This window comes from Staurois parvus, unplaced genomic scaffold, assembly GCF_062004578.1.
Source record: "Staurois parvus isolate SC_StPar_1 unplaced genomic scaffold, SC_StPar_1.0 ptg000535l, whole genome shotgun sequence".
NCBI lineage: Eukaryota > Metazoa > Chordata > Amphibia > Anura > Ranidae > Staurois > Staurois parvus.
The window spans coordinates 558,134-846,491 of NW_028318331.1; the positions used below are offsets into that span (position 1 = coordinate 558,134).

At 41.8% G+C, this 288,358-nt stretch overlaps 2 protein-coding genes across 2 annotated transcripts; both read left to right on the forward strand.

The window, feature by feature from the left end:
• The first annotated feature begins 65,296 nt into the window (after positions 1-65,296).
• Positions 65,297-187,366, forward strand: MAPK1 (mitogen-activated protein kinase 1). The gene is made up of 9 exons (XM_089690602.1): positions 65,297-65,675; positions 139,238-139,420; positions 160,279-160,468; positions 161,579-161,695; positions 163,563-163,677; positions 163,766-163,897; positions 169,582-169,691; positions 177,222-177,349; positions 185,537-187,366. Exons 1-8 carry the CDS (start codon positions 65,545-65,547, stop codon positions 177,330-177,332), a joined length of 1,089 nt encoding a protein of 362 aa, XP_089546728.1. The 5' UTR covers positions 65,297-65,544; the 3' UTR covers positions 177,333-177,349; positions 185,537-187,366.
• Positions 141,559-143,604, forward strand: LOC149451503 (uncharacterized). The gene is made up of 2 exons (XM_089690601.1): positions 141,559-142,132; positions 142,313-143,604. Exons 1-2 carry the CDS (start codon positions 142,085-142,087, stop codon positions 143,600-143,602), a joined length of 1,338 nt encoding a protein of 445 aa, XP_089546727.1. The 5' UTR covers positions 141,559-142,084; the 3' UTR covers positions 143,603-143,604.
• Positions 187,367-288,358: the final 100,992 nt, after the last annotated feature.

Genomic DNA, 288,358 nt, shown 5'->3' on the forward strand with positions numbered 1-288,358 from the left:
CACCTGCACCAGCACTAGACTGAGAGACTCAGGGACTGTGGGATATGTAGTTTCTTTATAATAAATGTCAGTTACTCTCTACAGACAGCGGTCATGCACTAACCTACAGTATACAGTGCCATGCCAAATGCCTAATTTTTCATGTTTCTACACCAAATGAAACTGCTGAATGTGATGATTTATTCTACAATGGGTTGTGCATACAGAGCAACAAATGACACCATGAAACTACATGCTCAATGCACATCTTATGCAGGTGAAAAACACATGGTGCAAGTAGGAAGATTTAAGATGCCTTTAGGGAACCTGGTACTAAGAGAGAGGCAGCCATCTAGCTGACCTAATGAGAACACTAGTTTCCTGGCTGCATTTGGCCTCAATACTGTTTTTGACCTGGAAGCATAGAGATTAGATACTTAAAGTTACGTTAAAGCTTCTGAGTTAAGCAATCTATGCTGCAGATCATTGCTAATTGAAGCCATTAAAGTTCTTATATGGCTGTTTTGTTTTTTTTTCTAATAACAAACCTGTCATACTTGCCTGCTCTGTGCAATGGGTTTGCACAGAGCAGCTTCCTCTTCTCGGGTCCCCTGCCACAGCCCTGGCTCCACCCCCCTCCCAGTGCTCCCATAGCAAGCTGCTCTGGGGGCTTCCATAGACTCCTATAGCTAAGCCTAGATTTAGATTTGAATGTAGACCCACACCCCTCTTCCTTTCTTCTCCTCTCTATGGAGAGAACCAAAGTTACTCTAAAGATAAGATCCCTCTGGTGTTCCTCTTTAAGTTTCCTACTAAATCATCTCTTGCCCTCTTAAAAACTCAAATTAAGTTCAAATCCAGTTTGGTGATAAACAAATCTTCTTCCTAATTAACTATTATTATGAACCTAAATGAACATTTCTCAAGAAGTGACCAAGGTTCTTATACCGGTATGCATGCATATCCATTAAAGAGTCTTCTAGACCAGCTCTGCCAGCTGAAAAATTTAAATCCTAGATAAATGTGTATATATTTATAATATGCATAGAGTCCATAAATGCAGGTTTTAACATGTGTGAGAAATGAGAAAAATACTCCAGAGGGGAGGTGGGTAAAGGAAACACTTATTGAGAGAATTACAAGAGCTGCCATTGCAATGCTGCTTCTGAAAATGCTATCACTTGATATAACACTCCCTAAATCACCTGTATGAATCATGCAGCCAGTGAAGTCAGGGTCCTCCTTGTCTGTTGCAAGTCAATTTTTCATATTATTGAAATACTTAGATAAGAATAGACAGCCAGCCAGCTAGCATTTTTATAAAGAAAAAAGCAAATGTAGGCCTGTATACTGCTGTCGTTCAGGAAAGGGAACTACAAACAATAGCTTAAAATAAAATTAACCCCAGATCATTATAAACTGGTATGAGATGCTGAAATAGCTGAATATGTGAAAAGGAGACTATAGCTCCATCTACTGGTTGAATAGAAGACTACATAATAATATTTTGTCATTTTTCATATTTACCTGTCTTTGAAATGAGGTAAAAAATATATTTACCAATGTTGAACTTTTACAACTAACCCTAATAAAGAAAATATATACAAATATTTTCTATACCCTTAAGAAAACCAAAAATGTATTATAGGTGAAGTTTTACCTACCTATATTTTGCTGCCCCTGGTTCTTCTATATCCTGCTCATCAACATGCTAATGAAATAAAAAAAAAAAAAACAGGAGGTTATGCAGTTCCAGCACTTCCAACACTAAATGTATATACTGGTAAGGAGTGTTTGGGCGTGCATTTAAGCACCCCAAAATATCTCCTAGCACTCCTAAATGGCAGCTGCCATAGAGTCTGCTATAATTGATTAAGTGTGTTTAATTACAACCCCAGCTGGTGGTAGGTTGCCCGTGGAAGATCTATTTTGGCTGGGGGGATCTGTTGTTGATGAAGGGATCTACTTTTGATGCCTTTCTTGTCATCATGAACAAATTTCATACAGAATACTTAAAGGAGAAGTATAGGTTTCAGTAATAAAAAAAAAAAAAAAATTACTCACCTAGGTGATGCACCATTAGTCTGATGCTGTATCTGTCCCCCGCTGGCTCCAAGACCGATTACTGAGCAATCAAACACCACTGATTGCTCAGCTTTCAGTCCTTAAGCTGCAGAGAGCTGGTGACTGTCAGTCACAGGCTCTCTGCTCTGCCCCTCCAATGCTCACGAGTTCCGGGCTGTGGAGGGGGCAGGAATGGCTAAATCAGGCTCTCAGCGGCATACTGAGATGGTGAGCTAGCTGCTGGTCCAAGCATGCTGGTGAATACCTACCATATGGTTGGGATCTTTTCAGAGCCTAGACTGGCTCTTTATCATCAGCTGACCGTGAGCCACATCGGTTTTATTTTTAGCCTTTTAAAATGATTGCCCATGGGAATATATTTTTGCAGTGTGTTCACATACAGGCAATTTGTAGCATTTACATTTCTATTCAGTGTTCTTTAATGACAGCATGCCCTCCCAGTCTAAATCCTGGAGAGAAGCCCACAGCTGTGGAAAATTTGTTCTCTTAAAGTTAAGTTACATAGTTAGTCTGGCTGAAAAAAAGACAAAAGTCCATCCAGTTCAACCATAAAAAAAAAAAAAGTTATAATCCTATACCCACAGTTGATCCAGAGGAAGGCAAAAAAAAACCCAGCAAAGCACGATCCAATTTGCTCCTGCAGGGGAAAAAATTCCTTCCTGATCCCCCGAGAAGCAATCGGTTATTCCCTGGATCAACTTTACCTATAAATGTTAGTATCCAGTTATATTCTGTGTATCTAAGAAAGAATCCAGGCCTTTTTTAAAGCAGGTGGGGATAACCCTTCATATTTGGTAGATGTGCCCTAAGGTTAGACATTTCTAGGGACGTGTCCACTCTGATCTATCTCGTTATGCTGGTCAATATTGTTAGGGACACTCGTATTGCACTGTTGAGCATGGCAGTAGATAACATCCCGAGACATACACAGACCCTAATTTATTTTATGTTTTTAGCAGCCAACGCAAGCGGAAATGCAAGTTGGCCTGGATTATCCTAATGAAAGATTGCAAGCTTTTTAACAGATGACCAGGCACTTTTTGATAAACTATGGAAGCCCTGGCTTTCTTATTTACAAGTACTGGATGTTTAATGGCAGTTGGACGTGTGGTCGGTGGGGGGGGGGGGGGGGCCTTTTGGATGGACAAGATTTTCCTCTTTCATCTTTTCTTCTGCTTCTTTCCCTTATCCTCTCCTTCTCTTTTTCATTTCCCCTTTTTTTCCTTTTGCATTTACCAATAATGCTGCATATTGTGTAGCTCTATTGATACACCTGTTAAATGAATGATTACCCTCACTTTAGGCACATCTGTTATTGGTAATTTTTGTTGAACAGCTGCCCTGTGGGGGGCCTGCTTTCATGATTAGCTGTTCTCATCAGACAACTTTTTTTTTCTAGTCTGTCTTATGTTTGTTTTCTCTTTGCATGATAACCATTGCTTTACCAACATGTTTGGAGTCATGGGAAACTGTTTTATATCTACCTTCTATTATTTGATAATGGGCGTACATTCTATAATGCATAATCATAGCATATCTGGGCTGCTTTACTTCTCCCAGCTATATTTTCATAATGTGATGGGTGTATACAATGATATTACACTTGGTTTTGTATCTTTCATCCTTTTTTGATTTTTTTTTTTTGGTAAAAATCAATAAAAATTATTGAAACAGAAAAGTGAAATAAGAGTATAAAAAGAATAAATCAGAATGAATAGAGCTATCTTCTGTAATTCGAATTTCAAATTTCCATTTTTAAAATAACGAATATACGAAATAAATCCAAATATACAAATTGAATTCCAAAAATGGCTCATTTTAACATAACGAATATGCTGAAATGAAATGATTGACTTAACGAATTATTCTGAAATGAAAAAAAAGTATTTTTCCATCCTGCACATCTCTACAGCAGATCCCCTTCTTTTAGGTGCAAACCATCTTTAACATTAAGATTGTATCCCAATAAAAAGTCAGCCTAGTGCTCTGGAAACCCAAATCCTTCCCTCTTATACCAGGTCTTTAGCCATGCATTCAGGTCCCTAATCTCCCACCGTCTTTCCTCTGATGCACATGGCAAAGGCAATACTGTAGAGAATATAACCTTGTAGATCTTTCCTTTCAGCTTGCAGCCTAGTTCTTTAAATTGATTCTTAAGGAGCCTCCATCTTCCATGAATTCTATTATTGGTCCCAATATGGACAAACACAGCTGGGTCATACCAACCCTTCCCAATAATTTTTCATCCCAGTCCACCACATGCCAAAATCTGGCACCAGGTAAACAGCAAACCATGCAGTTGAGGTGATCCTGGCGACAAATTACTCAAATTACTCAGTCCTTCAGAGTATAGAATCCCCTATTACTACCAATTGTCTAGGCCTACCTGCACTACCTTCACCACCCCTACTAGATGGGATGCTCTCCAGGCTGTTAGGGATAGCAATGATATCTAGGGCTGCCACCTCCATATCTTCATTTGAATTGGCAAATTTGGGTGCTCAAGGCCATTTATGTATCTCCAGGGGATGGGGGGACTCCAACCGTAATTTTTCTGTTTTCCAGAGATTGACTTTAACGCAGGCTATAATATTAGCCCATGTTATACAGGATCTCTAACCAATTTGATAATGTTATATTTAAATGCCTGATGCCCAATTATGTTGTAAAATGTATTTAATGTAATTATTAACTGTAACTTCCAAAGTATTATGTTTTAAATCACTTGCAGTTTCCTCTGCCCATGCAGGGCAGCAGGGAACATCTGTGACCACTGTGCGCAGAAGCCCTATTAAAGTGGTTGTAAAGGCTAAAGGTTGTTTACCTTACTGCATTCTTTGAATTAAGGTAAAAAAACGTTTATTGTCAGCTTTCCTCCATCCCCCATATACTTATCTGAGCCCGATTCAGCATTGTGCTCTCTCTTCCTCCTCCCTGGACTCAATGAGAGCAGCTGGAGCCATTGGCTCCTGCTGCTGTCAATCAAATCCAGGATCAAGGGAGTGGGGGAGGGAGGGCTGAGCCACACTGTGTGTGTCAATGACCACACAGAGCATATCTCGGGATCAAGCCTGCATGTGTGCCAACATAGAAAGGGTCTTTCTATGGTGGCACATGCAGAGGAGGAGGAGCCCAGAGTGCCAGCAGGGGACCCCAGAAGAGGGGAGGATCAGGGCTGCTCTGCGCAAAACTATTGTACAAAACTATTGTACAGAGCAGGTGAGTACGACATATAAAAGAGAAGGGCGCAGCGCTAAAACACAATATGATTAAACCATATATATATGAAGTGGTGACAAAGTGCCAGAAACTGTGCATAAAAATATTGATAGTCCTTAAGCATCAAACGGTGACTGTAAAAACGTGCGTCTTCCGGTGATCAGAGTAACTGAATCATGCACTCACCAGATGCATAATTCAAATATGCATATAGATGGTATCCCGATATCCATACGCAGGTGAGTACGACATGTTTTACCTGTTAAAAAAAAAGTATGAAATGTTTGTTATCAAAAAACAAAACAAAAAAACTTTAATTAGAACAGAGCAGTCACAAATACCCCCTCTTTTTCAACAACAGGTGTGGTGGGCATAGCATGTTTTCTTGAATCCCTCCCCCAGATGAGTGCCTCCGTTGTTACTCTACAGCCTAGCTGGAGGCAAATCATAGTATCAAAATGTAAGCTAGTAAAATCATTAGAATGTTCTCACTACATTGCATTATCTAGATGGCTACTTCACACCCCCATGTTTCTTATCTACCCATAAGTGAGTCTGGGTGTGGCCTAATACTGGTTAGTTTTCTCTAACTTATATACTCCATTGCCAGAGAGAAATCGGGTAACCTCTACAAGGTGTATCCCCCACCAGTCCTGTTAAGCAGGAGTGTCCTGCCCAGAATCTCCAAATCACCTCCAATCAGCTGGCTGTGCAATGCTGACAAGAAGTTGTAAGCTCCACCATTTGGAGCTGCTCTGTTGCCCTTAACCGTGTTTCACACTGAATCCGACTTCGAAATCGTGTGACTTCACTTGATGGTCAGTGCAATTTCAGGAAATTTCAAGTGCGATTTGCCTGACATCTGTGCGACTTCATACACAGATGTCCATGCAAGTTGCACCTGAAATTGCAAAAAATAGTGCAGGAAACTTTTTGCAAGGTCGGAGTCACACCCATTAGAACTGTTCCATTGCCAACAATAGGGTGTGACTTGTCATGCGATTTGGAACTGTCAATTCTCATGACAAGTCGTATTGGTGTGCACCAGGGCTTGCACTCTCTATGAAAACAGTGGCTTTTCATTGTATGCCTGAGCTCTGGCTGGGCCTGGGTCACACAGCTCACATTGAACATAAAATTGCTTCCAAAGGCATGCAAAGGTAGCCTTGGAGGTGCTAATACAGCTGAGTGCTCTGAGCTATTCAGCAGTGGAATGTAAAGTATTTTCACTTTCCAAAAGTTTCATTGTACTAGTCACAGACTCCTGCAGCACAATGTCCAAGTGTTACCACACAGCCTTTATTGACATGGTGCCAAAATAATGGGTTAGGCAAACAAATGTGCTTGGATTCTGCAGAAACAGACTATGGTGGTTAAAATATTTCTCAACACTTGCTGTAAAATATAGTAATAAACAGGAAGCTGTGAGCTCACACTTATGCCACAGATCCTTCTTTGAGATCAGATACATCACATACAAAGCTCCCTTACATATCTAAAAATGCTGCAAAAAAACCCAATTATATATATATACACAGTGAAGGAAATCAGTATTTGATCCCCTGCTGATTTTGAATGTTTGCCCACTCACAAAGAAATGATCAGTCTAAAAATCGAATGGTAGGTGTATTGTAACACTGAGAGACAGAATAGCAACAACAAATTCTAAAGAAATGCATGTCTAACAAATTATGCACCAATTTGCATGTTCATGAGGGAAATAAGTATTTGGTCCCCTATCATTCAGCAGGATTTCTGGCTACCAGGTGTCTTCCATACAGGTAACAAGCTGAGATTAGAAGCAGTCTCTTAAAGGGAGTGCTGCTAATCTCATTTTGTTACCTGTATAAAAGACACCTGTCCACAGGAGCAATCAAGCAATCTGATTCCAAACTCTAAACCATGGCAAAGACCAAAGAGCTGTCCAAGGATGTCAGGGACAAGATTGTAGACCTACACAAGGCTGGACTGGGCTACAAAACTATTGCCAAGCAGCTTGGTGAGAAAGTGACAACAGTTGGTGCAATCATTCGCAAATGGAAGAAAGACAAAACAACTGTCAGTCTCCCTAGTGCTGGTGCACCATGCAAGATCTCACCTCGTGGAGTGTCAGTGATCATGAGAACAGTGAGGAATCATCCCAGAACTACACATGAGGATCTTGGCAATGATCTCCAGGCAGCTGGGAACACAGTCACCAAGAAAACAATTGGTAACACACTACGCCAACAAGGATTGAAATCCTGCAGTGCCCACAAGGTCCCTCTGCTCAAGAAAGCAGTTTCCCTCATGAACATGCAAATCAGTGCATAATTTGTTAGACTTGCATTTCTTTTGAATTTGTTGTTGCTATTCTGTGTCTCACTGTTACAATACACCTACCATTCAATTTTTAGACTGATCATTTCTTTGTGAGTGGGCAAACATTCAAAATCAGCAGGGGATCAAATACTTATTTCCTTCACTGTGTGTGTGTGTGTATATATATATATATATATATATATATATATATATATGTATATATATGCCTACTTTGTAACCCTCATCAACACCCTCTCCACCTGTCCTCGCCGGCTCTTCTTCACTTTTAACTCCCTACTCTCTCCACCCCCACCCAGTACCTCACTCACTGCCCACGAGATTGCCAATCACTTCCAAAATAAGATCGACGCAATCCGTAAGGACATCGCCAATGCTCAACCTACCTTCCCACCTAGCCTCCCTCCCACCATAACCCCACCAACTCTCCCCTCCTCTGACCTCGCAACCGCCCTACCTTCCACCAAACCTAACGTCCCGCACAATATAACCTCCCCAACACTCCGCTCCTTCAGCCTTGCTACCACTGAGGAGGTCACTAAGGTCTTCTCAGAAGCCCGCCTCACCACTTGCCCCCTTGACCCTGTTCCTACACAACTCCTCTGGTCACCCTCCTCCTCCATCCTACGCTCCCTCACCCACATCTTCAATCTCTCTCGCTCCCTCACCCACATCTTCAATCTCTCTCTCTCTACTGGCGCATTCCCCTCCCCCTAAAGCACGCGCACATCACCCCCATACTCAAAAAACCCTCCTTGGACCCCACCGACCTGAACAACCTCAGACCCATCTCCCTGCTGCCATTTACTTCCAAGCTCTTTGAGCGCTTAGTCTACAATCGCCTATGCGCCCACCTCACTGACAACAACCTCCTCGATCCACTACAGTCTGGCTTCCGTCCCCTACACGCCACCGAAACCGCCCTACTCAAAATCACTAATGACCTGCTAACCGCCAAAGCTAATGGCCACTACTCAGTCCTCTTACTCCTTGACCATTCCGCGGCCTTCGACACAGTCGACCACCCCCTCCTCCTTAACAAACTACACTCCCTCGGCATCAGAGACTCCGCTCTCTCCTGGCTCTCCTCCTATCTATCCCAATGCTCTTCCAGCGTTACCTATAACGCTACCATCTCCCCCTCTCTCCCCCTCTCTGTTGTGGTCCCCCAAAGCTCGGTCCTCGGGCCCCTTCTCTTCTCCATCTACACCTCCTCCCTCGGCAAACTGATCCATTCCCACGGCTTCAACTATCACCTCTACGCCGATGACACGCAAATTTACCTCTCCACCCCACGCCTCACCCCTTCAGTCTCCGCCCATATCACCCACCTACTGAACGACATATCAGACTGGATGTCGCTCCATTTCCTCAAATTGAACCTTTCCAAAACTGAGCTCCTAATTTTCCCCTCAGCCCGTGCCCCCCTCCCCCCCACCCTTTCCATCATGACCAACAACGCCACCATCATTCCCACCCCACAAGCCAAAGTCCTAGGTGTCACTCTAGACTCAAACCTGTCCTTCCAACCCCATGTCCAATCGTTGGCAAACTCATACAGGCTCCACCTCCGCAACATCTCCAAAATACGTTCGTTCCTAACCCCAGACACTACTAAACTACTCGTTCACTCCCTTATTATCTCACGTCTGGACTACTGCAACTCCCTTCTCACCGGCCTACCTCATCACAGACTATCCCCGCTTCAGTCTATCCTGAACTCAGCGGCCAGACTCATCCACCTTACCAACCGCTCCGCATCTACCACCCCTCTCTGTCATTCCCTCCACTGGCTCCCGATTGCCCAACGCATTAAATTCAAACTACTAACACAGACATACAAAGCCATTCATAACGCTGCCCCAAACTACCTCATCGACCTGATGCCCAAATACCACCCTACCCGTAATCTTCGCTCCTCACAAGACCTCCTACTTTCTAGCTCCCTGAACTCCACCTCCCACGCCCGACTGCAGGACTTCTCCAGGACTTCCCCCATCCTCTGTTACTCACTACCCCAATCCATCAGACTGTCACCTACCCTCTTCACCTTTAGGCGCACCCTGAAAACCCATCTCTTTAGGGAAGCCTACCCCGCCCTCACCTAACAGCCGATCTCCTACCACTCCATCCCCCACAGCCACTTCCTCCTGTACCACTATCCCCTCCCTCCTAGATTGTAAGCTCGAAAGAGCAGGGCCCTTGACCCCCCTCGTGTATTGTATTGTTACTGTATTGTCTCATGTACTGTCCCCCACTATAATGTACAGCGCTGAGCAAACCTTTTAGCGTTATATAAATACTGAATAATAATAATATATATATATATATATATATATATATATATATATATATATATACACAGTGGGGATCGAAAGTTTGGGCACCCAGATAAAAATTTGTATTAATGTGCATAAAGAAGCCAAGGAAAGATGGAAAAATCTCCAAAAGGCATCAAATTACAGATTAGACATTCTTATAATATGTCAACAAAAGTTAGATTTTATTTCCATCATTTACACTTTCAAAATAACAGAAAACAAAAAAATGGCATCTGCAAAAGTTTGGGCACCCTGCAGAATTTATAGCATGCACTGCCCCCTTTGCAAAGCTGAGACCTGCCAGTGTCATGGATTGTTCTCAATCATCGTCTGGGAAGACCAGGTTATGTCAATCTCAAAGGTTTTAAATGCCCAGACTCATCTGACCTTGCCCCAACAATCAGCACCATGGGTTCTTCTAAGCAGTTGTCTAGAAAACTGAAAATAGTTGACGCTCACAAAGCTGGAGAAGGCTATAAGAAGATAGCAAAGCGTTTTCAGATGTCAATATCCTCTGTTCGGAATGTAATTAAGAAATGGCAGTCATCAGGAACAGTGGAAGTTAAAGCAAGATCTGGAAGACAAAAGAAAAATATCAGACAGAACAGCTCGCAGGATTGTGAGAAAAACAATTCAAAACCCACGTTTGACTGCACGATCCCTCCAGAAAGATCTGGCAGACACTGGAGTTGTGGTACACTATTCCACTATAAAGAGATACTTGTACAAATATGGTCTTCATGGAAGAGTCATCAGAAGAAAACCTCTTCTACGTCCTCACCACAAAAATCATCGTTTGAACTTTGCAAATGAACATATAGACAAGCCTGATGCATTTTGGAAACAAGTTCTGTGGACCGATGAGGTTAAAATTGAACTTTTTGGCCGGAATGAGCAAAGGTACGTTTGGAGAAGAAGGGGCACAGAATTTAATGAAAAGAACCTCTGTCCAACTGTTAAGCATGGGGTTGGATCAATCATGCTTTGGGGTTGTGTTGCAGCCAGTGGCACAGGGAACATCTCACGAGTAGAAGGAAAAATGGATTCAATAAAATTTCAGCAAATTTTGGATGGTAACTTGATGCCATCTGTGAAAAAGCTGAAGTTAAAGAGAGGATGGCTTCTACAAATGGATAATGATCCTAAACAGACCTCGAAATCCAAGGGGGATTACATCAAGAGGCGTAAACTGAAGGTTTTGCCATGGCCTTCACAATCTCCTGACCTCAACATAATTGAAAATCTATGGATAGACCTTAAAAGAGCAGTGCGCGACAGACAGCCCAGAAATCTCAAAGAACTGGGAGACTTTTGTAAGGAAGAATGGGCAAAGATACCTCAAACAAGAATTGAAAGACTCTTGGCTGGCTACAAAAAGCGTTTACAAGCTATGATACTTGCCAAAGGGGGCAGTGCAAGATATTAACTCTGCAGGGTGCCCAAACTTTTGCAGATGCCATTTTTTTGTTTTCTGTTATTTTGAAAGTGTAAATGATGGAAATAAAATCTAACTTTTGTTGACATATTATAAGAATGTCTAATCTGTAATTTGACACCTTTTGGAGATTTGTCCATCTTTCCTTGGCTTCTTTATGCACATTAATACAAATTTTTAGCTGGGGTGCCCAAACTTTCGATCCCCACTGTATATATATATACACACACACACATTGTTGGATTGGGGGTAAAACTTGTCTACAGTGTAAATAAAAAATCTTCCTTCAGTAAATGTCAGGTCCCAAGTCTTCTTTTTATAGGTCGAAGGTCTATAGTATGGGATTGTCAGGACAGCTATGGGAGCAGATGTGTGCATGCATCAATACATGGAAGGAACTTTGACAGCAGGTCATGTGTCAAGGTCGTTTGCATGAGAATGCACATAGGCAAGTTACGCGAATAGTGTGTGTAGGAACACAGACACGCGTGTCTTATTCCAGACTTGCTCCCAGGCAGCAGAAGATTGCTGAAATGGGAAGTTGCTAGATGATTTGCTTTAGAAACACTGGGGTCATCAAGAAGCCTTCAGTAAGTCAGGGATTCTTGTGTGTTGCTATAACTATGAGGAGTTCTTTTCTTTTTTCTTTTCTTGTCTCTTTTCTTTTTTCCCATAGCAAGCGGCTTTCTATTGGGGGCAATGGTCAAGAGGGAGGAGCCAAGAGCACTAATGGGGGATCCGAGAAGAAAAGGATCAGGCCTGTTCTGTGCAAAACCACTGCACAGAGCAGGTAAAAAAACTCACTGTAAGTGCTGTTCACGTTGTGCTACATGTTACTGCACGTACATTACAGTCCAGTGTTTTGTACATTACCATGTGTGCCATTAAGGCAATCCTTACATTAAAACTGGCACAATAGTGATGGAAAACCAGATCTGTGCATTTTTTTTAAGCAACACACCACAATGCTTACCATATGCGTTGTGGTGTGCAGAAGTGCAGATCTGTCGGCACCTACTGTACTTGGGCAATGGGGTGCCAATATCACTGCAACACACTGCTTCGAGTTCCACGTCTTACCACGTGTTGTGGTAATGTGCATTGTAGCACCTATTGCTGCAATGCAATAGCATGAAGCCAGCTTAAGTGAATCAGGCCTTGTGGGTTTTGACAGAAAATATAATACAGAAGAAAGGATGCAAACAACATTTTGCAGCAAGAAACACACAGTACATTTACTGTGGGGCAGGCACAGTCACGGGTAGGCACAGTCACAAATATATATGTGACTGACATTCTCCAGGTCTGCGGGTACGCGCGCCCTTTGCTGTCATTGGCTACAGCACAAGTTTGTCAGCAGGTTCCAGCCAATGATTCTGGATGAGACCCTGCTGAATGGCTGTAGCCAATCGCAGCATGGTCCTGTGTTTTGTTTTGTAAACACAGACACAGGATCTTCTTGGTTCTTCTCTTCTTGAACCCTTTTCAGTTCAGAAAGAGAGGAAAGCAGGATCACAGTGAGCTGAAGCAGCACATTTACACCATCACACCTTAGGCACATTTAACCCTTTGATCACCCTCAGTCAACCCTTTGATCACCTGTCACCCAGCCAGTGCCATTAGTACTTTCAGTATACAGTATTAATCACAGATCACTGTATTAGCATCACTTGTGACATGAGATAGTGTTAGGGTTAGCTAGCATCCTTCCAAGCCAGGGTCTGTTAGCGCTAGGATGCCCACACACTATCACAGTCACACTATATACTCAATGGCTGCTTTATTAGGTATACCTTGCTTGTACCGGGTTGGACCCTCTTTTACCTTCAGAACTGCCTTTATTCTTTGTGGCATAGATTCAGCAAGGTGTTGGAAACATTCTTCAGAGATTTTGGTCCCTATTGACATAACATCACGCAGCTGCTGCAGATTTGTCGGCTGCGCATCCATGATGCGAATATTCCGTTCCACCACCTCCCAAAGGGGCTCAATTGGATTGAGATGTGGTGATTGTGGAGGCCATTGGAGTACAGTGAGCTCATTGACATGTTCAAGAAACCAGTTTGAGAGTATTTGAGTTTTGTGACATGGTGCATTATCCTGCTGGAAGTAGTCATCTGAAGATGGGTACCCTGTAGTCACAAAGGGATGGACATGGTCAGCAGTAATACTCAGGTAGGTCATGGCGTTTAAATGATGCTCAATTGGTACTAAGAGGCCCAAAGTGTGCTATGAAAATTTACCCCCCACCATTACACTACCACCACCAGCCTGAACCGTTAATACAAGACAAGATGGATCCATGCTTTTATGTTGTTTATGCCAAATTCTGACCCTACCATCTGACTGTCACAGCTGAAATCGAGACTTATCAGACCATGCAACATTTTTCCAATCTTTTATTGTTCAGTTTTGACAAGTCTGTGCAAATTTTAGCCTCCGTTTCCTGTTCTTAGCTTACAGGAGTGGCACCCAGTGTGGTCTTCTGCTGCTGCGGCCCATCTGCTTCAAGGTTTGACATGTTGTGCATTCAGAGATGGTATTCTACATACCTTGGTTGTAGCAAGTGGTTATTTGAGTTACTGTTGCCTTTCTGTCATCATAAATCAGTCTGCCCATTCTCCTCTGACATCAACAAGGCATTTTCGTCCACACAACTGCCGATCACTGGATATGTTCTCTTTTTCAGACCATTCTCTGTAAACCCTAGAGATAGTTGTATGTGAAAATCCCAGTAGATCAGCAGTTTTTGAAATATTCAGACCAGCCCATCTGGCAACTACAACCATGCAACGTTCAAAGTCCCTTAAATCCCCTTTTCTCCCCATTCTGATGTTCAGTTTGAACTTCAGAAGGTCGTCTTCACCACATCTAGATGCCTAAATGCATTGAGTTGCTGCCATATGATTGGCTAATTAGCAATGTATGTTACCAAGCAATTGAACAGGTGTACCTATTAAAGAGGCGGGTGAGTGTAATTTGCTGATCTTGCTGAATACGAACCTGTAGAAAACAGCAGTACCACGAAAAAGTAGCTCATACAATGAAGAATAGGCCCCTGCTAAGATCAGGTGTACCCCAGTTTTCTGAGCTGCTAAAAACACATGACTATGCTCATATGCAGCAGAGTGCCAGTACTAGCGCTGCACTACTTTTTGGTGGACCAGCAAGCACCAGTGTTAATTTCGTTAACGAAAATATTTGCATAATAATTTGTCAGCGGCATGTTTTCAGTAACAAAAACTAAACAAAAATCAATTAAAATTTTTGGCAATTGACGAAAACTGTAATGAAAATTAATTCCAGCTTTTGTCAAGGAACAAAAACAGAACGAAAAAGTGAGAGACGGATGTTTATTGCAACAAAACTTGGTTTTACTTATAAAGATGTTCTAAAACAGCTAAATCTGTGTCTGTGCAGTCTGTTCAAACCTTAATAACATAAATAATAACATGGTATTAGATTTTTACTCCAGGAGTATATAATGAGTTTGAAAATTCTAGCGAAACACTTAAATAATGCTTTGCAATCTAACTAAACCCATTAGATTTTAATTGATTAAAATGTACTAGAGATTTTAGTCAACTAACTCATGCAGACTCCACCTCCACAACATTGCCAAAATCCGCACGTTCCTAACCCCAGAAACCACTAAACAGCTCATCCACTCCCTCATCATAACACGACTCGATTACTGCAACTCCCTCCTCACTGGCCTGCCTCGCCGCTGGCTATCCCCACTTCAGTCTATCCTGAATACGACAGCCAGACTCATCCACCTTACCAACCGCTCTGTTTCCGCCACCCCCCTCTGCCAATCCCTCCACTGGCTACTGATTGCGCAACGGATCAAATTCAAAATCCTAACACTGATGTACAAAGCTGTCCACCATACTGCCCAAATTACATCACTGACCTAATATCCAAGTACCGCCCAGCACGCACACTCCGCTCCTCACAAGACCTCCTTCTCTCTAGTTCCCTGGTCTCCTCCTCCCATGCCCGCCTCCAGGACTTCTCCAGGGTGTCACCCATCCTCTGAAACTCCCTGCCCCAACCCATCAGACTATCACCTATTCTCCTCTCCTTTAGGCATACCCTGAAAACCCATCTCTTCAGGGAAGCCTACCCCACCCCCTGCTAATTTGCCGACCTCCTCCACTCTTCCTACCACTCCATCCCCCACAGCTATCTCCTCCTGTACCACCATCCCCTCCCTCCTAGATTGTAAGCTCGAAAGAGCAGCGCCCCCGAACCCCTCGTGTATCACATTGTATTGTTACTGTATTGTCGCATGTTCTGTCCCCCTTTGTAATGTACAGCGCTGAGTGAACTGTTGGCACTTTATACATACTGTATAATAATAATAATAATAATAATAATAATAACTAAAATACAACTAAAACTAAAACAATTCAGATAACTAAAATGGCATTTTAGTCAAATGAGTATGACTAAAACTGAATCAAAATTTGCCGTCACAATTAACACTGGCAAGCACAAGCGGCATGGTATATTGTGGCCTTTTAGACACCAGTATCTCATGGCAGCAGTATCTCAGGGTGAGGTGGCAAACACTAGAAGTGCAGTACAAGCTGATGGCTAGCACTAGTAGTGGAATACAAACGTAGCCACCAAGAAATCAAACACAAGCCCATAGAGCCTTATAGTATTCTTCCAGAGGTACTTGCAAACCCTAATTGACTGCGGCCAGATTCAACAGCACCTAATATAACCCCATTCACAGTCCAGTTTTGGGTTCAGGTGGAAACAGCAAACTTAACACCCCTTGATTTTGTTTTAGCTGTTTTTCGCCAAAGACTTCTACAATTAGATTGTGGACTTAAGCAATCCTTATGCCCAACAATACATGCTGTCACCCGAAATTTAAACCTTGCCAGGCAATTCGAGTGGAAACCTATCTTGGTTTTGAGATGTAAAACTTTTTTTTTAAACCTAACCCTTAACATGGGCATTACAAAAAAGAATGAATTGAGGTCATAATTGTTCACAGATCAGATTCATCATACGCCTGTGTTCTCTGCTGCAATAGCCAGGAAAAGATATGAGGTAATAATGCATTTTAAGCATTTCAACAACAATACCCTTTGTCGACTTAGGGGTAACCCTGACTATGATCAGCTCCAAAAAATTTGGCCCCTCATAAACTACCTCACCGAGAAATTGGCAGATGTGTATACACCCCAACAAAACATCTGCTTAGACTAGTCCCTCATACATTTTACTGGCAGGTTTGCAATAAAGCAATATCTCCCCAGCAAGTGTACCAGATACGGGGTCAAAATGTATAAACTCTGTGAGGGGGCAACAGGCTATACATACAAATTTAGAGTTTAAGGGAAAAGACAATCAAGTGGAGCCCCCAAAATGCCCAGACTACATGGGAAGCAGTGGCAAGACAGTGTGGGATTTGTTGTCACCCTTGTTCCATTAGGGGTACCATTTGTACATGGACAACTTTTATGGGAGTGTGCCATTTCTTTAGACATTTGTTCAATCTAGGAATTGGCTGCTGTGGCACCATGCCACCTAATTGCTGGGGCTTCCCCCAACGACTCGTTAACACCCCACTTTGGGGAAAAAGTCTGCTTGCGCAATGAAGAACTTCCTGCAATGAAGTGGAAAGACAAACGGGATATATCCATTCTGTCTTCAATTCACGTAGACATGATGGTCCAATTTAACATGGCATCTGTTGTCGATGAAAAGTCTCTCTGGGTCCACGACTATAATCTTTATATGAGAGATGTAGACTTCAATGACCAAGTGATGAAGCCATACTTCGTCTCCCACAAAGCTAGACACTGGTTGCGACTGGAAGAACTGGATCCTTCCTAAAACTTCAGGAAGCGATCATCATGGGCCTTTTGTATCCAGAAGGAGCTGTGGCCCAAAGCCCAGATCCCAATGTAGTTAGCTGGTGCCATGAGAGGTATTTTCCAGATGTTCTCCCTGGTACCCTGACATAAGTCACCCCAAAAAAACATGTTATGTCTGTAGTAAACACAGAATGAGACATGACAACTGTCCCTCCTGTCTTAGCCAACCTGGTCTCTGCTTCAAGGACTGCCGCTACCACACACTAGTAGAGTACTAGTCTAGGGTACAGCACAGCGCAGTCTAGGGTATACATACCTGCACAAGGAGTGTCTCTAAAGATGTTAGGTAGTCAGGAAACAGTTTATCTCATTTTGAGAGACCCTAAAATCAAAGGCTGAAAAGGTTATGGTTCTGAAAAGTTAAGTTACAAAAAAGTTTAAAAAAGTAAAAAAAAAGTTATTGTATTGTTTTATTGAGTTAATGTTATATCACTACTGTGTGTTATTGTTAACTGTTGTTTGCTTTGCAGAAACCCCAGTCAGCTGCAGCACTGATCTGTGTATTCTGACAGATAGGGGGGTCATGTGTCAGTGTCTGCAGCGCTGAAGGAGGAGATTTCTCATCTGCAGTTTAAAAAAAGAACGTGTATGCTCAAGCATGAGGACCGTGGGGTGTTCAGCGAGCTGGTAGCTTTTTTCACTTTTTATCAGAGATTTCTTCATCCACATTGATCACTGAGAACGGAGGAACCTGTTAGTTTCTTTTTCTTTTGTATACCCAAGCATTAGGAGCGTGGGGTGGTCAGTGGGTGGTAGCTCCTATGCTTCAGCATATACTTTTTTCACTTTTTTCTGGCCAATATTTCTTCATCCACAAAAAAAGAACATTACATGTATACCCAAAAAGGGGTCATTTGGTGGGGGGAGTTTATACTATCCTGGCATTTCAATTTGTGTTGCCAAGTAATTGAACAGGTGTACCTAATAAAGTGGCCGGTGAGTGTATGTTGTATGAATGTAATGTATGTTGAATTGAATGTATTCTGGAATCTCAGTCTTCAGAGATAAAACAACTCAAAATAATCAGGGCCTGAAACCTTGAAGCTAGTATCTTTTGGTGCAAGAAGGGTTAATCTTGGGTGCAAAGGATCCTGGCGTTGATCATTTCTGCCATGGAAGTGCCTGGGAGAGCTACACTTAGTTCTGTGCTGCTGTGTTTCTTAGGTCTGTCCAAAAACATTATTGGCATGCAAGTGCTCTAGCAGATCTGTGGATGACATGAGACACAGCTTTGCTGGAACTTCCACAGAGCAGTGATGTGTAGGTGCCACTGATCTAGGGCACCAAGCAAGAAGTCCAGGGCAATGTACCTAGTATCATCCCTGACGTACTGTGAGAGGAAGAGTCAAAGTAGGTTGGGGTTACAGCGGGGGTTAGAGTAAGAGGGTTACAGGGCGGGTTAGTGTGATGGTTGGGCTTACAGGGAAGGTTGATGTTAAAATGGAAAGTTAGTGTAAGGGTTAGAAATACAGGCAGGGTTAGTGTGAGGGTGCTAGTTACATGGGGGCTAAGTGTTAAAGGGAAAGTTAGTGTGAGGGTTTGGAATATAGGCAGGGTTGGTATGAGGGTGGTAGTTACAGGGAGGGTCAATGTTAAAGGGAAAGTTAGTGTGAGGGTTTGGAATTTAAGCAGGGTTAGTATGAGGGTGGTAGTTACAGGGAGGGTCAATGTTAAAGGGAAAGTTAGTGTGAGGGTTTACGTGAAGCTTGGTGTAAGTCTAGTGTTAAAAGGAGTGTTGGTTGCAAGTTGGGGTTAAATGGATGGTGTGTGAGTTACAGGCAGGGATTTTTTCTGAATACAGTGGGTCTGTGTGCAAAATCATGAGTTGAGCGCCTTCCTCTTCCTGGGTCCAGAAGCCTATTCACTGTATAACACTACACCAGAGGCATAGCTTGAAGCTTGTGGGCCCTGATGCAAAAGATGACCTGGGGCACCCTTCCACTGTGAGCCAAGATGCTCCTACCGCGCGCCAAGATATGATAGCTATATGGTGGCTGTCACTCTCTTTTGCTGCCGTCTGCATGTGTACACACAAGGTGGGGGCTGGCAGGCCACACTCTGAGCTGTTGGTTGAAAGTGGTAGGTTTGTATGTAAAAGAAGAAACTCAGCAGGCCCTCTGACTTCCAGATCCACATACAATCCCACCGCTTTCACCCAGCAGCTCACAGTGTGGCCTGCCTGCCCCCTCCTTGTGTGCACATGCAGGGCTAAGCAGGGATGGGCAGGGGGGGGGGTACTGTACTGGGCTGGGTGGGGGGCTGATCAGAGAGTGTGCCACTGCAGATATCACACCTTTTATTTTTTTTATCTACTTATTTTTTTAAAACACATTTCTGTTATATGTTATTAAACAGCACTCAGTTACCTCTCACATGGCCAGCCTGCAGTGATGTAGAGGTGCAGGATATTAGGGAAAAGTAACCCCCCCTCCTGGTAAATGACACATGCCCTCCTGCCTCCTCTTGGTATTGACAGATGACCCCTCCTTCAAGAGCCCACCACTTCAGCTAATCATAGATGACCCCCTCCTCCTGTAAAGACAGATGACTTCCCCTACTGGTAATGTCCCTCCACCAGGTAATGACAGATTACCCCCTTCCCCACCAGGTAATGACAGATGCCCTCCTCCTAGTAACAACACATGGCCCCCGAGGGAACTACTGATCCCCCTCCCCCCACCATCCTGGTAATATCACATTATCCCCCCCCCCCATAATGACAATGACAGATTCCCCATTCGGGGGGGGGGGGGGGGTTACGGGATTTTGTGAGTATTTTTGTGTGAGTGTCAGCAGGAGTTGTGGGGAGGGGTGGGGTGGTGTGTGTCTGTCCTCTGCATAGATCCAACCAGTATCTTTTTACCTCCCCACTGACAGCAGTACCAGCTCCTGGACGGTGCTCTCCTCCTCCTCCCTCTCTCCGAGTGACAGCTCAGTGTCCATCCCCGCCTGATTGTCAGCACTGACACTTTCCCATCCAGCAGGGCTGCTACTGTCCAACTCAGGACTTGAAAATGGAGCCAAAAGCTCAGAGCTTCCTCTTTGCTGTGGATTTTGCTTTGCTCATCATAGTGACAGGGAGACAGCACGGGCCCCCCTGGGGCATGAATGGGGTCACAATTGTGACCCCTGATGCTACGCCCATGCACTGCACACATATGCCACAAAATACTGCTAACAGTGGTGAAGGAAGAAAATATTCCTCCATCAATATGAGGAGAAAATGTCCCTGCATCAGTGGTGTCACTAAAAGGAAGAAATTCTCCTTCATCAGTGGTGTCACAAGAAGGAAACAATTTGCATGTGTTAGTAAGAGAACAAAATGCCAGTGCTGTTACTGAAAGGAAAAAAAATGTCCCTGCACCAGTGGTGTTACTGGGATAAAAAAAAAAAAAAAAACAACTTGTCCCTGAGTTGGTGGTACCTGTGCAATGAACAATTGCCCCTGAATTGGTGTCATTGGGAGCTAAAAAAGTGATACAGAGGAGGGTAGTTGGTGGTTAAGACATGCAGTACAAAGGTTGGCAGTTGTTGGTGGGAGCCAGCAGTGGGGGGGGGGGGAGCAGTTGATGGTGGGGGCATGCAGTACAGAAGTTGGCAGTTGACAGTGAGGACAGGCAATTGATTGTTGGGAACATGCAGTACAGTGAGGGGCAGTTGATTTGGAGACAGGAAGTACAGAGGGAGTGGCAGTTGATGGTGAGAGCAGGTAGTACAGAGGGGCAGTTGATGGAACAGGGAGTACAATGGGGCAGTTGACATGTAAACTGGAGATCAGCGGTGATGGTGGAGACAGGCAGTACAGAAGAGGGCAGTTGATGGTAAGGATAGACAGTACAAAGGGGATGGTGGGTGCTGACAATACACAGGAAGGCAGTTGGTGGTGGGGACAGGCAGCACTTAGTGGGGCAGCTCAGGATTTAGGAAAGCATGTGTGCAGTGCGCTGGTTCATGTGGATCCTATCCCCATTGGGACCCGTGTTTCCAGCACACATGTAGGATATGCCAATGGTTACAGTGTTAGGGTTGGGGTTACAGGGAGTGTTAGTGTGGTGGTGGTGGGATTACAGAGGATAAATGTGAGGATTGGTGTTACATGGAGTGTTAATGTGGTGGCAGGATTACATAGCCACTTAGTGTGAGGGTTGGGATTACAGGGAGGGTTAAGTTGGCCATACATTGTTACAATTTAAGCTAAATCAGAAGAACTGGACAAAAATCTAACGATGGCTGCCCTGCTGATATAACAAAAGTCGACTACTCAGTTGACTTCTGTCGAAGGAACCGGGTCAAAAATCATCAGCCAAGCAAAGCTGCAGCCAATAACGTGCAGACACTGTTGGGATATTTTGACAGCCAGTGCTCACGGCTGCAAGAATACAATAGCTCGGCAAGGCTGATTTTCTCATTGTTTGTACTAGGGTTTAACATGGGATGGTTAGTGTGGTTTGGTTTTTACATGGGATGGTTAGTGTGGTTAGGTTTTTACATGGGATGGTTAGTGTGGTTAGGTTTTTACATGGGATCGTTAGTGTGAAACACAGATCTTCTGGTGCTGAAAGTTAATGTTTCAGAGATAAAAAAGTGAAAGCCTCACTGCTCTGATTTCTATTCTGCTACAAGCAGGAGGATTACATAAGTGGCTCCCATAGAAATCACAGCAGCACTCCTGTGTGGGCTAAAACTGTGACATTTGCTTTGTATAAATTACTCTAAAAGCTGCTACTACACTTGTCTTCTATATTATGCTGCTTCAGGTTTAATCATACTTACTGCTTCCACAGAGATTACTGTAGCACTGATGTCATAACACTGAAGTGGTCACCTACAGTAATTAAGTGTGACATCAACCATGCAAGATAAGACATGGTTGTAACGGAGGTCAGAAATATTGTTTTTTTCTTTTTCTTTTGTTTTATGAAAATTACAATCTCTAATCCAGATTTAGTGTGTTACAAAGTCAATTTATCTACATAATTTAGTTTGCGAGTTCCTGTGTCCCCACAGGGGCTAGGACATGAAGCTGCACTCGGTAAGAAGACATAAATGATTGTATCCTGCTGCAGGATAGAAGCAGACTCTCTGCACCGCAAGGTCTCTGGTTGAATGAAAAGTGCGAGATAACAAAGGAGAGGGTTAGACTTTTCTGAGTTTAATCGTGGACTGACACAGAGGAGATGATGGCTGCGTGTCTTCCTAGAAGGAGGTTAGAAGACACAGAACTGCTGAGAAAGATAGTTCCATATGGGCTGCGGTTTGCTGTCTGAACGGCTTGGACTTGTATTTCCATATTGGCTTTGCGGTTTCCTGGACACTGGGACTCTGCTGTCCTCTCTGCTCTTCCTGCAATTGCTGTCTGTGTGGTCCGGATACTGCAACCAGGACACACACCTGGACCCTCCAAGAATGGATTTCTCTTAGTGGTATCAACCAATGTCACGAACGCGAGATCGCTGCCACCAATATGCGACTATCCCACGATCGCTGTCACCAATATGTGACGGGCGCGGCGTCAGACCCCAGCCCTTCTCACCAAACTTGTGACCGAAGGACTAGCCGATCTAAAACCGCGATGTCACGTGCGTAACAATGCCACACCCAGCTGCACCCTGCACAACGATTTTCCAGCTAATTGGACCACAATCCATGTACCGGCAGCCTGAGCGATTGTTACTGGGTCAGGTTAATTACGCAATTAACCCTTCACACTGCCACCACCTCCTTTTTGTACAGAGAAAGAGGAAGCTCGGCAATATCAGCTATAACACTATAATGGTTGAGGTAATCGTCTGTATAACACGGTTATACAGAGGGTTAAACAAACACAGTAGCGTTCTCTTTAGAGGCAGGAATTCGTAAATTGCAATAAAGCGCTATAGAAACAGTTCAACGCTTTCAGAAGGAAAGATTTATTACTAAAAGTTCAAACGGGTGCAATAAAAATATTTACAGAAAAGATGTAACTAATATATATATAGATATACAGAAAACAGCACAGCAAAGAGATATCAGAGAGAGGTGAAAGGGTTAAGGTACTTGCCAAAGTCCTGGGTTAGCAGATCCAAGTTTCAGAGCGAAAGGGCACGGGTCTCCCCAGGTGGTACTGATGTTAAAATGGGAGATGTCTTCAACTTATTTTCTCTTAGGCCTGACAGCCCAATTTGTAGTTCCCCGGCAGGGGGTGTCTCTGAAGTCAAGGACCAATACCCCGTTTAGGGCGTGGAGGTCTGGGTGTGGACCTAAACAAGAGCCAAAATCTTGTGTAGTTCATATTTTGGCTCATAACTTTTCGTATGCACAAGTGACATTCCACCCGCGGGTAGATTATTATGCAGACACGTCTGAGGATTGATTCGATATGAATTATGAAATTATACACTGAACAGTTCACAAGATCTATTTTTCGGCTTTACTATGTATTCGAGACAAGGCGAGTGACCTATCAAATTGTTTGTCTTCTCTTAGCCAATCTGACGATATGTCTGGTTTTTATGTAAGTCTCTCACATTCCAAGATATGAGACATAGGGGAAAAATGGATTTTTAAAAGTGTTAGCTGGTCCCGCCTTCCTTGGAATGTCTTGAACTCTGGGGAAAGCTTGCCTTACCTTATACGAGGTGTTACATTTTACAGGTTCTTCGGACAGCTAGGCCCCAGCTCCCTTGGAGACTTTATAGTTCCTAAACCCCTGCTGGGTCCTGGCCTCCTGTGACACTCCTAACACACATACACACTGGCCAAATGTCGCTGTGACTCTTAGAAAGGGAGGAGGAGAATGAAGGGGAAATATGTTTGTCAGGATGGTTAACCCCTTTGCCAAGATGGAGGTTGAAGCCAAAATGGTTGAACCGCGTCCATCTCTGTGTGTACGCGGTTACAACCAAAGCAGAAAAAACCTCACATGCGTGTAAGCCTTCCAGATCAGGATCAGCTCCAAACTCCCCTTTGGCCATAAATAATATAACCAGCTCCCACAGGATCCTTTCTTGAAGGGTCCAGGTGTGATCCCAAAAGCTATTAGGCCCTTTTAGGGTCACGGTAAGGAGGTGAGGAGCCAATTTAGCTATCTTTGGATTCATCATCAGAGACCAGGACACACAGGCCTCTGAGGACCTGTGATGTGCCTATGAAGGAACTCTGCCTGGCAGACCTCCTTTCCCCTGCTACACTGCCTGGACTTCCTCTGCGGAGGCCACTGTTGGCTGGTGAATGGCCCCTGGGCTTTGCTGTACTGGATTGTGGCCTACTACTCACTGTGCCCAGACTGTTGCCCTGTGACTTTGGACCTTGCAAGTCCTTGCTGTACCAGATTGCTGCCTGTCCCTGGTGCCTGAACTGTTGCCCTGTGACCCTGGACTGTGATTGTGGCCTGCTACTCACTGTTCCTGCTGTACTAGATTGCTGCCTCGTGCCTCTGGACTTATCCCTTGTTGTGCCCTATTGCCACCCTGCTCTATTACTGCATGTCCCTCAGGGTGTTGGAATTATTGCCCTGTGGCCTTTCCCTTATCTGAGTCCCTGTTTTTTAGCCCCCGAAAATAAAGAACCCCTTGGTTAAGGACCCTAAATTCCTCTTGATCTCAGCATGTGTACTGTTCCATCCACACCTCCGACACAATTGTCTTCACCTTTTCTCCTAGTTTCGGAATGTTGTTATTTCTCTGATACTAATGGCTTAGGATGTAATTTTGCATTGCTCCCAGCTGTCCCTAGTCCATAGTGACTTTCTGTCCTATGGAACCAAATCCCTCTTTCATCCATTGTCCCTCTTTTAATTCTGATGTACAGACTTTTAAAAAATGTACTTAACTACCAACAGACTTATCAGAGGTCTCCAAACTGTGGCTCACAGGCCACATGTGGCCCACTACAAAATTCTATCTGGCCTGCAGTTAGGGTCAGTAGTGTACAGTATAATCAATGTGCACTGGTCAACAGAGGCTGCCTATGATCTCCGCTTCAACCTCCTGGTCCCACCCCCTTAATCCGCACCCAAACTCTACAAGTGGGGACACTATTAAAAATGTGGTAGCTAAAGGTAAAGATGGCTAGTCAAAAGTTTTTCGTTTTGGATAGAGTGGAGAGGGATTAGAACCCCTGTCAGGTTTTATTGCTGTCTGCACCCCCATTAGGGAACATTACCATCTCTATCCTATTTACCACTATCATTAAAAGTAAAAGAAAACCCAAATTTGGGTTGACATCAGAACAGTGATAGAGGGGAAATCTTCCAAAGTGCACAATAGTTCTGGTGACACAGCGGAATTCCCTCAGTTTGGAGGGATTTCTTCTAATTTCCTGTTTTGGCTATAGAACAGGAAGTAAAATGAAATCTCTGCAATGGAACACAGCAAAAAAAAAAACTAAACAACAAACTGATGTGGGTTATAACCCTTCTTTATCCAATATGCAAAAAAAAAGTTGTGCATTTAGTTACACTTCAAGAAATTATTTTTGTCAGTGTTAATTCAACTGCAGTCCGCATAATTGGGGGTGTGGCAGGGGTATATCCTTTAACTCAACTTTGCTTTAAAAGGTGTCCCCCTTTCTCATCTTGGGAGGTTTGGAATTTTGGAGGTTTGTGAATGTCTTGACTATTATAATTTGAAATGAAGAGTTGGATTGTTCTGATTGTCTTGTGAAATGTTTCCAGGAAAAAATGGTATGCCACCCTGTTGTACTTCATGGAGCTACTTTTGTGTGATTGGGACCTAAAAGTTAGTTTGATATTTGAAAGAATAAAAAAGCCACCCCTGGATAAAATGTATCACCCATCAACCTCTAAGTAATCACTACAGTAAAGAGAAATAACCCCAGCTAAAAGTCCTTTTTACTTACCTGTTGTCACAGTCATGTGACACTGTTTCAAGGGCTGCTGGATTAACATTCCCTCTACCTGGAAACAGCAGCTGATTGGGGCCTAGATGGGGGTACTTTTTTGAGTATGTCTGGATTCACAAGGTAAGCACACTACTGATGCTAGCAGGATGGGTAAGAGGAAGGGGAGGAAAATATTTTGCCTGGATTGGGCCTTTAAATTATTCTTCCTTTCCTAAATACAATTTCTGTCATAAAGGTTCGATTCATTGTAAAGGATCGCTTTTTTTAATAACAAAGAGGTTTATACTTACCTGCTCTGTGCAATGGTTTTGCACAGAGCAGCCATGATCCTCCTCTTCTAGGGTCCCCCTGCTGGCAATACCAACCCCCCCCCCCTTCTTGCTATTGTAGTCTCACTCTGGAGCAAGACAGAGCATGTCTCCGCTGTCCCCTGCTCTCTCCTCACTGGCTGTAATTAACAGCAGCAGGAGCCAGTGGCTCCCATTGCTGTGCCTGAGCCAATAAAGAGAGAGAGCAGAGAGAGCCTCTGCTCTTGTGCACATCACTGGGTCGAGATCAGGCTCAGGTAAGTATAAGGGGAGCTGGAGGGGAGCTATAGAGAATGCATTATGGTAACAAAAACCTTCAGGCTTTAGAACCACTTAAAATATAAGCAATGTGATTGTTGCCCATATTTAATCCTACACATACAATTATATGTACATGGCAGATTCTGAGCACAGTATTTAATTTCTGCAATATAAAATACATGGTCATACATATGCAACAATATGCAGAAACCCATTACAACTATATGTAATGATTACACTCTCAATCCCACTACTGGGACCGCAATGTAATGTACTACATGCTCAGTCTCACTCTGTGCAGAGATTTTCCTGCTCTTGAACAACAATCTGAGAACCAGCTGACTGAGAGTAATTACTGCTGGGGCAAGTTAACCGAGGTGTTCATCCTTCACACATGCACACAGAGTAGCCACCACCACCTGCTGTTGGTATCTTAACCATTAGAGAAAGTGTCTTTATCACTTGCTACCACATCCAGACAGAACTGTAACAGAGATCACACCACAGTAGTTCCTTACATAGGCAAAGTTCTGTAATCTCTAATTACAGCATTCAGAGACTCAACGATCATTTTGATGAAAAGAAAGAAAAATAGTGCAAGAAAATATTTACAGAAAACATATTACAAAATGGATAGGTCAGGGTCCAGAGCTGAATCTGTGACCTTTGTGGTGTCTGGCTGTAGCTCTTCCCGTTGTGCCACATGAGATGCTGGAGAGCTCCATATCTGCTCTCTTAGGAAAGTCCTGCCTTGTCTCTTGTTCCTCGTGAACCTTGAACTCTTTGCTCCCCCCCCCATGAACTTCCTGACTTAAGCCATGTCTCTGTACTTCCTGTCTTGTTCCTTTGCGTACCTGCAGCTGTTCTTATCTTTACTACCACTTGTTACTGACCTTCGGCTTGTTCCTCGAGTTCACTTTGGCATAATCCTAAACTGCAACTGTGTGTTACTGACCTTTAGCTTGTTTACTGACTACACTTCTGCTTGATTCCTACATTGTATATCTGCTACTGGACCCTGGCTTTCTCATCTCCTGGTGGGGTGATCCTTAGAACTGTAGCCTGGTACTAACATGCAGCAAAACCCATCTCCACCATCAGTAGCTTTGGTGAATACCATGCTTAGACCATACACCTCAGGTGAGCTCGAGTCAGGCCAGGGTGACCTGCTTCTATGGCTACCCTGCTTGTCGGTGGGAACATCTCTACTACTATAGCTGCTGGTCACCGAGCCTGACCCCTTACTGTGACCAGACATAATCAACAACATTAAAAAATGGTATTAAAAGTGAAAGACTCAAGTATAGTTTGCCTGATCTTTGGTTCTGTGTAGAGTCCAAATTGCTCATGGAGTAGGTGTAAACCGATAGTTGCAAGAGTCACTCTCACTCATTGAAAGTATCTTGGGTAGCTTAGGTGTCAAATAAATGTTCAGAGCTGCAAAGGCAGCCATTTCTTCTGATTCCTGGAGGGGGTGATACACAATGAACACTCCCAATCAAAGTCTCTGAGGGGTGTGTTAAAGGTAAGCCAGAGGGGCTTATTATGCTCTAGCAGATACCCCATAATGTGACCTATCCTAAAAACTTCTATATTTTCATCTGACATGATTTCGCAACCTGACAACCAGCATGCTATTTAGCAGGATGAATGTACAATTTGCTAGAATATATATATATATATATATATATATATATATATATATGTGTATATATACACATATCTTCTGGGAGGTCTCATGTTCTATTAGCCTTCTGGACCTTGTAATACAGGCATTCTTGGTGTCTAATTGCCTTCTCATAAATTATGGTAACTCCATCACAGCAGGAATTATGGATTATATATAAAGTTTCACTCTGTCAGAAAAAAAAAATATTGCAAGACTATTAATGACCAACCCCTGATGAAGTCACATGATTTATGACGACACGTGTGGGGCAGAACGAGGTGATGGCAGAGTCGGAGGACCAGAAGTGTGGCATGATTGTGCCATGTGTCCTGTAGGAGTATATTGTATTCAATGCGGTTTTTATTATTTGTACATGTCAGTGAGTTTTTAAATAAATTTGATGGTGATTTACCGTTACAGAGACACACAGCGGTGCAGTGAAGTTTTTAAAGGTACAGTATACCAGAAAAACAAAGTGGGCAAGTGAAGTACATGTCCAACCTGAGGGGCTTTCTACATAATCCCCAGAGTGGGAGAAGCACATCATATATATTTAATCTATAGGTCAAATTACCAAGATGAAGTCACACCTGCATTAATTTCAGGTTGTTACACACAGTGTGAAGAGTACTTGCAGCACTGGGATTGCAGGATCTTTGGAATCACAACTTTAAATGTGTGAAGAGCATATTGGAAGTAAATGAAGGCCCCACACTGCATTGGGGACATTTGTATATGTTAAACAGATGTATTTGTTTATGTTTTATAGTACACTTGTATATTTACAAGTTTATTGTATATAAGGCAGCAGCACAACACCGGCTATTGTTTAAAAATAAACACACACACACATGATTGCCAAAAGTAGTCCATAGGGTTCAATATTGAGTTGGCCCACCCTTTGCAGCCATAAAGGCTTCAACTCTTCTGGGAAGGCTGTCCACAAGGTATAGGAGTGTGTCTATGGGAATGTTTGACCATTTTTCCAGAAGCGCATTTGTGAGGTCAGGCACTGATGTTGGATGAGAAGGCCTGGCTCACAGTCTCCAAAGGTGTTCTATCAGGTTGAGGTCAGGACTCTGTGCAGGCCAGTCAAGTTCCTCCACCCCAAACTCTCTCATCCATGTCTTTATGGACCTTGCTTTGTGCACTGGTGTGCAGTCATGTTGGAACAGGAAGGGGCCATCCCCAAACTCTTCCCACAAAGATGGGAGCATGAAATTGTCCAAAATGTCTTGGTATGCTGATGCCTTAAGAGTTCCCTTCACTGGAACTATGGGGCAAGCCCAACCCCTGAAAAACAACCCCACACCATAATCCCCCCTCCACCAAACTTTACACTTGGCACAATGCAGTCAGGCAAGTACCATTCTACTGGCAACCGCCAAACCCAGACATGTCCATTGGATTGCCGGACAGAGCAGCGTGATTTGTCACCTCAGAGAACAAGTCTCCACAGCTCTAGAGTCCAGTGGCAGCGTGCTTTATGCTACTCCATCCGACACTTTGCATTGCACTTGATGACGTAAAGCTTTGGTGCAGCAGCTCAGCCATTGAAATCCATTCCATGAAGCTCTCTACGCATTGTTGTGCTAATCTGAAGGCCACACGAAGTTTGGAGGTGTTTAGCTATTGACTCTGCAGTCAGTTGCCAACGTCTGTGCACTGTGCGCTTCAGCATGCGCTGACCCCACTCTGTCATTTTACGTGGCCTTCCACTTCGTGGCTGAGTTTCTTCTGTTCCCAGTTGCTTCCACTTTGTTATAATACCACTAACAGTTGACCGTGGAAATATTTAGTAGCAAGGAAATTTCACGGATGGACTTATTGTACAGGTGGCAACCTATCACAAGACCACGCTTGAATTCACTGAGCTCCTGAGAGCGACCCATTCTTTCACAAATGTTTGTAGAAGCAGTCTGCATGCCTAGGTACTTGATTTTATACACCTGTGGCCATGGAGGTGATTGAATCCAATGATTCGGAGGGGCGTCCCAATACTTTTGGCAATATAGTGTATATATCTCTTCTGGGAGGTCTGATGAGTCCCATTAGCCTTCTGGACCTTGTAATATAGTCATGTTTGGTGTCTGATTGCCTTCCCATAAATTAATGTGACCACTTTTTATGAAAACTCCATCACAGCAGGAATTATGGATTATGTATAAATTAAGCTCTAATAGAAAAAAAAAAAAGATTGCGAGAACAGACCTCCTTAAGAGGAGTTTTTTGTAGATGCTCATTATTGGAGGGATATGACTTGCTGCATTCCTACTTAGCTGGCTTGTGTGGTGTCCAATTATACTTTATGCTGGATGGTGATTTATCATTCATCTTATCTGGCTACCCACCACAAACATGAAATTTAAATCTGTTTTTCTTACCGACGTGCAGATTTTGGAGAAATGAGTTTGTCATTGTGTTTGGTATAACATCCCTATCCCTATCCTTTCCACAAAGTTAGGGGATTGTCAGACCTCACTACGGTCACCCAATATACCATTTTATCAGTACAGAGAGGTAACAACAATGCCTACAGTACAAATTTATTGACACATATTAACAGAAAAATCAGAAATAGTACTTCACTTTTCTTAGCAAATAACTGAAAAATCAGAAATACTACACTCTTCTAATTAATGTAAATGATCCCTGCTGCACATTCTGCACAAAAATGTTTTTGCGTATCTTTTTATGATAAATGATACAGCTCTTTTGGTCATTCATTATTTGGAGAGGGCAAAATGTTGATTTTTTTGGAGTACCCACTGATCTTGTCCTCTGATCTCATAATGTAGTGGTTATTGTCTGAGTAACCTCTCACCAAGTCTAGCACTGTCACATGGGTGTAAGGTAAACCAATTTCCCAGCACCAGAAAACCTGTGTGGGCTCTTGCTCATATTCATGTGCGTGCGCATTGCACACATGCTCATACTTCTAAGTGAAGAGACAATGTTAGACACACAATGCCAGTTCCTTGTGCTCACATTTGTATGCGCACACACCAATTAGTCTATTTAACCATTTCAATACCGGGCAATTTTACACCTTCCTGCCCAGGCCATTTTTCAGGTTTCAGCGCTCTCACACTTTGAATGACAATTCTGCGGTCATACAACATTGTACCCAAACTAAAATGTTATCATTTTCTTCACACAACTAGAGCTTTCTTTTGGTGGTATTTAATCACCGCCGGGGTTTTTATTTTTTGCTAAATTAACAAAAGAAGACCAAGAATTTTGAAAAAAAACACGTTTTTTTTGTTTCTGTTATAAAAGTTTACAAATAAATAATTGTTCTTCATAAATTTAGGCCGAGATGTATTCTGCTACATGTCTTTGGTGAAAATAACCCAAATTAGGATGTATTTTTTAGTTTGTAGGAAAGTTATAGAGTTCACAAACTATGGTATAGATCTGAAAATTGATCAATCCTGAAGTACTGACAGCCAATCTAATTTCTTGAGGTCCAAGAATGTCAGAACAGTACAGATATCCCCCAAATGACCCCTTTTTGCAAAGTAGACAGTCCGACGTACTTCATAAGAGGCATGGCGAGTTTTTTGAAGTTGTATTTTTTTTGTCATAATTTTTCGGAAAATGAAAAAATGAAAAAAATTATTTTCACTTTTTTTTTTTTTTACATACTGTCACCAGTGCAGTACAGCATCATCATATAACTGGCATGGTGGTGAACAGGGACACTGACTGGTGACAGTATGAAAAAAAAAAATATATTTTTTTATTTTTTTATTATTAATTTTTTATTACATTTTTTTTTCTTTTTTTTTAAGATTTTTTTTCATATTTTACTATGACCAAAGTAGTACAATGTTACCATAGTAACATTGTACTACTTTGGGAAAGTGATCAGTATTTGTTTTTTTTTTTTTACACAATTTGCTTATAGCAAAGAATTACTTTGCTATAAGCAAACATTTACCTAAATGACATCGATTCATTCAGGTTTTTTTTTTTCTTTCTTTTTTTTCGTGCTTAGCTGTGATTTGGCCACAGCTAATCACATGACATGTGCATGTGACCTGATGTGACCATTCACAGCTAGACACTAGTATACAATGGATGGCATGAATGAAGCCATCAATTGTATACAACTGTCATGTGACCTGCTGTGATTGGTCACAGCAGGTCACATGGTACCGGCAACAGGGGCCGGTATTCAGATCTGTCATCGGCCGTGTCCGAGGTACACGGCCGGTGATAGATCGCGCCGCTGCACAGCTCTGCAACCGCGCAAACTGCGCATGTGTGGGAGGACGCCAAATGGCGTACACCCCGGAAAGCTAATGCATTTTTGCGGCCGCCAAACGGCTATAGGCCGGGCGGCTAATGGTTAACCACTTGCCCTCCTGAGGATTTACCTCCCTTCCTGACCAGGCCATTGTTTGTGTTACGGAGCTGCGTTACTTTAACTGACAATTGCACGGTCATGCAACGCTGCACCTGAATGAAATGTATGTCCTTTTTTTTTTTTCCCATGGATTGAGCTTTCTTTTGGTAGTATTTGATTGCCTGTGCGTTTTTTATTTTTTGCGCTATAAAAAAAAAAAAAAAGGCTGACAATTTTGAGAAAAAAAAATTTTTTTTTACTTTTTGCTAAACATGTTCATTAAAAAAAACTTTAAAAAATCAAATTTCATCATAAATTTAGGCCAAAATATGTTCTGCTACATGTCTTTGCTAAAAAAAAAAAAAATCCCAATATGTGTAAATTAATTGGTTTATGTGAAAGTTATAACGTTTACAAATGGTGGTATAGATACTGGAATTTTTTCTTTTTTTTACTACTAATGGCGCCAATCAGCAACTTATAGCGGGACTGCGGGTCTGCGGCGGATATTCTGACACTGGGAGTAACTGACTTGGTGTCACTGACATCCCCAGTGACACCAATATAGTGATCAGTGCTAAAAAAAAAAAGCACTGACACTGTACTAATGGCACTGGGCAGGAAGGGGTTAACATGAGGGGCAATCAAAGGATTAACTGTGTGCAGGGAGTGTTTTAGTGGGGGGCGGTGTCTGTGTGCTTCACTGTAATCACACTGCTCTGGATGGCTGTGCACAGCCCAAGCTGACTGGGAGGAGGACTGTTATTAAACAAAACAGTCCTCCTCCCCATTGGAGATGCTCGGTAATCACCGGGCGCTGCGGGTAATCACCGGCCGGGCCCGGTGATTGACAGCCATGGCCGTGAATGGCAGCGCGGGTAGGGCTCGCATGCGCCGCCTACCTGGAAATGCAAAATCACGTAAATGTGATTTTGCGCACCCCTGCTGCCCTGTAGCAGTATATCTGCTATAGGGCGGCGGGAAAGAGGTTAAACTGGTCTGTTACCATGAGCAGTTGCTAAATAATCTTCAACTTGTATACCTGAGACCTGTTTACCTGTGTGTCACCTGGCTTTCTCCTTTATTTCACCTTTGCTCCTGCCTTAACCTTGTTCATCTGATCACTCTGACCTCGTCCTGTTTACTGCACTTGTCTTTACCTGCTGATTCTGTATTGCATTGCCTGGCTATTACCAACCTTGGGCTGCATCCTGGACTTGCTTTCTCTGCTGACTCAGTCCCTCATTGCCAAGCTGCTTCAACATCCTGTCCTGTGGATTGTGACCCCCAGCTTCACCCACCTAAAGAGTGGACTTCAACAACCAGCTATTGCGGCACTCCGTGCATAGAGGCATATTGCATTAAGGTAGCCTATGAATTTTTAAAAGGCTTCCAACACACCCCAGGACACAACAAACTGGACCAGCAGCATTTTTGGCAATGCACAGCTTTGCAGTATGTTGTAGCGCAGGTGCCTGGCAACTACTATATGCATACATTGGGTGAAGCCACGATGAAGGCAAGATGAGGCACCATATGGTGCCTGCTGCCACTGTTGCCAAACTAAAAGGGCCCCATTAAAAATGATTCTGTAAAACAGAAAGTATATACTACCTCTCCTGCTCTTCACACTGACAAACACCCCTCCAATGAAGAGGAATTGCTGGGGGAATTTTCTTCTGAAACTGACACTTCCAGGAGTACCCACCGCAGAACTCACTTATTTCGCCTACTGATGTCAATATAGAACACAGTAATGATGTGGGGAAGAACTAATTATTAAGCACCTTTTGGGTCACAGGAGACTGACACTTCCAGAAGTATTTGTTTCAGAATCAAATTCAATCCACAGGCTAATTGAGAAAAAATAATTTGATTCCCTCTAGCCACGCTAAACAGCATGATCGAAGAATCGCTGCTGATGGTTATTGTATTCAGAATCCGTGGTACCCTGAATCAGAGGCGGACTGACAACTCATGGGGCAATAGGGGATCATGGGGCCCCTGTGTCCTTGCCCAAACTCAAAAAAGCCTATGAAAAAGGTACCAGGGGCATCTCATGGGGCCCCCTACTGACCCCGGGTCCTCGGGCAGTGCCCGAGTTTCCAAATGGTCAGTCCACCCCTGCCCTGAATACAATGGCGCTGCCAAACAGTGACTGTATCTGCTAGGATCCAATCACGGCAGATAATTTTCCACCTGGCTCATTCAGTTTTTAAATTGACTCTTCTTGATTTGGGTGGTGCTTGCAGGGCCACCCACGGCTCATATTTCAGCTGATTAAGGCTACATTGATACCTGTGATTTAGGCTCAGAGCCGCAGAAGGAATCAAAGGATTCCTGCCGCTACAATTCGCACAGGCCTAAACAGCCAGTATGAATGTAGTCTTTGACTTCAGGCACAAGGCCATACAGTGTGTAGAGCCTGTGTAATCAGTTCCCGGGACCCACTGCTGCCACATACAACCACCCATTGAGAGAAATTGGAAGATGCTGAGGTACACAGTTTTGTGCTTGGGGATTGTGCGAAAACCCCTCATTTACATGTAGCAGCCTCTAGTGTACATAGTTGGTGAGAGTAGTTAGAGGCTTGCTAGAAGCCTGGGTTTAGACACAGGGTTATTTCAGGTTAGGCTGAAGGGCTCTACAGGTCGGTCCTCTGGTACTTCCCCCTGCTCTAGAAACCTGGAGAAGCTTCTAGAAGTTAGTAGGCAGAGGTGAGGTGGGGCTGATCTGCATATTTATGGGGGTCTGACTAATCCCAGGCAGAGAGGCCTGGCAGTGTGGCAGACCAACTCATACATATCACAGAGCCTGACCAGCAGGGGAGTTGGGTGGAAGATGGAGCAGTGAGAGGTGCTGCTGTATAGCCTGGGAGGGGGATTCTGTCTCCAGGCTGGAGACTGAAGGAAGAAAGAGGAAAGCTGAAGGAGGGAGCTCCACTGCCCTGCAGTCCACCAGGGAAGGGCAGCTGACAAAACTTGGAGAGAAGCTATCCCAGCTACAAAGGCCTGAAAGCAGTTCTACCCACAGCTGCAGGACAAGGACAGTATGAGTACCTCTACACCCCCAGGGCCTAGAAGGAAGAAGTCTTTTGGTTGCAAGTTTTGGCAAGTCTTCAGGGGACAGTTCATAGCTTACCCAATCCTTGTCCTGGAATCAGATTCCATTGCCAGGTGGGCTGGTATTTGTTCACTTAGGGGGATAAGAGCTCCTACAAGTTGGGACTTTGCTAAAAATTCACTAAAGAGAACTCTGAGCTCCTGCAAGCTGGCACTTTGCTAAAGACTGTCATAGTCAAATATCTGCTATTTTTGTAGGAGTCTAGAGAAGGAAATTGTCCTTAATTTGTTATTTTGCAATCAAGATGGGCATCCCATAACCCCTTTACCCCATCCAAGTTAAATTCCCTAATGAAATTTAAAAACCAAGCACAAGGACTGTGTCTTATGTCTGGATATAAGTGGAAAATGTGTGTTGTCTGGCTGTGCAGGAATTAAGGGGGACCCAAAGCCAGCACCTCTCCAGAGGGTAGTGCTACATATATATGCTTTGTACACAGATATTATTCAGTGTATGACCGCATATGTCTGCATCTCCTAATTCATCTCAGTGGGCGGCTGTGTGCAGCAGCATGGGTACCCGAGACAGTAATCATGCAGGCTCTACACGCTGTATGGTTTTGTGCATAACGCCTAAATCAGCTGAAACTCAAGCTTTGTCTATGGCCAACATTACATGCACATCTTTTTTAGGGACTTTTAGATTGGCAACAGGGTCACTAACAATGCTGTACTCCGAGGATGACCTTATGCATGCCATACATGGGCCAATTCCGAACGAATTTACTTTAGAAAATCGGACATTTTGTTTGTTTTGTAATCCAACAGTGCCACCATTGATTTCGAAATGCGACCAACTAAGCCTTTAATGTCACCTTAATTTTTGTTGCTACAGAAAATAATTTTTTGTGGCCAAGAATTCTATTTTATTTCCAGGTCACAGCTCACGCTCATTTCTTTTTCAATTACATTTCTCGCACAATTCTCCCATCATTGATTAGAAATTTGTTTTTCAAAAAATTTCCAAGATGCCGATCACTCAAATTCAATGGTCCCTTGAAAATCTGCCATTACTGTGGCCCACTAATGGTGCGAAATTCAAACAAAAATTCTTAGAAAAGACTTTCGAAAGAAAGTTCTTTTGGAATTTAACCCATGTATGGCCGGCTTTAAGCTGGCCATACATTATACAATTTTCTTGAGAATTTTTCTTTAGGCTGGCCATACACTATACAATTTTCTTACAGTTTCTGCCCAATTTCCTTTAGATTTACCTTCAGCTAGGAAGTGCAAGGGCCTGCCTAATTGGATACAATTGAAAGTGTTGTTTAGGTTTGACCTCGTATTATATGGATTTTGGTAAATCTAAAGCAAAATTCTCAAGAAAATGTATAGATTTTTGGACAAGAATATTTGTACTAAAACTCTTTGAACAGTCGATGAATGGACGAATGTCCTTCAAAAACTGTTTTGCTTTTACCATTTGACTTTAAAATGAATGTAATTTCTGAACGATAACCACACATACACTGGCTGAAAATTCATTCAATCAAGAAAAGTTTTCCTTCCTGTCCCTTTGAATTTTCCCGTGACTGCTCTTGAAAATGAACATCGATTTGACCCCACTAACGATTAGAAAATCAAACGAATATTCTTGAAACAAAAATCCTTGAATGAAAATCTATACTGCACGTATAGATTTTCATTCAATGGCCAGCTTTAGATTTACCAAAAAACATAATACGAGGTACACTATACAATTTTGTGTCCAATTTCTGCCCAATTTCCCTTAGATTTACCTTCAACTATGTAGCGCAAGGGCCTGCCTAATTGGATACAATTGAAAGTGTTGTTTAGGTTTGACCTCGTATTATATGGATTTTGGTAAATATACACTGGTTGAATTCTGAAAGAATTTTCTTTTGAAACTCTTTTCTAAGAATTTTCATTCGAATTTCACACCATTAGTGGGGCCACAGCAACAGCCGATTTTCGAGTGCCCATCGAATTTGCGTGATCGGGCATGTTGGAACTTTTTTGAAAAACAAACTAATTTCTAATCAATAATGGGAGAATCGTGCGATAAATGTAATTGAAAAAGAAATGAGCGTGAGCTGTGACCCGGAAAGAAAAATCTTGGCCCTGAAAATTCTTTGCTGTAACAGGAGGTGAAATTGAAAGCTTGGTTGGTCGAATTTCAAATGAATGGTGGCACCATCGGATTACAAAACGCACAAAATTTCAGATTTTCTAGAGGTGATTGTTTTCTGTCCGATTTTCTGATTGTGTGTACTAGGTATTAGTATGTAGAAAATCCGTTCGGAATTCGATCCATGTATGGCTTGTATTAGTGTGTCCTGGTGGATTTTTACAGAAGCGTCTGATATCTGTCACCAAATTTAACCGCTTGATGTCTGCCCACAGTAGTTGTACTGCGAGCTGGCGGCTGCTGCAGGCCAGGAAACGTACTGGTATGTTGTGAGCTTTCTGCTGGGAATTTGGGCACACATTCAATGCTCTGCTCTGCTGATGAAATAAAACCATCCGGAGGACAAGTGGTTAATTAGATCATGGCCTCAATATATTATTTCCAAATCAAAACACTTGCCAATACGGCATTTTACCAGTACATCAGCATACATGTGCAGTTGGTGAGTGACGTATGTATTGGCAGGATCACACGTATTTTGCAGGGGAATTATTAGCATACATGGCAGCATGTACAAACAAGTAGTGCCTGTGTACTGGGAAGGTCTGTAGGTGTACGCCTCCGAGTGCTGCCCCCCCCGATCACTCACTGGCAGACAGGGCGATCAGCAGCCTGCTATGAGCAACGCAACACTGAAGTTGGGAAATCAGCTCTGACACTGGTTGCATCGAGCAGCTGTCACAGGGCTCTGCCAATCAGTGCGAGCTGTCAGGAGCCCCGCCCCCCGCTGACAACCAGGTTCGGCTTGTGACCAAAAGCCCAGCCTCCGCCCTCGTTCACGCCCCTTGCAGGTTTATCAGTTGTGCGCCCCGCCCTTTTTTGCTCCATTCCCTTTGTGTCCACGCCTACAGCAATTAGCACCCACAGCCCTTCCCCAGTCATAGCATGCCTGCGTGGGGACTACATTCTTTGTAGGCTGGAATGGAATCAAGCATCCCTGAGGGAAGGGAAGACTGGGATTCAATGTAGCCTGGCCAGTGTTTAAACGGCTTTCGGAGAAAAAGAATGAATGCAAAACAAAGCAAATCATAATGCATCAGCCATAGGGAGCTGACTGTGCGATACATCCATCCATGTGATCGTGCAGAGGGAGATGCGTGCCATTACTGTCAATGGAGAGAATGCAGATGTGACCACTGTGAGCATGACTAGAATGGCACAGATCTCGTCTATAATGGCAAAGATCTCGTCTATAATGACACTGATCTCGCCTATAATGGCAAAGATCTCATCTATAATGGCACAGATCTAGTCTAGATCTCATCTATAGTGGTACAGATCTCATCTAAAATGTCACAGATCCCGTCTATAATAACACTGATCTCCTCTATAATGACACTGATCTCGTCTATAATGGCAAAGATCTCGTCTATAATGACACTGATCTCGTCTATAATGACACTGATCTCCTCTATAATGGCAAAGATCTCGTCTATAATGACACTGATCTCGTCTATAATGACACTGATCTCGTCTATAATGACACTGATCTCGTCTATAATGACACTGATCTCGTCTATAATGACACTGATCTCGTCTATAATGGCACTGATCTCGTCTATAATGGCACTGATCTCGTCTATAATGACACTGATCTCGTCTATAATGGCACAGATCTCGTCTATAATGGCACTGATCTCCTCTATAATGGCAAAGATCTCGTCTATAATGACACTGATCTCGTCTATAATGACACTGATCTCGTCTATAATGGCAAAGATCTCGTCTATAATGGCAAAGATCTCGTCTATAATGACACTGATCTCGTCTATAATGGCACTGATCTCCTCTATAATGACACTGATCTCGTCTATAATGACACTGATCTCGTCTATAATGGCAAAGATCTCGTCTATAATGACAGATCTCGTCTATAATGGCGCAGATCTCATCTATAATGACAGATCTCGTCTATAATGGCACAGATCTTGTCTATAATGGCACAGATCTAGTCTAGATCTCATCTATAGTGGCACAGATCTCATCTAAAATGTCACAGATCCCGTCTATAATAACACTGATCTCGTCTATAGTGGCAAAGATCTTGTCTATTATGGCACAGGTCCCGTCTATAATGGCACAGATCTCGTCTATAATGACAGATCTAGTCTATAATAACACAGATTTAGTCTATAATGGCACAGGTCCCGTCTATAATGATACAGATCTCATCTATAATGGCACTGATCTCGTCTATAATGACACTGATCTCGTCTATAATGGCACTGATCTCGTCTATAATGACACTGATCTCGTCTATAATGACACTGATCTCGTCTATATTGGCACAGATCTCGTCTATAATGGCACTGATCTCCTCTATAATGGCAAAGATCTCGTCTATAATGACACTGATCTCGTCTATAATGACACTGATCTCGTCTATAATGGCAAAGATCTCGTCTATAATGGCAAAGATCTCGTCTATAATGACACTGATCTCGTCTATAATGGCACTGATCTCCTCTATAATGACACTGATCTCGTCTATAATGACACTGATCTCGTCTATAATGGCACTGATCTCATCTATAATGACAGATCTCGTCTATAATGGCACAGATCTTGTCTATAATGGCACAGATCTAGTCTAGATCTCATCTATAGTGGCACAGATCTCATCTAAAATGTCACAGATCCCGTCTATAATAACACTGATCTCGTCTATAGTGGCAAAGATCTTGTCTATTATGGCACAGGTCCCATCTATAATGGCACAGATCTCGTCTATAATGACAGATCTAGTCTATAATAACACAGATTTAGTCTATAATGGCACAGGTCCCGTCTATAATGATACAGATCTCATCTATAATGGCACTGATCTCGTCTATAATGACACTGATCTCGTCTATAATGGGACAGATCTCGTCTATAATGGCACAGATCTCGTCTATAATGACACTGATCTCGTCTATATTGGCACAGATCTCGTCTATAATGGCAAAGATCTCGTCTACAATGACAGATCTCGTCTATAATGGCAAAGATCTCGTCTATAATGACACTGATCTCGTCTATAATGGCAAAGATCTCGTCTATAATGACAGATCTCGTCTATAATGGCGCAGATCTCGTCTATAATGGCACAGATCTCGTCTATAATGGCACAGATCTAGTCTAGATCTCATCTATAGTGGCACAGATCTCATCTAAAATGTCACAGATCCCGTCTATAATAACACTGATCTCGTCTATAGTGGCAAAGATCTTGTCTATTATGGCACAGGTCCCGTCTATAATGGCACAGATCTCGTCTATAATGACAGATCTAGTCTATAATAACACAGATTTAGTCTATAATGGCACAGGTCCCGTCTATAATGATACAGATCTCATCTATAATGGCACTGATCTCGTCTATAATGACACTGATCTCGTCTATAATGGGACAGATCTCGTCTATAATGGCACAGATCTCGTCTATAATAACACTGATCTCGTCTATATTGGCACAGATCTCGTCTATAATGGCAAAGATCTCGTCTACAATGACAGATCTCGTCTATAATAACACTGATCTCCTCTATAATGACACTGATCTCGTCTATAATGGCAAAGATCTCGTCTATAATGACACTGATCTCGTCTATAATGACACTGATCTCCTCTATAATGGCAAAGATCTCGTCTATAATGACACTGATCTCGTCTATAATGACACTGATCTCGTCTATAATGGCACTGATCTCGTCTATAATGACACTGATCTCGTCTATAATGACACTGATCTCGTCTATAATGGCACAGATCTCGTCTATAATGGCACTGATCTCCTCTATAATGGCAAAGATCTCGTCTATAATGACACTGATCTCGTCTATAATGACACTGATCTCGTCTATAATGGCAAAGATCTCGTCTATAATGGCAAAGATCTCGTCTATAATGACACTGATCTCGTCTATAATGGCACTGATCTCCTCTATAATGACACTGATCTCGTCTATAATGACACTGATCTCGTCTATAATGGCAAAGATCTCGTCTATAATGACAGATCTCGTCTATAATGGCGCAGATCTCATCTATAATGACAGATCTCGTCTATAATGGCACAGATCTTGTCTATAATGGCACAGATCTAGTCTAGATCTCATCTATAGTGGCACAGATCTCATCTAAAATGTCACAGATCCCGTGTATAATAACACTGATCTCCTCTATAGTGGCAAAGATCTTGTCTATTATGGCACAGGTCCCGTCTATAATGGCACAGATCTCGTCTATAATGACAGATCTAGTCTATAATAACACAGATTTAGTCTATAATGGCACAGGTCCCGTCTATAATGATACAGATCTCATCTATAATGGCACTGATCTCGTCTATAATGACACTGATCTCGTCTATAATGGGACAGATCTCGTCTATAATGGCACAGATCTCGTCTATAATGACACTGATCTCGTCTATATTGGCACAGATCTCGTCTATAATGGCAAAGATCTCGTCTACAATGACAGATCTCGCCTATAATGGCAAAGATCTCGTCTATAATGACACTGATCTCGTCTATAATGGCAAAGATCTCGTCTATAATGACAGATCTTGTCTATAATGGCGCAGATCTCGTCTATAATGGCACAGATCTCGTCTATAATGGCACAAATCTAGTCTAGATCTCATCTATAGTGGCACAGATCTCATCTAAAATGTCACAGATCCCGTCTATAATAACACTGATCTCGTCTATAGTGGCAAAGATCTTGTCTATTATGGCACAGGTCCCGTCTATAATGGCACAGATCTCGTCTATAATGACAGATCTAGTCTATAATAACACAGATTTAGTCTATAATGGCACAGATCCCGTCTATAATAACACTGATCTCGTCTATAGTGGCAAAGATCTTGTCTTTTATGGCACAGGTCCCGTCTATAATGATACAGATCTCATCTATAATGGCACTGATCTCGTCTATAATGGCACATATCTCATCTATAATGGCACAAATCTCATCTATAATGGCACTGATCTCGTCTATAATGGCACAGATCTCGTCTATAATGACAGATCTCATCTATAATGACACAGATCTCGTCTACAGTGGCACAGATCTCGTTTATAGTGGTACAGATCTCATCTATAGTGACACAGATCTCGTCTATAATGGCACAGATCTCGTCTATAATGACAGATCTCATCTATAATGACACAGATCTCGTCTATAGTGGCACAGATCTCATTTATAGTGGTACAGATCTCATCTATAGTGACACAGATCTCGTCTATAATGGCACTGATCTCGTCTATAATGGCACAGATCTCGTCTATAATGGCACTGATCTCGTCCATAATGGCACTGATCTCGTCTATAATGGCACAGATCTCGTCTATAATGACACTGATCTCGTCTATAATGGCACTGGTCTCGTCTATAATGGCACAGATCTCGTCTATAGTGGCGCATATCTCGTCTGTAGTGGCAAAGATCTCGTCTATAGTGGCACAGATCTCGTCTATAATGACACAGATCTCGTCTATAATGGCACAGATCTCGTCTATAGTGGCACAGATCTCGTCTATAGTGGCACAGATCTCGTCTATAGTGGCACAGATCTCGTCTATAATGACACAGATCTCGTCTATAATGGCACAGATCTTGTCTATAATGGCACAGATCTCGTCTATAATGGCACTGATCTCGTCAACCTTAGACCCATCTCCCTGCTACCATTCACTTCCAAGCTCCTTGAGCACTCAGCCTACAATTGCCTAAGCACCCACCTCACTGATAACAACCTCCTTAATTCACTACAGTCTGGATTCTGTCCCCTACACTCCACCGAAACCGCCCTACTTAAAATCACTAACGACCTGCTAACCGCCAAAGCTAATGGCCACTACTCCTCGACCTCAGGCGCACCCTGAAAACCCATCTCTTCTGGGAAGCCTACCCCACCCTTACCTAACAACCGATCTCCTCCACTCCTCCCACCACTCCATCCCCCACAGCCACTTCCTCCTGTATCACTATCCCCTCCCTCCTAGATTGTAAGCTCGAAAGAGCAGGGTCCTCTAACCCCTCGTGTATGGTATTGTACTGTATTGTCTCATGTTCTGTCCCCCTCGCTATTGTAGAGCGCTGAGCAAACCCTTTGGCGCTATATAAATACTGTATAATAATAATAATAATAGTGGCACAGATCTTGTCTATAGTGCACAGATCTCATCTATAGTGGCACAGATCTCATCTATAGTGGCACAGATCTCAACTATAGTGCACAGATCTTGTTTATAATGGCACTGATCTTGTCTATAATGACACTGATCTCGTCTATAATGGCACTGATCTCATCTATAACTGCACTGATCTCGTCTATAATGACACTGATCTCGTCTATAATGGCACTGATCTCATCTATAATGACACTGATCTAGTCTATAATGGCACAGATCTTGTCTATAATGGCACTGATCTCGTCTATAATGACACAGATCTCGTCTATAATGGCACTGATCTCGTCTATAATGGCACTGATCTCATCTATAATGACACAGATCTCATCTATAATGGCACAGATCTTGTCTATAATGGCACTGATCTCGTCTATAATGACACAGATCTCGTCTATAATGGCACTGATCTCGTCTATAATGGCACTGATCTCATCTATAATGACACAGATCTCATCTATAATGACACAGATCTCGTCTATAATGGCACTGATCTCGTCTATAATGGCACTGATCTCATCTATAATGACACAGATCTCGTCTATAATGGCACAGATCTTGTCTATAATGGCACTGATCTCGTCTATAATGGCACTGATCTCATCTATAATGACACAGATCTCGTCTATAATGGCACTGATCTCGTCTATAATGACAGATCTCGTCTATAATGGCACTGATCTCGTCTATAATGACACAGATCTCGTCTATAATGACACAGATCTCATCTATAATGGCATTGATCTCATCTATAATGGCACTGATCTCGTCTATAATGGCACTGATGTTGTCTTGTATTTGCATCCAGTCTGACATGCATTTAGTTGTCCAACATGCGTATAAACAGATCTGGCTGATTGCTGAGGGTCACTACAATAAACACATTTCTCCACACATTTATGAAATCAGGTGAAATATTGCACATTTATTCCTTTAGACATAATGTAATCATTCAAGGATCCTGCATTTACAGTAGTGTAGCGTGTTAAGATGCGCAAAATCGCTTGTCACTTACCATTACTTACGTGCCATTTACTGTTATTGGCATTTCAAATGCATCAAGAAAGAGCCATATTTTTTAACATTTCCTATTCCATATCCCCTCGTTCTGGACACTCTGACGTACGATCCCTATTCCATATCACCTCAGTCTGGACACTCTGACGTACGATCCCTATTCCATATCACCTCAGTCTGGACACTCTGATGTATAATCCCTATTCCATATCACCTCAGTCTGGACACTGACATACGATTCCTAGTCCACATCACCTCGTTCCGGACACTCCGACTTACGATCCTTATTCCACCTCACCTCGTTCTGGACACTATGATGTACGATCCCTATTCCACATCACCTCATTCTGGACACTCCGATGTACGATTCCTATTCCACATCACCTCATTCCAGACACTCCGATTTACGATCCCTATTCCACATCGCCTCGTTCCGGACACTCTGATGTATGATCCCTATTCCACATCACCTTGTTCTGGACACTCCAACATACGATCCCTATTCCACATCACTTTGTTCTGGACACTCTGACGTACGATCCCTATTCCACATCACCTCGTTCCGGGCACTCTGACATATAATCCCTATTCCATATCACCTCGTTGTGGACACTCTGACGTGTAATCCCTATTCCATATCACCTCAGTCTGTACGCCATGCTGTGCAATCTCCAGGGCTTTTTGTCAGTGGGAACATGGGGGAGCACAGTTCTGGTACCTCCAGCACTGAAAGTATGTAATGGCAAGGAGTGCTGGATGATTTGTTGTTGCTGGCTGCTGGGGGATCTATTGTCACTGAGGGGCTATATTTATGTGAAGTGAAAATGCTCGCAGGGGGGTAGGGGGGCTGAGACAAGAAGTGATTCAGAAGGGGGGAGTTCCTGCACCTATTTTTTTTAGAAAAAAAGCCCTGACAATTCCTATTCCATATCACCTCATTCTGGACACTCTGCTGTATAATCCCTATTCCCTATCACCTCATTCTGTACACTATGCTGTGTACATTCCCTTTTCCATATCACCTCATTCTGTACACCATGCTGTACATTTCCTATTCCATATCACCTCATTCTGTACACCATGCTGTACATTACCTTTTCCATATCACCTCATTCTGTACACCATGCTGTACATTCCCTATTCCATATCACCTCATTCTGTACACCATGCTGTACATTACTTTTTCCATATTACCTCATTCTGTACACCATGCTGTACATTCCCTATTCCATATCACCTCATTCTGTACACCATGCTGTACATTCCCTATTCCATATCACCTCATTCTGTACACCATGCTGTACATTACTTTTTCCATATTACCTCATTCTGTACACCATGCTGTACATTTCCTATTCCATATCACCCCATTCTGTACACCATGCTGTACATTCCCTATTCCATATCACCCCATTCTGTACACCATGCTGTACATTTCCTATTCCATATCACCCCATTCTGTACACCATGCTGTACATTCCCTATTCCATATCACCTCATTCTATACAACATGCTGTGTACATTCCCTATTCCATATAACCCCACTCTGTATGTCATTCTGTGCATTCACTATTCCATATCACCTTATTCTGTATGTCATGCTGCAGAGACATAACGTACCTTCAGAGCCCCGGTGCAAGAAACCGTGAAGGGCCCCCCTGCCCCCCCCCCTTTCCTCTGAGCCCAGGGCCCTTTACTCCAATCCCGGTTCCTTTATTATGGTCCCGCGGCAAGAATGTTTCACATGTTCTGCAGCGGGTCCCCTTCTTGCCACTTGGGTAGGATTGCCACCTTTTCTTCAAGCCAAACCTGAACACTTTAGTGGTGCATGGCAATTTTTTTGTAGTATACACTATAGATATATTTTGTGAATAAATAACATTTCTAATCATAAGGATTTAATCACAAGAGTTCCCCCTTATAACTGAATGCACAGAGTTCCCCCTTACATCTGAATCCACAGAGTTCCCCCTTACATCTGAATCCACAGAGTTCCCCTTCACATCTGAATCTTCAGAGTTTCCCCTTTACATCTGAAAGTGCACTGTTTCCACTTTAAATCTGAAACTGCAGAGTCGCCCCTTTACATTTGAATCCACAGAGTTCACCTTTACATCTCAATCTGCAGAGTTCCTATTTACATTTGAAACCGCAGAGTTCACCTTTACATCTGAACTAGCAGAGTTCACCTTTACATCTAGGTCCGTAGCGTTCCCCTTACATCTGAACTTTCAGAATTCCCTTACACTATAAGAGACAACTCTGAAGACTCTGATGTATAGGGAGAACTCTGGGGACTTTGATTTAAGGGGGAATACTAAGAACTCTGATGCCAGGAGGGAACTCTGATGTAAGAAGGAACGCTGCAGCGTCTGGTGTAAGGGAAACTCTGATATAAGGAGGTCTCTGGTAACCAGAGCCTAAATTAAAGTTCCCAGAATTCCCCTTTAATCAGGGCTCCTAGAGCCCCCTTGCATCAGAGTCCACAGAGCTCCCCTAAATCAGAGTCCGCAGAGCCCCGCACCATCAGAGTCCGCAGAGCCCCCCACCATCAGAGTCTGCAGAGCTCCCCACTATCAGAGTCTACAGAGTACCCCTACATCAGAGTCTGCAGAATTTCCACTTACACTGTAAGGGACATCTCTGTAGACTCTGGAATGTAAAGGGCAACTCTGATTTAAGGGGGAGCTCTGATGTAAGGGGGAATGCTGTGGACTCTGGTGTAAAGGGGAACTCTGATGTAAGGGAGTTTATGCTTACTAAAGCCCCCTTACATCAGAGTCAACAGAGCACCCTTACATCAGAGTCCCTCTTACATTATTGTACTGGGAGGCAAGAGAGGAGAGGGAGGGGGGAGACTTTACTCACAGGATGCATGGATGGATAGATGGATCAGCTGTCGGCACCATTCTTCTTCCTGCTGCGCGGCTTCAGTTCAAACTTCCCTGGATCTGTTCCTCCTCCTCCCGCCCTCTCCTCATGTGTCTGCCCGGCCCACTACCTGCCCAAACATCTCTGTCTCTGAGACACTGCCAGGGAGTGTAGGCAAGAAGTGGGCGGGGGCAAGCAGAGGAGGAGAGGGCAGGAGGAGGAAGAAAGCCAGCTCTCTCTCTCCTCTCTTGTTTGTGTGGGGGGAGGAACTGTCAGCACTGACTCTGGGTTGCCTGTGAGCGAAACGCTCACCTCAGAGCCCTACAGCCATCAACACTGCTGGAGAGACACAGTCCGGGCTCTTAGGCCCCCCCACAGTGGCGGAACTAAATGGGCCCGGTCTCAAGTGCGACCTTTGTGACCCTGGTAGTTCCACCACTGTCATGCTGTACAAACCCTATTCCATAATTTCTCATTCTGTATGCCATGCTGTACATTCCCTATTTCATAACACCTTATTCTGTATACCATGCTGTACATTCCCTATTTCATAATACATCATTCTGTACGCTAAACAGTACATTCCCTAATCCATAATACATGATTCTGTAAGCCAAGCTGTACATTCCCTAATCCATAATACATCATTCTGTACGCCAAGCTGTACATTCCCTAATCCATAATACATCATTCTGTACGCCAAACTGTACATTCCCTAATCCATAATACATCATTCTGTACGCCAAGCTGTACATTCCCTAATCCATAATACATCATTCTGTACGCCAAGCTGTACATTCCCTAATCCATAATACATCATTCTGTACGCCAAGCTGCACATTCCCTATTTCATAATACATCATTCTGTATGCTAAACAGTACATTCCCTAATCCATAATACATGATTCTGTACGCCAAGCTGTACATTCCCTAATCCATAATACATGATTCTGTACGCCAAGCTGTACATTCCCTAATCCATAATACATCATTCTGTACTCCAAGCTGTATATTCCCTAATCCATAATACATCATTCTGTACGTTAAACTGCACATTCCCTATTCCATAATACATCATTCTGTACACCATGCTGTACATTCCCTATTCCATATCACCTCTCTCTGTACAACATGCTGTACACGTTCTAGTACATATCATCGCATTCTATATGCTACTCTTTACAATCCTGGTTCCATACCAGCCCATTTTGTATTCTGTATGTCATGCTTTCGTTTACTCACTGTTAGAAACTGGGGGAAGTAGACACAATTTGATATCTTTGCCCTGGGAACTGGATGACCTCGTCCTAGCTCTGGTTGGCAGTGTGCATGCATTGGTCAGAAAGGCCCTGAGGTGCAGTGATGCAGTGATAAGCCTTCTCCTTAAGCACGCAGAGCAACATTAATAGTCTGGTTAGTTGTAACTTTGTGTTGCTGCTTGGAGTCGCAGGTTATTCAGGTGGAAGTGGGATGCGATGACAGAACAAACATATTGGCTTGTGGAAATAGCTGGCGAAAGTGTTAGGCTCCCTGCACACTGGGGTTTAAAAAACACCAGTTCCCTTGGCAGAAAAAAATGCTGATTTAGAGCCTTTTTGTACACAGTTTAGAGCTTAGCGTTTTTTCTTCCAGAAAGCTCCAATCAAAAACGCAAACCAGAAGGGTTTTTTTTTCCTGTCTTAAACATCGAGTTTAAAATATGCCTCTAATTGTCCTAACGTGCATGGAAACATAGGATAACATTGAGCTGCTTATACAAGCCAAACACAAAACTCCTGTAGAAGCAGCGATTTTTAAGCAAGTGAGCATGGAGCCTTTAAAGTGTTACTAAACCCAGGAGCCTACGTTCACTATATCTGGTCTCCCACAGTACACACAACATGGAAATGCAATAATTTTGTTAAATATAAACTGCTAAATACCTTTTCTCATCAGCAGTTAGAGCAGTTTTGTGACTTCTATCAGTGGCCAGCAGAGCACATGTTAACACTTGTAGGAGGAGTTTTCATTTTGCTCTAGAGGGGTATAGAACTCCTGACCTCTGTCTGGACAGTGCTCTTTGGCCCTGTGCTGATCACATGCACTCTCCCAAGAAAATAAAAACTGCTCTAGCAATACACACCAAACTGAGGATGTGCAGAGTGGCTACAGATGATATGTCTTTTCAGGAGATAAGAGGGGGACACTGGAAGAAGGGGAGAACCAGAGAAGTCATGATCAATCAGCCTTTTTACACAATGCAGAGGATTAACCCCTTAGGTTCCACAGTGAGTATAACAAGCATGCTTTACTGCATATACAGACTGATTTTACTGTTGTGGGTTTAGTAACACTTTTAAGTATTTGCTTTATTTTTTTTTTTGCTAAGTTTACATTGCTATTTGTGTCCCTGTTAGAGAGATTCATCCCTCTCTTTGAAAGGGTGTCCACTGTCACAAGAAGTAAGAGAAAATCTAAATAAAATGAGTCATCAACTTGAGTCACCAGAATGGAAATCAGTTCTTATAACAGTTCTGTAAGATTGGAATTCTGTTTACTTTGGAGAGATTTCTTCTTATTTTGAGTTGCATCTCCCGAATGGGAAGTGAAGGGAAATCTCTCCAGTGGGAAAGAGGAAGAAAAAAAAACCATCATAAGTGTTTTAACCTTTCCCTACACAAAAGGTGGGGATACACGATCAGAAAATCGACCGATCGGTCATGCAACGACTGAGAGGCATTCATTCATTGGTCAAAATCGTAGCCCACATTAACCAATCTAGAAAAATTGTTCGTCAGGCAATGCATACGTAGTGTTGACGTCTTCCGTACAAGTGGAAGTGATGCAGTGTGCATGTGACCTTGTAGCCACGCCCTTCCAGCCAGAATGAGCGATATACACAACAATTAACAGCAATGAGTAGAATATAGTTTATTACATTATCTATATACATAAATAGTGATACATAAAAATATAATATGCAGAATTCCGGTTTCATTATCTCATTAGGCCAATCTACTTTTTAACATTCAGATTATTCGTTCGTGTTTACGAAGATTCCTTGGACATAAACATCCGGGTCATCTTCTGTTTCCGCTTATGTGTGATAGCGCTTGATAGATTTTTTTTTGTACGACCGTCATACCACCGCATAGAAAATCAGTTATTCATATGCGAAACAACTAAATTTTTCACTGTTTCACTGTTGTTCAATTGGATTTTTTTGTTCACAATATCGTTATCAGTTAAAACATCCTGTTCATCAACGAAGAGAAAATCGTTCGATCAGTGGTTCTGCAAAATTTTTCGGACAATTTTCTTATCGTGTGTATGGGGAATTACACTAAAACATGTTCTGGATTTACATACACATTACGTGTAAATTTAAATAGGTTTCTGGTGCTGACTAGCAAGATCGAGTCCTTGGGATTTTTATAATCTTCACTGCAAGATCCTTTGAAATAAGTGAGCAAAAGCTAAAGCCTGTCCCCACTCTTCTGCAGTGACATGTACCAGTAACCTGTAAGAGTTTGTAAATGAAACTATCCTTGAAATGACTGATTAGCTAATTAGGGATTAGGGATGTATTCCTTCAAGTGAACCTGTGATTTGCCCATGCAAGGCTGAAAAGCTGGTTGACATTAAAACTGGATTAAACTTTTCGTTGCCAGAGTAATTTTTTTTTTCTTTGCCCACATGTTTAAAAAATAATTTTAGGCCTGAAGATTACATAAAATCCCCAATCAATATGCATCTTCTGAAAGCAGACACCGTAGAAAATAAAATAGTGGTAGTTCCAACTTTTTATGTCACACAATATTGGCAGCACAGTGGCTAAATGGTTAGCACTTCCACCTGGCAGTACTAGGGTTGTTTGTTCAAATCCCAGCCATGGCATCTCCTGCCTGGAGTTTGCATGTTCTCCCTGTGCCTCTGTGGGTTTCCTCTGGGTACTCTGGTTTCCTCCCACACTCCAAAGACATGCTGGTAGGTTAATTGGATCCTGTCTAAATTGGCCCTAGTATGTGTATGTAAGAATGTAAGTTAGGGACCTTAGATTGTATGCTCCTTGAGGGTTAGGGACTGATGTGAATGTACAATATATATATGTAAAGTGCTGCGTAAATTGACAGCGCTATATAAGTTCCTGAAATAAAATATTACCACAAAGGTTTAGAAAACCCAAATTTTAGTAGAAAGTATACAAAAATTAATTTTGGGGCCACAAACGCAATAAATTACCCAATTTATAAAAGACAAGGTTGCATCAAGCAAATAGATACCCAACATGTCAAGCCTTATATTGAGTGCACCCATCGAACATGGTAAAGTTAGCCATAGATGGATAGGAATTTGGCTGGTTCAGCATGGACTGGACACATTTCAATCAGTGTGTGGCCGTCTCTGTAGAATGAACAAGTTGGAAAACCTTTGTTGGTCAGCTGCCAATCAGTGTATTCTGACACCGTCGAGTCCCGCTATCAGAATACAATGTTCCGACCTTGTTTGTGCAGCCAGAGGAATCTATTCATTTTTGTATTTCGCTCATTCTGCCGGCAGAACAAAAAAAAACAAATCATCTATGGCCAGATAAAGGGTCCTGTCTGTTTTTGTGTGCTCTAGAGCTGTGCACATTGAACTGTAGTTTAGTATTGCATATCCTCACCCACTGGGTACAGTATGCGATTGTGGTTTTGTAGTACAGAGTGATATCATTATTATCCAATGGGGAGTTCAATGATTCGAGATGTAACAAGAACTTCTTTAAGGTCACTGTTTCTGCACTCGATCTGATAATGCATTAGAGACTCAAGGGATAGATGTCTGACACACTGCAAGGAATCGTGAGTCACGGTTAATGTAATTTCCTAGAATGCTCTTCTGCAGTAATACAGTTATACGCAGAAATATTAATAATTCGTATCACAGTTTATCTTTAGAATCTGTGGTTGCTCAAGTAATTAAAACCTAAAATATATATTGAAGTTATTGTTATAAAGATGAATAATCTTTCTCTTAAAATGCAATATTTATTAAATATCTATAATTCAGTATAATTAAAAACACCACACAGTTTTATTTTTAGTATATTTTTGACACTTTGTAATCTATAATGTGATTTTTAGGGAAATGTTCTCAATAAAAGTATTCATATATACTGTATTTATAAAGCTAGGAAAGTGTGTCTCTTCCTTTCACAGTTTATTTGTAGTGGTGTGTAAGGGCTTGTTCACACTGCCCACGCACTAAACGTTCAGTTTTAGCATGTGTGTAGTTTTTAGTTACCATGAGCTGCGGTGGTAGGGTGGTGTGATACGTAGTTCAAATTTGAAGTGACACTGCATTCTGGTCTCCACACAGACGTGTGCTGTAGTGTGCTAATGTGCGGTGCCTCTCGGAGAGCTGCAGTAAAATGCTGTGCTGAAGTGTGAACAGGCCTCATAGAAAAGAGTTGGTTTCTATGTGCCCTATCAGTCAGGAAAAATGCCAGTCACAGTACTATGTGTGAATGAGCCATCAATGTCGCTTTTAATTATGAAGTTTAGGTAGTGTATTACAGTACTTCACTGTAACAAATGTTATATTAAGGGTTTGTAGAGATGGTGATTGGTAGTATAATATTATGGTTGTGCCAAAGTCACACCACACAGTCTGGTGCCATGGCGCTGAATGGACTTCACAAACATCGAGAATGATTGCTCATGCCCAAATAACTATTCAATATGGCTATCCTGACAGCAATGTATAAACTCCAGTAATATGGGATTATTAGCACATGGCTTATCAAAGACGGCTGTATGAGTGTGACTTCCACTTTCACTTCTCACATTTCCAAAGCCCCACAAGCTTAAATTGCCCAGTATGTAAAGCAGAACATTATGTAATGCTAACTGCAAGATCCCCCCCAAAAAATGGGCAAAAGCTAAACCCTCTGCCCACCCTGTGCCCATTTTGAAGTTCTAGATAGAGTAAAGAAAGGTTAAAACTCTTACCGGGCAATTTTTGTTGTCTGCACATCATGGGAAAATTTACCTTTATTGTCTGTTTTTGAAACACAACAGAAAATAAAAGAAAACCCCTCAAAATTGAACAGAATTCCCATCTCTAAGAGTTTTAACACGAACAGTTGTCCTTATTTGAGAATATTCTCGTCTTTTTACTGTGGCAACAACTTTTTGAATTTTATTCACTTTCTGTCTGGGAGATACATAGAAGGGTTAATCTGCACAATGGGAAGTCAGATATGTTTGAGTAAGGGATCACACTTAGCAGACATGCCTTGACATGACAGTGTGGCTTCTAAATGTATTTGGGAATCTGTGCAACGAAAACCTCAGTTTTTAAGCTGAGTAACTGAAAAACTCATTTGGTTTTCTGCTAGCTATCTTGAAAGAGTATTAAAGTGTAACCCACTCCGTGCTTCTGTGAGCATTCAAAAATTCCCACAATACGAAAAAACCCCTGTGCATATGTATAAAATTCCAAAGTAATGTATTTTAAACCAAAATTAATGAAATTAATAATAAACAGCAGCTGTATTGAAAACCCAAGTGATATATATATATATATATATATATATATATATATATATATATACACACACACAGTTAGGTCCATACATATTTGGACACAGGCACAATTTTCATACTTTTGGCTCTGTATGCCAGCAGAATAAATTAAAATGAAACTATCCAAATGAATTTGAAGTGCGGACTTTCAGCTTTAATTCAAGGAGTTGAACATAAATATCAAGTACACATTTTAGGAACTGCAACCATTTTTATACACAGTCCTTCCATTTTCAGGGGCTCAAATGTAATTGGACAAATGAATATAATCATAAATAAAATGTTAATATTTAATATTTTGTTGAGAATCCTTTAGTGGCAATGACTGCCTGAAGTATGGAACCCATGGACATTACCAAAGACTAGGTTTCTTCCTCTCTGGTGCTTTGCCAGGCTCTAACTGCAGCTGCCTTCGGTTGTTCTTTGTGGGTCTTTCTGCGTTTAGTTTTGCCTTCAGCAAGTGAAATGCATGCTCAATTGGGTGGAGATGAGGTGATTGACTAGGCCATTGCAGAATATTCCACTTCTTTTCCTTCAAAAGCTCCTGGGTTGCTTTTGCAGTGTGTTTTGGATCATTGTCCATTGTACTGTGAAGCATCGTCCAATCAACTTTGCTGCATTTGGCTGAATCTGGGCTGACAGTATATCTCTAAACACTGCAGAATTCATCTGGCTGCTTCTGTCACATCATCAATAAATACCAATGGCCCAGTGCTACTGGAAGCCTTGCATTCCCATGCCCAGTGGTGTATTTAGGTTTGGGCTGCCCTAGGCAACACAAAAATTTTCTGCTCCCAAGGACACCGACCCACACCCCCCCTTCCCCCTCCAAGAGAGAGAGCCTCACATTCACCAACAACACCCCTGCCTTCCTCCCAAACAGCCTTCCACTACCCCCCCTGGTGATAGAGAGACATCCCCAGGAACGAGAGTCATGCTCTACATACACCATCAAGCAGCCTGCAGCCTCCCTTGGGTCCCACCTGGTTCCCATAGCGTGTGTGTCCCTTCTTTCAGCTCTTCTTTTGAGGGGAGGTGCTGCCCCCCTGAAAAATGCCTTGTTTGCCTTGTGGTAAATACACCCCTGCCCATGCCATCACACTGCCTCCACCATGTTTTACAGATGACATTGTGTGATTTGGATCATGAGCTGTTCCAAGCTTTCTCCACACGTTTTTCTTCCTGTCATTCTGGTACAGATTATTATTAGTTTCATCCGTCCAAAGAATGCTTTTCCAGAACTGGTCTGGCTTTTTTAGATGTTTTTTGGCAAAGTCTAATCTGGCTTTTCTTTTCTTCAGGTTTAAGAATGGTTTGCACCTTGTGGTGAACACTCTGTATTTGCTCTATTTTCTGCTCTTGATTGTAGACTTTGACAATGATACGCCCACATCCTGAAAAGTGTCCTTCACTTATCTAAATGTTATAAATGGGTTTTTCTTTACCATAGAGAGGATCCTGCTTTCATCCACCACTGTTGTCTTCCGTGGACGTCCATGCCTTTTTATGTTGCTGAGCGCTCAGTGCATTCTTCTTTCCTCAGAATGTACCAAACTGTTGATCTGGCCACTCCTAATGTTGCTGCTATCTCTCTGGTGCACTTTCAGCCCATATCCATTATATAACTATAGCTTGAATATGTTTTGACAAATACCTGAAAAAAATTAAAATTGTGCCTGTGTCCAAATATATATGGACCTAACTGTAGATATAGTCTGGCTTCGCCCTAACACGTTTCATCTTGATGATGATTTCTTCCGGAGGGTCCCTCTTGATAGTGTATTTCACTTTGGACACTGTTTGGAGGATTTGTATATACACACACATATATATATATATATATATATATATATATATATATATACACAGGTGGAACTCGAAAAATTAGAATATCGTGCAAAAGTTCATTTATTTCAGTAATGCAACTTAAAAGGTGAAACTAATATATGAGATAGACTCATTACATACAAAGCAAGATAGTTCAAGCCGTGATTTGTCATAATTGTGATGATTATGGCTTACAGCTCATGAAAACCCCAAATCCACAATCTCAGAAAATTAGAATATTACATGCAATCAATAAAACAAGGATTGTACATAGAACAATATCGGACCTCTGAAAAGTATAAGCATGCATATGTACTCAGTACTTGGTTTGGGCCCCTTTTGCAGAAATTACTGCCTCAATGTGGCGTGGCATGGAAGCTATCAGCCTGTGGCCCTGCTGAGGTGTTATGGAAGACCAGGATGCTTCAATAGCGGCCTTCAGCTCTTCTGCATTGTTCGGTCTCATGTCTCTCATCTTTCTCTTGGCAATGCCCCATAGATTCTCTATGGGGTTCAGGTCAGGCGAGTATGCTGGCCAATCAAGCACAGTAATCCCACGGTCATTGAACCAGGTTTTGGTGCTTTTGGCAGTGTGGTCAGGTGCCAAGTCCTGCTGGAAAATGAAGTCAGCATCCACATAAAGCTGGTCTGCGGAAGGAAGCATGAAGTGCTCCAAAATCTCCAGGTAGACGGCTGCATTGACCCTAGACTTAATGAAGCACAGTGGACCAACACCAGCAGATGACATGGCTCCCCAAATCAACACAGACTGTGGAAACTTCACACTGGACTTCAAGCATCTTGCAATGTGTGCCTCTCCATTCTTCCTCCATATTCTGGGTCCTTGGTTTCCAAATGAGATGCAAAAGTTGCTCTCATCAGAAAAGAGGACTTTGGACCACTGAGCAACAGACCAGGTCTGTTTTTCTTTAGCCCAGGCTGACGCTTCTGACGTTGTTTGTTGTTCAGGAGCGGCTTGACAAGAGGAATACGACATTTGAAGCCCATGTCCAGGATCCGTCTGTGTGTGGTGGCTCTTGATGCACGGACTCCAGCCTCAGTCCACTCCTTGTGAAAGTCCCCAACACTTTTGAATGGCCTTTTCCAGACAATCCTCTCCAGGCTGCGGTCATCCCTGCTGCTTGTGCACCTTTTTCTTCCACACTTTTCCCTTCCACATAACTTCCTATTAATGTGCTTTGATACAGCACTTTGGGAACATCCAACTTCTTTTGCAATTACCTTTTGAGGCTTTCCCTCTTTATGGAGGGTGTCAATGATGGTTTTCTGCACAACTGTCAGGTCAGCAGTCTTTCCCATGATTGTGATTCCTACTGAACCAGACTGAGAGACCATTTAAAGGCTCAGAAACCCTTTGCAGGTGTTATGGCTTAATTAGCTGATTAGAGTGGGACACTTTGAGCCTAGAATATTGCATCTTTTCACAATATTCTACTTTTCTGAGATTGTGGATTTGGGGTTTTCATGAGCTGTAAGCCATAATTACCACAATTATGACAAATCACGTCTTGAACTATCTTGCTTTGCATGTAATGAGTCTATCTCATATATTAGTTTCACCTTTTAAGTTGCATTACTGAAATAAATGAACTTTTGCACGATATTCTAATTTTTCGAGTTTCACACACACACATATATATATATATATATATATATATATATACTATCAAGAGGAACCCTCCGGAAGAAGTCATCATCAAGACGAAATGTGTTGGGGCGGAGCCAGACTTTGTGTGCAGGTGGAGGTACTCAGTACCTGACTGGAAAGTGTCTCTTCTCATGGTGCAGCCGGCTGTGTGTGAGTCACTGGCAGGAGCACTCAATACAATTGATTGAGACTGCAGTGGATTTACTGGATGCCTGTATATTATATGTATTATTTGAGTATAATGAATATTTATTCATAAATTGTGATTGGACTATGCGCTATCACCTCTCTTTTTATTTACACATTGTTGTAGAGATTATGTGGAAATATCTGAAGGAGGATTACTTTTTGAAAAGGTGGTGTGACATCTGAGATCAATCAAGCGTGATTGTCATTCTTGATGGTAGCACTTGGTGTTTTTTTGGATTAATTAATGTTTATGTGATATATATTTTTTATGTGATATATTATTTTTTTTTCCTTTGGTACATTTATAGGAGCACAAAAGCATTTATATTCTTATAGTACTGTATCTATCTGGAACATTTAACTAGGTTGAAAGCATGACAGAAACCTTTTGTATGATTTTGTATATTGCCTTGCCATAGGTACCTATCTTTTTTGCTAGTTTCAAACAGATCAAAATGGCTGCCATTGTTGCTTTTCTCCCCAGTGGGGACACAAGCAGCAAAAATAACTTGACAAAGGGTGTAACCCTTCCCTGCTCTATTCAAAGGAAAAGAATTACCTTTATGCACACTTTAACTCCATATAACTGTGTATGACATAACACCATCTTTCTATAGCCCTCTGCCTGCTGGATATGCATTATGTATTCTGTACCAACACTTTCCATAGCTAATAGGACAGGTTGTTAAAGACTTTTATTATGGCCTAATTACATGCAAATAATTGTTTGCCTGGAAGTGATGTTTTTTGTAGCCTTGTGCTAAGTTTTTTGTGCCTGCGCAATCTGCAAACCATTTTTCTTCAGACCCCAGTTGCCACCTTAATGACATACAACTGGGCAATCTGGCATGCACCAATGCACTACATTCAAGAAAGACAGCAGTACTACATTAAGGGAAGAATAGTGAATCTTAATGTATCTTGTCTATTTCATGTGCTCTGGCTGTATGTGCTTTGTCTATGTGTGCTCTGACTGTGTTTTTCCTGAGAGTCCTTTCACATGGGCGTTCTGTATGTCCATTTTTCATCTGTCTGTTTACAGATGAAAAACGAACACCCATGTATTTCTATGGACTAGCGAATGTAAACAGATGATCATCGGTTTACATCCGTTAATGTCCGCATCCGTTAACATCCGTTTTTCTGAACGGAAGAAAACCCTATTTTCTTCCATAAAAAAAATGGAATGGACCAAAAATGGATGTAAATGGACATACAGTCCATTTCTGCATTTGTTTTTGCATTGGTAAAGGATGTAAAAAACAGATGTAAAAACTGACAAGAGACTGATGAAAAAACTGATGTAAACTGATGAAAAACTGATGTAAACTGATGGAAAAACTGATGTAACATTTTTTCTTTGAACAAACGTGACCGAACTGATGAAAAAAACTGAATGCCCCTGTGAAAGGACCCTTACAGTGTGTGTTGAGTGTGACAGTAGGGAAGAAGAAATTCAGTACACATAAGACAAGCAGAGAAGCAGATACGGCACGATGACTGGGGGTAGAAAGTTGAATGGGTTCAAGAACCCTTCAGTGCTGCTTGCCGGAAACAGGGAGTGTTCTGTAATTTTATACCATACAGGATGGATAACATATATAAAAATATAAAGGGGATGGTCATTTTATTATATGTGCTTTAAACTCTGACCCCCGTCCTTCCAAAATTTTTGCATGTTTAGTCAGCTTTCTTTTTTTTATTTCTTTCTTTCATATTTTATTATTAAAAAGAACAAAAAAATTACAACATTTAATAAATTAAAAGCGAATGCCACACAAAACTGATATTTAGATGTGTGTGGTTGATAGCAAAGTGAACACATTCTGGTTTCGTGCATCTTTCAGACTTCCCGTTATCCTTTGAACTGCTGAAATGAGGATGAAAATGGGACCATGGGCCAATCATTTGGCTCTATGAGGTGACAGGGTGACAATTTTACAGGACATTGTCTAGGCTGTGATTCCAGCACAGTGCTTTTTGTTTTTATTAACGGGACAATATAGTGCTTTTGTACATTTTTTCTTCATCTATTATGGCCAGAACTACCTTTTTTATAGTCAGGAAAATATAAAATATTGGATATTAACTTTTTTGTGTGAGCCAGCAGGTGAAGCTTTAGGCTTCTTGTACATGGGTATCTTAGCCCATGCAACGGAAATTCTTGTGTACAGTATCTCACAGAAGTGATTCCACATTTTGGTAAATATTTTATTCTATCTTTTCATGTGACAACACTGAAGAAATGACACTTTCCTACAATGTAAAGTAGTGAGTGTACAGCTTGTATAACAGTGTAAATTTGTTTTCCCCTCAAAATAACTCAACACACAGCCATTAATGTCTAAACCGCTGGCAACAAAAGTGAGTCCACCCCTAAGTGAAAATGTCCAAATTGGGCCCAATTAGCCGTTTTCCCTCCTTGGTGTCATGTAACTCATTAGTGTTACAAGGTCTCGGGTGTGAATAGGCCCTAGGCTATAAGAAGATTGTCCAAAGTGGGCTATACTTCTCCTTTAAAAGGAGGTAACTACTGATACAGTGAGCCTTTATACAACTTGCTTTTGGTTATGTATTACAGTATATACAGTATGTGTGTGTGTGTATATATATATATATATATATATATATATATATATTCTAATACAACATTTTTATTTGCATTTTAAAATCATATACAGTAAACTTTGTTTAAAAAGTGAGACAAAAGGAAAAAGAGTGTGTGAGATTATCTAAAAATATATTGTGTCTTTATAGATTTTATTTCTCAAAATGCAACAATTACATTTTTAATGTCCTAAACCTAATACATATATATTAATAATAAAAATACATGAAAAACACTATACATTAATTTAAATAACACAGTAATGGTGAATTTTATAAAAGAAATTTGTAGAAGTCAGCAAAAGCCTGATTTTGTTTAGGTGCAATGCTATGCTATGTGATGGTAAGTAGAAGCAACATACAACAGATAGGTAATCTTAACTTTTTTTAAATACATTCAGTCATGAAGCTATTTCCACACCAACGTTATGATATATCTTTATAGTCCACCTTTATACGATTAAGGGTTTAATCAAGGGTGCAGTTGCCATGAAGCAAGGTGTGTATGTGCCCTCAGGGTGCAATCAGGTTTAGGCAGGAATGCATCACTTGTTGGGAATTATCAACATATTTGTTTTTTTTATTTCTGAACCACGTTTAATGTGCCTAGATTCTGCTGCTTATAAGGTAACCTCAGCAAAGAGCAGATTTTTTTTCATAAAGACTGTGCAGTCTACAGTGGTTATGTGCAATATCCATTAATGCACAGTGGCCATTTTAATTTCCAGTGATCAGGTCCCCAGATCAACTTTTGCTTCCTTTTTGTCCTACCTGCCCCACCACCATTCTTGTGTATGTGAGAATGATGTGTCCCTACTCCTTTAGCCTCCTGGGATATCCAGGAATATACTGTACAGTGGCTAGTGGACAGAGCTGCCACATGTCATTGAGGGCCAGCTGCGTGGACCAGGAGGAAACAGCTTGCTTCTGATGACTGAGAATGATCAAAATGGTGATGTGTGCTTCTGAGCAGTGCATTGCAGTGAGACAAAGCTACATTTGCAGGGTGTGGGAGTATGTGAATCAATGACAACCCAGCATATCTGGTGAGGAGGGGTTTAAAAAAATAGGGGAAGTAAATTTTATCGTTAATTGTTTTATTTCAATATTACTGAAAAATACTTTGTCATACTGAGCAGCTCAAATATGTCAAGTATGCCACATTCCTTATTCTTATATTTATCCTTATTGCTCAACTTACTGTTCATGCTAATGTACCATGGGCCATACATATAGTAATTGTTGGCAGGGTTTCCCTGAGATCTCAAGGTTATTTCAAGGGTTCCTTCGCATTTAAAACATTAAGAATGGCTTCAGTAGCTCATGTCAGCATTCTGCAGCTCAGCTCACCCACTCTCCTTTCCAAGACCTCTTGCTCTGTGTTTACATCTGAGATTAGAAAGCTGTTAGAAAAGTGACCTGAATGACTTTGGTACTTCTGTTGTTTACACTTTGAGGATGGGTTGCTCTATTATGTCTACAGCTAGAGAGGTCAGTGAAGCTTTTTTAAGTGATATTAAACATGTTTTTTTCAATATTAGATGTTATGTGTAGGACTTATTTTGCTTTTTAACTTGTTCTGCCATTTTTTTTCTTATGTCCTTCCCTGTCACTCTCTCCCTTGGTCACTGATGCAGACTTCTGTTGAAAGAGTAGCTCCTTGACTTTCAGGGTACTATGAAGCCCTGAAGCAGCCACCCTTATGTACATGTTCCATTTGATAATGTTATGACGCTGGCTTCATAGGCAGCCCAACACCAATAGACATACCTCTTGCAAATGATTAAAAGCAGCTTACATTGGCTGTGCATGTATCGTGGCATTATGATTTATGGGACATGTAGTTCTGAGGAAGAGGAATCAATTTGCTGTGATTTCCTGGATGTTTCGGGAAGCAGCACAGATGGACATAGAGTCTGAGAGTGTAATAACACAAAAGATATCTGATTCTAGACGTTTATTGCAAAATTAATTTAAAGTGACACTAAACTCTGGTTTAAAATAGATTCAAGTATGTATTCTTAACTCAAAAAGCACCGTCTATTGCTCTCAGCCTCCTCCAAATCTCCAAATTACTTTTAAGCTGCTGTCATCCAACTTCCTATTAGAAGGTGGCTATGTTTGTTCTCTATGGCCCCACTGTATGTAGGAACATAGCTATCATCTATTGCTTGCTCCTGAAATGCACTAAAGACTTTGGGATTTGTAGTGTGTGTAGAGCAGTGCTCATGGCCGCAACCAATGTGCACTGCTCATTCCATACAAACAAAAGTGATGGGGAAAAATGAGAGGTTTGGGAGCTTACAGAGGATGTTACAAGGAGGGAGAAAGACACAGTAAGAAATAATTTCATGAAAAATAGATTACAGCGTCATTAAGACATTTAAAGCTGAACTAAACTGTATCTGAGCACCACAAACTAAAATTGTTATTTAATTAATTGTTAATATTCCAAGTAAAATCACCCATCTATGTCTCTATGTTTATTTGTTTGAGAAATCACTTTGAAAAACACCCCCTATCATTTGTAGCCATGGCCATTTTGAGTAAGGGCAGATGATTCATATAGCATTTACTTCCTGGAATCCATCTGCCCTTGGACAACTGGGATGTAGGACATGATTTTGGCCTAGTCTGGAAACCAGGAAGCAACTGAAGAAATGTAAAAAAAAAAGTTTAAAACAAGTAAATAAAACATATCTTCTTGTCTATTTACAAATAGGAGTACAAATAGTTAATGTTGATTGAGAGAGTTTAGTTGCACATCAAAGTGGAGCTAAACTCATCTTTCCTTCAATAGCCTCTGTACCTCGCCTGTGCCGGCATCTTCTTCTGGGTGCCAGTCTTCAGCAATCTTCATTGGCTGGTGTAGATTGACGCTACTCCTGTGCAGGAGTGAGTCATCCTGGCACACAGGGACTGTGCCAGAGATGTAAACTGAGCTGCACATGCACAGCTCAGATTACATGCTGGAGAATGCTATGAGCAGGCAGGTAGGTGTGTTTTTTTTTTGCAGAACAGACATTGCATGCCTCTTCTGCAATAAAAAGCCTGCCTGCTCACAGTTTGTGACAGCAGAACTTTCTACTTCAAGGTATTGTGATGAATGTGTAAGTACAAATGTATCTGTGCAAAAAAAAGCATAGGCTTTAGTACTACTTTAAAGTGATATTAAAGGCAAAGTTTTACTAGTTCACAGAGGTTCTTCACTCTAGAAAAAAAGTCAGCAGCAATGGTCTCTTAATCTTCTGGGACCTGTGACATGTCCCAGAAAGCTGCAGGTAAAGAGAAAGGGGCCGAACTTCTGCTTGGATTGCCTAGGTGGTCTGAGTGAAAATGGGAACAGGTGCCTGTTAAAACCAGGTACCTGCCCCCCCCCCAAAAAAAAAGTTCCAAATATGTAAAAAGTGGGGGGAGGGGAACTTAAAGTGGAACTTCCTTTTCTGGGTGAAGATCTGCTTTAAAGTAAAAACAATGTTCTACTTCCCTGCTCTGAGTCACAATATTGCACAGATTGGTCTCTTATCTCCTCTTTTGGAGTCCCCTGGGTGCAATCCGGACCTGGGCTATGTATGTCCATAGGCACACACACACACAGCGCAGCTTGACTATGCTCCTGCTTCTTCCTCCCAGCAGCAAGAGCCTGAATAGAAAGCATGAAGATAAAAAAAACCTTGAACCTTTACAACCATTTTAGTGTTACTAAACCCACAACAGTAAAATCAGTCTGTATATGCAGTAAAGCATGCTTGTTATACTCACTGTGGAACCTAAGGGGTTAATCCTCTGCATTGTGCAAAAAGGCTGTTTGATCTTGTCTTCTCTGTTCGTACCCTTCTACTGTCCCAAATCCATCTGATAGCATAGAGCTCTAGGAGTCACTCTGCACATGCTCAGTTTAGTGTGTAAGGCTAGAGATTTTTTTTTTTCTTTGGGAGAGTGCATGTGATCAGCACAGGGTCATTTAGCACTGTCTAGACAGAAGTCAGAGGTTCTACATCCTCCTAGAGCAGAAAGAAAACTCCTCCTACAAGCTTTAACCAGTGCTCAGCTGGACACTGATAGAAGTCACAAGACTGCTCTAACTGCTGATGAGAAAAGGTATTTATCAGTTTATATTTACAAAAATAATCGCACTTCCATGTTGTGTGTACTGTGGGAGACCAGATATAGTGAATGCAGAGTCCTGGGTTAAAAGCGTTTTAACTTTAGCAGCACTTTAAGCATTTTTACTAATTGTTTAGAATATTTAGAATACCTGAATAAATAATACTTACAAACTTTTAAGTTTTTTTTGTTCTATAAACAGGACACCGAGCATATAATGTAAACCAGAAAGGTGTTTTAATAAAGATCGTTCAAAGAAAAAAAAAGGGCTCTCAAGACGCCACACCCACTGCAGCAAAGCGTGAGGGAGTTCCCGCCTCCTGGCCCTGCCCCGACGCCCCTCCCATACACACCCAGCGGGCGGGAAGGCGTTAGCCAGGCAGCGCCTCACTTGAGCACGGACCGACAGAGCGAGTACGACACGGGCCGCCGCCTCTCCTCCCTGACCAGCTGAGCAGGACGCGACAGGCCGCAGCGGCGGAAGGAGTGACACAGAGAGAGAAGGGGGAAGAGTCGTGCAGAGCACTGAGCCCGGCATACACGTATTCGTCTCCTCCGAGCGGCAAATATGGCGGCTGCAGCTGGGGCCTCGTCTAACCCCGGAGGGGGACCAGAGATGGTGCGGGGACAGGCGTTCGACGTAGGCCCGCGGTACACCAATCTCTCCTACATCGGGGAAGGGGCCTACGGCATGGTGTGGTAAGTAGCCAGGAAGTCGGGCGTGTGTGAGTGACCTGCAGTCCGTCCACTCTCCTCCTCCTCCCCCCTGTCCCGGGCCTGCAGACTTCCCTCCCCAGCCTGTCACCACCCCTCCCTGAGCGGAGGAGAGCTCAGCCATGGCTGCTGGTGGCTCTGCACACCCTCCGCTCCCACTGCTCAGGAGGAGTGCCATGTTTTTCCTCCAGCAGTATTCTCCTCGTACACACCGTGCCTGCCCGAGGGAGCCATGCAGGCTGCATTGCTTACATATTCCCCAATGTCAGGCTGATCACCTGAACCCACCTGTTACTGCCAGGACACCGCCATCACTGGCTCCTTGTCAGATCATGGGGGAGGTGGACAAGACTCCTCAGCTGGACACCCCCCCCCCTCCTTCAATGGTCCAGCCCATCAGCAGTCCTCTATGTGCTGGAACATTGACAGAGCCAAGATCCGCCTGTCACCCCATACTGCTGTCACTGAGGTGTCCTGATGATGGGCTGGATAGGATCATTGCCTCAAGTGCTGCTTTGTCAGGGCTAGGTTCACACTGCTAAAAGCGCTAAAAAACGCACAACAGTTGATTTAACATGGATGCCGTTCACACCTATGCATCTTCCTGCAGTGCGTTTTAGGAAGAGGCGACAACTTTTTTTTTTTTTCCCCATGCCAGAATGGTGTGTTTTTGGCTCCAGTGGAAACGCATGAAAGCCACACTTATGTGCATTGTGTGTTTAACAAGCAGTCTCCTCCTACAATACACATGAAGCATGAAAACGCTGCAAAGAACACATACAGCTGTGATCGTTGGCTAGGTTAAAACCTGTGTATGCACTTTTCATGCATTTCTGTGCTTTTTTGACGTGTTTTAATGCCTCATGAATTTTTTTTTTTGTAGGAGACTGATAAACACAAAACCCTACCAAATCACATGTATTTGTCTTTCACGCGTTTTCCATTGAAGTATGAGTCCAAAAAATGCACCTAACTGCATGAAGAGTCTGCACCTCTTCCAAAAACGCACTGCAGGGAAGTATAGATGTGAACAGGACCCATAGGAAACAATGTTAAATCAACTGTCATGTCTTCCTGCAATTGTGAAAACACACTAAAAACGCACAGGTGTGAACCTAGCCTTAGGCTACATGCAAACAGTGGGAATTATTGTTGTTCTTGCTGAAACTGAACTGCAATCAATATTTATTGGCACACACTGTGCCTTCCAATGCATAAAGATGTTCGAAATGTCATGTTTAAGAATCCTTCTGTGTGTACAGGATTACTGCTAACTTCAGGCTGTAGCGCTGTGCAGGTCATAAACATATTAAACACAAAATATCGCTGTCACCATGTGCACAATTGATCTCTGCATTCTCATTGATGCTACTTTTTGTTTTTTTTTTCTTTGGCATGAAATATATATCGATCTCCAACCCCTGCAGAGTTCTGAACATTGTGAAATGTCATGTGTTCATTTTCCGGAATGTCTTCTCTCTTCATTTATGCACTGGATTTTTTTTTTCATTTCTTCCTGCATTGCTGCTCCCTTCTCAATTAATTTTTTCTTAATGTTAACTGGGAAGATTTTATTCAGTGGTGCATATTCTGGTTCTCTGGTATTTAGTAGTCCGGTCCTGAAGCCTGCATGACAGTTATTACAAAATCTGTATTGTATATCAATATACAATATCAGTGATTACTGTTTTATTAGGTATTGTTTGGTCAGCAATTCAAAATAGTGTGCATATTTGCTTTGTTGCTTACGTGTTCAGTCACTTGTGGCCTAATGCTCATCAATGTGAGCGATGTATATTTTGCCCTTGTCTGTGTTTCTGCACTGTCGAAGAATTGAGATGGCAAACTGGTGTATGTTTATCAGTATTAATCATATCGCTCAGCATATGAATGCTTTTTGTTATATAAAAGTTGAATGGCTTTAGCAGTCTTTTGCAAATAGTATTGTGGTTAAATATGTTGCTTACAGATTATTTTTCATTGTACCAGATGACATGATTTGAGAGTTGCGTGGAGTTTTTCTTTGGTTACTTTTCAAATATCCTGTCACATTAAAACATAAATTAAATAATAAAGAACAAAATGCGGCATGATCTATAAAAACACTGATGCATGATTGAATCTAAAATAAACCTCACCACTGTAGACGCTACCTGCCTCTATTCCATATACACATGCAGGGTGTGCATCTACTACGAGTTTTTCATATGTAGTATTTATTTTTGCATGCATATATTTTCTTCTTTTATATGCTTTTTTTTTTTTTTTTTTGGTTACGTTGGGGAGGTATCAAACCTACATGAAATAATGTGATGCAATTAAAAGCTTTTTTTCTTTGTGTGGGAGGAGGGATGTATATCTTATCTTAAGACAGACCTGGTGTGTGTGTGTGTTTTTTTTATTTCCATGCCTGGAAGCCTTTTCATGACCATCAGGCCAGCACTAAGTGCAGACAAACGTTGCATCTTCATTTTAATCTAGTGTACATTGTTAGCTTTAGTGTATATAAGGCCTCATGCACACTGAAAAGCTCAAACGTTTTTGAGCTACAGGAGTTTTCACAATAAAAAATGCGGCATAAAGATGCTTTTTTGCATGCACGTTAATGCATGTTCCTGCATCTGGTGTTAATGCATTCTATTGGCCTGAATTCTGGCCAATAGAATGCATTAACGCGCTGATGTGCATTTGTGCATACTAATGTGCCTTTCACTTTTCAGCAATTTTTTTTTATCCTCTCCTGAATGCACAAGTGATGTTTTGGGGGGGGTTTTTTTATTTTTTTTTTTATACCTGTAAACTCCCCTACCAATAAACTGAAACCGCCTATAGTGTGCATGGACACATAGGCTAATATGGAGGGGAGTTAAAAAACAAAACAAAAAAAAAACAAAAAAAAAAAACCTCAGAAGAGAGAAATAAAAGCTCAAATGGCTGTGGAAGCAACTTCTTTGAACTGCAGTGTGCACGAGGCCCTAAGGCTGTCTTCAACTGGTGGGATTTCAGATGCTACCTGAGTCGCATAGACTCACAGCAGTGTGAACCTAGCCTAAATCCATTTACCATGATACATCTCACAGGTAGCAGGACAGTGTTAAGCAAGTATTAGTAATGCTAACCAAGTACTTACATTTTCCATTTGTGTATAAAGCAGTCACAATAATGAAAGATGATTGTGTAGAATTTTTTTCAGTTTGATAGCTGCTTTTAATAATAAACAAAAGTCTGTACAATTGATGCATTTGTCAAGAAATCAAGCTAACATGCATTTTATGCTGGATGGAATGGTTATGTTGGGCTGTAGCATTTAGTTTTTTGCTTTTTTAATTTTGTAAATGGTCTATTTTAAAAATGTGCTTATTGTTGTAACACCCAAAGGGCAAACTGGGGTGTAGCACTAATATTGGGTTGTAAGGGGATGGAATTGTGTGCAAAGACCACCATGCAGCTAACTACCTTTGCTTAGTTGCTTTAACTACCTTTTTATTACCGTGCAATAACCGAAAGACAGCTACAGCACAGCTCTCTTGTTCTGCTAAGGGGTCTATAGACGTCCTCCCAAAACGCGTTCCCGTGCGCCTCTTAGGGCACGCATTGGGCGTGCTCTGTTACAGCTGTGTCCTTTGGACACAGCTGATCACGGGTCAAGGTAAAGGCTCAATCACAGCAGCACTTTACCATGTGATCAGCTGTGTCCAGTCAGAGCTGATCCCATGTAAACAAACATTTCCTTTCCTTGCGTGCTGTCACTGTGTGAAGAAAGCAGAGCCAATAACTGGCACTCCTGACAGGACACATTTATACTGATAATCAGGGCAATGATCATCAGTGCAGCCTCACCAGCACCCATCAGTGAAGACCAATTATTTATTTGCCAAATATAACCGAAACCTAATAAATGTTTTCCCCAAAATTTTCAGTCTTTTTTTTTTTTTGTTAAGCAAAAAACAAGACCCACTGGTGACTAAATACCACCAAAAGAAAGCTCTATTTCTAAAAAAGATAATTTTGAGTACAGTTTTGCATGACTGCGCATTTGTTGTTCAAAGTGCGATAGTTCTGAAAGCTGAAAATTTGTCTGTGCAGGAAGGAGGTGAACGTGTCTGCTAATTAAGTGGTTGAAAGGCTGTGTTGTTAATTCCCATTTCAATATCATGAACAACTTTTCCTATTGGAAAATGTTTTTCATTCTTTGTTGCACCTTGGTATTGATTATCTCCCACTCTCACATCTGTCCACATGCATGCCCTCCACCAGTGGCAGATTGCCATTGCCCAAGTAGTGCTTCCCTATGGTGACAACAGTGAAACATGTCTACATATTGGCACAGCCACTTCTAGTCAACATTGTCTGCATTGAAAGCACCTTTTCACAGGTTTACAAGGCAGGAGAGCAGCTGAGGGGCATATTTTCACTGTATAGCCGGATATTTCTGAGCAAGAACCTTCATGGCTTGATTAACATATCATTAACTATAATATAATTTAAAAAATTTTAATTGCACGGTCGTGCAGTGCTGTACCAAAACAAAATTTTTCCTTTTTTTCACACAAATGGAGCTTTCTTTTGGTGGTATTTGATCACCTCTGCGGTTTTTATTTTTTGCTCTATAAACAAAAAAACCCCCAAGATTTTTGAAAAGATAGCGATATTTTTTACTTTGGATTATAAAAAAAATACAATAAACTCAGTCATAAATTTAGGATAAACTGCATTCTGCCTCTTGTCTTTGGCTAAAAAAAATCTCAATACATGTATATTAATTGGTTTGTGTGAAAGTTATAGCGTCTACAAACTGTTATATATATGTATTGGCATTTACGTAGCTTTTACTTTGACTGCCTATCACATTTCTTGAGGTGCTAAAATGTCAGGGCAGTACACCCCCCCCCCCCCCCATTGACCCCTTTTTTGAAAGTAGACACCCCTAGGATTTTGCAGGGAGGTTCGTTTAGTCCATGGAACAATTTTTGTTTTGTTCCACAAATTTTTTTGAATATGACACTTTTTTTTTTTATAAACACAAAGTTGTCACTTTTAATGATATTGCTAATGCATGCCATGGGTATATGTGGAATAACACCCCAAAACACATTCTCCTACTTCTTCTGAGTATGGGGATACCACATGTGAGACTTTTTGGCAGCCTAGCTACATACAAGCCCCTAAAATCCAATGACCACCTCCAGGTTTTCAAAGGGCATATTTCCTCGTATCACTTCCCCACCACCTATCACAGTTTGAGGCTCTAAAATGCCAGGATAGTACCAACACCCCCCCCAAAATGACCCACTTTTTGGAAAGTAGACACCCCAAGGAATTTGAGGTATAGTGAGTATTTTACCAATATTTTTGTCAGGTGTTTTATAAAGATAAAATGTGGCAACAAATGAGATCTGCAAAACACTCCCCATGCCTTGGAACATGTACTTTCCAAAAAGGGGTCATTTGGAGGGGTTGCTTCTACCATCCTGGCATTTCAGGGCCAACATTAGAAGCTTATGCCACACATCACCCACTCTTGAAGACCAAGCCTTTTCTGATCATTTTTAACATGAACATTTTTTTTTTTTTTTTTTTTTGCTAGAAAATTACTTTCAACCCCCAAACATATATTTTTTAATTACAATGCTACAGGGCACTTACACCCCCCTTCCTGCCCAGGCCAATTTCCAGCTTTCAGCGCTGTTGCACTTTGACAATTGTGCGGTCATGCAACACTGTACCCATATTAAATTTTTATCATTTTTTTTGTGACAGAGCTTTATTTTGGTGGTATTTAATCAACTCTGGGGTTTTTATTTTTTCTTAAACCAAAAACCACTGAGTTTAAAAAAAGTTTTTTCTTAGTTTTTGTTATAAAATTTTGTAAATAAGTGATTTTTCTCCGACACTGATGGGCAGCACTGATCATCAGGGTGCACTGATCATCAGTTTTAGACCAGCTAGAGAACAGCGTTAGTAAATTAGAACTACTTGCAGAATTGAGTTTTAATGATTTGTGAGGAAATTCGTCAAACTGAAAACGATTTTGCGACTTTGCTCAGTGATGTGCGAACTTGACGCTCTATTTCAAATTTCAGTGTTTTTGGTTTGATTACATTATTGAATTAAATTTTATTCTAATATATTTTATGATTATATTATAATTTATGATTTCGTGTTTCAAATTTTATCATACCCGGGATGTTTATTAGACTCTTGTTCGAACAGATTTCAGTGAGTTATTCCTAAGAAATATAGGCCTACAATAAAAAAAACATTTCCGTGCAAAAAAGGTACTGCTTTGAGCACAGAAATACTGACATAATCAGACCGCTAGGGAGGTTAAGTACCATCTCTATGCTGATGACACACAAATCTATCTTTCTACCCCTCACCTCACCCCTTCAGTCTCCTCTCGCATTACTAACCTACTAAGTGACATATCGGCATGGATGTCACTCCACTTCCTCAAACTCAATCTTTCCAAAACTGAGCTCATACTGTTCCCTCCAGCCCGGGCCCCCTCCCCTGACTTCTCCATCAAGATCAATAACACAATCATCAGTCCCTCCCCTCATGCCAGGGTGCTAGGTGTAATCCTAGACTCCCATCTGTCCTTTCAGCTCCAAGTCCAATCACTGTCCAAATCTTGTAGACTTCACCTCCGTAACATCTCCAAGATACACCCGGTCTTAACCCCGGAAACCACTAAGCAATTTATTCTCTCCCTGGTTATCTCTCGCCTTGACTATTGTAACTCGCTCCTCATTGGCCTACCTCATCGCAGGCTATCCCCTCTTCAGTCTATCATGAATGCTGCTGCCAGACTCATCCACCTTACTAACCATTCCATATCTGCCACCCCTCTCTGCCAATCCCTCCACTGGCTTCCCATTAACCAACGGATAAAATTAAAATCATTAACAATAACATATAAAGCCATTTATAACTCTGCCCCAAATTACATCACCAGTCTTGTCTCCAAATATCACCCAAACCGTACTCTCCACTCCACGCCAAGTACGACCTCCTGCTCTCTAGCTCCCTTGTCTCTTCTTCCCATGCTCGTCTCCAGGACTTCTCCAGAGCTTCCCCCATCCTCTGGAACTCTCTACCCCAATTTATCAGACTATCACCTACTCTGCTCACTTTTAGGCGATCTCTGAAAACCTCTCTCTTCAGGGAAGCCTATCCTGCCCTCAGCTAATAATGGAACCTTCTATCCTCCTACCAGTCCATCCCCCACACTTATTACCTCTTGTACCACTAGCCCCTCCCTCTTGGGTTGTAAGCTCCAAGGAGCAGGGCCCTCCTATCCCTCTTGTATTGAACTGTATTGTTGCTGTATTGTCTCCCGTTATATTGTAAATCGCTGAGCAAACTGTTGGTGCTATAAATCCTGTATAATAACTTCTCTTTGAATACTACCTGCTGTCACAGGGAGGGGGAATGGGAGGTGCGGGGCAGGTCTGCAGCATGTTACACTCTAAATATGGGTGTAACTTGTAACATACTGCACAAGGTGAACTTGGCCTTTAAATGAACTATTGCAAGCATTTGGTACATCTGCTGGGTATGTGTAACAAAAAAAAGTTGGGGGCTGCCAGAAATAGTGTTATCCCAAACTGTATAATTAGCCTTGTTTATTCCACCTCAGTGAATAACACAACACACTCCCCCATGTTATTCCCTGTGAGACCACACTGCTTCTACACAGAAGCATTGCAGTCTGTGAGTGTTTTCACCATAGGACAGGAAATGTTACTGGCATTAAAGGTGTTGGGGGGGGGGGATTAAAAAGGGAAAATATTATGCAGATGCCACCACATCTAAGAACCGGTAAGCTGCAATGTATCAGATGGATTTTATACCTGTATCTTTACTGCAAGGTTTGCAAACCTTTGTATATTTCCAATTTAATCTTGGACATCATTTATGTCCATACAGCATTAAAAGATAAGTGCACCCTTCATTACACCCATATTCAGGGTGTAACATGTGAAAGCACTGGCCCCCGCTCCCTGCAGATCCCCCACTTTTGACAGCTACAGTGGATATAAAAAGTCTACACCCCTGTTAAAATATCAGGTTTCTGTGATGTAAAAAAATGAGATACATAAACAATTTCAGAACTTTTTCCACCTTTTAATGTGGCCTATAAACTGTACAACTCAGTTGAACAACAAACTGAAATATTTTAGGTGGAGGGAAGTAGAAATAAAAAACCTAAAATATGGTTGCATAAGTGTGCACACCCTTAAACTAGGGATGCACCGAAATTTTGGTGGCTGAAACGTGTCGGCTGAAAACACCCCTTTCGCTGAAATGAAAAAAAAAACAGCACCGATACAGGTGCCGAAAACACCTCGCTGTCGCCACCGTCCGCTGCTCGGTAGTTCTCAGCCTTACCTGAGAAATCATTGAACGATCCTGGCGCTGGGCATAGAGATGAGTGAAGGAAAGATGGCCTCCACTTATCTCTATGCCCTTGGAGCAATGTCACTTTCGGCTTTTTTTTTTTTTTTTTTCAGCACTAGATCAATGCGGGTTTTTTTTTTTTTTTGATCCAATGCTTTACCTGTCACTAATTAGTCTATCACAAGGGATGCATGCTTCTCTTGTGATGCAGCTGCACGATCTGTCCATGGGACACAGCCGATGACATGTCACTATACTGGCCTGTTGCCAGTGTCATGTGACCAATCATAGCAGATTACATGTGAATTGTATACAATGGATGGCTTCCTGTCATGCCATCCTTTGTATACAATGATGTTGTTAGCTGTGACTGGTCAAGGCAGTCACATGATACAGACAGGGCCAATCACAGCCCATCTGTATCATGTGATCAGCTTTGCCCAATCACAGCTAATCACAATAAAAGACTGAATTGGTTTCATTCAGTAACAATGATTGCAAATATCAATGAAATACATTGGTATTAGCAATCATAATGTGTTAAAAAAAAATCCTCATCACTTGCCTAGAGTAGCTCAATGTTACTATGGTAACATTGTATTGCTTTGCTCAGTGTGCTGAAAAATAAAATGGTAAAAAAAAGAAAATTTAAGGACAAATAGAAAAAAAATTATTTTCACCAAAGATATGTAGCAAAATACATTTTGACCTAAATTTATGAAGAAATGTTATTTATTTGCAACAAAATTTTATAACAAATGAAGAAAAGTGCTTTTTTTTTTTTTTTTTTTTTTTTTAAGCAAAAAATAAACTCTGTGGTGATTACATGCCACCACAAGAAAGCTCTATTTTTATGAAAAAAATGATAAAAATTCCATATGGGTACAGTGTTGCATGACTGTGCAGTTGTCTAAGTGGGACAGCACTGAAAGCTGAAAATTGGCCTGGGCAGGAAGGGGGTATAAGTGCTCGGTATTGAAGTGGTTAAAGGGACAGTGCAAAAAAAAAAAATTTAAAGTGCCCCCATTCTCCCATACTCGCACATAGTGGTGAACGCATACATAGGCCATGCCCACATATGTAAACGGTGTTCAAACCACACGTGAGATATCGCCACAAACTGAGCAAGAGCAATAATTCTCATGCTAGACATCCTCTGTAACTTTACACTGCTAACCTGTAGAAATTTTTAAAGCATCACCCATGGAGATTAAGTACTGCCGTTTCATGCCATTCCACGAGCGTGCGCAATTTTAAAGCGTGGCATGTTTGGTATCCACTCGCCGTACCATCCTCTTTCATATTTTACAAAAAAATTGGGATATATTATATAATTTTTTTTTTTTTTTAATCAGTGTATTTTTTTTTTTCCAAAAAATATTTATTTTTAAAAACTGCGTGTTTTGGCAAAGTGCATTTTGAATTTTTGGTTTCAGCACCAGAATTTTCACTTGGGTTCATCACTTCCTTAAACTTATACTTTGAAGCACCTTTTGATTTTATTACAGCATTTAGCATGGCACATCTTGACTTGGCAATATATGCCCACTCTTCTTTGCAGAAACACTCCAAATCTGTCAGATTGCGAGGGCATCTCCTGTGCACAGCCCTCTTCAGATCACCCTAAAGATTTTCGATCGGATTCAGGTCTGGGCTCTGGCTGGGCCATTACAAAACTTAAATCTTCTGGTGAAGCCATTCCTTAGTTGATTTGGATGTATGCTTTGGGTCGTTGTCATGCTGAAAGATGACGTTCAGTTTTCTAGTAGGAGCCTGAAGGTTTTGTGCCAATATTGACTGGAATTTGAAACTGCTCATAATTCCCTCTACATTGACCAAGGCCCCAGTTCCAGCTGAAGAAAAACAGCGCAAAGCATGATGCTGCCACCACCATGCTTTACTATGGGTATGGTGTTCTTTTGGTGATGTGCAGTGTAGAGGTGCACTGAAATTTCGGTGGTCAAAGTGTTCTGGCCGAAAACACCCATATCGGCCGTTGGCTGATTATGGGGAATAAAAAGCACCGACATAGGTGCCGAAAATAACCCCACAGCTGCCATTACCGGCTGCTGCTCAGTAGTTCTCAGCCTTACTTGAGAAACCACCGAATGATCCCGACGCTGGGCATAGCGATAAGTGACGGAAAGATGGCCTCCACTCATGTCTATGCCTTTAGAGGACCGGAGAGATGTCGCTTCCGGTTCTGGAGCCTTGTAAAAAAGGCCTTTTTTTTTTTTTCCCTCCAAAAGCACTAGATCAGTGCTTTATCTAATGCTTTACGTTGTAAGAGAGATGTGGGGTCTTATTGACCCCATATCGCTCCGTAAAGAGGACCTGTCACTAATTATTTCTACCACAGAGGATGCATGCATTCCTTGTGATACGGATAAAAGTGCTTAATTTTTTTATTTAAAGAGACCGTGTAAAAAAGTTTAAAGTGACCCCCCCCCTGCTTACACGTAGTGGTGAAAACAAACGTAGGCCACGCCCACAAATGTAAATTGTGTTCAGACCACACTGCTAGCCTGTAGAAATTTTTAAAGCGGTACCCATGGAGATTTTTAAGTACCATAGTTTGAATCCATTCCACGAGCATGTGCCTTTTTAAAGCATGACATGTTTGGTATCTATTTACTCGCCATAACATCTCTTTCATATTTTACAATTTGTGGTATATATTGTGTTTTTAATAACTGTTTTTTTTTTTCAAAAAATATATATTTTTAAAAAACTGCCCATTTGGTTTTAGTACATCTTGAATTTTCGGTTTCGGCACCAGCACTTCCATTTTGAAGCACCACTAGTGCAGTGTTTTTGCACCAAAGATATCTTTTGGAATTCTGGACAGAACGTTCAACCTTGGTTTCAGATGTGTTTTTGCAAAATTTAGCCAGGCTTGGGTGTTTTTCTTCGTAAGAAAAGGCTTCTGTCTTGCCACTCTACCCCATAGCTCAGACTTATGAAGAATACGGGAAGATTGTTGTCACATACCACACAGCAAGTACCGTATTTTTTGCTTCATAAGATGCACTTTTTCCCCCCAAAAAAGAGGGGAAAATGTCAGTGTGTCTTATGGAGCGAATATAAAGCGGCCGGTCCGGTATTTCTGCCGCCACCATGTCAGAATTCCGGGCCAGCCGCTCATCTGTTCTCTGCGGCAGGAACTCACCTGTTCCTCGGTCCAGCACTGTAGTCTTCCCGCACTGGCATCTTTGACAGCCAGGTGCCCGCTGCGCATGCACGAGAAGCGCTGCGCTTTGTGAATGGTCCGGTGTCTTCTGGGACACATAACAGGTCCCAAAAGATGCCGGGCCATTCACAAAGCGCAGCGCTTCTCGCGCATGCGCAGTGGGCACCCGGCTGTCAAAGTCGGGTGCCCACAGTATAGGAAGGAGAACTCCGTGGAAGTGGGAGCGGGTACCTGTCAAATTCAGGTACCCGCTCCCCCTCCCTCCCTAAAGGTCCGCAGTGTCTGGTCATGCCCTGTACTGTCTGCAGTCTCTGATCATCTGTACTGTCTGCAGTCTCTGATCATCTGTACTGTCTGCAGTCTCTGATCATCTGTACTGTCTGCAGTCTCTGATCATCTGTACTGTCTGCAGTCTCTGATCATCTGTACTGTCTGCAGTCTCTGATCATCTGTACTGTCTGCAGTCTCTGATCATCTGTACTGTCTGCAGTCTCTGATCATCTGTACTGTCTGCAGTCTCTGATCATCTGTACTGTCTGCAGTCTCTGATCATCTGTACTGTCTGCAGTCTCTGATCATCTGTACTGTCTGCAGTCTCTGATCATCTGTACTGTCTGCAGTCTCTGATCATCTGTACTGTCTGCAGTCTCTGATCATCTGTACTGTCTGCAGTCTCTGATCATCTGTACTGTCTGCAGTCTCTGATCATCTGTACTGTCTGCAGTCTCTGATCATCTGTACTGTCTGCAGTCTCTGATCATCTGTACTGTCTGCAGTCTCTGATCATCTGTACTGTCTGCAGTCTCTGATCATCTGTACTGTCTGCAGTCTCTGATCATCTGTACTGTCTGCAGTCTCTGATCATCTGTACTGTCTGCAGTCTCTGATCATCTGTACTGTCTGCAGTCTCTGATCATCTGTACTGTCTGCAGTCTCTGATCATCTGTACTGTCTGCAGTCTCTGATCATCTGTACTGTCTGCAGTCTCTGATCATCTGTACTGTCTGCAGTCTCTGATCATCTGTACTGTCTGCAGTCTCTGATCATCTGTACTGTCTGCAGTCTCTGATCATCTGTACTGTCTGCAGTCTCTGATCATCTGTACTGTCTGCAGTCTCTGATCATCTGTACTGTCTGCAGTCTCTGATCATCTGTACTGTCTGCAGTCTCTGATCATCTGTACTGTCTGCAGTCTCTGATCATCTGTACTGTCTGCAGTCTCTGATCATCTGTACTGTCTGCAGTCTCTGATCATCTGTACTGTCTGCAGTCTCTGATCATCTGTACTGTCTGCAGTCTCTGATCATCTGTACTGTCTGCAGTCTCTGATCATCTGTACTGTCTGCAGTCTCTGATCATCTGTACTGTCTGCAGTCTCTGATCATCTGTACTGTCTGCAGTCTCTGATCATCTGTACTGTCTGCAGTCTCTGATCATCTGTACTGTCTGCAGTCTCTGATCATCTGTACTGTCTGCAGTCTCTGATCATCTGTACTGTCTGCAGTCTCTGATCATCTGTACTGTCTGCAGTCTCTGATCATCTGTACTGTCTGCAGTCTCTGGTCCATCCCCTGCACGGTGTCCGCAGTCTCTGGTCCATCCCCTTCTCAGATATTCCTGCAGCTCCTTTAATGTTGCTGTAGGCCTCTTGGCAGCCTCCCAGACCAGTTTTTTTTCCTGTCTTTTCATCAATTTCAGAGGGATGTCCAGTTCTTGGCAATGTCACTGTTCGGCCATATTTTCTCCACCATCATCTTGATGACTGTCTTCACTGTGTTCCATGGTATATCTGCTTTGGAAATTCTTTTGTACCCTTCTCTTGACTGATACCTTTTAACAATGAGACCCCTCTGATGCTTTGGAAGCTCTCTGCAGACCATGGCTTTTGCTGTAGGATGCGACTAAGAAAATGTCAGGAAAGACCTACTAGAACAGCTGAACTTTGGGGTTAATCAGAGGCACTTAAAATGATGGCAGGTGTGTACTGACTCCTATTTAACATGATTTTGAATGTGATTGCTTATTTCTGAACACAGCTATATCCCCAGGTATAAGAGGGTGTGCACACTTATGCAACCACTTTATTTTAGTCGTTTACGCCCCCCCCCCCTCTTAAAATATTTGTTTTTTAATTGAGTTGTACAGTTTTTAGGTCACATTAAAGGTGGAAAAAGTTCTGAAATTATTTAATTTTTTTACATCACAGAAACCTGACATTTTAATAGGGTGTGTAGACTTTTTATATCCACTATAGCAAGGGATCTTCCCCCTGCTAGCTGTCAAATTTAAAGGAAAAAAAACCTTGTCGTGAGTGGCTTCACTCCTCCATGAATGAGAAACTACATGTCAATGACAGCCTTAGCGGCTGTTGGCTTGTAGTTCTCAATGAACTACCATGGTGCTGGGGAGCGCCGTGTTAGTTCATTGAGTCTTCCTGGCAGTATCTGCCATATGTATGAGGTGTATGGGTAGACAAATACACTGACAGGTCTGCAGGAGACATACATGGCACCAGCAATCTAGCTCCAGAATTTTTAGGCTTCAGAAACAAAAAATAATGCATTTTTTTACATGCAAAAAAATGCATTATTTTAACCACTTGCCTACCAGGCACTTATACCCCCTTATTTACCAGGCCAATTTTCAGCTTTCAGCGCTGCCGCACTTTGACAATGCGCGGTCATGCAACACTGTACCCATATGAAATTTTGATCATTTTTTTCTCACAAATAGAGCTTTCTTTTGGTGGTATTTAATCGCCACTGGGCGCTTTACTTTTTGCGCTATAAATAAAAAAGGTGCAAAAAATTTGAAAAAAAAGTTTCTTTCTATTATAAAATTTTTCAAACAGGTAATTTTTCTCCTTCACTGATGTGCGTTGATGAGGCAGCACTGATGGGCACTGATAGGCGGCACTGATGGGCACTGGTGGGCGGCGATGGTGGGCGGCACTGGTGGGCGGCACTGGTGGGGGGCACTGATGATGGGCTGGGCACAGGTGGGCAGAGTTAGTGGGCGCACTGCTGGGCACAGGTGGGCGGAACTTGCGGGTGGCACTGCTGGGCACAGGTGGGCGGAACTTGCGGGTGGCACTGCTGGGCACCGATCATCAGGGCACTGATCATCAGTGCCCTGATAATCGGTGCCGATTCTCGCTCTGACAACTGCCGGTTCTCAGCAGTACTTTCCTCACAATCTGACAGCGTGAGGAAAGTGCAACCGAGAATCGGCACTTGCATTTCCCTCTGATCAGCGTGTCATTGGACACTGCTGATCAGGTGGTAAAAGGCCGCTGTGATTGGCCTTTTACCACATCACGTGATCAGCTGTGTCCGTAGGACACAGCGATCACGGAGATCGCCGGGTGCGCGCCCCCTGGGGCATGCAGGAGAGCGCATTCTGGTGGGACGTCATATGACGTCCACCCAGAACTGGCTGGCCGCAGTGCAGCCGTCATTCGGCTATCTGCGGTCAGCTACTAGTTAATAAAAGGTAAACTTATCCTTTAAAGCACACTTGAAAGCAGCTTTAACAGCGAACAAAGGGCTTTCCGATAAAAGCAATCTGAGCAGCTTCAGGTACGTTTTTTTTTTAAATTATTTTTAATTTTTTTTATAAAACTTTTTTTTTTTTTTTTTTTTTTGTTATCACATAGGGACTTGTTAGTCCCATTGTTCTAGCAATACACTTAACAGAAAAAAAAATTCACAAAAGCACTCCTGTACACACCTCATTTAAACCATGCAGCATCGTGTGAGCACGTGTGTAAGCATTAGTTACGCAACACATTTGAGGTTTTGTTGCTAACATCTGTGTGAGAGCAATATATCTAGAGCCATCATTTGCGGTTAACTCTTAAACTGATAGCCTGTAAGGGCTGTTAATGCATTGCCAATAGAGAATTTGGGTATCATAGTTTTGTGATTTCACGGGTGTGTGTGAAGTTTTAAGGCTTGACATGTTTGGTATCTATTTACTCAGCGCAAATATATTCTACAAAAATTGGTATAATATTGTTTCGAACTAAAATCAATTTTAGTGTATTCTAATTTCAATATATTTAGGCAAGCGGTACAGATTAAGCAATCCACATTGGCGATGCAAAAAGGAACAAGTTAAATACAGTGGTCAACATTGTGTCAAACTTGTATCCAATAAACACAATTTAACTAAAGGTAAAGATGTGATGTGGTTGCTAGAGCGTACCCTGGACCAGTGCAAAGAATATCAAATTGGGACAATAGATCTAGATAACAAAGGTCACCGTGTGTGGACAGATTGGACTGAGACGGTCAACTAAAAATGGGGATTATTTTAAGGAGAGTAAAACAGCATAAACAGGAAATTGAAAGGCCCGTACTAGAGGAGAGAGAGAGGGAGAAGATAGTGGAGGGGACCTGGCAAGGGAGACGAAGGTCAAATGTCACATAACGTGGCGATCAGCCACCCAAGGGTTCAAGATCTTGTTGAATTTCTTGTGGCTGTTGATAATGGAATGTTAGTCTTGTTTTTTCCGAAAAAAAATGCATTTGATAAATAGCTGAGGAGACATTGTGCAAAACATTGCAACTACCACCATTGTATTCTCCAGGGTCTCTGCTTTCAGAAAATAGTCACAGCCAAAAATATTGGCACCCCTGCATTGCTGTCAGATAATGCACCACTTCACCCAGAAAATTGTTGCAATTACAAATGTTTAGACATTCTCATGTTTCTTTTGTTTATATTGGTATGACACAAAAAAATGGAGAAATAAAAAGCCAACAATGACACATTCTATGAAAACCCCCATAAATGGAATGGACAAAATTATTGGCTCCCTTCATTTTAAAATGTTAAGCTCCATTCACACTAAGGCTGGCCATACATTATAGGATTATCTGGAGATTTTTGGTTTAGATTTACCAAAAACCATATAATAGGAGGACAAACCTAAACAACACTTTCAGTTGTATCCAATTAGGCAGGCCCTTGCACTACACAGTTGAAGGTAAATCTAAAGGAAATTGGGCAGAAAATCTGCAGATAATTGTATAATGTATGGCCAGCCTAAGCTGAACGTTTTTCAGGCATTTTTTCAAGCATCTGAGTGTTTATTTTGAGCAGATTTGCAAATATAGTTTTTTTTCAAAAGTTTTTCATTTAGGCATTTTTGCTGTGGCCAATAGCATTACCTGCTGTTTGAGCTGAAAATGCTTGAAAAAAACGCTCATTCCCACTGCGCAAGCGTTTTCCATTCAATTCCATGGGGACAAAATGCCCAGATATGCCTGAAGAGTAGCGCAAGTACTTTGAGCAACAAGTGTTTTGCTTTAAGCGATGAAATGCTCATATATGAACAAGGGCCATGGTAATGAATTGGAATTTGCTTGTTGAGCGTTTCTGAGCATCATGTGTCGAGCTGAAAAATACCTTAGGGTGAATGGAGCTTTACTAAACCCAGGACCCTGCATTCACTATATCTGATCTCCCACAATACACAGACATCCCTTCCGGGTCCCCATTGCTAGATTCCCGGACATTGTGGCCGGGAAAGAATGTAGTGCGGTGCGATGTGCACTGCATCACGTTCAGTGTAGTACAGGGGAGACCTGCAGGGTATTTTAGACCCTGGATTTCACAAAAAAAGAACCTGTCACCAAAAAATCATCACGTGATTAAAAAAAAAACTTTTTTTAATTTTTAAAAGAGTTACACCCAAGCATATGACCCCCCCCCCCCCCCATTTTTCAAGGCCCCCACATATACGCACGTACAAACACAAAAGCACAAGCTGGGGCGCTTACAAATGGAAACATCAATTGCGATACACGTGTTACATATCGCACAATGAGAGCAATAATTCTAGCAGCAGACCTCCTTTGTAACGCTAAACTGATGACCTATAAAGGAACTTTACCAATTGCCTACAGGTTACTTATACTCCCTTCCTGCCCAGGCCTGTTTTCAGCAGTTTCGCACTTTGACAATTGCACAGTCATGCAACACTGTACCCATATGAAATTTTTATAATTTATTATCAACAGCTAGTGCTGTCTTTTTTGGTATTTACACCCTGTTCCAAATTATTATGCAAATTCTATTTAAGTGTCACAAAGATTAAATATTTTGTTTTTCAGTTTAACTCATGGATGGCATTGTGTGTCAGGGCTCTTTTGATCACTGAAAACAATCTCGGACACCTGTGATAATTAGATTAGCAGGTGAGCCCAATTTAAGGAAAAACTACTAAAGGAGGGTGTTCCACATTATTAAGCAGAGCACCATTTTCAAGCAATATAGGGAAGAAAAAGGATCTTTCTGCTGCCGAAAAGAGGGAAATAGTTCAATGCCTTGGACGAGGTTTGAAAACATTAGATACTTCACGGAAACTTAAGCGTGATCATCTCACTATTAAGAGATTTGTGGCTGATTCAGAGCACAGACGGGTTCGTGCAGATAAAGGCACATTGAGGAAGATTTTTGCCAGATCCATGCATCGAATCAAGAGAGCAGCTGCTAAAATACCATTACATAGCAGCAAACAGATATTTGAAGCTGCTGGTGCTTCTGGAGTCCCACGGACATCAAGGTGTAGAGTCCTCCAGAGTCTTGCAACTGTGCATAAACCTTCTATTCGGCCACCACTAACCAATGCTCACAAGCAGAAATGACTGCATTGGGCAGAAAAATACATGAAGACTAATTTTCAAACGGTCCTGTTCACTGATGGATGCCGTGCAACCTTGGATGGTCCAGATGGATGGAGTAGTGGATGGTTGGTGGACGGCCACCCTGTTCCAACAAGGCTGCGACATCAGCAAGGCGGTGGTGGAGTCATGTTTTGGGCCGGAATCATGGGAACAGAGCTGGTCGGCTCCTTTAGGGTCCCCGAAGGTGTAAAGATGACCTCTGCAAAGTATGTTGAGTTTGACTGACCACTTTCTTCCCTGGTGCAGAAGGAAGAACTGTGCTTTCCGTAATAAAATCATCTTCATGCATGACAATGCACCATCTCATGCTGCAAAGAATACCTCTGCATCAATGGCTGCTATGGGGATAAAAAGAGAAAGTCATGGTGTAGCCTCCATCCTCCCCTGGCCTCAATCCTATTGAGAAGCTTTGGAGCATCCTCAAGCAAAAGATCTGAGGGTGGGAGGCAGTTTACATCCAAACAGCAGCTCTGGGAGGCTATTCTGACATCTTGCAAACAAATTCAATGCCTTGTGCCTGTCATTACCTTATATGGTGGGCGGGAGGCGGTTAAAAGTGTCACCTATAGAAAATATAGGATACTAAAGTTTGTTGCCGTTTGACACGCAAATTTAACCACCTCCTGCCTGCCATATAGTACAATGACGGACACATGGCGGTTCTCTTCTAACCACGCATGCGTGGCTCTGGGAGCATGCAGTGCGGCGATCGGCTGTGCACTGTGTCCCTCGGACACAGCGGATCAGTGGAAAGAGCCGAAGATGTTGGCTCGGTCATGTGATCAGCTGTGTCCAATCACAGCTGATCACATGTAAACAGGGAAATGCCGGTTATCGGCATTTCTCTCCTCACGAGCTGTCACGCTGACAGCTCGAGAGGAGAGCCGGTAATCTGCATCCCTCAGAGGGGACATGTACACTGATCAGGGCCCTGATGATCAGTGTGCCCTGATGATCTGTGTAGCCCCGTTCAGTGCCACCTGTCAGTGTCCATCAGTGCCAGCTGTCAGTGCTCATCCATGCCACCTGCCAGTGCCCATCAGTGCCACATCAATCCCACATTTCAGTGCCTACCAGTGCACATCAATGCCACATATCAGTGCCCATCTGAACTGCCTTTCAGTGCCACCTATCAGTGCAGCCTCATTAGCGCACATCAGTGGAGAAAAATCACTTTACAAAATTTTATAACAAAAACTAAAAACTTTTTTTTTTTTTCAAAATTTTCTGTGGTTTTTGGTTTAAGAAAAAAAAAAAAACCCCAGAGGGGATTAAATACCACCAAAATAAAGCTCTATCTGTCACAAAAGATAAAAATTTCATTTGGGTACAGTGTTGCATGACCACGCAATTTTCATTCAAAGTGTGACAGCACTGAATGCTGGAAATTGGCCTGGGCAGGAAGGGGGTATAAGTGCCCTGTAGGCTAGTGGTTAAGGTCTGACATGTTGGAATATCTTTTTACTCGATGCAACCTCGTATTTTATATTTTACAAAAAATTTAGATAATTTTATTGTTTTTTTGTGCCCTAAAATAAACATGCGTGTATTTGTTACTGAAATTTTGCGTTTCCTAGACTCTTGTGATAATAATGTGTGACCTAAAAAATTGGAACTACTGCTATTTTATTCTCTAGGGTCTCTGCTTTCAGAAAATATATCATATTTGGGGGTTTTGTGTAATGTTCAGGCCTTAAATTATTTTTTAACCCCTTCGCCGGCGCCTTCTGGCCCTTTTAAGGGTTTCAGAAGCCGAGAGGCGGGGCGGGGTTTAGGGTCGTGACCACCGTGACATGCCGTCATGGCGGTCACATGATCGGGAAAGGTTTAGATCGAAAGAGGAGATCGGGACCTTTCCATCAGTACCGGACATGTGTGTTGGGAGCGCTCAGGGCGCGTGCTCTCAGCACATATGTTCTTTTTTTAATAGAACGCAAATGTGCGGCCGCTCGGCGTCTAGGCCCAGACGCAGGGAGGCCGCACATTTGCGTTCGGCCGGCGTGAAGAGGTTAAACTTGTGCAAAAATCGCTAAAGGGGCTCTGGCAGTGAAAGGGATAAAGGATAAGCCGGACACTCCCCTTTCCTGAGGAGCACCCAATTGGTGCTCATTACATTGTGAGGTCTCCCCTCTCCCTGCTAGTTCCACAATGTTAAAAATATTAAACGTTTAAGTCACCATAAAGCCCCTTTTGTTTTTAAAAGCCATTACTTAAAGCACCTCAGATTTAAATACGGTATTGGTTAAAAAAAAAAAAAAAAAAAAGTTTATCAGGTCAAGGAGATTGTCAGGAGAGACAAGTAATTGGGGCACCGATTTAGTCCCTAGACAAGTAGTGGTGTTTTTGTTTTTTTCAGTTCACACCCCTGATTTCATTAAAATGCTACGACATGTATGCTGGTACTGACTTTACCAGCTGGTGCTTGTGAGGAGGTTTGAATCAGGGAAAGAACTCGCTTCTTTGTCCTAGGAGTTTTTTTGGTCAGGCTTTGTTAGGTACATACAGTCAGGTCCATAAATATTGGGACATCGACACAATTCTAACATTTTTGGCTCTATACACCACCACAATGGATTTGAAATGAAACGAACAAGATGTGCTTTAACTGCAGACTGTCAGCTTTAAGTTGAGGGTATTTACATCCAAATCAGGTGAACGGTGTAGGAATTACAACAGTTTGCATATGTGCCTCCCACTTATTAAGGGACCAAAAGTAATGGGACAATTGGCTTCTCAGCCGTTCCATGGCCTGGTGTGTGTTATTTCCTCATTATCCCAATTACAATGAGCAGATAAAAGGTCCAGAGTTCATTTCAAGTGTGCTATTTGCATTTGGAATCTGTTGCTGTCAACTCTCAAGCTGAGATCCAAAGAGCTGTCACTATCAGTGAAGCAAGCCATCATTAGGCTGAAAAAACAAAACAAACCCATCAGAGAGATAGCAAAAACATTAGGCGTGGTCAAAACAACTGTTTGGAACATTCTTTAAAAGAAGGAACGCATCGGTGAGCTCAGCAAAACCAAAAGACCCGGAAGACCACGGAAAACTGTGGTGGATGACCAAAGAATTCTTTCCCTGGTGAAGAAAACACCCTTCACAACAGTTGGCCAGATCAAGAACACTCTCCAGGAGGTAGGTGTATGTGTGTCAAAGTCAATAATCAAGAGAAGACTTCACCAGAGTGAATACAGAAGGTTCACCACAAGATGTAAACCATTGGTGAGCCTCAAAAACAGGAAGGCTTAGAGTTTGCCAAACGACATCTAAAAAAGCCTTCACAGTTCTGGAACAACATCCTATGGACAGATGAGACCAAGATCAACTTGTACCAGAGTGATGGGAAGAGAGAGTATGGAGAAGGAAAGGAACTGCTCATGATCCTAAGCATACCACCTCATCAGTGAAGCATGGTGGTGGTAGTGTCATGGCGTGGGCATGTATAGCTGCCAATGGAACTGGTTCTCTTGTATTTATTGATGATGTGACTGCTGACAAAAGCAGCAGGATGAATTCTGAAGTGTTTCGGGCAATATTATCTGCTCATATTCAGCCAAATGCTTCAGAACTCATTGGACGCCGCTTCACAATGCAGATGGACAATGACCCAAAGCATACTGCAAAAGCAACCAAAGAGTTTTTTTTAAGGGAAAAAAGTGGAATGTTCTGCAATGGCCAAGTCAATCACCTGACCTGAATCCGATTGAGCATGCATTTCACTTGCTGAAGACAAAACTGAAGGGAAAATGCCCCAAGAACAAGCAGGAACTGAAGACAGTTGCAGTAGAGGCCTGGCAGAGCATCACCAGGGATGAAACCCAGCGTCTGGTGATGTCTATGCGTTCCAGACTTCAGGCTGTAATTGACTGCAAAGGATTTGCAACCAAGTATTAAAAAGTGAAAGTTTGATTTATGATTATTATTCTGTCCCATTACTTTTGGTCCCTTAACAAGTGGGAGGCACATATGCAAACTGTTGTAATTCCTACACCATTCACCTGATTTTGATGTAGATACCCTCAACTTAAAGCTGACAGTCTGTAGTTAAAGCACATCTTGTTCGTTTCATTTCAAATCCATTGTGGTGGTGTATAGAGCCAAAAATGTTAGAATTGTGTCGATGTCCCAATATTTATGGACCTGACTGTAAATGGCCTACACCTATAGCAAGGGCATTATTCAATTTTGGACATTTTTTTTTTTTAGCTTTACAGCTGCATAGGCAGGTTTTTGGTAAATGTGAACTGTGCTGCTGAAATTGCTTTAAAAAAAAAAAAAAAAAAAAAAAGAGGGGGTGAATGTAACTTTAAAGCAGATCTAAACCCTTGTATGCAATATGATGGCTACTTTTGATCGAAGTCCTGATTTTCCTGTTTTTTTTTTTTCCCTACCAGAACCACTTTCTGCATCCCAAGAGCAGCCTTATTGTCATCTGCTTGTCTGTAACACTGCGCCACTGTTGCTTTCAGTGGGAGCTTGTAGAGAGTTGTGTTGGCTATACGTCTCTACGGTGTGAAGCAACTAAACCTATAGATCTCAATAGTCCACTTGTTTTCTGAAAGTACTAAAATAATGCACAGGCAAAGTGCTTTGCCATCTAGGAGTTCAAGAGGAAAGACCAGCTCGAATGAGCAGAGGGCACCTTCAGTGGATTGTGATCAGTGTACTGTGCTGACGTTATGTTGGCACATACTCCTATGGTGAAAACTTATTTTGTGGACTCCACAATAAAAAGACTGATTGCAATTTCAATAACACTGAAATTACAGTATTGCCATGGAGGCACAGTTTCTGACACGATAAACAGTTTTTTTTTTTCTCTATCAATTGTGCATATCATACAGGGATTATCTGGGCTTGCAGGCACCCATCACAAGTAGCCTGGGCCAGGAGCAAGATACATGTATCCAAATAAATGCACTACAGATAGGCCAACCGGGAAAAGGGCTAACGACATTGGCAGTTTAGCTCCCTTCGCCCAAAGCCCTCTGACTTATTTAACCGCTTCCATACAGGGCACTTTCACCCCCTTCCTGCCCAGGCCATTTTTCAGGTTTCAGCGCTCTCACACTTTGACAATTGTGCAGTTATACAACATTGTACTAAAACTAAAATTTTATCATTTTCTTCACACAACTAGAGCTTTCTTTTGGTGGTATTTAATCACCAATGGGGTTTTTATTTTTTGCTAAATTTAACAAAAAAAGACCGAACATTGAAAAAAAACAAAACAAAAAAAAACCATTTTCGTTATAAAAGTTTGCAAATAAATAATTGTTCATAAATTTAGGCCGAGATGTATTCTGCTACATGTCTTTGGTGAAAATAAACCAAATTAGGATGTATTATTTAGTTTGTAGGAAAGTTATAGCATTCACAAACTATGGTATAGATCTGAAAATTGATCAATCTTGAAGTACTAACGGCCAATCTAACTTCTTGAGGTCCAAAAATGTCAGAACAGTACAGATATCGCCCACTTTTTGCAAAGTAGACAGTCCGACGTATTTCATAAGAGGCATGGAGAATTTTTTGAAGTTGTAATTTTTTTTGTCCCTTTTCGGAAAATGAAAAAATAAAAAAAATCACTTTTTTTTTTTTTTACATACTGTCACCAGTGCAGTACAGCGTCATCATATAACTGGCACGGCGGTGAACACAGACACTGGTGACAGTACAGGAAAAAAAATGATTTTATTATTTTAAATTTTTTTCTTTTTAAGATTTTTTTCATATTTCACTGACCAAAGCAGTATAATGTTACCATAGTAACATTGTACTACTTTGGGGAAGTGATCAGTTTTTTTTTTTTTACACAATTTGCTTATAGCAAAGAATTAATTTGCTATAAGCAAACATTTAACTGAATGACATCGAAACAAAGACAAAATAAACAGTTGTGTTTTACTGAAAATACATTCTTTTGGCATATGAATTTTAGATGAAATTTTGTAATTCATTTTTTGCCCATGCTTACAATGTATTGTTTTTGACCTGTAATGGAGGGGAGTAGGTTGAGTTGAAGTTTCACAGTACTTTCTCTAGAAAGTAGACTTGTTAGATGACCTGTGAAAAATCTGACAGGTGGATTATGCCAGCCATTCATGGATCGAAGTTCAGCAGGAACCGGCTGAATTTTGATCCATGTATAGGCTAGGTGGTTGTAAGCAAGTAAATCTATCAATTGACTTGTGTACAACCAGCCTTTCAGGTTTACCCTGAACAATCAGTACAACTGGTTATAGCTGACAATAGTGATCATTGTATTCTGCTGGCGGGGGAAGGCTCCCTGCCAATAAAATACAATAGCCTAGGGCAGGGTTCGACAAATCCTAGGTCGCCATGAGGACTAGAAATTGTGTCCTGGCGCCTGGGCTTTTGTCAGCCCATTCACTGTCAGCACCAGGCGTCAGCACCAACACCTTGGACATGCAGGTCCATGCACTGTGCAGCTGGCTTAGTTTTAACATCTAAAAAATAAAAAGTTGGCTCGGCTGCTTACCCACAGCAGAGCTGGTTTTTTTTTTTTTTTTTTCACCTCATACTGTCACTCTGGACCCTGGGCTGCCTCTCCATCAGCTGGTCTCTGAGCACCACTCCAGGGGGAAGACAGATGTGACAAGACAACAGTCACTAAGGATGAAAGGACGAGCCTGACTGCTGGCTCCCAACTCCGCCAGAAGGGGGTAATTTGTGAAGAGGTGAGAGCTGGGTGGTAGGGGGGATTTTTTTGTGTGGGGGGGGGGATTTGTGAAGAGGTGAGAGCTGGGTAGTGGTTGGGGGGATTTGTGAAAATTGGTGAAAGAGCAATCTGCATATTGATGAGGAGTTTACCCCGTATCAGGTTTTTTATCGTCGTCCTTTCCGGCTGGCCTATAACCCTGACGTAACGGTGGTTATAAAAGTCGGGGTTAGGGGACAAAATTTGCTTGCCTTGCCCACCACCCCCACTATGCTAAAAAAAAAAAAACTGGCTCCTAACTTTTTAGCTGGCTTCTGGATTCAAAGCAAATTTGTCAAGCCCTGTTTTTTGCAGTTTTCAGTCTTTTTTTTAGTTTAGCAAAAAAATAAAACCCCAGTGGTGATTAAATACCACCAAAAGCAAGCTCTATCTGTCTCAAAAAAATTATTTGGGTACAGTGTTGCATGACTGCACAATTGTCATTCAAAGTGCGACAGCGCTGAAAGCTGAAAATTGGCCTGGACAGGAAGGGGGTAAAAGTGCCCTGTAAGCAAGTGGTTAAAGTGGAACTATACTCTCTCAAACATTGACTATTTTTAACCCTTATGCTGCTAGCATTAGTAAAAGGCGGGTATATTATATGTACTTTTTACCCTTTTTACACTTCTTCAGTCAGTTTTTGGTTTCATGCCTAGGAAAATGTCATGCATCCCAGGAGTCTCCAGGAAGGGCGTTCTCAGCTAAGCACACCCTCATGCCTGCAGACCAGATGTACTAGTGGGTGATTTTCAAGGTGCTTTCTCAGCCAAATTAAGCCTGGAGACATGGATGGGGATGTTTGCTTTGAATATTAAAAATGAATTAAATGTGTTTGGTTTGTGCTCTCAGATGCAGTGTAGTTCCACTATTAAGTTCTGTATCTCCTGCACAAGATTGGGATAATGCAGTTGTTTCACCTCCCTTCCTCTCTTACAGAGTTCAGATAAAGATAGATTGATTAGCTTAGGCAGGCCATAGATGATGCAATTTTCTTTCTTCCTCGGGGTAGGCACAGGGAGCCATCCCTGCCAGGGAAGCACAGTGCTTACTGCTTAACGGATGTAGTTGCTGGCAGTAATCGCGTGCAAAAAATCAGACATGCTGGTTGTACCCAAGTTGATCGAACCAACCAGCCTGCCCCATAGATGGATAAAATCTTGGCCGGTCCCTGCTGAAGCAGCTAAGATTCTGATTATCTATCTATGGCCGGCTTTACTGTTTTTGTTTTTGTCACCTTAAATGACAAAAAGGTTGCTCTAGTATGTATGTGTACATAAGGCCAAACCATTTTTAGCTTTTGATGGAGCGATCGGGGTCTTTTGTGTTTTCTCCTTTGTCCTGACCAGTTTTAAGATCTCCCCAAAGCGAAGGAATGTTTAAAGTGGTTGTAAAGGCTCAAGGTTTTTTTTTTACCTTCATGTATCCCCCCTCCATACTCACCTAAGCCCCCTCCTCAATCCAGCAATGTGCACTGGAGTCTTGGCTATCCTGGGACTCCCTCTCCTCCTTGGCTGAGACAGCAATGGGAGCCATTGGCTCTCGCTGCTATCAATCACAGCCAGTGAGTCAATGAGAAAGGAGGGTGGGGCCGAGCCACTACTCCGTGAGCAAATGGAAACACAGCGCAGCATCCTGGGAGTGAGCATTCTTGGGTGCCCCCATAATCTGCTTGTTGTGGGGGCATCCAACAGGAGGGAGGTTCCAGGAGCACCATCGGAGGATCCGGGCTGCTCTGTGCAAAACCACTACACAGAGCAGGTAAGTACAGACATGTTTGATTGAGAGAGAGCGAGAGATATATAGATATATATATAGATATATATATATATATATCCATTTTTTTTTTTTTTTATAAATTTAACCTTCACGCCTGCCGCACATTTGCATTCTATTAAAGGACATATGTGCTGAGAGTGCGCGCTCCCAGCACACGTCCGGTACTCACGGAAAGGTCCCGATCTCCTCTTTCGATCGGGACCTTTCCCGATTATGTGTGATGGTGCGTCACATGACCCTAAACCCTGCCCTGCCTCCCGGCTTCTGGAACCCTTAAATGGCCGGGAGGCGGAGGCATGAACTTGTTAAGCCTTTAGATTTCACTTTAGATATTACTTTAATCTGGCCATACACATAGATTTCTAATGTTCATCCATCCACACCAAATAGCTGAGATGGACAAATCTCTTGCTGCCAGCTATTGTATTCTGACAGCTGTTAGAATGCACGCACAGTGGCTACATCTGATTGAATGTAAATGCTGTTGTGGCTGACAGTTTTCAGCTTGGCCAAAAATCAACTTGTCAGTCTGGGTTAAAACAGTAGGGCCACCCACAATGAAAATTCTGGCCAATTCAGCATGAATTGTCTGACATTTGTGTGTATGGGTAGCTTTGGACAGTTATCACTAGAACAGCTTTACTCACTGGAAGATATCCCATCATTTGCTGTTCTGAGACACCAAAAATGTTTAATTTCACATCACTTTCTAAACTGAAGACAGCAGTCACCAGAATCTATAGTGAGGCATGGATCAGGACCATCAGTGGATTGTGGGTGCAAGGCACAGGCTGTTGACCCTACCTCCAGCTTCCTTTTCCATACAAAATTGTGCGGTACACATGATTGCAGTATGGTGGGTCTGCATTTTCAGGATCAAAACAGGTGGTGATGAGGCAACATATTAAACATCCTCTGAAAAGCCCTTAGGGTTCTCAGATGGGCGATATAGTACCATCTGAAATGCGTTCAGAAGGCGCTATTGCCACTTTTTTTTTTTTTTTTTAAGCACCCCGACACACCTTAGCGACAGATGTGCTTCAGTGTATTGTATTGTGCACTGCCAGAGAAAATACAGGTACATTTTCTGGGCTCTTGAGGCTCGATGCCAGCCCATTCATGTTTAATACACAAGCTTTAACGCAGTGAACTTCAACTGTTTGGTGAGAACCAAGCCTTAATGTCACCGAACAGAATTCTGTTATATTATGAATCCTCCTGATGTATAAGTAAGGTCCAGTTCACAGTAAAATGCAATCTGGGAAAGGCGTATTTGATTCCAATGAATGGGCTGCAAAACGAACACAAGGGAAAAGGACAGCAATGTATGTGATCTGGTGTGAACTGGCCCTAAGAATAAAGTGTCTTGAAAAAGTATTCATGCCCTTTGAAATTTTCCGTTTTGTCATGTTACAACCAAAAATGTAAATTCTTTTTTGGGGATTTTATGTGATAGACCAACACAAAGTGGCACATAATTGTGAAGTGGAAGGCAAATGCTAAATGGTTTTCAACATTTTTTACAAATATCTGAAAAGTGTGGTGTGCATTTGTATTCAGCTCTATTTACTCTGACACACCTAACTAAAATCTAGTGGAACCAATTGCCTTCAAAAGTCACCTAAGTAGTAAATAGAGTCCACCTGCGTGTAATTTAATCTCCGTATAAATACAGCTGTTCTGTGAAGCCCTGAGGTTTGTTAAAGAACATTAGTGAACAAACAGCATCATTAAGGCCAAGGAACACACCAGACAGGTCAGGGACAAAGTTGTGGAGAAGTTTAAAGCAGGGTTAGGTTATTTAAAAATAAAAAATCCCAAGATTTGGACATTACACAGAGCACTGTGCAATCCATCCGAAAATGGGAAAGAGTATGGCACAACTGAAAACTTACCAAGGTATGACCGAGGAGAGCATTAATCAGAGAAACAGCCAAGAGGCCCATGGTAACTCTGGAGGAGCTGCAGAGGTCGACCGCTCAGGTGGGAGAATCTACACAGTACAACTATCTGACCTTTATGGAAGAGTGGCAAGAAGAAAGCATTGTTGAAAGAGAGCCCATAAGACGTTCTGTTTGCTCCCCCCACATGGCATCCTGCAAACGTGGAAGAAGGTGCTCTGGTCAGATGAGACCAAAATGTAACTCTTTGGCCTAAAATCAATACGCTATGTGTGGCATAAAACTAACTGCATATCACCCTGAACACACCATCCCTACCATGAAACGTGGTGGCATCATGATGCGGGGATGCTTTTCTTCAGCAGGGACAGGGAAGCTGCTCAGAGTTGATGGGAAGATGGAGCCAAATACAGGGCAATCTTAGAAGAAAACCTGTTAGGATCTGCAAAAGACTTGAGACTGGGGAGGAGGTTCACCTTCCAGCAGGACGACGATCCTAAACGTACGGTAAGCGCTACAATGCAATGGTTTAGATCAAAGCGTATTCATGTGTTAGAAAGGCCCAGTCAAAGTCCAGACCTAAATCCAATTGAGAATCTGTGGCAAGAACTGATGATTGCTGTTCGGAGGATCTCCATCCAATCTGACAGAGCTTGAGCTGTTTTGCAAAGAATATGCGCAAAAACGTTACTCTCTAGATGTGCAAAGCTGCTGTAGAAAAGTGGTTCTACAAAGTATTGACTCAAAGGGGCTGAATACAAATGCACACCACACTTTTCAGATTTTATTTGTAAAAGATTTTGAAACCCATTTATCATTTTCCTTCCACTTCACAATTATGTACCACTTTGCATGGGTCTCACATAAAACCCAATAAAATAAAATACATTTACGTTTTTGGTTGTAATATGACAATGTGGAAAATTTCAAGGGGTATGAATACTTGCAACGTACTGTATTTCTGTAGGTAAATTGATTAAGCCAACACTACCCACAGAGTTGGTATTTTGTAAAGTCAACTGTAAAACAGATCTGCAGAGGGGGAGAAGGTAAACTCCATGTTACATAAATACAAAGTAATACTGTAATGCTTTATTATATAAATTGAAAGTGACAGATTCTCCTGACCACAGTAGTTATATCCGCTAGCCATTAATGTCTTACATGGCCTGTTTGCAACAATGCTTGTTGCTTATAGGCATGGCTGAAAATGTGTTTTTCTATGACTGAATTGAAGTGCTATTCCAGGCAAGTGAATATCTTCAATGGGCAAGAACGCTACCCAATATACCGAGCAACAGTGAGTGTTTATTCTGCAGGAGAAGGTAAATTGAGTCAACTTTGACTAGGCACATGCATGACTTCTTGGGATCAGTAAGAGGGAAGGAGTAGTGTATTTCCTGCTCAGTGTAGCTTCTTCTGTCTCTGGTTCCTGCATCGCCAGTGAAATTCAGACATCAAGACCGTTTGAATTGGATTTGTTTGTGGGAAACCTCTTGCTCTTTCAGACAAGTCCACATTATTTTACTGTACATGCTGGTGTCCTATTGTGTAACAGTTGAGGAGGTGGTGTGATGGGCTTTGTCAGTGTATCACCGTTTACCTTTTTTTTTTTTTTTTCTGTGAAGAAATGCAAAGAGGCTGGAGTGTGGCTATGCAATTATCACTAGGTTATGGGCTATGGGACATGAGTGGATTAGCGTAAATATAGCAATGCTTACTTAAAATACTGCTGACATGGTTATGCTCCCTTTTTTTTTTCTCTCTTTTCCTTTCCCTGGATGTTTCTCACCTACCAGCATATATTAAGTACGGTGCCTTGAAAAAGTATTTATACCGCTTGAAATTTTCCACATTTTGTCATGTTACAACCGGAATCGTAAATGTATTTTATTGGGATTTTATGTGATAGACCAACACAAAGTGGTACACAATTGTGAAGTGGAAGGAAATTTATAAATGGTCTTCAAAAGTTGATACTTTGAGTCAAAACTTTGTAGAACCACCTTTCGTTGCAAATACAGCTGCAAGTCTTTTTGGGTATATCTCTACCAGCTTTGCACATCTAGAGAGTGAAATTTTTGCCCATTCTTCTTTGCAGAATAGCTAAAGCTCTGTCAGATTGGATGGAGAGCATCTGTGAACAGCAATGTTAAAGTCTTGCCACAGATTCTCAATTGGATTTAGGTCTGGACTTTGGGCCATTCTAACACATGAATATGCTTTGATCTAAACCATTCCATTGTAGCTCTGGCTGTATGTTTAGAGTCGTTGTCCTGCTGGAAGGTGAACCTCCGCCCCAGTCTACAGTCTTTTTCAGACTGTAACAGGTTTTATTCTAAGATTGTCCTGTATTTGGCTCCATCCATCTTCCCATCAACTCTGAGCAGCTTCCCTGTCCCTGCTGAAGAAAAGCATCCCCACAGCATGATGCTGCCACCATCATGTTTCACAGTGGGGATGGTGTGTTCAGGGTGATGTGCAGTGTTAGTTTTCTGCCACACATAGCATTTTGCTTTTCACCAAAAAAGTTTAGTTCTGGTTTCATCTGACCACCTTCCCCATTTGCTTTGTCCCCCACATAGCTTTTCGCAAACTGCAAACAGGACTTATGGCTTTCTTTCAACAATGGCTTTCTTCTTGCCTCTCTTCCATAAAGGCCAGTTTTGTGAAGTGCACGACTAAAAGTTGTTCTGTGCACAGATTCTCCCACCTGAGCTGTGGATCTCTGCAGCTCCTCCAGAGTTAACATGGGCCTCTTGGCTGCTTCTCTGATTAATGCTCTCCTTGCCCAGCCTGTCAGTTTAGGTGGACAGCCATGTCTTGGTAGGTTTGCAGTTGTGGCATACTTTTTCGAATGATGGATTGAGCAGTGCACTGTGAGATGTTCAAAGCTTCGTATTTTCTTTTTATAACCCAACCTTGCTTTAAACTTCACAACTTTATTCCTGACCTGTCTGGTGTGTTCCTTGGCCCTCATGATCATGATGTTCACTTATGTTCTCTAACAAACCTCTGAGGGCTTCACAGAACAGCTGTATTTATACCAAGATTAAATTACACATAGGTGGACTATATTTACTACTTAGGTGACTTTTGAAGGCAATTGGTGCCACTAGATGTTAGGGATATCAGTGTAAAGGGGGCTGAATACAAATGCACGCCATACTTTTCAGATATTTATTTGTAAAGACTTTTGAAAACCATTTATCATTTTCCTGCCACTTTGTGTTGGTCTATAACACAAAATCCCAATAAAATACATGTACGTTTTTGGTTGTAACATGACAAAAAGTAGAAAATTTCAAGGGGTATGAATACTTTTTCAAGGCACTGTATATGTGAACCCTTACCTTGTAAAGCAACCCATTCAGTTTAAAATATAAATGAAAGGCAAAACATTTGTTTAATTTCAAAAATGCAAAACATTTATATAAATGCAAAACTTTTATATATAAAAAAAGAGAAAATATAGTGCTGCTAAATTCACAAAAACTGACAATCGTGTAAGCAAATGAAGGATAAATCAGAAACAAACTTAACCCCTAGAGGCTCCTTGCACACTGGCTTAAAAATCGTTGCTTTTACAGGAGTTTTGTTTGTCTGTAGATGTTCCTGTAGCGCGTTGGATGGAAGTTTGGCCACGTAATTTCTTTAATGCCGTTATTTTGGTATACGCAGATCTCGGTTTACATGCCGTTTATGTCTTTAGAGCCACTTCTCTAATATTAGTGTTGTTATTTTTACTTCTATTCGATTTATTAAACGTACCCTGTAGAAAGCTTCTTGTTTTTCATTCCTTGAGTTCACATCTGCCTGAATGATGTAGTGAAGTGGACATACACCCTGTTCCAAATTATTATGCAAATTCTATTTGTCACAAAGATTAAATATTGTTTTTCAGTTTAACTCATGGATGGCATTGTGTGTCAGGGCTCTTTTGATCACTGAAAACAATCTCGGACACCTGTGATAATTAGATTAGCAGGTGAGCCCAATTTAAGGAAAAACTACTAAAGGAGGGTGTTCCACATTATTAAGCAGAGCACCATTTTCAAGACATATGGGGAAGAAAAAGGATCTCTCTGCTGCCGAAAAGAGGGAAATAGTTCAATGTCTTGGACGAGGTATGAAAACATTAGATATTTCACAAAAACTTAAGCGTGATCATCGCACTATTAAGAGATTTGTGGCTGATTCAGAGCACAGACGGGTTCGTGCAGATAAAGGCACATTGAGGAAGATTTCTGCCAGATCCATGCATCGGATCAAGAGAGCAGGGTCCCCGAAGGTTTAAAGATGACCTCTGCAAAGTATGTGGAGTTTATGACTGACCACTTTCTTCCCTGGTACAGAAGGAAGAACTATGCTTTCCGTAATAAAATCATCTTGCATAATAATTTGGAACAGGGTGTATATATTTTGCATATGGCAACAGGCTGATCCTAATGGACTAACCGTGGATACTGACAGAGCGCCTATTGACCTGTATATCCTATAGGTCAACAGGAGGAGGTGAGCGTGCATGCCTGGTGGTGGTTGACATGGTAGTGTATCCAGTTGAAGATTCACAAGCATATTTACTGACTAAGCATTTCTGGGTGAAGTGGGACTGTTTCATATATTTGAGCTCACAATCAATTGGACGACTTTTTATCATTTGCGCTATTGCCCCGCGGCTTCCTGACACTTCTGTGTTAGGTGGTTGGCTGGGTATTTTGTTTATTTTTGGACTTCTATTTAATCTTGTATCAGCATTGTTAATTCTTTGTAGGGTAGGGAATGTGGAGTGGACGGTGTGTCAGCAGAAGTGTATTAATTGGGAGGACAAGCAGGTTGTGCTACCAGTACAGCCAAAAAACTGACCACACTGGGGGATGTGCTCTCATGCTTAGCGTGGTCAGTTTGAAATAGTAGAGCAGGGGAACTGGCAGGATCACCAGGTATTACACACAAAGGAAGCAATACAAGGAAAGCAGGATACTTTTTAACACAGGTATATGGTACAGCAGGCACATATCATTAGGAATATGTAATGTTGCTGTAATATCTTCATTTCCTAGATTGTAAGCTCAAAAGAGCAGGGCCCTTGACCCCCTTGTGTTTTGTTTTGTTACTGTATTGTCTCATGTTCTGTCCCTCACTATAATGTACAGCGCTGAGCAAACCTTTTAGCACTATATAAATACTGTATAATATAATAATCTTTTGTACAATACATTTAGGGTTCTTACTATGTCCTCATCTGAATTGCACAGGAACGCACTGTACTTTCCTGTGCAATTCATATACGGATCTGTGCGATTTCGTTATGGTCTGAAACCGCACTGCGCTAAAAGTAGTGCATGCACTACTTAGACACATGGCAACCGCATTGCATGGTACTTTGTACCACGCAGTTTGGTGCAGGAAAACGCAATGTGTTTGCGACCTGCTTTCGGGGTGTCGTTAACTTTAACCACCCCCCCCTCCCCCCCCGCTGCAGATTAGAAGGGCATTGAGATTGGAATGCAGTGCAGGAAGCTGCAGGGAGACACAGCTCTCCTGTGTTCTAGTGTGAAGGAGCCCTTAGAAGGTGGCAATTAGCAGATTTACATGCTTGTGTCTTCCTTCTTTAGAACTGCTTTTAAGTGATTGTTATCTTTACGCAAATGGGTGGGAGCACTTTCACTTGTACGGGGACGAATTAGAACCTCTGTCATGTGATTCAAAACCACCTTTGCAATGCATAAAAAAATTATTTCTATAATTGCTCCATGTCAGCAACTCGGCATCTAAAGCTAAAACCTAATTTAAGTTTTGGTTGGAGTATGGAATGGTTAGGATTGCTGTCTGAATTTTATAGCGGTCTCTGTGGCCACTCAGAAAATGCCCACTGTGTGTTGGTGTCACTGGGGCTGTCTGCATCCAGGGTCAATCACTTGCAGGTGATTGCTGCATAAGGGATTGAAAGCAAACATCCACAGTTAGCTATGGTAGCCAGCAGCCTCCTATTGCTTTCAGTCCTGCAGCTAATTGCTGGGAACCCCCTGCTGGAGTTCTTGCCTCTAATCTGTGTTGGGCCCATTCGCAGGTGTGACTGTGGCCTAATGCAGGCCATAGACGGGTCGAAAATCGGCCGATTTTTCTTTAAAAAACCGAAAAATCGGTTGTTCAAGCGGCCGACGTTACCAGCAACGGTAAAAATAAAATCGGCTGATTTTCATCCCATCTACAGCCTGCAAAAAGTGTCCCTGCAGAGAGCTCCGCTATTTCTTTGACAGTTCCTTGACATTTATAGCGGTTGCAACAATGTATTTGTATCCATTTAGGATACAGATGTTTTTATTCAGAAACAAATAGATACAATGTTGCAACCGCTATAAATGTCAAGGAACTGTCAAAGAAATAGCGGAGCTCTCTGCAGGACATTTTTTGCCGAACTGGAATCCTCTCCCTCCTTCCCTCCCTCCTTCCCTCCCTCCCTCCCTCCCTCCCTCCCTCCCTCCCTCCCTCCCTCCCTCCCTCCTTCCCTCCCTCCCTCCTTCCCTCCTTCCCTCCCTCCCTCCTTCCCTCCCTCCCTCCCTCCCTCCCTCCCTCCCTCCCTCCCTCCCTCCCTCCCTCCCTCCTTCCCTCCCTCCTTCCCTCCCTCCCTCCCTCCTTCCCTCCCTCCCTCCTTCCCTCCCTCCCTCCCTCCTTCCCTCCCTCCCTCCCTCCTTCCCTCCCTCCTTCCCTCCCTCCCTCCCTCCTTCCCTCCCTCCCTCCCTCCCTCCCTCCTTCCCTCCCTCCCTCCTTCCTTCCCTCCCTCCCTCCTTCCCTCCCTCCCTCCTTCCCTCCCTCCCTCCCTCCTTCCCTCCCTCCCTCCCTCCTTCCCTCCCTCCCTCCCTCCTTCCCTCCCTCCCTCCTTCCCTCCTTCCCTCCTTCCCTCCCTCCTTCCCTCCTTCCCTCCCTCCTTCCCTCCCTCCTTCCCTCCTTCCCTCCCTCCCTCCCTCCCTCCTTCCCTCCTTCCCTCCCCTCCCTCCCTCCTTCCCTCCCTCCCTCCTTCCCTCCTTCCCTCCCTCCCTCCTTCCCTCCTTCCCTCCCCTCCCTCCCTCCTTCCCTCCTTCCCTCCCCTCCCTCCCTCCTTCCCTCCTTCCCTCCTTCCCTCCCTCCCTCCTTCCCTCCCTCCCTCCTTCCCTCCTTCCCTCCCTCCCTCCTTCCTTCCCTCCCTCCCTCCTTCCCTCCCTCCCTCCTTCCTTCCCTCCCTCCTTCCCTCCCTCCCTCCTTCCCTCCCTCCCTCCTTCCTTCCCTCCTTCCTTCCCTCCTTCCTTCCCTCCTTCCTTCCCTCCTTCCTTCCCTCCTTCCTTCCCTCCCTCCTTCCCTCCCTCCTTCCCTCCCTCCTTCCCTCCCTCCTTCCCTCCCTCCTTCCCTCCCTCCTTCCCTCCCTCCTTCCCTCCCTCCTTCCCTCCCTCCTCCTCCTTCCTCCCCCTGAAAATGTAAAATGCACTTGGCTGAAAAGCAAAACAGAAATTAGTACGGTATATATTTTTTGGAAAAAATACACTTTGATTAAAAAAAATATATATACCCCAATTTTTTTTTAAATATGAAAGAGGATGTTACGGCGCGTAAATAGATACCCAACGTGTCACGTTTCAAAATTGCGCACGCTCGTGGAATGGCGTGAAACTGCGGTACTTAAAAAAAATCTCCATGGGTGATTTCAAAATTTCTACAGGTTAGCAGTGTAAAGTTACAGAGGAGGTCTAGTGCTAGAATTAATACTCTTGCTGTGACATTTGTGGCGATACCTCACGTGTGTGGTTTGAACACTGTTACATATGTGGGCATGGACTACGTGTGGGGACGGGGGCAATTTAAACTTTTTTTTTTTTGTGTTTTTTTGCACTGGCCCTTTTAACCACTTCAAGTCTGGACACTTTTACCCCTTTCCTGTCCAGGCCAATTTTCAGCTTTCAGCGCTATCACACTTTGACAATTGCGCGGTCATGCAACACTGTACCCATATGAATTTTTTACTATTTTTTTTAGACAGATAAAGCTTTATTTTGGTGGTATTCACCACTGGGATTTTTTTTTCTTATATAAATGAAAGTCCAAAAATTTTGAAAAAAAAGTGTTTTTCTTATAAAATTTTGCAAATAGTCTTTCTTCATAAATTTATTCAGTTATCTTTTTTGTAAAAAAAACCCTGATTTTATAACCAAAAATTATAATTTTTTAATTTTTTTTACATTTTATTTTATATTTTTTTTTAATTTGTTTTTTACATACTGTCACCCTAGCAGTACAGTGTCACCATGGTGATACTGTACTACTTGTGGGGGGTTATGAAGATTGTTTTTTTTTTTTTTACACTGATTGCTTTTACAGCCATTATGGGTGTAAAAGCAATCATTTCTCCTTCTCTCTGGCTGCATTCTTGCAGCCATTGAGAAATACTGTGAGAGCTGTGATTGGTCACAGCTTGTCACATAGTACAAGGCTGTTGTGAATAGCCTTGTACCATGTGACCTCTGACATCATTGCTTACTATGTGTGAAATCTGTGAATGATCACAGACATGACATCTTGTTTACTATCCATGTGATCACTGATTGGCCAGTCAGTGATCACATGATTGGGACCTCGCACAGAGGGTCCTGTACAACGATCGGTGTTCCACTGTGTCCGGATCGCGGTGTTGCGCTCTCCCAGAGCGCGAACAAGCAGGGGCAGGGAGGCAGATTATAAACTGCCACCCGCCCCTGCGCTGTCACCGTCCGGCTGTTTATGTACAACGGCCGGACAGGAAGTGGTTAAAAATGTTTTAATCGCTTTTATTCTTATCACAAGGAATGTATGCATCCCTTGTGATATAAATAATTAGTGACAGGACCTCTTTATGGAGCGATATGAGGTCAATAAGACCCCACATCTTTCCTCTGCAATGTAAAGCATTAGATAAAAAAAAAAGCATTGATCTAGTGCTTTTAGGAAAAAAAAAAGGCCGGAACAGGAAGTGACATCGCTCATCTCTATGCCCAGCATCGGGATTGATGGTTTCTCAGGTAAGAACTACCGAGTGGCGGCGGCAAGGGGCTGGGTTTTTTTTCGGCACCTTTATCGGTCCTTTTTGTCATTTCGGCCAACGTCCAAAAGGGGTGTTTTCGTTCACCGAAATTTCGGTGCATCTCTAGTTTGTTTTTATTTTTTTATTTTTTTTTGCACTGTCTCGAATTTGACAGATATCCGCTGCGAGCGGAAGTTGTCCTCCCCGTAGTCTTATGAAACACGTGACAGGTCCCAGAAGACTACGGGGCCATTCACAAAGCGCAGTGGGCACCCAGATGTAAAGCCTCAAGCAACTGAAGATGCCGGGGAGAGAAGACGGCCAGCGAAACCAGCCGCCTGTATTTTAAAAGTCAGCAGCTACGGTTTTTGTAGCTACTGACTTTTTTTTTTCAGCTGGAACTCTGCTTTAAGTAAAGTAAAATAGTCTAGTAGGGATGCACTGAAACTTCAGCCACCGAAACATATCTACCAAAAAGATGCCGATAGGAAACATTTTGCCAATACAGGAGACTATACTGCAGATGTGAGGGGGAGGGGGGTTGGAGAAAGGCAGGAGAGGAGGAGTGTATATAGTGACTGACTCACTATGTCAGTTTCGGTTTTTAAATGTAATTACCGGCTATTTTTTGTCTTCACTATAGGTTAGAGCCTCTCTGTATATACAGCTATCTCACTGTATACACTGCTCCCCCCCCCCCCCTTACAAAGAGGACCTGTAAGTCATGCTTATCACATAGCGGACTATTGGTCCCGTATGTGATAGCAATAAAACCATAAGTTAAAAAAGCATTAAAATATACATGATAGAAAAAAAATACAAAAAAATTGGAGCCTCCCCACCCCCACATACGCAGACATTTTGGTTTTTGGTCACATGCATTCTGGATTTTCATTATTGGTTTCAGCACCTGAATTTTCATTTCGCTGCACCACTATAGTCTAGTAAACTTATGTTGATAGGTGTCCTTTTATCATGCAGTGGTAAATGACCGCTGCTCAGTTCTCCGGCATTCTCAGAGGAGAGAGTTCCCCTCTGAATGCCTTTTTATGAAGCGGTGTAGATCACTTCTCCCAATGAAGAGAGAAGCTATTTACAAACTCTTTGAATTCTTAAACTGCTGCTATTACTATAATCTCGTGAGATTACAGTAAGATCAGTCAAACACCGTTTACTAAGCAGTGGTAAATTATCGCTTCTTCGTTTGCAGTTCCCTCTATTCTCCAGCTCTGGGCTGGAGAATCTGGAGGGAGAACACAGATCACCAGTGAAGGGCTGACATCGCTCCTTCATATACTGGCCATCTGTGTGCTGAGATGATCAGTGGAGAACATGTTATCTGTTGATCCTCTGTTTCCTAAACCACTAATGATCTGAGATCAACAACGATCCTCAGGATCGCCACTGATGTGTTTCATAAAAGGACACCTTAATTCATATACAGTGCATCTCCGTGTTTACTTTTTTTACCAAATTTAAATTTCACAGATGTATGCAGTACAGTTCATGCAATGTGCTTCAACGCATTGACATGTTTGGGAGTGTAAAAATGTGGATGTACTGCATTTTTATGCAATGCACATGTATGGCATGAACAAGGCACGTAGAACAATTGTGCATCATTGTATTGAGCCTGCGTTGGTCAACACACCTGATGTTAATGAACCTCTGTTGCCTGTTAGGCTATGTTCACACTAGCCTTGTTAGCAAGCGGCAGACAGGCGTTTGGGAAGCGTTTTTACCGTTTCCCAAACGCCTGGGAAAATTGTGCACAATGCAGCAGTGCTGTTGAAACGGGAGCGTTAGCGTGGCATTGCATCACGGCAAAACGGACGCCTTTGGTCGAATCAGGAGGAGTTGAAGCCTCCTATTCAAGTCTATGGTGCCGCTCCGCAAACGCCCGGCCGGCGTTTGCAGTGCGGTTGCGAGGCGTTTGCAGAGCGGTAACACCATTCAAACTTCATTATAGGCATTTGTGGGGGGTTTGTAACGCTTGACAGCTGCCGCTAAACCGCGCATGTGGCGCGTTAAAAACGCTCTGCAAACGCCGGACCAAAGCTTATCAAACACTATAGGGGCGTTTGGCAAGAGTTGGAAAAGCAGTCAAGTGTGAACGAGCCCCTACAAAGTTACTTCAACATAAGTAAGTTGTATTCTGTTTTCAGTCCTGTCCATATAGTGTGCTCCATATACACTCACTGTCCACTTTATTAGGTACACCCGTTCAATTGCTTGGTAACAAAAATGCTAATTGCTAATCAGCCAATCGCATGACAGCAGCTCAATGCATTTAGGCATCTACACTCACCTGCCACTTGTTTAGGTACACCAACTGTTGATAGAAGGCAGGTTGGATCCATGCTTTCATGTTTATGCCAAATTCTGATCCTACCATCTGAACGTTGCAGCTGAAATCAAGACTCATCAGACCAGACAACTTTTTCCAATCTTCAATTGTCCAATTTTGGTGTGCGAATTGTAGCCTCTGTTTCCTGTTAGCTTACAGGAGTGGCACCCGGTGTTTTCTTCTGCTGCTGTAGCCCATCTGCTTCAGTGGTTATTTTAGTTACTGTTGCCTTTCTATCATCTCAAACCAGCCTGCCTATTCTCCTCTGACATGAAGCCATTTTCATCCACACAGCTGCCACTCACTGGATATTTTCCCTTTTTCGGACCATTCTCTGTAAACCCTAGAGAGAGATGTGTATGAAAATCTTGGTAGATCAGTAGTTTTTGAAATATTCAGACCAGCCCATCTGGCACCAACAACCATGCCGCGTCCAAAGTCGCCTAAATCCCCTTTCTTCCCCAGTTTGATGCATGGTTTGAACTTCAGCAAGTTGTCTTCTCTATGTCTAGATGCCTAAATGCAATGCGTTGCTGCCACATGATTGGCTGATTAGCAATTCGTGTTACCAAGCAATTGAACAGGTGTACCTAATAGTGTCCGGTGAGTGTGTTTTGTGGGTACATTTTGGATAACCTAAATAAAGTATTACTTAGCATGTGTACATTGCCAATGATGTCTAAGATCTCTGGAATGCAGTGTCATGTTAGCACTAGCTTTAAATCTGTATGTGACCACCAAACTGTCATGCAAAGTTTTACTTAACAGTACTTTCTTCTTGTTCCATAAGTCGTTCAGTTATATTACCTTTTAGCTGAAGATCCCAAGGAATGATGGTCTAACAGCAATTTTTTTTTCTTTAAATTCTAGACTTGCATGTTGCACTATATTGTGCATAATGTTTTTAGGGTTTTTCAGAAGAGTCCACAAGGTGAATGCTGCTGCTACTAGCAATTTGTTGTTTTTTTTTATGCAACTAGACTGAATGCACCAAGAAGCTGTTGAACATTTAGATGTTCATTTAGCCACAGCAAAGCATTTAAATGCTTCTAAGTGCATTTGGAAATTGGCTCCAAATGCACCTGAATGCCTATATTTTATTTTCTGTGCATGGGTTCTTAGTATTGACTTTTTTGGATCTAAAAATAGCAGACATGTCGAGCATTTTAATATCTACCATATGCATAATGAGATCTGCAGTACATACACTAGTGTTAAACCCAAAACCAAAAATGTAATATATTGCAGCTTACCAGTCATTAGTGGCTGCATTGGCTTTTTTTTTTTTTCCTTTTTTCACCTGGTGATGTGGTCAGTAACATACCACCTGTATTAGAGTGCCCCCACTCCGGTTGAAAGAGCACAGGGGCATCTTTCAACAGCAGCATTCTCAGTTGGTGGGATGAAGTGTTATATGTAGCAGTTTTAGATACACTAACTGGAAGAAAAAACCCCTCCAGCTTGCACTGCAGTTACATAAACATTTGAAGCAACTGTTTTTTTTCTCTCTATTTTTTGAGGATAAAGGTTTTGCATAGTTAAATAAAAAACTGATCATTGTAAGCACCCCTGTCAGTGGAAAAATGGTTCGTCTCAACACTCTTAACTGCTACATTTTGCAGAGGAGCTTATTCCTTTTGGAAAACTTAATTACTGGAAGAATCACCAGGTGGAACGGAAGCTTAAAGAAAACGAATGCAGCTTCTGCATCCTAAGAATTGGTAAGCTGCAATTTAATGTTTGCTTTTGGGTTTAGTACTGCTTTAACCTCCCTGGTGGTCTGATTATGTGAATATTTTTAAAAGTCAAAGCGGTACATTGTTTTGCATGGAAATTTGTGGTTTTATATTGTAGGCCTGTAATTCTTAGGAATAACTCACTTAAATCTGTCCAAGCAAGATTCTAGTAAACATCCCGGGTATGATCACGTTTGAAACACGAAATCATAAATTATAAAAAATAATTTAATTCAGTAATGTAATCAATCCAAAAACACTGAAATTTGAAATAGAGCACCAAGTTCACACATCACTGAGCTCAGTTGCAGGATCGTCACTGTCGTCACTTTCACGCTTTCGTCTGACAAATTTCCCCACGAATCACTATCACTCAATTCTGCAAGTGATTCTAATTCACTATCGTCGTTTTCTAGCTGGTCTAAAACCGCTTTTGACCTAAAGGGATGCATTTTTGATGCCATGGCTGTTCTCAAGTTTCCAGTGAGAGAGAACGGTAAAAGTGCAGACAGGGCACAGGACAAAGCACTAGGGACAAAACTTGGGTGAAATGGGCTGATACAGTAATGTAATCCTAACAGATTTAAATGAATTGTCATGTTTTTTTACTTTTTTTTAATCTACCTCCGGTTCCACCCTCTTGCGTTGCCACACTCACAGGGAGAGGAACCCAGAAGACGTATGCTGGCATTGGCCGGAGGACACGGCTGAAGGACATCATGGGATCGCAGGACAAGGTAAGTTACACTACAGTGTAATTCCGAGTGTGGCTCGAGGTTACCGCTTTTGGTACTGAAAATTAACCCCGAGCAACAGTTGGGATTACCACTAGGAAGGTTAAGCATTTAAACAGTACATTTATCATGACCCTGACCTTGGTAACCACTGTTTTTTATGTTTTGTAAATGAACACCACACCCTTGAATACTATCTTTTGTTTGCTGCCAAATGCAGATATGGTTATGTTTTTTGAAGTACCATTGCTGACAGTGTTAAATATTAACATTTGGTCCTGGAACAGCTGTGCCTGGAAGAGAATATACACTATTACAAAGATCTCTTTATAAAGAACTGGGCTCTAATCCAATTAAACTTAAATTTGCTTAACTCTTTTTGGCTGCCGTGAATTTCTAACTAATTAATTTTTTGTTAAGCTTTTTTTTTTTTTGGTTTTGTATTGATGGGCATCTGTTCCCTTGAATTGTTCAAATGATAAAAGGAGGAAAATTTGGGGCTTGTTCATACCATGTGCGGTGACCTGTTAATCCATACAGATCAATGCAGGCTCACTGCTAGGGCACACAGAAAACACAATTGTTTTCTTTGTGTCCTGTTTAGCCACTTGCCGCCTAAAGGATTTACCCCGTTCATGACCAGACCATTTTTTGCGATTGGGCGCCGCGTTACTTTAAATGAGAATTGTGCAATCATGCTACGCTGTACATAAATTACATTTGTCTGACCCCCCCCCCCCCCCCCCCTCCCAAATAGGTTTCTTTCGGTGGTATTTGATCACCTCTGTGGTTTTTATTTTTGCGCTATAAATAAAATTTTTTACTTTTTGCTATAAAACATATCCAATAAAAAATGTAGGCCAAAATGTATTCTGCTACATGTCTTTGCTAAGAAAAAAATCACAATACGTGTAAATTGGTTTACATGAAAGTTATAGTGTTTACAAATGGCAGTATAGTAAACTGGAAATTAATTTTTTTAATACTAGTAATGGCGGCGATCAGCAACCCATTGCGGGACTGCGGCAGGCATTCTGACAGTGGGTGGGAACTAACTGCCACTGACATCTCCAAGGACACTAATACAGTGATCAGTGCTAATAAAAAGCACTGACACTATACTAATGACGCTGGACAGGAAGGAATTAACATCTGGGACGATCAAAGGGTTAGCTGTGTGTGTTTTCACATGTGCTGTGTCCCATTTTACAACGGAGACCTGCTGCTTTTTATTTCTCTGCTGTGCAGGCTGGGACCTGGTGATTGACATCTCTAGTCGTCAATGGTGACACAGGTAGAGTAGCGTGCCCACCCCCTACCTGGAAATGCAAATCATGTGTATATATACGTGATTTTGCGCAGCCCTGCCACCCTGTAGCAGTATTTCTACTATAGGGTGGTGGGCAAGCGGTTAAACCACAACACTACTGTGATGTCTAGTTTGCTATGTAAAAATATCAGTGTTTGTCTTTTTCTATTTTATTTTTTCTGCAGCGCACTACATGTGACTGTAGTGCTCTGCAACATGCTGCTATACAGATACTTGCGTTTCATTTTGTGACATGCCACTGCTTCTACACAACTGACAACAGCCTTCGTACTAAAACATGGTTTTAGTTTGCTGACTGGTGTGAGCGAACCCTAAAGCCGACCATATATCAAAATTCAGTCTGTGCAGCAGGGACCGGCCGAATTTCGATCCATGCATGGACAGGCTGATTGTACCCAAGTTTATCCATCAATCGACTTGGGTACAATCAGCCTGTCAGATTTTTTTTTTTTGCTGGCCAAGAAGGTTTGCCTGCACCTGCAAACACCCAGCACCCCCCCCCCCCCCCTACGTTTTTCAGCGTTTTTGCATTAGCGTTTAGTAAAGTTTTTTCGCTTTTTTGCGTTTGCGGTTTTTAGCAGTTTTTCTTTTGCTCAAAAATAGTCCAAAACACCGGGTTGCAGTGATTTACAGCGTTTTGCTGCGTTTTTCAGCATTAGAGCGTTTTTACAGCTAAAAATCTTGTCTACAAACCCACTAGTTCTGGGTTTTTTTTTCCATCCAAAAAATGCTGATCACAGTCTTTGTGCACAGACACAGGATAACATGCTGGGGCGTTTACTGGCTGTAGATAAAAACATCAAAAGCCAAAAACAGCAGCTGTTAAAATGTTCAGTGTGCATGAGGACTAATAATCAGATTATTGGACGATTATTCCGAAAGCTGTATTTTTCATCCGATTTTTCTCATCGTGTGTACTAGGCATTAGTCTCTGTCAACTGAATAGCTTTTATTTGTAACTTTTCAAGAGTACCTTGTCAGTTCAAGACAAATGAAGGCCAGGCGGGACATTCTCTGTTCTGGGTGGATGTCGTGTAACGTCCTCCCCAGAATACGCCTTGCATGGGGCCTCAGGGCTATTCTGTGGTCAGATCTGTCACCCGCTGTGTCCACTGGACACAGCTGAGGACAGATCACTGTACCAAGCTGCTGCTGGTACCATGTGATCAGTCATAGCTTACATGACACTTGTTTACAATGGATGGCTTACATTCATGCTTTCCATTGTGTACTGTTGTGTGTGGTTGGTCACAGTTATCACATGGTACAGACAAGCCAATCACAGCCCATCTGTACCCTGTGATTAGCTGTGGCTAATCACAATACACACTGAATTGACTTCATTTATTAAAAATGGCTGTTTATAACCGTGATATTCACTGTTATGGGGGATAATAATGTGAATTAAAAAAACAAAATTCATGATTACCTCCCCAGAGTAGTACATTGTTACTATGGTAACACTGTATTGCTCTGGTCACAGAATGTAAAGATTTTAAAAAATTGTAAAACCTTTTTTTCATACTGTCACCAGTCGGTGTTCCTGATCACCGCTACACTAGTTATATAACGCCTGCACTGGGGTGTGTATGTGTTAGAATAAATGAATTATTTATTTTCCCCCCAAAAAATTACAACTTCAAAAATTTGTTTGCAAAATTTTAACACAGAAATAAAGAAAGATGCATTAAACAAAAAGACCAACATTTTTTTTTATTTAGTCATAAAAAACCCTAGTAATGATTAAATACCACCAAAAGAAAGCTCTATTTGTTTTAAAAAAAATGCTAAAAATCTGAGTTGGGTACAGCGTTGCATGACCACGCAATTGTCATTCAAAGTGTGACGGTGCGGAAAGCAGTATTGAATTAACTTTTCCTGCTTAAACCTGTTTCTAAAGACACATTTTTTGTCCTAATGAGTTCCCTGCCCTATGGTAAAAACTTGCCCAGTTGTATCACTCCCTCACCCCTCTTATACTTGAGTGCGCCCTCTTTGTCCAGCACTGTGCCCATTTTCAGCTGTGCTGTTCTCTTGTCACAGGACTCAGTGAGAGCAGCGGGAGCCATTGGCCCCTTTACAACTGCTTTTAAGTGGCTATTGCTTTTTAAACTTTAACCTCCTAATAGCATTTTTGGAAAAGACAATATCCAGCAATCTCAACATGAGCAACATTTTGAGTTCAGAAATCGCTGTAACCTACCCATTGGAACACGTTTTCAGGGCTTGCTGTTTTAAGGTATATTTGGGTTGTGATGTTAGCTGGCATTTTTGTGGTTTCTTTGCATGATGGATTCAAATTTATATACTTTGATCTCTTTGACACTTGTCTTAATTCACTTGATTGCAACAAAACTTGCTGGCATGGTCACTTGCTTGTGCCGAAACTTGCTGGTGTGGTTGCTTGCTGGCACTGACAGTAGAATATTTACCACTGGCAATAATTCTCCATGCCTCTGCCTGGCACTGTTGGTATTACTCTTGGCTTCATGCTTTTGCCTGTACACAGAAGCAAAAGTCGCCACACAGCTGGAGCTGCTCTGTCCTAGTTCTTGATTTCCAAGTGCATTCCTGGACACAGCAACCTTCATGGCCTTCCCCAGCAAACACCTAATAAAGACTTCACTAGCAAGCCATAAACACTGAAATTAAGGGTGCATTCACACTTGTGAATGCACCCTGTGTGCAGGCAGCTGCAAGAACCTCAGCGGTGGTTCCTGTGATTAGCTGCGAGTAGGCAGCCCCTTTGAAAGCTATGGAAGGCTGTTGACTCTCATAGCTAATCGTGCCCAAGCACATGTAATCACTAGAGCAGAGATCAAATGTGCCTGATGGGCCTTGAAAGTAGGCAGTGAGCGATTACATGCAAGTGGGCATGATTAGCTAGCTTCATTGGGACAGCCTAATCGTGGGAACCCCTGCTGAGTTTCTTGCAGCTAATCATTGAGGGGGTGCATTCACAAGCGGCAATCTCTTCTGAAAGGGACATGCTGCTTAATTTTGAACATAACACGATGCTACTGCACTTGTATGCAGGAATTGAAAGACGGTTAAGAGGCTTTATAAACACTGCTTAAACACGGTATTGCTGCACGTGTGACTGAGCCTTATGAATATATTATGACTAGTTTTCTTGCAGAAATTTTGTCCAGAAATAGTTTAGCATGCATATTTTAGCATTTGCTTGAGCTAGACAAATATTCCGTTATGATTATTAAAGTAAACTTGTACCAAATGTCTGCTTTTGCTAGTTTTCTTAAGCTGGCCATAGCTGGATCGATATGCAGCCAGTTCAGCAGGGACCGGCCAAATATTGATCCACCTATGGCAGTTCCTGCTTAACCGCTCCTGTAAAATTCCCATTTAATTAGGTCAGGGTTCCCACTCCTAATCTAACGCACCTGTAGCAGGGAATCCATTAGTTTTCTTACAATCAGCCTGCTGGCCAATTGGGGAAATAACTCCATCTATGGGCAGCCTTAGACACTAGATTAGTGACCACTTTGGTTAGTCAAGTTTTTTACATTATTAATCTTTTCACTGCTATAAATGTATTACAGCACAGCACTACAAAAATGTCAGCAAACCCACAGCTGCAACAGTGGCTGCAGGTTTGTCTGCATTTAATCAAGCAGGCTGCTGATCCCCTCCCACACTTCTGCGTAATTTATTCACAGATCTCTAAATGTATAAACCACAAGTCCCATCTGGACTTTTTTTTTTTTTTTTTAACGGAACGCTAGTGCAGTAATCTGTGTGCTCGTAGTCCATTAACACTTTCTCCAGCACTCTGACTGCAAACCTGTACAGGGGTATGAGAATAGAGCAGTAGGAAACCTGTACATGGGTATGAGAAGAGAGGATTAGGAAACCTGTACATGGGTATGAGAAGAGAGGATTAGGAAACCTGTACATGGGTATGAGAAGAGCGCAGTAGGAAACCTGTACATGGGTATGAGAAGAGAGGATTAGGAAACCTGTACATGGGTATGAGAAGAGAGGATTAGGAAACCTGTACATGGGTATGAGAAGAGAGGATTAGGAAACCTGTACATGGGTATGAGAAGAGCGCAGTAGGAAACCTGTACATGGGTATGAGAAGAGCGCAGTAGGAAACCTGTACATGGGTATGAGAAGAGCGCAGTAGGAAACCTGTACATGGGTATGAGAAGAGCGCAGTAGGAAACCTGTACATGGGTATGAGAAGAGCGCAGTAGGAAACCTGTACATGGGTATGAGAAGAGCGCAGTAGGAAACCTGTACATGGGTATGAGAAGAGCGCAGTAGGAAAAGTTTGCAGGAGCTTGACATTGCAGTTGTGATCCACAGATTGCAGGTGCAATGTTTTGCAGACTGCTGTGGAAAAAAAATGCACATTTTTTCCGGCAAAAATAAGTGCGCTTAATTTGTTACTGTTACTAAACCCAAAGCAGTAAAATCTGTTTGTATATGTAGTAGCGCATGCTTGTACTCACTGTGGAATCTAAAGGGGTTAATCCTCCACATTGTGTAAAAAGGATGTTTGATCCTCTTCTCTAATCCTCTCCTCCTTCCAGTGTCTCCCAAATATCTCCTCATAGATCAGAAGCTAAAGACGAACCTGCACATGCTCAGTTTGGTGTGTGTATGCTACAGGAGAATGAAAACTCCTCCAAGCTGTAACCAGTGCTCTGCTGGACACTGATAGATGTCACAAAACTGCTATATACTACGAGAAAAATTATTTAGCAGTTTGTTTACTAAAATAATTGCATTTCCATGTAGTGTGTACTGTGGGGGACCAGATACAGTGAAGGAAATAAGTATTTGATCCCCTGCTGATTTTGAATGTTTGCCCACTCAAAAAGAAATGATCAGTCTAAAAATCGAATTATAGGTGTATTGTAACACTGAGAGACAGAATAGCAACAAAAAGTTCAAAAGAAATGCATGTCTAACAAATTATGCACTGATTTCCATGTTCATGAGGGAAATAAATATTTGTTCCTATTCACAAAACATGACTTAGTACTTGGTGGCAAATCCCTTGTTGGCAATCAGAGGTCAGATGTTTTCTGTAGTTTGCCACCAGGTTTGCACACATCTCAGAAGGGATTTTGGCCCACTCCTCTTGGCAGATTCTCTCCAAGTCATTAAGGTTTGGTGGCTGACGTTTGGCAACTCGAAGTTTCAGTTCCCTCCACAGATTTTCAGTCGGATTAAGGTCTGGAGACTGGCTAGGCCACTCCAGGACCTTTTAATGTGCTTCTTCTTGAGCCAATTCTTTGTTGCCTTTGCTGTGTGTTTTTTAGTCATTGTCATGCTGGAACACCCATCCATGACCCATTTTCATTGCCCTGACTGAGGGAAGAAGGTTCTCACCCAAGATTTGACTGTACATTGCCCCGTCCATCGTCTTTGATGCGGTGCAGTTGTCCTGTCCCCTTAGCAGAAAAACACCCCCAAAGCTGAATATTTTCACCACCATGTTTGACAGTTGGGATGGTGTTCTTGGGGTGATGGGCAGCATTCCTCCTCCTCCAAACATGGTGAGTTGAGTTGATGCCAAAGAGCTCGATTTTGGTCTCATCTGACTACAACATTTTCAACCAATCCTCCTCTGCATCATTCAGATGTTCAGTGGCAAGCTTCAGACGGGCCTAGACATGTGCTTTTTTGATCAGAGGGACCTTGCGGGCACTGCAGGATTTCAATCCTTGTCGGCGTAATATGTTACCAATTGTTTTCTTGGTGATTGTGATCCCAGCTGCCTGGAGATCATTGACAAGATCTTCACGTGTAGTTCTGGGATGATTCCTCACTGTTCTCATGATAGACACTGTACGAGGTGAGATCTTGCATGGTGCACCAGACCTAGAGAGACTGACAGTTGTTTTGTGTTTCTTCCATTTGTGAAAGGTTGCACCAACTGTTGTCACCTTCTCACCAAGCTGCTTGGCAATAGTTTGGTAGCCCAGTCCAGCCTTGTGTAGGTCTACAATCTTGTCTGACATCCTTGGACAGATCTTTGGTCTTTGCCATGGTGGAGAGTTTGGAATCTGACTGTATAAGTGCTCCTGTAGGCGGGTGTCTTTTATACAGGTAACAAAATGAGATTAGCAGAACTCCCTTTAAGAGACTGCTTCTAATCTCAGCTTGTTACCTGTATGAAAGACACCTGGTAGCCAGAAATCCTGCTGAATGATAGGGGATCAAATACATATTTCCCTCATGAACATGCAAATTAGTGCATAATTTGTTAGACATGCATTACTTTAGAATGTTTTGTTGCGATCCTGTCTCCTGTGTTACAATACACCTACCATTCGATTTGTAGACTGATCATTTCTTTGTGAGTGGGCAAACATTCAAAATCAGTAGGGGATCAAATACTTGTTTTCTTCACTGTCTAGTGAATGCAGAGTCCTGGGTTTTGTAACACTTTAAGGCTAGGTTAACACTGAAGTGGTGCGAGTTTCTTCAGTTTTCTAGTGCAAATCAAGGGACACCTGCAGTGCGATTCAGATGCGGTTTAGCTTGGATAGCAATGTGGTTTTAATACAGTTCCGATTTTGCATTGAAACCCTAGTCAAGTCAATCTTTTTCCCTCTTGATTTCTGTGTCCCCCCCCCCCCCCCCCCTTGCAGCTTTAGACTTCTCATTTTATTCAGCTGCTGATTCCCTTTGTTTTTTTTTGTTTTGTGAAAGCAATTCTAGTGGCTGAACTCGGTGTTTCTGCTGGTCGGGGACTGGAACTTCCCCGATCATCTCTATGGTATTAGAAACCAGAAATTAGGTATTTTAGCACTTTTAGTTGCTATAGAATGCAAACAAGCCCTTTTTGCCTAAACCGATCTTTGTTTGATCAGATGCTTTCAGGGCAGAGGAGACGTCTGGGGTCCTGTCCCCATGTGGTTGCACGCAAATGCGAACATATACGTAAGTCGCACTTGCATATGTAAACTGTTTGCCCCACACATGAGATATGGTCGCAAACAGTATAGTGAGAGCAGTGCTTCTAACATAAGACCTCCTGTGTAACTCTAAACTGTTAACCTGTAAAGGCTTTTAAGGCGTCCCCTATGGTGATCAAGTACCGTAGTTGCCATTCCACGAGCATATGCAATTTTCAAGTGTGACATGATGGGTATCTATTTACTTGGCATACCATCTTTCATTTTAAAAAAAACAAACGATTGGGTATTTATATCCTCAAATCCCTCGTGTATTGTACTGTTACTGTTTTGTCTCATGTTCTGTCCCCCTTGCTATTGTACAGTGCTGAGCAAACCCTTTGGCGCTATATAAATACTGTATAATAATAATAATCATCTTTGCGCAAATACTGTGTGACATAAAATCAGCATACACAATTTTTTATTTTCTATTGACTCTGCTTATATATTATATATAATGTTTGGGGATTCTAAGTTTCTAGCAAAAAAAAAAAATACTGACTTTTAAATGTAAACAAAGCGTCAGAATTGGCCTTGTTTTAAAGTGATTGACGTGGCTTTAGAAACTCAGGTCTTGAGAGGCAAGGGTTTTTATTAGGGATGCACTGAAATTTCGGTGGCCGAAAACGCCCCTTTTGGCCATTGGCCGAAATGAAAATAAAAATAAAAGCACTGATACAGGTGCCGAAAAACCCCTCCCCTCACTGCCGACAGGCCACTGCTGCCACTGGCTGCTGCACGGTAGTTCTCAGCCTTACCTGAGAAACCATCGATCCCGGCGCTGGACATAGAGATGAGTGAATGAAACATGACCGCCACTCATCTCTATGCCCTTGGAGGACTGGATCGATATCACTTCCTGTTCCTGGCATTTTTTTTTTATTTTTTTTTTTAAGCACTAGATCAATGCTTTTTTTTTTTTTTTTTTTGATCTAATGCTTTACATTGTAGAGCAGAGATGTGGGGTCTTATTGACCCCATATCTCTCCATAAGAGGACCTGTTACAAATTATTTCTATCACAAGGGATACATGCATTTCTTGTGATAAGAATAAAAGGGATTAAACATGTTTTTAAAGGAACAGTGCGAAAACCCCCCCAAAAATGAAATGTTAAAATAATAGTTTTAAGTGCCCCTGTGCTCGCTCGTAGTGGTGAACGCATACCCAGGCCATGCCCACATATGTAAACGGTGTTCAAACCACACACGTGAAGTATCGCCATGAACGCAAGAGCAATAATTCTCGCACTAGACCTTCTGTAACTTTACACTGCTAACTTGTAGAAATTTTTAAAGCATCACCCATGTGGTACCCATAAGTACCACAGTTTCACGCTATTCCACAAGCGTGCGCAATTTTAAAGTGTGACAAGTTGGGTATCTATTTACTCGCCGTAACATCTTATTTAATATTTTGCGAAAAAATTAAGGTGTGTGTGTGTATATATATATATGTATGTGTATATATATATATATATATATATATATATATATATATATATATATATATATATATATATATATATATGTGTATATATGTGTGTGTATGTATATGTGTGTGTATCTATGTATGTGTGTATATATATGTATATATATATATATATATATATATATATATATATATATATATATATATATATTTATTTATTTATTTATATATATTAGTTTTTTTTTTTTTTTTTAAACAGTATTTTTTTCCAAAAAATATATTCATTTTTAAAGTTTCAGTTTTGGCACAAGAAGTTTTATTTCAGTGCACCACTATTTATTATCATTTACCTATTGCTCAAAGCCAGAATAATAACTTTCCAGAAATGCTTACCATTGTACTTGGAAAGCATTTTTTGTCTAGTGTGATTGCAGCCATTTCAATCTAAGAGCTTTCTATGTGTATCTCATTTTGGCCTTCCTTCAGTTGGGACCTGACCTGAATAAAATAACAAACATGTTACACTCACTTGCTCTGTGCAATGGCTGCTCTTCTTTGTCCTCATAGAAAGCCCTTTGTTATGGGGCATCCAGTGTCTCTGCACTCCAGGCCATTTGCTATGGGAGCATAGTGTGTCCTCAGCGCTGCATAGACTTACACAGCAGGACTTAGCCTCACCTCCCACTTCCTCCTCACTGCATTTGATTGACTGCAGCAGGAACCAGTGGCTCCAATGGCTCAAGTGCTATGTGAACAGGAAGAGGGGAGATGCAGCCCTGCAGGGGGCGAGGCAGAGAAATAGGTAATGTTTTGCAAGGAATGCACTAAGGTCAAAGCCTTTTTAGCTTTACTGTCACTTTAAGCACTCTTAATGGACAGGTTTCAGCCTTGTAGATTTTGTTCAGATACCACTGGCTTCATTTTCCCTTGTAAAAAGCCTTTTTTTAAATGGTATTTCTTAAATTAGACCACCCTTGCAGCGCCCTGTACTTCCTTTGGATCTTAATTTAGTTCTCTGTACCCTGAACCCATCAAGCAACTCTTTGGATGATCTTTCCTGCAAAGTGACCTTCTTAGCACTGTTAATTTTGAGTCAAATTTCAATTTAGTTTTAATCATTTGACTAAAATGCGATTTTAGCTTTTAATCCTATTTAGTCATCTGAATTGTTTTAGCTTGTCGTATTTTAGTCGACTAAAATCTTGCTTTTTGACAAACAAAAGTGCAACTTTAAAATCTTAAAAAGTAAATTCTCTTGGTTGTAATGCCATTGCACATATTACATGAATATAAAAACTCAAGTAACATCTTTATAAGTAAAACCAAGTTTCATAAACAAGAATATTGCTTTCTGACCACTGTTAATTACGATGTCAGATTTCGATTTTGTATTAGCCTTTTGACTAAAACGCCATTTTAGTTTTTAGTTGCGTTTTGTCATCTGAATTGAAACTGAATTTTATTGTTTAGTTTTCGTCAGTGAAAACATGCAGCTGATGAAACTAACATGACATTAACACTGCTGCTTAGTGGTTATTGTGTCTGTGAAGGATTAGAAATGGCTCCTTCCAAGGGAGCCACTAGTTCAGACATCTGACAAAGACAGTAGGCCTGCGCCCAAGAGCTCAAATCTCACTGCAGCCGCTCCAAAAAAGTGCCAGGACCCTTTTTTTAGTCCGCACCAGAATCGGATCGCATGGGTGTTCACACCCATGCGATCCCATTCTGCACATCACACTGTGTTTTGCAAACTGATTTCGGGGTGTCGTTAACTTAAAATACACACCCGCAGTGGTTTGTATGAACGGGGTGCGATTATGATGCATTGCGGAAATCGCACAGAAACCGGTGCAAATTCCGCACCTCATCAGTGTGAACCAGGGCTCAAAGTGGAATTCCAGTTAAAGATAAACTACCCTTCATTTCTATGTATAATATGTAAAACTTTATTATATTATGCATTGTTGTAATTTTGCTTAATGTCTGATCAGAAACAGTCTAATGTAGACATTCAGCAATTCTCCTGTGCTTCAGTGAGAACAGTGTGCCTGCGCACCCCAATGTGGCTGCTCACAGGTACTTCCTGTTACCATTTGCTGTGTCTGTGCAAGTAACATAGCATGGCCCTTGTCCCTGTCCTGCCCCATCTATGATGTCCTATGTTTTGTTATGAATAAACACACACACACGTGTCCTCATTTGTGAGAATGCTAAAAAGGAAGAAAAAGAGCGCTTTAGATGTATGAACAGAGTGACATTGCATTCATGTGACTGCAATGTGTTATAATGAAAATAATAGTACAAACATACAGGTTTAAAAAATAGACGTATTGGAATTTCGTTCAACTGATTGTGGGGAATTGAATGCAAGCCTTTTCCTCTTTAACCACCTCCCGTCCGTCCGTTGTATATGAACGGCCGGACAGTGGCAGTGCAGGGTTGGGTGGCCGTTTATAAACTGCCTCCCACCCCCTGCTTGTGTGCGCTCCCTGGGAGCGCGCAGCACCGCAATCCGGTGCCCGCTGTGTCCTCTGGACACAGTGGAGCACCGATCGTCGTACGGGACCTCTGTGCAAGGTCCTGATCATGTGATCACTGATTGGCCAATCAGTGATCACGTGCAGAGTAGTAAGAAAGATGTTACTTCTGACATTGCTAACTACGTGTGAAATCTGAATGATCAGAGGTCACATGGTACAAGCCTATTCACAACAGCCTTGTACCATGTGACAAGCTGTGACCAATCACAGTTCACACAGAAGTTCTCAATGGCTGCAAGAATGCAGCCAGAGAGGAGAAATGATTGCTTTTACAGCCTTTATTGGGTGTAAAAGCAATCAGTGTTAAAAAAAACAAAACATCTTCATCACCCCCCACAAGTAGTACAGTGTCACCATGGTGAAACTGTACTACTAGGGTGACAGTATGTAAAAAATAAATAAAAAAATTAAATAGTAAAGTTTACAAATTATAATTTTTGGTTATAAACAAATTTGGGTTATTTTTTTTTTTTTTTTTTTTTACTAAAAAGATAATGGAATAAATTTTGGCCAAGATTTGATGAAATATTTATTTGCAAAATTTTATAAAACTTTTTTTTCCAAATTTTTGGACTTTCATTTACATAGCAAAAAAAAAAAAATCCCAGTAGTGAATAAATGCCACCAAAATAAAGCTTTATCTGTCTCAAAAAAAGCTAAAAAAAATTCATATGGGTACAGTGTTGCATGACCGCGCAATTGTCATTCAAAGTGTGATCGTGCTGAAAGCTGATAATTGGCCTGGACAGGAAGGGAGTAAAAGTGTCCGGACTTGAAATGGTGAGTGAAAGCTTTGTCCTTCCCTCTTTGTGCCCTGCTCCTACAGCCACAGCTTCTATATGGAGGACTTATTCTTTGTCTTGTCAGGCCCTTACAAAGGTCATCTACTTTAAACTCCACTAATGGCAGGTGTTAAAAACAACTCATCTCATGAACGTACACTCCAGCACTTTCATGTGGTTACTCCACCAAATCCATAACTTTCCTGGTCAATCTGACATCAAGCTCAGCTTTACAGGACCACCTCCTGCTCTTAAATGTATACCTTCTACAAATTCTACCAGGTAGATGCCCAAGCTTCTGCAGATGCTTCTGGACTCAAGGATCTTGCAGCAGCATTCTTGAGTTTGGAGCTATTTAAACCTGTTCTTGGGCCTGTTGTCACAGTTCTGTTTTCTTTGTTGCCCACCCTTATTATTCCTTACTTAGGGACTTCCAGGGTGAAGAATTTTTGGCCCAGGCCACCCATCTCTCTGTTCCTTTTTTTACTCTTTATTGCTTGTTAAACCATCAAAAGTCTCATTAATCTTTGCTGGTGCTGTCACCTAAAGGTACCAACCTTCAACCTGTGGTTTACGAATATCAACCCTATTTCATGTACTGTACGTCAAGATGATAGTAGTGAAAATTCCACTTTTGTGCTAGGAGGATGGATGGCTTCTGTACTGAGTTTATTTTACTAGGCATTTTATTTTTTTTCCAAAGTGAATTTTTCTTCAATCAAGACTTATTGTACATGCTGCTGATCTGGGCTCCTCTTTTTGGTGCTATCCATATAGGTGTATTTTTAGCAGTAGCTTTTTTGTCTGTATTCGGAACCCACTGGGTTGTCCTTTTGCAAATGTCTCCTGTTAGTGAATATCCGGAAAAATCTTTGGCTGAAATCTTTGTTTATCTTACAGCAGTGTAAAATACACTTGCTGCATGTACCTTTGGTGGTAAACGTCTAGCTTTTTGGACCACCTTATACCGGGTGCCACGAGGGTAAAATACTAATATGCCCCAGCTGAAGAAGCTTTGGCTGCAAACTGGGAAGATACCTTCTCCCTCCAAGCAAAGAATTGTACTTTTCGTTGCTCCCAGGCTTCAACCTCTATGGCCAGACTCCATACAGACCACTAAATCTCCAAAACACAGACAAGTCCCCTTAATCATAAAAGGATGCCCAAAATTTCCAGAGTCTGTTAGCTTTTGTGCACCCCTGAGCAGTAATCATCTTAGATGCCTGGATAAGAGACTTGTTTTCTGGGCAATCAGGAATCAAGCTCTGCAGTTGAGGAAATCATTTTTCTCCAAATCGTTGCCAGAAAGTCTGAGGAGGAGTCTGAGGCACCTAGTCTGTACAGATTACTTGGTCTAGTGTACCAATCAACGTGCTGGTGCTCTGAAAATTTGGGCTGTCTGTTATGGTGGATATTGTGACTTTGAGCGTCTTCTGGTCAGGATTCAGAAAGTCAATTCCATAGCAGGTGAGGAGAAACCAAAAATCTTGCTGTAGCAAGAGCAGTGGAAAGGATTCCAGCCTTGCCAGAACTCTGCTTTCCAGGTTTGTGGTTCCAGGTATGGACAGTTGGCTGGCAGAATAGCTCAGCAGGCAGCCTCAGAACCTGGGTTAGTGGTCAATGCACCCAGAAGTAATTCTGGATCGGTGTCGCAGGTGGGAGGCGCAAGATGTGGCCTCCAGGTTAAAGTGGACCGATTTGTCTCAAGATACTCTGGTGGGAGCAGTGTGGATATTCTGTTGGGTCTGCAGGATCTCTACACTATGCCTTTCCAACTCTAAAATTCCTTCATTGTGTACTCTTCAGAATCAAGATGGAAGGCATTCTGAATGATATTCATAGCTCTTAACTGGTCCAGGTGGGGTATTCTGACCTGATCAATCTTCTGGCGTACATCCCTTTTGGGCTTCTCCAGTTCAACTGAATCTCCTATCTCAAGGACTGGTTTACCACCCCACTTCTTGTTCGGTGGCTTCAATGGCATGGCTCTCTGATTCAGTGATTCCCATGTCATTAATAGCTGTGAAGTCAAATTCCTGCAAGGACTACAATCCCACATGAAGGCTTTTATCACTTGGTGCAAAGAGAGATGATTTCACCCTGGGAAATACCCAGTGGAAAAAATCCTCATGTTTTTCTGCAGTCAAGCTTTGAACATCATTTAGCTTTGAGTGCTATCAAGAAACAAATGTCAGCCTTTACAATCCTAGCCAAAGAACACGAGGCTAACAGCTTTTAGAGTAAAGCTGGCCATTGGCGGATTGTTTTTTTTTTGTTTTGTTTTGTTTTTCCCTCTACCAGCAGGCTGATCAGAAGAAAAAAAAATGGATTCCTCCATCCTCACAATCAAGGTGAATAGAGGAACGTTTTTGGCGACATTTTATTCTGACAGTGGGACTTTCCACTGATTAACAGCTGCGAGCCACTCATCAAAAAAAATTTCCAACATTCCTGTTAGATCGACGTACTTCGGAAAGGGATCAAATTTAAATACAGTGTGTACATATAGCTAATCACAGTGAGTTTGGTAATTAAGTTTTTTTTTTTTCCTGCTTTTTTGTAAGCAACAGTTAATTTACACTTTGCAGTTTCAAGCAAATCTTTATCACTCAAGTAATCTTCATCCCAAAAGACAAGTTAATTTCTATTATTCAAAGTACTGTAGTATTTACTACTCTATAATTAACATATCTGAATTCCAATGCCTTGCTTAGTTGTTCTGTCAGTAGATGAAGTCTAAAAATAATCTTTGTGAATTTTCAGATTTTATCTTCAAGAGTTTTGGCTTTTTACATATTTAACAATGTAATCCTGGTTGGGGCTTTGCTTGTTTAAAATTACCGTTCTCGACTGTTTATCTTCAGTTTAAGTTGGAAGAGAAGCCTACATCTCAGTTCTAAGCTTTAAAATGTATGTTACGCCAACATTTCATATTTCTATGTCTGTTACCATTTACTTATTTAGAAATATATCCTGTGCTTTATACACAAAGTTTCACGTGTGCTCGTCAAACGGCGACAATCTACAGTGCCCTATATTTTCTATAGGTGATGCTATTAAAGCCCTATAGGTCACCAGTTTAGTGTTAGAGAAGATCTGGTGCTAGAATTATTGCTCATTCTGTTGTGTGTGGCAATGCGTAATGTGCTTCGCAATTGACTCTTTCATGCAAAGGTGCCCCAGCGTGTGCTTTTGCATTTGTACACACGTAAATGTGACGGTGGTATGTGCTCGGGTGTAACTTTAATTTTTTACAATTAAAAAAAAAAAATAAATTTTCCTTCTCTTAATCACATAGGGGACAAAAAGTCCCCTATCTGATGATTTTTGATGACAGGTTCTATGAGACAATCAGGGTCTAAAAGACTCTGCATGTCTCCTCTGTATTCCACTGGATGTAATGCAGTGCACATCACACTGCATTACATTCTTTCCCGGCCTCGATGGCCTGAAAATCTGTCAACGAGGACCTGGAAGTGAAGTCATAACATGACTTCCGGGTCAGGCGTAGGAGGAGTCTGCTCTCCTCTATCCCCTCTACATGCTGGCACCTGCTGAACTGGTCCTGGACGCGCAGATGGGCAAGCCGAGCCCTGGAGACATAGCGGTCAAGATGGAGCTACGTGGGATGTTGGAGGAGGCTGGCACTGTGGGCTGTGTGGAAGCAATCGGCGGCAGCGCTGCCGTCTGCGTCTACCTGACAGGTGAGCCCTGATGCTTGTCTACAACAGAAAAATCAGTCTATATATGCTGTAAAGCATGCTTGATATACTCACTGTGGAACCTAAGGGATTAATCCTCTGCATTGTGTAAAAATGCTGTTTGATCCTGACCTCTGAGCCTTCCCTTCTTCCAGTGTCCCCCTCTTATCTCCTGGTAAGACAGCGTGGAACCGCTCTGCACATGCTCAGTTTGTGTATTGCTAGAAGATATTTTTTTGGGGGGGAGAGTGCATGTGATCAGCACAGGGCTAATCAGCACTGTCCGGACAGAGGTTAGAGGTTCTGCATCCTCCTAGAGCAGAAAGAAGAAAACTTCTCCTGAAAGCTTTAACCAGTGCTCTGCTCTACACTGATAGTCACAAGACTGCTATACACTGCTGATGAGAAAAGGTATTTAGCTGTTTTTATTTACTAAAATTGCATTTCCATGTGTGTACTGTGGGAGACCAGATATAGTGAATGCAGGGTCCTGGGTTTAGTAACACTTTAACGCCTTACATGCCATACTACATCAGAGGCACAGGGTGCTACAGCCACTATGAAATCGTTGATCAGCACTGTTAATAATGATGACCCATGCCTGTGTCCTTGCTTGGCTGTTACAGTTCCTGAGCTTCTGAATCCCGATCATTAAAGTGCCTGTGTTGTAGTCCAGCATGTAAGGTGTTAAGTGACTTAACTTGACTTGTGTTCCCTGATTCCAGCGCATGTGCAGTTGCTGCAGGGGAAACAGATCTTCATGCTGTACCAGCAACAATGTCTCCAGTACTATAGACATTCCGGGCACTGATTTGCTAATACATATCCTGTCTCCCCACCATATGACCCTCCTGTTTTCCCTCCATCTCCTATTCAGTGACCTGACTACAGGACCTCTGGAACAGTTGTGCTGAGCAGAGAGAAGGATGAGCAGGCAGAACTGGTCCTGGTTTGTGTTCTCATCTGTATGCAGAATCTGTTAATGATGCGTTTGCATCATATCCTGTGCCGCAGAAGATCCAGCGTGTAGCCTTGGATGCTCTTATTCTTCAGGTGTCTTTTGCATTATTCAGTATGTCTTTATTGAACTAGGGACAGCTATTAATGAACATTTCCATGCTTATATATAAAACACTTCTAAAGCTGAACTCAACTCCTACTGCCAACTTCTCCTCCCCTCAGACCAAGCTACTGTAGTGGCATCACCTCTCTCCTTCATGTGACAGCTTGTGTACTCCTCCTCGTTTCTAGTCTCTCTTCTCCAGCCAATGAGGAGTGACCGGCTTGGAGTGCAGGGGCAATCCTTGAGCGAGGATGCAACACTCGGGTGTGCTTGACCATGCCCGCTCCCAAATCCTGTCAGGTGGCCCCAGGAGAGTTGAGCGACCCATAGAGCATGTTAGAGGAAAGTTTGCTCTTTTAATGGGCAAAGATAAGTAAACCCTGCTGCTTGCCCGCAGCAGAGCTAAATGTAGAAAGAAAACCACCTGCCCTGCACCCAGAGCTGAATGTCCCTGGCGATAGGAATTGCGCATCCCTGATTTAAAGCTATTTGTGCATGTTAAAAATAGAAAAAATATTTCAGCCATCTGAGATGGAAAATAAGAGGAAGAGCGACAAAAGGATTAAAGCAAGGAGGTTACACACAAATTAATCTGTGGCTGCTTTGGAAAATCAGATAATGATCATATTAGTAACTCTCCTAGCTTCTAATACTGGAACAAAACTTTAATAGGTTATATCTAGATAAACAGCCTGGACAGTAGAAACTATATGGATGTCTTTTCAATTGGGTGTTTTTCAGTTTGCCCTATCAATGCTTTTCCTAATGATTTCATGCTTCCTTTGACCCTGTCGCATTAACATTTTGTATATGTTGGCTCTCGAAAGCCCACCTATTGCACTTAAGGTTATTTCCCATTCCACTTACACTCACAAGGTTGCATTCTTTGTAACCATCACCTCTACAAGACAAGTGTCTGAGCTGATGGCCTTATTTTGAAAAGAATCTATTTATTTATTTTTTTTTTCTTGGGCTAGGATAACCTAGTGTTGAGTTGTAGAGAGCCTCCTTCTTTTCTAAAGTGGTTTTGAGCTTTCATCTCCAACCACTGTTTTGTTCTAACTTTTGTGTCTGGCTCCAGTACATCAGAAGAAAATTTCCCGTCGTTGCCTGGATGTGGTTTGCGCTGTACAAGTCTCTCGGTGGCTGCTTCTGCTGCTGCTCACTGTACTAGATGTGTGAGTGCCTCTTAAACTTTTAGGCATTAGGCAGTTGTTTGCAAAGCTGCCACCTTGTTGCCTGTTAACAAGTTTTCTATGTTTTACCTAGTGGATGTTGAGATCCCTTCTGTGCCAGTTTTGGGCATAAGGTCCTACAGACAAATAACAAACATTTCTATACATACCTGCTTTTTTGGGGGCACCCGAGCAGGCGTGCTGCTGAGCTGCGGCTCGGCATGTCCGCTCACGCACCGAGCTGCGGCTCGGCATGTCCGCTCACGCACCGAGCTGCGGCTCGGCATGTCCGCTCACGCACCGAGCTGCGGCTCGGCATGTCCGCTCACGCACCGAGCTGCGGCTCGGCATGTCCGCTCACGCACCGAGCTGCGGCTCGGCATGTCCGCTCACGCACCGAGCTGCGGCTCGGCATGTCCGCTCACGCACCCCCCCCTTTCCTTTCATTCATGGCACAGCACTAGGGTCGTTGGTTTGAATCCTAACCAAGACACCACGTGCCTGGAGTTTGCATGTTCTCCCTGTGACTGTGTGGGTTACCTCCGGGTACTCTGGTTTCCTCCCACACTCCAAACATGCTGATAGGTTAATTGGATCCTGTCTAAATTGGTCCTAGTATATGTGTGTATGAATGCTAGGAACCTTAGATTGTACACTCCTTGAGGGTTAAGGACTGATAAATGCAGGGGTGTGGAAATTTTTTTTTAAAAAATCACTTGTCCAGGGACTAAATCAGTGTCCCAATCTACTTGTCCCTCATGACGATCTATTTGTCCAGATAAAAAATAAATACATTTTAGCCAAAATCGTATTTAACCACTTGCCTACCAGGCACTTATACCGCCTTCGTGCCCAGGCCAAGTTTCAGCTTTCAGCGCTATCACACTTTGACAATTGCACGGTCATGCAACACTGTACCCATATGAAATGTTTATCATTTTGTTCACAAAAATGGCGAAGAGCAAAAAATATGGAAAAAAAAAAGTTTTCCGTGTTTCTATTCTAAAATTTTGCAAACAGGTAATTTTTTTCTCCTTCACTCATATGCATTGATGAGTCTGCACGGATAGGCAGTACTGATGGGCACAGAAGAGGTGGCACTGCTGGGCGGCACTGCTGGGCATTGATCTTTAGTGCGCTGATGATCAGTGCCGATCTGTTCTCTGACAATTACTGGTTATCAGCAGTACTTTCCTCACACTGTAACAACGTGAGGAAAGTGTGGCTGATCACATGATAAAAGGCCGCTGTGGTTGGTGTTTTACCACCTCACTTGATCAGCTGTGTCTGTAGGACACACCGATCACGGAGATAGCCGGATGCGCACCGCTGGGGGCTGGACAACCACGCTGTAGCTGTCAATTGGCTATAGTGTGGTTTCCAAGTGGTTAAATCTGAGTTGATTTTAGAATTGTCTGGGGCTTTTAAAAACGAGGTGCTTTATGGCGACTGAAACGGTTAATATTTTTTACATTACGCTGTTTATCGCCTCCTCCACTCCCTGCCTGTGTCCAGCACCGCATCCGGGGATTAGCAGGAAGGGGAGAGACCTTGCAGTGTAATGAGCACCAATTCGCTGCTCCTCAGGAAAGGGGAGTCTTAGGCTTATCCTATATCCCTTTTGCTGCCAGAGCCGTTTTTTCCTTTTTTTTTTTTTTTTTTCACAAGTTGAAAAAAATCATTTTAAGATTACATAAAACCCTCAAACATGATATATTTTCTGAAAGCAGAGACCCTAGAGAATAAAATAGTGGTAGTTCCAATTTTTTGTCACATGAAATTACCACAAAATTTGAGTAAACAATACAAGTAAATTAATTTTAGGGCATGAAAAAGCAATTAATTACCCTATTTTTTTGTAAAATAGAAAAGATTAGGTTGCACCGAGTAAATAGATATCCAACTTGTAAAACCTTAAATTTGTGCGCGCTCGTGAAATGGTGACCACCATCAGTACCCTATATTTTCTATAGGCAACACTTTTAAAGCCCCTTATAGGTCATCCGTTTAGTGTTATGGAGGAGGTCTGGTTCTAGTCATTGCTCTCATCCTAGCATGCACGACAATATGTAACGTAATCAACATTTTCATGTGTGTGTAGGGGGGTGTTATGTGCTTAGGTGTAACTTTTTTATTTTCTCCAATTAAAAAAAAAAAAAAAAAATTTTTTTTCAATCACATAAGGGACAAAGTCCTTCTGTGTGATGATTTTTGGTGACAGGTTCTCTTTGAGACATCCAAGGTCCAAATGATCCTGCAGGTCTCTCCTCTGCTCCACTGAATGCAGTGCACGTCGCACCACATTGGAGGCCGGGAATATAAATGGGGACCCGGAAGTGAGATGACGTCTCTTCTGTATCAGGACAAGAAAGGGAGGGGAGCAGATGTGTCCACTCTCCTCTCTCCCCTCTTGCCGATGGAGGTTCTCACGGGGGGTGGGGATTGGGGTGGAGAGAGAGAGACAGAGAGGCTGGCACTGTGTGGAAGCAATCGGTGGTAGTGCTGCTACCCAGATGCTTCTACCTGACAGGTGAGCCCTGCTGCTTGCCTGCAGCAGGGCTGAAGGTTGAAAAAAAAAAAAAAACCCTGCCCGGCGCCCGTAACTACATGTCCTGGCCTTTGGGCGATACAAATTCAACATCCCTATGATGTGAATGTACAATATATATGTAAATCACTGCATTAATTGACAGCTATTTAAATTCTTGTAATAAAATAATTAAAATCTTGAGTCTTTTCAACCACTTTAAGATGCAGGCTAGCCAGTTTTATTCTGTTCATTGTGGGCCTGTTGCCATTCAGTCTGCTTTGTTGCCTACCCTCATTTGGATGTGCATTGCCCTTCCATGTGCACCTTACTGCTAAGACTGGTTATAGGTTGGGACGGTTGCCATTTTTTTTTTTTTTTTTTTTTTTATGTAGTTACCCCTCATTTGGACTGCTGTTTTAGATGTCCCAATTCTCCTATTGACTGAATCCTCTGTCCTCTTTATAAGTGATAAAACATTTCTGGTGTTCATTTCTTTAAGTTCATTTAGGGACACAGATCCTATCCCTCTGTACTTGTGATCTACTCCTAAGTAATGTGTTTCTGCAGTTAAATATAAGTTATATTTTTAAGTTAAGTCAAAAGTTTTAATTTTTTTGGGGGGGTGTGGGAAGAGGTCGGACAGTACCAAACAACCAAACTTCCTTCAGAACTGCTGTATACTGTGTTGAGTGGCTGTTTTTCAGTGTTGTAAAGGTTAACAGTAACTACTGTTGAGAAGTTGTGGTGCTTGCCAACCTGCTTTTTCCCTCTCTGCCATTCACAGAAAGTCAACTGTTGTCCAACAATGCATTGCATTTTGTAAATAGGCAGGGGAGATCCTGTCTTTCAACTGCTCCTAAAACCTCTCCAGACCCACTCCTTCTGCAATCCGTGAACAATCAGGATGCAGGCTTCTGGAAACCAATCTCTGCTTAAGGGATTTAAAAAAATGTGAGCCACACTACAATATGGGCTGTTCTGGTATTTTTCATCAGCTTTCAATGAAGCATCTGCATATGAAGTATCTCCACTGGATAACCACCCTTAATGCGTTTCATCGTTGACTTTTTTGTATTCAAGTCAATGGGAGGCAGTGTGTGAACCCAGGCACAAGGACAGAAGCTCATAAGTACGTTCTTTCCTCAGAATGTACCAAACTATTGATTTGGCCACTCCTAATGTTGCTGCTATCTCTCCGATGGATTTTAATTTTTGAAGCCTTACAATGACCTGTTTTACTTGCATGGACAGTTCCTTTGAACGCATGATGTAGGTTCACAGCAATAGATTCCAAATGCAAATACCACATTTAGAATAAACTCCAGACCTTTTACCTGCTTAATTGATGCAGAAATAATGGAGTAGCCCACACCTGGCCATGAAACAGCTTTTGATTCCATTGTCCAATTACTTTTGGTCCCTTGAAAAAGGAGCAATGGCTACTCTTAAGAGCTGTAATTCCTAAACCCTTCCTCCAATTTGAATGTCCATACCCTCAAATTAAACCTGAGAGTGTGCACTATCAGCCCATACCCATTATATACCTTATATGCCTGGAAAAAAAAAAAAAACATTTTGTGTGTGTGTATGTATATGTGTGTGTGTGTGTGTGTGTGTGTGTGTGTGTGTGTGTGTGTGTATATATATATATATATATATATATATATATATATATATATATATATGTGTTTGATTTTTTTATATTTGCATACAGTATTGCAGGACTGCGTAATTACCAGTTAAAGTAGCACAGTGCTGAATAGCAAAAAAATATGCCCTGGTCATGAAGAGGGTAAAACCATCCTGAGCTCAAGTGGATAGAGGAAAGCCCACCTAAAAAGGAAATTAACTACTTCCCATCTGCTATATTGCAGAAGTACTGCTACATGGCAGCACGGGTATGGGGGCATTTCTGGGTATGGGGCCCACACCACCATTCGTGCTGTGGCTGTAAATCACTGGGTCCCGGCTGGTAATTACTCGCTGGCGCCCAGTGATTTCCAAAGATCTCTGACAGGGAGGACTGTTTTTTGTTTACTAACAGTCGTCCTCCCTTTCAGCTCGGGCACACTGCAGTGTGATTACAGTGAAGTGTGTACACGCACACACACACCACCCCCTAGTAAAACACTCCCTGCACACAGTAAACCCTTTTTTGCACTGATCACTGTATTGGTGTCACTGGGGATGTCAGTGACACCAAGTCAGTTCCCCCCAGTGTCAGAATATCCGCCACAGTTCGCTATAAGTCGCTCATCGTCGCCATTACTAGTAAAAATAAAAAATCCAGTATATATACCGCCATTTATAAATGCTATAACGTAAACCAATTAATTTACACATATTGGGTTTTTTTTTTTTTTTTTTTTGCAGACATGTAGCAGAGTACATTTTTAAATGTATGATGAAATTTAATTTTTTACTTTTTTTTTTTTTTTCTTTTATGGACATGTTTAACAGCAAAAAGTCAAAAATATTATTTTTTTTCCCTTTTTTTCTTTTCTCAAGTCAGTCTTTTTTTTTTTTTTTTGTTATGGCGCAAAACATAAAAACCGCACAGGCGATCAAATGCCGCTGAAATCTTTTTTGTGGGGAAAAGGATGTAAATTTCATTTGGGTGCAGCATTTCCTGAATGCGCAATTGTCAGTTGCCACTTTGCCATCCTGAGGAATTTACCCCTCTTAATGACCAGGCCTCTTTTTGCTATTTGGCGCTGCACTATTTCAACTGATAATTGCGTGGTCATGCAATGTTTACCCAAATGAAATTTACATCCTTTTTTTCACACAAATAGAGATTTCTTTCTGCGGTATTTGATCACCTGTGCGCTTTTTTTTTCAAAACCAAAAATTTTGAAAAAAAAAACATTTTCTAATTTCTGTCAAAAAATATCCAAAAAATATCATAAATTTAGGCCAAAATGTATTCTTCTACATGTTTTTAGTTTAAAAAAAAAAAAAAATCCCAAGAAGTGTATATTGCTTTGTGTGAAAGTTATAGCATCTACAAACCATGGTATAGATAATGGAATTTACACAGCTTTGACTTTCTGACTGCTCATCACATTTCTTGAGGTGCTAAAATACCAGGACAATACAAATGACCCCTTTTCGGAAAGTAGACACCCAAAGCTATCTGCTGAAAGGCATATTTTTTTTTCCTTTACGAAGTTGTCATTTAAATTACAAGCCATGGGTATATGTGGAATTACACCCCAAAATACATTCTGCTACTTCTCCCGAGTATGGAGATACCACGTGTGAGACTTTTTGGCATACAGGAGCCTGAAATCCTGTGACCACTTTGAAAGCCTGCCTAACTTCCTCATTTCACTTCCTCACTACCTTTCGCAGTTTCAGGGGCCCTGAAATGCCAGGATAGCACCCCCCCCCTCTCCCCAATTACCCCTTTTTGGAACGTAGACCCCCCCCCCCACCCCCCCCCCATGGAGTTTAAAAAGAGGCATTTCCAAAAACTTGTGGCAATAAACGAGATCTGCAAAATACTCACCATGCTTCTTATTAAATTCCTTGGGGTGTCTCCTTTCCAAAAAGGCATTTCAGGGCCTCTGAAACTGAGTTAGGTAGTCAAAAAGTGTAATGAAGAAATAAAGCCCTTTAAAAAGCCTGAAGGATTTTGGGGTCCTGTACTTGGCTAGACTGCCAAAGTCTCACATGTGGTACCCCCATACTCGGGAGAAGTAGCAGAATGAATTTTGGGGAGTAATACTACATATACCCATGGCATGTGTGAGCAATAAATCATTCAAGTGACCAATTTTTTGTGTAAAAAGAGAAACTTTTTTTTTCTTTTTCATTTTTCAAAAACTTGTGGTAGTAAAATACATTCTTCTATTGACTCAACATGCCTTTCAGCAAATAGTTTGGGGTGTCTACTTTCCAAAAAGGGGTCGTTTTGGGGGGGGGCGGAGGCATTTTCTGCCCAGCATTAGAAGTTTATGCCACACATCATTCACTCTTCTATCCACCTGAAGACCAAGCCTTTTCTGATACTTTTTATTCACATGAAAAAAAATCAGTATTTTTTGCTAGGAAACCCCCAGACACCCTAGTGAATAAAATGGTGGGTGCTGCAATTTTTATGTCACATAGTACTCGCTCAGTGATTTTTCAAACTCAAATTTTAATTTTTTTTTTTTTTTTAACTTTTTAATGCACAAAAACACAATATATTGGCAAATTATTTGGTAACCTATAAAAGATGATGGTATGCTGTGTAAATAGATACCAAACATGACATGCTTTGAAACTGCACATGCCCCTTGCAATGGCTACAAACTGCATACATTTATAATATCCATAGGCACCTCTTTAAAAGTCTTCACAAGCTACCGTTTTTGATTTACAGTTTCTAGTGCTAGAATTACTGCCCTTGATCTGACTTTCGTGGTGATACCTCAAATGCATGGTGCAACCGCTGTTTACATACCGACACAGGGTCAACGCTTATGTACGTGGGTGGGCGAAGGTGCCTTTTTTAAAAACTAAATTTTTATTTTTTTTATTTTTACAATGTCCCTTTTCATTTTTTTTTTTTTTTTTTATCACTTTTAATTCGATCACAGGGAATGCAAATATCCCCTATAACTTCAATGGGCATTGTCATATATTCTTTTTTTAGAATCTGCGGTCTATCAGATTCTAGATATCTCCTCTGCCCTTACATTATCTAATCTCATCAAGATTGGTGTGATCAGATGCTTTCCAAATGTACAAATGGCGCTGTTTATATCCTACGAAACTGAAGTGTTGAAATGCTTGTAGCTTCCAGTTTCTTGGACTATAGAGCTGATTGGCACCATTCCTGACTCCAATCAGCTCTATGGTCATCTGGCAGAAACACCGGCTGCATTCTCAGGTTCCCCCGATGGTACGGAACTGCCCGAGAAGGCTGAGGAAGGCATCAGGGGAGGGGGGACATCATCTCCCAGTGCTTGTAAAAGCAATCCTGCTGCTAATTAGCCACTAGGATTGATTTTACATGAAAGCTGATCGTCAGCTGAAAAAAACGATACCAGGATGATGCCTGCAGCTGTAGGCATCATCCTGGTATAACCATTCAAAGTCCAGTGATTTCCCAGTACTTCGTTGGTCTTTGTTGGGTATATATGCCATGTTCTTTTTATTTTTTTTCCCTTATGGAAAAAGGATGACACCAAGTCCCAAACTATCTTGCCACTGCTCCCCATGTAGACTGGGTATCCGGGGGGCTCTTTTTCCTCATAAATCCGAAACTTATATGTATAGCCTGTTGCACTCTCACAGGTCTTATACATCTTGACCTCATATCTGGCACGTTTGCTGGGGAGAAATTGTTTGAATGCAAGCGGCCAGAAACTTGAATAAGGGGACTTATCAACATAGATGGTTTTTTGGGGAGTATAGACATCTGCAAATATTTGGTTAAGGTGATTTACGAGGGGCCGAATTTCGTTGCAGCTGATAGAATTCAGGGTCACCCTGAGGACGACAGTGTTTGAAATGCATTAAAAAAAGTCTTTGAAATGCATAAAACACATTATACTCTCATATCTATGCCTGGCCATGGCAGCAGAGAGCACTGGCATATGATGAATCGTGTCTATAGACCAATATAACCGCAATTTATTTTTTAAGTAATGCTTATGTTGAGGGTTAGGCCCAAAAAAATTTTAAATTTGGAACCGTAATGGGTTTCCATGCGAATGGCCTGGCAAGGTTTGAAATTGGGTTGGCAGCGATAAATTGTTGTGCATATAAATTGCTTTGATCCACAATCAATGCATGCAGATCTTCTGTGAAAAACGGCTCCAAAAAAAATCAAGGGGAGTTGTTAAATTTGCTGTTTTTCCACCTGAATTCCAGGTTTGGGAATGAATGGGGGGGGAGTACGGGTGCTGCAGAATTTTTGGGCTGCCAATTGGGATTTGCAAGCACATCCGGAGGGATACAAGGGGCTCTACGGGCCTATGTTCGAATTTTTGGTGGCTGCGGGACAATACTTGTGCTCGCCACTGCACCAGCTTGTACTGCACTTATGGGACTCGCCACTTCACTAAGTGATACTGCAGTGCTGCTATGTGAAAGACCAAGATGTAATAGGCCGCTGGTGCTCACCAGATCACCAAAAGGTACAGCGGAACTAGTACTGGCACTTTGCTGCATATGAGAGTCATCAAAATTTACCGGCAAGTGCTAACAGAGATCAGGCCTGATTCAGTTTTGTGTGCAATGTATCAAGTGATAGTGAAATTAAATAGTAGATTGATGTAATTCTAAATGCATGCTGGTTATGTTCTGTAAATATCTGTGATAGGATTTTTGTTTTTTTTAAATGTCCAGGCAAGCCCAAATTAGAATTAAAACACCACACAGGCTTTAGGTGTATGTTCAGGGCTCCAAATTGTGATCCCACCACTTACCTTTCCCTTTAGTACACTGACAAATTGATTTGAGTTAAAGCCACAAATGAGTGTGCAGACAGGAAATTGCACTGGAACTCAAATAGAGGAATGTGTGGAGGTGGAGTGTGCTATGATATCCAAGTATCTTCCATGTAGAGACCTGCCTTGGTTTAGGAAGCTGTAAAATATTTGACCTTACAGGTACTGTTGAAATACTAGCAGGTTCACTTAAATAGGAAAAATCTCATTGCAACAATATCCCAGGCTCCTCTGAATGACAGAGTGCGCAGCTCACTGTACAAGGGCGGACAGGCAGGTAAGTAGCTAATACAGAACTGACCAAGTGTATCTCTTCGGCAATAAAATTCCTACCGGTTTGCCCTTTTTTTAAAAAAATTTTTTTTACCTAAAGTTCCACTTTAATGTGTACACCGGTAGGTGACCGTTTCATTTTATTTTCGATAATTTGTAAAACCAAGCTTGTAATTCCTTTTCCCTGATCCTCCACTCATGACTTTACCATTAAGTTCAACAGTACAATCATTGGTTCTTCCCCTCATGCCAGGGTGCTAAGTGTAATCCTAGACTCTGACCTCTCCTTCGGGCCAAAAAAAATCCAATCACTGGTTAAGTCCTGCCGCCTCAACCTCCATCATTTTCCAAAATCTGCCCCTTCCTGACTAATGACCGCACAAAACTTAACCACGCCTTGGTTATATCCTGCCTTGATTACTGCAACTCCCCCCTCACTTGTCCTACTGTTACACAGGCTATCCCCCCTTCAGTCTATTATGAATGATGCTGGACTTACAGTGCCTTGAAAAAGCATTCATACCCCCTTGAAATTTTTCACATTTTGTCATGTTACAACCAAAAACGTAAATGTATTCTATTGGGATTTTATGTGATAGGCCAACACAAAGTGGCACATAATTGCAAAGTGGAAGGAAAATGATAAATAGTTCTCAAAATGTTTTACAAACATCTGAAAAGTGTGGCGTGCATTTGTATTCAGCCCCCTTGAGTCACTACTTTGTAGAACCATCTTTCGCTGCAATTACAATTGCAAGTCTTTTTGGGCATGTCTCTACCAGCTTTGCACATCTAGAGAGTGACATTGTTTGCCCATTCTTCTTTGCAAAATAGCTCAAGTTCTGTCAGATTGGATTGAGAGCGATTTTCAGGTCTTGCAACTGATTCTCAATTGGATTTAGGTCTGACTGGGCCATTTTAACACATGAATATGCTTTGATCTAAACCATTCCTTTGTAGCTCTGGCTGTATTTTTAGGGTCGTTGTCCTGCTGGAAGGTGAACCTCCACCCCAGGCAATTCTTTTGCAGACTGTAACAGGTTTTCTTCCAAGATTTCCTTGTATTTGGCTCCATCTATCTTCCCATCAACTCTGAGCAGCTTCCCTGTCCCTGCTGAAGAAAAACATCCCCACATCATGATGCTGCCACCATCATGTTTCATGGTGGGGATGGGGGTGTTTAGAGTAATGCGCGGAGTTAGTTTTCCACCACACAGTGTTTCGCTTTTAGGACAAAAAGTTCAATTCTGGTCTTATCTGACCAGGTCACCTTTTTCCACAAGTTTGGCGAGTACCCCGTATGGCTTCTCGCAAACGGGACTTCTTATGGCTTTCTTTAAACAATAGCTTTCTTCTTGCCACTCTTCCATAAAGTCCAGATTTTTAGAGTTTACGACTAATAGTTGTCCTGTGGACAGATCCTCCCATCTGAGCTGTGGAGCTTTGCAACTCCTCCAGAGTTACCTTCGGCCTCTTGGCTGCTTCTCTGATTAATGCTCTCCTTGCCTGGCTTGTCGGTTTAGGTGGACGGCCGTGTCTTGGTAGGTTTGCAGTTGTGCAATACTTTTCCCATTTTTGGATGATGTTCAAAGCTTGGGATATTTATAACCTAACCCTACTTTAATCTTATCCACAACTTTATCCCTGACCTGTCTGGTGTGTTCTTTGGCTTTCATGATGCTGTCTCTAACAAATCTATGAGGGCTTCACAGAACAGCTGTATTTATACTGAAATTAAATTACACACAGGAGGATTCTATTTACTAATTAGGTGACTTCTGAGGGCAGTTGGTTCCACTAGATTTTAGTTAGGGGTATTAGAGTAAAGGGGGCTGAATACAAATGCAAACATATAGCCAGTGCTACAATGGAATGGTTTAGATCAAAGCATATTCGTGTGTTTTTAATGGCCCTGTCAAAGTCCAGACCTAAATCCAATTGAAAATCTGTGGCAAGACTTGAAAATTGCTGTTCACAGACGCTCTCCATCCAACCTGACAGAATTTTTGAACTATTTTGGAAAGAAGAGTAAGCAAACAATTTCACTCTAGATGTGCAAAGCTGGTAGAGACATACCCAAAAGACTTGCAGCTGTAATTGCAACGAAAGGTGGTTTTACAAAGTATTGACTCGGGGACTGAATACAAATGCACACCACACTTTTAAGATATTTATTTGTCAAACATTTTGAAAACCATTTCATTTTCCTTCCACTTCACAATTATGTGCCACCTTTTTGGTTGTAATAAGACAAAAAGTGAAAAATTTCAAGGGGTATGGATACTTTTTCAAGGCACTGTATATACCTTACCGACGGATTAGCGACTGCTGCCCCTCTGCCAATTCCTTCACTAGCGTCCGATAACCTAATGTATAAAATTCAACCAAACTAACCAAAACATACAAAGCCATCCACAACACTGCCCATGTTGCTCTCTAGCTTCCTCGTCACCTCCAGGACTTCTCCAGAGCCTCTCCCATACTCTGGCCTACCCCAGTATGTCCGGTCAGCCCCTACCCTGTCTGCTTTTAGGCGATCTTTGAAAACTTGCTTATTCAGGGAAGCGTACCCCACCTTCGTCTAAGAACTGTATTTGAGTCACCTCCATCAGATCATCCCCCTGCAGCTATCACCTTTTGTACCACCTTCTCTTCCTTTAGATTGTAGCCTCAATGAGCAGGGCCCTCTTATTCCTTCAGTATTGAATTGTATTGTAAATCACTGTGCAAACTGTTGGTGCTATATAAATCCTGTATAATAATAATTTGTAATATAAAACATAACAAAATCTTAATGTTTTTTTTCTTCTTTCTAGTTCTGCATATGACAACGTGAACAAAGTTCGAGTTGCTATCAAGAAAATCAGCCCTTTTGAACATCAAACATACTGCCAGAGAACACTGAGAGAGATCAAAATTTTGTTGCGCTTCAAGCATGAGAATATTATTGGAATAAATGATATTATCCGAGCTCCAACTATCGAGCAAATGAAAGATGTGTATCCTTTTCTTAACTATAGCTATGAAACCTGTTTTCCAGCTTTGTGTCAAATGTTTTTTTTTTTTTTACACTTCTTAAAGTGCAATCAGCAGGGGACAATGTATAATATGGTTTGCCAGCCTTTTTTTTTTTTTTTTTTTTTTTTGTGTGTAGGTTTTCATTTTACATATTTAGGGCTCATCCACAAGGGTGCAGAGGCACCTACAGCATAGCATGCAAGGGTATTCATGGACTGTTCTTGCAGCTTTTTTTTTTTTTTTTTTTGCAAGTGTCCAATCTCCTGAAGGCAGAAGCCTAACCCAGCGTAACTACATACTTCATCCTGTGTCCCTTAATGCATATCAACTTTTTTTTTTGTGTGCGTGTGTTCGCATTTTGTGAACTTCAGCGTCTTGAAGCAGGAAAAACTGGGATTGGAATGGTTACATGACAGTTTTTGCTGCAATGCTGCACCAGGCCATAAATCAGTCCACCTTTCTGGCTATCCATTGTGGGATAGGATATACATATGCAAATATAGTTGTTTTGAGCATAATTTTGTGTTTTTTGTAATTAGTACTGTTGCACATATTTGCATCAGCATTTCTATGTATCTAAACACAGATGTGTACATTTATGGGTAGTGGTGGAAGTGAGTTTGGTTTAATCCTGTTCCTAATCCGAATAAGATTGTCTACTGGAAATGTATCAAATCTAACAATCTGCCAATCTACTAAGGGGACTGGGTAATTCATGAACACTGTTTTTCATCACACATGCATCATACATCATCCGTTTTAAGAACTGTATTTGAGTCACCTCCATCAGATCATCCCCTGCAAGAACCTTACAAGACATCAAATTGAAGAAGCTCTTCTAATAAACCAAATTCAGCAATTGTCCTAAGCTTATACTGACGCTGAAGGCAAAAGCCTCATTGTCTACTAAATTAACACCAACCTAGCATGGGCAGCTAGCCCAGAAAATGTTAAAGGCCTACTCCAGTCTGTGTAGAAATTCTCATTATGTACAGCGATAGGCTCATCTTGATCACAGCATTTATTTCACTCCTAATATATGCATTATATAATTCTGCCACAAATGTGCCTCATCAGGTCACAAGGAAGGCTTCTTCAACTCTTTCGATTGACTGCCATTGCTCACTATAGTGAACAGCAACCGATGGCATACCATCCCTGTTGTAGTCCCAAAAAGCTTTGCTGTGGTCTTTACCTCACCACAGCTAATAGTGAGTGAATCCTTATGGAAGATCTTTGGGATTTCCCCCTGCCCTATCAAGTGATTGCCTGGCTGCAGACCAGTCTGTCAGCAACTGTCCTGCAGAGACACCAAGTGTCACTACAGTTCAGAGGCACTGGGAAATATATTGGATAAGACATGCAAAAACTTTCGTTCTTTCAGAATCTGTCCATAGTAGAAAGCTCAGTTGCCTAGAACTGACATCACAGACAATATAAAGTAAGATTTCAGAGAAATTGTGATGCAAGTTTCATGTTTTAGGGTGTTGGAGCTCTGTGTGAGGGAGAGGAATCTATTACAGAAACGTTAATTTAATCCTGGAGTTCAGGATTGTGGAATTTAAAGTGGTTGTAAGGGTAATTTGTCTTTTAAATAACATACTTGTTTTGTGCGGTGGTCACAGAACAGCCTGAATCCTCTTCTCGGGTCCCCCATCAGTGCTCTGGGCTCCTCCTCCATTTGCCGCCATAGGATGCCATTTCCTATGATGGCACACATGTTGACTTGATCCTGAACCTTGCTCTGTGCATCTGACAGTGCGTCTCGGCCCTGCTCCCTCGTCACTGGTTTTGATTAACGGCAGCAGGACAGTGTGAGTTAGGAGACATGGGCACATTTACGGATATTAGATTAGGAGAAGTGGCTGTGTCCGTGCAGCCACTGTATTCCGACAGACATAAATGGGACTGTGTACACAGGGGTTCATGAGACACTTGTGCTTTCCTGTGCAGGTAAACAGGTCCTCAATCACTGCCACACCAATCCCAGTGTCACCATAAGGTCTCATTCACACAGGATGTGTCACTTACCTTGCGTTTGGGTTATGTTTTCCCCTACCGTCTTTCAGGCCAGCACTCTGAGAGACCTCGGCTCCTCCCCATCTGAGGAAACACCTCCACCTACAATAAAAAAGCTCCACTCCCCTCTGACCTCAGTTCAGGTGTTTCCTCCGGTGGGGAGACACGAGGAGGCGCAGGAGGACGATAGGGGAGCCGAGGGCCGGATAGCCGGCTGTGAGGCCCGACGCAGCCGGGAGTGAAGGCCGGAGTGTCCGGCTGCATATCCTCCCAGGGCAGGCTGCCAGCAGTGAGAGTGCATCCCGGGGGACGGGACAGGGCACTTACCTGCTCTTCGCCCCCCGGCCCCCTCCGGCGAGGGGGGGTGTCGGGGTGGCCGTGGTGAGGTCTGGGGAGGATCGGGGGGAGTTCCGCTCCTTCCCATGCTGGCGGTCTGAGGGCTTTGCCGGGCCGGACGTCGGGAGACGGCGGTTTCCGGCGGAAGGGGCGGGGCTTCGCCCAGGGCCGCGACTTCCGCTTCCGGTCGCGGCCTTCACACCACGGCGGCGCGAAATTCGAATGTGGCGGTGCGGTGCACAGCGGTCTGGGGGACAGACCTGCACCAGGCGACCACCCTCCGGTACGGGATGTCGGAGGCACCGGGACCAGGAGATGCCAGCACCAGCCAGTCGCAGGTAAGGTGCCTCAGTGAGGCCTCCCCTACCTGTGGGCCCCTAGCAGAAGGTAGGGCAAGGGGTCTGTGGTTTTTCAGGCCCTTGTTGCTCTGCCGGGAAGCAGGGGGGGGGGGGGGTGTTTAGTGTCGGACTGATTGGGCTTCCCCCCCCCCCCCCCCCTTTTTCTTTTGTGTCTTGCAGGGCAAGGCCCGAGCTAAACTTAGGCACCAGGAGCCCAAGCGGAGATGCCCTTCCTGTAAGGAAGTTCTAAAAGAATCTTGGCGAAAGGTTCTTTGTGGCCCATGTATACAGGGGTTGGTGAGGGAGGAGAAGCCGGAACAGGGGGACCTAGCTAGGTCAGTGAAGGAGTTGGCTACCACCTTCGACTCCTTCAAGTCCCTCATGGAGAGGTTTGCCCTCCCATTACCTACACTTCCCCCCCCCCCCCAGGTGGCTTCGGTGAGTCGTCGGGAACCCCTTATGACTGGGGAGGAACCAGTGGGGGACTCCCAGTCTGAGGAGGAATCAGCGGGTGAGGGTCCCTCAGAGGAAGGGAGGGGCCCCTCCCGGTATAAGTTGACCCTAGAGGAGGTTGATGAGCTCCTGGGGGCTATATACGAAACCCTGGACATTAAGGAGGAGGTTAAGGCCTTATCTCTCCACGACCAAATGTATCAGGGATTGGAGGAGCACCAGCACAGAATGTTTCCTGTGCATGACATTTTGGTAGACACGATTAAGAAGGAGTGGCAAGACCCGGAAAGGAAACCGTTCTTCTCAAAAGCGTTGAGGAGGAGGTTTCCGTTTTCGGAAGACCCGGAGGCGGTCTGGAACAAGAGCCCCAGGCTAGACGCGGCCTTTTCCCAAACAACCAGGAGAACTGACCTAGCGTTTGAGGACATGGGGGTCTTACCGGACTTATTGGACAGAAGGGCAGAGTCTCTCCTTAGGAAGGCCTGGGACTCGACCCTGTACAACCTGAAACCGGCCATGGCTACGACAGTGGTAGCCAGGAACTTAGAGTATTGGCTTACGCAATTACAGGCCCATATTGTGGCAGACTCTCCCAAGGAAAAAATCTTGGCCTCTTTTGAGACCCTTTTGCAAGGAGTGGGGTATATTGCGGATGCTTCCGCAGAGTCGGTGAGATTGGGGGCCAGGTCTGCTGCCCTGACCAATTCAGCCAGAAGGGCGCTGTGGCTAAAGACATGGCAGGGGGACATCACTTCAAAAGTTAGGTTATGCGGCATCCCCCTCACAGGAGACTGTCTGTTCGGCCCGGGGTTGGAGGAATTATTGGACCGGACAGCTGATAGGAAAAAGTCCTTCCCCCTCAAGAGGAAAATGCAGGAGGGGGGGACACGGAAGGCCCGCCCGGCAAAGAGGCTGAGCCTGCGACCGCCTGGTCAGGGTAGGTCGGCTGGACAGAGAGGTAGGGGAAGAGGGGGGGCGATTTTTCGCCCTCCTGAGCAGCCCCAAAAACCAAGGTGACTTGGTTCCTCCTGTGGGGGGAAGATTGGCGGCATTCCTCCCACAGTGGGAAGCCGTGGTCACCAGCCCCTTCATTTTGGATGTCATCCGAAGGGGTTACCGGTTAGAATTTCTGAGACCGCCACCCGAGACTTTTCTAGTGACGACCCGTCCAAGGGATCCGACGAAGGACGCGGCTCTGGTGGGCGCTTTGGAGATTCTGGAGTCCCAGGGGGTCATCTCCAGGGTTCCGGTAGCGGAGCGAGGGAAGGGAGTTTATTCCCATGTGTTTGTGGTTCAAAAGCCGTCTGGGGCGTTCAGACTGATTTTGAACCTGAAACCCTTGAACAAGTCAGTACGTTACCGGAGGTTCCGCATGGATTCCATTTTTACAATCAGGTCCCTAATCCCACCAGGTGCATTCATGGCATCCATAGACTTGAAGGACGCCTACCTACACGTGCCCGTGGCAGAAGCCTCTCAGAGGTTCCTCAGGTTGGCAGTGGGGGGGGAGGAAGGAATTCGACACTGGCAGTTCAGGGCTCTTCCATTCGGCCTTTCCTCCTCGCCAAGAGTATTCACCAAGGTTCTGTCGGAGGCACTGATTTCTATCCGCTTGAGGGGGATTTCAGTGGTGGCCTATCTGGACGATTTGCTGCTCTTCGCAGATTCAGAGGCTCACTTACGGCAAGACCTGGTTATAGTGAGGAACCATCTGGAAAGCTTGGGGTGGGTTTTGAATCTGGAGAAGTCCTGCCTGGTGCCTTCTCAGAAGGTGATTTACTTGGGCTACACTCTAGACTCGGTAGACCAAAAGACCAGCCTGACTTTGGAAAAGGTCACCAAGTTGGAGGCCGGAGTCAGATTACTGCAGGGGAGCAGGTCGATGTCCATAAGACAGGCCATGTCGGTACTTGGATTGCTGACAGCGTCCATTCCGGCAGTTCAGTGGGCAGGTCTGCATATGCGTCCCCTCCAGTTGTGGATCCTGAGGGTTTGGGACAGGAAGTGTCACTCCCTAGAACGCAGGGTCTTGGTGCCCCCCAGTGTGAAAAGGTCTCTATGGTGGTGGAGGAGATCGTCCAGCATAACTCAGGGGCTGTTGTGGTGCTTTCCGATTTCCGCGGAGGTCACTACGGATGCCAGCGCCAGGGGCTGGGGAGCCCACCTGGGAAATTTGGTGACTCAGGGGGAATGGTCCTTAGGGCAGAAGGACAAATCCTCGAATTGGAAGGAATTGAGGGCAGTGTGGGAGGCTCTGCACTCCTTCCAGGCGGAGGTCAGGGGCCGGCACGTGCGTGTCCTGACGGACAATGCCACGGCAGTGGCTTATATAAACAGGCAGGGAGGGACGCGGAGCAAGGCCCTCGGGGCCTTAGCGGCGACACTGTTGTCCTGGGCAGAACTGAATTTGGCGTCCCTGTCTGCGATACACTTAAAGGGGGAGCTGAACCAGAAGGCAGACTTCCTGAGCAGGACTCGGCTCAGGGAGTCGGAATGGGCCTTGAACCCCGATGTCTTTCAGGAGATTGTGCGAAGGTGGGGATCCCCGGATGTGGACCTTTTTGCCTCCGGAAGGAACAACAAGGTCCCAAATTTCTTCTCTCTATCCCGCTGGGACGGGTCCAGAGCGGTGGACGCATTAGGTCAGAGGTGGGACTACCGGCTTTGTTACGCCTTTCCCCCGGTTCCTTTGCTCCCCCTGGTCCTGAGGAAATTCAGGACAGAGGGGACCTCGTTAATACTGATAGCTCCCTTCTGGCCGCGGCGGGCGTGGTTTGCGACCCTGAAGAGTTTGGCCTCTCGTCCACCCTGGGAGCTGCCTCCAAGAGTGGATTTGTTAACACAGGGGCCGGTTCTTTGCCCCAGCATAGGAAGATTGCGGTTAACGGCCTGGTTTCTGAGCAGCAGCTCCTCTTAGAAAAGGGGTTCTCGCCTAGGGTGGTGGCGACATTACTGGCCAGTAGGAAGGAGGAGACCCAGGCCATTTATGGTAGGGTCTGGGGTTGCTTTACAGCCTGGTGTGACCGGACAGCTGTGGCAACCCATAGTTTGGTTTCTGTGTTGGAATTCCTGCAGGCGGGAGCGGACAAGGGATTGTCTGTCAGCACGCTCAAGGGCCAGGTCTCGGCCCTCAGTGTGTTCTTGGAGACGCCCCTGGCCAGGGAGGCGTTGGTGAGTAGGTTTTTCAAAGCTCTGGTGAGGCAGAGGCCTCCGAGGTCCAGACCATTTCCAGTGTGGGATTTGGCCAAGGTGCTCGGGGGGATGACTAGGGCTCCATTCGAGCCCTTGGAGTCCTGTCCGATAGGTGAGCTCACCATTAAGACTGCTTTTCTGGTGGCGATTACCACGGCGAGGAGGGTGTGTGAGATGGAGGCCCTCTCGATCAGAACACCCTATCTCCGTATTTTTTCAGACAGGATCGTTTTCAGACCAGACCCGTCCTTCATTCCGAAGGTAGCTCGGAGTTTCCAGAGGGAACAGGACATTGTCCTTCCCTCATTTTTTCCTGACCCGGTGGGGGTAGATCAGGAGAGGTATCACTGTTTAGATGTCAGAAGGTGCGTTCTCCAGTATCTAGAGAAATCTAGGGAGTTCAGAAGCACCGAATCCCTTTTTGTTTTTTTTAAGGGGGCTAGAAGAGGCAAGAAGGCGTCTAGAAGGACGCTGGCCAGCTGGCTGCGGCTGGCGATTACAGGAGCATATCAGGCAGAAGGCCTGGAGGTCCCGGAGGGTATCAAGGCACATTCCACCCGAGCTGTGGCGGCTACCCAGGCAGAGTTAGCAGGGGTTTCCCCAGGGCAGATTTGCAGAGCGGCAACATGGTCCAGCTATGACACATTTGCCAAGCATTACAGACTGGACCTGGTCTCGGTGCAGGAGCAGGACTTTGGTCGTAAGGTCTTACAAGCAGTTAGCCCGCCCGAAGGGTGAGTACTCGCTTATCCTCTCAGAGTGCTGGCCTGAAAGACGGTAGGGGAAAAACCAAGTTACACTTACGGTAACGTCTTTTCCAGGAGTCTTTCAGGCCAGCACCGGTTTCCCACCCACTGTTGATATTGGTTATGTGAAGATGGCTTATTATGATTATGTTGTCTCGCATTGTGTCTCCCCAGATGACCGGAGGATGCTTGGAGAACTGAGGTCAGAGGGGAGTGGAGCTTTTTTATTGTAGGTGGAGGTGTTTCCTCAGATGGGGAGGAGCCGAGGTCTCTCAGAGTGCTGGCCTGAAAGACTCCTGGAAAAGACGTTACCGTAAGTGTAACTTGGTTTTTTCTGCACGGAGATGTGCAGGCTGTTCCTCTGATGTGGGACAAAGACACAGCTGCTGCTCCCAATCTAACATCCATGCTGGTGCAAGACCCCCAATGCAGACAGTGTGATCCGCCAGTCTCGGTGTCCTCAATCACCACCACACCAGTGACCATGTCAGCAGACCAGTGCAGCCAACAATGTTCTTGATCACCAACACATCCGTACAGTGTCACAAGAACCAGTACAGCCAGTAACTGCATTCCTGCTCTTCTCCACACACCCCTTGCCTGTTTGACCACGTTTCTGCCTTCCATCTGGACTGATTCTTTGCCTGTTTATTGATCATGTCTCTGCCTGCCACCTGAACTGACCCATCTGCACATCTGCTCTCTACATTTCTTAAAGGCACCACTCCGTCGTCTGCAGTTAACTGCACTACTGGAACTACAGGAAGTCTTTTGTTGACCCTTTGTCTAGCCTCCTGTACCTCCTGACCAGTGAACATGGCATTCTTGTGGACAGCCACATATTGTAGTCTAGGCTTGTTTGCCTGATAGGAATGGGGACTGGTATAGGTGACGCTACTCTAAGTAAGCTATATTCTTTGGCCACTTGTGCAGAGGCGAGCATTAGATACAGTACACTGTGGGTTTTTTTTTTATACAGTTGGCTGATTTTACACAAGATGCTATGTCTGGTACATACCGTATTTTTCGCTCCATAAGATGTACCTGACCATAAGACGCACCTAGGTTTTAGAGGAGAAAAACAAGAAAAAAAAATATTCTGGACCAATGGACTGCGGACATAGTACAGGAGATGACCAGAGACTGCGGACATAGTACAGGAGATGACTAGAGACTGCTGACCTTTTGGGGAGGGAGCGAGAGCGGGTACCTGAATTTTACAGGTTCCCACTTCCGCGGAGTTGTCCTTCCCTCTTCTTCCCGCGCCGGCTTCTGTGACAACCGGGTGCCCACTGCGCATGTGCGAGAAGCGCTGCGCTTTGTGAATGGCGCGGCGCCTTCTGGGACCTGTGTTGTGTCCCAGAAGACACCAGACCATTCACAAAGCGCAGCGCATGCGCGGTGGACACCCGGCTGTCACAGAAGCCAGCGTGGGAAGTCTGTGCAGCGCTGGAGCGAGGAACAGGTAAGTCCCTGCAGGAGAAAACAGCTGAGGGGCCGGTATTTTGACATGGTGGCGGCAGAAATACCGGACCGGCCGCTTTATATTTGCTCCATAAGACACACTGACATTTCTCCCCCCTTTTTTTGGGGGAAAAAAATGCGTCTTATGGAGCGAAAAATACGGTAGTCCAAATATTGAAACCGTCTCACATGTGATATTCCCATAATTGAGAGGCATAGAACAATGTGCAGGGATGTGCAGTTCCTATCGCCCGATGCCCGGGACATGCAATTCGTGGTGTCAAGCAAGAGGGTTTTTTTTTTTTTTTTCCCCTTTTCTTTTTTACATTTAGCCCTGCTGCAGGCAAGCAGCAGGGTTTAGAGTCAATGGTCGGCTTTTTTGTAAACGCAATCCAAGCGACTATCTAGCTGCTGGATTGTTTTTACAAACTGTGGGGAAGGGACATCTCCCCACCCCCCCTTTCCTCCAACTGCCTTCTGCGGAATGTCCCATGCAACCAGGACACCCAATCGACCAGCCAGCGCTTCCCTCCGACTGATCATAGAGGTGGACAAAGACTAGAACCGCTCCAGTCTTGGTGTGAGCAGATGCTTTTAAGGGCAGAGGAGGGATCTGGGGTGTAATACACCCCCAGGTCTCTCCATAAAGAGTACCTGTCACTTCCTATTGCTTTCACAAGGGATGTTTACATTCCTTGTGACAGCAATGAATGTGATTTTTTAAAAAAAAGGCCTTGCCAAATAAAACTAAATCAGAAATAAAATTTGAAAGTGCCCCTGAAAAATTGCAAAACCCACCAACTTATTTTCTAGGGCCTCTGCTTTAAAAAAAAAAAAAAAAAAAATTGGAGGTTCTAAAATTTTCTAGCATAAAACAAACATTAAAACTTTGTCGCCGTAAAGCCCCTTTCATTTCTAAAATCCCCAGACATTTCTAAAAGCACCTCTGCTTAATAAAAAGCATCTTCCCCTTCCCTTCATATTTTCCATCCTGGATGTCTTTTGGGGTGTAATCCTATATCCATGTTTCATTTACTTTCAGCATTTTCAAAAACTTGTGGCAAAATGTCTTCAAAAGACTCACCATGCTGCTACTAATTTGTGGTATTTTCTACTGTCCTGGCACACTAGAGACTCCAAAGATGTGAGGTCAGGAAATTAGATGGATGCATAGTTTCGTGCCTCTAGAAACCTTAAGGTGCTCCTTGGATTTTGGGCCCCCTCTATGTGGCTGGGCTGTGAAAGTCTTGTACATGTGGTATTGCTAAACTTGGTAGGAGTAATGGAATGTGTTTTGTGTATTTCTAAGTATGTGCATGCTCGGTTTTAGAAATATCTTATGAATAGGCAGTTTTATTTTATATGTCAATCTGTTTGTTAGATTTTCCAAAAGTACAGAAGGAAGAAACCTTTGTAAGATCCTAAACGGTCTCGTAAAAAATACAGGAATATATGACCAATAAGGCTCATGACCGCTCTTGTCAGTCTCTAATCATCCCAAGAGCAAAATGGCAAACTAAGTGGTCTATGCCCCTACTGTCTAGCTAGCACTCCACAAGGCAGGGGAAACTGATAGCTTTAGATCTCAGTGGGTTTATTAAAAATAATTGGAAATATAACCGTGGCAAATGCCTCATAGAATGTAATGAGGTTCTCTGGATGCTATTATAATAAGAATGAGAATACATCAAGAGCGTCTAGAGAGGCAAATCAAAAGATCCTTAGACTTCAAGCCCCAATGCCAGAGGTCCCTCTGGTATACATTGTCAAATATAGGTATGGTAAACCGATATCTGCAGGACATCAGTACAAAATTGCTCTACAGTAAACTTGGCTAACATATTGACAACTTTATTTAAAAAAAAAAAAAAAAAAAACCCACAATTTTATTTTCTTTTATGCATTTTCCAAAAATGAATGGCAAATAAGACTCACAATGCCTTTTAGAAGATACTTTGGAATGTTTGCTTTCCATATTGTGGTCATTTTGTCCGTTTCCACTGTCTCCATAGCCTCCAAAAATTTGATAGGTAGTCAGGAAATTAGATGCATACATTTATGGATCTAGAATATCTAGTGGTGCTGTTTGGTTTTTGTGCCTCTGTGTGGCCTGGCTGAAAGTCTCACATGTTATCCCTATATTTGGGAAGAATAGCAAAATGTGTTTTATGTTGTAATTGTAAACACTGTTCAACAGGTAAAAAGTTTTGGGCATAAAATTAGCTAATCTTACATAATTTTGGGGTCCTGAAAACGAAAATGACCCTAAAAAATGTTGATTGGCTCTAGTTTCCATGATATATTCACCCATCTAATGACGTAAGCCATTCAAAATTATGATGCAACTTCAGCTGCATATTGCGCAATTGATACTGGTGACCAATAGAAAATTGCATGTATACTGAGATGATGCAATATTAGCCTTTAATTGCATCACTTCACTGCATAAAAGCTGCAGTATCTGTAGCTGATTGTAGTTCGACAGCGTCTTTACATTTCGTTTTATGCTTATATAGGCTACTCAGTAATGCCTCGAACTTGTGTGAATAAAGCAGATAATTTCTGCTATATCTGCGGTGAAATAACTTTTATCTCACAAAAAAGGAGGATAACAGGAATGATTAAGAAAGCCTATAACTTGTATTTTGGCTGCAAGATAGGAGACCAGGACAAGAGCTGGGCACCACATATATGCTGCAATTCTTGTGGGACGGCACTGGAGCAATGGTTGAATGGAAAAAAGGCATCTATGCCTTTCGCTGTGCCAATGATTTGGAGAGAGCCAACAGATCATGTTAGTAATTGTTACTTTTGTATGGTGCCTCCAATTGTAAAAGGGCTAAATAAGAAGAAAAAGTTATCTGTGCACTATCCAAATATTCCATCGGCAATACGTCCAGTTCCTCATGGAGAGGGGCTACCAATTCCTAAAGCACCAGAATCCTTCGTGGTTGAGTCAAGTGAGGAAGAACCTGAAGCGTGTAGTCACGTGCAGTTGTAAGAGAGAGCCCTTTCCTCGAATACAAGAGAAAAGCCAAGAGAAGCAAAACCGACACAAACTGAAGACAAAACTAGTGAGAATCCTAAGTATTAAAATGATTCAACTTAGCTTATGGCTATAATTTTTCTTGGTAATCCTATGCAATATATTATGCCATTTAGGCTTTGTTATGTAGTCAATATCACTTGCTTTATATTTGTGGAAAGACATCTATCTATATAATTATTGTGCATTATGTAGTCATTACGCCTATAGTAGAAAACTTTCCGTTTACAGAAAAACTAGAGCCAATTGACAAATTTCATTGTTATATTTGAACTCAGAATGTGAAATTCATTAAGAAATGGATCCTTTTGTTTCCAAAACTGGCAAACAATAAAAATTTGTTGAACAGTGAAATATGCCTATGCTGTGAGTGAGATATGCTAAAATGACAGTTTTCTGAAAAACACATTATTTCATCATTTCCTTAAAAACTGTGGCAAAAAAATTACAACTCAAAAAAACCTCACTTTTCCTCGTATTAAATACATCGGACTGTCTACTGTCCAAAAAGGCAGTCATTTTGAGGGTATTTGTACTGTCCTGGCATTTAAGGGTCTCAAGCACGCACATGAACTTTAATGGCATCCCAGTCTTAGTCCATAGGATTCAGTATTGAGTTGGACCACCCTTTGCTGCTATAACAGCTTCATCTCTGGGAAGGCTGTCCACAAAGTTTAGGAGTGTCTATGGGAATGTTTGACCATTCTTCCTAAATCACATTTGTGAGGTCAGGCACTGATGTCAGACGAGAAGGCCTGGCTCGCAGTCTCCACTCTTATTCATCCCAAAGGTGTTCTGTTGGTTTGAGGTCAGGACTCTGCAGGCCAGTCAAGTTTCTCCACGCCAAACTCGCTCATCCATGTTTTATGGACCTTGTTTTGTGCACTGGTGCGCAGTCATGTTGGAACAGGAAGGGGTCATCCCCAAACTATTCCCACAAAGTTGGGAGCATGAAATTGTTCAAAACACCTTGGTATGCTGAGGCCTTAGGAGTTCCCTTTACTGGAACTAAGGGGCAAAGCCCAACCCCTGATGAACTTCACACCATAATCCCCCCCTTCCACCAAACTTTACACTTGGTACAATGCAGTCAGGCAAGTACCGTTCCCCTGACAGCCACCAAACCCAGACACTTCTGTTGGATTGCCAGACAGATAAATGTGATTCCTCACTCCAGAGAACACATTTCCTCTGCTCTAGAGTCCACTGGCGGCGTGCGTTACACCACTACATTCGATGCTTTGCATTGCACTTGGTGATGTAAGGCTTGGATGCAGCTGCTTGGCCATGGAAACCCATTCTATGAAACTCTGTACGCACTGTTGTGCTAATCTGAAGGCCACACGTACTTTGGAGGTCTTTAGCTATTGACTGTGAAGACAGTTGGCGACTACTGCGCACTTTGCCTTTCAACTTGCACTGACCCCGCTCTGTCATTTTTACATGGCCTACTACTTTGTGGCTGAGTTGCTACAGTTCCACTTTGCCTTTCAACTTGTACTGACCCCGCTCTGTCATTTTACATGGCCTACTACTTGGTGGCTGAGTTGCTACAGTTCCCAGTTGCTTTCACTTTGTTATAATACCACTACCAGTTGACCATGAAATATTTAGTAGCAAGGAAATTTGACAGATGGACTTGTTGCACAGGTGGCAACCTATCGTGGTACCAGGCTTGAATTCACTGAGCTCCTGGGAACAACCCATTCTTTCTCAAATGTTTGTAGAAGCAGTCTACATGCCTAGGTGCATGGTTTTATACACCTGTACCCATGGAGGTGATTGAAACACCTGAATCTAATGATTTGGAGAAGTGTCCCAATACTTTTGGCTAGGGATGCACCTAAATTTCGGCCACCAATAGGAACAAATTTAGCTGATACAGGTGCAAATGCAGGAGACTGTGTGTACTGCAGATGTGATTTGGGGGGGGGGGGGGGCAGCAGAGAGAGGATGGAGAGGAGCAGTTTATACAGAGAGGCTCCCTCACTGGCTGTCACTATATGTCAGTGCCTGGTCTTAAATGTAATTCACTTTCCCCCAGCTAAAAAAAAGTTTAATTTTAGTTTCTTTCCTGAGACAAAAGAAACAGTTTCCTTTAGCTCTGGGGAAAGTGACAGCTAATTGTGAGCTATAGTGAAGAAAAAAAAAAGCTGGCAATTGCATTTAAAAATCGGCACCGACATACAAGTGAAACTCGAAAAATTAGAATATTGTGCAAAGGTTAATTTATTTCAGTAATGCAACTTAAAAGGTGGAACTAATATGAGATACTCATTACATGCAAAGCAAATAGTTCAAGCCGTGATTTGTCATAGTTGTGAAGATTATGGCTTACAGCTCATGAAAACCCCAAATCCACTATCTCAGAAAATTAGAATATTGTGAAAAGGTGCAATATTCTAGGCTCAAAGTGTCCCACTCTAATCAGCTAATTAAGCCATAACACCTGCAAAGGGTTCCTGAGCCTTTAAATGGTCTCTGTCTGGTTCAGTAGGAATCACAATCATGAGACAGACTGCTGACCTGACAGTTGTGCAGAAAACCATCATTGACACCCTCCATAAGGAGGGAAAGCCTCAAAAGATAATTTTGCCACAGGCTGATAGCTTCCATGCCACGCCGGATTGAGGCAGTAATTGCTGCAAAAGGGGCCCAAACCAAGTACTGAGTGCATATGTATGCTTATACTTTTCAGAGGTCCGATATTGTTCTATGTACAATCCTTGTTTTATTGATTGCATGTAATATTCTAATTTTCTGAGATTGTGGATTTGGGGTTTTTATGAGCTGTAAACCATAATCATCACAATTATGACAAATCACGGCTTGAACTATCTTGCTTTGCATGTAATGAGTCTATCTCATATATTAGTTTCACCTTTTAGGTTGCATTACTGAAATAAATGAACTTTTGCACGATAGTCTAATTTTTTGAGTTTCACCTGTATAGTGACAGCCAGTGAGGGAGCCTCTCTGTATACACTGCTCCCTCACTGTATACACTGCTCGTCTCCTAGCACACACTGCCCCCTACTGTTAGGACCTGTCACTTATGCTATCACATACGGGACTATTGGTCCACTATGTGATAGCAATAAAATCATAGGTTAAAAAAAAAAAATGCATGAAAGTAGGGAAAAAAAAAAATTGGAGCCTCCCCACCCCCACATACGCAAATGTTTCAGTTTTCGGCCACATGCATTCTGAGTTTTGGTATCGTTTTTGGCACCAGAATTTTTATTTTCTTGCACCACTACTGGTGATTACCCGCCGGAGCCTGGTGATTGCCGACAATGTAAACAATGCAGCTCTCCTCCCTGTTCGTTTGGGCACACTGATCAGGATGGCTGAGCGCAGCCATCCCGAACAATGTGCTTACAGTGACGCACACAACCCCCCCTCCACCCCCAAATAAGATATTCCCCTCACACAGTTAACCCTTTGCCTCCCAATGTTAACCCCTTCCTCCCCAGTGCCATTAGTACAGTGCCAGTGTTTGGTTTTTTTTTGCTTGCACGGATCACTGTATTGGTATCACTGGGGATGTCCATGACCCCATGTCAGAATGTCCACCGCAGTCCTGTCATAAGTCGCTGATCGCCGCCATTAGTATGAAAAAAAGTCAGTATCTATATTGCCATTTGTAGACGCTATAACTTACACGTAAACGAATTGATTTACACGTATTGGGATTTTTTTTTTTTCAGCAAAGACATGCCACAGATTACATTTTGGCATAAATTTCTGACGAAATTTGGTTTTAAAATTTTAAACTGGACATGTTTTATAGCAATAAGTCCAAAATGATTGGGTTTTTTTTCTCAAAATTGTTGGCCTTTTTTCTTTTTTCTTTTTTTTTATATAAATATATAGCATGAGAAATAAAAACGCACAGGCAATCAAATACCTCCGGAAAAAAAAAACTCAATTTGTGGGGGGAAAAAAGGATGCAAATTTCATTTGAGTGCAGCGTATGACCGCGCAATTGTCAAAGTATTGCAGTGCTGTAACGCAAACCGCTTCTGTAAATGCTTCCTGACCACCTTATAGCAGAAATACTGCTACAGGGCGGCATGGGTGCGCAAAATCACATGTATATATGTGATTTGCGCTCCCATGGTTTTCACGTCCCTCCCAGATAGCGTCAGATTGCCCATCAGTACACCAGTAATCACATTTAACCCCTTGATTGCCTGAAACACGCTCATACACAATAAACCTCCATTGCTAGTATAGTGACTGAACGGATCAATATCCTTGATCAGATCAGCACTATACAAGCGTTCACATTAGTGTCCCCAAAATCACAGCGTTAGTGGGATCAGCCCCGGCACCTGCGTTTAGCCCCTAAGCTTACCTCTCCCCCAGTAAGTGCAGTGTCTGGTCACTGTCACTTGATACATTGCACACAAAAGCACAGTGTTCGCAGAATCAGCACCTGTACTTCCCCCATTCACTGCCCAACCCGGAATTCAGGTGGAAACAGCAAATTGAACTTCTTCCCTTGATTTTTTGGAACTGTTTTTCATGGAAGATCTGTATGCATTGATTGTGGATCAAAGTAATTTATATGCACAAAAATTTATCGCTGCCAACCCAAATTCAAACCTTGCCAGACCATTTGCATGGAAACCCATTGCGGTTTCCATATTTTAATTTTTTTGGGCCTTACCATCAACATGGGCATTACTTTAAAAAAAAAAAAAAAAAAAAAATTGAGGTTGTTGTATTGGGCCACAGACCCGATTCATCATATGCCTGTGTTCTCTGCTGCTATGGCCAGGCATAGATATGAGAGTATAATGTGTTTTATGCATTTCAAAGACAACACACTCTGTCGTCCTCGAGGTGACCATGAATTTGACCAGCTCCACAAAATTCAGCCCCTCTTAAATCACCTTAACCAAAAATTTGCAGATGTCTCTACTCCCCAGCAAAAATCTGCGTTGATGAGTCCCTCATTAATTTTTCTGGCTGCCTTCCGTTCAATTTCTCCTCAGCAAGCGTGCCAGATACAGGGTCAAGATGTATAAGACCTGTGAGAGGGCAACAGTCTATACATATGTTTCGGATTTATGAGGGAAAAGAGTCACGTGGAGCCCCCCGGATGCCCAGACTACATGGGGAGCAGTGGCAAGATAGTTTGGAACTTGGTATCATCCTTTTTCCATATGGGGTACCACTTATACGTGTACAATTTTTATTCAAGCGTGCCACTAGTTAGACATTTGTACAATCTTGGAATTGGTGCATGTGGCACCATGCAACCTAATGTGTGGCCATCATTAAAAGTGGGTGGATGCAGGGCGGTATATTCTAATAGTGGGCATACCACACACTATTTCTGGCAGAGATTTCTTCCTTCGGGAGAATGCAGCCGGTGTTTCTGCCAGATGACCATAGAGCTGAATGGAGACCGGAATGGTGCCAATCATCTCTATAGTCTGAGAAATCGGAAGCTACGAGCATTTCATCACTTCAGTTTCGCAGGATATAAACGGCGCCATTTGTAAATTGGGAAAGCATATGACAATGCCCTCTGAAGTTATAGGGGATATTTGCATTCCCTCTGGTAGCATTAAAAGTGATGAAAAAAAAAACATGAAAGGGACAGTGTAAAAATAATTTTAGAAAATCAAAATAACTTCAACAAAAAAACATGAAAGGGACTGCCGATATGTAAACAGCGGTTGCTCCATGCATGTGTGGTAGGGCAGTAGTTCTAGCACTAGACCTCTGTAGATCTAAAATGGTAGCTTGTAAAGGCTTTTAAATCGTTGTCTATGGGTATTAAAAATGTATGCAGTTTGTCGCCATTTTACAGGGCATGCGTAATTATAAAGCATGTCATGTTTGGTATCCATTTACTCGGCATACCACCATCTTTTATATATTACCAAATAATTGCCCAATATATTGTGTTTTTGTGCATTAAAAGTTAAAAAAAAAGTGTATTTGCAAAAAATCTGTGTTTGAAAAATCTCTGCGCTAGTACTATGTGACATAAAAAAATTGCAGCACGCACCATTTTATTCACTAATGTGTCTGCTTTAAAAAAAAGATTTGGGGGTTCAAAGTAATTTCCTAGCAAATACTTTTTCTTTTCTTTTTTTTTTTTTTTTTATGGGAACACAGTGTCAGAGAAGGCTTGATCTTCAGGTGGTTAGAAGAGTGAATAATGTGTGGCTTTATCTTCTAATTCCCCCACCCCCATAACGACCCCTTTTTGGAAAGTAGACACCCCAAACTATTTGCTGAGAGGCATGTTGAGTCAATAGAATTTTTTTTTTTTTTTTAACCACAAGCTCTTGGGAATATGACAAAAAAAAGTATTTTATTTTTTTTACACACATTGTCTCTGATTTTTTTGCTCACACATGGCATGGGTATATGTAGAATTACGCCCCAAAATACATTCTGCTACTTCTCCCGAGTATGGGGGTACCACATATGAGACTTTTTGGCAGTCTAGCCAAGTAAAGGACCCCAATATCCAATAAGCACCTTCAGAATAGACATCCCAAAGAATTGATAAGCATTGAGTATTGTGCAGGTCTCCTTTGTTGCCACAAGTTTTTGGAAAATGAAGAAAACAAACAAAAACTTGTAATATATATATATATATATATATATATATATATATATATATATATATATATATATATATATATATATATATATATATATATATATATATATATATGTGTGTGTGTATGTATATGTGTGTATATATATATATATGTATATATATATATAATATAATATAATTTTTTTTTTTTTTTTTCAAAACCTTGAGAAAAAAATACCATGCCTCTTTTTAAATTCCTTGGGGTGTTCCAAAAAGGGGTCATTTGGGGGGGGTTTGGTGCTATCCTGGCATTTCAGGGCCTCCGAAAACTGTGATGGGTAGTGAGGAAGTGAAATGAGGAAGTTACGCACCTTCAGGCTTTCAAAGTAGGATTGGCTCCCAAAAAGTCTCACGTGGTATCCCCATACTCTGTAGAAGTAGCAGAATGTATTTTGGGTTGTAATTCCACATGTACCCATGGCTTGTGTGAGAGATATATAATTTAAATGACAACTTTGTGTAAAAAAAATAAATGAATGTATGTCATTTTCCAAAAATTTGTGGAAAAAGAAAAATCTTCCATGGACTCGATATGTCTCTCAGCAGATATCTTACGGTGTCTACTTTCCGAAAAGAGGTCATTTGGGGGTGTTTGTACTATCCTGGTATTATAGCACCTCAAGAAATGTGATGGGAGTCAGTAAAAGCTGTGTAAATTCCATTATAGCATACAAAGCAATCCATATACACTTACTGGGATTTTTTTTTTTTTAGCCAAAAACGTGTAAGCAGAATACATTTTGGCCTAAATTTATGACAATTTGAGTTTTTGGATATTTTTTATGACAGAAATGAGAAAAAAATATTTTTTTCTTTAAAAAAAAAAAAAAGACTTTTTTTTTTTAATTCAAAATTTGTTTAGCGCCAAAAATAAAAAGTGCACAGTTAATCAGATACCAACGAAAGAAAGCTTTGTGTGAAAAAAGGATGTAAATTTATTTTATGTACCATATTGCATGAATGCAATTCTCAGTTAAACTAGTGCAGCGCTGTATAGCAAAAATAAAAAAAAATGCTGTAAATTTGCTGTATCTATACCATAGTAGTAGACGCTATAACTTTCACACAAAGCAATCAATATACACTTAGGGTTGTTTTTTTTTTTTTTATATACCAAAAACATGTAGCAGAATACATTTTGGCCTAAATTTTATTACTAACTTTGAGTTTACTATATATTTTTTATAGCTGAAAGTAAAAAAAAATTGTTTTTCTTCAGAATTTTCGGTCTTTTTTTTTGTTTCTAGTGCGAAAAATAAAGAGCGCACAGGTGATCAAATACCACCGAAAAAAATGCTGTATTTGTGTGGAAAAAAAGGATGTAAATTTGGTTTGGGTACAGCATTGCATGACCGTGCAATTATCAGTTGAAATAGTGCAGTGCCGAGTAGCAAAGAGAGTACTGGTCAGTAGAGGGGGTAAATGCTTAGGATGGCAAGTGGTTAATCCCTCAAGCTGTCAGAGTTCCTTAAACGGGATCCCTCCACCGATGCCTTTCATTGAGCACCTGGAGCAAGTGTCTGGAGTCCTGATCTTTTGTTGTAATGGCTTGTTACAAGCCTCTAAGCTTGCGTTTTGCGCTTGGGACTGATATCCAGGAAAATGCAGCCACTCTGGTTGTGTAGTTTGGACACTGAAGCTGTATCTCTTTGGCCTTGCTTGACAGTGATTAGCGTGCATCATTTCCATAAAGGTTGGGGTATGTTTGCTGCAGAAAATTTAACTAATGTGAGGAACACATGAAGGCAGAGAACGTACAACCTATTTGGACAGTTTACTCACTGCTGGCTGTCTCTGTTGAGGTGATTTTCTTAATAATCGGAACAGAAAAGCACAGTTTAGTTTAACTCACAGATGGCAATAAATACCTGAAAAGTTGTTTCTTGATGTATCCAACATTTTCCAATTTGTTCTGGAGTTCCACTTTTCGCTAGAACCTCACAGCTATTGCCAGAGAAAAATATTCCCACGTTAAAAGGAAACAGCCATTTTTAGTCAGAAATGTATTTATTCATTCATTTACCAGTGAAAGTTTTAGAAATGCGTGTTTATTTGGCTTTGCTTCCCTCAAGCGCATTACTGAAATGGAGAGCCCATGTCTTTTTGAGCCTCACCACCCCAAAGTTCTCAAAGAAAAGCTAAATAAGGTTTGAGTAAGCCCGTACAAATATAGTTTAAGAATGAATATTCACATTTTTGCTGAAGGTAAGTGGCTCTCTAAAGCCACATTTTGGGCAAACAGTGTCACGCTGGCAGGGCAAGGGCACTCAGAGGATCCGGCAGGAACTAAATACAGAAGAGAGAAGGTTCATGACTACAGCATCATGTGACTGTGGCTTTAGGTAACTAAAAAGGGCATATTCACAGGAGTAATTTTCAGTCAGTCGGGGATTGGGACAGAGGGGTGAGAAAAGGACATAGTTTTATTCTGGGGAAGGGCTTTCACCTGTGCATAGGAAATTTATTTTTGTGCAAGCTCTGACATTGTCCTGGTAAACCACCGGCGGTGCTTGTACTCCCAGTACTAAAGAGACCACAAAAAATGTGAAGGTTGCATGACCGAATAAAGCTTGGTTTCTCAAGTGTTTACCTGCCTTAACATAAGCATTACCAGATACATCGTTCAGGACCTTATGGAGACCGATCTGTACAAGCTCCTAAAGACACAACACCTTAGCAATGACCACATCTGTTATTTTCTCTACCAAATCCTGAGAGGGCTAAAGTACATTCATTCAGCCAATGTTTTACATCGTGATCTTAAACCATCAAACTTGCTGCTAAACACTACCTGTGATCTGAAGGTATGCACTTATGTTATACTGTAGCTACAAGGATAAAATCCTGTTCCCTGGTAAAGGAATTCTGATTGTGGCTTTTGCCACGTGTGTGCTTGCTATACCATATTTATTTTATTTTTTTTATTGTTTATGCAGACTCTCCCAGTTGTGGCGTTTCACTTTAAAGAACGTTCGAGAATATCTTGGCCAGTTATATAAAATTGTTTAAGACTGAATTATTTTCATTCAGTCCTTTTACACTGGTGAACTTAAGGTCTCCTTTTATAGACCAAACTTTTTTTGACTTTGGAGTGGAAAATGTTTACAGCCTCTAAGAATTTATTACAGTGTCTTATCTCCTTAGAGATTTTTACTCATATCTTGTCAGGACAGGAAGTGATAGGAAATCTCTCCAAACAAAAATACAGCAGAATGAGGAAGAATTAGAGTTTGTTACAATTTTGTATTGCTGTTTTTTGGTCTTTCCTGTCCCAGTCAGACAGTTTAATTACTACCCATTCTGTCCAAATTATTATATGGTGATATAGCATATTATGATGGAAACAAATGCCACAGATCTTGGTACACATAAAATAGTTTCATAAAGAACTTTACACATCACAGTCGGCATTAGAGCATATTTGTGTTGTGACTGGGTTAAGGGTGGTACCTCCCCATGCCTTACCTGTTTGGTCATGTGACTTTCCTGAGTGAAGTGTCAGACCGGCCCACTGGCTGCAAATTTGCTTTCTTGTATGTACCACATAGTATAGCTTCTGGGACCTAAACATACCTGGGTACATGAACCGATGCAGGACTCCAGGTGTAGATTCCTATAGTTAAGTTTATATGTTTAGTAAAAAAAAAGGCGATTTGTGTACACTTGAAAGCAGTGAAAAATACCCTAGTTTTCCATTGATTTTAGAATGTTCTGAAAATGTGAAACTCCAGCTGTGAAAATTGCCACTTTTGATCTAAATGGTTGAAAATAAGCTGGGTTAGTATCTGCATGTTTTTTTTATTTTTTATATTTTTAATTTAGTAGTATACTTCACATTACTGTTAACTAAAATGATCTTTGGTTATGTGTGTTCTATATTAAACTACCTTTCTGTCTTGTTTGTATCCACATAGATCTGTGATTTTGGATTGGCGCGTGTTGCAGACCCAGACCATGATCACACTGGTTTCCTGACAGAGTATGTTGCAACTCGCTGGTATCGGGCACCAGAGATCATGTTAAATTCCAAGGTAGATAGCTATATATAATATGCTGTGATTTGTTTTCTTTCAGTGATTGGACAGCTTTTAAAGCAGATGTAAATTGAAGCGGTGCCCAAAAAAAGGCAAGCAGGAACAAGAATAGTAACCAGTATTGTCTGTAGGTCTCTGCAACCAATCTTTTTCCTATTACTGGCTTGCCATGCCCTGTTCCTCACACTCTCTGTATGGAGTTGGCCATCTTTTCCTCCTTGTGTCAAAGTTGCTCCACCCCTGATGACCTGGGGTTGGGGAATGCTAAAGAAACAGTAGAGGTGCAGAAATCAGATTCACAGATTGAATGAAGCAGAGATTCTTGCACTGCAAGTTCTGAGGTATAACATCTCCAGCAAGGAGTACAGTATCAAGCACAGTAGTTACATCAAAATTCATGACACTGGCAGCCAGAGGGCACAGCACCTTTGATCTCACACTGCATATACACCTACAAGACTGAAGGCCCAAGGGTGCCGTGCTATTTAGTTTTAAGGAGGAATTGGGAAATCGATGTCATACTTTCACTTTTTGAGTTCAGGTACACTTTTAACAAATTCAATACCGGGCAATTTTACACCTTCCTGCCCAGGCCAGTTTTCAGGTTTCAGCGCTCTCACACTTTGAATGACAATTGCGCGGCCATACAACATTGTACCCAAACTAAAATGTTATCATTTTCTTCACACAACTAGAGATTTTTTTTGGTGGTATTTAATCACCACTGGGGTTTTTATTTTTTGCTAAATTAACAAAAAAAGACCAAAATTTTGAAGAAAAAAAAAGTCTTTGTTTCTGTTATAAAAGTTTGCAAATAAATACTTCATAAATTTAGGCCGAGATGTATTCTGCTACATGTCTTTGGTGAAAATAACCCAAATTAGGATGTATTTTTTAGTTTGTAGGAAAGTTATAGAGTTCACAAACTATGGTATAGATCTGAATATTGATCAATCCTGAAGTACTGACAGCCAATCTAATTTCTTGAGGTCCAAGAATGTCAGAACAGTACAGATATCCCCCAAATGACCCCTTTTTGCAAAGTAGACAGTCCGACGTACTTCATAAGAGGCATGGCGAGTTTTTTGAAGTTGTATTTCTTTTGTCATAATTTTTCGGAAAATTAAAATTAGTTTCACTATTTTTTATACATATTGTCACCAGTGCAGTACAGCGTCATATAACTGGCATGGCAGTAATCAGGGACACTGACTGGTGACAGTATGAAAAAAAAAAATTATATATATTTTTTTATTTTTTATTAAATTTTATTCTTTTTTAAGATTTTTTTTTCATATTTCACTATGACCAAAGTAGTACAATGTTACCATAGTAACATTGTACTACTTTGGGGAAGTGATCAGTATTTTTTTTTTTTTTTTTACACAATTTGCTTGTAGCAAAGAATTACTTTGCTATAAGCAAGAATTTACCTGAATGACATCGATTCATTCAGGGTTTTTTTTTTTGTGCTTAACTGTGATTTGGCCACAGCTAATCACTGATTAATAACCTTCTGTTTATTGGTTATTTACATAGCATCAACGGTTTGCTTAGCACTTTACCTACTGTATATCAGTCCCCGTCCTGAAGAACCTTTCAATCTTCTGTCCTATCTCACATGCATATACATGCATGCACACCTGTATTCGTGCAATTTAGGCAGATTCCAATTACCTCGTTAACCCTTTAACACTTGTCTTTGGAGTGTAAACTGCTATGCTGTTAAGTCATTATTTTGTTCTCCAAGCCTTATTCGCTTTTGCTTTTGTAAACTCTTTGACCAGGCAAATTTGGTGCTTGTTTTATACTTCCACATAAAATATGTAGCATTCCTAACAGTATTTAATTTTCTCTTCATTAGGGATATACCAAATCAATTGACATCTGGTCTGTCGGCTGCATTCTTGCAGAGATGCTTTCTAATAGGCCCATATTTCCAGGAAAACATTATCTTGATCAGCTTAATCATATTCTTGGTAAGAGCAACCACAAAAGATGTTTAAGTAGTTTTTAATTATGAAAAATGCATATTTTGTATTAATATTTACGTTCCTATATTTACAGGCATTCTTGGATCTCCTTCTCAAGAGGATTTAAACTGTATAATAAATTTGAAAGCTAGAAACTACTTGCTTTCCCTCCCTCATAAAAATAAGGTTCCCTGGAATAGGCTGTTCCCAAATGCAGACCCCAAAGGTAAATTGATTTTTTAAATCCTATTACAGGGTTAGAAATCTAGGAATTGCCAACTTGTTTATCTCCTGGTAAACAAGTCCTCTGACTGGTGTGACCTGGGATTGTGCACAATTCTAAAAAGGGCCTTGCCTAAAAAAAAAAAGCTCTGCTCTAGACAGACCCATTACCACTGTTTTAAAAGTAGAAACGCACAGGTACTGTTAGATGGATAGCAAGAGGAAGGGGGTGTGTGTTTGTGTTTTTTTTTTTTCTCTAAAAAATAAAAGGAACACTTTTAATCAGCATAAAGTCAATTAAACCCCTGGGATATTGATCTAGTCAAGTAGCAAAGGGGGTGGTTAATCCGTTTCAGCTACTTTGGTGTTAATGAAATAAACAGGAGCAATAGATGGGAACAATGAGATGATCCCCAAAACAGGAATGGTTTTACATCTGGAGACCACTGACATTTTTTTCCCTACTCATTTCTGTTTTTCACAATTTTTTTGCATTTGGCTAGGGTCAGTGTCATTACTGGTAGCATGAGGCAATACCTGGACGCTACAGAGGTTGCACAGGCAATCCAACTCCTCCAGAATGGCAGATTAATACATGCCATTGCCAGAAGGCTTGCTGTGTCTCTCAGCACAGTCTCAAGAGCATGGAGAAGATTCCAGGAGACAGGCAGTTACTCTACGAGAGCTGGACAGGGCCGTAGAAGGTCCTTAACCCATCAACAGGACCGGTATCTGCTCCTTTGTGCAAGGAGGAACAGGATGAGCACTGTCAGAGCCCTACAAAATGACCTCCAGCAGGCCACTGGTGTGAAACAATCAAACAATCAGAATTGTTGTATATAAACGGCCGGGCGGTGGCAGTGCAGGGGCGGGTGGCTGTTTATAAACGGCCTCCCCACCCCCTGCTTGTGCGTGCTCCCTGGGAGCTCACAGCACCGCGATCCAGTGTCCGCTGTGTCCTCCGGACACAGTGGAACACCGATCGTTGTACGGGACCTCTGTGCGAGGTCCCGATCATGTGATCACTGATTGGCCAATCAGTGATCACATGCAGAGTAGTAAGCAGTATGTCACTTCTGACATCATTGCTTACTACGTGTGACGTCTGTGAATGATCACAGAGGTCACATGGTACAAGGCTAGTCACAACAGCCTTGTACCATGTGACAAGCTGTGACCAATCACAGCTCAGAGTATTTCTCAATGACTGCAAGAGTGCAGCTAGAGAGGAGAAATTATTGCTTTTACAGCCTTTATGGGTGTAAAAGCAATCAGTGTAAAAAAAAAAAAAAAAAATCATCACCCCCCACAAGTAGCACAGTGTCACCATGGTGACAATGTACTGCTAGGGTGACAGTATGTAAAAATAAAATAATGTAAAAAAATTTTTTTTTAATTATAATTTTTGGTTATAAACTAATTTAGTTTTTTTTTTTTACTAAAAAGATAGCTGAATAAATTTTGGCCAGGATTTATGATGAAATACTATTTGCAAAATTTTATAAGAAAAAAACACTTTAAAAAAAAAAAAAAAAATTTTTTTTGGACCTTCATTTATATAGCAAAAAAAATAAAATCCCAGTGGTGAATAAATACCACCAAAAAAAGCTGTATCTGTCTCCAAAAAATGCTAAAAAATTCATATGGGTACAGTTTTGCCTGACCGCGCAATTGTCATTCAAAGTGTGATAGTGCTGAAAATTGGCCTGGACAGGAAGGGGGTAAAAGTGTCCAGACGTGAAGTGGTTAATGAGGGTGACCTGAGGGCCTGATGTCCTCTAGTGGTCCCTGTGCTTACTGCCCGGTACCATAGACCTCGATTGGCATTTGCCATTGAACACCAGAATTGTCAGGTCCACCACTGGTGCCGTGTGCTTTTCACAGAAGAGAGCAGGTTCACCCTGAGCACATGTGACACACGTGAAAGAGTCTGGAGAAGCTGTGGAGAACGTTATGTTGTCCGTAACATCATTCACCATGACCGTTTTGGTGGTGGGTCAGTGATAGTCTGGGGAGGCATATCCATGGAGGGAAAGCACAGACCTCTACAGACTAGACAATCACACCCTAACCATTAGGTATCGGGATGAAATCTTTTGGACCCATTGTCAGACCTTACGCTGGTGCAGTGGATCTTGTGTTCCTCCTGGTGCATGACAATGCCTGGTCTCGTGGTGAGAGTATGCAGGCAGTTCCTGGAGGATGAAGGAATCGATACTATTGAATGACCCCCACACTCGCCTGACCTAAATCCAATAGAACACCTCTGGGATATCATGTTTTGGTTCATCTGACACTGCCAGGTTGCTCCTCACTGTCCAGGAGCTCAGTGATGCCCTGGTCCAGATCTAGGAGGAAATACCCCAAAACACCATCCGTCTCATTAGGAGCATGCCTCGACATTGTCAGGCATGCATACAAGCATGTGAGGGCCATACAAACTACTGAGTACCATTTTGAGTTGCTGCAATGACATTTCAGCAAAATGGACCTATCCTGCTGCATCATTTTTTCACTTTGATTTCCGGGGTGTCTTTGAATTTAGCGCTTTCCATCAAACGATGGGGCATGTTTATATTCCTAACACATTACCCATTGAGATCTGATTTGTTTTTGAAAGTGTTCCTTCAATGTTTTTTGAGTGTGTGCGTGCGCGTGTAATATATATATGTGTGTGTGTGTGTGTGTGTGTGTATATATATATGTATATGTGCTGGGAGTGTGTTTTACTAGGGGACTGGGGGTGTGCTTTTACTGTAAGTACACTGATCAGGTTGGCTGTGCAGTGCACAGCCATCCCGAGCAGTGTGCTCGAGCTGACAGGGAGAAAGACTTTTTATAAAGAAAAAAGTCTTCCTCCCCATCGGTGATTGCCGGTAATAATCAAAGGGCGCCGGCGGGTAATTACTGGCTGGGACCCGGTGATTGACATCCACGGCCGTGAATGGCGGCACAGGTAGGCCGCTCGTGCCCCTTACCTGGAAATGCAAAATCGTGTGTGTGTAATATGTGTGTGTGTGTGCGTGTATATATACAGACATTTTTTTATTCCCCCCCCTAAACAGCATGCTTTTAACAAGGATCTGAAGGGGTTGTCTTGGCAACTAATACACAGCCTGACAACCAGATCATAAAAGCAGAAACCCCTTTGCAAACTGTATGCTGTTAATTGTAGTGTTTAAAGTTGGATAGGACAAAACTGTGAACCAATTTCTAGCAGTGGGTGACAATACAAGCAACCAGGGAAATTATGGGCAAATGGTGACTTCATTCCATGAGATGCTGTCCGATTTGGCAATGCCACTTTATTTTGGCAGCTGCATATGCTGCAGCTGTTAAATACAATAGCTGGCAGTAGGGTAGTGGAATGATCTCTCCCCCCCCCTCCCCACCCCCCTATATTCATCATGCAGTTGAGTCGTTTATGGCTAACTTACCTGTTTCGTTGAAGGAATTATTTTGTGAATTTAAAACCTAGCTCCAGGTTTTTGGTTACTCACTCCAAATAGTTTGTTTGGGGCTAGCTGGCCCAAACAAACTATCTGCTTAAGTGATGCAGCTGCTGTGAGTGCTGTATCATACTGTATGAACGATCAGCTACATACAGTGCTCGGCATAAATGAGTACACCCCTTTTGAAAAGTAAGATTTTTAAATTAATGAGGTTAATATAACGTAAATTACAAAATCATCAGTTTTACTCATATTAGTTGATGCAGAAATGATTACACCCCACAACCAAAAATACTACATTTATTATTTTGTATGACCTCCATAATTTGTAAGAACAGCACCAAGTCTTCGAGGCATGGAATGAACAAGTTGGCGACCTATTGCAACATCTTTTTCCATTCTTCAAGAACATTCTTTTTTAGAGCCTGGGTGCTGGATGGAGAGTGATGCTTAACTTGTCTCTTCAGAATTCCCCATAGGTGTTCTATTGGGTTCAGATCAGGAGACATACTTGGCCACTGAATCACTTTCACCCTGTTCTTCAGAAATGCAACAATGACCTTAGATGTGTGTTTTGGATAATTGTCCTGTTGGAAAAGTGCATGACGACCAAGGGCACGGAGTGATGGTAGCATCTTCTCTTTCAATATAGAACAGTACATCTGTGTATTCATACCATCCATGAAATGCAACTGCCCGACACCAGCACTCATGGAGCCCCACAGAAGGACACTGCCAACACTGTGTTTCACTGTAGGCTCCATGCATTTTGCTTTCTACTCACCTTTGCAACGCCATACAGTTTTGAAGCCATCAGTTCCAAAAACATTTATCTTGGTCTCATCACTCCAGAGTACTGAGTCTGAGCAGTCTTCTTTTTCAGCATGGGCCCTGGCAATTTCTAGGAGGGCTTTTTTTTTGTGCATGGGCTTTCAGAGAGGCTTCCTTCCTTTGTGGACGACACCCATGCATGTCATTTCTCTGCAGTGTACACCGTATTGTATCACAGGAAACAATCACCCCAGTTTGGCTTTCTACTTTAGCTAACTGCAGTAAACTTGCATGGCAATTTTCTTCAACCCTTCTTATCAAGACGCTCCTGTTGTGTTAACGTCTGTGGTTCTCTGTGAGACGGTTGCAGTTCCGTCTGTTAAATGTTTGTATCACTTTTGCTACAGTATTCCGAATAACTAAAGCTTTGATCATCTTGTAGCTTTCACCATTCTTGTGTAAAGGAATTATTTTCTTTCTCAGGCCTTTCTCTTCCATGTGGTGCCATTGCTGACAGCATGAAATGGGAAAGGGTTTTCTTTAAGTAACGGCCTTTTATAATTAGACTCACTGAATTCTTGTTAATTAGGATTTTGGTGTCTAAAATTTAGCTTTGCCCCTAAGACTTTCATTGAGGTGTATTCATTTTTGCAACATGGTCTTGAATGAATTTGTTAGGAAAAAAATTTTTGTGTGTGCAAATTAACAAATCTTTTTTGCAATCAGTGGCCCGCTTTGTGGGAGTATTTTGTAGTAGTTTTGCATAGAAATTTTGATTCTCAAAGGAAAGTAAAGGTTTTCTGACAGATCTGTTGGAGTTTACTCCTTTTATGCTGAGCACTGTATGTATTATACAGCGTAGTGTTCCAGAAGCTTTTCGTCTGCTGGCCGAACAAAATTGAGGCAGTGTTAGCCACTCACAGGAAGCCCTGTAATTTTACCAATGAATACAAAGCTTCCTCTGATTGGCTGGTGTTAAGGTTGTGACATCATCTGCTTGCCTCTCCACCTCTGCTAATCAGCCTAGTATGAATTGTTAAAAATACAAAGCTTCCTGTAAGCAGCTGAGGAGAATTCAGACTGTTTAGTTTCAACAACATATTGAGTTAGTCAAAGTATTAATCCCCAGGTATTTACAAGTGCATCTTGCCTTGCTTGAAAAAAATGTGGTCCTTTGTTTCAAACATTAGAATATCTACTGTATAAAGTATGAAATAAGCTTGGGAACAAAAATTGTATTAGGCATCTGCATTTCCAATATGCCAGCTTTTTTTTTTTTTTTGCCTTGTACATAAATTATAACAGAATAGTGTAAGAGTATAACCTTTCATTTCAGTTACATTTTAAAAGCCAACTTAGTTCAGTCAGTGAAAATAGGTTATACAAAGAATCAAGTCCAAATTTGTAGTGAAAAAATCACCCTTTTTTTTTTTTTGTTTTTGTTTTTTTGTATTTTTTGTTTCAGCTCTTGATTTGTTGGATAAAATGTTGACCTTCAACCCACACAAACGAATTGAAGTAGAGGCAGCTCTTGCTCATCCTTATCTGGAACAGTATTATGACCCAAGTGATGAGGTATGCTATAGGGGTAAATTCAAACGGATATATTTAGATATGGCTTGTGTTTAACCTAATTGACTTTTTGTATTTTTAGGTTTCTAGAAGTTGATAAATATTTGTATGTTTTATACCTTTGTTTAAACTTGTATATTCCATTATAAGCAGATTAAATGTGTTAAACACATCTTAGTTGACTTGAATAGTATGCTGTGGCCATAAAAAAGCAGAGAGCCTAAAGCAGTAGTAAACGCTGCTTTTTAACTGGTACCTACAGGTAAGTCCATAATAAGGCTGATCTGTAGGTACAGTGATTATCTCCTAAACGTGCACCGTACCTTATCTGTAGCAAACAGTAATGCCACTGGTGCATGTGCACTGCGCTCTGAATTTAGGGCACACTGAGTAGGCCATCAATACAGAGTGCCGTGCCACTTTTGTTGACTCCCGTGCGCATGTGCGGGAGCAACATCATCGCGGCTCGGCCATTTAAATAGCCAGAGCCCCCTGACCCAGAAGGAAGACCTGGGGAAGATGGCATCCTTGTCAGTGGTGACAGCGCACTGGTAGAGGGATCCATTTTACAGGTAAGTCTTTCATAATGTCATGTTTAATATGCTAATAACTTGCAGGGGACTAAATTGTGTGTGCTTTTTTTTTTGTTTTTTTTTACAGTTTACTACTGCTTTAAGGACTAGTGAACAGTATTGCCTGTAGACTCTCTGTAGCTTATCTTTTACCCATTTGTTAGAGTACTGCTTAGGCACAACCCTAAATGTTCTTTGTAAGATACAAAATCTTCAACTTTTGAATTTAGCTCTGCTTTAACCCTCCTATTTTGCAAGTCAATTTGACACACATACAGTCAGGTCCATAAATATTGGGACATCGACACAATTCTAACATTTTTGGCTCTATACACCACCATAATGGGCTTATTGTTGGGCAACCATTGTCGGCTGTTCCTCTACACTGAAGCCGGTACTGGGAGCCAATCATGTGACCACACTGGAACACCCTCAGAATAGGTACAGTTGTGTTCAAAATAATAGCAGTCAGACATCACTAACCTGATCAATCACTTTTTGGTAGAAATGATATTTCTACATGGCAAATTTACTAGCAGGTGTAGTAGAGTAATAGAAATCCAACAGACCCAACAGTCATGACATTCTGTGTAATTGAATCACTAATTGAAAGGGGCATGTTCAAAATAATAGCAGCGTGGAGTTCTATTAGTGAGGTCATTCATTCTTTGAAAAACAGGTGGCAATTATTGCCTATATTTAAGGAAGGAAGGCAGCAAATGTTATACATGCTGGTTACAGTGCATTTCTCTCTGAAATTCTGAGGAAAATGGGTCGTTCCAGACATTGTTCAGTACAGAAAATGATAGGCTGCTCAGCTAAAATGATCGCAAATGTTTTAAAATGGCAACCAAAACCTGAAAGACGTGGAAGAAAGCGAAAAACTATCATTCGAATCGATAGAAGAATAGCCAAAATGGCAAGGACTCAGCCAACAATCAGCTCCAGGAAGATCAAAGAAGGTGTAAAGTTACCTGTGAGTACTGTTACAATTAGAAGACGCCTATGTGAAGCCAAGCTATCTGCAAGAAGCCCCCGCAAAGTCCCACTGTTGAAAAAGACATGTGCTGAAGAGGTTACAATTTGCGAAAGAGCACATTGACTGGCCTAAAGAGAAATGGCGCAACATTTTGTGGACTGATGAAAGTAAGATTGTTCTTTTTGGGTCTAGTGGCCGGAGACAGTTTGTCAGACGACCCCCAAACACTGAATTCAAGCCACAGTACACTGTGAAGACAGTGAAGCATGGTTGCGCAAGCAACACACTGCTATTATTTTGAACACAACTGTATGTATAGACATCTTTCTTCTACAGCAAGGGTGTCAAATTCAATTTCATTGGGGACTCAGCGTCATGCCCTCGAGAAACTTTATTGGAGACTGCTCAGACAAAACATGGTTCTTCCTTGGAGTTCTGTCTAAACAGTCTCCTATAAGGTTTCTGGCAGTGTGTGACCCTGTTTCAATTGGTATAGAATTGTATTCTCATAATTTTAAGCAGTTGTACAGATCTCATCACCCCCACCTTACATCAGATATCAAGAGTCCGCCACCCTCCCTTAAATCACAGCACACCCCTCTTACCTTGTGATACTACGGGGAATAAGATGGGGGTGGAGCTGGGAAGCAGGGCAGGGCATGGAGGACGACGAGAGGAGGGCTGAAATCAGCTGCCAGAGTTTGCTAAATGCTGAAACCAGGGCAGACAGAAATGAGGGGGTTCTGTGGCTGCACAGAGGCGCAGGATCTGTAGGAGTTCTGTCTTCCTTTCTGCTGTAGATTCCTGAAACAAAGTGGGTCGGAGATGAGAGGGGTGTAGCAGCTGCAGGAGAGGTGCATGGGCCACATGAAATGGCCTGGTGGGCCTGATTCAGCCCGTGGGCATTGTGCTTGATACATGTGCTCTACAAAGTTAGTAAGAATAGGCTTACGATGGGGGTGGGAGCAGGTTTTGTATAGTTCGTATTTGACAGGACTTCCTTTTTAATAAACAAAGGTGATATTGGATCAAAATTTGGAGATGTTGTGATGCCAAACTTTTTTAGCTATGGTGGTAAAATGGATGTCTGTACTGAAAATCCTGTTAAAGAAATTGACAAACTTCTTGGGTGCTGGTAACCAAAAATGAGGTCTTGTAGCTTGTGAAGGCTATAATCACAGCTGCTCAAGAAACTATAGGAGACATATGTAAATAGAACAGTAGCTGATAATGAGCGCTATTGGTATAGAGCCAAATTATTAGTGACCATTACAGTATTAAATTAGCAAGGATGATGACAAACGTTATCCAGAATAAAAAGGGATTTTATTATCCACTTGAAAGGAATTAAAACCGTTGTTCATAGTCATATGTCCAATATAAACAAAGGAAAAATTGGACTTTGACAAAGCACATATCTGTGCAAAACGCGTTGTCATAGCAACCAGGTCTTGTTGTGGTCCGCGCCCATGCACTCTGGCTTCTCTATCTGTCAGCGTCTATCTGCCGGTTTCTGCACTTCACTGACGTCACTTCTGACACGCGCCGACGTCATTTCTGGTGCATGAGTTCCGTGAACATCTGAGGCAGCATCCTGTTCTGAGAGTGCTACCTTCTCACAGTTTGTGCCCTATCTTCAAGCAGAGCAGCCCACAGGATTCCTCTCCACCGTCTCCTGCACCCTGGTCCGAATTTACCCATTAACTCAGCAGTAAGTCAATTTTTTTACCACATTCACACATTTGGGCTATACCACACACTTTTTCCTTCGTTTACTTTGGACTTATGACTATGAACAATGGTTTTAATTCCTTTCAAGTAGACAATATAATACTTTTTATTTTTCTGGATAACATTGTTGCCATCCTTTGATAATTTCTTTTTATACTTTACTGGTCACTATTAATTTGGCTATATACCAATAGCGCTCAGTATCGGCTACTAAATCCTCCAGGTGGTACAGCTGAAAAATCCAGGAGATGCAAGTGATGCTTGATATGCATAAAGGACCCTGCAAAGTTATAATGTATGATGTTCTTCACATCCTACAAGACAAAACAAAGCTGACCAGGTTGGGGAATATGGGGGGGGGGGGGGGGAAAGCAGTAGCTCCCTGGCTTTGGTGGGAAGATCTGTGAATTCTTTTAGGTTTGCTTTCACTGAGCTGGTCATACTGCCCTGAAAAGAACGTCCTTATTAGCACTATGCATAATGATTAATTTCTGAGAGACTGCCAGGATTTTCAACCTCAGATTACCCTAAATTACAATGCCTTCAAAGGACAAGTGGCCAGACTTGACAAGGTTGGAACAATGTAAAGCTGCTAGTGAATGACTGAACAAAGGGTATTTGTGATTTTCCACAATATTGCTGATGTTTCTGAAAATATTGCTTATGTCCTCTGGACAGAAATCAACCAGAAGTGAAATGAAAGTAAACGGTTAATACACTGATCAAGGGATGGGCCCAACTACAATGATCTGCTGCTGTTACCATTGTGAAGAGAGTTCTGATTGATACGCTTGATACCACCTCTTCATCGGCTCTTGCAAGGTGTCAGATCTACCTGTACAAATTGCACTCCTATCTCGTGCCCAACTTGCGGACTGGAAAAAGAGAAATCTACTCTAAAAAGAAAAACTTTAATTGTCCATTGAGGGACAAGATCTAAACAGATTTTTTTTCAATCTCCTGCAAGGTTGAACTGTTTTTTTGCTAGTCTTTTTCTTTTTTTTTTTTTGTTTTTCTCCAGTCAAGATTTCTTATTATAAAGCCCCTATTTGGAGCTGCATTTCTTCAGCAATAGCTTTCGAAGCTTTACATGGACCCCACTCGACTTGATGGTGCAGGGTGACACTGCGGAGTTGCATTGTGGCTGTTTACAGAACTGGGTGTACGGTTAACCGCTAAGCTTTTTCCAGGTCCAGAGCTGTGGCACAGCCCCAAGTGTGACCCATCTCTAAAGATTTACTTGACAAGCTGTCTGGGCTTAAGCACTAGGAGTTTCCTCTTTGTTTACACTGCTGAGCTTCTTTAAAAATTCCTGCCGCTGACCATTTCAGTGCGAGAAAGGTTAGAACACAAGACCTAAGCGCTCATGTCATCCACTGGGTGGAGCAACGCATGGACAACCTGCACTCTTTCCCACTATTCAGCCTAGTGGAAGCACCATTCTGCTTCTGCTCCCTATAGCACCATGTGGATCTCTGGTCTGTTTTCACTGCCCGCCTTAATCCTGGTCAGCACCTACTGCTCAGGTTCTGAGAGTAACTGAGGCCTTGTATCCTCATACTTAGTGTGGTGTTTTCACTACATGGAAGCAGCTAGTACCTAGAGAAGACTGTCAACGATATTGGTGGCCCCAACTCATCTCTCCTAGTGGGATATAGGGGCATTTACCTGGTATACCCAGTAGGAACAGACACCTGTAATCTTGAAAGTGAGACATCCATTGTTACAGGGTTGTCATCAGTCCTCCTTGACTCTGTTGAGTGAGCCTCTGTTCTCCCTTATGTCCACAGGGATATGTGTCCAGAACATTCCAGCTGTATGTGCTCAGTGTGACGGGAGTGACTTTGGGTGGGAGGCCCATGGAACACAGCGCCCTTTGGAGAGGTGGGGAGGCCCCTGTCTCAGCTCCCCATATCCCTCTTATGTGTAAGCCACCCTGTGCCTGTTAGGGGTGCAGGGTGATCTGTCTTAATATTGTGTAGATGTGTGGGGGTGGGGGTTGTCCATTGTTCACTGCCAAGTGCTGCATCCCAGTGTTCTATTGTGTGGCTTGCTTGAGAGCAAACTATTATGGGATGTATGGGTTTGTGTATTGTCTACTGCCATTGTCTACTAATGTATCCCATTGTTCTAATGTGTTTGTATTGGCTTGGTGGGGGGTGTTTACGGCAGCCCTTCCCCTGATGGGACGGCCTGCTGATGTTTCCTTTTACTGGTTGTATTTCCCCACCCTGTGTATATATCTTGTATCTATGTTAAAATAAAGCAGTCCAATTCCTGTCTTTCATACAAGTCTGGTGTGTCTCGTCCTGTTTTGTCAGCGGGTGGTGTCTGTGGCCGTTTGGTCAGGGAAGCTGGAGTCTAACGGAAATACCCAAGTGTGGTCTGGGTCCTGCTCCATTACACTCAGCTACTGGGGCACTGTCTGCAGAGGCTCTAAGCATGCTTTGACACCATCCCCTACAGAATCACACTCACCTCCTGAGCCCTTATGTAAAGCTGGGCCTGTGGTCCCTTTTACCATCTCAGACTGATAGGACTGAATCTATCTCTGAAGAGGCTGTTTTGAGCCCTTGCAGTTTCCTCCCATTACAATAGACAGGGTATTGTGTCAGATCTATGATATAGGCATTTGAGCTTTTAGGCATCCTACAGCTGCAAATACCTTTTCACTGTTTGATATAGACATCTATACAGAATGGAAGCACCTGAGAGTCGGACCTTCTCCTTTTGCGAGGGAATTGGTAAACCAGTGGTCTGTTCCCACTGTAGATAGATTAGTAATTCACCTCAGCAAAATTGCCACTAAATTTGTTGAGTACTTACCTTTTAATCAGGTAGTTATGATCCACTTCTTTTGATTACACAGCTTCTTGCTGGTTCAGGCTTAATGTTTTGGAGTAATTTCCCTTTTGTGGTAATATCCCAAGTCCTGTTGTTTTGAGCATAAAGTTGATAATCTGTGGTCTTTCCTTAGTCTTTAGTAGTTTCTCGTTTTGCAGTGGGTCTTAACCTCCTCTGGTTTAGATTCTGGCATTGACTTTTGTTTGGTTCTGGCTTGCAGTCAGTTTCCAGTCTTTTCTTGGGGGCCTGACAATGGCTGTTAGCTACCACCACATTTGGATTGCCTTTGGAAGTCCTAACAGTGTCCTAAAAAACGAGTAAAGGTACATTTTTTTTTTTTATTTTTTTATTTTTTTTTTTAGTTGCTTGAATATTCATTTCTTGATTAATGATAGGTTGAGCAACATTAAAATCCATGTTTTATTTGATTAGATTGTGGTATGTCCTGCACAGGTCAATGTGACCCATAACATAGGTGTCATTTTTTACTAACATGATAGGAGGGTTAAAGGCATCCTTAATCTGAGGTCAAATTCTTGTTGCATTTGAACCCTAATTATTATGCCATTTAGCTAAACAGATTTAGGTACCCTCTGTGTGTCTTATTTTAGATTACCAAAATTTTGTAACTTTTAAAATGCTGTAAAGTAAAACCAGATGTATTACAAACTATTACATTGAAAGTTCCTAAAGTTGAAGTATAGGCTAATAGAAGTCTGCCTAAAAACATTGCCTCCCGCCTCCTCATACCTACGCTGCATATGATTTGTAAAAGAGATCTGTGTAAATACTTTTTTTGTCTTTAATCCGCTTCGGTGCAGGTACATGATTGTGAAGCTTCGGCTCCCCTGCATCAGCAAGCAGCTGCTGCAGGGAAGAGGTAGGAGCACGGACAACAGAGGGGCAATGAAAGCTGGTGGGTGACACATCTACAGTATGCAGCATATAGGTATGAGATGGAAGAGGCAACTTTTTTAAGCAGGCTTATAGTAGCTTTTACTTCCACTTTGGTTCTAAGGGCAAAAGGTTTTCTTTAACCTTAATGCATTCTTTGTATTAGAATAAAAAAAAAAACCTGTGAGGAGCCCTGAACTCCGGCGAGGGACCCCACAAGAGAAGGATCGGGACTGCTCTGTGCTTAACCATTGCACATAGCTGGTTATTCTAACATTTGTTTTTAAGTAAACCCGAGCCTTTTAATATCACTTTAAACAATTCAACTATCACAGCTGCTATATTTCTTTTGTGACTGACTCCTTTTAAATATGTATCAAATTGGAAGTGATAGCCCTACTCATTGTGGCATGGTTTTGACCCCTGCCGTAACACTATCATTTAGGACCTGCAAAAATATCTTTATCTTTTGGTGATTGGGATCCACAAGTAACACATTTTTTTGTAATTTAGCCTGTAGCTGAGGCACCCTTTAAGTTTGAAATGGAGCTGGATGACTTGCCCAAGGAGACTCTGAAGGAGTTAATTTTTGAAGAAACTGCTAGATTCCAGCCAGGGTACTGACCGTAAATTGACCACAGGTAATAATTATCTAAGATAATTTTGAATTAAATACAAATGTTTTGTATTGATGCAGTCCTGTTTTCTAATGTCTTGAGTGTAACAGATGCACAACAGTGCACAAAATCTGTGACACACAGTTGCATCTGGGCTGTTGCCACTCTTATGGATGCACATGGATGTTCATGTTTTTTTTTTTTTTGCTCTCTTGGAGCCATTAAAGTGAAACTAAACCCAAAAATACTTTCCTCCACCTTCCAGCAATGCTATGGTTACATTCCTCACTGTTCACTGTCATCTTCTCCCCAGGCTACTTCTGGGTGCTGGGTTTTAAGCCTCTTGATTGGCCTTTTTGACATTGTCTCACGCATGCACCTTGGATTCTGGCTCAGCCAGTGTGTGATGGGGATCCATGCTGTGCATGCGCAGTTCATTAGACTGCGAACAGGAAGGTAAGTGTCTTATTGCAGTAGAGCTATAGCATGTCTCTTCTGCAATAAAAAGCTGCCTGTTCATTTTTCTTAAATTATGGATTAATGATACTGGTCATCTTGTTGGAAGAAGTAAGTGTATTCTACAGGTTTTTCTCTCTGGGTGAGAATAGCTTTGTTGCTAGGTGGTTAACAAAAAATGCGTTAAAGGGTGTTTTGGGTAATTCCTAACAGCCTCCCTTCTCCTCCTGTCTCCATTTGCTTAGAATCATTCACTGCCCATGTCTGCTAGTGTAATAACCTGTTCACTTGTAAAGTCCAAAAACGGCCCTGGAAGCTGTATAGCAGCAGAATGTGTGCAATGGCACGCAGTCATTGGTTAGCACAGTCTTGTGAACAGAGCTGGCCATTGAGGGTCTTTTTCTTTTGTCCCAAAAGTAAGGAGACACTCTCATTGGACTGAATTGTCACATGGCCGTGCTGATCAATGACTGCAGTTTATTGCATACATTATGTTGCTGCACAGCTTTCGGGGCTGTGCAGTTTTGTTCACAAAAATACGTGGGTGGCAAGTGATTCTAAGGGGCCCGTTGAGAAATTTTTTTTTTTTTTTTTTTTTTTTTAGGTATTAAGGTGGAGATAACCTTTGATGCATCATGGATGAGCTCTGGTGCATTCTGCTCACTGTTCCACAGATTGATGGACCTGGTGGGGGTAGAACTAGGGGTTCCTTTATTACTCTTTGGAAAGTCAACTACTTCCTACTTCACCCAGCGAGAAGCAAAAAAATAAGACCAAAGAAACCAAAATGTTGCGCTACAGTTTTATATATTAGGGCTTCAGGCCTGGGTTGTAATTTTGTAAATGAAATGGTTTTTGTTTTGTGTCCATTAGGGGCACTCCTTCAGGTATGTGTACTGACTAGAAGGATTGGGCATTGACAATGATTCATGGCTGGGACCTGCTGATCAAGTGTGTCCAATCATGGCCTAGAGCCCTGTGTTGACAAACACAGGGCTCTGTACAGAGGGAACAATATGTTCTACCTGCACAGTTAGGGAGAAGGAACAAATGGATATTTTTGTAAAAAGCAGCACACGTTAATATGTGCTAGGCACATGTTTACCTTGGTTACCCCGAGATGTTAACCCCTTCCAAGCCAGTGTTGCTCAAGGTGTTAAGTGTGTGCATAACAAATGTTAATGTGTGTAATGTGTGCTGCTTTGTACGAAAAAATCTATCTGAACCCAGATGAAGGCAGCAACATACAGGTACGTTGCTGTGCATTTTGGAGCTGCCCTTTTGCAATACATTGCGGGCAGTTGATCTAAAAAAGGTTAAAGGCTTTTACGCCAACCTGTTCATCATTCCCAAACATCTTTGTTCAAGCTCAGAAATTCCACATGGAATGCACCATAGAGACCACGAAGGAAACTCATGTGGAAATCATGGACACGTACCTATATGTCCTCATTTTTCCAGTGAATCAGTTTTTCCTACATTTTGCTGTTGAATCTGTACATTATCCCTTTGTGGCTATGCCCTTTGGTCTCTCCTTTCTACCCTGGATGTTCACCTAGATGCTAGCAAGAGTACTAGCCCTACTGTGCTTTTGTGGTATACCCATTATGGAAAACTTGAACAACTTCCTGTTGGGGGAGCATTCAGTGTGGACTCTGTTGGTTAAGTGGCTTTGACTGTCCAGACATTACAGCGTTTTGAATAAATCCTAAACCATAAGAAATCAGCTATTTTTCTAAGACAAGTCCACAAAATTCCTGGACAGACCAGTTCATTTGGCACCAAGGGACCAGACGGTGGCTCAGAAATTCAGCTCTGGAATCATTCCCCAGTTGCAGCGGAGTATAAACCAGTGTTTTTGGTTTTTAGCGCTATAAAAAGGCCAGGTTTCTTCCCTTTTTATTTTGTTTCACAGACTGTTGACCTTTAACTCTTTGATTAAGACTGAGAATGTAATGCAGTGACATGCAGTGTCTCTTAGAGAGAACCTGTCACCAAAAAATTGTCACATGGGATTTTTTTGTCCCGCGTGATGGAAAAAGTAAAAAAAATTTTTTTTATCAATTGTTAAAAATTAAAGTTACACCGAAGCACATAAAATCCTCCGCCCAAAAATTTGAGGCACTCACGCCTCCCCACACACACACACGCATGCAATATATCGCCATGCACACCATATTGAGAGCAATAATTCTAGCACCAGACCACCTCTGTAACACTAAACTGATGACCTATAGGGGGCTTTTAAAGACTCTCCTATAGAAAATATAGGGTACTGAAGATTGTCACCATTTTTCTGGTGCATGTGTGGCAACCTAATCTTTTTATACTTTACAGAAAAATTGGGTAATTTTATTGCGGGTTTTTTTAACCTGCAAAAACGGTGCATTTATTTTTCTGTAAAGGTGAAGTCATTTAATGGAGTGGACACCAGAGCTTGATTTCGATGCTCAGCATGCTCTTGTACTGAGCATCGAAGTGCTTCCGTGTGCAAGGAAGATGAAGGTGAAGATGTTTTGGTTTTTTTTCTCCTCCCGGGGCCGGTGCCTCATTTACTGGCTCAGCAGATATGCTTCTGCTGAGCGTTAAGAGAGCCAGACACTCCCCTTTCCTGACTAGCACCCTATTGATGCTAGTCACCCTGCAAGGTGTCTCCCCACCTTGCTAGTCCCTGGGTGCAGTTCTGGAGACTCAGGGAAGCGAGTAGGAGATAAACAGCGCAATGTTAAAAACATTAAGTCTAAGTCGCCATAACCCCTTTTGTTTTTAAAAGCCCCAGACATTCCTAAAAGCACCTCAGATTTAAACACTGTTTTGGTTAAAATTATTTATTTTTTTTTTTATCGTAAGTAGATTGGGATCCTGATTTAGTCTCTTGGACAAGGTAGTTTTTAAAAAATATCCACGCCCCTGGTAGTTTTCATCAAAATAGCTGATAATGCTATGAGGTTCTTCGGACACTTCTGTTATGGGGTGAAAGCTGTTCCTGTCTCCCGACTGACAACCTGCCTTGTATCAACGGTTCAGGCTGGTAATGGTGTGGAGGATATCTTCTAGGCACATTTTGGGCCCCGTGGTACCAATCGAGCATCATTTTAAACGCTATGGCCTACCTGAGTATTGTTGCTGACCATGTCCATCCCTGTATGACTACAGTGTACCCATCTTCTGATGGCTACTTCCAGAAATAGGGATGCACCGAAGTTTCGGTGGCTGAAAAGTTTCAGCCGAAAGCACCCCTAATCGGTAACATTCGCTCCCAGGCTGCAAGTACACAGATTGTGGTCCATTAGCTGGAAAATCTTTGTGCAGGGTGCAGCTGGGCGTGGCATTGTTACGCACGTGACAACACGGTTTTAGATTGGCTAGTCCTTCGGTCACGAGTTTTGTGAGAAGGGCTGGAGTCTGATGCCGTGATCGTCACAACCATGAGTTCAAAGTACTCCAGTGGCCACCACAGTCACCAAATCTCAATCTAATAGAGCACCTATGGGATGTGGTGGAACGTGAGATTTGCATCATGGATGTGCAGCTGACAAATCTGCAGCAATGGTATGATGCTATCATGTCAATATGGACCGAAATCTGGGGAATGTTTCCAACACTGTTGAATCTATGCCACAAAGAAGGCAGTTCTTGAAGGCAAAAGGGGGTCCAACCCGGTACTAGCAAGATGTACCTAATAAAGTGGCCAGTGAGTGTATCTTTCCTAAATAGAAGTCATGCCATGTGTGACTTCATCCCATACTTCTGTAGTGGGTCTGTTTGGTGTTTACACAGTATCCCCAGAAAGAACCAATGCATGTAATCTGGAGCCTGAGACCCCTATTGTTGGGATCTCGTTCATCTTCGTCAGGTGGTACTGAGGCCTCCTCCGTGTCCACACCAACCTCCATATCCATGCTGGATTTATCGGTTTCTGCCCAGTTACTGACAGACTGCCCACAGCAACTCCATTCGCACTACAGCGTCATCTCTGGCAGAGCCTTGCTAGCCTGAGCAAGTAATTGATACCAGACTTGTAACTCCTGTTGCTACAGATTCAGTCCAAAAAGTCTATCTCAGGGGAGGCTGTTTTCAGTCTCCTGCAGGGGAAAATGCAGTGGCAAACGAGAGTATGTGAACCCCTTGGGATGAACTGAATTAATTTGCCATAAAATGTGATCTAATCCTCATAATAAACTGTACCATTGCAAAAAGGAGCTCTCTGAAGACACAATCAAGAGTAGTTAATCTGCATAAGGCTGGATAGGGATACAAATCACCCTCTAAGTGTTTAACTATCAGTCAATTTGTCTTACTGTTGACTGATGGATGCCTAAATGCTCTCCCTAGATTTTGATTTAAATAAATGGTTTGGCCCGTCTCCCTGTGTTGGCAGTAACCGATATGTCAGATTGCGTTTTATAGAGTATCTGCAGCCTTGTGGCTTAGATGTGACTGTAGGTTACAAGCCTAAAACCTGTGTTGTATTCCACATAAGCACTTGGAGCGTGGAATGCTGAAGAGAGGCCCAAGGACACCTGATTCACTTATCCTTTGAGGGACATGGTCTCTTTGGACCTACTCTTGACACCGTCCTGAACAGTGCCACAGGTGGAGAAGTGTGCTTCTGTCTCATAGCAGGAAAACTGGAAGGGTTTGAGGAATTGCATCCTTTTCCTTTGTCTGCTTTTGCAGCAGGTACTTAAAGGCCCTTTGCGCCTAACTCCCAATCAGGCCATAAGGTCCGGAACCTGGTCATCTGATCCCATTGATGGGTCTTCTGCATGATGGTACACTTCTATTTCTATAAGTGGTGGACTTCATGTACATCCAGACGAGTCCGTGGGTTGTTTGCCTCCCTGAACTTTGAGTGCTCAGGACACACTTTTTAACCTGTTAGGCAACTGAAGTAAAACACGTTACCCCTCATCTCTGTGCTACACTAGTGTGGCTTCCGTGGTGGCCTTTTTAGCTTCCCTGCACCCTGGGACCTCCTGTTTGCATACATGTGAAAACTCTGTATCTTATCCCAGCTGAGGTAGCACTCACTCCCCCAGGAGTGTTCCCTTTTGGAGTCATCTGCTACTTCTCATAGCTTTGAACCTGTTGTCTATCCTAATACCTTTTTCCTGGCATTCTCCTGAAATGTTTTGATGACCCTCTTTAGAGTGTTGGCTTTCTGGACCATTGCAGCTAGAACTATTCTGTGGGGCCTAACAAATGCAGGTTTCAACCTGATCGGGCCTTACTGGGATTTGGTGTCGGTAACTATATAGCCTATTGATGGCTAACAAAGAATTCAACCCCTTGTGGTCAGCGGACCCTTCCCCATTAGGTGCTTGTGGGGGTTGAGGAAACATTCTGCTAACAAACTCCCCTACGTTTGTTGACCCTTGGTCTTTTGCAGTTGCCTCCTTGGTATCTGCATATATCTGAACTTTAAGTCTCCATTCATATCTGGCCATCAATCACCGGCCGCCTGCTTTACCCCTCCAGTGCTCACTGGAACGCCGGCTGTGGGGGGGGTGGGCGCAGCTGGCTCATGCTCTCAGCAGCTCACTGGGAAGCTGTGCCAGCTGCCAATCCAGGCATCTGGGTGGATCCCGACTGTAAAGTCAAGATTGATTTAGAGCCAAGACCGGCTAAGTGACTTTAGCAATCAGCTAGCTTTAACCTGCTGTCGGCTGAAAATGGATCGCAGGCGTGCAGAACAAACTGTACTTCTGTGATCCTCAAAAAGTTTTTTTTTTTTTTTTTTTTGGGACTGCATTGTATGGTGTTGTTTTTTTGTGTTTTTTTTTTTTTTCCCCTCAATTTTTTATTTTTTTGCAAAATTTGTGTGGGATGTTCTCTTTAACCATTTGTGGACCAGCGACGTACACGTACGTCACTGGACTTTCGGTGGCTGTATCCCAGCAACTTTTATTAGAACCAGCGGTCGGCTCTTCCCCCTCCTGCCACCTTCCCCAGCTCTCTTGGGATCTCCCATCCTACCAAGAGTCCCGAGCAACTAGGCGGCATGTTCACCAGCTCTCTTTATAGTAAACCGGAAGCAATGACCTGACATCACTTCCAGTTTACTTGGAAATTATTGGTGCCATTTTTAAAAATCTGTAAGCATTCAAAGACACGGATTTTATTGACCCCAGACCCCTGCATAAAGAGTACCTGTCACGTGTCTATTGCTGTCACGGGATGTTTACATTCCTTTTGACAGCATTAACCACTTGCCCTCCTCAGGATTTACCCTCTTCTTGACATCCATTTTTTGCAGGACTGCGGCCGACATTGACACTGGGGGGGAACTAAATTGGTGTCACTGACATCCCCAGTGACACCAATACAGTGATCAGTGCTAAAAAAAAAAGCACTGACACTGTACTAATGTCAATGGACAGGAAGGGGTTAATGTGAGGGGCGATCAAAGTGTTATGTGCTGGTAGTGTTTTACTAGGGGGGGGGGGGGGGGGGCGTGGTGCTTTTACTGTAAGCGCACTGATCAGGATGGCTGATCCCGAGCAGTGTGCTTGAGCTGACAGAGGAAGACTGTAAAGAAAATGGTCTTCCTTCCCGTCGGTTATTGTCGGTAATCACAGGGCACCGGCAGGTAATTACTGGCCGGGACCCGGTGATTGACATCCACGGCCATGAATGGCAGCGTGGGTAGGGCGCGCATGCCCCCTACCTGGAAATGCAAAATATTTTATATATATATATATATATATATATATATTAGTGTAGCCGTATGTATGTGCAGATGCCACCGTGTAGCTGTGTATCTGCTATACGGCGGTGTGGAAGTGGTTAACTGAAAATTGCGTGGTTATGCGACGCTGCACCCAAATGAAATGTGCAACTTTTTTTCCCACAAATTGAGCTTTCTTTCGGTGGTATTTGATTGCCTGTGGTTTTTTTTTTTTTAAATAGCGCAAAAATAAACAAAGACAATTTTGAGGGAAAAAAAACAATATTTTTGACTTTTTTGCTATTAAACATGTCAAGTAAAAAAATTAAAAAAATCTAATTGTCATAAATTTATTCCAAAATGTATTCTGTAATACTGCTTGACATAAAAAATGCAAAAACCACCTTTTTTCATTCTCTAGTTCTAGTTTATTCTTTCATATATAACGTTTGGGGGTTCTAAGACCTTGTCTAGGAAAAAACACTGATTTTAAAATGTGTACAAAGTGCCAGAAATGGCCTGGTATTGAAGTGGTTAAAACAGCAAGTTTATATTCAGGTGGCACTTATTTGCAATTTACTCTTTGAGGCTCTGTTCACATCTCGCAATTTGGGATAGCAGGCAAAATCAGTGCTGCAATTGCAGCACAGTGCACTGTGTGTATTTGGGTGCCATTATGCGATTCTGCCGCTCTTGTCCCACAACGGGATCGTGGAGAAAGGTGTCCGTGTAAATGGAAAGGAGGAGAAAAGGTGTCAGTGTACATGGCTTTTTATATATTGGTAGAAAATACAGGTCATTTTTTTCTTTTCCTGCTTAAATGTTGACTTTTATCATACATGGTGGCCACCATCCAGTTACTGATATGTATGTGTTTTCTGTAAACACCTTAAATTTAAGTGTATGTTGACAATTCTGTGTTTTAAAATGTGTTATTGAAAAAAAACATAACATTTCGCTTCATAAATTTTAAGAAAAAGTCTTGTAGTAAAACGATTTGCTAAAACACATGCTTCAATTTAAAGTAGAATAGCAATTGTGTTCTGCTATTGCATAAAAATAAAATATTGTTTTTCTTTTTAAAGGGAAAGGCTGTGAAGGACTTCATACTCCGACATCTGTGTTCTTGACAGTTCTTCCTCCTTGGCCATGTCCTGTGACCCATCTCAGCTTGTCCAGTCTAACTCCTTTGGGCCATTAAGGAGGGCGGTTCCTGGTAGTTGTGGCTTTTTTATGCTTCTGATGAATCTTTCAATCTGGAGAAGTGTTCTTGACACTCCTTTCGTAAAGCCCTTTTGCAGTGTGGTACAGCAAGCACTTGCTGATACCAAAAATAACTGCTTGTAAATTTATTTTCTTTTTTTTTTATATATATATATAAATACAGTGGTTTATTTCCCATGAAGTGGACAGTGTCCTGACTTTTACAGGCTTTACATATTATGTTGAACCCATGTTACTGATGACTGTGGTAACTGGCATTATTTTTGTTTTTCTTCTTTTTGGGAGAGTTATTTCTCTGGGCACTTTAAATCAACAGAGAGCTCAATTTACTCACACATATCATTTTAAACCCATTGCAGTTAGAAGCTTTGAAAACCTGATGGAGATCATTGTATAATATCCAGGTTTTCTCTGGCATGTAGCTGAGCTGTGTGAGAATTTTTAACCATTTATGTGCTTGAGGGACCTGATAGATACAAATCCTATTCATAAAAAAAAAATCTGCTTACTTGTACATCAAACTCGAAAGCAACAAAAAAGCTGCTGCAATATACCATTTATAATATATATAAATATATATACCTACATATATATCTGTAACTTGGGGCATTTTTGCCATGCACTGGCCTTCATAGGTCCGCGTGTTTCATGTATGGATGAGTTGGAGGAAGAAGAGCTTTCATAGGACAGAAATAAAGCAAGCAAGTGAAACCAAAATCTCATACCTTTTATTTTCAGTTGGTGTTGGCATGAGGCCCCACATATTGACTTAAAAATAGCATGCCAGTGCTATTTCTAGTGGAGCCATGTTCACTGAATGTTTTGACGCTTAAGTGTAACTTTCCCCATACATAAAATAACCAGAGTAATAGTTACCATACTGTAACTAAAAAAAATACTGTATCTAGTTATTGGGGATGCCAATGTTCTCAGCAGTCTCTCCCCTGCCCCCACTTCCCAAGATGGAAATACATCTGTGTATAAAGCTAACCTTTTTTTCTTCTGTGTCATGCTGGAGCAGCAATCAAGCAAGCACTAAACTCTTTTAAATTGTAAAACATTCTTTTCTTTTCTGCAAGTATTTGTTCTTGGAGTTGTATTCTGTGGAGTTTTAGATGTTCTGTCCCAGTGCAGTGCCTCCTACTTTTTCCTCACTGCTCTTTGTGGTGAAAGATTTGCCTTGTTTCAGATGACCGTGCCCTCGCATGACTGTTAAGCTTTTCTGTGCAAAGATTGTCTAAGTGCCACATGCCTATGATTGATTGGATTAAGATCTCTTACCTCTGAGTTGTGTTTAAATGAAATATTATCCTGTAACCTTCATAAGGATTATGAAACAACTCTGTTTTAAATACCCTTCCCCACCCTCTCTCATGTCTATTATAGCAACATTTATAGAGACTTGTCTGAACTGCCTAGGAACATGAGCAAAAATTGCACTTGTAATTAAAAATAAATTTGAAAAAAGTCTCCATTAAACTTTTTTTTAGATTTTTTTTTTTCTTCTTTTTGAAGTTTGCTCAGTGGGTCAATTTCTGTGATGTGGGTTATGTAAACATTTTACAATAATATTGGTGAATGGGATTAATGGATAATTTTATTTTGCATAGTTTTATTTTGCATATCAACTGATCAGAATAACCACTTGATAGATCAAATGCTTATGTCTTATTAAACAATTGTGCACCATATCTTCTGTAGAACGTATACTTTTTAAATGGTCTTTATTGAGAGGCAGTGAAATGCTGAGCCTGGCAAACCGTTTACATGAAAAAGGGATTGATTTGTTAGGGTGTTAGGCCTGCATCACTTGCCTTATTTCTCATTTTATTTAACGTTTGAGGGAGCCATTATAGCCATACCTGATCTTCACCATTAATTTCTTTCATACCCAGGACCTGTTGATTGATCAACATGGCATACTGATAATGGATTTTGATCTATGGAGAAAGTTTATTTTGTCTGGTCTTGAGCATAGGACCTTGCTTAAGTTTTTATTTGTAACTTTTTTTTTTTTCTAGAATTCCCCATCTCCAACATGACACCAAAACCCCTTTAAGAAATGTTAACTCTTCACCTTGGATTTAAAAATGAAGCAAATGTTTATCTATGCACTGACAAAATTCACACTTTTTTCCCTTTTGTGAGTGTAATGCATGGATAGTTTAGTCATACTAATTGCATCAGGGAAAGAAGAAGCCATATGTAATTCTAGAAATTTAGAAAATGGTCTGTATCCCCATTAATTGTGAAAACGTCATATTGGGGGGGTTGGGTTTTCAACTTACTCTGGAGAAACCATTGATAAACCAACTAAAGGTAAACTAATATGCAGTAGCTCGACAGAGGCCAGTCTCCTTGTGATAGTAACTACAAAGTTTATTCTGGTCTGTTTTCTGTTTTAAAAACTTTTGCACCCAGGCAATGAAAAATGTTTCTAAAATCCAGAACTGTCATGCTTCACGAGCATGTCTTGAAATTAGTATCATGTAATCCATTCCAGTTTAAGTATTGCATATTTTGCATGATACATCTTGCAGGAGCATCTGAACAGCCAAAACCGCCTGCTGCTTTCCACTTGGAAGTTTCTCACTACTAAATGCACTTCACCTACTGCCTTCAGATCTGCTCTTGTTCCCAAGACACCCATAACAACCATACACCAGTTTTCTTACGGTTGCTTGTATTCATTACTACTCAAATACCATTTTGGTGAAAAAGGGCATATGCTTACGGTCAATTAAAAAAGCAACCAACAGTTGGAACTGGTGACTCTCCTTCCCTCATTGTCTTTTTGTGTTGTCCATTTTCAAGCACTCTTAACAGATTACTAAAAAGAGCTTTGTACTTGCTTTGTACTGTTGGTGCCTTTTTAGTCTTGTATTCAAAATGTGTGTAGCTGATTTAAGTAGGTTGTAAAGTTAGAGGCTTCACTGCTTAGTTGGACCAATATTCCTTTTCCTTTGGGTAAAGACTTTAAGAATAGGCCGATCCATCAAGCAGTGAATAAATTGAGAGAAATATTTTATAACAGATTCCTGTATGTTCCTTTAAACTGTAATGTAACAGCTGAACATGTATTTTATTGTGAGAGATATGTAACCTGGTTAATCAATTAAGAAACAAAATTGTATGAGGTTTATATTTTTTGTTAATTATATTGATGTATTTAACTTTTTCCTCAATTGGTTGGATGTTCTATATTTCTGGTTAAATTGTGTAAAAAAAAAAAAAAAAAAGAAAAAAATCTTGTAAGACACCACAAAATGCAGATTAAATCATTAAAACTGTATTCCTGTATTACCAAAACAGGTCTATTTATATTTGTTACAACTTAAAGCTGAACTCCAGGCAAACAGAAGTGCACAGATTAAATACATATATTGGAGCTGTTTTACTTACCCAAAGCATTTGTTTTGCAAATCAGTCCTAAGATGTTCACTGCCTTACCACACAACACAACACAGCAAGGCATAATGCACACTTTTCTGTGCTATGGAGTGCAGAAGAGTTACAGTGGTATCCTTTCTCTGCCCCATGCCTGCTGATAAAAGGGTGAGTAGCAATAAACGGAATAAGTCATCTGACTGCTCACTCTTTCAGCACGTTCCTTGATGGCACATTTCTATGCAGCACACCTGATTGTCTTCCAGTCTGTGTGCTGTTGTTATAGGAGATTGCAAGTGGCTAATACCAAATGAAATTTAGATACTTAAACTAGTTGTATTAAAATAAATGAAACTGCTAGCTGCATTGATTTTTGTATTTATATCTGCCTACAGTTCAGCTTTAGGTTACTTGGGAAAAAGCGCACACACAGTACTAAGACTTTAATTCTAAAACTTTTTTCACAGTATTTTAAGATTTAACATATACAGTTGTGTCCAAAATTATTCAACCCCCACTGAAATTGAGTGTTTTGGCCAGTTTGACATTGCTTTTGATCATTCAGTCATCTTGCTTACATTTACATTAAAGAGGCACTTGTAGGTCAGACAAATATAACATAACAGTTATAATGAAATAACCACAAATGTCTTTTCTGTGCTCACAGCATTATCAGTTTTATTCAACCCCCAAGTGACATTCAATCTTAGTACTTAGTACAGCATCCTTTTACAGTTATAACAGCTTTTAAACGTGAAGCATAGCTTGACACAAGTGTCTTGCAGCGATCTACGGGTATCTTCGCCCATTCTTCATGGGCAAAGGCCTCCAGTTCAGTCACATTCTTAGGCTTGCGCACTGCAACTGCTTTCTTTAAGTCCCACCAGAGGTTCTCAATCGGATTTAAGTCTGGTGACTGCGATGGCCACTCCAAAATGTTCCAGCCTTTCCTCTGCAACCATGCTCTAGTGGACTTGGAGGTATGCTTGGGATCATTGTCCTGTTGAAAGGTCCAACGTCTCCCAAGCCTCAGGTGTGTGACGGACTGCATCACGTTTCCATCCAATATCTCCTGGTACTGAAGAGAATTCATGGTACCTTGCACACGCTGAAGCTTCCCTGTACCTGCAGAAGCAAAACAGCCCCAAAGCATGATTGACCCTCCACCATGCTTCACAGTAGGCAAGGTGTTCTTTTCATCATAGGCCTTGTTCTTCCTCCTCCAAACATAGCGTTGATCCATGGGCCCAAACAGTTCTAATTTTGTTTCATCAGTCCACAGAACACTATCCCACAACTTTTGTGGTTTGTCCACATGGCTTTTGGCATACTGCAGTCGACTCTTCTTATTCTTTGGAGACAGCAAGGGGGTACGCCTGGGAGTTCTGGCACGGAGGCCTTCATTACGCAGTGTGCGTCTTATTGTCTGGGCTGAAACTTCTGTACCCACATCTGACAAATCTTTTCTCAGTTCCTCAGCAGTCACACGGGGACTTCTCTCCACTCTACGCTTCAGGTAGCGCACAGCAGTCGAAGTCAGCATCTTCTTTCTGCCACGACCAGGTAGCGTTTCAACAGTGCCCTTTGCCTTGAATTTGCGAATGATGCTTCCTAAGGTGTCTCTTGGTATGTTTAACATCTTTGCAATCTTCTTATAGCCATTGCCCTTCCTGTGAAGAGAAATCACCTCTTCTCTTGTCTTCCTGGACCATTCTCTTGCCTTCACCATGTTTGTAACCACACCAGTAAATGTCTAGAAGGAGCTGAGTATCACAGTCATTTTAAAGCTGCCTAATTGGTGCTTATTATGCTTGATTGCTGCTCGGTGACATCCACAGGTGTTTTCAATACCTGATGGAAAGCACCTGTATGAACCTCTGTTCTTCAGAGTGGTAGTCTTTAAGGGGTTGAATAATTGTGGCAATGAAGAAACCACATAAGAACCATTTACTACTGTATTACATAAACAATTGATGTCATTTTAGTTGCATTTGGGTAGTTACAACGTCCTTGTAGGATTTGATTCTGAATACAATTCCAAATGTACACTATAGTCCCTAAACCCCTTTACAGCATTGGGGGTTGAATAATTTTGGACACAACTGTATGCTACTGGTCTGCAGTACTTAATGCAACATTTTAAAATGCATTCGATAAGGTATTCACCCTCTTGAAAGCCATAGAACTTTGAGCCACAGTAGATTTAATTTTTGTTTTTTGAAATTGAATGTCAGAAATACAGTAATTTAAGTAATAAGTGAACATCTAGATCTGCAGAGTGAATGCAAAGTAACTGATTGTATTCATATATGCCCCTTTTATTATACGCTTGAATCAATAGTAGTGCAGCCAATTCTTTCTGAGTCGCATTATGTGTTAGCGAGACCTGTGTATAGTCAGTGGGTTGATTGTAGTATAAATTCGCTGCAGCAATGGTGGTCAACTCTTTTGATATAGGGAACTTTAAAGTGTGCCCCTAACATCACCAAAGAGCTGCACGTACCGTTCAGTGAATGTAATGCTTCAGAAATCTGTCAGACTGCTCACATGCAACAGGATATGGTCAAAGACTACGGACAGACAACCAGAAATGGTCAGAGTGCATATGTGCTGTAGAAGTTGGTGACTGGGAAAACATACTTTGAGTTGCATACACGTGAGACATATTACATGAGTTGTCTAGAGAGCACTTCTATTATAGGGCAACTGGGAAACAGCCTGTCTGCAGTGGCCTCAGTCCTGTACAAAAATGCTAAATCGATGTATACTTGGTATCTGGAAGGTCTGCGCTCTGGTGAGTTTGAATTGTGGCATGATGCACACCATGAAGACAAGAACACTAGAAATGGCTATATAAGCAGATGATTAAAAACCACCAATCAAGGGATGCGCATAAGTAAACTTTCAAGTCACAACTATCCCATGGAGTAGTTATCTGTTGCTTAAAAAAAAAATAGTGTGTATGGCACAGCAGTAACACTGCAAAGAACAGGCAATACACCAAAAATTTACTGTAAGGCTAGTGAGTGGGAGGCCACCGAGACCTTTTGACAACGAGTTAAATGCCCTGAGTTCCAGAACTGAAGCAGTTAAGTTTACAACGCCCAGATGTTTCACCAGTCACAATAGTAGAGTGACAGGAGAAAACTGTTAAAACCCACGATTAGCCTACAGTTTGACAAAGTACTATATATGTGAGTCTCCAAAGTCAACTGAAAAAGACTATTTGGTAAGACCAACAAGTGACCAAATGGCATATTTGTGTTAGACACCACACATCACCATAAACACACCAGCTCTGTGATGAAACATACTTGGGATGATTTTTTATCTTTTTCCTGCAGGCCCTAAAGGCTTGAGTGTATAATAAAAACGGGAAAGTCTTGGAGGAAACCTGATGAGTTCAACAAGAGTCCCAAGCCTAGGGTCTTCTCAAAACTACACAAGAATGGTTTAACATGACTGCTAGAGACTTTTTTTAATTACTGTTTATTATACTCCAGAAAAATGCACATGTAGTTAAGATTACATAAAACCTCCAAAATAGAGATTTTCTTAAAATAGACCAGAATAGAATAGAACAAAAACTGACAATTGCAATTTTTTAAAACTTTATCAAACCTATAGTTTAAAAAAAAAACAAAAACCCTCTAATTTTAGTGCACAAATTCAATATTTTTTCCCAAGATGAGGTTGTGTTGTGTAGATACAAAACATAAAAATTGCTTATGCCTGTGAATAGACAAAACTATAGTACTCAGAAGTTTCAATAAGGGTTGCTTTTAAAAGCTTTTACAGTGTATCAGGTAACCCCTAGAATTAGGGGAAAGAGGTGGAAGACATGCTCATTTTCCACAGCATGTAGAAGTGATCAGCCACCCAAATCACCTCTATTAATAAGCCCAACAGCAAAGTGAAAAATGGCAAACCTGTCTGTTTACATGTTGGTACTGCTGCCACAGTGCTTTTTTTTTGTTGGCAGCAAGAAGGTTACAAACAACGATATTGATGTCTTGAAAAGGCCAAGTCTAGATCTCATTCCAATAGAAAATCTATGGCTGGACTCCACTCTGGTAGAAGTTAGCTGCAGAGTGCTTGGCAAGTCCAGAGCCACTGCTATTGCCTCAGTGCTTGCTGTGTCTGAAGACTCAGTGAGTAGACTGAGCACCAGACATATTCTCAATTACTGGGTAACGTTCTTACCCTTTTCCATGGAAAGGGTTAATGTGTGACTTCGCTGGATGGCGTGTTGCATGCGCCATACTTTCTTTCCTGCTATACAATATTGAGAAAGCATTTCCCTGCTGCTGCTCCTGCACTTTGATCCTGGCTTGCTGACCCTTACCTGCTACCATTTGCCCCAGTTTTGTGAGTACTGAGGCTTTGCCACCTACCTTGAGCCTTTGCATTGCTCTACCACTGCATTGTTGCAACATGTCTGATCCTAGACATGAGGGGCATAGGGACGACAGGTCTGTTGTTCCATGTGCCCCTAGCTCACATTTTAGTAATGGCTCTAGGGCGGCTTGCAGCATGCCTACTGGTAGTACCAACATCTTTTGCTCCATTGAGTATGGTTGCATCCTCTCGTCTGAGATTTTTAGAGCAGTAAGGGCTGGTTCACACCAGATTCAGTCCAGTTTTTTCTTTTTTTTTTTTTTTTTTCTTTTTCTCCCCCTGCATCAAAAATGTATGGGGATAGTAAGTTTTATATGGTTTCCAGTGGCATAGTTCTTACCAGTGTGTTCCAGTTAATAATAAAAAAAAGTAGAACATGATACTTTTTTTTTTCCTGCACTGAACTGTACTGGAATGTAGAAAATTGCACTGGAATACACATGTCCTTAAGGTGAAGAGAAAAATGATCAAAAATGTACAGGAGCGCATCTGTTTCTATGGTGTGAACCAACCCTAATGCAAGAGTCTCTAACTCAAATCCATAAGTTATTGACTCTGGTCACAAGTATGAGGTCACAAGTGCGCTTTTGCCACCTATCCGGTAGTTTCTTTATCTGATTTGGCTGTGGCCTTACCAGGATGAGCCATTTGCTGCAGAAACTGATTCTGTGGTGCTCCAGTCATTCACAGATGAGTTTAACCCTGAGAAATTGAAGTCTCCTGCTATTATTCCTGAACTAAAGGTGACAGTTTATCAATTTCTATGCGCACCACTTCTCAAACTAGTGCATCAGCCTGTTGCTCCTGTCAGAGCTGTTTCCTGCCTTGGATCATTTAAAACTCCTAAGTCCCAATAACTTTCCCTTTGCACCTGCTTTTCCAACCATTTCTTTACGGAGATTGGAAGCATCCTGATCAGGTGTATGCTCCCCATATGTACTTATTAGCCTGTTGTCCATTTGGTGAGTAGTTTGTGCAGAACAGGTCTATTTCCACAGAGAATTCAGCAGTGTCCTGGCTTAAGAAGAAAGTTACTTTACCTTTTTTAATTAAGGATGCTCCTGTTTTTAAGACCAATAAGCAATCAGAAGCCGTTCCTGATGTTGTGATCTCAGCTGTGATCTTTGTCAAATACTGAAAAAAGAGACATGCAGAGGCCGTGACCATGTGAGTGTAGTGTTTGTTATGGATTACAATAACATGCACTCACATGTAGCGCAACAATGGCAGGCACATCATAACCATTAAAGGCTTCAGGGGATAGCCACTGCATGGACCCAGGCGCAATAGCAGAGCTTGTTGATGGAAATGGCCAGATATTGCAGAGACACCAAGCAGTGACTGGATGTGTAGCAACTAACGGCAAGCAGGAAGCATTTCTGGGAGAGTCAATGTGGCTGTGCATTTCAGGGTCATGCACACTACTTCCTCAAATCCAGTGAGAGGAGAATTACACACAATTCTATATAAAGGTGAAGTGAAAATTGAGCCAAAGTGGCAACTAAAATAAAAGAGCAATGCAGCATATAATGTAGAAGAAAAGGACTGGAACAAAAAAAAAAACATTTTAAAATAAAATGAAAAGTAAAATAAAAAGCAAAAAATTAAGCATAAGAATGAATGAACATATGGATGTGTGCCAATAATACATAGAAAATCAAAATCCCCAAATAAAATTGTGCTTCTGCTCAAAGCATTTTAAATATTTTCCTATGAGCAATAGACTTTTTGGATATTTGTTTTAAACACCTTGTCTCTCACAGGGCTTAATGGCATCACTCTGCATTATCTGGCCGCGTTCCCGGCAAGCTCTGCTAGTGCCCCTGGGGTTAATCTGGTGGTCATCCACTGAAGCCTTTTAGACTATGTGCCTGCCTTTGTTGAGCTGCATGTAAGTGCATATGGTATTTTAACCAATTGTTTTAATACATATTTACACTTAGTTGGTTATGCCATCTGCATTTCTCTTTTTTCAGTATCTGTTCTTTGGGGATTCACCCTACCCTGTTTTTAAGCTGTTTCTCAGTTATGCCATAGAAAGTTTGCTGTGATCTTTGTCAAACCATGTCAAAATTCCTTAAAAGAGCTGTAACTGCTTGTGTGGTTGATTCCTCACTTGTAGAATGCACGGAGCAGGTGACTGTAGTTTTAAATTTCAATATGAAAATCTACAGTATGTTTAGTGCTGAACTCCTGTGTATAAAGTGAAATTAAACATAAAATGTCACTATATGCTTTGTGAAATAAAAATATAAATACACAAACATGAGTCCTGTGATTGAATTTAAAACAATGTTGTGTAAAGTTTCCTTGAAATAAAGCTAGAACTGTGATTATCCCTGAAACGTCTGTGTACAGAAAAAACTCAGAACCACATGAAGTTTTATGCTTTCCTTCTAGATGGGGCCTTGTTACAGAGGCCAAACAAGCTTTATGACAATAAATCTGAATTTTCTAAAATAACACCAATGCACTCACTTGTAAGCAAAATATTGGAGAATCAAACAAGTTCTGAGCCGCAATCTCCCCCACTCTTCCGAATAAGTATTAATACAGACTACACACCATAGAGAACAATGGGAGCTGGATGGATCTATCACTCTCTCAGATCGTGTAGGCTCAAGGGTTGGTAACCCATCGATCGTGATCTACCAGTTGACCGTAGCCAGATGATGGGTAGAACACATCTCTGTATTGCTGACCCAGCGCTGTTAGAGTGAGAGCTTGATAGGGAGAAAAGTTATGGAGCAGGGGAGGAGACTTGCCCTTGCACTGAGCTACCTCTCCCAATGAAACTCGGATCCCGCAGTGTCCTTGTATCTTCTGTCCTGCAGCCAAGGGTAAAGAGGTGGATGGGGTGAGAGCAGCTTGGGACAGGGGAGAAAGTGTTGGTGCTGGTGGGATGAGTACTGAACTTTCACAGGGCTGAGCGAGGCAGGAGGAGGAAGGAGAGCACTGCCTGGTAACCGAGACTGCTTTCACTGGTGAAAAACGCTGCTTGAGTCTGCCACCTATTGGAGATCCTCTGTACCCTCCACCCAGCTCACCTCACAATACTGTCAGCTGGGAACAGATGCACATTACTGCCCCACAACCCTCTGCACAGCACCTGCAGACACTGATAAAAATTACTAGGACCAGCAGAGGGGGCGGGAGGATGGGCTGGTCAGCGGGAATCTGTCATTACAGGAGGAGAGAGCAGGCATGTAATTTGTTACTAGGGGAAATGTGTCCTGGGCGGCACTGCCATCACCATGCTCCAGGGGGTCTCTGGAGAGGAGGCGTCGGGAGCGACATTTACTAGTAGCGATTGGCTGTATGTTCCTCTTGCAGCCACTGAAAGCCAGCTTCTCCTCTCCCTCGCTGCATTCAGCAGCTGCAGGAGGAAAATACAGCCAATCAATTCTAGTAAATGCCACCTCTCCCTGCTTCCCTGGTCTCCCCCGTGCCCCTCCCCCCCATATCTGCTGTGCTGCTGGCATCCCTCCTTTCCCACTGGCTGCTGAGAACTGCATAATAAACTGTCTTTACTATTCTTCAGTTTGTGAATGAACAGGAAGCTGCCCCTTTGCTCAGAGCACTTCACATTAATTTGCTGTCCAGTGCAGCTGAGGCTGCAGAGAAAGGGTTTGGGGAATCTGTCCTCGCTCCCTTTCTTTGTGTTAAAATTGAGACATCAAGGGTATGTTTAGAACCCTGATATTTCAGCAAAGCCAAAAATAAAATTGTAAATACTACTGACACCTTCCTCTGTCCTATTGACACTGTCCCCTGCACTACTGACTGATACTATCCACTTTTAAGGTAGGATAAGTTTATATATTTACAGTGACATTTGTTTTACTAGATTTTTATAAATTTTCCATGTTAGGGCTTGCTAGTTAATTTCCTGAAAAAAAGGGCGCTGAGCCCTGGTGGTGTTAATTTTTCATGTTCAGGTAGATCTCCACCTCTGAGGTTGCCTACCCCTCTGGCCTACATGTTTTACTGTTTCGTCATCTGAGGCACAGTGAATCACGGTCCTAGAGAGATTTATGCTTTGAAGTGTCACAATAATCAGCTGAATACAACAAGCTTTTATATATATATATATATATTAAAAAAATTTAAACCATGTACTATATGTCAGGCCGTGGGATATATGATTTAAATGCCGCAGCTAGTCTCCACAGACACTGTATTACAGAGCACAGACGGACCACTGCATAATAGAGTGAACTTTCTTCCTCCTGGAAACAACTATATATATATATACACACTATATTGCCAAATGTACTGGGATGCTTGCCTTATCACGCACATGAACTTAAATAGCATCCCAGTCTTAGTCTGTAGGGTTCAATATTGAGTTGACCTACCCTTGCAGCTTTACCGGGTTCAACTCTGGGAAGGCTATCCACAAAGTTTAGGAGTGTGTCTATGGGAATGTTTGACCATTCTTCCTGAAGCACTTTTGTGAAGTCAGGCACTGATGTCTGACAAGAAGGTCTGGCTCGCAGTCTCCACTCTAATTTATACCAAAGCTGTTCTATCGCGTTTAGGTCAGGACTCTGTGCAGACCAATCACGTTCCTCCACCCCAAACTTGCTCATCCATGCCTTTATGAACCTTTCTTTGTGCACTGGTGCGCAGTCATGTTGGAACAGTAAGGAACCATCCCCAAACTGTTCCTACAAGTTGGGCGTATGAAATTGTTCAAAATATCTTCGTATGCTGGCTTAGTATATCTTAGTATGCTCGTATTCTCCTGGCAATGGCCAAACCCAGACACGTCCATCGGATTGCCAGAGAAGTGTAGTTCGTTGAATAGACCCAATCTATAAAAATATACATATAAAGTTCCAAGAATATTTCTTGCAACCACTTATGCAAAATACATCATCTTATCGAAGGGATGCTAAACATTTATTGAGTTTATTGAAAGATATAACCATCGATTCTCACTGTCTTCTTGTAAGTGCAGACGTAAGTTCACTTTACACTATTAACCATCTGGAGACATGGTCTGCAGTGAAATGGCTTATAGAAGTGACCCAGAACAATTTCATCTTGAGGAAATCGCAATTTGGGCTCAAACATACAGTGGGGCAAAAAAGTATGTAGTCAGCCACCAATTGTGCAAGTTCTCCCACTTAAAAAGATGAGAGAGGCCTGTAATTGGCATCATAGGTAGACCTCAACTATGAGAGACAAAATGAGAAAAAAAATCCAGACAATCACATTGGCTGATTTGGAAAGAATTTATTTGCAAATTATGGTAGAAAATAAATATTTGGTCAATATCAAAAGTTCATCTCAATACTTTGTTATATATCCTTTTGTCAGGGACCATCGCGACGCATGGGTCTGCACATGCGTAGGTGTCTGTCAAGACATGCAAGCAGCAGGGCACTAGGACCCAAGCGCACCCGTCGCCTATGACGGCGCTGGGCAGGCACTAGGACCTAGGCTGCGCCTTTCAGGCGCAGGGAGGGCTACTTAAACCAGCCCTGCACAGACACAAGTTGCCGTATGAGCTGATCTTGTTCCTGTGATCTGTGAGTTGATTCCTGACTGTTGCTGACCTTTGCTTGAACCTGACCTTGCTGATATTCTCCTGCCCTGACCCTCTGGCTCGTTTGACTACTCTTCTGGATATCCCTTCTGATCTGAACTTCTGTTACCAGACCCGGCGAGTGACCTGTTTCCTCTGTGCCTGCTGTTTTGTACCACGCTGTCCGCCCGTTACCGACCCAGCCCGTCTGACCACGCTATTGCTCAGCAATCCATCCGAACCGCATGGATTAGCTGCTATTCTCCAGACCTGTCTGCCTCTTCACACCAGGCTCTCCACCTGTCATTACCTGGTGATTCCTCTACCTCAGGTAGGTGTACTCAGGGGCCGCGACCTGGTCACTGTCCACTCCAAGCCCATCCCCACCATCAGGGGCTTTGGTGAACAAGCGGACTGGGGCTTAGACTCCGCACCCTGGGGAATCCTGTCCTGTGGACTGCTAGAGTACACCAGGTGGTCCATAACACCTTTGTTGGCAATGACACAGGTCAAACGTTTCCTGTAAGCCTTCACAAGGTTGGCACACACTGTTGCTCGTATGCTGGCCCATTCCTCCATGCAGATCTCCTCTAGAGCAGTGATGTTTTGGGGCTGTCACTGGGCAACACGGACTTTCAACTCCCTCCAAAGGTTTTCTATGGGGTTGAGATCTGGAGACTGGCTAGGCCACTCCAGGACCTTGAAATGCTTCTTACGAAGCCACTCCTTTGTTGCTCGGGTGGTATGTTTGGGATCATTGTCATGTTGGAAGACCCAGCCACGTTTCATCTTCAATGCCCTCGCTGATGGAAGGAGGTTTGCACTCAAAAGCTCATGATACATAGCCCCATTCATTCTGTCCTGTACATGGATCAGTTTTCCTGGTCCCTTTGCGGAGAAACAGCCCCAAAGCATGATGTTGCCACCCCCATGCTTCACAATAGGTATGGTGTTCTTTGGATGCAACTCAGAATTCTCTCTCCTCCAAACACGACGAGTTGTGTTTCTACCAAACAGTTCTATTTTGGTTTCATCTGACCATATGACATTCTCCCAATCCTCTTCTGGATCATCCAAATGCTCTCTAGCAAACTTCAGACGGGCCCGGACATGTACTGGCTTAAGCAGGGGGACACATCTGGCACTGCAGGATCTGAGTCCCTGGCGGCGTAGTGTGCTACTGATGGTAGCCTTTGTACGTTGGTCCCAGCTCTCTGCAGGTCATTCACTAGGTCCCCCCGTGTGGTCCTGGGATTTTTGCTCACCGTTCTTGTGATCATTTTGACCCCACGGGGTGAGATCTTGCTTGGAGCCCCAGATTGAGGGAGATTATCAGAGGTCTTGTATGTCTTCCATTTTCTAATTACACTGTTCAACAGGTAAAAGGTTTTGGGCATAAAATTAGCTAATCTTACATAATTTTGGGGTGCTGAAAACGAAAATGACCCTAAAAAATGTTGATTGGCTCTAGTTTCCATGATATATTCACCCATCTAATGACGTAAGCCATTCAAAATTATGATGCAACTTCAGCTGCATATTGCGCAATTGATACTGGTGACCAATAGAAAATTGCATGTATACTGAGATGATGCAATATTAGCCTTTAATCGCATCACTTCACTGCATAAAAGCTGCAGTATCTGTAGCTAATTGTAGTTCGACAGCGTCTTTACATTTCGTTTTATGCTTATATAGGTTACTCAGTAATGCCTCGAACTTGTGTGAATAAAACAGATAATTTCTGCTATATCTGCGGTGAAATAACTTTTATCTCACAAAAAAGGAGGATAACAGGAATGATTAAGAAAGCCTACAACTTGCATTTTGGCTGCAAGATAGGAGACCAGGACAAGAGCTTGGCACCACATATATGCTGCAATTCTTGTGGGACGGCACTGGAGCAATGGTTGAATGGAAAAAAGGCATCTATGCCTTTCGCTGTGCCAATGATTTGGAGAGAGCCAACAGATCATGTTAGTAATTGTTACTTTTGTATGGTGCCTCCAATTGTAAAAGGGCTAAATAAGAAGAAAAAGTTATCTGTGCACTATCCAAATATTCCATCGGCAATACGTCCAGTTCCTCATGGAGAGGGGCTACCAATTCCTAAAGCACCAGAATCCTTCATGGTTGAGTCAAGTGAGGAAGAACCTGAAGCGTGTAGTCACGTGCAGTTGTAAGAGATAGCCCTTTCCTCGAATACAAGAGAAAAGCCAAGAGAAGCAAAACCGACACAAACTGAAGACAAAACTAGTGAGAATCCTAAGTATTAAAATGATTCAACTTAGCTTATGGCTATAATTTTTCTTGGTAATCCTATGCAATATATTATGCCATTTAGGCTTTGTTATGTAGTCAATATCACTTGCTTTAGATTTGTGGAAAGACATCTATCTATATAATTATTGTGCATTATGTAGTCATTACGCCTATAGTAGAAAACTTTCCGTTTACAGAAAAACTAGAGCCAATTGACAAATTTCATTGTTATATTTGAACTCAGAATGTGAAATTCATTAAGAAATGGATCCTTTTGTTTCCAAAACTGGCAAAAAATAAAAATTTGTTGAACAGTGTTATTGCTCCCACAGTTGATTTGTTCACACCAAGCTGCTTGCCTATTGCAGATTCAGTCTTCCCAGCCTGGTGCAGGTCTACAATTTTGTTTCTGGTGTCCTTCGACAGCTCTTTTGTCTTCACCATAGTGGAGTTTGGAGTGTGACTGTTTGAGGTTGTGGACAGGTGTCGTTTATACTGATAACAAGTTCAAACAGGTGCCATTGATACAGGTAATGAGTGCAGGACAGAGGAGCCTCTTAAAGAAGAAGGTACAGGTCTATGAGAGCCAGAAATCTTGCTTGTTTGTAGGTGGCCAAATACTTATTTTTCACCATAATTTGCAAATAAATTCTTTCCAAATCAGCCAGTGTGATTGTCTGGATTTGTTTTCTCATTTTGTCTCTCATAGTTGAGGTCTACCTATGATGCCAATTACAGGCCTCTCTCATCTTTTTAAGTGGGAGAACTTGCACAATTGGTGGCTGACTAAATACTTTTTTGCCCCACTGTAACTATTTTTGGTTTGGTGGTAGGTTTTATAGACAAATCACTGGGGGGGGAAAATGGGTTCTAAATTTGCTCCCTGTGAGGCCAACGCATTTATGGCAAATGGGAGACTGAGGCTACATCGATGATGTAGTCATAATGTGGAGAGGCTCGGAGGAAGGTTTGTGTCAATTTTTATCAGTATTGCAGAATAATAATACTTTTGAATTAAAATATACCAATATGATCAGTTTTTTAGATACTGAATTATTTAACCACTTTAGGACTGCCCCATGTACTGCAGACAGGTGACCCATACAGATACAGCGTACCTGCAGGTCGCTGGCCTCTTCTGGTATAGGGGGTGCGTGCGCGTCACTGGCCTCCTGCTGTGATGGTATATTTGAATGATTGGCATGTGTCCAATCACTGCCCAAAGCTCTCTGTTGACAATGCAGTGCTCTTTACAGAGCAGCACATAATACACATATTAACACTTATTAGGCACACAGTTAACCCCTTGATTACTCAAGATGTTAACCCTAGTCCCACTATAAGTCGCTGATTGCTGACATTGGTAGTATAAAAAAATAAAAATTTACCATAGTTTGTAACGCAAACCAATCAATATACACTTATTAAGAAGACATTTAGAATACATTTTGGCCTAAATTTATGAAGTTTCATTCATTTATTTATTTATTTTTTTGGTTATTTTTTTTAGCAGAAAGTAAAAAAAAAAATTCAAAATATTTGGTCTTTTTTTAATTTATATAATTTTAAAAATTAAAAAAACAGCGTTGATCAAATACCACCAAAAAAAGCTCTATTTCTATGGAAAAAAAAAAGATAAAAACTTTGCTTGGGTACAGCGTTGCATGACCGCCAAATTACCAGTTACAGCAATGCAGTGCTAAATAGCAGAAAATTACCTGGTCATGAAGGGAGTAAAACCTTCTGGAGCTCAGGTGGTTAAAGGAGACCGTTTAGCAACCAGATAGGAATAATTTTATTCCTTTATCTGTCATTAACTGCCTTGTCTGTCTAACATCCAAAGGGGACAGTTTCTCAGGATGAAAAGAAACTACACAGAAGATGAAGACTTTTTAAAACCTTCAAACCTCCTAAAAAGATTTCTTCTAATAGGGTTTGAAGAGGACAAGCAGGATGTGAAAATGAGTAGTGTTCATAAAATAGACAGGTATTTAGTATTAGAGAATAAGGTAAGAGAAGCAATGACAAAGATGTGCCTATCATTTTGGATTTCAATATCCAATACAAACAGAATTTTAAAAAGTTGGGATATTCTCATGAAAGATTAACATTTGAAAACCATCCTGCCTTATAAACCTAAAATTATTTACTGGAAAGCCCTCTCACTAGCTAGCTTCATTGCTAGAATGATGAGGTCCATAGGCCTTCATAAACCTACAGTTCTTGAGTGCACCAGGACTTATTCATGTGGATGATGCTGTCAGATGAAAAAAATATTTCCTTATTAGAATTAACAAAAAGGTTAAAATCAAACAATTTATTTTATGTGACTCTGAAGGGGGCGGTCTGTATGTTCCAGTGTCCTTGTGGCCTTCAATATGTAGGGAGGGCTACTAAGAAATTTGCCACCCAGCTAAGAGGGCACATTACAATTTCAAAATAGGTTATAAGAGTCACAATGTGTCTAAGAATTTTTGTTCATAGCACAAGGGAGATCCCCCCTGGGGACGATCAAACATTGGGAGGAGGGAATCTTAAGAGATCATTGTCTAGAAGAGAAACAAGTTGGATATATGAGGTTGACACTTTGGTTACAAATTACCTCAATTGACTTTATTATATATTGACTTAAATAGTTTTATCAGTGATATATAGGAGTTTCCCCTTCCGTGATTTAGCCTTTTATGTATTTTATGCTCATGTTGTTTTTACTTTTATTTTTTTTATATATATATATTTAATTTATTTGCATTTGTCTTTGTGCAAACCTTTTAAAATTTGGTATAGCACTTGAAAATGTATATGTATATTTATATGCATTGTATCCATGGTTGTATTCAACACTATGTGCATATACATTGGTGGAGTAGTGGATACAATAAGCTGTTACAGAGGAGAAGGCTCGTTCTGTATGCTCTGCAGTCCATCTCTGCTCTGTGATTCAGTGTCTTGGTGGAGACTAGCTGCTGCACTGAAAATTAGATAACCCGCATTCTGACATACATGTTTAATAAAAGTAAAAGCTTGTTGTATTCAGCTGATGCAATGAGGGATGGAGTGTGGCGCTTCCGAGTTTAAATCTCTCTCTGGGACCATTATTCACCGTGCCCCTGATGACATCACGGTGATAAAACGCATGGGAAAGAGCCTACATGGTCCAAGAGTGATAGATCCAGCCAACTGCCAGCTCTAATTGATCTCTATGGTCTGTATTGACACTCACTCGGAAGAGTGGGCAGGTCACAGCTCGGTACTTGTTTGATGTGCCTATGTTACTTTGCTCTTTTGAACTGGCTACTACTGAAGAGGTTACCACATTTTTCTCAGATGCCCACCTAACCAACTGTCCCCTGTATCCTGTTCCCTCGCAACTACTACGGTCACCCTCTTCTGCTGTCTTATCCACATCTTCAATCTCTTCCTATCTACTGACACTTCCCCCCCCCCCCCCCCCCCCAAAGCATGCACAGATCACATCCATACTTAAAGAGCCCTCACTGGATCCCCCCAACCTGAACAACTTAAGACCCATCTTGCTGCTCCCATTCACGTCTAAACTTTTAGAACGCTTACTCTACAACTGTCTTAGCTCCTACCTCACTGTAAAAAACTTTCTTGACCCTTACGGTGTGGCTTTTGCTCACAGCAATCCACAGAAACTTCCCTGCTAAAACTCACAATTTACTGACTGCTAAATGCTAAAACCAATGGCCACTACTCTATACTCTTACTACCAGACCTCTACGCAGCCTTTGACACTGTTGACCACCCACTCCTTTTCAATAAACTCCACTGCCTTTGTCTCTGAGAGTCAGCTCTTTCCTGGTTCTCCTACCTATCACAGCTCTCCATCAGTGTTACATGTCTGTCTCTTCCTCTCCACTTCCTCTTTCTGTAAAGGTCCCTCAAGGCTCTGTTCTCAGACCCCTTCTCTTCTCTATCAACACTTCCTCTCTTGGTCACCTGATAACCTTCCATGGCCTCCAATACCATCTTGATGCCGATGACACCCAAATCTATTTCTCTACTCCTCATCTCACTCCTTCAGTCTCCTCGCACATTACTAACTTACTGACATATCAACATGGTTGTCATACCATAGTCCCCTCTAATCATGCCCTCCTCCATGATCTTTCCATCAAGATCAATGCAACTGTCAGTGCCTCCCCTCAAACCAAGGTAATAGATGTAATCCTGGATTCTGATCTGTCCTTTCGGCACCAAGTCCAATCACTGTCAAAACCTTGTAGACTTCACCTCTGTAACATCTCCAAAATTCACCCCTTTTTAACCAATGATACCACCAAGCTACTCATTCACTCCTTTGTTATCTCTCGCCTTGACTATTGCAACTTCCTTCTCATAGGCCTACCTCTCCGTAAGCTATCCCCTCTTCAGTCTATCATGGATGCTACTAGAATCATCTACCTTACAAACTGCTCAGCATCTGCCACCCCTCTATGCCAATCTCTCCGCTTGCTTCTGAATGCCCAACAAATTAAATTCAAAATACTAACAACCTATTCACAACTCTGCCCCAAGCTACATCACCAATCTTATCTACAAATATCACCAAAACCGTCCTCTCTGCTCCCTGCATGATCTCCTGCTCTCACGCTCCTTTGTCTCCTCCTCCCATGCTTGTCTCCAGGACTTCACCAGAGCCTCACCAATCCTCCGGAACTCTACCTCAATCTCTCCAGCTGTCCCCTACTCTGGCTGCCTTTAGGCGATCCCCCTGAAAACTCTTTTCTTCAGGGAAGCCTATCACGCCTCCAATTAAACATTTATCACTTCCATCAGCCCATCCCCCACAGTTATAATCCTTTGTACCACTTGCCCGACACTATTAGATTGTAAGCTCTTATGAGCAGGGCCCTCTTAATCTTTATTGTATTGTAACTACTGGCTCCCTTTATATTGTAAGGCGCTGTGCAAACTGTTAGTGCTATATCAATCCTGTATAATAATAAGTGAGTGCATTGTTATTTTAGTAAATAACATTTTTATTGAAGTACACTATGTAGTATTTTTTTCTTTCATCTTTCTTTCTTATTTCCTTACATCTTAATGATATCTACCTGCAGTTGCTATTGTCATATAACTTGATTGGCCCTTGTAATAAGGGCCCATCTGGAAGGTGAGCTTACAACCTTGCGGAGTTCTCATCGTGGTTTCCAAAAGATTTTTTTCTGCACATGGACTTTTCAGGGATAATTGCAATTCTGGCTTCATTTCAAGTGGACTTCACAAAATTGTTTTAAAATCAATAATCACAGTGATCATAATGTTTGTGCATTTATATTAATTTTTATTTTGTTACACATAGTATATAGTGACATTTTATGTTTAATTTTTCTTTATACACTTATGAGCGCAGCACTACACATATATTATATTGCCAAAAGTATTGGGACACCTGCCTTTACACGCACATGAACTTTAATGGCATCCCAGTCTGTAGGGTTCAATATCGAGTTGGCCCACCCTTTGCAGCTATAGCAGCTTCAGTTTTTGTGGGAAAGCTGTCCACAAGGTGTAGGAGTGTGTCTATAGGAATGTTTGACTGTTCTTCCAGAAGCGCATTTGTGAGGTCAGGCACTGATGTCAGACAAGAAGGCCTGGCTTGTAGTCTCCACTCTTTCATACCAAAGGTGCTCTATTGGGTTGAGGTCAGGACTCTGTTCATGTCCTTATTGACCTTGCTTGGTGCACAGTCATGTTGGAACAGAAAGGGGCCATCCCCAAACTGTCCCTACAAAGTTGGGAGCATGCCATTGTGCAAAATGTCTTTGTATGCTGAGGCCAAGACCACCCCTAAAAAAAACAGCCTCACATTATATTCCCCCCTCCACCCAACTGTGGACTTGGCAAAATGCAGTCAGGCAAGTACCGTTCTCCTGGCAACCACCAAACTCCGACATGGTCATCAGACTTTTGTGTTAGTCTGAAGGCACACGAAGTTTGGAGGTCTTTAGTTATTGACTCTGCAGACAGTTGGCGACTTCTGCGCACTGTGCGCTTCAGCATGCGCTGACCCCGCTCTGTCTTACGTGGCCTACCACTTCATGGCTGCTGTTGTTTCCAGTTACTTCCACTTTGTTATAATGCACTAACAGTTGACCGTGGAATATTTATATATCAAACAAACATGCAGCGCTAATAAATTCAATGATACATGCAAATAATCATACGGTGCATATAATAAATGGTATTGTGAACACCACTTAATGAAATAGATCCTAAAAATGTCTAAAAGTCCAGGAATAGTAATGATGGTGAATAAATATCTCCAACAAGAGTGTTCTTGTGGTGCATAATACAAAATTTCAAGGCAAGATGGTGACAAAATAAGTGACTTCTGTGACCATATTCCTCCCACAGAGATGAGTGTAGATTGCACTAACCAGAAAGCGCAATGGTAATGCGCATTTGAGTGTTAACCAACTCCTGGTCATCCGGCTATTGAAATTGGATCACAGAGAATGGTCATCTGGCCTGCATCATCTGGGCAAACATCGCAACCTCAGGGTCTCCAGGTACCAGGGGACGTGTAGTCGTCTCGCCACCAGGGGGAGTCTAACCAATCATGATGTGGCCACCAGATCATCCCAATAAGCCTTGAAGGAGGGGGGGGGGGGCTCGGAAGTAACGAGCCAAGACAACAGAAAAATCTGATAGTGTAGTACTTTATTATCCACAGGGGTAAAATAGACAAATATTTGAATGTACTACTCACATGTAGTAGTAAGCAGCTGGTAACAAGGAATTCCAAAATGGCCGCCGGCAAGAAAAATTCACGGATGGACTTATTGCACAGGTGGCATCCTATCATGTTACCATGCTTGAATTCACTGAGCTCCTGAGAGCGACTCATTATTTCATAAATGTTTGTAGAAGCAGTCTGCATGCCTAGGTGCTTGAATTTATACACCTGTGGCCATGGAGGTGATTAGATCACCTGAATCCAATAATTTGTAGGGGTGTCCCAATAATAGTGTAGTTACATATTGATTGTTTACTTACCCACGTGCTTGCAGCCTGATTTTTCTGTATTTTTGTTGTGCAAGCTTCTTTACTTACAAATTTTAAATCTCAGCTGTGATGGTTTACTGGGAGCCTCCTGTCTCGTTTTTAGCACGTCTAATATATTAATAATATTTATGTAGCTAGCAAGTGAGGTACAGCAGTCTCCCATCCAAGTACTGGCCAGGCCCGACCCTGCTTAGTTTCCAAAATCAAACAAGTGCACTATTTAGGCAGCTAGCAAGTAAGGTAAGTGTACAAACCTCAAAATACATGTAAAATCTGCTTCTATGCATCCATTTAATCCATACACCAAAGTTTATAGGTATAGCAGAGTGTAAATTTATACATTCACGTACTACGATGGCAAGTAGCTCCTCCCAATGCATTTCATGCGCATGCACATCTTCCGGAGATATTAGAGTCATTTTATTTTGGGGTTTGTATATATATATATATATATATTTATCAATGTGAAAACATAACTTCTATATTTTCACATTGATATGGACGTTTCTCTGTTGATTAATGTTCTATGTATCAGTGTTTTGGTTGAAACGGTAAGCCTGAGAAACACTGCTGAAGGGAGGGGGAGGTCCCCTCTCACCTCTACTGACAGTTATCCAGTGGCTAATGAGCCGCTCGGACCACTTTCATGAAAAAGTTGGCTGAAAAAAAAAGATACCGGGGTTATGGCTGATGGCTTCAGCCATATCCGTGGTAAAGCACTTGCAAACCGCATTGTATATAAACGTATTGCAGTCAGCAAGTCTGTGCTACTTTACGTTGAGGAACATTTATTCTGATGTTGTTTGCAGCTTTTCACAGATTGGCGAACCTCTGCATCATTACTATGAGGCACTCTGACTCTAAGATGCTCTTTTTATACACTATCATGTTACTGACCTGTTGCCAATAGCCCTGATTAGTTGCATAATGTTCTTCCAGCTCTCCCTTGTTAGTACCAGCTTTTTATTTCCCTGTCCCAACTTTTTTGAAACATGTTGCTGCCAATTACTTCAAAGATACTTTTTTTTTTCTAATGGTACATTTTCTCAGTTGAAGCATTTGATATGTTTTATATTTTCTACAGTGTCTAATATAATATGGATTTGTGAGATTTGCAAATCATTGCATTTTGTTTTATGTAGATTTTACACAACGTCCCAACTTTTAGAATTGGGATTGTATGATATGCTTTATGGAGACACAACAGCTTTGTAATACTAAGGTCTTGAGTTCTCATCCTGATAAAAAAAAAAAAATCATACATTTTTCTGTTATTATCATCCTGTTCACTTGAGAGTCCCACCCACAAGGAGCAGAATGAAGAATCCATCAAAACTGTTGGAAGTCCATTAAAAGTTAAATTAGTAAACTAAATCCCTAGGTGATCATTAAAGTATTCTGATTCTAAAGTCCCAGAACATTTTTTTTTTATTCCTGAAGTGATTACAGGAATAAAGAAATTCCCTGTGCTTATCCCAAGTGAGGCTAAATTATATTAATTGTATATTGTGATATTATATAGTAATTAACTACAATTAAACAGTGATGGCTTCCTAACAGAGTATTGATATGCCAGTTGATGACTTCAGAGCTTTACTACCTCCTCCCCTATACAATGAAAGCAAGTAATAATTTAGTCATTCATTTTGCTAAAGAAAAAAAAGTTTAGTATTTATTTGTAAAGCTGAAGTCTACGTAATAAAAAGGAAGCATGTGCTATATTTGTTCTCTGTATTTGGTCAAGTATACAGATCAGGAATTCTGATTTTGCTACCTACTTTTTGCATGCTTGTTTTCTGAGCTTTTGCCAGGAAGCTATCATTTTCAGGACAGCATTGAGGGGGGGGGGGGGCATATATTCCTCAGCACAGGTTTGTTTTAAAGTGAGCATGTGGCCAGATTATGGACACTTTCAAATATTCCTAACTAGTAAACAGGCTTTAAAACAAGCCCTTGCTGACCTCTAGTTGCTGACTCAGAGTTCCCCGAGCATGTCTATATATATATATATATATATATATATATATATATTTAATATTATTATTATACAGGATTTATATAGCGCCAACAGTTTGCTCAGTGCTTTACAATATAACAGGAGACAATACAGCAACAATACAGTTCAATACAAGAGCATATACAGTGGGGCAAAAAAGTATTTAGTCAGCCACCGATTGTGCAAGTTCTCCCACTTAAAAAGATGAGAGTGGCCTGTAATTGGCATCATAGGTAGACCTCAACTATGAGAGACCAAATTAGAAAAAAAATCCAGACAATCACATTGGCTGATTTGGAAAGAATTTATTTGCAAATTATGGTGGAAAATAAGTATTTGGTCAATATCAAAAGTTCATCTCAATACTTTGTTATATATCCTTTGTTGGCAATGACAGAGGTCAAACGTGTCTTCTAAGTCTTCACAAGGTTGGCACACACTGTTGCTGGTATGTTGGCCCATTCCTCCATGCAGATCTCCTCTAGAGCAGTGATGTTTTGGGGCTGTCGCTGGGCAACACGGACTTTCAACTCTCTCCAAAGATTTTCTATGGGGTTGAGATCTGGAGACTGGCTAGGCCACTCCAGGACCTTGAAATGCTTCTTACGAAGCCACTCCTTTGTTGCTCGAGCGGTATGTTTGGGATCATTGTCATGTTGGAAGACCCAGCCACGTTTCATCTTCAATGCCCTTGTTGATGGAAGGAGGTTTGCACTCAAAATCTCACGATACATGTCCCTATTCATTCTGTCCTGTACATGGATCAGTCGACTTGTCCCTTTTGCGGAGAAGCAGCCCCAAAGCATGATGTTGCCACCCCCATGCTTCACAGTAGGTATGGTGTTCTTTGGATGCAACTCAGCATTCTCTCTCCTCCAAACACGACGAGTTGTGTTTCTACCAAACAGTTCTAATTTGGTTTCATCTGACCATATGACATTCTCCCAATCCTCTTCTGGATCATCCAAATGCTCTCTAGCAAACTTCAGACGGGCCCGGACATGTACTGGCTTAAGCAGGGGGACACATCTGGCACTGCAGGATCTGAGTCCCTGGCGGCGTAGTGTGTTACTGATGGTAGCCTTAGTTACGTTGGTCCCAACTCTCTGCAGGTCATTCACTAGGTCCCCCCGTGTGGTCCTGGGATTTTTGCTCACCGTTCTTGTGATCATTTTGACCCCCCGGGGTGAGATCTTGCATGGAGCCCCAGATCGAGAGAGATTATCATTGGTCTTGTATGTCTTCCATTTTCTAATTATTGCTCCCACAGTTGATTTGTTCACACCAAGCTGCTTGCCTATTGCAGATTCAGTCTTCCCAGCCTGGTGCAGGTCTACAATTTGTTTCTGGTGTCCTTGGACAGCTCTTTGGTCTTCACCATAGTGGAGTTTGGAGTGTGACTGTTTGAGGATGTGGACAGGTGTCTTTTATACTGATAACAAGTTCAAACAGGTGCCATTGATACAGGTAATGAGTACAGGACAGAGGAGCCTCTTAAAGAAGAAGGTACATGTCTGTGAGAGCCAGAAATCTTGCTTGTTTGTAGGTGACCAAATACTTATTTTCCACCATAATTTGCAAATAAATTCTTTCCAAATCAGCCAATGTGATTGGATTTTTTTTCTCATTTTGTCTCTCATAGTTGAGGTCTACCTATGATGCCAATTACAGGTCTCTCTCATCTTTTTAAGTGGGAGAACTTGCACAATTGGTGGCTGACTAAATACTTTTTTGCCCCACTGTGTGTGTGTGTATATATATATATTCCTAGATTGTAAGCTCGAAAGAGCAGGGCCCTCGATCCCCTCATGTTTTGCATTGTATTGTTGTTGTTCTGTCACATGTTTTGTCCCTCTTTGTAATGTACAGCGCTGAGCGAACTATTGGCGCTTTATAAATACTGTATAATAATAATATATATATATATATATACACACACAGTTGTGTTCAAAATAATAGCAGTCAGACATCACTAACCTGATCAATCACTGTTTTTGGTAGAAATGATATTTCTACGTGGCAAATAATTTACTAGCAGGTGTAGTAGAGTAATAGAAATCCAACAGACCCAACAGTCATGACATGCATGCTGCTGATTCAGTGTAATTGAATCACTAATTGAAAGGGGCATGTTCAAAATAATAGCAGTGTGGAGTTCTATTAGTGAGGTCATTCATTCTTTGAAAAACAGGTGGCAATTATTGCCCTTATTTAAGGAAGGAAGGCAGCAAATGTTGTACATGCTGGTTACAGTGCATTTCTCTCTGCAATTCTGAGGAAAATGGGTTGTTCCAGACATTGTTCAGAAGAACAGTGTACCTTGATTAAAAAGTTGATTGGAGAGGGGAAAACATATAAAGAAGTGCAGAAAATGATAGGCTGCTAAGCTAAAATGATCACAAATGCTTTAAAATGGCAACCAAAACCTGAAAGACGTGGACGAAAGCGAAAAACTACCATTCGAATGGATAGAAGAATAGCCAAAATGGCAAGGACTCAGCCAACAATCAGCTCCAGGAAGATCAAAGGTGGTCTAAAGTTTCCTGTGAGTACTGTTACAATTAGAAGACGCCTATGTGAAGCCAAGCTATCTGCAAGAAGCCCCCGCAAAGTCCCACTGTTGAAAAAAAGACGTGCTGAAGAGGTTACAATTTGCCAAAGGGCACATTGACTGGCCTAAAGAGAAATGGCGCAACATTTTGTGGACTGATGAAAGTAAGATTGTTCTTTTTGGGTCTAGTGGCCGGAGACAGTTTGCCAGACGACCCCCAAACACTGAATTCAAGCCACAGTACACTGTGAAGACAGTGAAGCATGGTTGCGCAAGCATCATGATATGGGGATGTTTCTCATACTACGGTGTTGGGCCTATTTATCGCATACCAGGGATCATGGATCAATTTGAATACATCAGAATACTTGAAGAGGTCATGCTGCCTTATGCTGAAGAGGAAATGCCCTTGAAATGGGTGTTCCAACAAGACAACGACCCCAAACACACCAGTAAACGTGTAACATAGTGGTTCCAGACCAACAAGATTGACGTTATGGAGTGGCCAGCCCAATCCCCGGATCTTAATCCAATAGAAAACTTGTGGGGTGACATCAAAAATGCAGTTTCTGAGGCAAAACCAAGAAATAGAGAAGAACTGTGGAATGTAGTCCAATCATCCTGGGTGGAATACCTGTTCACAGGTGCCAGAAGTTGGTTGACTCCATGCAACACAGATGTACAGCAGTTCTCAGAAACAGTGCTTATACAACTAAATATTAATTAAGTGATTCAAAGGAAAGCAAAATCTTCAAACATTTTTCAGTTTATATAGTGAATGTTTGAGTTTGTAAAGAAGAATACAAACACTGCTATTTTTTTGAACAGTCTAATATACACTTTTCTTAAATTTTTTTAGAGGAACAACACAAATTTGATATATTTTTCTTCATGTTTTGATTTGGAATAGAATGTGTAGTGTTCCCAATGCATTTGTGTGTATGGAAATAAAAGCTATTAGAAGGATTTTGAGCTTTATTCACTTTTTTCAACACACTGCTATTATTTTGAACACAACTGTGTGTGTGTGTATATATATATATATATATATATATATATATATATATATATAAAAGCAGACTGGAAGACGGGCCAGGAAGTGATAGAAGGGAAAGGGATATAAATCCACAGTAGAAAAGGCGATGACCATTGGTGAACACAGAAGCCTGCAGAATATATGAATAGAATCACAGGTTTAGCAGAACCACTGCAGCAAGGTGGTAAAAATTTCACAAACAGGAATCTGCAGGTTAGACCATGACAGAAAAGATTGCTCCATGGTATCTGCAGCTACAGATCATCAAAGGCTTGCTAGCTTGTTCACATATGTGTCAATACCATGTGTTTATGCGGGATTTGTTCTGCATTTCTAAAGCTTCATAACTGCCTGTGAATGCCTGCCATGAATATTACAATGGTACCACACATTACTGTTCACCCAGGAGTAGTATCATTGTGTTGTGTTAAAAACTATTCAGCATGTTACTTTCATGAGGCATCGACACTTCCAATGATTTCAATGATAATTCTCTGTAACTGCACCTTAAAAGCACCTAGAGCATTTATGGTGTATTAGTGAAGAATTTATGAAGTGTTAGCTGGACAGTGAGGGTTCCTGTATTCCAGAATGCACTGGTTAATAGAGAACTAGGACAGAGAAGCTCCAGTAAATTCCTGGTTGTACAGAGCAGCTGTGTGGTAACACCATTTACTTCTGTGTGTGGGCAAAAGCATCAAGACAGCCAGCAATACTGACCGTGCCAGGTAGGAGCAGAGGCACAGTGCATTATTGTCATTGGCAAAGCTTTTTGTATCAGCAAAAGTCCTCATCAGCAAGTGTCAGTACATGGAAGGGACAAGTGTAATGAAGGCTGATATTAATGTATAAGTACTTATAGAAGAGGTAGAACAGCACCCGAAATTATACTACCTTGGTATCCTGAGTTATTGTGAAACTGGGAAAAACTCTTTATGAAGGGATCTGGTGTCTATAAGACCCCAAATCCCTCCTTTGCATTGAAAAGCATTCAAAACACCAAGGTAGGTGTTTTAGAATTCTTAAATTTTTTTAAAATGGCGGCGTTTAGTGTCTAGTAAACTAGAAGTGATATTAGGTTGTTACTTTCAGGTTACCATAACCAGAGAGTTGATCAAAGTCAATCCCGTCTTTGGTAGGCTGTCCAGCCAGCCAGCGGATATGCCTGCTGGCCGCTCTGGTCTTTTGGTGGGACAGGATAGCTGTGGCAGGAGGAAGGGGATGTCCCTTCCCTCTGCTTGTAAAAGCAATTGAGCGGCTAGCTAGCCACTCTGATTGCTTTTACAAGGGAGTCGACTGCCAACTCTAAATAACTGTACCAGGATGATACCTACAGATGCAGGCATTATCCTGGTATTACTGCTTGAAGTCCAGTGACATACAGGCACTGGACCGTAAGTGGTTAATCTAAATTGCTAAATTGATCTCTAGAGCTTGTATGCACAGGCATTTTGTTGCATCTTATCCGATTTTCTCTCCATAGAGTCAATGGGAATTCCAGAGCAGTTTAGAGAGAATAGAAAGAATGCAGAAACATCTCAAATGTTTAAAGCACGCTGCAATTTGCCCGCCAACACAAACACCTAAATAACTCCAGTTTATAAGGAAAAAAAACAATCCCTCTAGTAATCCTTGTGTGGGGAACACTTCCTCATTCTGACAGGTAAAACAGTTCATACATAGATTTCAACTGCTTGTCTGGAGTTTAGCTTTGTCGTTTGCACATATGAAGTGGACACAAGCTTATTTCAGTCCTTTTTATTATCTAATTTATACAGGTTGTGTGGGTAGGATGTTTCTTTTAAGAGCCTTACATGAATTAAAAGAGAAGTATGGGTTTCATTATAAAAAAAATGTTATAGCTCTAAGACAGAGAAGTAAGCGATCAAGCTGATCACTCAGCTCTTACTCTTCAAGCTGCAGAGAGCTGGTGACTGTCAGTCACTGGCTGTCCGTTCTGCCCATCCAGCTCTCACTGAAGCACTAGGCTGTGAAGGGGGCGGGAGTGGCTGGCTCAGGCAACCCGTAGTTGCAGGAAAGAAAATCGCTCCATCTTTGGTGGGCTTAAGAACCTTCTGTAGCTTTAACTGGATGTTTGGGGCACATTGTTAATGTTACATGTTAGGCTTATTATTATTAATATACAGTATTTATAAAGCGCCAACAGTTCGCTCAGCGCTGTACATTACAAAGGGAGACAGAACATGCGACAGTACAATAACAATACAATGTGATACACGAGGGGTTCGAGGGCCCTGCTCCTTCAAGCTTACAATCTAGGAGGGAGGGGATAGTGGTACAGGAGGAGATAGCTGTGGGGGATGGGTGGGTAGGAGGAGTGGAGGAGGTTGGCAATTAGCAGGGGGTGGGGTAGGCTTCACTGAAGAGATGGGTTTTCAGGGTGCGCCTAAAGGAGAGGAGAGTAGGCTTATCATCAATAAGCAGAACCTAGTGTTATTAGCAATTAGGTCATGAACTGCTGTCATTAGGGAACTGTTTGTACCCAGAATCTGTACTCAAAGAGTTATAACTTGGCATAAGAAGCGGAAAACCCTTAAACCCTAACCGATGGGAAGAATAATGGTTTTATGTGTCATTTGTCAGCCAATTTTGTATATCAAAACCTGTGTATATTTGAAGGAAGCTATAACAACATGGTATGATGCCAGTTGTAAAAACATGTCAGAGGATGTGTTCTGGCATGGATAGGTATCACATGGTCATTAGATTGTATACCTACTTTGTTTAGAAATTTGATACTCTTTTGTAGGATCAGATGCACCATTTCCAGGCACTGCTCAGTTGTGTACTTCAGAATGACAGTGCCCACATAGTTATTACTAAACAAATTCAAGTTGTTTCATAAATATGTAATGTAAATTTGCATGGTATAGAATAATGTGTAAGTATACCTACAGTGCACATATCGTAGATGCAAATAGTTTTACACAGATAGTTGCATGCATTTTCTATGACTAGTCCTATAAACACAATTGGGTGGATTTACTAAAGGAGTTGAGAATCTGCACTTGACAAATTGTTTAAATATTCACTATCCAGTCATCTGAAAATTATCGGCACATCATTAAATATTAAAGTGAACAGAAGTTTGCATTGCATAAGGTTGGCTATTTGAACTAATTAGTCATACTTTCTTGGGAGGTTATCAACTCTATTAGTATATCTGCCTAATTAAGTACATTGTATGTGATGTTCATCTGTGATTACACAAAAAATTCGCTGCTGAGAATATACCCCTTTCTAATATGCTTAGTTCTCCCAAAAGTGATAAACACGGAACACAGCAAAGGTGGGAAATGTGGTATGCAAATAATGCTTAGTTGGTGCAAGTTCGGTCAAACATTCTATATACACATCACCTTTTTTGAGGTTAATGTTGAAGATGGCACACCATAAGCACAGTAAATGCATTTCTATGTCCATGTCCACTAAAGATGACATGCTTTGCTGTATAGATTTGGATGGTTCTCATTAGGCAAACAATTCCATATTGCAGGACTCAGCAACCTATTGAGCATGGTGTGCCAAAAAATGTTTTCAAAGAAATTAACCCCTTGGCGCCGGCACCTCCCAGCCCTTTAAGGGTTCCAGAAGCCGGGAGGTGGGGCAAGGTTCTAGGGTCATGTGACCGCCGTGATTCGCTGTCACGGCGGTCACATGATCGGGAAAGGTCCCGATCGAAATAGGAGATCGGGACCTTTCCGTGAGTACTGAACGTGTGTTGCTGGGCCCTTGCTCTCAGTACATATGTTTTTTTTTTTTTTAATAGAGCTCAAATGTGCGGCCGCTCGGCATCTAGGCCCAGACGCTGAGAGGCCGCACATGTGCGTTTGGCTGGCACCAAGAGGTTAAGAGTGCCAGTTATATAAAAAAAATGTCAACTGTACACACTCAATCACGAAAAGGAATTTTTATGCAGTATGTGCTGTAAACTATTTGAATAAAAGTAAGAAATCATTGAGCTTTCAAGGATGGTAAATGGTACTATACCCCTTTTCCAGAACACGTGCTGTGAGGCAAGTATGGTTAGGTTGAAATGAATATGTCAACTGAAGACCTCAATGAAATATACAGTTGGAAAAGAAGGTGATAGTAGTCACCCTAATAAAGTTCTCTCAAATCAAACCCAATGTTTGCACCTTCAGACCCTAAATCAGGCCTCATTTCTGCACCTTCACACCTCGGGTCACCCTAATTCCTGCACCTTCATACCTCAAAACCCAATTCCTGCACCTTTACATCTCAGCTCACCCCAATACCTGCACTTTCAAACCCCAGATCAGCCCTGATTCCTGCACCTTCACACCTCAAATTAGCCCAATTCCTGCACCTTCACACCTCCGATCACCTCATATCCTGCACTTTCCCAACCCAGACAGCTCCAATTCCGATTTTCTTCAAGCCTCAGATCAGCCCCAATTCCTTCACCATTAGCTGCAATTCCTGCATCCCCAGGCCTCAGTTCCTGCACTTTCACACCTCAGATCACCCCAATTTCTGCACCTTTATACCTCAGATCACACCAGTTCCTGCACCGTTATTCCTCAGATCACCCAAATACCTGCACTTTCACACCCCAGATCAGCCCCAATTCTTGCACCTCCAAGCCTCAGATCAGTCCCAATTTATGCACCTCCAGACCTCAGCTCCCCCCAGTTCCTGCAACTTTACACCCACTATTTTTCAGATCAGCCACAATTCCCGCACCTTCATACCTCAGATCAGCCCCAAGCCCTGCACCTCCAAGCTTCGGATAAGCCCCAATTTCTGCACCTTCGCACCCCATTCTCCAGGGACCATTCCTGTGCCTGCAGTCCTCAGATAATCCCAAATTCCTGCTCCTTCAGGCCTCAGATAAGCCCCAATTCTTGAACCCCCAGAACTCTTATCACAATTCCTGCACCTTCACACCTCAAATCACCCCACTTTTTGCACCTCTAAACCTCAGATCCGCCCAATTCCTGCACCTCCAAGCCTCAGATCAGCCGCAATTTGTGCACTTTTACACCTCACATCCTTGTCTTTTTCATGAGCTTAAACAGCTTCTACACCACTGGTCTCCAGTCCATTATTCATGGTTGGGTAAAATCGTTTCAGCTTAAATTAACTGAAATTACTTTACTATTTTTAGTTACTCCCTGTTAAAGTTCCCATGTCATATCTTAAGATATTCCAAAAAGATTTATTCAAGTTCACTTGGGAAGCTGAGAAGTGACACGGTAGCAAAGAGTGTCCTGCTGGCTCTCAAATCCCAAGGGGGACTAGCCTTTCCTGACAATGTCAACTATTGCTATGTACTATTTCAGTTTAAACCAATGTCATGGTCCGCCTTAAACTCATACAACACATGGACAGAGACCAAAAGGCTATGGTTAGTCCCGTAACTCTTTGATGTGGGGACCTTCGGTTGTGGTTCAGGACTCGGATCATCAATTTACTGTGAGGTTCACGAGACCAAATTTTATTTTAGGTTCATCAGCTTTGCTAACCTTCTTTAACAACCCTGCCTGACAGCCTTACACACCACATGGTTTTCCCCTGGAAACTTAAAGGGTAACTCCACTTTTGTGGGAAAAAAATAGCAAATAGAGGGGGAAAAAAATATATATAGTATATACAACTGTGATACAAGTCATATTGTAATTGACAAATTACATTTCCTTTTTAATCAGCAGCACTGTAATTTTCTGTAAAATGCAATGCAATATGGCTACTGTACAGATGGTGTACATAATGCCTCCCCAAAAACATAATTTCCTGCTTGTGTATTTGGCTCACTGATTTCTCAGGGGTCTTCACTAAGATACAAGTTAGATTCCAGGCATCCCTTGCAACAAAAATGTCATTTTTGATGAGATACTCCCAAAGGGAAATCATGTATAAGTCCCTGGTCACACTGGATACGACTTGGCATGCGATTTGCATTCCATATGACTTGCAAATCGCATGGCAAGTCGCACCCTATCGTCTGCAAGTGCAGCGGTCATATTGGTGCGGTTCTGACTTCCGACACGGAGCCACACTTATTTCTAAAGTAGTGCATGCACTATTTTGGTGTGATTTGCATAGACATCTGTGTCAGATATCTTGCAAATCGCACCTCATATTGGCATGTCATCTGCCTTTGAAATCATAAGACTGTAAGTCACACGATTTCATTCTGGATTGGTGTGACCGGGGTGTAAAGGAAGTTGCATACCCTGACATACCCTCATTAGAGCCCTGCAGGTGGTGCAGCTGATTGATAATTATAAAGCCCCTTCCATTCCCCTTCACTTTGCACATGGACACAGAACAGGAAACCACTTTCTTAAAAATAACAAAAGGTAGGAATTTGCAACAAAGTTTGTTAAAATCCTTGCAATATACTGAGGTCACCCGGAAGAGGAATGTTTTTTTTTTTTCCTCAACAAAAGTGGAGTTAGGGCTGGTTTACACCAGATGCAGTCCAGTGTGTTTTTTTCTGCAGTGTTTTACATGTATTGCAAGGACCCTAGTTCACACCTGTGCAGTCAGTTTCCAGTGCAGAAAAAAAGTAGAACATGCTGCATTTTTTCTGTACAGAGCTGTACTGGAACACAGCAAAACCCATCAAAAACGCACCGGAATGGAGTGTGGTGTGAACTGTAGGCAAAAATGTATCCGAAACGCATCCAGAGTGCATTTTTGTGGTGTGATCTGGCCCTTACTCTTTAAATCTTTGTTCCATGTTGGCAACCTCGTGGACACACACACTGAAATATTTCTTCCTTTTGCATCTTGCCCTCTAAAGCTGTGCTTAGCTATCTCCAATTTAAACCTTTTGCACAATCAGTTTCTCCTACTTTAACTTTTTCTTCATCCTCCCCCTTTGAAAAGCTGGGTGCAATGCACAGAGGTTTTGTTTCTGAAATATATAAAATTGTAATGATGCCCGGCTCTGATACCTTCACTAAACACACTTGGGGAAATGGGAGCAGATTTTGAATAAAGTGTTTACACCTGAGGAATGGGGCAAAATTTGGTATAATGCACATACAGTATATCTTCCATCTGTACATCTTATAAGGAGAATCGGTACAAAATTCTTTATCATTGGTACCATACTGTACTCCTTCCCTCCTGCACTCTTTCAATCCTACTATTCCAGACTGTTGCTGGAGATGCCAACAAAGCTCAGGAATGTTGTTCCTTATATATTGGACTTGTCCGATGATTCAGCCCTTTTGGGTAGAAGTACAGGCCTTTTTATATGCTCTTCTACAAATACCTATTCAGCTCAACCCAGCCATGTTTCTGCTCAGTCTGCCACTCTGTTTAAAGTGGAGCTCCACCCAAAAGGGTAAGCTCCACTTTAAGGCTTAGCCCCCCTGATCCCCGTTGAGGATTAGCACCTTTGGGGAGCAGATACCTGTCAAAATTGTCTATGTGATTGGAAATGCTATTCCCCCCCCAATATGATGCTGGTGCTGGGGATACCGCTGGATTCTAGGACAGTGTCTGTTTTTTAAAAGCAGCTACAGTTTTGTAGCTGCTGACTTATTTGTTTCAGCAGCGACTGGAACTCTGCTTTAGGGATGCCAAAGGTCTAACTCTACATTTGTTAACAGTTGCAAGATGTCTCTCTTTTTTCTCTTTCAATACTCATTTTTTTTTCTTGTTGTGGTTGGTTTATATGGTGTAACTACAGTCCTTAGCTGGTAATTCTAGGGCTACTGCTTTCCATCTCATTACTTTGTGACTTACACAGGCTAAGGTCAGGTTATGTGCTGCTTTTCACCTATGTATAGCTATCACCCAGCATTGTGCTATATGCTGGGTGTCCAGTGAGCCCCTGTGCCTTTAAGGAAGGGTGAGCACCCTTCAGGCTAACCTGCCCCCAGTCTATCCATTATTATACACAGCTCAAACACTTTGAAAACACATCAGATCTCAATCGGGAAAAATATCATGCTGGATATCTATACTGATGTGGACTGGGTAATATGTTAAGGACATAAGAATGCCCCATCGTTTGATGGAAAGGAAAATTATCCACCTACACAGGACTGAATTCAAAGACACCCTGAAAATCAAAGTGAACAAATAATGCAGCAGGCTAGTGCATTTTGATGAAATTTCATTGCAGCAATTTAAAATGATACTCAGTAGTTTGTATGGCCCCCATGTACTTGTATGCATGCCTGACAATGTCGGGGCATGCTCCTAATGAGATGACAGATGGTGTCCTGGGTTATTTCCTCCCAGATCTGGATCAGGGCATCACTGAGCTCCTGGACAGTTTGAGGTACAAGCTGGCGGCGTCTGCTGAACTGAAACATAATATCCCAGAGGTGTTCTATTGGATTTAGGTTGGGCGAGCATGGGGGGCCATTCAGTGGTATCAAGTTCTTCATCCTCCAGGAACTGCCTGCATACTCTTGCAACATGAGGCCAGGCATTGTCGTGCACCAGGAGGAACCCAGGACCCACTGCACCAGCGTAGGGTCTGACAATGTGTCCAAGGATTTCATCCCGATACATAATGACAGTCAGGGTGCCATTGTCTAGCCTGTAGAGGTCTCTGCGTCCCTCCATGGATATGCCTCCCCAGACCATCACTGACCCACCATCAAAACAGTCATGCTGAACAATGTTACAGGAAGCGCTAACGGTCTCCGCGGATTTTCCACACCCTTTGCTCAAGGTGATCCTGCTCTCACCTGTGAAAAGCACAGGGCGGCAGACCTGTCAATTCTGGTGTTCAATAGCAAATGCCAATCGAGCTCTATGGTGCAGGGCAGTGAGCACAGGGCCCACTAGAGGACATCGGGTTCTCAGGCCACCCTCATGAAGTCTGCTTCTGATTGGTCAGAGACATTCACGTCAGTGGCCCGCTGGAGGTAATTTTGTAGGGCTTTCGAAGTGCTCATCCTGTTCCTTCTTGAACAAAGGAGCAGATACTGGTCCTGCTGATGGGTTAAGGACCTTCTACGGCCCTGTCCAGTTCTCCTAGAGTAACTGCCTGACTCCTGGAATCTCCTCTCGAGACTGTGCTGGGACACACAGCAAACCTGGCAATGGCACGTATTGACATGCCATCCTGGAGGAGTTGGACTGCCTGTGCAACCTCTGTAGGGTCCAGGTGTCTCCTCATGCTACCAGTAGTGACAATGACCCTAGCCAAATGCAAAACTAGTGAAAAGCAGAAAAGATGAGTAGGGAAAAAAATGTCAGTGGCCTCCACCTCTAAAACCATTCCTGTTTTGGGAGTCGTCTCATTGTTGCCCATCTAGTGCACCTGTTGTTAATCAGTTTCAGCTGCTTTGGTGTTAATTAAATTAACAGCCCCCTCTGCTACTTAACTGACCAGATCAATATCCCAGGAGTTTAATTAACTTGATGCTATACTCTGATTAAAAAGTGTTTAATTTTTTGAGCAGTGTAGAGACTTAGGACTGCAGAAAATACTGGGGTGTCGTGAAGAGGCTCTGCAACTTATACATGTATTTGCAAATGTGTACAAACTAAACCCCTGTTTTTAACGCAAACTGTTAGATAGGACAATTCTACTGATTGCAGGCTGGCTGGTAAGTTGAACTGGGAATTTTTTTGATGAGTGAGGCAACACAATGGCTGGTGTGCAAGAATTGCCTGCCACTTGTTATATTTTTTTTTTAGTTTGTCTGTTATTGAGCCCCTCCAAACTGGATCCCTCCAGAGGTCGGTGGAACAGATGTAAACTCTGAAATTAATTATTTTGCTTCCTGCCAAATCATTGAAATGAGTCCTGTTAGACTCTTAGTTTCGCATGGGTTACTGAAGAAATTGTATGTGTTAATTTCTAAGGTAGGTACACTTTCTGGCAAACCAAACAGTTGCCACCTGTAGCACAACTGTTGTCTTGGTGAGAAGCCTCACCGGTGGTTTCTAGAATGCAATGTGGAATGCCTGTGATGACGTAATCGGTGGGATCTAGATGAAGAGTGGACAAAATTTGGAGGAACGGTGGGTATGGGAATATTTGCAGCCTTTCATTACATGAAGACCAAGACAGATGCTCCAAAGTAAGGGTTAGACTTGCACTCATTTAACACCTGCCTCTATACCTCACCAGCACAAAAATAAATACAATTTACACTAACAATGAATACATTGAGGGTAGGTATGTCTGGAGGTAGCTCAATTCTCCTTACAGGTAAAGCATTAATGTAGAGACAGCTGAGAAGAGAAAGAAGTGAGGCTGAAATACAGCAAAATATGAGCTGAGGAAGTAAGAGGGAGATACAGAGACTCACCCAAGGATAGTCCACTCCAGACAAAAATGTAGATGTGTAGCTAGAGGTGTCACTACTAAGTGGAATGAATACATAAAGATGGTATTTTCCACTATTTACTGCAATATGTTGCTGACCAAACACAAGGCACCAACAGTCTATACGGAATTGCCACAGAAGGTGGCTGCCAGCCAGAATTATGTTGTATGTCATTCCTAGGAAGTGACATCTACAATGCCATCCACAAGATGGCTTCAGAATAGCATACTACCAACCACAGATGCCCTCCAAGCAATGCGGGGGAGGAACCCAGTCTATAATGCCTTCTACCTCAACATAGAAATATAAGGGAAAGGCAACAAATAAAAGAGATCCTATGGAGGAAGGAAAGGATATCTGCCTATAGGCATATGTTGCTAACTGCTGACTTTTCTACACTTTTTATTTTGACTATGGTGGTTATCTCATAGTGTGCAAGCAGCTTCCTTATTTATGCAGATCCACAAGCGTGGTTGTACACACATTTTTTTCTATTATTAGCATAGGGATCTTGTAATATAGGCGTGTTTGCTTGCCAAGTGATTATTTTCTTATAAATTACTGTAACCACTCTTTATGGTGGCTACCATAGCAGGAAATATAGATAGAACTGAGAGCTTGATACATACTACAGCATAGCTCCCAATTGTCCCTTGAGTCCAAATCCCTCTGTCCTTCATGCAACCTCATTTGTCCCTTTTTGGTCTTTTGCAAACATCTCTATACATAATGCACTATTTTACTACCAAAAGTATTATGCTGCACTAAGCTTATATCCAACTTCTATATCACTGCATTTGTTTTTTGAAGAATATTTGTTTAGATATTTTTTCTATTTTAGGATGATCATACACAATATTCAATCCTGCTTCTGAAAGCATTGTTTCAGCATTCTCTTGCACAATTGCATTTGTGTTTTTTAAACACATAATTTTTTATTTAAAATACATTTTCTATTCACAAAAAGATCTTTCTTACAAATGTATTTTGCAAGTCTCGTGTCTTTGAGCAGCATTAGTATTTTGCAAATGGGCGACATCTGTGCCTAAGGAGAAGGAAGGTTGGTTTGACCAAGGCTTACAAATCATTGCCCTAGCCATTTATTTTAATATTTATTTGCTAAAGAGAGCAAGCATCAGCCTCTAGTTTATTAAAGAAAGAAAAAAAAATAGAACAATAGCATTGCCGTTTTCTGAATTACACCAACTAGTGTTCCCACTTTGAACAAATGGTTTGCTGGCATGGCAACAAGCTGTATAAAAAAATAAAAACTGTCACATGACAAAGAAAAACAGCCTCTTGTGAATGGATTAACTCTGACTTTACTGGATAAGCTTGATGGCTTAAGATATTAATGCATTTAAGTGGCCATTTTTGCCGTCCTGGAGTTAAACATCTTTGTTGCTAGAGGCTGTAGCACAGAACATGTTGCTGTAAAAGCATCAAGTCCTTGGATACTGTAGCTGCATCAAGGAATTGTGTACATTTTTGAGTGCTTTTTCCCCTTGCAGCCTACTTTTTCACAATCTGTGCCAAGCACATAGTGAGGAGGAGATTAAAGTGACCTTCCACGAACAGAAAACAATGCAAATCGCTGATGATTTTGTTTTGAGAAAAAAGTGCCCTGAATTGAAGTATTAGAAAGGTTTGATTATACAGAAGAGACGAGAAAAAAATAACAGGTGGTTTGCAACAGATTGCTATAAAAAAAAAAGTGGGAATCAAAGCATTTGATAAAGAAACAAGGATGTATAAGCTGTTTCTGTCTTCATTATTTTGCAGCCTTATTCATTACGTCTGATCATAATCCTAGTTGTCAAAAATAACTGGTTTTATACATGCTATTACTACATACTCTTCTAAGAATCATTTAATTTCAGCTTTATTTATTGTCCATTGAGGTATACTGCATGATATTTAACCAATGTAGGATTATACTGCCGCCTACTGGAGAAATGGACACTAAGCACATAAACATTGAACTCCTGCCCTTTAAGGCTATAACCCCTCCCACCTCACACCTTGCTAGTTAGTGTTCTCAGGAGAATGGATGTCTTCTTCCTCCCTGCTAGACTTTTTACCCAAATCTGAAGATTTTTTTTTTAACTATCCACTGCTACAGGTGGATTAATGCTAGATATGGGATATTCTGGAAACCTCTCCACTAGGCCAACAACCAAAGTTTGTACTTTTTCTCTCTGTGACAGTCAGCAGGGACATCTCTGCACTGTTCCTATGAACTCATTTTGTGTGCATGTGGAGTTGCCTATGGCTGTAATGAAGATTCAAACCATGTACCTGTGGTTGTCTCATCATGGAGCACTGCTGGGAAGAAGGCGGTGTTTTTTTGACCATGCTGCAGTTTTAAACTGTGTGTGCTCCTATGATGCAGTTTACTTTTCAGCCCATCCAAGTGCCTACATGCGCACACCAGCTACTTCCTTTACACGCTTAGCTTTAGCTCTCTGAAGTAGTACTGCAAACACTTTCTTCCTGTCCTCTGCAAAGGTGTCAGAGGTAAAGCTGTAGTGGCTGTCTGAGGACTCCTTCATGGATCCACAGCTTGTGTGTGTATGTACGCATTATAGACAGTTCTGATGATTTTGACACTCTCTGTACTGCTCTTCCTGCTGCCTGAAGTGACAAGTGGAACATGAGGATTCCTAGGGGATTGAGTAACTCCTCCTTAATAGTGCATATCCTTTTGCCTGTAAGCAGCAAAGGTCAAAAATGCTCACAATCTTATTCCCCAGCAGTTTCTGACATCGATATTCCTAATGTCTTTTAATTGGATGGAGATCCTCCAGAGGGCTCATCAGATGATGGATCTCTTTCTTCCCTGGAGGAGGAAGAAACCCCACAAGCTGACTTTCAGTCAACACTTGTGTCACCAGAACAGAAAGAAACTGTTTTTACTTGAAGCTGTTCATTCCACTTTACATTTAGAGAATTCCATCATTTCTTTTCCTACCCTTATGTCTGGTCTTGATTTTCATAAACCTAAATCATGCTGTAAAGGTGTTTCAGCTCTATCCCTTATTCAATCAAACCAGGTTAGGGTTCATCTAAATACATATAAGATCAGCGAGCGCTTAAAAAGTAGCTGCTATTGCACATAAAGATAAGAAAAGAACACCTCAAAAGACATATATACATAAAAGTGCAGCGCTAAAAGTCAAAGTAAATCTAATATCGCAAAATACTAAAATTCCAATAATCAAGTTCAAATAAAATTATATTAAAATAATAAGTGTCCATAAAGGTGACAGACCGTGTTAAGGTGCTTATCAATCTTATTCAATCTGCTGATTATTCAGATTATTCAGTGATGTGCAATAAGGTGTGGTAAAAATACGCACTCACCAGATGCGTTTTTGAAATACGCATGTATTATATATAGCCAGAGGTCTCCATTAAGGGTGGAGTGGATGAAACAAACCGGATACGGATTCTCCTTCCTCTGGATAGTACGTAGCCCTGCGGGTGTCTTCCGAATATGTAAAGGTGTGTTCCTGCCAGAGGTCCCCTTAAAAGGTTGGATGGGTGTTACAGCCTGAAGTGGAATCTCCCTCCTTTGGATCCTATGGAGTACTGCAGCTATCTTCCAAGATAGACTCTCTAAATCAATTACCGGTAGCTCAGCTGAATCCACTTCTTGTGTCTTCTCTGTTCCGGCATTAAGGTTAGGGTTCATCACAAGCAAATCTTTCTCCATTGTCTGGATGCGGTGAGGGCTATCAGGGTTTAACTACCAAATCCAAACTCTGGTTCATATTTCATAATTCTGTCTGTAATGGAGATTGTTGTAATGGAAAAAAAATGTGGTTACACTAATCAGCAAGAACATAAACCCCAAACAGACTTATATTACCAGGTGTGGCTGAGGGGATGCATTGCACTATTTAACAAAAAATATACATATGATTCATATCATATTCAGTGTCTATCAAATCATAATTTCATTCTGGTCAATAGTATATTGGTTAGGAAATTGTGAAACCTTGCCATATGGATATATATAGTTAGAATATATGGCATTGAGGGAGTGTCTACTGCACCATAATAAAACACTTCAACACCCCTCTAATTTTTTGATTGGTGGTGAAATGTCTGTAAATGCCCTCTCCAGGGACCAGAAAAGACGGCTCAATTTGCAGCTCTGTAACTCTAACTTATCCTCGGATCTATCAAGAATGACTCTGCATGCAAATTGGACTCTGCAAAAATAAAAAGACCTGGCAAACTGTGCTAAGTAATTTTAACTTTTAAATATAAATAAACAGCGCAAACATAGACCTCTATATCAAATCAATATATAAAGTGCAAACATATATAGAAAATTATATTAGTAGTGAAAGTCCATCATGATAATAGACAACAAAAGTTCAGAAAATTCGTGCAAAAAGATAAAAAATTCTTCTAATGAAAAGAAAAACTTCCACCTTCCACCCGTGCAAACCAACATCAAATGCACTCACCAGATATAGGTGAATGAAACGCCTTTTAGGAATTTTTATGGGATCCTAAACCCTCTTTCGTGTCCACTCTATAGGAATCCTCACCTTCAGTATAGGCTCCACCATACAACCGGGGAGAGAAAATCTCAGATAGTGTGATATTGCAAACTACCGTTTTTAAATAAAATCAAGGATTAAGGCCACTCACATTTAAATCACTTTAAAAAGGCATATTTATTAGGACAAGCTTCTTCCAGATGGACAATGAATGTCAGACAACCTCCTCAGGAATCTCACATCACAGCTGCAGGATACAGCAGAAGCTCCACAGAGACCAAACATGCACAGATCCCAAAAGATGGCCGCTGGAACGCACCGCTCAGCGTGCGCTCCACTCACCGGAAGTGACGTCAGACTACGGGGTAAAGACCGGAAATGCGTCAACGCGTTTCGCCCCTCCCATCGGGCGTTCTCAAGACGTCCATTTCCTGTCTAAAGCTCCCTTAAATACCCAACAGGGACCCACCCCTCCGTTACAATTGGTCAAAACACATCCCCAGGATTATCAAAAACCACTCCTCCTGTTGTGTGACGTGAGAGTCCTTTACAAACGAGGCATATACCTACACAACTTAAAAACCTTTTTAAAATATTCCCATCAATACTAGATTTACTCCTTGCAACAAAATATATTAATACATATCCTTAGTGGGACAAAAAATATAAATTAAAGATTGCCTACATATTACAAAAAAACGTTCTTTATTAAATGAGTAATGAATGACATCCCTACTGAATAGTAATAAAAATAAAAATAATAATGTTTAAAAAATAAAAATAAAAATTTTTTTTATAAAAAGTGAAAAATAAAAAATACAATAAAAATAACTATAAAAATGAAAAAAATATAAAATTAAAATAAAAATAAATATAAAAATAAAAATGAAAATAAAATTAAAATAAAATAAAATTATTTTTATTTTTATTTATTTTTATTTTTTAAACATTATTATTTTTATTTTTATTACTATTCAGTAGGGATGTCATTCATTACTCATTTAATAAAGAACTCTAGAAATTCTGAAGGACCCTCTGCACACTGGTATATACCCTTTCAAGAGGGTCCCTCTGATGATGTGTACTCACACGATACGCGTTAGGGAAGTGCCAAGCTATTTATATCCTGTGTACATGTACCTCTGGTCTGGCCGTTTATGAGCAGCTGAACCGTTGTTACCTGTAATTCTGAAGGTCCTGGGGCTGTGCTTAGCAAAGGACACATCTGCAAGTGACATCCCTGGATCCATGACACAGCTCCTCCTGGAACGGATGACATCTAGTGGTCGCCCTATAGATGACATCCGCCTGATCCTCTAATACAGTGGCTGGACTCAGCTTCCATCCGGATAGATGACATCTAGTGGTCACCCTATAGATGACATCTCCTGGCTCCAGTGATACAGTGGCTGAGCACCAGGGGCAGGTCTTAAATGCTCCATGCGCTTTAATATGCGCTATCTGGTTAGTGCATTATTTGGCTATTATCATTTCTGAAAGTCACTACTTTTGGTTCTTTACATATTGGAGACTGTATGCATTTTCAGCACATCTGATGAACTTACACTGACATTTTACTGATCCACTATCATATGTGGTCTATCATATGTTTAATCGCTATTTGGCCTTAATCCTTGATTTTATTTAAAAACGGTAGTTTGCAATAACACACTATCTGAGATTTTCTCTCCCCGGTTGTATGGTGGAGCCTATACTGAAGGTGAGGATTCCTATAGAGTGGACACGAAAGAGGGTTTAGGATCCCATAAAAATTCCTAAAAGGCGTTTCATTCACCTATATCTGGTGAGTGCATTTGATGTTGGTTTGCACGGGTGGAAGGTGGAAGTTTTTCTTTTCATTAGAAGAATTTTTTATCTTTTTGCATGAATTTTCTGAACTTTTGTTGTCTATTATCATGATGGACTTTCACTACTAATATAATTTTCTATATATGTTTGCACTTTATATATTGATTTGATATAGAGGTCTATGTTTGCGCTGTTTATTTATATTTATCACATTTTGTGTTCATCACATTGCACAGCAGCAGGATAGATCCTGTAGTAGTGTTTTTCACTTGGCGCAGGAAGAATTTTTAGTTAATTTTAACTTTTAATCCTGTTTTATGTTAATTTAGCAAATTTTCTGTTTTGTAATATTCTTTTCTTGTAAAAATTTTCTTGCACAGTTTCTTTTCATTAGCGTAAAATAAGTTCAATCTCTGAATGATCTAATAAAATTGAACTGCTTGCCTACCGGGCAGTGTTTTAACTTTTAACATACTGTACATGTTGAAAAGCAGCATTTTTTTGCTAGAAAATGACTTAGAACCTCAAATATTATATATTTTCTGGCCAGTCACTAAAAGATTTATTGCCAGCAGTGCATGCTGGGGGAGAATATATATTTGGTGAGTGGCCTGGTGAGTCCTTTTTCACCCCAGGCTGTGGCCTGAGGAGATATAAGCATTAATTTGTGCTTGTTAGGCCAAAAGCCTGTTTGAGCATAGCTTAGAATCCTCACACTGCCCTGCCTGGTCAAGGAAGGTACAGCACCCACGGCAGAGAGCCAGGGGAGGAATTCTGCTGGAGGCAGAATGAGTCTGACCCTCAGGGGATATTGGTACTTCCTTGGAAGGAATGCATGAAGATACTCACTGCCTGGCTGTGGAGCTCTGAAGACAGTGCTGCCAGTGATTGCCTGAAAGTCCTTATTTTTGCAATACACCATGTTGCTAGAAGTATCTGAAGCCCTGACCCTCTCTCCCTGTGACCCTGGAGGAAATAAAACATTTGGAAAAGACAAAAATTGACTGGCACTCAATGTTATTTCAAACATTATTTATGTGCCTAGTGTCCATTTCTCCTGTAGGTGACAGTATAACCCTACATTGGTTAAATGTTAAGCTATGTCCCTCAATGGACTCCAGGAAAAAGATAAAAATCCTATTTTTTTCTCAGCCCTGCAATACCTCAAAGATTGTGGTGCATGCTTGTTTTGTATACAATTATGTACTCTTTTTGAGCTACCCTTTAATTGCTTTGAAGTCAAGGTAATTTTTGAATTGTGTACTGCATTTTATTTCTGTAAATGGATCATGGTCAAGTTAGCTCAATCTGGAAAATGTAATCAAGCTGCCATATGGTCTGCCAGATCCATGGAAATAAAAATAGATTAAATTTGAATATATTAGCAGATATGCAAGTTTTGCTGAAAAAAAATCACAGTGAGCTTGACTTAAAACTGTTTTCTGAATAATAATTTGAAGCGGAAATTTAAAAAAATACTCTAGGGTACATTCACACCTCTGTGACGTGTTTTTGCCATGTTTGTCACACAATAGCATAGGGCAGCCCATTCACTTGCAGTCATGTGCATTTTTGCCTGTTTTTTGCATGACTGCTTACCCACATGTGTACCATTAGGAATTACAAAATAGAAAAGAGGAAGAATATCGGGTGATCAAGGATGACTCACCGGTAATAGATAAACACTGATATAAAACACCCAGGCAAGTGGGTTTATAATCCATATAGATAACATAGATATTCACAATAAAAATGTGTTTAATCAGAGCAATAATGTCATAAGTTTACTGTCAATATGTTTCGAGGTGAAAAACTGCTTCCTCCGGACTTCATGTTTTATATGAAAAAATATATGCACAAATTGCTTGTTTCCAAAATATTAAAAATAATATTACAAAAAACAAACAACATACAAAAACAAAGAAATGGTAAACAGGACAGGAGAGAGTGGAGGACCATCACATCTGTTCAAGCTGTGGGGAGGCAATTGGGAACCAGTCAAGCAGGAGAGGGAGCTTTCATATAGTCTTTAACTAAAAAAGATACCGCCACATCAAAAATTAATATAAAATTAGATCTAAACATAAACCAATAATAGAACAAATACATACAAGAGGGAGGAGGCCCTAAATAATTGAAACCCCAATTATAATTGTCCATAGTTCTGAACAAACACTTCAAACTATGACCCAAGGAAAAGGGAGGGGGCAAATTTAACTACCACATCTGTAAATCTCTAGAAGTGATATAAAATAGCTGATGTACTAAATCACATACAGCCTGAACTATAATTAAAGATGACACAAAGAAGAAGATGGTGTGGCAATTTTCTAATCTACCGTTTTACATACAAGTGTTCATGTTGTGGGCCAAGGAAACAGGCATCGTCTATATAAGGAGGATGCTGAGATGGACCGCATGGTGCGTTCTCCATCATCACCTGCATAGAGAAAGTGCAGCCAAAATGGCCATCACGCCGGAAGTGACATCATACACACCACAAAATGGCTTCCTCGCCGGAAGTGACGAGGCATGATCTATCCCAAACCGGAACACAGAATAGATTACAAAAAAGAGCCAATGGGGACACAGCCATGACAGATGAAAGGACTCCTCCATAACATCCCACAAATAACAAAACCATCTACATCATGAAACCAAGCTAAACTAAACAGGACAAAAACAAAATATACCAAAACAGAAAAGCGAAACAAAATTAAAAAAACAAAACGAAAGCAAAAACACAAAAGTTAACAAAAATATCACACCTATGTCATTGACCCATAACTCCATTTGGCGTACAATCTAAATCTTGTAACATGAATTAACAAAATCTCCAGCAAATCTTTGTTATTATGCACCAAAAGAGAATGAATTATGTCACTGTTAAAAATGGAGTGTAGCTTATGGAGTCATTGAGGCCCAGAGGATACATAGCATGTAGTTTATATATCAACCTTGCCTCAATTTGTAAAATGTGTCTGTCGAAATCCCCCCCCCCCCCCCCAAGTGTGAGGGTGTATTCTAGCTAGTGCCAGGAAGCGTAAAGAATCCATCTGGTACTTGTGTTTTATAACTGTATTGCTGAAAAAAAATCACAGTGAGCTTGACTTAAAAATGTTTTCTGAATAATTATTTGAAGTGGAAATTAAAAAATACTCTAGGGTGCAATCACACCTGTGCAACATGTTTTTTGCCACGTTTGTCATGCAACAGCATAGGGCAGCCCAATCACTTGAATGGGCTGCTTTATGCACAACAAACACGCCAAAGTAGCTCTTGTACCTCTTTTTGGCATTGAGCCAAGTGTGTTTAGCGATGTGCATTTTTGCCTGTTTTTTGCATGACTGCTTACCCACGTGTGGGGTACCGTTAACTAAATTTTCATGCATTTCTGTGCACACATGCAGAAACACCAAAATGTGAATGGTGGCTAAACTAAAAACATACTGTACATAGAGACTGTACAGAAAATGTGCTATTTAAAAAAATAATAAGGGTATCTAAGAGTGAATATAGGAAGGCCTTTTACTGCACTAAATTAATCTGCTCAGCATCATTCCATTTATGAAACAAGAAATTTTTAAGTCTCAAACAGTAAGGTTAGACAAAGTAACCCAATAATATGACCTAGCGGTTCAGTTTAGTTGCCGAATGACCTCGAAGTTTGGGCAGCAGAAAACCCTTGCAATGCAATGGGTTAAATGCTAATTTATTTTAGGGGGATAGAAATAAGTAATAATTATCTTATTCCTCCCTCCTACCGGCTTTCTCCAAGCTGCATGACTGGGCTCGCAAATCCACTTCTTTTTGCTGCTTCCCCAGCTGTAGACTTTCTGACTTCATTGTGTACAGTGTAAAACATACAGTTCAGGGGATCATGAATATCACTGATCAGTGTACATATCTGAAGAACTGCAAGGTGCATCAGAAAAATGTTTGAGAAGTCTCTAATACCATAAAAAGTCTAACTCCAGCTATACTTTATTCAGCTTTAAAGTGTAACTATGCAAAAAAAGGAAAATTACATATATAATGCAGTGATCTTTGCAACAGATGCAGAAAAAAAATTGTTTAATTACTTGAGGATCTTTGGGTTAGGAGATATACCCTAAAATGTTTTTTATCTAGCATATCTCCTGTGCTAGAAATACTATTCTCTGTTGCTTTGCACAAGTGGTCAAATGCAGAATTCAAGAAATTACAAAGTCAGAACTTTACTACCTATTTTCTACTGTATCCAAAGTACTTATAACAGTAGCCTGCTTATTTAAAGCATATCTATGGTCAAAATGTAAAATCCTGTTATTCAGTTCCCTGCTGTATTTCAATAATTTCTAGCCTACTCCTATTAACCACTTGCCCTCCTGAGGATTTACCCCCCTTCCTGACCAGGACAATTTTTGCAATACTGCACTGCATTATTTTAACTGACAATTGCGCAGTCATGAAACGCTGCACCCAAATGAAATGTCTTTTTCCCGACAAATAGAGCTTTCTTTCAGTGGTATTTAATCACCTCTGTGTTTTTAATTTTTTGCACTATAAACAAAAAAAGACCGACAATTTTGAAAAAAAAAAACAACAATATTTTTGAGTTTTTGCTATAAAACATATCCAGTAAAAAACATTTAAAAATCAAATTTCATCATAAATTTAGGCCAAAATGTATTCTGCTACACGTCTTTGCTAACAAAAATCCCAATACATGTAAATTAATTGGTTTACGTGAAAGTTATAGTGTCTACAAATGGCAGTATATATTCTGTAATTTTTAAAAAAAATTATTTATAGTAGTAATGGTAGCGATCAGCAACTTATAGTGGACTGTGGCGGGCATTCTGACACTGGGGGGAACTGACTAACTGCCACTAACATCCCAATGACACTAATACAGTGATCAGTGCTAATAAAAAGCACTGACACTGTACTAATGACACTGGGCAGGAAGTGGTTAACATCTGGGGCGATCAAAGGGTTAACTGTGTGCTGTGTTTTACTGTATGTGCTGTGTGTGTTTTATTAGGGAAACATGCTACTGTGTATTTCTCTGCTGTGCAGAGAAGTACACAGCAGCATGTTGCTGCTAGCAGGAGAGAGACCTGTGTTGTTTACACACAGGTCTCTCTTCTGTCACTGTTCCTTGGTGATCACCAGGTGCCTGAGGGGACTCTCCAGCAGGGACCCGGTGATCGACATCTGTAGCCGCCAATGGCAGCGCAGGTAGGGCAGCGTGCGCTCCCCCTACCCGGAAAGGCGAAATTGTGTATATATACGTGATTTTGCGCAGCCCTGCCGCTCTGTAGCAGTAGTTCTGCTATAGGGCGGCAGGGAAGCAGTTATTCTGAATGGTCTGGAAGTGTGTAAACGTACTCTGTAAAATCACTACATATTTACTTCCTTGAATTCTGTGACATGTTTTCACTATGCCCTGTATGTAGTGTAATATGTGGATGCCTTGGCTCACCAGCCAGCCCTATTGGTGAAAGCAAACAGCTCTTTACCTAAAACAAGAAACATGCAAACAGAAAACTTATCCTTGGTAAGAAAAAACAAACAAAAACAGTCCATCAATTTCTGGTACAAAAACAAAGGCTTGGCTCACTGCCAGTAACATTCATCCCTTTTTGAAAGTTCCCACCTGCCTTAGGGGTCCCAAAGAGGACGTTTCCACAGCTCAGCAACCGTGTCCCAGTCACAAGCTAGTGCACACTGTTCGCTCAGTTGTGTTCTGCTCTACTCCACCTAACAGACACCTGCTGGCTGTGTCCAGTTCCTTTTCTGAACCCCTCTTCAGATGGTTAACCCTTTTGGGACCAAAGTCCCTCTAATCGGGGTTGGTAGCTCTTTCACACCCGTTTCTTTGAGCCTCTGTATTCCAGGTCCCAATTGAGGACCTACCAATCCCAAGACCACTGTAAATCCGTCCTCTCCTGTCTGAGCGAACTACCCCAGAACCCCTGACCCTACATTATTATTATACAGTATTTATATAGCGCCAACAGTTTGCTCAGCGCTGTACATTATAATGGGAGACCGTACACGAGACAGCACAGTAACAATACAATACAATACAATACACGAGGGGTTCAAGGGCCCTGCTCCTTGGAGCTTACGATCTAGGAGGGAGGGGATAGTGGTACAGGAGGAAATAGCTGTGGGGGTTGGAGTGGTAGGAAGAGTGAAGATTGGTAATTAGGTGAGGGCGGGGTAGGCTTCCCTGAAGAGATGGGTTTTCAGGGTGCACCTAAAGGTGAGGAGGGTAAGTGACAGTCTGATGGATTGGGGTAGTGAGTTCCAGAGGATGGGGGAAGCCCTGGTGAAGTCCTGGAGACCGGCTTGGGAGGAGGAGACCAGGGAACTAGAGAGTAGGAGGTCTTGTGAGGAGCAGAGAGTACGTTTTGGGTGGTAAATGGATATCAGGTCGGTGATGTAGTTTGGGGCGGTGTTATGAACAGCTTTGTACGTCAGTGTTAGTAATTTGAATTTTATGCGTTGGGCAATCGGAAGCCAGTGGAGGGATTGACAGAGGGGGGTGGCGGATATGGAGCGTTTAGTAAGGTGGATGAGTCTGGCCCCAGAATTCAGGATAGACTGAAGCAGGGATAGCCTGTGATGAGATAGGCCGGTGAGGAGGGAGTTACAGTGGTCAAGTCGTGATATAATAAGGGATTGAATGAGTTGCTTTGTAGTTTCTGGGGTTAGGAACGAACGTATTTTGGAGATGTTGCGGAGGTGGAGTCTACATGAATTTGTCAGCAATTGGACCTGGGGCTGGAAAGACAGTGAGGCTGATGGTGGCGTTGTTGGTCATGATGGAGAAGTCAGGTTGAGAATCCCTGAATGCTCAAAAATTGTATTCAAGTCATCCCCTTTAAAGGGTCCATGACCTAAATTATGGGAACTCGTATCTACCGTCTAAGACCCATCCCTGGAATTCTGTACAGTAGGCACTGCTGTCACAGATTTTACGGGGCCTGCCTTCTTAATCACAGATGGGGAGTTTTAGGAGGTGGATTCACTGCTTGTAGGAAACACTGCATGCAGGCAAATTATATTATATTGGATTTTTAAAATAAATAGTACTTGTATCACTATTAAATTAAAGTGTATGCTGTGAGCATAGATCTCCTTTAAACAAAGGCGGAGCCTAAACATGTCTAACTTGTATACAAACTGAAAGCAAACCCAGAAAAAAATCCAGTCATTTGATGTTTTAAAGCTATTTAGCTTAGAGTTGGAAACATCTGAGTTATCAAATTTAATTTTACAGAAGGGGGAAATCTCTCCAGTGGGGTCACAGACTGCAGTAAACACCTAGTAAAAGTTCCACTCCTTCCCCACTTTCATTTTTCTTGGAGTTGGGCTTTGAGTGTATTTATTGTTATAAAATGTATGCATACAGGTCACACCAATCACACAGTCTTAAATGATAGGAAATAAACACTTTAAGGTTGATAGAAATGTTAATTGTGCCTAAGCTGTACCCATAAAAATGTACCTTTTGTCTGAAATTCCTCCTGAAAAATAGCTGTGTGCTTCCTGGTATGTGAAGGTGCCTATAGCCTCATATTTCTGTATCTGCTGTGTGAGATGAAGCACTGCTGCTTCTGACTGCTATTCTCAGATTTGGTGATCTCACTAGTGTGCTGCTCACTGTTCTTGCTGGAGGCTCTGATGTGAAGATGCAAAGCCTTGCCTCTACCAAGATGCTGTCTCCACAGAGAGACACAATGCAGAACAAGACATTGTAAGTTAGTAATGGTGTAAGATCCACTACAGAGAATCCACATGCAATACTGATGACAAGTGTCTTGCCCCTTGTCTTACTTTTCAAGCACAGTTAGTACTGTGGTACCATGCAATCTGGTGCAGGCAAACGAACTGCTTTTGCAATCTGCATTCGGAGTGTCCTTAGGATTATTTTGACACCTGCAGCAGATCACACACCCAGTGCGATTTGAATGCAGAGCAGGAAACACACACAGAATGCGGGTTTCCGGCACCACGTTCTGGTGTGAACAAGCCTTTAGGGTGCCCTGTCACAAGAAAGTATTTTTTCTAGCTTTAGAAACTGCAGCTTGGTATTGCATACTATTAATAAAGTGAGAACTTCGGGATAGGCAAAAATTCACCCATTGGTACACCCCCATGCACAAAACACTCAACAGTTAATAAAAATTTTAAAATACTGACCATTTAGGAGAAAAGTATAATTGAATTTTCATGACCTCATCTCATCTCTGTAATTGAAAAGATAACAGCATCTGCTGCTCTGCCAATTAGGAGGTATAACCAGGGGCGGACTGACCATTCGAGCACTAGGGCACTGCCTGAGGGCTCGGGGTCAGTAGGGGGCCCCATGAAATGCCCCTGGTACCTTTTTGTAGGCTTTTTTGGGTGTGCTTTGAGTGTGGGCAAGGATACAGGGGCCCCATGATCCCCTATTGCCCGGGGACCCCATGAGTTGTTAGTCCACCCCTGGGTGTAACTGTGGGATTACATCACATACTCTCCTCTCTCTCTGCAGGAAAAGGAAACTACAGTTCCCGTCAACCACAGGGAATTGTAGTGAATGTGGGCAGCTACAGATAAGGCCTGTACATGTTGAATGTGTCTGAGAGTCCCGGTCCGCCCACCACTGCAAGTGGGGCTGAATTACATCATAGCTTCCTGGGGAAGAAACTACAGAAGGATGTGCCAAGATCAGTGGCTGGGTGAATAGGAGGCATAGCAGCCACCAAGCTTACAAACAGGAAACAAAAGAGAATTAACGGTTTGATTTGAAAATGAATGGGCTATTTCAGAGCAACTACTGAGTGAATCAGAATATGGATGACATGTTCATTGAAGGTAGGAAATCAGCAACAAGGACATGTAAAGAAGTTTTTGCCCGGAGTTCTGCTTTAAGTCACACCCAGATTCTTCTAATCCATTGACTCCCCCAGCTGTTTTCCTCCTAGTATGTATGATGCATGCATATTTTAGCCCCCAAGTGCACAACTTTACATTTATCAACATTAAACTTCATTTGAAGATGGCAAGAGTGTTGGAGACATCCTTTAAGGATCATCTGCACACACTGAAATGGTACCATTTCAAATCATCAATCATCACTCTCTGAATACATTCTAGTTTTCTATCCATTTACAAACTGAATTTTCTAAGCCTGTAGACTTTACCTTACACATTAGCTGTGTGTGGGGAACTGTGTCAAACACTTAGGCAAAATCCAAGTATACTATATCCACAGCCACTCCTTTGTTTGAGTTATTGCTTACTTCCTCATTAAAAGAAATCAACTTTGGTCTTTCGTGAATCCATGCTATTGCTTAAAATATTGTTTTCTGGTAAAAAATTTTCTGTGTGGTCTGTTATTAAAGGAAAAGTTCACCTTTGTAAAAAAAAAAAAAAAAAGCACATCTATTTGCAGGTTAAGAAATGTGCAATTATTTTTTTTTTTGCTATGAGCCTGCAAAGCATTGCACCCGTGATTAGCCGATTGTGGGTACTATGTGCGGCTCTTGCAGACAGTATGTCGCTCTGGCTGTACTAACACAGGAAAGCACTTGGAAAGTAGACACTCCCAGGTATTTGCTAAGAGGCATGGTGACTATTTTGCAGATCTCATTTGTTGCCACGTTTCTGGAAACAAAGAAAACAAAAATGTTTTTTTTTCTTCTTTTTCAAAACCCTGTGACAAAAATGATATGTGTAAAATACTCACCGTGCCTCTTCTAAAATTTCTTGGGGTGTCTACTTTCCAAAAAGGTGTAATTTGGGGAGTGTTTGTACTATCCTGGCATTTTAGGGCCTCTGAAACGGTGATGGGTAGTGGGGAAGTGATATGTGGAAATATGCCCTTTGAAAGCCTGGAGGTGGTCATTGGATTTTGGGGGCTTGTATGTAGCTAGGCTGCCAAAACGTCTCACGTGGTATGTTGAGAAGTAGCAGAATGTGCTTTAGGGTGTTGTGCCACATATACCCATGGCATGCATGAGAAATATATCAGTTAAGTGACAACTTTGTGTAAAAAAAAAGAAAAAATTGTCATTTTCAAAAATTTGTGGCAAAAAATAAAATGTTCCTTATACTCAACATGCTTCTCTCCAAAATCCTTGGAGTGCCTACTTTCCAAAAAGGAGTCATTTGGGGGGGGGGGGGGTGTACTGCCCTGGCATCTTAGCACCTCAAGAAATGTGATAGGCAGTCAGAAACTAAAAGCTGTGTAAATTCCAATATACATATACCATAGTTTGTAGACACTATAACTTTCACACAAACCAATTAATATACATGTATTGGGTTTTTTTTTTTTACCAAAGACATGTAGCAGAATACATTTTGGCCTAAATTTATGACTAACATTGAGTTTATTGGATATTTTTTATAACCGAAAGTGAAAAATATTGTTTATTTTTTCTAAATTTATGTTTATAGTGCAAAAAGTAAAAACTGCAGAGGTGATCAAATACCACCAATAGAGATCTCTGTGTGAAAAAAAGGACATAAATTTCTTTTGGGTACAGCATTGCACAACCGTACAATTACCAGCTGAAATAGCGCAGTGTCGAACTGCAAAAATTGGCCTGGTCAGGAAGGGGGTAAATCTTCCAGAGTGCAAGTGGTTAAACGTATTGCCCATGGGAATATATTTTGCAATGTGTTTACATACACCAATCCGCCATAATTTTATGACCACTGACAGGTTAAGTTAAAGTGGTTCTAAAGGCTCAAGGTTTTTTACCTTCATGTATTTCTTCTGTGTGCAGCGGCCCCCCCAGCCCCACCCAATCCTTACTTGAGCCCCCTCTGATACAGTGACATTCTTGACAGCCTCGGCTGTCTGGGGACTTTTCCTCCTTATTGGCTGAGACAGCACTGGGAGCCTGTTGGATCCCACTGTTGTCAATCACAGCTAGTGAGGAGAAAGCAGGTGGGGGGATGCAGAGAGCAGCAGCTCGGAGACAAGCATCCAGTGGTACCCCCAGGGTGAGCGACTTTCCTTGGGGGCACTGCTTGAAGGGGAGGAGCCAGGAGCATAGGCAGGGTCCCAAACAGAAGAGAATCAGAGCTGCTCTGTGTAAAATCACTGCACAGAGCAGGTAAGTATAGACATGTTTGGTATTTTTAACCCAAAAAAAAAAAAATGAAGCTCTAGTGTCACAATAATAACATTGATTATCTTGTTACAATGGCATCTGAAAGTTGGTGGGGGATATATTGCTGTCCCTGAAGTTGATGTGTTGAATGCACACAAGAAGGAGCAACACAGTTTGTTGTGTATGGGGCTGTGTAGCCTCAGAATGGTCAGGGTGCCCATGCTAACCTGTATCCACAGCTAAAAGTGCAAAGGAGCAGTGAAAGAAGGTGGCCTGGTCTGATTAATTACATTTTTCTTTACATCATGGAGATGGCTGGGTGTGTGTTCATCAAAGATGGAACCAGGATGCAGTATGGAAAGAGGACAAGCCAACGGAGGAAATGTGATGCTTTGGGAAGTTTTCTGCTAGGAAACCTTGAGTCCTGCCATTTGTGTGGATATTTCTTGATACACTCCTTCATGGAAATAGTATTCCTTGATTGCAGTGACATCTCTCAACACCCTGCAAAAATAGTTCTAGAATGGTTTGAGAAACACAGACATGAGATTGAGGTGCTGACAGTTTGGTGCCAGACAGTGGCGTCCTGAGGCAGGTGTGGGGGGTGCGGCCCGCACCGTGTTACACCGACTGCACGGGATTACACCGGACCCGCTCCATGAAAAGGTAAGTTGTACAGCAAGCCGACGATCCCCGCAGGATGGATTGGATCTGTGGATTAGGGAGCATAATGGATCGGACTCCGATCCATTTTGCTCCCCAATCCGCAGATCCGAACCATCCTGCGGGGATCGTCGGCATGCAACCTATATGGGGTGACATCAGACCCGCTCCACAAAAAGGTAAGTTGGAAAGAAAGCCGACGATCCCTACAGAATGGATCGGATCTACGGATTGAGCATAATGGAGTGGAGTCCGATCCATTATGCTCAATCCGCAGATCCGATCCATTCTGCGGGGATCATCGTGGTGTCACCAAGTGTTACGGCACCAGGTGACACCAACCCTAGGGACGCCTCTGGTGCCAGATACTACAGCATACATTCAGAGGTCCAGTAGTGTCTATACCTTGATGGGTTAGGACTGTTTTGGTGGTGATGGGGAAATTGCATATTTTATATTTCCTTATTATTGGCTCACAATATCTAATAATGAGACAAGGATGGTCACTTTAGATGACTCACACCAAAGGAATTTTACTGCAAAGTGACCAAGTCCTTAAAAGGTCATATTGCTTGCAAGGGAAGTTGACAAATTCCATACATACAAGTCCAGCTAGACTGGAAATATTTGTCTCATACCAGAGCTTGCGTTAAGCATGCGTCTGTTCTGATCATCAGCCATGCCATATAATGGAGGGACCCGTGGCAAAAACAGCATATTTAGTTAAGTATTCTTGTTATATTTTCTTTATCTGTCATTACTTGTAATGAATGTTTTACTCATAAGTATTTGTGTGATCTCTCTTTGCACATATTGAATACAAACCCAAAAACATAATACTGGTGGCAAAAGGGGGACCTACTCAATATTAGGTCTGTTCTATATAAAGATTGCTTATTTATGTTGATGTTTATAAATAAAAATCTTTTTATTCTTTTATTTTGTTGTTGTGGTGTACATCATAAAATTCCATGAGCACTTGAAGTATATTGTTGGATTGCATTATAAGGGATGGAAGTATCTCTTATTGTAAGCTCCAAGGAGCAGGGCCCTCCTAACCCTCTTGTATTGAACTGTATTGTTGCTGTATTGTCTCCCGTTATATTGTAAAGCGCTGAGCAAACTGTTGGCTCTATATAAATCCTGTATAATAATATTAATACTACATCATTTAATGTGCCAGATTACTATATACATGTTGAAACATTTAGAGTGCTGCCACCTAGGGGCTGAAAATTAGTAATCAAAGAGAGTCATAGTTTAATATTAGAAATAATACACAATAGACTAATTAAATGGAAGAAAAACTATATGTAACACTATTTTTTTCTCTTGTTCAGCATTCACATATTTACTGTCAGACTCAATAAAATCAGCGGGTCCCCTCCTATTCAGACTTAGAACTGAAAAGTTTAAACATCTTACTGGAATGGCCACCTTGTGTTCAAACATATTATGTGCTCAGGTCAGGATCAGTTGTTGTATTTCAAATAATATACTGCATATATAGATAATAATTTAAATAAAAATATGTTCAGTTTTCATTTGGAAAAAGGTCCTTTTCTTCATACAACACTGAGACGTAGCTGGTGGTAATATTGAAGAAAAGTTATATAGTTCATCAGGAAGGGATGTCACTTTACGCGCCATCAACTAAATTGGATAAACATTATCTTCCCACCACTATAAGGCCTAATCTACATAGACACAGAACAAATGAAAATACATTGAAAGAAAAAAAGAAGTATATTTTGATGTAGTAACCTACAAAAGCTAAAAAGGCTAATTTCATACGAGCGCCAGCCTCTACCACTCCATTTGGTTTTAGATAGCGGTGTGGTCCTATTGACTTCAATGGATAAGTTTGACAGGCGGTGTCACCTGTCATACTCAACATGCTAAGTTGAAATCACTGCACCAAGAAGTGAAGCATCAAGGTCACTCAATGTGTACTCAGCCCTCCGGCTGCCATTGTAATTTGGAGGTTGGCAGTGAAAAAACACCCCCTTGCCATTCCATGTGAAAGAGGCCAAACATCTTAACAGCAAATAAAATGTTCTGAGACTCCAGGTGGGTGTACGGAGGAAAAGCCTGAGACTAAAATGGTTTAAGTGTATGTGTGGAAGAAAAAAAAACATATTCAATACTTTTTTACAATACACTCCACGTGTGACTGTGTATTACACCAGTGATGGAGCTGCAGCTGCTGCCGTCACAACAGAGCTTATGATTAATTCTTCCGAGATATTATGTAGCATTATTGTTTCATTGTATTTTTACTTAGTTACCTTCATCTGCAGATAAAAGAAGCAACATTTTTTTTGTCATTTAAAACATATCTATGGTCAAAAGGTAAAATTATATATTCATTTCCAAATTGCATTTCAATTATTTCTAGCTACTCCTGTTACTCGGAACAATCTTGAAGTTTATAAATTTAACTTTGTGGAGAACTCTACACATTTACTTCCTTAAAGTAGAACTATATGCAAACCAGTTTTTTTTTTCATTTTGGATAGAGCAGCAGCGGGTTATAACCCCTGTCATTTTTTTTTTTTTGCCATCTGTGTACCATTGGGGAGATTTCCCTTTACTTCTTAACTCATAGCTAAACAGGAAGTGAGAGGAAATCCCTGCAACTTAGGGGAATTCCTTGGGGACCCCCAGGTTGCCAGAACTAATGTCCCATAGGAAGATTCCCCCTCTATTACTTTTCTGGGGCCAACCCAAAATTTGGGATTTTCTTTTACTTTCACTTTCAATGATAATGGTAAACAGGACAAATAGAGAAGGTGAATCTCCTCAATAGGGGCACAGACAGCAATAAAAATTGACAAGCATTCTAAACCCTTGCCACTCTATCAAAAACTAGAAAAAAAGTTTTGCCTTTAGTTATACTTTAAATTTTGTGACACATATTCACTATGTACTGTGAATAGGCACTGCTGTGTCACACATTTCACAGAGCCTGCCTTCTGAACTACATAGATGCTGAGAGGAGGAGTTTCAGGAGACAGAGTCAGTATTGGAATCACTGCTTGCATGCAGCAATGTACCATGGGATATGTAGTCATTCGTAAATTGAAGCTAAACAGCAAAATTATAATTGTAGGGTCCTTATAAACAAACAAATAATAACACCAAAATAATGAATAAGCTGTAAAATATTTTTTTCAAGATGTATGTATTCATTTGTTCTCTTAAGTGATGACGAAGTTGTGGAATAAAGCAGCCCATGCAGGGAGTATACAGATGTGAGAGCTGAAATGGTTAAGGGTTACTTATACTGGAGTGGAGCATGTAGGTTGCTTTTGATAAGCTTTCCTGAAAACTCTGGTCCTTTTGCACCACAGTGCCTTTAGTACTTACTGATTTAGAGATTTGTGCCCAGATAAGGAGTTCTGATTTTACTTGCTGTGTACTAGCTGTGGGTCTGTGGCTCCACGTATTAATGCTAGAGACAGGCACATTTTCAAAAGGAGATCAGAAATGGCAGCCCCTGTGTTTCTCTCAGTATAGCTATCATGTGGCCCGTTGTTTCCGTGCACAAGCAAGACATATGTATATGTATGTCCAGATGTATGAAAATATATCTATAAAAGGTTGCACTGAATACCAAAGACCTTCCGTAGGAACCTTCCAGAACTACAAACACAAATAAACTCTTATACCCTTCACAACATTGTGTGAATGGGAGATGGACAGAATGAAGGGAGCATAGTATCCTCACCGATGTGGAAAAGAAGGTAAGTTGAGGTCTTTAGACAACTTTATCCTTATAAAGTATGAGAAATGGCACCTTGTTGGACAAGGTTGCAAGTTAAAAAAAAAAAAGAAAAATCTCAAGTGATGTAATAATGATGAGGAGGTTCACCATTTGCGATAAAGACAATAGATATTTCCTTAAATGGTTTAAAAGGAGATTTTTGAAGAACCAATATAACAATTTTCAGGTTCCATGGAGCTACAGGGGACCAATGTGTTTAACAACCTAGACAAAGCTATAGACCAAACAGTGATTGGCCAGGTGTCCCTGGAACAGAACCACCAGGGCCAAAATCTGTTCTTTAGTGGTGCTCAGCATTAGATGATTAGCAATGGTTTACAAGCCTGAAGCATGATAGAAATGATAGCAATCAATGCCTCACATTGGTGGTCGGGTCTGACAAAGCCAGTAGCTCCTTGGTAGAAGAATCTTCACAAGCTAAGTGTAGATCCAGCAGAACTTGAGATGCATGTGGTAACTCATCAGAACACTTTCTGATGAGTTCAACTGAGTTTATGAGCACTGTATGTGCACTAACAAAGGCTGCGCCTTTTTTGAGTTGCACAGTGTCCAAACCTTCTTGAAGCAGCAGCTATATCCAGGCATTGAAGATAAACTACTTTGCTCTCCAATGAAAGCTAGATGAAAATAAATGTATTTTTATTTTTTTAGTGAACATATAATTGAATACTTTTTTTTTATATTTATCTAAATTTCAGCTTTTTGCCCCTTTCACATGGATGTTCCAATTGGGTCTGCCTGATCGGAACCTTTATTCTCCTCTATGGAATGGTGGGTGTAAACGGATATGTGTCCATTTACACCTGCCGACATCCAATCCGATCCGCCAAAAAGAGACGAATTAGGATCCATTCCCCTTCCATCCATTGGATCAGATGGGATGGCAGTCAGATGGAAAGGGACAGATGGTCCGTTTCCATCTGATTGCCATAGAGGACAGTAGGCTGTGTTTGTGTACACTCTGCAGCAGCGCAGCGGACACGGACGTGTCATCTGATCAGTGGAGAGATCCCACGCTGAGCAAGCGGATCCGCTGACGGGTTTGCCCTGTGTGAAAGGGGCCTTAACCAATTATGAGCCTTGGGTGAGCTTCTCACAAAAAATAATAAAAACCTTCATCCAAATATCTTGAATGTACCTCCATGTCTTTTTAACAGTTGTGTATACCTCCATGTCTTTCTCCCTGTTGCAGATGATCTACCAGTATAATCTGCAAATCCTACTTTTTTATATCCAAACTCTTCCAACTTATCCATGTGAGCTATTTGTTGCTGTCGGTGTCCATATGGGGATTCCACTTTACTTCTTGTTCTGGGGAAGAGGAAGTAACGGAAATACCCCTCTTAGACAGTTTTCACGGTAACAGCTTTCCCTACTGAAAGATTTCCCTTCACTTCTGTTCCGATGACAGCTGTACAATTTTGGAATTTCTGTAATATTCTTGTAATTGTAGTTTTCAGTTACAGTAACAGTAACAGAGGTCACCAAATTTACAGGGTAATCTTCCCAGCTGGAACACAAATAGTAATAAAACTTGATAGGATTCTAATCTTTCTCTATACAGAACTATGTTCCGCCAGGAGTTCAGGGCCTTCCAATGCTGTTCCCATGCACTGCTCAGCCATTCATAAGAAGACTTGTATTTTATGAATGAATACAAAGCTTCCTCTGATTTGCTGAGGTTGAGAGGCAGACAAATGACATCATGATCACCACCTTAGGGTATGTCTATAAACATCCTGATAGTCAAAGGGTTAAAACAAGCTTATTGCTGCTGTCAGCTGCAGCTGTGAGCCCTGATGTTGTTTCTTCTCAACCAACAATCATCTGTCATGCAAAAGTGATCCTCTATAGCTGCCCAATCAAGGCTCAAGGCTCTCCCTTTCCCTTTCTGAGGAGCCCAGGACAGCAGTAAATTACTGTAGCATATTAGGTAGGAAGAGATCAAGGAACATCTATTCCCTGATCTCATCTGCAATGAATGAGCCCAAAAACTACAAACATTTTGTCACTGTTGGGTTCAGAGCTATCATTTCTCCATTGCCATAACTGGAAAAGCAGCTAATCAAGCACGATTTGTGCTTGATTAACTGCAGTGGAGGGCAGAGGTTACATTGGGGATCTAATAAACTTCTGTTGTCTCCATAAAGAGGATCTGCCACCTGTTCATTGCTATCACATAGGGGGCTTGCTAGCCCTTTGCAAAAGAATCAAGTTAAATGAAAAAAACATGTCAAAAAGTGAAACTGTAATAAAATAATTTCAAAAGTTGAAATCATTTGGTCCATGTATAGGAGGCTCAAGTGTTTAAGGATAAAAGGCAAAGCTTTTTTTGTAATATATTATACTGTATGTCTGGAGTTTATGCATACAGATTTTAGTTATACTTTCAAGATTTTACCATATATATCTATATAGGGTAGACTGACATTTAGTAGAGAGAGATATTGTTCTAAAAAAGTAGTAGAGAGATAAGAAAGGTGTGAAGCAGTATTGCCTATCTTTTTCATGTAAACAAATAGTGAAATTGAACTTTTGTACTTTGATTTTATTATGCTTTAAAATGTAACTAAATGAAAAAAATTTTTTTCTATCATCTGTGTCCCATAGGGGAGGTTTTCCTTCACTTCCTTTCTCATAGCCAAAACAGGAAGTGAGAGGAAATCCCTCCAAAATGAGGAAATCCCTTGGAGCTCCTCAGGTCACCACTACTGGCCCCATTGGAAGATTTCCCTCATCTACTGTTCTGGTGTCAACCCAAAATTTGGGGTTTGTCTTTTTCTTTTGCTTTCAATGATAATAGTAACTAGGCTTAACTGCTTCCCGACCGCGCTATAGCAGAACTACTGCTACAGGGTGGCAGGGCTGTGCACCTCCAACATTGGCATCTACAGCTGTCGATCCCCGGGTCCCAGCCGGGATTCTCCGCCAGCACCCGGCGATTGCCGAGGAACACTGACAGAGGAGAGGTTCGTATGTAAACAATACAGATCTCTCCCCTGTCAGCACCAGCATGCTGCTTTGTATTGCTCTGTATTGCTTATATAGTAAAGCACACACAGACAGCACAGTAAAACAGCACACAGTTAACCCTTTGATTGCCCCAGATGTTAACCCCTTCCTGCCCAGTGTCATTAGTACAGTGTCAGTGCTTTTTATTAGCATTGATCACTGTACTAGTGTCACTGAGGATGTCAGTGGTAGTTAGTCAGTTGCCCCCCAGTGTCAGAATGCCTGCTGCAGTCCTGCAGTCCCCCAGTCCTGCTATAAGTTGCTGATCGCCGCCATTACTAGTATAAAACTTTTTTTTTAATTCCAGTATATATACCACCATTTGTAGATGCTATAACTTTCACGTAAACCAATTAATTTACACAATTTTTTTTTAGCAAAGATATGTAGCAGAATACATTTTGGCCTAAATTTATGATGAAATTTGATTTTTTTTTTTTTTTTTTACTGGATATGTTTTATAGCAAAAAGTCAAAAATATTGTTTTGTTTTTAAAGTTGTCAATTTGTTTTTGTTTATAGCGCAAGAAATAAAAAAAGGCACAGGTGATCAAATACCACTGAAAGAAAGCTCTATTTGAGGGGAAAACGTACATGAATTTCATTTGGGTGCAGCGTTGCATGACAGTATAATTGTCAGTTATAGTAACACAGAGCTGTTTTGCAAAAAATGTGGTTAATAGAGAGGGTGAATCTCCCTAATGGGGCACAGACAACAAATAAAAACCTGACAGGGGTTTTAATCTCTCTCCACTCTATCCAAAACTAAGAAAAAAAAACGTTTTGCCTAGTTACAATTTAAATGTTTAAATGCTTTAGATGACAGGCCACCTTGGAGAATTGCACCAAATGTAAATACTGCTGAGTTTCTCATCATACTGATTTTTTTAATGAAAGAAAATAAAATAGGTTATTGGATTAAATCAAATTCTTATAATAATATATAATAATAAATACAAACTGTATATTTAAATAATGTTCTTTGAAAGTTGAAGTAAATAAGTTCAACACTAGAGGGCAATGCATACCTGACAAAAATATGAATCTAGTTGGATATACTGTAAGTGGCCTGCTTTTTCCATTCCTTGAAATGGTGTTCTGAATGACCTATATCCAGTGTATACTGTATATTGGATCAGGTGCTGATTTACTAAAGGTGTCATTTGTACAATGGCTTGTAAGGAATACCCAATATAGTTCAAAGATGTTTACAAGATAGTTCTTTCTCTTTAGCCCTGGTTCACACTGATGCGGTGCAGAATTCGCAGTGTTTTCAGTGCGAATTCCGCACCGCATCAGAATCGCACCCAGTTCATGCGAACCGCTGTGGGTGTGTATGTTAAGTTAACAACACCCCAAAAGCAGTCCACAAAACGCAGTGTGATGTGCAGAACTGGATTGCATAGGTGTGAATACCTATGCGATCCAATTCTAGTGCGGACCCAAAAAAGGGTCCTGCATGTTTTTGGTGTGGGTGTGGTGCGAATAGAGCCATACAAAATATATGGCTGCAATTGCACTGCACACAAATCACATGTGATTTGCACAGGAATGCGGTGTGGTTCCTGTGCAAATCACATGCGATATACCGCACCGCACATATGTGAACCCAGGCTACAACTGACTTGGGATTGAATGTAATCACAAGCCATTGTAAATAATATTCCTATAGTAAATTCTCAGAATGTCCTTTTAAGATTCTAATTTTAACATGACATTAAGGGCCAGTTCATACTACATGCATTCACTTGCTTGTTTTTCTGCATCCAAAATGCGCAGAAAGTAGGTTATATGGTTGTCAGTGTCATAGTTCACATCAGTGCTTGCAGTGTGTTCCAGATGCAGAAAAAAAAGTAGAACAGGCTGCATTTTTCCTGCACAGAACTGTACTGGAATGCGGTAAAACGCATCAAAAACACACCAGAATGCAGAAAAAATGCACTGGAACGTACACGTCCCTATTTGAATTAAAGAAAAAGAGAGGGGCAAAATGAACTGGAATGCACCAAAAACGCACACAGAAAAATGCATCCATCTGGACTGCATTGCTATAGTGTGAACCAGCCCTAAAGCCAGTAAATTATAATGTTTTGCTTTCACACCATTCACTGTTGTTGGAACTGGAGTTGTGAAAGGCATAGATCAGTGGTCAGCAACCTAAGGCACGTGTATCATGGGCACGCAAAACCATATTTAGTGGCACCTAGAGGATCAGTAATCACATGTCTACAAAATTATTTGTTATAGCTCAGTAAAACATAACTAGTAAAGTTTGTTATTTCGTGTGTAGTGTAGTGACAAATTCTTATGTTTGAAAAGCCAGCCTTTTCAATAATTTCTGCATTTGTATCCACATATATGTGTGAACTGCATTTATCAGACCTGAAGACAGCCTTAATGCCTAGTACACACACTCAGATAATCAGATGACTTACTGTTCCATTTTTGTTGCATGCTAGTCTCATATCGAAAAGAGGTTGCTAGAGTTTTGAAAATTCTCATACGACAGAATATCCTTTCATTTCTGACCATGCGAAGTCTTGGTCTCTCGATTTTTTTTGTAAGAATACTGCACTGATTAAACGAAAATCGTTTGCGCTGTTATTGTACGAAAAAAATGTTATGCTTGTTCCTTTGGATATTGTCGCATGAACTGTCATGATCGGTTGTCGAAAGCTGTGTACTAATGGTCAGATTCTCATACGATTCCTCTGAAAGCAATTTTTGGCTGATTTTCTGATCTTGTGTACGGGGCATTAGTCTATCTTGACAGCATGTGTGCAGCTGAAATTAACATCCTACAGACCAGACAGCACAACTGAGCCATGAAAGACAGGGACAAGGATCACTCTGAAATTAATGCTAGACATACACGCATAGATTTCTCTTGTTCAGTCCATGGGCCGAATGAGGGGAATCTAATAGATTCCTCTATCCATGCTGCTCTCCTGCTGGCTATTGTATACAGACAGCCACAGCACCCACAGCTGTCTGAATACCCAAACAGTGACTGCAACCAGTGGTGTATTTAGGTTTCGTGCTGCCCTAGGCAACACAAAAATTGGCTCCCCCCCATGGAGAGACACTGACAAGCACCCCTCTTCCCCACAATAAGAGCCTGACCAACAACACCTCAACTGAGAGAGCCTTCCACTACCACCGCCCCCCATGCACTGGCAACCCCCCCACCCCAGTGAGAAAGAAGACACTCACCTTCACAGCTCTGGACATCCCCAGGAACAAGAGTCAGGCTCTGCATACACCATCAAGCAGTCCTCAGATCCTGAGGAAGCCATGTGGGCATGGCGTAACGCGTAGAGGCGACGTGGTGACGCACTTCCGGTAGGCGCCATCTTGGTACACCAGGGTGCATCCATTACACCCATGTTAGTGGTGGAAAAACCCTGTTGATTTCTACAGAAATGTGAGAGGACATTTTGGCGATTTTTATCCTATTTTAGCAATAAATAACAGTATTGCACTATGAAGTCTTTCTTTTTATGGTCCCATATGATGAGCTTTAATGAGCTTACATACTGACGCCTGTGGATGGAAGTATAAGAGGGAGTGAAGGAGAGACCAGCAGGGGCTGTGGAGCCTGTCCCACCCGGAGATTGCGAGCAGGATCCAGGGTGATCCAAAAGGCATTGTGGCCCTAGCGGGTCGCAGTGGGAAGGTGAGCGTGCATGCCTGCTGTGTAGGATTCTCACTTCACTTTCTCACCAAGCACAGGAGCACGCATGAAAATGCATGGCTGGAGTGACCATGCAGCAGTTTGAAGGTTCCATATGGACTTTTATGTGTTATTGTGGTTTGTTTTAATGCGCCCTGCTGTGTAGGATTCTCACTTCACTTTCTCACCAAGCACAGGAGCACGCATGAAAATGCATGGCTGGAGTGACCATGCAGCAGTTTGAAGGTTCCATATGGACTTTTATGTGTTCCTGTGGTTTGTTTTAATGCGCCCTGCTGTGTAGGATTCTCACTTCACTGTCTCACCAAACACAGGAGTACACATGAAAACGCATGGCTGGAGTGACCATGCAGCAGTTTGAAAATTTCATATGGACTTTTATGTGTTATTGTGGTTTGTTTTAATATGGGTCATAGTACGTATCATCTATGTGGTAGTTTTTATCCCTGTATAGGGATTCACTGTGGTTGTAATCACGTTAATTTCTGCTATAATCAATCTCTAGACGGGAAGGAAATTTATACCACCTATACAGGTTCTATAGAACCTCTTACTCTGCACTGATTATCACTTGTTTATCACCGAATCAGATCTGATTAGATCTAACACCATATATAGAAAATTGTTTTGTATGGTTTATATGTTACTATTATCCAATATATAGGGTGGTTATATCCACCAGCCAGCTGTATATTTAGCACTGCATCAGAGTGTCAATATTGTTTATATCCATCTTGAGGGGATGTTTGGATGCTAGCTGCTCCCGTATAGACTTGTATAGCAGCGCAGGAGGACCCCTAATTATAAGATTTGTGCCCTAGGCAAATGCCTTGTTTGCCTTGTGGTAAATACGCCCCTGACTGCAACTGATAGGATGTAGTCCATGTTTAGCTAACAATTTTCCACCCAGCTTCTTTGATTTTTCAGTTGACATTTATTGAGTGAGTGGTCCAAGCAGGGCCACCTGCAAATCAGATTTTACCAGATTCAGCAAAAAATTGGGCATAATTCTAGCCAGTTTACTGTTCAATACATGTTAAGAGATAATGTAAACATGTTTTGTGTTTGCACCTGATATTCTAATAATTACTGAGTTCATTTGCCTAGAAGTACAACTTTGTGTGCAAAATTGAAAGTGAATTATATGACTGTATTGTGCTATTGTGTACTGGCACACCAGCTGTCTATTGCTTGCTAATTGAAACTTAATGTGGAAAAGGTTGCTGACCTCTGGCACAGATCAATACTCTGGAGAGATTTCCACTAACTTTCTGTTGTGTCTCCAGGACAGTAAGTGCAGGGAGATATAGACAGCATAATAAAAATAAATCCCTGTTAAAATGTTCTGAATTGAAATACACTTTAAAGTGTTACTAAAAACACAACAGTAAAATCAGTTTGTATATGCAGTAAAGCATGCTTGTTATACTCACTTCGGTGCCTAAGGGGTTAATCCTCTGCATTGTGTAAAAAGGCAGTTTCATCCTGACTGCTCTGTTCCTCCCCTTGTTCAAGTGACCACCTCTTATGTCCTGATAAGACAGACTCATATTCACATGCTCACTTTGGTGTGTATTGCTAGAGAGGTTTTTTTTTCTTGGGAGAGCGCATGTGATCAGCACAGGGCCAATTAGCACTGTCCAGACAGAGGCATCCTCCTAGAGCAGAAAGACAACTCATCCTACTAGAAGTCACAAGATTGCTCTAACTTCTGATGAGAAAATATATTTAGCAGTTTTTATTTACTAAAATAATTGCATTTCCATGTACTGTGTACTGTAGGAGACCAGATATAGTGAATGCAGGGTCCTGGGTTTAGTAACACTTTAGGCAGCAACCAAAATAAGGTTTAGGAGTGCTTAGCTGAGCTATTTTATGTATTGTGTACTCAGGTGTTTATGGTATTATGTGTTACATGTGTTCTGGTGCTTTACATTCCGGCTGATGAATGCAGAGGTTAAAAGAGAAGTATGGATTTAAAAAAAAAAAAAATCACACTCACCTAGGTGGGTGCAGCATCTGAACCCCTCCCCCCTTCCCCCCTGGCTCTGCAGCAACTGAGAAATCAAACACCGCTGATCATTGAGTTGTCACCCTTCGTTCTGAGCAGAGACCTGTGACTGTCAGTCCCTGGCTCTCTGCTCTGACCCTCCAGCACTCACTGGAGCACTGGGCTGTGGAGGAGGTGGGAGGGACTGGCTCAGGCTCTCAGCGGATCACGGAGAGGCTAAGCCAAGTGCTGTTCCAGGCTTCTGGGTGGATCTCGACCACATTATCAGGATCTTTTCAGAGCCTGGACCGACTGAGTGACATCAGCCGACAGCGGACATTAGCTCACTGTCAGCTGAAAATGGGTCACAAGAATGCAGAATGCATTGCACTTCTGTGACCTACCTACAGGAAAAGTATAGCAAAAATACCTTTGGCCACTATAGGCACTATACTATCCTCCTAACAGGCCAGGAATTGATTATTCACATTTTTTAGCAAGTTCAAAGGCATGCTGCAAGTGAATAAAAAATAATTTTTTATAAAGGAAAATGCTACATTTTTCTGTGCTTTTATATTCAATATTTTTAAGTTGATGAAAGGCAATCTTTAACCCTTGGGCGCCGGCACCTCCTGGGTTCTTTAAGGGGTTTCTGATGCCGGGAGGCAGGGTTTAGGGTCATGTGACTGCTGTGATTGGCTGTGAGGCAGTAACTGTGCAGGGGGCATGCTCTCGGCACATGTTTGTTTATATCGGGTGCAAAAATATGCGGCCTCTCAACGTTAAGGCCCAGCCGCTGAGTGGCATCATATTTGCGTACCGCCGGCACCAAGGAATTACAGTAAGTATCTGAATTCAGGTACCTTTTTTTTTGCTCCATAAGATGCACTTTTTCCCCCCCAAAAAAGGGGGGGAAATGTCAGTGCGTCTTATGGAGCATATATAAAGCGGCCGGTCCGGTATTTCCGCCGCCACCATGTCAGAATACCAGGCCGGCCGCTCAGCTGTTCTCTGATGCAGGACCTTACCTGTTCCTCGGTCCAGTCTTCCCGCGCCGGCATCTGTGACAGCCGGGTGCCCACTGCGCATGCGCGAGAAGCGCTGCACTTTGTGAATGGTCCGGCGTCTTCTGGGACACATGACAGGTCCCAGAAGACACCTGGCCATTCACAAAGTGCAGTGCTTCTCGCACATGCGCAGTGGGCACCTGGCTGTCACAGCAGGGTGCCCAAGGTAAAGGGCGGACAACTCCACAGAAGTGGGAGCAGGTACCTGTCAAATTCAGGTACCCACTCCCCCTCCCTCCCTAAAGGTCCGCAGTCTCTGGTCATCCCCTGTACTGTCTGCAGTCTTTGGTCATCCCCTGTACTGTCTGCAGTCTTTGGTCATCCCCTGTACTGTCTGCAGTCTCTGGTCATCCCCTGTACTGTCTGCAGTCTCTGGTCATCCCCTGTACTGTCTGCAGTCTCTGGTCATCCCCTGTACCGTTTGCTGCAGTCTCTGGTCCATCTCCTGTACCGTGTCCGCAGTCTCTGGTCCATCTCCTGTACCGTGTCCGCAGTCTCTGGTCCATCTCCTGTACCGTGTCCGCAGTCTCTGGTCCATCTCCTGTACCGTGTCCGCAGTCTCTGGTCCATCTCCTGTACCGTGTCCGCAGTCTCTGGTCCATCTCCTGTACCGTGTCCGCAGTCTCTGGTCCATCTCCTGTACCGTGTCCGCAGTCTCTGGTCCATCTCCTGTACCGTGTCCGCAGTCTCTGGTCCATCTCCTGTACCGTGTCCGCAGTCTCTGGTCCATCTCCTGTACCGTGTCCGCAGTCTCTGGTCCATCTCCTGTACCGTGTCCGCAGTCTCTGGTCCATCTCCTGTACCGTGTCCGCAGTCTCTGGTCCATCTCCTGTACCGTGTCCGCAGTCTCTGGTCCATCCCCTGTACCGTGTCCGCAGTCTCTGGTTATCTCCTGTACCGTGTCCGCAGTCTCTGGTCCATCTCCTGTACCGTGTCCGCAGTCTCTGGTCCATCTCCTGTACCGTGTCCGCAGTCTCTGGTCCATCTCCTGTACTGTGTCCGCAGTCTCTGGTCCATCTCCTGTACCGTGTCCGCAGTCTCTGGTCATCTTCTGTACCGTGTCCGCAGTCTCTGGTCATCTCCTGTACCGTGTCCGCAGTCTCTGGTCATCTCCTGTACCGTGTCCGCAGTCTCTGGTCCATCTCCTGTACCGTGTTCGCAGTCTCTGGTCCATCTCCTGTACCGTGTCCGCAGTCCATTGGTTCAGAATATTTGTTTTCTTGTTTTTCTCCTCTAAAACCTAGGCATGTCTTATGGTCAGGTGCGTCTTATGGAGCGAAAAATACGGTATATTGTATGTGACCTATAATTTTGTACTTTGTGATAGGGGCAATTAAATTAATGGGATATTCTAACCTTGTACTACTACTTCAGGACTTGTATCTCTCCATGGACAGGATGGAGGAAAAAAGATCAGCCACAATTTGATGATATCACATATTGATATATACATTCAACATTTGTAAATTGATTTATTCCGTGCACTTTTACTGCATTTGATATGCTTTTTTGAGACAGTTATTTAGTGAATATATTTTATTCTATAATGAATGTTATAAATAGATAAGCCAAAAACCTGGCTTTTTCTATGCTTAAACTGTACCTTATCTACAAGTTGTCATTCAAGGCATCACCCACTCACAGAGTGCAGCCCACTTGGTCCAATACTTACCTTTAACTCTCTGAATGCATCCCCACTGGGTCCTCCTCATTTTGCAATTGTACGTGGCCGCCTCATTCCTACTGTATAGGGAGCCATACTTATAGAGGAGCATGACTTTCCCCATGGGAATGAATAGGGCCACTGGAAACCTGTGCTCAATGAGGAGAAGCTAGTTGTCCACAGTTGCTTCAGTTGTTATTTAAAGGGAATCTCAGTGATATTTCACTGAGTGTATATTTTATATTTTTACAGAGAAATCATTTTTGATGGCTTCCCATTGCCCAATGGATAAAATTCAAAACATTAACAATAACATATAAAGCCATTTATAACTCTACCCCAGATTACATCACCAATCTTGTCTCCAAATATCACCCAAATCCTACTCTCTAGCTCCCTGGTCTCCTCCTCCCATGCTCATCTCCAGGACTTCTCCAAAGCTTCCCCCATGCTCTGGAACTCTCTACCCAAATTTACCTATTTCTTCAGGGAAGCCTATCCTGCCCTCAGCTAATAATGGAACCTTCTATCCTCCTACCAGTCCATCCCCCACACTTATTACCTTTTGTTCCACTATCCCCTCCCTCCTAGATTGTAAGCTCCAAGGAGCAGGGCACTCCTAACCCTCTTGTATTGAACTGTATTGTTACTTTATTGTCTCCCGTTATATTGTAAAGTGTTGAGCAAACTGTTGGTGCTATATAAATCCTGTATAATAATAATGTTATGTACCCATTTTCACATGCTTGTTTCCATATTTCCAAGATTTTGTTTCATATACATCAGTGTAGCTTTGCCTTCTAGTGACTGTCTGTACATCAGGAATTCTGTTTAGCTTCTCTGCTGATTAACTGCTGAGATAAATTAGTTAATTAATAAGGGGACACTGTTTTCTATTAGCTTTGGCACACTGCTACACTTAAACTGAGCATACATGGTTAGTTTCCATTTTCATTCAGCCAGTAGGCTAAGGGCAAAAAAACCTCACAGATTCCTCCATCCACGAAATTGATGGGGATGATGGAATCCCCCCCACACTGTGTTATGACAGTGGCACCCATCGCTGCAGTTGATGAGCAAGGAAAATTTTTCAATAAGTCTCTTTGATAAAAGTCAATCAAATTATTGACTTCTGTCAAGCGGAGAAGGCCACACACTGATCAAAATTCAGCTGATCTCTAGTGAACCAGCCGAGTTTAGATCTGTGTATGGCCAGCTTTTGAACTGACCATACACGTGGCAATCCCAAAGTAGTTGATGGTAAAATGATGATTTGGATTGACAGCAAGCAATGGGATTAACACTGCCCTGATCAAATGCAGCAGAAAAGAATCAAGACACTTTTGTAGATAATTCTAAAGTTTCTTCTTCAATGTATTCCTTTATCAATTAAATATTCAATTAAATTCAAATTGTATTGAAGCTGTCAATGTAATTGCCAGTTTAACCTCCCTAGCGGTATTCCCGAGTGTAGCTCGGGGTAAAGTTTCAGTACCAAAAGCGGTAACCCCGAGCTACACTCGGGCTTTCCATGCGGCGATGCTCAGGGATTCCCTGCAGCTCTTACCTTGTCCTGCTCTCCCGCGATGCGTCCCCGGCCATCTCCTCTGGCCAATGCCGGCATCTGGCTTCCGTGTTCCGATCCCTGCGAGCGTCGGAAAGTATGGGGGCCGGAACCGGCAGGAAATTAAAAAATTTTAAAAACTGTCATTTTTATATAAACGAATATTACATAGTAAAACATTACTGTATCAAACCATTTCACATACATTTTGTCCCTACTGCTTTGTCCTGTCCCCTGCCTGCATTTTGACTGTTCTTTCTGCCTGGAAACTTAGAAAAGTCCATGGCGTCCAAAAAGCATCCCTTTATCTCAAAAGCGATTTTAGACCAACTAGAGAACAGCGATAGTAAATCAGAACCACTTGCAGAATTGAGTGATAATGATTCGTGGGGAAATTCGTCATCAGACACTGAAAACGATTTTGCGACTTTGCTCAGTGATGTGCGAACTTGGCGCTATATTTAAAATTTCAGTGTTTTTGGTTTGATTATATTATTGACATAAATTTATTATTATATTATTATTTTTTATGATTATTTATTAAATTATAATTTATGATTTCGTGTTTCAAGTTTTATCATATCCGGGATGTTTACTAGACTCTTGTTCGGACAGATTTCAGTGCGTTATTCCTAAATTACAGGCCTACAATAAAAAAACAACATATTTCCATGCACAAAAATGTACCACTTTCAGCACAGAAATATGGACATAATTATACCGCTAGGGAGGTTAACCACTTTCTGTCCTCCCCACAGTAGATTTACTGCCAGCGGGCAGCACAGCCAGGCTCCACGATGTACTCATACATCGGGGTGAATTACCTGGTTTTCCGGCACGCCTGCATGCACCCCCTGTTGCCCTGTGCTGTGATTGGACACAGTACCAGTTTGTCAGCAGTTCACTCAAGATTTTGGATAAAACATGCTGATCGGCTTTGGCCAATCATCACACAGAGTTCTGTGTTTATAAACACACAGAACTCTGTGTACACAGAACAGCAATCTGGCTGTTTCTTCTCCCTGAAAAGCAGAGAGAAGAGCAGCCAGATCTGTGAGTAAAAGAAGCACACATTGCACTTGTGTAAAACAGTTAACCCCTTATTGCCCCTTGATGTTAAGTCCTCAGCCAGTGTCATTAGTGCAGTGAGTGTATACAGTATTAGCACTGACCATTGTATTAGTGTCGCTAACAACGACAGTGTCAATTAGTCCGTTAGTGTCCCTCCCAGCCAGTGTCAATTAGCACCAGATTGCCGGCCACACTACACATACAAGTCACTGATCTCTGCCATTACTAGTATAGTGTCTGTACAAATCAGTATCTTGATCATGATCAGAATGCAGTTTGGTTTATACCAAAGACATGTAGCAAAATACATTTTTTACCAAAATTTATGAAGAAATCTGATTTTATTGGATATGTTTTATAAAAGAAAGTAGAAAATATTGTTTTTTGTTTTAATTGTTGGACTTTTTTAATTTGTATGATAAAATATAAAAACCCCGTGGTGATCAAATCCCACCAAAAGAAAGTTCTATTTGTGCGATATAAACTTCATTTGGGTACAGTGCTGTATGATCAAGCAATTACCAGTTAAACTAGCACAGTGCTGAATAGCAAAAGATGGTCATGAAGGGGGTAAAACATTCTGGAGGTCAAGTGGTTAAACGTCATAATCATTTGAATTCTGATAGTCACCTGAACAAGTGGGTGGTAAATTGTTTAGTTATTGGTGATTACATTTGGTCATATTTGCAATGCCTGGTGCCTTGAAATTGGTTTAAATGACATGTTAAATGCCAAACAACTGCATTTGGGCCCAAATTCAACATCCAGTTTTTAACTAGAGCCAATCCCAACACCATATGTGCACTCATAAGTGTGCAGCTGGGAGAGGAATGGAGTAAAATGACGGTGGAGCAGAAACAGCCCTATTATGACAAAGCAGAGTGGATTAAAAGAATACACAGGCGTATCCATGTATGTAAAAAGGTTAGACACAATTCCTAGTCCTCAGGGTCCTAAGTCCCTCATCACAGGGTTTATATTTTATATTGGAGTAAAACTAGTTTTACTTTTAGACTATATTAAACAAAAAGAAGAGGGTATAAACAGTACTGCTACTGTAGATACAGTGGTCTACTAATTTCTTAAGGGTTGCCGCAGTAACCAGAATAGCTTAGAAAAAGAAAAATGCACCCAGCCAAATGGGTAAAGTCCATTGGATGGGTAAAAAGCAGATACAATAACGGCAAATGAGGCCTACTGCTATTATTGGATTATAAAGTTTAACCACTTGCCCTCCAGAGGATTTACCCCCCTTCCTGACCAGAACCTTTTTTGCGCTGCATTACTTTAACTGACAGTTGCGCGGTCATGCAACACTGCACCCAAATGTCCTTTTTTTTTTCCCCACTAATTGAGCTTTCTTTCGGTGGAAGCTATTAAACATATCCAGTAAAAAAAAAATTCAAAATCTAATTTTGTCATAAATTTAGACCAAAATGTATTCTGCCATGTCTTTGCTAAAAAAAATTCCAATCCATGTACATTAATTGGTTTACGTGAAAGTTATAACATTTACAAATGGCGGTATATATACTGGGATTTTTTAAAAACATTTTTTACTAGTAATGGTGGCAATCGGTGACTTATAGCGGGACTGTGGCGGGCATTCTGACACTGGTGGGAACTGACTTGGTGTCACTGACATCCCCAGTGACACCAATACAGTGATCAGTGCAGGAAGGGGTTAACATGAGGGAAGATCAAAGGGTTAACTGTGTGCTGTTTCACTATGTGCTGTGTCCGTGTGCTGCGCTGTAAGCACACTGCTTTGGATGGCTGTGCCATGCACAGCCATCCAAAGCAGTGTGCACGAGCTGACAGGGAGGAGAACTATTTTGTTTAAAAACAGTTCTCCTGCCCATCGGAGATGCTCAGCAATCACCGGGCACAAGTGAGTAATCACCAGCCGGGATTCGGCAATTGACAGCCACAGCTGTGAATGGTGGCGCGGGTAGGGCATGCATGCACCCCTTATGGGAAACTGCAAAATCATGTATATATACGTGATTTTGTGCACCTGTGCCACTCTGTAGTAGTATTTCTGCTATAGGGCGGTCGGGAAGCGGCTAATTAAGCATCATATAAGTACAAAAAGTATTTTAAAAAAGTTGCTTCCAAAGTATAAACACACAGTGCTTGGTTCACCATAATACAATCACACATATAATGTGCATTAAAAACAATGTCACCTATTAGAATGTCCGGATGTCTATTGAACATATATATGTGTTGTAAAAAATCCAGCGCAGGCAAATCACCACATAGTCTAAGTAATCAACTAGAGTCAAGCTGACAATGCAACATATACATGTCCCAGGCCTGTGATTGCAATCAGATCCTTACAGCTAACTAATAAGGGTTCTCTCTATCTACCCACATATTAATTGAGACCCTATGGCTAACTGAACAAGTACCAATATTCCATCCACTATGTTATCAAAATAGTTGACAATCTGCAACAAGCTCCCCTTAACTGGGGGGGGGGGGTTGCTTATTCCACTGTGAATGAAAACAGCACAGCAGCAAGATGCAAGTTATTAGATTGGTCATTCATTAGTGGTTATGATATTGATATTCCATTGTTGGACGGTATATTGTCATTCCACATAATGGCTTACTCCGCAGCCAATACTATATTGAAGACAGTTTATATGTACAATAGTTTCTGGTTGTTCCTCCAATGAATGGCCGTATTAGGACAAAGAGGTCAATTCACTAAGAGATAAATACTGCATGGATTTTTGAGTTAAAATAACTCATGCTGTATTTATTTCAAAAGTAGTCAATTTACTAAAAAAATGTGTTATTTACCAAATGTGTTAAATATTTATGTTTTGTGATATTTAGCACTTAAATTTTGCATTATTTTTGGTGTTGTCTTTTCACTGTTTTTTCTTTGCAGGCTAACACTGCACCAGAATGCACACAGCAAGACTGTGAAACTATGAAAACATTGTAGTGTGCTTTCATTTAGAAAATGATTTCCCTGATGAAATTTTACAATTTATTTTCATTCCTGAGCTCAGAGGAGAACATTTTTACACTGATACATTGTATACTTTTCACTTTCTGGCCAGTGCACAGCTCCTCTAATTGTAATTTTGTACATTTCTAAAATACTGCCAGCAAACACCTGGTGATAAATAACAAATGCGTGTTTTAATGAATTGACTTTAAGTCTCCATGCACACGGGGTATTTTTCAAAAGCAGCAAGCAAACGAGCGCAAGGTAAAGTACAAGCAACCAGCATAAAGGTAAACCTCAAATCCTTCACATAAATAAATCAATAAAATATGCAGCGCTATATGATGATAAAATTGGGTACAAACCATACAGTACATTATGACAATTGAAATGATAAAATAATAATAATAAAATAGTAAATACAAAAAATGAGGCGCTAAGGGGTGCCAAAAATGACAATAGCGTGATTAACTTCCAGGTATGACGCATAAAGTGCTCAAAGTGATGTGATATACAAGTCCAAATATTATTAGCCTTAAGTTGAAAATCCGTGATTCCAGTGATAATATATAATGCACTAACAAGGGGAAGGTGCCCTACTTGGTGACGTCACGCCTCGCGCTCCTCGTGGAAGGCCAGCGGCCATCTTGGATTCAGTCTGATGTGAGTGCATATCTATTATGTTGTGCTTTGATCCACTGATTCAATAAAAGATACTGCACCATTGGAAGTTTTTTCTCTGGCTCGTTCTTTAAGAGCCCCCCCCCCCCTTCAAGGTGTATCCCTGGTATTCCACTGGTACCCACTTGAGCGATTCCTGTTGCTGGATAATTTATCCCTGGAGCCTGGAGATGTATGAGGGTTGTTGCCTGTTATGCTGAGGTGTGCCAGATGACCCCCAGAGTCCCGTTTCCAGATCCAGAAGACCAGGAGTTGGTCTGAATTACTCAAATACGCAAGTTATTGTGCTTTTTGGTTAGTGCATTATATATCCATATATTATCACTGGAATCACGGATCTTCACCTTAAGGCTAATACTATTTGCACTTATATATCACATCACTTTGGGCACTTTTTGTGTCATAAAATCACGCTATTGTCATTTTTGGCGCCCCCTAGCGCCTCATTTTATGTGTTTACTATTTTATTTTTATTATTTTATTATTTCATTTGTCATATTGTATGGTTTGTAACCAATTTTAGCATCATATAGCGCTGCATATTTTATTGATTTACACGGGGTATTTTGATAACGCTAGTAACGTTAGCTGTGTAAAGTCATGTTAAAAAACTTTTTCAGCTTTTTTTTAGCATCTTTGGATTTGTGTTTGTGTTTTTTGGCTTTTTTTTATCATTTTTTCTTTTTTCCAAAAAAAAATAATTTTTTTTTGGTAAAAAAAAACTGTCCGCTGGTTTGCGGTGTTTTACCATGTTATTCAGCATTAGAGCGTTTTTACAGCTAAAAAACTCCTCTAGAAACCCACCAGTCCAGGGTTTTCTTTACAGCCAAAAAACGTCCCTGCCAAAAAACGTTGATTACAGTCTACGTGTGCATGGGCACATAGGACAACATGCTGAGGAGTATACTGGCTGTAGAAAAAAAACCCTCAAAAGCCAAAAACAGCAGCTGTAAAAACATCCACTGTGAATGTGGACTAAAGTTTTATCTCATGTTTTTTTGCAGTATTTATCTCACTATTTTAAGAAATGTGTGGTATTTACCTCACACTCGAAATTTTAGTTTGATGAACTGACACTTTTATTTTCTCGTGATAATTTATACAAATGAGTCATGTGACCATGTTATCGTGTGTGTGTGTGTGTGTGTGTGTGTGGTAACCTTTAGTGCATTGACCCCAAAGTATCAACAGAAGCAGCAGTTCAGGTAGTAGCAAGTAAGATGATGGCACAGATGAAAGGCGCTTTAGGAAATACTTGGGCCACACATAAAATGCCCTAACAATAAGGATAGCGGATGTACCTGTTTTAGTTTTTTATGTAACATTTTTTATTATAAAAGTAAAACAGGACAACATAAAACTAGTGCAATATTTGACACTGTTTTTGATAAACTAACATCAATATCTGGTTCCATGGATGTAGTAGCAATTCTTAATGAATTCATCAAATATTTTGGTTCTAATTTTGTCCTTTGTGTGCTTCATCCTTGAAAATAGTTGCTCACAAATATAGGTGTTACTGAAAACTGATGACCTGAATAAGGCTTGTTTGTGCAATGTTTTCCTTTGGGAAGATAAAACTTATAAAAGTCCAGTAAAGAGAATTTTTCTTTGGCTGCATGTGTTCACTAGGTGTAAATGCATTCTTATAAAAAAAAAATTCCTCCTACAAAATCAACATTTTGTAAGTTTAATATTTTGTTGGGCCACATTCATAACAGGCTTGGGCCACATGTGGTCCGTGGGCCACAGGTTGGACACCCCTGGCCTAGAATAACAATAGTGTTGGAGTGCAGACAGTTGTGATGATCTTCAATTGGTTCCTTAACAAGGCTTCGGTTTCTCTACAGATCAAAATTAAACCCCAGCTTTGGGCTTTTTTACTATAATAAGGGTCCCAGCCAGTTAACCTCCCTAGCAGTATGATTATGTCCATATTTCTGTGCTCAAAGCGGTACATTTTTGTGCATGGAAATATGTATTTTATTGTAGGCCTGTAATTTTTAGGAATAACTCACTGAAATCTGTCTGAACAAGAGTCTAGTAAACATCCCGGGTATGTTAAAATTTGAAACGCGAAATCATAAATTATAATTTATTAAATAATCATAAAAAATAATAATATAATAATAAATGTAATTAAATAATATAATCAAACCAAAAACACTGAAATTTGAAATATAGCGCCAAGTTTGCACATCACTGAGCTCAGTCGCAGAATCGTTTTCAGTGTCTGATGGCGAGTTTCCCAACGAATCATTATCACTCAATTCTGCAAGTGGTTCTAATTTACTATCGCTGTTCTCTAGCTGGTCTAAAACTGCTTTTGACCTAAAGGGACGCTTTTTGGACGCCATGGACATTTCTCAGTTTACACTGCCCTAGGTCAGTGGTCGGCAAGCCGCGGCTCACGAGCCACATGCGGCTCTTTACAAACTTAAATGCGGCTCTTCTGTGTGCCGGGCGCCCGCTCCCCTCCCTCCTCTCGGGCAGCCGCCCCCCTCCCTCCTCTCGGGCGGCCGCCCCAAAAGTCAGGACTCTGCAGCTGTCAGGATGTAGGCGGGGCAGCCAGGATGTAGGCGGGGCAGCGTGACGAACTCCTCTCCTCTCACAGTCCGCCCTGAAGACCAGAACGGCGCGGGAACATGGCGAGAAGAACGCGCGGAGCAAAGGTAAGTGAATTGACACAATATGGGGAATGAATTACTATAGGGGGGATGAATTACTATAGGGGGGATGAATTACTATATGGGGGATGAATTACTATGGGGGATGAATTACTATAGGGGGGATGAATTACTATATGGGGGATTAATTACTATGGGGGATGAATTACTATGGGGGATGAATTACTATATGGGGGATGAATTACTATGGGGAATGAATTACTATATGGGGGATGAATTACTATGGGGGATGAATTACTATATGGGGGATGAATTACTATATGGGGGATGAATTACTATGGGGGATGAATTACTATATGGGGGATGAATTACTATATGGGGGATGAATTACTATGGGGGATGAATTACTATGGGGGATGAATTACTATATGGGGGATGAATTACTATGGGGGATGAATTACTATATGGGGGATGAATTACTATGGGGGATGAATTACTATATGGGGGATGAATTACTATAGGGGGGGTGAATTACTATATGGGGGATGAATTACTATATGGGGGATGAATTACTATGGGGGATGAATTACTATATGGGGGATGAATTACTATGGGGGATGAATTACTATGGGGGATGAATTACTATATGGGGGATGAATTACTATGGGGGATGAATTACTATATGGGGGATGAATTACTATATGGTGGATGAATTACTATGGGGGATGAATTACTATATGGGGGATGAGTTACTATGGGGGATGAATTACTATATGGGGGATGAATTACTATGGGGGATGAATTACTATATGGGGGATGAATTACTATATGGGGGATGTATTTTCAGTTTTAAAAATGTGGCTCTCAAAATAAATTTCAATCGTGGTTTTGGCGAGATTTGGCTCAGCTGAAAAAAAAAGTTGCCCACCACTGCCCTAGGTGGTCAGAGTGAAAATGGTAGCAGGTACATGCCCCCCACCAGGAAAAAAAAACATTCCAAATAAAGGAGAGAAGAAGGAAGAAAAGCAGTATTTCCCCTTTTGGGTGAACATAAGCATTTTAATTACAGTACTTCTTTTTCACCAAAAGATGTCCTCAGTCTTCTGGATTGAATGAAGACCACTATCATTTAAAGTGATTCTAGGTTTTATTTTGTTTTTTTCATAATAAACATTGCATACTTATCTGCTGCAACCCCGATTTTTCTCTCTTCAGGTCCCCTGCCAGCGCTCCTGCTCCCCCCTATGCTGAGTGCCCACCATAGCAAGCTTTTTACTATGGGGGCACTCGTGCAGGCTCACTCCCAAGCCCAACTGTGCGTGTCCATAAGACACACAGAGTGTATCTCAGCCCCACCGCTGTCTCTATGCCAATGAGAGGTGAGAGAACAGAGAGCCTCAGCTCTCATGCACATCGCTGGATTGAGATCGGGCTCAGGTGTGTGTTGGGAAGGGGGGGGGGGGGTGGCTGCACACAGAAGGTTTTGTTTTACCTGCATGCTGTAGAATTCATGAAGGTAAAAATACTTCTGCCTTTTCAACCACTTTAACTCAGAATACTGTAAACATACTAAAAATTAGGGAAGGGCGACGGAAGGGATACTGGGCCATGTTTGCTAAGGGATGTCACCCTGATGCCTTTTATTTATAGTGTATTTATGCAGAGTGTATTTTGCTCTGCTCGCTGCTGGAGAAGACCGGGGGGGAAAAAGCCTGCATGTCACTTCAGAAGACTTATGCTCAGTTCACACTAGCTTTGTCAGCAGGCGTCAGACAGCCTATGAAAATTCTGCACATGGGAGCACACAGTGCTGTTCACACTGAAGCATTAGCGTTGCGTCATGGCAAAACTGACGCCTCGTGTGGAGTCAGGAGGAGTTGAAGCCTCCCATTCAAGTCTATGGTGCCGCTCCGCAAACACCATGGTGACACTGTACTACTTGTGGGGGGTGATGAAGATTTTTTTTTTTACACTGATTGCTTTTACACCCATAAAGGCTGTAAAAGCAATCATTTCTATTTCTCTCTAGCTGCATTCTTGCAGCCATTGAGGACTACTGTGTGAGCTGTGATTGGTCACAGCTTGTCACATGGTACAAGGCTGTTGTGAATAGCCTTGTACCATGTGACCTTTGTGATCATTCACAGATTTCACGTTTTTTGTTGTTGCTGTTTTTTTTACCATACTGTCACCCTAGCAGTACAGTGTCACCATAGTGACAGTGTACTGACTTGTGGGGGTGATGAAGATTTTTTTTTTTTTTTGTACACTGATTGCTTTTACATCCATAAAGGCTGTAAAAGCAATCATTTCTCCTTCTCTCTGGCTGCATTCCTGCGGGGAGGTCGTTTATAAATGGCCACCTGACCTTGCACTGCCGCCATCCGGCTGTTTATATACAACAGCTGGATGAGAAGTGGTTAATGTGTACACCGGTAGGTGACCGATTCATTCTATTTTCGATAATTTGTAAAACCAAGCTTGTAATTCCTTCTCCCCGATCCTCCACTCATGATTTTACCATTAAGGTGGTTATTTATATATATATAGATATATATTATTCTGTATATATGTAAATATGTTTTTTTATCATGTTGTTTGTAAGCTTTTTAATAAACAAAAATTTATGATGAATCAATTAAATAATCTTGCGCGTTTCTATAGATAACAGCTACACATCTATTATATCACCCCAGTGTTATCTTAAATACATAAATACATAACTAAAAACTAATTTGTTTTTTTCAAAATAAGTAGCCGCTAATACACTCAAAACCTTTTCTCATATCAGGAATAGTTTATAAATACAAGTGCAGCGCTACAATATAATAAATAACAAAATTGCAAATCACAACAATACAAGTGTGTGAAAAAGTTCATATATCTTCATTGAGATGCTTCCAGCCTTCTTTCCTTATGTAGACACCCAGTGCTCCAAATCATGAATGTGCATATACTCCACCACCAGATGTCTGCTCACCTCCAGCAGCGTGACCTCACATAACATTATGTTTGGTCTAAATGCGCTTTTGGTTCCAGTATAGACGCTGACGATCAATTTTATGGACCCCAACTATCATTCACAACTTCTTCTCCAGAATTTACCTCCATCCATCATATCACCTTATAAATAAGAGACTCCATATAGTGGAGCCCCGCCCCTTTGGATGATGTCACGACGCTCCACGAAGCCAGTGGTGGTAGCGGTGTTTATGGTGTGACACCGCGGTAACTATTGCGTTTTCGATGTACCCACTGCATGGGTTCAACCATTGTGGATTATCTACGGCACAGGTCCACAGATCTCAGGCATTTATTGACAGTAGAGGCTGATTACACTTGGTGAGATTGGGCACCCTACACATGTGATTGCGCATTTCATTTGTTTAGAGATAATAAAATGTTTTAAAGTTCATGCAGTATGATGGATGAAGGTAAATTCCGGAGAAGCTGCAAATGATAGTTGTAAATCGAAAGCGCAATAGTTACCGCAGTGCCACTCCATAAACACCGCTACTGCCACTACCTCTGGCTTTGTGGAGCATCGTGACATCATCCAAAGGGGCGGGGCTCCACTATGTGTGGGCTTTTATTTATGAGGTGATATGATGGATGGAGGTAATTTCTGGAGAAGTTGCGAATGATAGTTGGGGTCCATCAAGTTGATTGTCAGCGTCCATACTGGGACCAAAAGTGCAGTTAGACCAAACATAATATCATGTCGCACTTAAAGACATCTAGTGTAGGAAATAATGCATGCACAAGGGCTGAGTGGGTTTCTTTCTGAGTGCATGACTACTGGAAAATTTTTGTTAGGTGTAAAGATTGAGCAGTTTTGCCAATGCGCTGAAGCATATCCTAGCCTAAGGAAAGGGGAAAAAAATGTAAACCTTTAACCCTTTTACATGTCCTATGGCAGTGGCAGCAGGGGCTTGTACACATACCAACTGTCAGCTTTTGTATTAAAAATAATCCTGTAGCTGTACAGAAACCCACTTGCGTTCAGTGTCCCCTAGAGAAACAAAGATGGCGCCATCGGCGTGCACAATAATGTCACTAGCCACAAGCTCCACCCAACACAGCAGACATTTCTGACACTGACGAGGACAGTTGTGTGGATACGTGTTGGGCAGAGCTTGTGACCATTGATGTTGTTGCGCAGGTCAATGGAAGTTCCATTGGCGCCATCTTTCTGTCAATGCAAGTTTCTGATATCCAAATGTAAGTGTATAAGCAAAATACATTTTATCTTGCTTTTATTGGCTGCACTATGAGGTGCTGTTCTTCCTCTTTCATGAGTACTTACCATTTGTGATACTGATGTGGAGCAGAAAGAGGACCAGTTTGGCGGAGCCATAAAACAATAAGAAGTGTGTGTATCCTGGTGGCATGGAGTTTTTCACAACATTGGCTCCTTTTGGGATTTGCACAGGATTATGATTATTTATAACTCATGTGAACATCACTTTTAGAGACTTTATTTCAATTTGCTGGACTTCATTGGATTTTTTCCTCATCTATGTACTTATATGTGGATTGCATGAATATAACAGAGATGACACACCTTTTTTTGAGTATTGTCACATATATTTTGTATCCAGACATTGTCTATGTCCAGCTGTCATTTCCTTTATACTTAAGTGTGGAATTTGTTTTGTTTTTAAAAGTGTTATAATTGCCTACAACAGAAACTGTGTAGCAGCTACACATTGTCAGAGAAAATAAGCAAAGAGCTCTGGATCTCCTACACATCTTTGCCACAATGCCACTGGTGTGAAACTGCCCTGATTAGAATGTGCATATGTGTAGTAAAATCTTTTGACTGGATGATCCTATAACTGCCACTACAATATAAAAGTTAATAAAGTGCAACCCTGATCCAGAAATATGGGCAACACTTAATGTAGCAGGCTCCGGGGGCATCCTGATCCTAACCTCACTACCTGGAGATTTACTGATTTTGAACAGGCATACAGCCAAAAAAGTCTGAGAAAGACAGGTATATCTTCCTTGTTTTATGTAAGTGAGTGACTATGTATCAAAGCCAGGATCAGGATGGCAACTCCATAGGTTGCATCTTTAAAAACAAGTCAGCAATGGTAGCTACCATATTTCCATCCTCATGAGAACCACCACTTTAGGACTGCCCTATAGCAGTTTTATTGCTACAGGGCGCTCCTATTGTGCAAAATCATGTATATACAATGAACAATCACAGCAGAAGCCGATTTGTGAGTACCAGCAAACAGATGTTCGCTGGTGCCCGCTGATTGTCCAGCAGGGACAAAGAACAGAGCTCTGCCTATATTAACAAGGCAGAGCTCTGTTCTGACCTGTGGGGAGTGAAAGATTGTATTCCTGTAAAGCTGGGAACACCATCTTTCACTTCCCATAGTACCAGCACCACCTAGTGTACACAAATCACATAGCTAGACACACTTAAAGTGTTACTAAACCCACAACAGTAAAATCAGTCTGTATATGCAGTAAAGCATGGTTGTGTTATTCACTGTGGAATCTAAGGGGTTAATCCTCTACATTGTGTAAAAATGCTGACTTCTCTGATCCTCCTTTTCTTCCAGTGTCCCCCTCTTATCTCCTGATAAGACATATCGAGTGCAGTCACTCTGCACATGCTCAGTTTGGTGTGTCTTGCTAGAGGGTTTTTTTTTTTTCTTGGGAGAGTGTATGTGACCAGCACAGGGCCAATCAGCACTGTCCAGACAGAGGTCAGGGGTCCTGTATCCTCCTAGAGCAGAAAGAAACCTTCTTCTACAAGCTTTAACCAGTGCTCTGCTGGACACTGATAGAAGTCACAAGACTGCTCTAACTGCTGATGAGAAAAGGTATTTAGCAGTTTATATTTACTAAAATAATTGCATTTCCATGTTGTGTTTACTGTGGAAGATAGGGTTGCCACCTCATCCCTTTGAAACTGAACACTTATTAATTACACAGGTTCTAAAGCTAATTTATTGCAGATAAGGCACCAACTGAGTTTAACTACCACTTTAATCAGCCTCAGAACCTGTGTAATTAATGTGTTCGGTTTTAAAGGGATGAGGTGGCAACCCTTGTGGAAGACCAGATATAGTGAATGCAGGGTCCTGGGTTTAGTAACACTTTAAAGTTGCAGTGACTTCAAAGTAGTTCATGCCCTGCTTTGGTCCAACTTTCATGCAACTTGAGGGCCAAAGACTTCAATTTTAACTCTCGAAAGTTGCATAAAAGTGGTACCTTAACCACTTGCCCTCCTGAGGATTTACCCCCCTTCCTGACCAGGCCTCTTTTTGCTACTCGGCGCTGCACTAATTCAACTGATAATTGCGCGGTCATGCAATGCTGCACCCAAAAGAAATTTACGCCCTTTTTTTCACACAAATAGAGCTTTCGTTCGGTGGTATTTGATCACCTGTGCGCTTTTTATTTTTCACGCTATAAACAAAAAAAGACCCAAAATTTTGAAGAAAAACAATATTTTTTACTTTCAGCTATAAAAAATATATAGTAAACTCAAAGTTAGTTATAAATTTAGGCCAAAATGTATTCTGCTACATGTTTTTGGTAAAAAAAAATCCCAATAAGTGTATATTGATTGCTTTGTGTGAACGTTATAATGTCTACAAACTATGGTATAGATACTGCAATTTACGCCAATTTTTTGCTATACAGCGCTGCGCTAGTTTAACGGACAATTGCGCGGTCATGCAATACGGTACATAAATGAAATTTACATCCTTTTTTTTCCCCACAAATTGAGCTTTCTTTCGGTGGTATTTGATCGCCTGTGCGGTTTTTATTTTTTGCGCTATAAAAGAAAAGACTGACAATTTTGAGAAAAAAAAACAATATTTTGGACTTTTTGCTATAAACATGTCCAGTAAAAAAAATTTAAAAATCAAATTTAGTCATAAATTTCTGCCAAAATGTATTCTGTGACATGTCTTTGCTTAAAAAAAACCCAATACGTGTAAATTAATTGGTTTACGTGAAAGCTATAGCGTCTACAAATGGCAGGAAAGATACTGGGATTTTTTTAAAATTATTCTAATAATGGCGGCAATCAGTGACTTATGGCGGTGATCAGCGATTTATGACAGTGATCAGCGACTTATGGCGGGACTGCGGCAGACATTTTGACACTGGAGGGGAACTGACTTGGGGTCACTGACATCCCCAGTGACACCAATACAGTGATCAGTGCAAAAAAAAAACACTGACACTGTACTAATGGCACTGGGGAGGAAGGGGTTAACTTTTATTAGGTAATGAAAGGGTTAGCTGTGTGAGGGGAGTGTTTTACTAGGGGGCGGGGGTGTGTACTTCACAAGAACACGCTGATCCCAAGAGATAAAGTCTTCTCTCAGGTTCAGCGTGCTCTGAACTGACAGATAGCAGAGCTGCAATGTAAACAATGCAGCTCTGCTATCTGTCAGTGATTACTTGCAATCACCGGCACCTGTGGGAAATGACCTGCCGGGAGCTGGTGACAGACACCTGCTGCCACGATCGGCGGGACAGGTAGAGCGGGCACGTGCCTCGCGCGCGCCGCTACCTGTTTTGCACAGCGTCGTTAAAAGACGGAGCTGTGCACACAGGTGCCGCCCTGCCGCAGTAAAAACACTGCGGCGGGTCGGCAAGCAGTTAATGTTTTACATGCAACAATGGTGAAACAGTAGGTCTTACTTTGCAGAGTGACAAGTCACATCCAAGTTGTGCCCATCCAAAGTTGCACTTCAAAGTCAAGCAACTTTGGAGTCATACAAGTGTGAATCTTAAAACCTTTACATTTTTGACAGGCAGTGTTCAAACTTAGTAAATCTGATGAGATATTTGCCTCTAGACAGGGTTAATTATAGCAAACACAGCAAAGTGAATTGAGTAAAATGTTTCCTTGCTGGATGTTTCAGAAAAAAAAGCACCTATAAAAGGTAAGCCACAATTTTAAAATATTCTGCTATGTGAAGTGTTTCCAATATACCCAGTGGTATTAAATTAGATTGATAATTAATGCCCCTCCAATTCATTCTGTATCAACTTGGATGGAAATATCCATTGAAACCTGGTAGTTCAGGCCTCCCATCTTTCCATCTCCACCTATTAATTTTAAACTGACCGCTCTCCTGGTGCTCACTGTGACTCCTTTCTAGGCCCTGTTCTACTAGTTTACTTTGAAACCATTTTTTTTTACCACTTTCCATCTGGCCCATGTAGATAAACAGCCAGACAGGAGCTCTGCCAATGCGGGTGGATGTTTCTAAATGCACCCATTGCCTGTGCGCGCTCCCTGGAAGCGTGTGGCACCACATATCGCTGTATGGGACCTCTTTGTGAAGTTCCGATTATGTGATCGCTGATTGGCCAATCAGTGATCACATGAATAGTAGTAAACAAGATGTCACTTCTGACATCATTGCTTACTACATGTGAAATCTGTGAATGATCACAGAGGTCACATGGTACAAGGCTATTCACAACAGCCTGGTACCATGTGACAAGCTGTGACCAATCACAGCCAGCTCTCACAGTGTATATCAATGGCTGCAGGAATGCAGCCAGAGAGAAGGAGAAATGATTGCTTTTACAGCCTTTATGGATGTAAAAGCAATCAGTGTAAAAAAAAAACCAAAACAATCTTCATCACACAAGTAGTACAGTGTCACTATGGTGACACTGTACTGCTAGGGTGACAGTATGTTAAAAAAAACAGCAACAACAAAAAACATAAATAATTATTTATTTGCAAAATTTTATAAGATAACCTTTTTTTAAAAAAATGTTTGGACTTTTTCATTTATATAGCAAAAAAATTAAAATCCCAGTGGTGAATAAATACCACCAAAATAAAGTTTTATCTGTCTCAAAAAAATGCAAAAAAATTCATATGAGTACAGTGTTGCATGACCGCACAATTGTCATTCAAAGTGTGATGGCGCTGAAAGCTGAAAATTGGCCTGGACAGGAAGGGGGTGAAAGTGTCCGGACCAGGGGCGGACTGACCATTGGGGAACTCGGGCACTGCCCGAGGGCCCGGGGTCAGTAGAGAGCCCCATGAGATGTCCCTGGTACCTTTCATAGGCTTTTTTTGGGTGTGATTTGAGTGTGGGCGAGGACACAGGGGCCCCATGATCCCCTATTGCCCGGGGGCCCCATGAGTTGTCAGTCCACCCCAGGTCTGGACTTGAAGTGGTTAAAGAACTGTATATTGTCATTTTCAATTCTTTATTCGGCCAAATATTGCAATTAAATGCATTCTCTCCTAAAATATAAATAAAAAATATATATTATGCTATGTGAATGGGGACAGGTAACAAACCTAAAGTGGGTATTATGGAGTTTGCATGTTCTTTCTGTGCCTGCGTGGGTTTCCTCCGGGTACTCCGGTTTCCTCCCACACTTCAAAGACATGCTGGTAGGTTAATTGGATCCTGTCTAAATTGGCCCTTGTATATGAATGTGAGTTGGGGACCTTAGATTGTACACCCCTTGAGGGTTAGGGACTGATGTGAATGTACAATATATATGTAAAGCACTGCGTAAATTGACGGCGCTATATAAGTACCTGAAATAAATAAATAAAATATTACCCCAATTTGATTGTATAAGTGGAAATGTCCTTTACGGTGCTTCAGGGTTGCTTCAAGCTGGTTTGAGCTGTCTTTGCATTCCCACTACAAGGGGAGAAGAGCATTTCTGACACAAACAAACATACACAAACCCTAACAACAGATTTGCTAATACTGCCAGAGTTGATTTAGAGTATGCAAAAATGTGTTGATTGCTACTACTAACAAACAGAGGATATATTTGGTCCGTGTGATGCCAAAGACTGACCCAAAGCTGAATGAAACAATACAAATTGTTCTTTGATTATTTTCTATCTATGTAGAGCATCATTTAATTAGGACACATATTTCATTGTACAATAGAGTGCTTGTGGCATGGTTACATCATTTGGAAAGCATAGTACAATCCAGATTTCTATTTAATAGATGCATATAAGATTGGGGACTACAGAGCACCTACTCGCTGAGGTGTAGAATCAGTTGTAGAGGTCACAACAACAACCAGACAGAGTAGAAAGAATCCTTAAAATGGCCCCTAACATCTGCATCACTAGAAAACAACCTCCAGAGGAAGGGGCCCTTTACATTCCCACATCTGAGCCAATTCAAGCTTGTAGTTTGACTCGGTATAAAAAGTCACGGTCATAAACTGCAACAAGAGATAAATAGCAGAAGGGACAGTGGAAGCTGATTTGAACTCCATGACATGACTAGTGGTTATAGAATACGCTGTTTTTCTGCACCTGACTTTGGACTGACAAGGCTTTACACATAGGGGTTGATTTACTAAAACTGGAGCACTCAGAATCTGGTGCAGCTGTGCATGGTAGCCAATCAGCTTCTAACCTCAGCTTGTTCAATTAAGCTTTGACAATAAAACCTGGAAGCTGATTGGTTTCTATGCAGGGGTGCACAGATTTTGCACTCTCTGGTTTTAGTAAATCAGTATGTGTGGTGTGCTCTTTAAGCCCATTTTAACCACTTGCCTACCGGGCACTTTTACCCCCTTCCTGTTCAGGCCAATTTTCACCTTTACCCCCGGTTCACATATATGTGGCCATGCGGGCCGCGTTTTGCACGGGCACGAGAGCCCATTCATTTGAATAGACTCCCGTGCCCCATGACACACAAGGAAGAAGTCCCTGCACTCTTTTGGAAAACGCAGCCTGCGCGGGAACCTCGGTTCCCAGTACAGTTGCGTTTTCCAGTGCGGGCAGCGAGCCATTAGAACTAATGGCACCCGCCCACAGGTCCGCATTTCTCTGTGCGGGTAGTACGGCTGAACGGATTTTCGTACGGATCTGCAGCGGCACCACCCACACAGATGTAAACCTAGGGTTAAGCACTGCTGCACTGTAAATTACAATTGCGCAGTTATACAACACTGTACCCATGTGAAATTTTTATCTTTTTTTTCGCTATAAACAAAAAAAGACCGAAAATGTTGAAAAAAATACATTTTTCTTCATTTCTGTTATAACATTTTGCATACAAGATGACAGCTTTTCAGAGAGTAGACTGTCTGAGGTATCTATTAAGAGGCATGGTGATTTTTTTGAAGTTGGCATTTTTTGTCATAATTTTGTGGAATATAAAGAAATGAAAAAACTATTTTCACTTTTTTTTTTTTAACATGCTGTCACCAATCCAATACAGCATCATCCTATAACTGGCATGGTGGTGATCAGGGACACTGACTAGCGACAGTATATTAAAATAATAATAATAATAATGATTTTTTTTTTAATTAAAAATGTTTTACCTTTTTTTACATTTTTATATTTTTTTTCTACTCCTGTGACCAGAGCAATACAATGTTACCATGGTAACATTGTACTACTCTGAGCAAGTGATCAGGATTTTTTTTTTTACACATTATGATTTGTTATACAGCAAATTACATTGGTATAAGCAAGCTGATAACATGCTACAGATAGGCTGTGATTGGCCCAGTCTGTACATGTGATCACTGTGACCAATCACAGCACAGCCGTAAGCAGTTAATTACATAAAAGGAAGACAATCATTGTTTACAACTATCATGTGATCTGCTGTGATCACATGGCACTGGCAGTGGACTGTGTCCCAAAGAAGCGCGGCTCGTGGGGCACTCGCAAGGCGTGATCCTGAGTTCTCGCTCGGCCGATGTACAATAGGCCCAGTGGGAAGACTTTAAAGGCCTGTAAAAAGAACATTCAGTCAATTATCTGTTCGTTATCATAGTACTTTCAACAGCTGATTCTGACTGTTTGAATGAAAAAAACAAAGGTGCAACCTAGAAAATTTTTATTGTATGTGAACACAGTGTCTGATTTTGGCTCAATGTATACTGTAAATGTACAGAAATGATCGAATAGAATGAAATTCACATGATCAGAAGCAAAGAATGACCCGGAAGAAGGAGGCAATGAACGTAGAAATCGTACACAAGAAAGAACGTTTGCTTACGTAGGTCAAACATTTTTGTACAAGTTAATACCATTGTTGGTTACATCATGATATGCATCTTCGTGGAAAATCGCATGATCAATGGTGTGTACTAGGCTTAACTGGCACTCCACCTAGCTCATTCTATCTGCTGCCCAACTGCTTTAAGCAAAGCTTCCCCAGGCTCAGTACCATGTGGTTGGTTAGCATGGGAAGAACCACTAAGCTGATTGGCACTCCATGAATAAATTGAGGCTGTGAGTTCCTAGTACATTTTTGATGTGTTTTTTGGGAGGTGTCTGTTGTCATTCGGAAGAAACCAGAAAAAATGTAGCAGGAATGCAAGCACTGTTTCTGTTGCATTTTTGCTGCGTTTCCAGTGAAGTCTATGGAACCAGAAACACAACCTGTTGTGGGAAAAAAAAATTCCTGACCCTTTCCAAGAAACTGCACATATGTGAACGTGACCCATAGGAAACCATGTTAAATGGACTGTAGTGCATTTCTGCAAAACGGAAAATGCACTGAAAAATGCATAGGTGTGAACTAGGACTTACTAAAGAAGAAATATAGCCATTCATGCAGGGACCTCTTCTGGTCTACTTTGCATGCACCCACCACATTGCAGTACTTTGCATGTTCAAGTGTGCTAAATGTTTCATCTAGGCATGCAGGAGTCATTTATAAAATTCTCTGCAGCCAGGCTGAGGTTACATTCGACTATGGGGATAGCAATTTTCCATGTGGTGCCTATTGCTGGGGAACTTCTAAGGCTAAAGTTCCCTGCAAGTTGGAAGTGTTTACCACCCTGTTAGTGGTATGAGCTACTACTACCCCTGTTAGTGCTATATAAGCCAGTAATGCCCATCACCTTTTATACTGTAAGTGAGACCTCACATACTCTGAGGGACTACTAGTGCCAGAGTTCTCCTGCAAGGCAGATACGACCCTTTAAATATGAGTGTGACCCTCACTGCCAGCACGTGATAACCAACAGCCTTTATATCAATATCTATGAGCCCACCTACTGTAGATGTGCTACCAGTGTGTTCTACCAGCCAGTTTTGCCTACCACTCTATATATAAAGATGTATGTGTGTAATATAGAAGGCAAAAATATAGGGAAAAGCTAGGGCATTAGGGATTTTAGTTGGGGGAGGAATAGAACACTGAACAGAGGTGCAGAGGGATAAGGCCAAGGCTTTATTATAGCATATTTCTGAATTTGTTCCCTGGGTGGTATGTCAGAGATTGGCACTTGAGTGGAGAGAGAGGGTAATCTACACTATATTACCAAACGTTTTGGGACACCCCTCCAAATCATTGGATTCAGGTGTTCCAATCACCTTCATGGCCACAGGTGTAAAATCAAGCACCTAGGCATGCAGACTGCTTCTACAAACATTTGTGAAAGAATGGGTTGCTCTCAGGAGCTCAGTGAATTCAAGCCTGGTACCACTTCTGCAATAAGTCCATCCGTGAAATTTCCTTGCTACTAAATATTCCACGGTCAACTGTTAGTGGTATTATAACAAAGTGGAAGCAACAGAGAGGGGTCAGCGCATGCTGAAGCGCACAGAGCGCAGAAGTCACCAACTGTCTGCAGAGTCAATAGCTAAGGACCTCCAAACTTCGTGTGGCCTTCATATTAGCACAACAACAGTGTGTAGAGAGCTTCATGGAATGGGTTTCCATGGCCGGGCAGCTGCATCCAAGCCTTATGTCACCAAATGCAATGCAAAGCATCAGATGCAGTGGTGTAAAGTGCGCTGCCACTGGACTCTAGAGCAATGAAGACATGTTCTCTAGAGTGACGAATCAAACTTCTCTGTCTGGGTTTGGCAGTTGCCAGGAGAACGGTACTTGCCTGACTGCATTGTGTCAAGTGTAAAGTTTGCTGGAGAGCGGATTATAGTGTGGGGTTGTTTTTCAGAGGTTGGGCTTGGCCCCTTAGTTCCAGTGAAGGGAACTCTTAATGTGTCAGCATCACAAGACATTTTGGACAATTTCATGCTCCCAGCTTTGTGGGAAGTTTGGGGATGGCCCATTCCTGTTCCAACATGACTGCACACCAGCGCACAAAGCAAGGTCCATAAAGACATGGATGAGCTAGTTTGAGGTGGAGGAACTTGACTGGCCTGCACAAAGTCCTGACCTCAACCCAATAGAACACCTTTGGGATGAATTGAAGCGGAGACTGCAAGCCAGGCCTTCTCGTCTGACACCAGTGTCTGACCTCACAAATGCACTTCTGGAAGAATGGTCACACATTCCCATAGACACACTCCTAAACCTTGTGGACAGCCTTCCCAGAAGAGTTGAAGCTGTTCTAGCTGCAAAGGGTGGGTCAACTCCATATTAAACCCTACAGACTAAGAATGGGATGCCATTAAAGTTCATGTGCGTGTAAAGGCAGGCGTCCCAATACTTTTGGCAGTATAGTGTAGGTTATGATGGGGATGAGTTTTCATGGCGTAGAAAAGGTAGCAGTTACATTTTCAGCCCCCAGGGAAGGCTAGATATACAGGACTTGTTTACAGTAAAAACATGTAGCAAGCTACACAGGTTATTTGTTGTTCAACCTGCCCATTGTTTCACAGTGCTATGGCAATGACAATTACTTTTAGCTTTTTTTATCACATAGCACACTAATGCTGTACATATCACCAGCCAAATATGCAGGGAGATCTTTAATAATTGCGTCTTTTGTTTTTCTAAATGATTACAAGTAACTCATATTTTGACTTTAACAATTAGCTTCAAAAACATTATTTCTAAATGTTTTGTGCACTGTAGTACCAGCACACTGCTTTGCCTGATCAGTACTTCTAGAATCTGCTGTACCACTTGCAGAAAACTATGGCAGCACTGAATTTGAAGGTAGACCAAATAAGCCTCCCTAGAGCCTAAAGCATAGTTGCTGCCCTCTTTGCCTCCAGAGAGACGTTCTTGGTTGCCAGCACAGCATTTACAGTTTGCACTCTGCTTCAGCACTGACAAACCTACACACTGTTAGCAGAGAAGACACCCTACTGCTGTTCTGTTCCAGCACTGAATGCTAAAGCAAAGTCATAGTGTCAGTCAGTGTTGGGGTAGAAGTCACAAAGTCACAGAACCCAAGAGGACCATAACGTAGCTAGGTGGCTACAGATATAGAGGACATGATTGGAGCAGGACTGTTTCAGTTAGTTCACACAAAAATATGTATGTTAACCTCTTCACGCCGGCCGAACGCAAATGTGCGGCCTCCCGGCGTCTGGGCCTAGATGCCGAGCGGCCGCACATTTGTGTTCTATTAAAAAAGAATATACGTGCCGAGAGTGCGCGCCCTGCGCGCTCCCAGCACACATGTCCGGTACTCACGGAAAGGTTCCAATCTCCTCTGTCGATCAGGACCTTTCCCGATCATGTGACTGCCGTGACGGCACGTCACATGACCCTAAACCCCGCCTCCCGGATTCTGAAACTCTTAAAGGGCCGGGAGGCGCCGGCATGAAGGGGTTAAATAAAGGAAGCCCAATAAAACTTTCATAATGTACATGGCAATACACAGTCCAATGTAAATCCTTAAGGGCCGGTATACACCATAGAAACACAGTCCGGATGCGTTTCTGCATGCTGGTTTTTGATGCGTTCCATTTTTAACCTTCGTTTTCTCACCTTAAAGTGGTAGTAAACTCTATATTTTAACTTTTACCTACAGGTAAGCTTATAATCAAGCTTACCTGTAGGTAAAATGAATATCTCCTAAATGTTCACTGTTTAGTAAATATTCGCTCTTTTTGAGAGCTGGCGCATGCGCTCTGAAGGAACGGAATACCTGTGCCGTAGCCCGGGACACCCGCACACATATATGTGGGAATGACATCATCGAAGCTTGGCCAGTCACACGGCCAGAGCTTGTGAACCCCGGAAGGAAGACTCGGGGAAGATGGAAGCCTCTGGAGGGCTTCGTTTTAAGGTAAGTCTTTCATAATGTGCTTGTATATGATGCATATTAGCGCATTATGACATTACCTTGCAGGAGATTTTTTTTTTTTTTACATGCTCTTTACTACCCTTTTGAATAAGGCCATTGTGCACTCCTGTGGGGTTTTTTTTTTGTATGTTTAGGTGCATTCTGGTGTGTTTTTGATGCCTTTTACTACGTTCCAATACAGTTCAGTGCATAAAAAATGCAGGATGTTCTATTTTTTTTTTTTCTGGAACTGAAACGCACTGGAACTGGCCACACTGGTGTGAACTATGCCACTGGAAACTTAAAAACCTACTGTCAATGCGTTTTTGATGTAGGAAAAAAAATGCACTGGACTGCATGTGGTGTGAATCAACCCTAAAAAAAAATGACATGAACTAACGTGACTATGCAGGTGTGAGCACAAGACTGTTGCCCTAAAGGGCAAAAAGTATAACTTCAGCCCTACAAAGGATAATGGGAGCATTTCATCTGATCTTTCTGTAGAAGATAGTAAACATAGCATGCAAATAGCAGCAGCTGATGGACAAGCATGAGTTATAACTAAAGTACTGCCAACAGGCGTACAGCTGCTTGTAGGTGTCATTGCTGGGTTTTTTTTTATGTGACTTACAACAGTGAGTTTCAATAAAGGAACTTGTGAGTGATTTGCAGCTGTGAGTGTCAAACAAGTACAGTGAGGTCTTTATAGGGTTTCTCTGCCTATAAATAACAACACAGCATGAATGTAAGAGGTGTGAATTATGCATAAACTGCAGAAAAAAATAACAAACTACTATTTTTAGAACTGAGAATTCAGCCTTTTCTTTTCTGGAATAAAAATGCCTTTCTGGTAGAATGTCTAAAAACCTTTCACTAAGGAGTCATCTTCCTGTCGCTGTCATTTATGTATACGCACCATTCCTTTAGCCTAATTCCTTATTCCCTGCTCTGAGACAGAAAGGTAGCATAGCAGCAGTTTGTGATACACATTAATTCTTAGTATCACCTCCCTGAATGGTCAACCACAGCGTGATTTTGCGCAAGCTAAACAGAGCGGTGATGCAGCACCATGCAACCAAGTGCGGTGTGATTTCAAAAAACATCTTTTCTTGAAGGTAGGGTAGCCCATGGAAATGAACGGGCTTCTCTACCTGCAATGTGCACACCCAAACACGCATGCAAAATTGTGAATGGAGCCTACAGTGGATATAAAAAGTCTACACACCCTTGTTAAAATGTCAGGTTTCTGTGATGTAAAAAATGAGACAAAGATAAATCATTTCAAAACTTTTTCCACCTTTAGTGTGACCTATAAACTGTTCAACTCCGTTGAACAAGAAACTGAAATCTTTTAGGTGGAGGGAAGTAAAAATGAAAAACTAAAATAATATGGTTGCATAAGTGTGCACACCCTTAAACTAATACTTTGTTGAAGCACCTTTTGATTTGATTCCAGCACTCAGTCTTTTTGGGTAGGAATCTATCAGCATGGTACATCTTGACTTGGCAATATTTGCCCACTCTTCTTTGCAAAAACACTCCAAATCTGTCAGATTGTGAGGCCATCTCCTGTGCACAGCCGTCTTCAAAACCCCACAGATTTTCAATCGGATTCAGGTCTGGGCTCTGGCTGGGCCATTCCAAAACTTTCATCTTCTTCTGGTGAAGCCATTCCTTTGTTGATTTGGATGTATGCTTTGGGCCGTTGTCATGCTCAGCTTTCTAGCATATGCTTGAAGGTTTTGTACCAATATTGACTGGTATTTGGAACTGTTCATAATTCCTTCTACATTGACCAAGGCCCCAGTTCCAGCTGAAGAAAAACAGACCCAAAGCATGATGCTGCCACCACCATGCTTCACTGTGGGTAGGTGTTCTTTTGGTGATGTGCAGTGTTGTTTTTCCATGAAACATATTTTTTGGAATTATGGCCAAAAAGTTCAATCTTGGTTTCATCAGACCAGAACACATTTCCCCACATTGCTATTGGGAGACTTCAGATGTGTTTCTGCAAAATTTAGCCCGAGCTTGGATGTTTTTCTTCGTAAGAAAAGGCTTCTGCCTTGCAACTCTACCCCATAGCCCAGACATATGAAGAATACGGGAGATTGTTGTCACATGTACCACACACTCAGATATTCCTGCGGCTCCTTTAACCGGTTCCCAACCTTGCTATAGTTGAAGGACGGCTACAGCGCAGTTGTGTAATCCTGGGATGACGTCCATGGACGTCATTCCAGGACACGCCCCCCTGCACGCCCCCCAGTGGCGGCGCACACGTATGGTAATCGGCCAATCACAGTGGCCATTTACCACATGATCAGCTGTGTCCAATGACACAGCGATCACTGGGTAAATACAGTTGCCGGTTATCGGCTGCACTTTCCTCACGCTGTCACAGAGAACCGGCAATTATCAGCAAAGGGATCGGCACTGATCATCAGGGCTCTGATGATCAGTCCCCAGCAGTGCCACCCACCTGTGCCCAGTAGTGCCGTCCACCTGTACCCAGCAGTGCCACCCACCTGTGCCACCCACCTAGGCCAATCAGTGCCACCCACCTGTGCCCTGCAGTGCCACCCATCAGTGCTGCCCCTCAGTGCAACATCAGTGCTGCCTATCAGTGCCCCTCAGTGCTGCCTCATCAACGCACATCAATGAAGGAGAAAAATTACCTGTTTGCAAAATTTTATAATAGCTACAAAGAAAAACTTTTTTTTTTCAATTTTTTTGCTCTTTTTTTGTTTATAGCGCAAAAAATGAAACACCCAGTGGTGATTAAATACCACCAAGAGAAAGCTCTATTTGTGTAAAAATGATACAAATTTCATATGGGTACAATGTTGCATGACCGCGCAATTGTCATTCAAAGTGCAACAATGCTGAAAGCTGAAACTTGGCCTGGGCAGGAAAGGGTGTAAGTGCCCGGTAGGCAAGTGGTTAATGTTACTATAGGCCTCTTGGCAGCCTCCCAGACCAGTTTTCTTCTCGTCTTTTCATCAATTTTGGAGGGACGTCCAGTTCTTGGTAATGTCACTGTTGCACCATATTTTCTCCACTTGATGGTGACTGTCTTCACTGTGTTCCATGGTATATCTAATGCCTTGGAAATTCTTTGTATGCTTCTCCTGACTGATGCCTTTTATCAATGAGATACCTCTGATGCTTTGGAGGCTCTCTGCGGACCTTGGCTTTTGCTCTAGGATGCGACTAAGAAAATGTCAGGAAAGACCTACTAGAACAGCTGAACTTTATTTTTGGTTAATCAGAGGCACTTTAAATGATGGCAGGCGTGTACTGACTTCTATTTAACATGATTTTGAATGTGATTACTTAATTCTGAACACAGCTATATCCCCAGTTATAAGAGGGTGTGCACCCTTATGCAACCGTATTATTTTAGTTTTTTATGTTTACTTCCCCCCCTAAAAGATTTCAGTTTGTTTTTCAATTGTGTTGTACAGTTTATTGGTCACAGTAAAGGTGGAAAAAGTTCTGAAATGATTTATCTTTGTCTCATTTCTGACCTGACAATTTAAAAGGGGTGTGTAGACTTTTTTATATCCACTGTATGTAGGCCATATTCAGTAACAGTCATACCTCGCTATAAAACACTTACCATTACACTTTATGTGTCAAACTCTTTAAAACCTTATTGCCTTACTCAACATAGATACTAATAGCACAAAGTATAGAATGTTTAACCTTGTCATCAGACCATTCATTTTACCAACAATCTTCCTAGAAGATTACATTTAACTTTATTCTGTTTTATGCACATTATTTATCTGCAAACGTCTCCCTTGTGTAGACATCCAAAAGCCCTGTGACTTCTCTGGGGCACAACCATCTTGGGGGGGGGGGGGGAGCTGGAGGAGAAGAGTTGGGCCAGCACAGTTATTAGACACTCCATTAACAGGAGAGCGGTAAGCCATGCATGGAGGGAGGCTGTGCTAGGAAATTGACTCTTCCCAAATTAGTCAGATAATCTAGCAAGTTCAAAGACACATTGCAAGTGAATTAAAGGTCTTTTGTGAAAAGGATAAAAGACTGCGAGTAAACATTTAAAACACTTAATTTTGCAATGCTTTTACCTGCATTTTTTTTTAGGTTGGTGACAATGTCTCTGTAAAATCACCCCAACATCACCCCCTCCAAAGCACTGCCCCTCTTCACATCCCCCCCCCCCACATGCACAGCACTGCCCCCTCCCTTTACATCACCCCTCCCCACACACACACACACACGCACTGTGTGTACTCTGCCCTCTTAACACCCCCCCCCAGCCCTGCCCCCCTTCACATCATTTCCCCCACACAGAGCACACCCAGAGTTTTGTCCTCTGCTCCCCTTCAGTCTCCTACCTTAGGCTAGATTCACACCTATGCAGTTTGCATTTGTCCTGTTTCTGCATTGCTTTTTACGTTTTTGCACCTGCATTTTCGCTGCTTTTTTTTTCTTGTCGCTAGGCAGATTTAAAACGCAAAACGCATCTCTTCTACCTTAGGCTAGATTCACACCTATGCAGTTTGCATTTGTCCTGTTTCTGCTTTGCTTTTTACGTTTTTGCACCTGCATTTTCGCTGCTTTTTTTTTTCTTGTCGCTAGGCAGATTTAAAACGCATCAAAACGTGGCAAAAACACATAAAAAATGCACTACATGCTTTTCTGCAGAGTTTCCATTGAAGTCTATAGAGCCAAAAACACAACTTCAAAAAAGTCCCTGACCCTTTCCAAAAAACGCACCGTGTGAATACGCGGAGATGTGAACATGTCTCATAGGAAATCATGTTAAATGGACTATAGTGCATTTCTGCAAAATGCTACTGAAAACGCATAGGTGTGAACCTAGGGTTAGACAGAACGGAAAGCAGGAGGCAAAAAATTTCTGCAGGAGGCACAGCATAGCACTGAACAGTGTGTGGGAGCTGCCAGGGCTAACTTTTTGTATTAACAAGCAGGTGATTGGCTGCTAGGACTGCCTTTCATCCTAGCAACCAATCACTTGCTGGTTAACCCCAGCAGCTCCCGCTCCTGCACTCCGTTCAATGCTGTTCCTCCCGCGCTTGGTCCAGAAATGTTGTGTCTCCCCCTCTCCGCTCTGCTGTTACAATACAGCGTTGAAGGCTGGAGGAAAGAAGTGACCCCTAAATAGCGAGACTCGAGGGTCCCAATGGAACAGCAGCTCGTTCCGCATCCAGACCGCAGTCCGCCAATTAGTGATGCCTAGCTTAAATAATCAAGGTCAGAAACCAAAGATTTAAACACATCCAGGTGAAGTTCCACAGTTTTGCAATGTGCTAAAGGAAAGACAGTGAAATAATTATTCTTTTTATATTGAGTCAGCAAGTACAAAAAGGACATTTTCTGTGCCCTACACTGATCAATAAATACAGAATATTATGATGACATTTTGCAACTACTGCCTTGTACAGTGCTATCATCTCCTGTGGTGCTGTGCAAAACAGAGAATCACTACAGAGTAAAGCATCTGATCAAAAAATACATGTACTGTACATAGCAAAATGTACTTTTACCATTTTAATTTTAAAAGATTATAAAAATAAAAAATCCAGTTATGTAACAGTGATTAAAGTGGTTCTAAAGGGTCAAGGTTTTTTTTACCTGCATGCATTCAATGCATGAAGGTAAAAAACCGTCTCTGTGCTCCCCCAGCTCCCCCCAATACTCACCTAAGCCCCCTCTCGATCCAGCGATGTGTACTGGAGTCTCGGCTAGCTCGGGACTCCCTCTCCTCATTGGCTGAGACAGAAGTGGGAGCCATCGGCTATCAATCACAGCCAGTCAGCCAATGAGAAGAGGAGGGGGGGGGGCGAGCCATGGTGGTCACACTTCTGGTTAGATGAAGTCCGGATGTGACGAAACACGTTAGGGGAAGTGACTTCAAGACGCACGCGCGCTAACTGGAAGTGTTGCCGCGGCCATTTTGTTGGTTATCAACACATGAGTTTTTGCCATTGTTTGCAGTGCTGTATCAGAGCCACATGAGGAGCTCGAAGTTGGTTATCTA

Coding starts and splice junctions, on each gene's coding strand:
- LOC149451503 (XM_089690601.1), top strand. CDS start 142,085: ATGTCGGAGGCACCGGGACCAGGAGATGCCAGCACCAGCCAGTCGCAG. Junction 142,133..142,312: donor CCAGCACCAGCCAGTCGCAG/GTAAGGTGCCTC, acceptor TGTGTCTTGCAG/GGCAAGGCCCGAGCTAAACT.
- MAPK1 (XM_089690602.1), top strand. CDS start 65,545: ATGGCGGCTGCAGCTGGGGCCTCGTCTAACCCCGGAGGGGGACCAGAG. Junction 163,678..163,765: donor TCAGCTTAATCATATTCTTG/GTAAGAGCAACC, acceptor CTATATTTACAG/GCATTCTTGGATCTCCTTCT. Junction 163,898..169,581: donor CCCAAATGCAGACCCCAAAG/GTAAATTGATTT, acceptor TTTTTGTTTCAG/CTCTTGATTTGTTGGATAAA.